Source organism: Peromyscus leucopus, chromosome 3 (genome assembly GCF_004664715.2).
Source record: "Peromyscus leucopus breed LL Stock chromosome 3, UCI_PerLeu_2.1, whole genome shotgun sequence".
NCBI classification, from domain to species: domain Eukaryota; kingdom Metazoa; phylum Chordata; class Mammalia; order Rodentia; family Cricetidae; genus Peromyscus; species Peromyscus leucopus.
This window is the reverse complement of record NC_051065.1, coordinates 157653482-157941839: the sequence shown is the minus strand read 5'-3', so window position 1 is coordinate 157941839 and position 288358 is coordinate 157653482. Positions and strand designations below refer to the sequence as shown.

Sequence of the window (288358 nt, the reverse complement as noted above, 5' to 3'; positions counted from 1 at the left end):
ACAACAGTACCTGACATGTGCCATGAGGTTGAAAACGTGTCCATGCTGCACAAATATAGACCCATGGAGCCCCACGGGACTTCTGCTGTCCCTGATGCTCTGCAGCCCCACATCACCATCGGCCCCAGAGTCTGTCCGCTGCGCTGACCTTAGGTACCTGGCAGAAGCCCCAGGTGCCAGGGCAGCAGTCAGTTACTCCCTCCACTGCACTCCATTTGGAGCCCAACACCTCCCGTGAGGAGCTGGGTGGTAATGAGGCCTTTCCAGGCTCCGGGAAATACTGCAGCTGCTTCCTATCTCGTCATCTGGGCTTTATGGAATGTGGAAATAGCTGGGCCTATAAATCCATGTGAATCATTCTATTCGTCTCCTCCTCCTCCTCCTCCTCCTCTGTGTAAGGTTGGAAGGCAAGAGGAGGGAGAATAAGTCAGTGTCAGGTCAAGAGGCTGAATTCAATTAAAATGGTTTTTGGACTCAATTGCTTTAGGAAATAAAATCAGCATCAGGCTGAATAATATTTTTTTTTTTGCAAGTTAGGGTCCCTCCTGGGTTCTCTTTAAGCAGAAAGATAATTCAGAACAGACGTTAAATCCAGTTTTATGTCTACTCTGTGAGGATTAGGCCATCTACATTATCCCACAGTGCTAAGACCAAATTCCCTACCACCACCACCTCTCCAACAGCCCTAAGTGATGACTGAGAAAGAGTCAGCCCCAAAGGCTTCTAGAAAGTACCTTATGAAATCGTACCCAGGGCTATACAGGAGAAGGGTGGGCACAGACACTTCAAGGGATCAACCAAGATAGAGAATCCCACAGAGTATGGGGCAACTGTTTACGGGACAGGACAGACTAAGCTCAACTCCACAGAAATGACTCTGAAGTTATGCTTCCCAGAGAAGCTGGCTCTTGCTGCAAACAAACATCGGAAGGATCCTTAGATGGGAAGGAAGCTCCTGGGCCTGTCCCAAGAGGCTGAGGTGCTCTTATGAGGGAGTTACAGCAGTTCAATGTGACGGCTCTGTTAAAAGATATGGGTTAATTTAAGTTATAAGAGTTAGTTAGAAACAAGCCTAAGCTAAGGCCAAGCCTTCATAATTAATAAGTCTCTATGTTTTTGTTTGTTTGTTTGTTTGTTTGTTCAAGACAGGGTTTCTCTGTGTAGTTTTGGTGCCTGTCCTGGATCTTGCTCTGTAGACCATGCTGGCCTCGAACTCACAGAGATCTGCCTGCCTCTGCCTCCCTAGTGCTGGGATTAAAGGCATGCACCACCACTGCCCGGTTCTATGTTGTTTTTTGTGTGTGTGAACTGGCAACCCAAAGAAAAATCTGTCTACAAATGGCATCCAACATGAAGACTTGAGTATCCAAACATAGGGCCTGAGAAAGCAAAAAAAAAAAAAAAAAAAAAGAAAAGAAAAAAAAAAAAGAAAAAGAAAAATTTGGACAAAGAGCTAGATGTAGCTTCCTAGTCCTACAGTCTCTCAGGCAGGCTAGTGCCTGGCAGCATAAGAAGGTACAGCTACCAGCTGCTGCCTGCAGACTGGAGTCATCCGCCAATGCCATGTGCTAAGCTGAGCTATGCCTGTGGCTGACATAGCAGCTTAAGATTTGTCTCCCAGGGCTGGAGAGATGGCTCAGTGGTTAAGAACACAGGCTACTCTTCCAAAGGACCTGGATTCGCTTCCCACGGGGAGACTCACAACTGTCTGTAACACCACTTCTAGAAGATCTGACATGAGGACATAGACATACATGTAGGTAAAATACCAGTGCACATCAATAAATAAACAAATCATTTTTTAAAAGAAGGTTTGTCTTATGAGATCAAAGAATGTTACAGATGCTTAATCAAGACAGATGCAGATGGAAAGAAAAAAGAAAAAAAAACCTAAACAAGTTACAGTGTGTTTAAAAAATATATGTAGGCTTAAAAATAGAAAAGAAAATAGTTAGAGACAGTCATAGAAAAATAGTTTATAAATAATAAGATAAGTCTTTTAAAAAAATAATATGAAAAAGATAAGCCACATTAAGATGGGAAATACACAAGAGAGTCTGGATCCTATATGGTGTTGTGCTAATTTTGAATTTTTTTAATGCTAATGGACAGAAAATGACAGCTGTTGAGAGACACTGGATTGTGGAAAGGACTGCTGAATTAAACCAGCCTAGATACTTTAGGAATGCCTTAACTTTAATGGAAGTCAAAAATGTGTTGCTTTGGGGAAGAGGTTATACTTTTATTTCCACAGAAAATAAACAGCTGTGGATTTGTTCAAGGTTAAAGAGGATCAGATTTGATCAGGGGACCCCTTGAAAATCCTGGCTACAGACATAAAGAAATAAACTTGCTGGGTGATAGTGGCACACGGCTTTAATCCCAGCACTTGGGAGGCAAAGGCAGATGATCTCTGCAAATGCAAGGCCAGACTGGTCTACATAAGTGAGTTCCAGGACAGCCAAGGCTACACAGAGAAACCCTGTCTTGAAAAACCAAAAAAGAAAAAAGAAAGAAAGAAAGAAAGAAAGAAAGAAAGAAAGAAAGAAAGAAAGAAAGAGAGAAACCCAAACAAAACTACAAGACAGGTGACCTTTATTTTATCTGCTCAAACATAAAACTAAAAATCATCATCATCTTTGGATGGCTTGTGTACAACACACAGTCCATACTTGTGTTAATGCAGATATATATGTTACCTTTGAAAGTTTGTGTGTTTTCAGAGCAAGGAGACCAGACATCAACGAAAACAGGTGGCACAAGTGATGCAGCCTCTCAGAGTGCTCTGTTGCAGTTTCCTCAGAGTTCTATTTCCAGAACAGCTTCAAGGCTACTGGCTGAGATGGTCCAGCCTCACAGACTACTCCAGCCAGACTTCAGATAAGCCCTACATTTTCCCATCACACTGAAACTAGACAACAGCTAGCTCTCCCAGGACTTGACCATTTCTCATGAAAATTTCTCAATTTTCTCAGGACCCCTCAAAAATACCATCACCCCCAGACAACAGGAAGCAGTCTAGAGAACATAATGCCCACATTCTCAAGAGGTGGGGTGGGTGGCTTTTGGTCATTCAATGGGTTATTGATGTTTGTCATCATTGTTACTGGTCATGGTCAGGGAGAAAGCTGAACAAAGGATATTATATTCAGGGATCTCTTTCTGAGGGGAAAAGGGGGAATATAATATAGAAATGGTTGGATAAAAGGGTGGATTGTTGAGTCTACTTTTGAACAACCACTAATCTCAAATATCTTGCATTGGTATGGAATTTTATATATTGATAAAAATTTAAGGTTTTTTTTGTTATATTGTATATATGTTTCTATTATTGTTTAAGGTATTGTACCTATTCAGCTCATTTTAAAATGTAATGTAAAGGTTTAGCCCTTGAAAGCTATTTAGGATAATAAAGAAATATAGGTTAATAGTCATCTAAAACAATCAAACTTATAGTCATGTAAGGTATGTTTTCAAGGTCATACAGAGATATATTTTAGATAGACAGGTGGTCTTCAAATACTTCAAAGACCTACAGAATATGGTATTTAAGATGTTTTAATAATATAAGGCTTTTCATGACAGTGAGACACGTCTGTTCCTGGCAGCACCAATTTACTTCAGAAAAAGATGATGGGCATCAAAGAACCTCCTTTCTTGGTGGCAAAAGCTAGCCATTTGAGCAAGAGACTGTCCTTGCCTCAACTGCTGACAATATGTTGTTCAAATTGAACAATCAAGACACATAAGAAGACAATGACAAACTTTGCCAAGATAAAGTAGGATAGTCCTTCAAAATTCCTGCTTCACAGAAGTCTGTCAGATATTCTAGGCCTGTAGAATGAAGATGGATGCCCCAATGTTGCAGAGGAAACTTGGGTGACTATCAGGTAGCCAGCTGTTTCTGTCATTTCTATAGTTTTGGAAGTTGTTTTCTCTATACTTCCTGTTTACTCAGATAATATTATAATATTATATCCTTCTTGGGTCTCTGATGGAGTTGAAGATTAGACAGTTATAGTTACAGTTTTCCTTGTTACCAGATTCAGAAAAGAAACTCACAAAAGAGGTGTAAAGTATATAAGGTTGAGAGATATAAAAGCTTAAATTGTTTATCCAAGAAATTTTTTTGTTTTTATTTTTTGAGACAAGATTTCTCTGTGTAGTGTTGGTGCCTGTCCCAGATCTCACTCTGTAGACCAGCCTGGCCTCGAACTCACAGAGATTTGCCTGTCTCTGCCTCTCGAGTGCTGGGATTAAAGGTGTGCATCACCACTGCCTGGCTTCTAAGAAAAAATTTTAAGGTCTAAAAAAAAATTAGTTGGTAATACAAGTTAGGACAGAAAGTGAATTCGGTATAGAAGTTTAGACTCAGCAAGATAGGATAGATAATGGAACATTTTCTATGAATTTGCCAAATGCAAATGGACTGGACATTGTGAATGTAATTTTTTTTTTTTTTTTTTTTTTTTTTGGTTTTTCGAGACATGGTTTCTCTGTGTAGCTTTGCACCTTTCCTGGAACTCACTTGGTAGCCCAGGCTGGCCTGGAACTTACAGAGATCCACCTGACTCTGCCTCCCAAGTGCTGGGATTAAAGGCGTGCGCCACCACCGCCCAGACTGTGAATGTAATTCTTATCTGATAATTGTTCTTTTTTTTTTTTTTTTTTTTTTTTTCAGAGCTGAGGACCGAACCTAGAGCCTTGCACTTGCTAGGCAAACACTCTACCACTGACCTAAATCCCCAACCCCAATTGTTCTTATTGTATATAGTCTTACTGGGTTAGAATTAAACCTTCCTTTTATTTAGAAAAAGAGGAAAATGTTGTGAGATATTTGACTATACCATGTAAAGATTTGTCACTGTGTTTGGTTTAATGAAAAACTAAATGGTCAATAGCTAAGCCGGAGGTATAGCAGGGACTTCCGGACAGAGAGAGCTCTGGGAAAAGGAAAGCCAGGGTCACCAACCAGAGGCAGAGGAAGCAGGATGGGCAGTACAGAGTAAAGGTAACCAAGCCATGTAAAAGAACATAGATTAAATGTTAATTTAAGTTATAAGAGTTAGTTAGAAACAAGCCTACGCTAAGGATCATTTTTTGTGAGCTGGCAGCCCAAAGAAAAATCTGTCTACACAGGGGCACACACAAAAGCACATATATACACATATCATAACACACATATACACAAACCATAACTATTCAGTGTTTATCTATAGGAAGTGGCTCTACGGATGATGATATCTTTTATTATCTTTTTGAGATTTTAAGATAATTACATCACCGGGCGGCAGTGGCGCACACCTTTAATCCCAGCACTCGGGAGGCAGAGCCAAGTGGATCTCTGTGAGTTTGAAGCCAGCCTGGTCTACAAACCATCTCAGCCTTCCTTAGTTGCCGATAGTTTTTGGTGTAGGGTTGAGGCCTCTTGGGCTTTCCCCAACTACTTCAGCATTTCTATGGTTGTTGTCTTTGTTCAGCTCATGTTTACACAGTCATGCTGGTGAGACTTTGTGGGCATAGCTTCTGACATTCTCAGGAGAGACACAGTCAAACAAAAAACTCACTGATCTGCAGCATCTTATAACCTGTCTGCCTCATCTTCCTCAATGATCTCTGAGACTTAGATGTATCCGTTGGGACTGTACCTGACAGTACAACAGTACCTGACATGGGCCATGTGGTTGAAACACACGCTCAACAACTCTGCATTTTTATTATTTGTAGTTTTCTGGAATGATTTCTATCTGTTTCGAAGAGACGTTCTCTTGTGAAGGGTGAGTACGACACTGATCATGGGTTCAAGGACAACTACTTAGAATATAGTTAGGGATTGTGCTGTTTTAGTAAAGTGATGGTCTCCAAGACCCATGACTTCACCAGCCCTGGGCAGCTGGCTCGGTTTCCAGTACTAGGCATGACTTCCCTCCTGTTGAGCAGGCCTTGCGCCCAGTTAGAGAACTGCTGGTCACAGCCATGGCATGTGCACCACTGCTGCACCCTTAGGGCTATCGTGTCTCGCCGGTCATTGTTGCGGTTCATAGACATCATAGCTGGATAGGACTGTTGGTTGCTTCCCTCATTTAGAAGCTTGCAATGGTGCCTTCTGGTACCATGAAAGTTGGTCCTCTGAGTGGACACTTTCAAATCAGTTCCAGCTCAGGGATCTCCAGACTCTACATCTGAAGTACATGGTGTTCTTCACCATTATGAACTTATCTTGAACTTCTGGGGAGCAACCAAGGGCAATAAAAATGGTCTGTAATGTGTTGGAAGTCTCTTGGAAAACCCTGACCAACACTTGAAAGAGGGCTTCCTTATGTCTGATATTGGGGTTTTTGATCTTGAAGGGAGGACTGTAGACCCAGATGGAAAATTCCATTTAAACTATACATGTAATGTATTTTATACACTGAATGATAATTTTTAATGCCATATAATATTACTATGTTATATTTAATGTTGATAATAAGAATGCATGCACTAGTGGGACATGATGGCACACTGCCTTTAATTCCAGCACTTGGGAGGCAGAAGCAGGCAGATCTCTGTGAGTTTGAGGCCAGCCTGGTCTACATAGTGAGTTCCAGGACAGCCAGAGCATGTAGAGAAAACCTGTCCCCCACACACACCCAAAAAAAAAGTGTATGTGTTTTATAATCAACTTAAAATACATGAGTATGGGGCTGGAGAGATGACTCAATAGTTAAGAGCACTGGCTGCTCTTCCAGAGGTCCTGAGTTCAATTCCCAGCACCCACATAGCAGCTCACAACCATCTATAGTGGGATCTGGAATAAAGTTGATAGAGCACTCATATACATAAACTAAATCTTTAAAAAAGTATAGGTAAAAATGCATGAGCATTATTACAGAAGTAAAAGTTAATCCTTAGATACAAATGTATCAAAGTCAGTCCTATTGCACATAAAATTAAAATTCAGACAAAACTAATCCATAGTGATCAAAATCAAACATGACTGCTATGGAGATAGAAGGGTCAATCAGAAAGGGTCATAGGGAATAATGAGTAAGAGAAATGCTTACTTTGATGTGCACAGTAGTCCCTCAGGTTCATAGATCTATAGAAACTAATCAAATTGTATAAGCTCCATACATTTTTCTATGTGAAGTTTAACTCATTAGAAAAAGCCACTATGGTCAGCAAAAGTGTCACATACGCACAGCATAGATGTCATAGTCCATACGTCTACATGACAGCTCTAGTTATAAGTGTGTAAAACTGATACATACATGAGAGAGTGCTGAACAGATGATAGCGTGGTAACTGGAGACTGAATCAAACGGAGGCTGGAGTCTAATAAAACTTCATTTCCATTTTTGCTGATATAGTATTATTCGCGGGGTGATGTGTGTGTGTGTGTGTGTGTGTGTGTGTGTGTGTGAGTGTGTGTGATTTCTTTTTAATTCAACTCCTTTTTGTAAATGCTGCTGATGTTTTGTGCTACTGTTCCAGGAAATTCTACACTTCTGACATCAGTAACTGCAGAAAACAAAAGGCAAAGGACTGGCAGGGGAAATATAAGAGTGACATGCCACCCAGGGTCTCTTTTGGTTTGTTATTATTGTTGTTATTGCCTGTGAATTTGGACTAAAACTCTCACTTTCCAAAACGTCTCAAATGTTGGCTGTTGGGAACTCCAACTCCCCTCAACTCAAGCATGGCCCTGAACCCAGGTGATCTATCTGACTTGAGGGACAGAACCTCCCTCAGCAGCCTTTTCAAATGACTGCCAAACAGAAGACTCCTACCTGGCTTTGGATGATACTGAAGGACTGTTCCATGTCAGAAATTCCTGCAGGCCTGGCAGTCAGCTGCACTCCCACCCTCGGAGGTATCTTTGCTGAGAGCATCTCTAATCTCTAATATGAAGATGGGAATTCAGTGTATGACTATTGGGGCCCCTACTGAAGGCAAGTTGCCGTTTCTTAGGGTTGGGTTTCTGTTCCATGCCTGGCCTCACTAACAAGGTGAAAGAATGCCGAAGCAAAAACATGACAGCTAAGGAGAAAAAGCAGAGAGTAGCAGAGGGCGTTGCAATGTATGGGTAATTTTACTCTTCTGACCTGCCTCCTAGAACTTAAGTCCAGAGAAGATGAGTTAAGAAAGGCTATACCGGGGCTGGAGAGATGGATGGCTCAGCAGTTGAGAGCACTGGCTGCTCTTCCCAAGGACCTGGCTTCAATTTCCAGCACCCACAGAGTGGCTCACAACTGTCCGTAACTCCAGTCCCAGGGGATGTGATACCTTCTTCTGGCTTCTGTGAGCACTCTGTACACATGGTGCACATGCATGCAGGCAAAACACCCATACACATAAAAAATAATAAAATAATAACTATTTTTTAAAAGAAAAGCTATACTTGAGGAATATTTCTATTGTAACCGCAGAAATTTCCCTGACCTTATAGAGTTCCTGACACCATGGGAAGGAGACATAGCATTCTTTCCTGAGCATGAAGCCACTGATGATGTCGCTTTGCCACAATGGCTACCTGCCGTTGATGAGTAGCCTTCTCTTCTGTGGGAGAACAAGAAGAAGGTGCCATGTGAGTGGTTTCTTTCAAACTTGAGGGGAAAATGTCTTAAGAGTAGTCAACATTATACTAAATGGGGAAAACCTGAAAGTGTTTTGTCTAAAATCTGGAAAAGACAAGCTTTTCCAATTGCCTCCGTCCCTTTTTTTCCTTCTCTTTTTTAAAATTTATTTTTATTTCATATGTATAAGTGTTTTGTCTACATGTATGTATGTGTACCACATGCATGCAGTGTCTGTGGAGGCCAGAAGAGGTCATCAGTTCCCCTGGAACGGGGTTTACAGACAGTTAGGAGCTGCTGTGTGGGTGCTGGGACGCAAATCTGGGTCCTCTGGAAGAGAAGCAAGTGTTCTTCTTTCCAGCCCCATTCCCTCCACTTTTATTCAACATAGTACTTGAAGTCTTGGCTAGAGTGCTAAGACACAAGAAAGAAAGAAAAGTGATATAGATTGTTAGAGGAGTCAAACTGTCCCTGCTTTCATAGAAGTACCATATGCTGACAAGGTGCCATTGGAACTCAGGGTATTTATCCCTTCTTCAGATGGCATGAGCCTACACTTAAAAGAGCTGTAAGAGTCCACCAGAAAATGTTTAGATTTGACGAATTCTTTCAGCAAAGAAGCAAGACACAACAATCATCAGCTTTTTCATATACCCATAGCAAACTAACCACACAGAGAGAGAGAAGGAAAAAAAAACAGAGGAGGGGATGGTGGATGGGGATCTCATTTATAATACTTTCAAAGGGAATAAATCCGAGGAATAAACGTGACCTCTACAATAAAAACTTTAAGACACTGAAGAAAGATTTGAAAAAGTCCCTAGGAAAAATCCTCCATGTTTATGGACTGGCAGAATTAACATTGTGAAACATGCCAATACATTATCAAAAGCAATCTACAATGCACAAAAAATAATTCAAAATATATCAAAGACTTTAATGTGAGACCTGAAACTCAAACAGCTAGGGAAAAGTACTTCCAAGTAAAGACATAGACAAAAACTTCCTGCGAAGGACTCTAGAAGCACAGGGAAGAATTGCAAGAACTGACAAGTGATACTATATGAGCTAAGAAAAAACCTTCTGCACAGCAAGGGAAGTAATGACCTGAGTGACACAGGCCATGGAATGGGAGAAAATCCTCACCAGCCACGTGTTAGTCAGGGCATTACTATCTAAAATTAATATTAATAACTAATATCTATAACTCAAAAATTAAACAAGCCAAACCAAATCACGCAATCAATAAATGGCAAGGGCTGGTGAGATGGCTCAGCAGATAAAGGTGCTTGCCAACAAGTCTTGAAACATAAGTTCGATCCCTGGGGCCAACATGATAGACGTAGAGAAACAACTTCTACGTCGCCCTCTGACTGTGGCATGTGTGTTGTTGCACACCCACACATGCACACACCTACAAAATAAATTTAATAACAAATAAATGATAAAAAAAATGAGCTAGACAGTTCATAAAGAAGTAGAAAGAGCCAATTAATGCTTGAAAAAGTTCTCAACTTCCTTCGTCACAGAGAAATTCTCATGAAAACTGATCTGGGAGCTAGGGAGATGGGGAGATGGCTTGTGGCCATTGTAGGCACTAGTTACTCTACCAGAGGACCCGGATTCAAGCTCCAACACCTACATGGTAACTCTGTTTGCAGGGGATCTGACATCCTCTTCTGGCCTCCACGGGCACCAGACAAGCACATGTGGCCCAGACATACATGCAGGTGAAACAATCATTCACATAAAACAAAAAGAAATATTTTTAAAATATATAAATAAATAAAACTGCTTTGAGATCCCACTTTAACCGAGACAGGTGGCATTAAAAAATAATAAAATAAATGCCATTAAATGCTGGTAAGGATCTGGGAAAAAAAGAGGAGCCCTTACTCAGTGTTGGTGGGACTTGGGCAGCCACCATAGAAATCTGCGTGTCAGGTGGCTGAGCTGCAGCCCTCCTGGATAAGACAAGGGCTTTGAGTCAACAAAGCACAGAGATGCCGGCGCATCTGCAATTATTGCTGCGCCACTCACAGCAGCCAGGAAGTGGAGACAGACCAGATGCCCATCAGCAGCTGAAAAGAAAAACAAAGTCATGACATCTGCATGTTACAGGGAATAAGACAGGCCCAGGAAAGAAAATGTCATGTTTCCCCTCCTATATGGACATATGCATGTGTGTGAGTGTGCTTCTGGGTGTATATGTGTTTATATACATGAGTGTGTTTGTAAGTCATAAAACTAGGAAGGGATTGCCAGGTGGTAGTGGCACACACCTTTAATCCCAGCACTTGGGAAGCAGAGGCAGGCGGATCTCTGTGAGTTTGAGGCCAGCCTGGTCTACAGAGCGAGATCCAGGACAGGCACCAAAACTACACAGAGACACCCTATCTGGAAAAACTGAAAAAAAGAAAAAGAAAAAAAAACTAAGAAGGGATCATGAGAGGGCTAAGAGGAGATCTTTGGGAGCGGGGAAGAAGGGAAGAGATATATATGATAAGAAAGCAGAAAGGGGAGTGTCTGAAGGAAGGACAGGGACAAGCCAGAGGGAGGCAGGAAGTGTGGCGGGTGATGGGAGAGCGGAACACATGACAGAAGTATAATGAGTCATGAAAATGCTGCGGTGAAACCTGTTACTTCCTAGCTAACCAAAACCTTTTTTTTTTTTTTTTTTTTTTTTTTGAAACAGGGTCTCCCTATGTAGCTCTGGCTGGCCTAGAACTGGTTATTTAGACCAAGGGGGTCTTGAACTCGTAGAGATCCTCCTGCCTCTGCCTCCCAAGCACTAGTATTGATAGCAGATTGTAGAAACACCACACCTGGCTCTAACAGGCAAACAACAGAGATGGGGTGAGGAGACAGCTGAGTCAGTAAGGCATTTGCTGCACTAGGTCGAGGACCTGAGTTTGAACCCCCAGAACTCACATGAAAAAATAAATAAATAAATAAACTGGGTACAGCTGCTCATGATTCTAATCCCAACTCTGAAGAACAGCCTGGCTCACCGCGGCTCACTGGCCAGCTGGCCTATACTAATTAATGAGTTCCAAGTCAATAAGGGACTCTGTCTCAAAAAAAAAAAAAAAAAAAAAAAAAAAAAAAAAAAAACAGATGGATGGCTTGAGGAACAACAGCAGACTTGACCTCTGGCCTCCACACATACACAGCCTCAGACATACACATGTACACACACACACACAAATGAACAAACACATACCCTACTTATATCTCTATCTTTTATATTTCTTACATTTGCATCAAAGGTTTGACTGAGTTCTGCAGTTTGGCCATCCTATGCCAGGTGACTGCAATGAGCTGGGTAGGCCAGGAGACCCTCTCATCTCAAGGCTTCAGAGCCTGAGGCAGGGAAATTAGGAGTTCAGCCTGAGCTACACAGCAAGTTCCAGCCCAGCTTGGGCTATATAGGAGATCCCCATCTCAGAAAACAAACAAACAGAAAGTAATTTTTTTTAAAAAAATTAGATCTATTTTTATTATTTTTAATTCTCTTTAGTTCCCCCTCTCTCTCTCTTTCTCTCTCTGTGTCTGTCTGTCTGTCTGGTGTGCATGAATACAATTGCCTAAGGAGTCCAGAAAAAAATGTCAGATGCTCTGGAGATAGAGTTGCAGGCAGTTGTGAGCTGCCAGATGTGGATACTGGGTTGCTTTAATGCCAACTTGTCATGAATTAGAATCACTTGAGTAGTAGAATCACACCCGAAGAATTGTCCTTACTGCCTTGATTAGTGTGGGAAGGTCCATCCTGATGGTGGGGACACCTTCTGGTTAGAGCCCAGATCAGAAAAGGGCTCAAAAGGACGTTTATTCTGCCTTCTGTTGCTTGGCCTTCCTCTTGTTGCGGAGTTGACTTACCCCATTATTGCTGTTGTTGCTGATTCCCTCATTGACAGTAGAACCAACCTTTTCATCTTCCATCATGGAATAGGGACCAGCGGCTCTCAGGGAACTTCCCAGGTGCCCAGAGCCAGACTGGGACTACTGAAGCACCCTGCCTTGTGAGCCAAGGGACTTCTGGGTGTTGCCTCCCCAATGAGAGCTATTCTGGGACTATTGAACCACCCAGCCTCAAGGACTGAGTACCTGACTCTCAGTGGCCCAGGTGTGATTTGGTTGTTGTTACTATTTTAAAGCCCACTTAATAAATTTTGGGGTGTGTGTGTGTGTGTGTGTGTGTGTGTGTGTGTGTGTGTGTGTTCATGTGTGCATGTGTGTTCATCCTTGGTTCTGTTCCTCTAGGGAGCCCTGACTAAATCAAAGCTCCAAACAAATGTGACTCCCACATGCCAAGATCCTAGTAAGCAACTTTGTGCTCACCCCTTGCCCTTGAAAGGAAGTTTCCATTTCAGTTCATCTTTGAAAGAGGTCAAACTCCACACCACTGAAGCTGGTATCATCTTGGGAAGACAGGAGAGAATGTTTACCTTGTGCATCAGATGGCAAAGATTTCATAAAACTTTCTGTGTGTTTCTCTCTTCCTGCAAGGCCTCCACTACTCAGGCGTTGGCCTCAGAGTACCAACCCATTCCTCCAAATAAGAGCCTGGTTAACTCGGCAGAATTGTCTATTGTCCTCCAGACTGAATGCTTAGGACTTCATCCTCCCCCACCTTATACAGCTGATCCAAACTTTTGCACAATTACCTGGGTTTCCTAGAAGGAGAGAAGGGTCCTAATTTCTTTTCTGGTCAACTTGACACAAGCTAGAGTTATCTGGAAAGAACCTCAGTTGAGAAAAATGCCCCCATCAGATTGGCCTGTACAGCATTTTCTTGCTTAGTGATTGATGTGAGAGGACCCAGCCTACTATAGGCAGAACCACCCCTGGGCAGGTTGGTCCTTGATTGTATTTTTTAAAAAGGTAGGGGGGTGGCAAGCCAATAAGGAGCATCCTTCTGAGGACCCTGCTTTGGTTCCTGCCTCCAAGTTTCTGCCTTTAGTTTCTACCCTGACTTCCATCCATTTGAAGAGCCAGGCTGCCTCCATCTTAGTTTCAAAAGCCACCTTATAGTAAAGACAAACCAGGTTCATTCCTGTTTATAATTCAACCTCTGTTTCTCAAGGATTAGGCTGTGCCCCACCTGTAACCTTAACTACAAATGATTCTGTACTGCCTGTTCCAGGAAACGACAACCATGCCTTTGTTTCAAAAAGTTAATTCACCACCTTATAACCCTACCTTTGTTTCAAAAAGGTTGTTATGGCTACCGTGTTATGACTAACTGTTGTTACGACCACCTTGCAATCATGTCTTTGTTTCATGAGGTGATTATGACTAACTTGTTACGCTTCTGCGCTGTTCCTGTAACCTGTCTAGTTTGCCTACCAAATCCTCCATTTAGAAACTCCCTACCCCTGAACAATAAAAAGTTTGTCTTCCTCACATCCAATGCTGACCTCTGGAACCCCACCCAAGGGGGGCAGCCCATGTACACAAATTTTTAAAAAGCTTGCTTTAATTAATTGCTTGCTTGGCCTGATGATGTGGGTCAGTGATCTTTCTCCTCCCAACTTTGAGATGAACACATTATGGACTATAAACTGTAAGCTGAAATAAACTCTTTCCTCTCCAAGTTGCTTTTGATCATGGTGTTTTATGACAGCAACAGAAATCAAATTGAGACAAGGGGCTAAGGGAGGGGAGAATCTATTGCTATGAAAATAAGATTTTTCTCCGTGTGGTTTTATAAAGATGTGTTGAAAGAATGAATCAACCAAGAGTATCACCATCAAGCATTAGTCAGTGTCAAGACACGACACCTGCCGGAAGCTAGAGCTCCCCTAATCCCAACCCCTTCTCCTGCCAACTCTTTCCTGGGTCCTTGGTTTAGCAGAAACCACAGTAAAGCCGTGGGTCTGGTTAAAACGCCTTCTGCATCACTGAGGCATTCCCTAGTTTGCTTTCCCCTTTGTGCAGGTCTGATTTCTGAGCTGCCTGTCTCTCTGGAACCTCCTGAGTCAGCATCCAGTCCCCACCCACACCCCTGTCTGCTGGTCTCTGGTCCAAGTGAACATCTTCGGCATGGCCTCCATCCCTGAGGATCTGTGCTCATGGAGTGCTTTTTCCCGCCTTTGCTCCACTGTTTCCATTCTTTCCTGGCCACTGGATACTATGGGAGGAACGGAGAACCAGTCTCGCGTTATCTGATCCTGGCTCTATTTCACCATACTGTGATTAACAGCTTTCAGCCAGCATGTTTGGGAGGAATACTACACTGTCACCCACAAGACCTTGGACAAGTCACTTAATTTACCTATGTCTCAGCTTTCTCGTGTGAAAACAATATTACACTCACTAGCCTGAGGTTGAGTTAATACATACAGTCAGTGTTCAGTTCCCGTGAGCTGCTATTATTGTAACATGCATACCTATATTATAACTCATACATACTCCTCATTTAGTTCTAACAAAAACCTCCCCAACACAGAGATTTTTACAGAGAGGAAATGAGATTCAGAAAAAGTGAGTAATCTGCGCATTCTGAGCCTCTGTCCCTCCTACTCCATTCATACGTAGAATTCATAGCCCCAAGATAACAATACTAGGAGGTGGGGTCTTTAGGAGGGAACTAATCCTCCATGGACAGGCTTAGTGCCTTTGTTATAGAGAACCCGGAAAGCTGCTGTTATTTTGCTAGATGGGCACATCGCCAAGCTGGTCAGGGAAGTTTCTTTTTTACAGTGGGCTGCAGCCAATGCAGAGACTCCTAACTAGTCAAAGTGCTGAGACTAAGTGACCATTGAGTGCTGAGCCCTACCTCACCCCTAGGCTCGGGGAACCTCAAGGAAGAAGGGATGACCATTGAGTGCAACACTGTCTCCTAGAAACAAGGCCGCGCTCTCACCAACTCGCTGAAGCTGTGGTTACTACACACACCCTGCCCAAGACATGCCAATCCAAAATGCCATCACAAGGCTCCCCCTCTTTCTGAGGAGCTATTGACAGTTGATGGCTGCTGGGCGATGGGGGCGTGTTGTGCACAGGTGCTAGTCACTGGTGTGCCACCCTGCCCCCATACATATGCAGGCAACGCTCCCTGGAATCAACAGGTCAGAAAGAATGAAAAAGAGAGGAAGGAAGGGAGGAGGGATGTGAAGACAGACAGGAAAGGAGGGAGGAGTATTTGGGAAACAGAACAAGCGGGAGGGGGCATTTGGGTTGAATATGAGACACATTGTATATTTGTCCTGCTTAGTTTTTTGTCAACTTGACACAAACCATCTGGAAAGAGCCTCAGTTGAAAAAGGCCTCCATCAGATTGCCTATCAGCAAGCCTGTTGGTCATTTTCTTGATTAATGATCAATGTGGGAAGGCTCAGCCCACTGAGGGCAGTGACACCCCTGGGCTGAGCGGTATAACAAGGATGGCTGAGCAAGCCAGGGGGAGAAAGCCAGGAAACAGAACTCCTTCATGGCCTCTGCTTCAGTTCCTGTCTTGAGTTCCTGTCCTGCCTTCCCTCAGAAATGAACTGTGACTGGGCCATGTAAGCCTTTCCTCCCCAAGTTGCTTTGGTCATGGTGTTTCATCACAACAATATCACAACAATAGAAGGCAAACATATATATATATATATATATATATATATATATATATATATATATATATAATTGTCAAAGAATAAATTTAAAATATTCTAGAAGGAGACCACAGAGAACTACCTTGTCTCTCCCACCATCTGAGGACCATGAAGTAAGTGTGTGTGTGTGTGTGTGTGTGTGTGTGTGTGTGTGTGTGTTCCGTGCCATAAGACAGGAAGACGGCCCTCACCAGACAGATAATCTGTTAGTGTCTTAGACTTCCAGCCTTTATAACAGTGAGAAAGCTCTGCTGTTTATAAGCTACCCATGGCGTGACACTTAGGGACTTAAGGTATTCAGCAGCCTAAATGACCAAGACCATTACAGAGGCAGTACATATAAAAGCAAGGTCTAAGCTAGGGTCTGTTTGTGCAGCAGAACCAGGCCTTTTCCACTGTGTCAGGTTTCTACCAAAGCCAATTATCTCCAAGGTACGCAGTGGACAAGGCTTCCTTGGGGGAAGAGCTAGGCAGAAGAGGCCTCCAGCTGGGGCAATTACTGATTCTTTATGGCATACCTAAGAAGTCATGTAGTGAAACAAAATGAATATTAAACCAGACTTGAAGTATACAGTCCTGCTTTACCACTCATTAGCTACATGCAAACACAGCCAGTCTCCAGTGACTTCATCCCAGAAAGAGGATGCTAACGCTGTGTTGATAGTAAGAATGCTACACATGCAATCCCATGGTGGGAGAGCAGAACTGGCTGAGTGGGAAGATGCCAAAGGTCCTAGAAGTTATCAAAGGTCCGAGTGCCCTTTAAAGTCGGCGTAGTGGGAGACACCCTGTCATCACAGCCTAGGGAAATAGGGTCATTCGAGCAGCTGTGCACCCTTGGCAGGCCAGCCCACTCACTTCTGGAAGTCTGGTGTCACGGTAATAGAGCTGGATCCGACTCTTTCAGATGCCAGTGACAGGAAACTAATTCGAACAGTCCTCTGCGTTAAAAGGAGGATTTCTTCAGACCTGGGATCTGGACTCTAGCGAAAGCACACATGGACTCACAGGGTGGCTCTGATCTCAGTTGTCTTCTCTGTGCTGCTGCCCTCTTTAAATGGCAGCCCTACCTGCTGCACATCGGAATTACACCGGACCCCACTAAAGAACCACAGTATTGCAGTACTTTCTCATCAGGACCGCCAGCCAGCAAATAACGGCACAGAGACTTACTATTAATTATGAAAGTTTGGCCTTAGTTTAGGCTTGTCCCCAAATAGCTCTTATAACTTAAATTAACCTACTTCTATTAATCTACATTCTGTCACATGGCTCAGTTACCTCTGCTCTGTACCATATGTCCAACCTCTTCAGAGTCTCACTGGTGTCTCTTTGGCATAATCTGCGCACCTAGATTCCTCCTTCTCTTCCTCTCTCTCCCTGGAAATCCCATCTATCTCTCCTGCCTAGCTATTGGCCATTCAGCTCTCTATTAAACCAACCACAGTGACACATCTTCACACAGTGTAAAGAAATATTCCAAAACACCACAGAGCAAGAGACTTTGTAATGAGCGTTCCAGGAATCATTCTTTGTGACCTGGCTTCATGTGTCTATGTCTGGACCATCATGAGAGATGAAGGTCAAAAATATCCTAACTGGCTAACCCCTGGAGTAAGAAGGATGAGATGAGCCCCATCAGAACCCTGTAAACTCTGCTGGATGTGTTGGGGGAGGTAGATCTGGAAACCACAAGGTGCTGTTATCTGACTGAATGCTGGACCAACAGCAGAATATATCTATGCCAGAGTGACAGGGTACAAGAGTCAGCCCCAGTGTAAATGTGTCTCGGATATGACTAGGTAAAGGTGACGAGAGAGTACGATAGAATTCTGCAAAGCAAATCAGAGCTACTGAGAAGTCAGTGCAATGGGAAGCAACATGAGCATCCCAACGGAGACAAACACAGTGGATGCAGGACAGTGGCAGACACGACCTGGGACTAATCCCAGGGCCAAGGTCAGCTTCTCGAGGGAGCAAAGTCCGGGGCTCAGGCCTGGTAGGTGGTTTGATATAATTGAGAACATAGCCAAAAGGCCTGTGCTGATGGAGCTGGTGCCTCTGGCTTTGGTTGAGTGGACAGCTTGTCCCTCTTCAAGGGCCAGCCTCAGCAGGCTAAGGAAACCATAGCAACCACAAGTTAAGAAAGACAGATGAAAAGCTTGTAAACACAGCTTCCAGCCATGTGGCATAGCTTTGGGCTCCTAGGAGACAGCCACATGTAAACCAGTCCTGCTCATGGCGACCAGGCAGAGGGGACTATTTCTGGGCTCCACTGTGGGCCAACTCAGAGCCTGCAAAGCAGCCAGGCAAACAGGCAGCACAAACACATGGGTCTCGGTGGGTTGCGAATCTAGTTATTCACAAATGCCGAGCGGCCAAGTTTGCTCGCTACGCGACTGCAGCTGCTGTAGCCACTGTGCTGTGAAGCCACACACACCCTCCAGGACCCACCTCCCCTCCCCACCTCCTTGCAAACTTCTGCTCCACCCTTCAGGCCGGGAGGAAAGTTACCACCAGCACAGAGTGGTAGCGCCGGAGAAACCTGCTGACCAGCTCTGTGTAGCTCCCTCATAAATAACCAGCTGCCTCATGCAATTTCCTGAGCTGCACAACTGGCAACGACAACCTGCGTTTCCATCCATCATCCACAGTGATGGTGGGGCCTCAGCGGGATGCTGATAACTCCATTTTTCAAGGCCGCGGCCAAGCCCGTTTTTTCACTTCCGGAGAGTTAACTGTTTCTCTGCGGGGCTTTGTGTGACAGTCCCCACTGAAAACAACCATCCAGTAGGACATAAAGTCTACTTTCTCTCACTCTGATTTTCCAAAGGCAGAGCACACACACACATGGGGAGCAGGGGGGAGAAGGAAGAGGAGAGGGAGAGAGAGAGAGAAAGAGAGAGAGAGAGAGAGAGAGAGAGAGAGAGAGAGAGAGAGAGAGAGATCAGCAAATTCTTTTCCCCTGATAAATACTTGAAATTTTAGGTGCACCAAACCCAAATAGTAACTATGGCAACACAAGCCATTCCAATAAGAGGACAAGGATTATTTCCAGCACAATAGCCTGGCTTGTGCTCCAAAAGCAGAGGTAATGTTGGCTGAAAGCAATTCCTGAATTGGGGTGTAAAAAAAAATCTACCAGCATTTGAAGCTTTATGCTTAGGATTCTACTTCCAGGCCGTAGGACTAGATGGCAAGATGAATTGACTGCTGGGTCTCTAGCCTGCCTCTCCAAGAGAATGAGCGTGTCGCCTCATCCTCTTCTTAGTCACTCTCCAGCCTCAAAGCCATCTAAACCTCAGGATTTGAAGAAATCTAAGAACACGGCTTGGGAAAAATCACAAACCAGGCCTCTTGCCTAGGCTCTTAGGGATCATGCCTCTGGGAACTCCAAGGGCAAAGAGGTGTGCTGACCCGGCCCATGGTTGAGGAAGAAGATATCAAACTTCACTTGTTTCTCAGATTGGGAAACTGAGACCCACAGAGACTAGGATGCTATGGACACTCAAATCAGATGGTCACATGGCCCCTGTTGAAAGCCACTGGCTGAGGAGGAGAACATTTGATACTGCATCAAAGCTCAGTGTGTGTGGCGCTTGCAAGATGGCTCCCTGGGTAGAAGCATTTGCTGAGCAAGCCTGACAGCCTGGGTTTGATCCCTGGTACCTGGGGTAGGGGGGTCAGATCTCCCAAAAGCTCTTCTCTGACGTGTGCGGCGGCACGCACACTCTCATACGCACTCACACACCCACAGCGGGAGTTTCTTAGAGTCGCATGTGGACTCTAAAACCCTTTCGGTGGACTTTGGAATTTGTTGGGCTTTCTGGGGCTGGGGATGGAACCAGGGCCTTGTGTGCACTAGGGACATACATACTCTTCCACTGAGCCACATTCCCAGTCCCTCAGTGAACTTTTCACACTCTATTACAGTACCTACTTACTGGCCATTTGTATATGGACTTATTTCTTTACTTGCGTATTACTTTCGACAGCACATATCCATTCATTCTTTGATGAATATTTGCTCACTGAGTTAAGCAGATCACCCAAACGGTATCACATTTCATTATCCAATATCAGATACACTAAGTTAATTACCAATCTTATGAGATGGGTCTTCAAAGATGGGGATGATGTCTAGCTCACTGAAGGCAGATATTCTAATTTCCACTTGATAACTGTAATGGGATCTTTATAACAAATACCATCAGCCGTTTTCCTTGCCAGGCCCCTGTTAACTCTTTCTTGGAAATCCTCTTCCAAATACCCAGTCTAGGGAACTATAGTCTTTATCAATGGATAATTGTTACTGGTAAAAATTATTTACTATTGTCTCTCATAGTAATTTAAAACAAGCACATATTAAGAGGTAAACTTATAATGAAGGAACCAAGCATATGTTAGCAGGCTCAAAGGACATGCTAAAAAGCTCCGCTGGGGCTAGGCTAGGAAACAGACTTGGAGAATGAAGGTGCTTGCCAACGAACCTGATGACCTGAGTTTGACCCCAAGGATCCACAGGGTGGAAAGAAAGAAGTGACTCCAGCACACTGTCCTTTAACCTCAGTACACACACCATGGCATGTGTGTATTCTCTCTCTCTCTCTCTCTCTCTCTCTCTCCCTCTCTCAATGGAATTTTAAAAATTTAAGGTACAACTTTATAAAGGATGAAAGAATGTTCAAAGGAAAGTGGTAAGTGGGTAGAAAACTGACTTTCCTCATTGGATGGGAAAAGATAGCCTCCCACTAGGCAGAATTCATCTGCATATCTATAAGCAAGATTATCTTGTTTTATTTTTGAGCCAAGGCCTCATGTATCCCAGGCTAGTGTTAAACTCTCTTTGTGTAGCCATGGATGACCTTGAACATCCTGATCCTTCTGCCCCAACTCCGGAGTGCTCAGGTTACAGGCAGGGACCACGGTGCCTGGTTTATTTGGTGCTGGGTATCCACCCCGGGGCTTCGTGTGTGCTAGTCAAATGCTATACCACTGAGCTACACTCCAGCCAACAAGATTATTTTGTATTGCTACCATTTGACAGAGTTGTTAAATAACTCCCACAGAATCAGAATCAGCTAAGGAGTGAGCACCAAACAATATCAAGTTTTGCTTTGAAGCACAAATACACCTTACAGTTTTATGCCACTCACTTTTTCATGCATTGCACACACACACACACACACATCCCTTCAGTATGCCACACATGTCCTTTATATGTACTCCTCATTTAATAAAACAAAATATTGAAACAATGTGTGCACATGAAGGCTGACATTAATTGAATTAATCATTTGTACTGCCTGATCAAAGACACACAAATGAAAGGAGGCTTGCACTTGGCTTGGTTTGATTTTATCACGTTTGGCAAAGAAGAGCACACTAGCTGCAGCCCTCATTTCAGGAATTCCACACCCATGGACTCCACTCATGGGGGATGGAAATACGTGTGTCGGGGGTTGGGGGGAACCTTACATCTGTACTGAATAGACACAGGCTTTTTCTTTGTCACTGGTCCCCAAATACAGCAGAACAACTGTTTACAAAACATTTGCATTGTGTTAGGATTTATATGGATCTAGACTTAGAATCAGATGTAAATACCATGCCATTCACTTTGAAGGGTTTGAGTATCCACATATTTGATGGGGGGAGGGGTAACTAAAATCAGTCCCCTGGGGACAGATAATAGGATGACTGCTCCACGGTCTGGTGCTACTTCTGGTTTCTGCTGTAGGGACAACTTTAACAAAAGCCTATACAGTTGGGGGCTAGAAAGATCGCTCAGCACTTAAAATGCTTCCTGCTCTTACAGAGGACCAGGGTTTGGTTCCCATCCCTGACGTAGCAGCTCACAATCAGCTGTAACTCCAGTTCCAGGATCTGACACCTTCTTCAGACCAGTGCATGTTCCTGCATGCATGTGGTGTACAGATATACACTTGGGTACATTTACATACACACAAAATAAAATTAACTAAGGTTTTATAAAAGCCAATACAGTGAAATGAGGTCTTGTAACTAAATGTGAGGTCATAAAATTTTTGCCAATAGTAAAAGGTTCCTGAACACATGACAAACACAGTTAATTCAAAATCAAACATACAAGGAACCGAGGTTTCCAGAAGTTCTTGTCCAGGTTGCACTATGGCTAATTTGGGTTTCTGAATACAGCATGGCTCTTCATGTCATGCATGCCCTCGTGCACCATGTGACTACCATGAATGCCATCTGAAACACCTAAATATCAAATTATTTATTTCTGTATTGTATTGCTAGAATGTTTGGCTTTATTTCTTTACTTTTGTCTTGGTGGGGTTTTTTTTTTTTTTTTTTTGGTGTTTTGTTTTTTGTTTTTGTTTTTTTGGTTTTTTTGTTGGTTTTTTTTTTTTGTTTGTTTGTTTTTTGGAGACAGGGTTTCTCTGTGTAGTTTTGGTGCCCATATCCTGGATCTTGCTCTGTAGGCCTCGAACTCACAAAGATCGGCCTGCCTCTGCCTCCCAAGTGCTGGAATTAAAGGTGTGCGCCACCACCACCCAGCTCGTTTTGGTTTTTTGAGAGGTCTCACTGTGTTGCCCTGGATGACCAGGCTGAACTCAAACTGGAAGAAATCTGTCTGTCTCTGCCTCTTGAGTCACTGGGATTAAAAGCATGCACCACCATGCCCAGCTAGATTACTTGATTTTAAAAGTTAGTTTGAATTTCTGTCTCAAGCTTCATAAAAAAAAAAAAAATGGTTCAGTCAATTTTATTTTGGGATTAGGACAGAATTTCTAACAAAAACTAAACGTCCTTAAGCATGGTTGTGCCATTTTGTACTATGCATCTCAGCAAAGCTGTGTTCTCAGCATTGATGATTATAAAATCAAAACATCAATCAACTCTGAAGACTGTTGAAGATGCCCTTCGTCCTGCAGCATCAAATACTCAGCCAAGATCTAATTCCTTATGTAAAAATAAGCACATCATCTCATTAGTATGCAAATTTGCTTTCATCTTTAATAAATGGTGAGATGCGACACACCAAAGAATTATTCTAAAACAGACTTCTTCATGATGTATAAATGTTTGATTCTTTTACTCATTTTATAAATCTGTGTATTCAGGGTGACATAACAATTTCTCAGGCAGAATGGGCTATGAGTGCGGAGCCTGAAGGAAAGGCAAATCAAAACCATCATCTTACCCCAGATAGAATGGCCATTGTCAAAGGCAAACACAAATGCTGGTGAGGACGCAGAGAAAGAGGAGGTGGTGAGAGGTGGGCCATCTCTCCAGAGTGCAGGGACCAGCTCTCTTACAGTAGTGTCCAGCAAGAGTCTAGGCCAGCTTTCCCAGGGCCAGCGAAGGACAGGGCCTGCTCAACATGGCCCTCTGATTTCATCTTGCATGGTTCCTAAGGCCCCCTGAGATGACACAGGCCATAGACATCAACACAGAACCCAGCTGCAGCTGGACCACAGACCCAGACATGGCCCTTGGTTATCAGCTTGGGTCGGGACATCATCCTGGTTCTGGGTAAAAGAAATGGCCACTCAGGTCACCAGACACCACTGAGGCCTCAGGTTTCAGCCCCAACCCTGGGCTTTTATGTGACCTTTGGTGGCAATATGGGACCCGGACTTCAACACAGACCCCAGCTATGGTAGGACCATGGACCCAGACACGGTCCTCAGCAGCTGGGTCTGGATGTCACCACTGCCCCAGGTGGCAGTGCAGGCCACTCAGATCAGCACAGGCCCCAGCGGCAGTATGGCCTCAGACACCAACATAGCCCTCCGTCTCAGGTGTCTGCATGGCCTTTGATGATAACAGGAGCCTCGGACATCAGCACAGACAGAATATTATTCAGACATCTGCCATTAACATGATGAGCCTGGAGAACACTATTGTTAAGTTCAGTAAGCCAGACACAGAAGCACAAATGCCATGTTCTCACTCATACTGAAAGCTAAAAAGAATTTGGTCACCTAGAAGTCTGAGAATAGACCTGAGGTCAGGCAGGGAATGCAGCTCAGTGGCAGCGAGCTCACCTAATACTCTCAAGGCTCTGGGTTCTTCACCAGTAATAAACAATAAAGCAAAGAAAAATGTAGGTAGAGCAGAGATAAACCAGGGGCTGGCAGAGGAAGAGGGAGAGAGAAAGGTTAAATAATGGGAAATAATCAAAAGACAGAGATACACAGCAGAATGAGTGTAGTGAACCCCAGTGCAGTGTGTGAGAAAGAATTCTTGCCTTCTTCTGAAGACAGCCTCCCTTGAGAGGTATATTTCATATTCCCTACAACTGGAACCAAAGGAACATCTTTTTCTCTGAGGGTGCAGAGACCCTGAGAAGCTAAGGGACAGGCCTGGCTCACTTCCCACCTCACCTCAGATCATGTCCCTCTGAGCCTGAGTGAGTCATCCCTCAGCTGACCTCACAGATTGCAATTCTTATTTTCCTCTGTTCTTCAAACCTAAGCCTAAAACACACAGGGTTAGCAGTCTCCTGGGTCTTATTTCTCAAGACTCTTATGTCAGATAACACTTCTATTAAGTAAGTTTGTATGCTCTTGTTCTTGGTAGACTCGGTCTCTTTTGGAGGGCTCAGCCATAAGCCTAGTAATGGATAGGAAGAGAGTTCTTCCCTCTTTTCCCAATTCCACACAGAGCAATATTACGTGTGTGTGTGTGTGTGTGTGTGTGTGTGTGTGTGTGTGTGTGTGTGTCTCTCGTATTCAAAATGGATCAGAAAAAAAAAATGGATCAGCATCTTAGTCCTCTTCTACCTCAAAAGAAAAGAAAAGATTGACTGGATATGGTGGTACAAACTTGTTACTCACTGGGTGTGGTGGCACAAGCCTTTAATCCTAGCACTTGAGAGGCAGAAGCAGGCTGATCTCTGTGAGTTTGAGGCCAGCCTGTTCTACAGAGTGAATTCCAGGACAGGATCCAAAGTTACACAGAGAAACCCTGTCTCAGAAAAGCAAAAACAAAAACAAAAACTTGTTACTCTAGCACTGAGGAGGTGGAAACAGAATCGGGAATTCAAGGCCATCCTTAGCTACATAGTGAGCTCAAGCTTAGCCTAGGCTACATGAGACCCTGTCTCAAAAATAAATAATATTAAAATCCATAAAAATAAAAAATTAAGACATTAAGACTATACGTTCTTATTAAATTAAATTAAAACTATAAGTTTTAATTATTTCCTTGTTGCTTTTCTGTCAGCTTAGCAGCTGTACCTGAATCTACTGGTATACTGATATTTTAACTACATTCAGCACTCCCCCAGACCAGGATTTCTGGTCCCACTGCACCAGCTCAGCCAAGGCTGCCAAATGTAGTTTTAACTAAGTCTCTATCATTCTATTTACCAATAAAGACTAGGCAGTCAGATGTTGGGGTGAAAACCTGCTAGCTCAGAGGAGCTGAGAAGCAACCACCTGACCTTTCTTTTCGGCCGGAGATCCAGCAATGGAAGCGTCTCTCTACTGGTCTCAAACCAAGAAGACTACACATCTCTGCTCTTCCCTGTGCATCTCTCTATCCATACTCCTGGCCCCTCTGCATTCTTTATGACTAATACCTGTCAAATAGTCTCTGGCTCTGCCCCCTGAGCCAAGGTTAATTTTATTAACACAATCTTAGAGTTTCACAGTTTGATCAAATATTCCACAACACTTCCTCTTCCAAATTATTGTTTTCATATCTTTAAGTTCTTATTTTTTTCAACACCTCAAGTCACAGGTATTGCCTTTTGAAGGTTGTTTTCTCTGTTCATGTACTGATACTTTCTTTGGTCCTCACGCCTTCCATTGCGGACTCTCCTTCTACATAAGGTCCAGAATTTCACTGCTATGGAAACTGGAAAAGTGGTTCAGCAGTCAAGAGTACTTGCTGGTTTTCCACTTATCCATGTCCCCCAGTAAAGTTTATCTGAGGATCAGAGGGGAAAGCCAGCCACTATAGGAAACATAGAGGTCAGGCAATGGTAGCATATGCCTTTAATCCTATCACTTGGAAGGCAGAGATCTGGGTCCCTGTGAGTTCAAGGCCACACTGGAAACAGAGCCAGGCATGGTGGTACATATCTCTCTCTCTCTCTCTCTCTCTCTCTCTCTCTCTCTGTGTGTGTGTGTGTGTGTGTGTGTGTGTGTGGTTTTTCGAGACAGGGTTTCTCTGTGTAGCTTTGCGCCTTTTCTTAGAACTCACTTGGTAGCTCAGGCTGGCCTGGAACTCACAGAAATCCACCTGGCTCTGCCTCCCAAGTGCACCAGGTGGTACATATCTTTAATCCCAGCACTAACCATAAAGGTCTGAAGGTCTGTACAGACAGATAGGAAGTGACAGAGTTGGGCAGGAAGAGGAAGTGATGTAGCTGGGCCGGGATAGGAAATGAGTTGGCAGACCAGAAAGGCACATAGGCATGGCTATACAGGAAGTGGGTCTCTTTGGAAGCTGCAGAGTTGGTAAGGTGAGGTGGCTTTTCCTAGTCCTCTGATTTCTCAAGTTTTAACCCTGATATCTGGCTCTGGGTTTTTTACTAAATAAGACCATTTAGCATTTTGACTACAAGAGGACAGTAGTGTGGTTCTCAGCACCTATATATCAGGCACAACCACCTGAAACTGCAGCTTCAGGGGAGTCAGTGCCTTCTTCTGGCCACCATGGGCATGTGCACACACACACACACACACACACACACACACACACACACCCTTTTTTTTAAATCAGAATTTCACTAGTTATGAACTCTCTCAGGCTTCACCTGTAAATACCTTCATTTCCTCCATTTTTTTTGAAAAATATTTTACTGTGTAGCTAATCCCAAGAGATTTCTTTTCTCTCAGCACATTTAAGATTTTTAATTGTTTCTACTATTGCTGACACAAAGACAAAGGGGTGGGGGAGGGGGGAGGGGTTGTCACCATTCTTTAAAGGTCTTCTGTCTCGCCCTGTTCTTCTGTTTCCCTTGTAATATGTACAGGTATGCATTTTGTTTGTTTGTTTGTTTCTCTTATGTGGTAAGACTCACTGGGTTTTCTGAGTGTGTAGAAAGATATTTTTCACCAATATTGAAAAATTCTCAGCCACTATTTATATACATGTTAATTAGATCCTTTCATTCTGTCTTCCACATCTCCCAAACTCTCTTTTTTGCTTTCTACCTCTTCTCTCTGCCTTATATTCTAATTTTTTCAGAATTTCACCCAAGTTACCAATTGTCTCCTCGGCTACATCTAGTTAACTCTTGCATCTATATTTCATTTCTAGAAATTCTTTTTCTAAGATCTACCTTGTCATTTTCAAAGTGTCTTTACTTTCAACTTTATCTCCTGTATTCTGCGACTGATAAGTCTACAATTTGTCATCTCCGTGAGTCTCAGGCTGCTGCCCCAACACTCCTATTGTCTTGCTTTTTTATGTATTATTTATTCTTTCTCATCATGAGCTAACATTTCTTTTTTTTAATTAAGAAATTTTCTATTCATTTTACATACCAACCACAGATTCCCCCTCTCTTCCCTCCTCCCACCCCCCAGCTTTCCTCCACCCCACCCCCATTCCCTCCTACAAGAAGGTAAGGTCTCCCATGAGGAGTCAGCAGAGCCTGGTACATTCAGTTGAGGCAGGTCCAAGCCCCTCCCCCTGCATCAAGGCTGTCTGTGCAAGGTGCCCCACCATAGGTAGTGGGCTCTGAAAAGCCAATGAGCTAACATTTCTTAAACTTCTGTCATAACAAACTCCTGTAAGCCTGGAGGAGACCAGTGAACTTGGTTTTGTTGTGCTCCCTTGGATTACTACCCATCTAACAGCACCCTGCATGAATTCATGTCTTCCTTGGGTCATCAAGAGATTTGACCTGTGGTTACAATTCTAATTCTCAAAGATTTCTTTGCAGGGTACCTCCATCTAGCCTAACTGTTTAAGATAGGCAATAATTTTCCACAGAGAGGATTCTCAGTCACCCTTACAGTAAATCACCTTTGCCCCAAAGCATGACAATTTGAGATCAAAACTATAAGATAGGTTATATTAGATCCTTCCCTTGAGCAGAGTTCAAGATTTGGAGCCATAAAAACTCAAAGGTCAAAACTCACTAAGTTCAGAAAGTGTCTGAGAAGCAAAAGACAGCTTTACTTTTCTTAGTTTTTTTACTTAGGAGGACTTCTTAATTTGCTGGCTCATGTGTATTTATCTATCATCTGTCTGTCTGTCTGTCTATCTATCTATCTATCTGTCTGTCTATCATCTATTTATCTATCTTGGCTTTTTGAGACAGAGTTTCTCTGTGTAACCCTGGCTGTCCTGGAACTCACTCTAAACTCACCAGTAAACTAGGCTGGTCTTGAACTCAGAGATCCATTTGCCTCTGCCTCCTGAGTGCCAGGATTAAAGGCATGTGCCACCACCGCCGCCACCACCACCACCTAGCTCATATGTATTTTTTTTTTAATGGAGGTAGTGTTTTGGTTGTTTTGTACATGAGGAAGAGAGAGATGCATACATACACATGTGTGCATGTACACACATATGTGCACATGCAGAGGAGAGAGTCAGGCATCCTCCTCTATAGCTCACCACCTATTCCTTGGAGGCAGAGTCTCTCCTGAATCTGGAGCTCCCATTTTTTTTTTTTTCAGCTAGGCTGGCAGCTATCAAGGCCCAGCAATCCTCCTGTCCCTACACTGCTAGGGTTACAGACTTGTTACATAGGTGCTTGGGGCCAAACATGGCCTTTGTGCTTGAGCAGCAAGGGTTCTTAACTGCTGAGACATCTCTCCAGCTCCTGAACGTGGCTGCTAAATATGAGCCAGCATGCTTAGCTGCTTGCAGCAGGAAGGTCGGTGAGGGGACCTATTCTGGCATGCTGCCAGAACACAAATCCACACAAAAGCATCCACCATGTAAATAATGAAGGGATTAACATGGCCTTCTTATACACAACAGGACAAAAGGAGGGCAGTGAGACTGGAACTCTAGCCTCAGCTGTGGGCACACCTGAGCAGCTCAGCAGGGACTGTGGAGTACTGACTGCCATTCTGCATCTGAACTTCATCCAGCAAGTAATGAAGGAACTTCCAAATTTGGAAAATGATTCATAGTTTTTCACATTAACATTTCAGTAGTTTATTATGGCTTCTTTTTTCCTCCTTTTCTCATTTTCCATATGTGTGTATGATGCGTATGATGTGTATGTTTGTATATGGATATTTTGCACACGTATGTATGTGAAAAGCCTAAGACTGAAATCAGAAACCATTCTCCATCACTCTTTCTCCTTAATCGTTGAGGCAGGATCTCAGTCAAACCAGAGCTCACAATATGGCTAGTCTTATGAGACAGCTTGCTCTGGGAGTCCCTGTCTGCCTTCGGAAGCTAGAACTATAGGCAGATGGCATGCCCACCCAGCATTTACATAAGTTTGGGGGATTTGAACCCCAATTCTTATGCTTACACAGCAAGTGCTTTATCCCCTGAGCCACCCCTTCATCCTAAGTTTCCTTTTAAATAGTATTTCTCAAAATGTGGTCCAAGCTCTGCCTACATGAAAATCCTCTAAGTCACCCATCAAAACTTGCAGATTCAAGCCATACCCCCCCCCCCACCAAACTGGTATCCCCAGGGAGGGAAATAGGGAGAAAAAATTTCCAGAATGTAGTAATTTGAATTTTAACCAGCTTGCAAACAAACATTATGCACAATAACTTAGAATCTATGCATCAGAGTGAAGCTTTCCAAACAGTTGAGACCATCAGTGGGTTGGGAAATCCATTTTTATGAATTAGAGTAAAGTCAAAACTCTAAAGGATAAAGACAGCTGCATGAAGCCTTGTTAAGGTAGAAAAGTGTATGTGCATGTGCAAGTGTGTGCATATGTTTGTGTGTGTGTGTGTTTGTATGTGTGTGTGTGCACATGCATTCTAAACTGTGTTTTCTATACTGAGTTTTAAAAAGTTAGACAGGCCCTGCCTTAAAGGATGTCTCTCCATTATTTCAATCAGATTCTACCCATAACTTAAAAAACAGGAGCGGGGTGGGGAGTGGGGGCAGAATCCAGTGTAATTGGCTGAATGGATCAAATTCCCACAACAATCTAAAGCATATCATATGTGTGTGCATGTACCAGTTCATTCTGGCACTCCCTGTTATTCCAAGTAAGTGAGCGAATGAAGCATCCATCTGAGTGTGTGTGGCTGGGAACATGCTGTTAATTGCCAGCTCCCCAGGGAGGCTTCCTGGTTTTTGTCAAGATAGCACAAAGCCTGTGTTCCAGATCTCACTACATCTCAGCAGCTTTGTACCAAAGGAAAAGGAGGACCACAAAGTTCTGGCCAAGTGCTGTGTGCAAGATTCTGTCATACCGAGTTTTGCTCCCACAAGTAGGTTGCCACTGGAGTACTTTGGCTTGTGTGAGAATCTTCCTTCCTTGTCCTGATGCTTGCTGTGGTTAAATGTTTCTGCAGCCTTTTCTCAAAAAAAAAAAAAAAAAAAAAAAAAAAAAAGAAAGAAAGAAAAGAAAAGAAAAGAAAAAAGAAAGAAAGAAAGAAAAAGAGAAAAAAGGAAAGATGAACAGATCTACTCAGTTGAACATCAATACCAAATACACACGCAAGCACACACCATACACATGGAAATACACGGACACACATATATGTATACATACACATAGACACATAAGCATAGGCACATACACACACATGGAAATACACACATATAGTCACACATGTATGTATAAACATACGTAGACACATGTACACACATATACACATACACATGCACATACAAACATTGGTTATCTTTAATATTCCTTACAAATTTTAATCATTCATGTCACAACTTGTGTTTCTAAGTCCCACAAACTTCTGATGCAATTCTTTATCTTTTTCATATTGTACTTATTGTGTGTGTGTATGTGTGTGTGTGTATAACATGTGTTTGAAGGTGCTTGTACCATGTCATGTGCATGGATGTCAGAGGACAACTTCCCGAAGTGGGTTCTCTCCTTCCACATTAACATGGGTTCTTGGGATCAAACTCAGTCATCAGGCTTGTGTAGCAAGTGACTTTACCAGCTAAGTTGTCTCTTCAGTCCATTTACCACTTTCCCATAAGCTGAGTAGCACAAATAAGGTTTTCAAAAGGAATACTTTAAGCCATCTCTATAAATTGAAAACTATTATCACTTGGGGGGGGAAGGCATCTGTAAAAATAAATGTGAGGAGAGAGAAACACAATCACACTCAGGTTCAATTCTGTTGCCGACTGAGCCTCTGAGATTGAATGAAATCTGTTCTCGTTGTTCAAAACCATTCAGACAGAGGAAGACTTGGGTGTTGCTTCTTAAAGACCAGTAGGAGTGGAGAATGTCAGCAGAGCGGAGCTCGGGGAAGAGAGCACTTACCACAGCAACCTCCTCTTCCCTCTCAGACCTTCAACTGACCAGGTGGTCTAAGATTTACCGACTTTTATGTTAGCATCTCAGACTTGGGGAGACAAAGGCAGAAATCTGTGTGCGAGCCCCCTCCAAAGCCTCTTACAATCCAGATGGCTGTGCCTTGTCTCTAGAGTGGCTACCTCGGTAGGCAAAGCCTGGGAGTCTGTGTTTCTGTCTAGCAAGTTCCCATAAGGAACTGGTGCTGTTGCTGCAGGCCACTCTCTGAGAACCATTGAATACATCAATCCTGTTCATCTCTCTCCCAGGCCCTACTCAGGAAGTCTCAACTTCTCGGCTCCCCACGCAGCCTCCTTTGCTCTCTGCCCTCCTTAATCTTCTCATCTGGTAAGAACACCCCTCTCACTGTTTCCACCCAAAGGGAACATCTTATTTTTCCTCACTCCACGAAGGCCATGCTTTGAAACACTTTCTATCGAACAAAATACATTTATTAGCTGATAACGAATTCACTTTCTCATGTTTTATTAATCAAAGACTGCCAATCAGAGCTTCCAGCCAGCATGGGGTAACTGGTGTTTCTATACTGAGTTGATATAATTCTAGCCCCCAAGCAAAGAAACCCGATGTTTTGGTTTAATTAGCCGGAGCATGCCATCCCTGGTAAATAGGCGCTGCTGGGCTTAGTCTGTTTTGAAGCCTGGAAAGAGCACATAGGTCCCCTCTCCTCCCACCCCGCCACTGCTCTCTGGGGCCCCGGGGAGCCTAAGGTGCTCAGATTGGGACCACCTCATAGATATCACTCCTGCGGTGATTAATCACTCGTCTTCTGTCATTTCTTCTACTGTTGTCCCAAAAGAGCACAAAGGAGGCATATCTGACCTTTGCTTTTAAACTGTGTAACGCCTCACTTGGGACTATAGAATAGCAACAGCCGAAAAAAATTACAAAGGCAGGACCAAACTACCGATTTAGATTATATGTTTGACTGTGGGACATTTGCATCCAGGGAAGAAAGCTCGATTCAAGTTCCTCTGCTGTAAAACAGTCCCGTGCTGGAGATAGGAAAGTAACTCTTCAGTCAGCAACACCACGCGCCCTCTAGGATTGGTACAGACTTGAAAATAACCACTTGCCTCGGGAAATAACCAGGATGTAATTCCAGATGACAACTGTGCTTGGTATCTTCTAGAAGGATGGTAAAGGAGACCAATTGACATGAGCCCAACTTATTCAGAAGCCAGACAAACAGTCTTTGGATAATGCGAAGATCTTAATGAATCCAATCTGCTTTCCTCAAGGGGATGACTTCCACAATTCTATTTAAAACTCCTGTGCTGGTTTGAATAAAGAAATCTCCACATAGGCTCAAGCATTTAACCACTGGTCCCCAATTGGTGGTGCTGCTTGGAGAGGTCATATATAGGAAGGTACAGCCTTGCTGGGGGAAGTATGTCACCAGGGGCAGGCTTTGAGAATTTAAAGCCTCACCCCACTTCCAGTTCCCTCTCTGCCTCATGTTTGTGTCTGAAGACGTGAGTTCTCCGCTTTGTGTTCTACCTATAGCTTTCTACCCTGCTTCCCCACCATGGTGAACTCTTATCCTTCAGGGATTATAAGCCAAAATAAACTCTTCCAGAAGATGGATTTGGTCATGATATTTTATCACAGCAACAAAAAATAGCTAACACAACTCCTGTCTCCCAGAAGCCAAGAAGTGGTGGTTGCCACCACACAAACCTACTTGATTCTAGCCACACTTTATCCTAAACTCCCCTAGCAATATAGTGCATTGCTATTGAAATTTCAAAATTGCTTCCTGCATCCCATGACAGTGTCCTAAAACTTGACTTTTATAGAGTAATTTCTTCATAGGATGGCCTTGCACAAATACTAGACATCTTGAAAATGTGAAAGGCCAATGACAGCAGGCTTTTATCTCTCAATCTCTTCATGTGTCTTCTTGCCCTACACTGGTGAGAAGAACCCTTCAATATTATTACTAACTCTGCTTCAAATATTTCACCAAAGAAACCCCAGGAAATTCTTCTGGCTATTGATGACTCTGAGGCTAAGAAATGCAAAAAGCAAGATTTGGGAGGTTGTTTTACTTGTTCTAAAGAGTTATTAGATTTGACTAATTATGCAGCTTATCAACGTAGACAATCTTGTGGGTGCCATGTGATGATCTGCCCCATCATTTGTGCCTGATTAAATAACGTAAATTGAACCTGAAAAGCCCTTCTTCTAATCAGGTTCCTGCTCTGGCCTGTTGCTACGGCAACTTAGGGCTCCAGCCAGGAAGACAGCAAACGTATTACACACTGCTCCATCTATGTTCTCTCTCCTTTAATGCCCTCGGAGCCAGTCCATGCTTCATACTGTACATGTTCAAAATACGTTATGCCTGTGACCTCCTTTTTCCTCCAATGTGGAAACCAATTGTATTTACATTTTCTACCATCATCTCCTTCATGTAGCAAGGACTACAAAAAAAAAAATCTTATGGGGTTTAGTTACAGTTGGTGGGTTGGATGGACCACGCACAGCTTTTCCTTTCTCTTCCTGAGACCCTGCTTAAATTATGATCAAGAGATTAAAAAGGGAACCAAGCAGTAGTGGAGAATGCCTTTAACCTCAGTACTCTGAGGCAGAGGCAGGCAGATCTTTGAGTTTGAGCCTAGCCTTGTTCCTAATGAGTTAGTTCCAGGACATCCAGGGCTACACAGAGAAAGCCTATCTTGAAAAACAAAACAAAACTAAAGAGATTAAAAGGAGATATGTTCATATCGACCTGGAAAGTGAAAAGTACTGTCACAGTGAGCCTGAGATTTTTATTCCCTCCAAACTTTGCTCCTTTCTTATGACACAAATTATGCATAATATTAAATTTGCCATTTTAGGGCTAAGAACATAGCTTAGTTACAGACTGCTGAGCTAGCAAGTGCAAGGCCCTTGGGTTTAATCCCAAGGACTGTAGAGACAGGAAGAGAGGGGATAGGGGGAGAGAGAGAGAGAGATTGTGAAGCCATTTTAGATGTTCAGTTCACTGGCAAGATATACATTCCCATAATGTGCAAGGACCCTTAGCATCCTTCTCAAGAACTTTCATGGTCCCAAATTGAAAATCTGTCCCCATGAAGCACTAACTCCCAGTCTTCTCCTTCTCCCAGTCCATAACAACTGCCATATACTTTCTGTCTCTGTATTTTGCTGCTGTTGATATCTCATATAAGTGAAATCATACTGAATACATACTCAGCCATTTTGTATATGGTTTCTTTCATTTGCCATCCTCATGGTTGAGCTATGTAATGGACTATACCAATATTTTATTCTTTCTTTGGGCTGGAAATATTCCATTGTGTGTATACACCACAGATAGAGAACAAGCCAACAAGACTGCCTACCAAAACCCAATAGCAGGGACCCCCACTTCATAAGCTCTATCTGTGCGTTCAGAGCTTCTGTGATGGCTTGTATTGAATGTCAACTTCAGAGGATCTAGAAACACCTTGGAGACAAATCTCTGAACATGTCTATGAAGAGGTTTGTAAACTGGGTTAATTATGGTCGAAGAATTAACTTTAAATAAGGGTGACACCATTCCAAGAGCTAGGGAGCCTGGACCATACGGAAGGAGAGACTGGACTGAGTGTTAGCATCCACCTCCTGACAAAGGACCATGGGGTGCCCATTCCCAGTTGATACATCAATAGCACAACCCCTACACTGATAGCTGAGGGAACATCTTGGAAGAGGAGATGAAAAGATTGTGAGAGCCAGAGGACCAGTACATCTGCTGTGAGATCATGTCTTCTCTAAATGACAGGGAAGCTGCACCCATGAGATCTCAACAGTGTGGCTGCCTAAACAAGATCTGAACAACAACAACACTGGTTGACACACCAATGTGGATGGGGGAAACCACACAAGGCTCCACTCCTAGAAGAAGAACTACAGGCAATTAATGACTACAGAGAGAGGGAGAATCAGTCTTCCCCAGGGATGAGAGTCCCAATGGGCTACCCAATACCAAGCGGTCAGCCCTAAAAGCACATATATACAAGCAACACTACAAGCTAAAGTTTTTCTGTGTCCTACCTGGCCCATGGTCAGGACAAATCTCTCTCACCCACCAGTCCTGCAGCCACTTGGACCCAAGTAAACACACAGAGGTTTATATTAATTAAAACTGCTTGGCCATTACCTCAGGCCTACCACTGACTAGCTCTTACATTTAAACTAATCCATAATTCTTATTTATGTTTAGCCATGTGGCTTGGTACCTTTTCTCAGTTCTGCCTTCACATCTTGCTTCCTCTGTGTCTGGCTGGCGACTGCTGACTCTGCCTTCCTCTTCCCAGAATTCTCCTCTCTGCTTATCCCGCCTATACTATACCTCCTGCCTGGCTACTGGCTAATCAGTGTTTTATTTATCAACAAAATCAGAGCAACACACATTCACAGCATCCAGAAAGACATCCCCAGCAGAACTCCATAGGTCTTATTGATATATTTGTTAATTTATATATATATGTACATATATGTGTAATAAGAAGAAGAAAGAGGGAGGAGACATGGGAGGTGTTGGAGGGAGGAGGAGGGAAATGATTTAAATATACTACACATGTATGAATTTTAAAAGTAAATATAAATAAAATCCTTTAAGAATTGAGACTTTTGAAAAGAAAAACAACTGGTAGGCCCGTGGAAGTTCTAATAGGAAAGAAAAGGACAGATTTAGAAAATAATGCAAAAAGTAAGAGAAAGAAAATGAAAAGACATTATTGACTCCAAGAAAAACAAAAAGTTATACAAGGAAGGAGATGTAATCATAGCATACATTTTAGATTTTAGGCAGATAATCATTATACAATATTCAATTATAATTGTGATTGATATAATACAGTATTCAATATACAACATTCAATATGTTCATTTGACTAAAAATTATGATTTGGTCACAGGAATTTGGAAGAAAGGGTAGGGGACAGTATCAAGCTTTATCTCGGTTATCAGCAAGTTAAGAGATGATGTCTACACTGACTTACTAAGCAACAGCTTTGCCAGCATTTTCCTTTGGTCTGCATCACTGGATACTTTGATGACTGCAGTCTAGAACTTTTAGGCCTAGTGACTTGGATCCTTTCTGTGGAACTGGCATAAATTCATTCTCCATCTGGTCTCCAGGGACAATGTAGGAATCAACCCTTGAGCACACAGGTTTGGGGCTGGTGAGACGGCTGAGCAGGCCAAGGCATTCACCACACAAACCTGACCTGAGTTCAGTCACTGGGGCCCACGGTGGAAGGAGGGACTCAACTCCTCTACACACATGTGGTATGCATGCTCATGGCCACATTCCCAACACACACTCGTGTGCACACACACAGGCACAAACACACACACACACACACACACACACACACACACACACACACACCACCACCATCTTATCATTATCATCATGATATATTAAAAAAATTTTTTTTTAGTTTTTTGAGCCAGGGTTTCCTTGTATAGCCTTGGATGTCCTGGATCTCACTCTGTAGACCAGGGTGGCCTGGAACTCACAGAGATCCACCTGCCTCTACCTCTCAAGTGCTGGGATTAAAGGTGTGTGCCACCACCACCCAGGAAATTAAATATTTTTAAAGAAAATACAGGTTTCTAATTCATACTGGCCAAATATTCAGCTTGACTTTGTCACTCTTTCATTTAAAAAATTTCTTTTGGCCGGGCGGTGGTGGCGCACGCCTTTAATCCCAGCACTCGGGAGGCAGAAGCAGGTGGATCTCTGTGAATTCAAGGCCAGCCTAGTCTACAGTGTGAGATCCAGGAAAAATCCCAAAGCTACACAGAGAAACCCTGTCTCGAAAAACCAAAAAGAAAAAAGAAAAAAAATTTTCTTTTGTATGTACAAGCGTCTGTTTTGCCAGCACCGAAGTCTGTGCCACATGCATGCAGTACCCACAGAGGCCTAAAGAGGGCGCCAGAAACACTGGAACTGGCGATACAGATGGTTGTAAGCTACCATATGAGTTCTGAAAACTGAATCCACATCCTCTACAAGAGCAATAAGGGTTCTTTACCAACGAGCCATTTCTCTAGCCCCAACTTTGCAACTCATTTTGTTTGAGAGCCTTGACAGATAGCTCAGGTTAACTTTGAACTCATGTTCCTTATGCTGTCTCTACCTCTCAAGTGCTAGAATGGCAGACACACCTCACATCTGCCAGCTCCTGTCACAGTGAATGTTTGCAGTAGTTGTCACATATTCTGTGCTCATTAAATGTAGGCTAGTATGAGTGTTGTCTTAATGTTAAAATCCAATTGCACTGGTCTTCCCACAGTAACAGAATCAAAAGGTAAGTTCATGACCAACTCAGTTGAAATTATCCAAGTTTATTACAGTGATTTCATAAGTAATCTTCATGGCTTCTATGGCTAATTTTGGTTGTCAACTTGACACACCTGGGAATAAGGAAACACAACTAAGAATTGCCTCCGTAGATCTGCCTGTGGGACATGACTGTGGGGCATTCTTTTGTTATTGATGATGTGGGAGGGCCCAGCCCACTGTGGGTGGTGCCACTGCTGAGCAGGTGGTCCTGAGTTGTATAAAAAAAGCAAGCCAAGGGAAGCAAGTCAATAAGGAGTATTCCTCCATGGCCTCTGCTTCAGTTCCTACCTCCAGGTTCCCCCCTTTAGTTCCTGCCCTTCCCCCCCCCCCCAATGACTGACTATAACTTGTAAACCAAATGTAGAATATTATTTTAAGGTGTGTTACATTTGTTTATGCTCTGGAACATTTGCTCAATGATGCAAAGATGTGTCTCCTTCCTTTATGTTTCATTTGCTTAACTCTGTGAAGCTGTGTTACTATACCTGTCTAAAATACCAAGAGCTGAACAGCCAATAGTGAGGCAGGATAAAGGATAGGTATGCCTGGCAGGTAGAGAGAATAAATAGGAGGAGAAATTTGGGAGGGAAAGAAGAAAGAACAAGAGAACAAGGAGAGGAGGACTCCAGGGGCCAGTCACACAACCACAGAGCCACAGAGCCAGCCACAAAGTAAGAGTGAAAATAAGATATATAGAAGTAAGAAATGAAAAGGCCCAGAAGCAAAAGACTGGGCTGTAGACAAGCCTATAGGCATTGTCTTAACTAATGGTTAACTTAGGAGGGCCCAGCCCATTGTAGGTGGTGTCACCCCTGGGCTAGTGGTCTTAGGTGCTGTAAGAAAGCAGACTGAGTAAGACATGAAAAGAAGGCCATCAAGCAGCATGCCTTCATGGCCTCTGCATCAGTTCCTGCCTCCAGGTTCCTGTCCTCTTTGAGTGCCTGCCCCTACTGTCTTAGATGATCAAATATAATAAGAGAAATAAACTCTTTCTCCCCAAGTTGCTTGGCCATGGTGTCTTATCACAGCAAAAGGAACCCTAATAAAGAAAAAAACTAGCACCAGGAAGTGGGGTATTGCTGTGGAAGACCTGACCATGTTGTTTTGGGGAGGGCTGTGGAAGGATTTTAGAACTTTGGGCTAGAAAAGCCAGAGAGTATTCAAAGCTTGGTGAGCTGTTGTGAGAACTTGGAAGGTGAACCTTAAAACATGCAGAGGATGGAAGCTGACTCCCGAAGTTTCAGAGGGAAGAGAAGACTCTGTCAGGGCCATTTGATATTTTGAATATAGAATCTGTGGTTCTCGTTATCTGTGGCCAAAGATTCAGCCATGATTAACAAGAGACCAGCACCACTGCAGTGAAACCTTGGCTTTACTGGGACAACTGATGGCTGTTAGCTGGACCAGAGAAAATAGCAGGGCCTAAAAAGGGACCAGTATCACAGGAATGGAAACCCTAAGACACTGTGGCACAAAGAAAGGTCTTTAAAATAAGATTTCTTTAATTTTAATTATGTGTCTACGTGTGCATTTGTGTGTAGGTATGTGCGTGTGTGAGTGCAGGTAACTGTAGAACCCAGAAAGGGGGTTGAATCCCCTGGAGCTAGAATTATACAGGCAATTGTGAGTGCTCCAGCATGAGTGCTGGCAAATGAACTCAGGTCCTCCGCTAGAGCATCCATGCTACGAACTGTAAACCATCTCTCTAGCCCTCAGAAAAATTTAATACATGTTTCAGGAAGGGAATGAGGAAGTAGTTGCTTTTAAAACAGTGATTCTCAGTAAGAGGGAGGGAGGGGACAATTCTCTCCCCCAAGAGACATCCAAACTATTTGGCTGTTGCCCTACTGGGGTATTCCATGCTCTCTGGCAGGTAACAGATAAAGCTGATGCTCACACCAGACAATGCACAGGGTAAGCCATTACCTTGACAGAGTTGAGAGTGAGAAGTCTTGTTTAGACGATCATCACATGCAAGAGACCGACAGGCAGGCAGGCAGATAGTCAGAGAGTGAGAAACGGTTGAATGCATGTGTGCATACTGGCCACCTTCCTTGGGTTCACCCTTCGCTCATCAGGGCCCTGTTAGCCATTTTCTACCCACGGTCCCCTCTGGCCCTGGCACTCATGATCCTGTGTGGCAGCATGGTGTCTGCTGTTCCTTGCTGAAAACTGTCGATGCTGCACAGATTTTGTCACATGACCGGAAAGGAAAAATCCCCGAGTCTGGTCTGAGTCACAGAGTGCTTGCGTTACATCTGGGATGGCTCACGACCTCACGTGTCGGGGATGCAGGCTGCCTGGCTGGCCTGAGGTGCACAAAAAAGTTAGAGGTGGGAAGGTGACCCTTGAAGGTTCTAGGACTAAATATAATCCAAGACTCCTTGAATTTGTCACTCAAGGCAGCTTGGAGGGACAGAAAGTCACGACGGAAATCTGCCTCTTTGTCCCCCAGGTTTAGAGCAGTAAGAAACTGTTCAGCATGTAAGAGCACTTGCTGCTCTTCCAGAGGATCAAAGTTTGGTTCCCAGCACTCTCATCAGGTGGCTCACAACCACATAGAGCTCCAGTCCCAAGGGGACGGAACACCTCTTCTGCCTTCCCCAGGCACCTCCCCCACCCAGGTGACATATATTCACACAGACACATACACATAATAAAAACAACAGAAATAAATCTAGCCAGGTGTGGTAACATACACCTTTAATCCCAGCGCTGGGGAAAAAGAGGCAAATGGATCTCTGTAAGTTCAAGGCCAGCCTGGTCTAAATAGTGAGTTTCAGCCCATCCATTGCTACATTGAGAGACCCTGTCAACAAATAAATAAATAAATCTTTTTTAATGGGGTAAAAAAAAACCTCACCCTACGGATGGGCGTTCCCGGGGAAGGGTGTACCCTGCAGGACTCTCATAAGCATGGATGATGCCCACACTGTTGAAGGGTATGTGTTTACTGTTTTTGCCAGTTTACAAAGGAGGCAGTAGAGTGCAGAAGTAAACAGCTTAATCTTTGGCATTAGATGGGCCTGACTGTGAGGCACCCTCCCGTCCCTAGGCGGTGACCCTGGAGAGATGACTTGGTCATGTCTGTCACCTCCATGAGGTGAGAACAGACTTAGTACCTACTTCCCTGGGTTGGGCTGTAGGTTCATGGAAAGCATGGGAGCCTTGGTGTAGCTAGCACAGCGCCCAGTATAACTGAAATACGAGACAGGTATCAGGAAAGGATGCTGTGGCAGTACGGGAAGTCCAGTATCCTCCCAGAAGCTCCTCCGTCCAGGCAGGATGCTGGTGAGCCATGAAGCTCACATTCTCATAGCTCCTACCAGTGCTTCACACTGCAGCAAGCGCTTGAACTCTGTCGGCTCATCCTCTTGATGACCTCCTGCAATATTTTATTCCCCCACTTTATGGATGGGAGGGATCATGATACACAAGTTTACTCACAGGTATTCTGTTGTGAAAAGAGGAAAAGTTGTAACAAAGGCAAGTTGACTCCAGGGTCCCTGCCCCTAGTCACACACACATACACACACACACACACACACACACACACACACTGCCCCTGGATGCCTCCAGAAGCAGACAAAATGACAAGGAGCCTACCTACACCCTTTTCCTGCTCCCAAACACCTTCTCCATCCTTAATGGCAGAAACTGGTAAATGCCCAGCGGGGTCCAGTGTGAAATGATGCCTGCAAGACAAGATCTACAAGAGTCTGTGGAGAGCTGGGTTAAGGGATGCCTCATGGCGGTAGGAAGCAAATGAGGTTCAGAACTGAAAAACTGGGACTCCACCCTAGTACCTCCTTGGTGACAGAAGGCCTCTGAGCCCAGAGACATGCTTTCTCACAATTTTATTTTTTCTGTCTGAAACAAGGCTTAGACACAACATCTCTGCTAGCTCTACAGTGCTGGGCAGTCCTCGCAGGGAAAGGCCACTGCATGCTGGGAAAGGGGAGGAGTGAGTTCGTCGGAACCTATCCTGGTAAAAGAGCGCCATCTGGTGAGCATTCTGAGAACATTCCTAGCAGCTGCTCTTACCAGATCCTTGTAACCCAAGGAAGATGTTTCCACTCTCAGATATCAGATTTAAAACAGTAAAGGCAGTGGAAGCTGATGATGATGATAATACCTTCAATCCTTAAGCCCCCTGCCGCCAACACATCTTCCTACCAATCTGTTTCAAAATGGTAATGAGTTGTGAACAATGCAAAGAATAAATCTTAGCCATGGAATCCTTTATTCTGGACATGTCAATAAATCACAATGCCACCTCTACTTTTCCCCTTTCATTTTTGTTTCCTCGGAATTTGGATGGATGTTATTGTTATTGTTTTGAGGTAGGGTCCCACTATATACCCAAGGCTGGCTACAGTAGGCCAGGCTGCCCTCAAACTCAGAGAGATCTGCTGGTCTCTGCCTCCTGAGTGCTGGGATTAAAGTCATGCAACTCTATGTCGGACTTCTATGTTTACTTGTTTATCTGTTTATTGGTTTTGGTTTTTCGAGACCAAGTTTCTCTGTGTAACAGCCCTGGCTGACCTGGACTCTTTGTAGACCAAGCTGACCTTGGACTCAAAGAGATCCACCTGCCTCTGTCTCCTAATTGCTGGGATCAAAGGTGTGTGCCACCACCACCACCACCACCACCACCACCACCACACCCTGGCTACTTGCTTTTAATTATAAGCACACAACATGAGACTTTCCTCGAAGTGTGGTAAAGTTAGGGTGGCACTAACTCTAGGCATGATGTTGTACAGCTCTTGAGAGCTTACTCATCCTGAATAACTGAAATACTTGTTATTCACTGAATGTTGTCTGAGTTTTGATTACATGATTAGCCCTGTTGGGATTGCTTTAGTCTTACTTCATTTAGGCCCCTCCCCCAAGTAACCAGGTGAGCAGGGAAGGAACTGGAAGACTATACCACTCACTGTGTCAGCCCCTAAGACTCTGCCAACTTGAAAAGTCCACACTAATAGCATGTGTAATGTGAATTACACTTGGTAAACATGCCCTGATTAAAGCCATATGACCACCTCAGAAGAGAGAGGTTGTTCTCACAGTCAGGTGAGTCACATTTGTAGCTGCAGTTTGGACCTTAAATGTCCTTCAAAGGCCCACATATTAAAGGGTTGGGTCCCCAGCCTGTGGTATTGCTAGAAGGAAGGAGAACCTTCAAGATGTGGAGCCCTAAATTGGGTGGTGGTAGCACACCCCTTTAATCCCAGCACTCAGGAGGCAGAGGCCAGCAGATCTCTGTGAGTTCAAGGCCAGCCTGGTCTGCAGAACGAGTTCCAGGACAGCCAGGGCTACACAGAGGAACCCTGTCTCAAAAAAAAAAAAAAAGAAAAAAAAAAAGATATAGAGCCTTCGTGGGAAGGTTTAGGTAATGGGGAGAGGCAAGACTTCAAAGGGAATTGTGGGGCTCTGGTCTCTTGGTTTTTCTGCACCTGAGGTGGAGGACCCCCTTCCACACTGCGTGTTGCCGCCATGATGTGCCCCACTAAGGCTCAGGAGCTATCCTTCCTCTTGACAAGCTTGCTGTCTCGAAAGCTGACTACACAAGTTGCTGTGTGCCGAGCATTGTGCTAGCATCTAGAGGTGCACCTGACCAAGGTACTTGGGGGGGGGGGGGAGTTGTGCTTGTAAAACTGTCCATTTGGCGGGAAACAGAGATATGACTAAGTACGCCAAGGGTGAATGTACTGTGTGGAAGCATCTAGAAGCCAGAAGAGCTGACTTGCTCTAAGGGAAGAACTGTCCAAATGTCGATGCCCAGAGTGATGCTGCTCCAAGTGTCTGCATCCCTCATGAAAGCTACGTACTGCCCACAGACCTGTTTGTCCCCCATCTTCCCTTCCGACACCTCAGCTCCTTAACAGCATATGTGTCCTGATCACCTAATAACCAGTGCCCAGCAAAGAGCAGAACAATGGCTGCTAAGTAGATATTTAATCAGAAAAGGTCTCTAATTCATCTCTTTCTTTCTTCTAGTTCCTGAAGGGCCATCTAAGGACATGGGGATTCAGAGGCAGCCACCAGCCTAAACAAGCTAATGGCACTGACGCCTCACAGATGCAGTTCTGCACTGGCTCACCAGGCACAAGGTCAGTAAGGACAGTAAAGCTGACAACCGCCCTGAGCCAACACTCTGCTGACCTCCTGCTAAGGCCCTGTTGCATGAACCTTTCCTGGGGAGACATGACCAAAGGACTGCTCCCCCGAATAGGGTGTGTGCTGGTTAGGATTTTGTCAATTTGACATAAGCTCGAGTCATCTGGGAAGAGCGAATGTCGAATGAAGAAGTGCCTCTGTCATATTGCCTCTATCTTGACAATGACTGATGGGGGAGGTCCCAGTCCACTGTGGGCGGAGCCATCCCCTGGGCTGGTGGTCCTAGGTTGCATAAGAAAGCATGCTGAATAAGCCATGGCAGCATGCCAGTTCGCAGCACCCCTCCCTGGCCTCTGCTTCAGTTCCTGCCTCCAGGCTTTGGTTTCCGCTCCTACCCTGACTTCCTTCTATGATGGACTATGATCAGAGCAAGTAAACCAAAAAAACTCTTTCTCCCTCAAGTGCCTTTCCATCCTGATGTTTCTCGCAGCAGTAGAAAGCAAACTGGGACAAGAGCCCGTGGCAGGCCAAAGTAACGATTCTACCCAGCTCTGGCTTGGTGAGCTAACCAGTTTACCAGACTTACAGAGGCATGGGTTACCCCCAAAGTAGCTGCATTACTACAGGGGTTTCCTCATAGCTGGAGAGATGGAGTCACCTCCCCACCACCCCCTGCCTTCCACATTCTATATACCCCAGGGCCTCCTGAGAGCACATACAGCTGGGGCAGAATTAGATACGACTGGCGGAGAGACACAGGCACAGGAGTGGCTGAAACCTCAGGTGAGCGCCAATGGCCACCCCACCTGCGCCTTCTATAAGGTAGCAACAGCAGTACCCTGGCTGCTCTGATGACCATGCTGATGGCTGATTGTTCACAGGACAGTGCGCCACAAGAGCCCCTCTCAACATAATCTCATTGTGTCCTCACAACCACCTTCGGAAACAGGTGCCGTCCCACCACCACTTGACTTCTAAAGAGTAAGTTGTCAGGTTAGGCCTTCTAGAAGAAGATGTTATGACAGAAGTAAATATACAAGAGACACTGGGCAAAGCACTTACGGAGGGGAGGGAGCAGGAGTCGGGAGGAAAGCCTCAGCCCATCTGGCCTGACACTATAAAGAGAGCCAGGGCAAGAGGCTGGGCGGGAAGAGCTTCAGTCTGCAGAGCTCTAGTGTCCTTTCAAGCTCTATCACTGTGGAGACAGCCCAAGAGGAGAGTGGCCTCAGCGTGCATGCCACCAGGCAGGCTCAGGCGGCCACAGCTAACTGCACCCCTTGCAGAAGCTCTCCCTTGAAGTTGAACTGCACGGCGGCGCTCGCCCACAGTTGACAAAAGACTCCATTCCCTGCTGATGTCCCAGCCCCAGTCCAGGCCACAGCAAGCACTTGGCAAATACTTGCTGACTCTGCCTCTTGTTCCTTTTGTGTAGAGGGGAATTGGGTATAGAAAATTGTCCTGACTTGTTCAATGGGACGCAGTTGGTAGGCAGCCTTGCTGAGATTTGCATCCAGGTTTTCTCACTCCAGATTTCATACTGTCCTCCAGCTTTCTCCACACTGAACATGCCAACATTACCTGTCTATTCAGGATTCCTGCCAACTTTTTTCCTCGCTCACTCGTTTGTCCATTCATTAAGCAGAATACCTGTGTAGTATCTTGACCCAGGTACTACTGCAGGGTAGTATGCAAATTTGGATGATGCAAAACAACCAGGGAAGGTCCCTCCCTTTGAGAAGTTTACCATCAAGGGCAAAGAGGCAGGTACATGACAAAGAGCAAGTGTGGCATGTGACTTTTGTAGCACTGCATTGCTCAGTATTAAGTCCCTGGTAAGAGAAGGGCCAAGGAGTATGGCAGAAGCCGTCATGGTTCCAGCTAGATTCTGTCACTACTCACCTTTCCCCACTTCAGCCATATAAAACTTCTGGAGGGAGTTTAACCTCTGAACAAGCAAGTCAGCCAGAGGGCACAGGGGCTGGAAATGCTAATGGGATGGCAGCTCTTTAAGGAGGGAATGGTAACCTGGTAACCATGGTTACATACAATCCAACTCAGGTATCCAAGAGATATGTCTGGTTCACAATCCCATCTCGTAGGGATGAACTTGTTTCGTAACCAAATGCAGGTTATGTTTAATAACTAGGCTGAGGGCTTAAGAGAGAGCTCAGCACTTAAGAGCACTTGCTGATCTTGAACAGAACCCAAGTACATTCCCAGCATTCACACCAGGCAGCTCCCAACCATCTATACTCCAGATCCAGGGGATCCAGTGCCCTCTTTTCCAGGCACAGCCCCACCCTAGTTCTTGCATTTGTGTGCAAACTCACTTGAAGGATGGCTGATCAACACTAACATGTAACACATGTGCCCTCTGGGTGGCAGAACCTCAGGAAGTTTTAAACCTGTGTGGGTTGTTTGCATGTCTTATTTTATGGCTGTTCTGCCTGTATGTCTGTGTACCACTTGCATGCCCAGTGCCCATGGAGGCCAGAAGAGGGTGTCAGATCCCCTGAAACTCATCAACCATGTCCACCCTTGTCCTATTCTTTCTATGTGTTTAAAACCAGGAATTTTAAGCCTCCATTGGCGGTTCCCTATGAACACTGATGTCGATCTTTGCATCCTTATACACCATCCTGTCCCATCCTGACTCAGGATGGCCATAAGATTACTCTGGCCAATGAAACATGACCGAATGTAAAGTAAACCCAGCCTGGATGAGCACTTATCCATGGTGGCCTGACCCCATGGAAGGCTTCCCTTGGAGGTCCACTTGGTGTGTGAGGAGCACAGGCTAGACAGTAGGGATCAGAAACCACAAGGGGATAGGGACTCAGCCAGCCTCCTGTCCTAACTGAGCAGCCTACAGGGAGCCCCAGGCTATACTCATAGTCAAACCAAAGAATTACAATAAACAAAATGCTATTGTATTACACTACTAATTTTTGAAGCAGTGCCTGTGTGATAGTGTGCTGGCTGGTCTTACGTCAACTTGACATACAAACTAGAGTTAGCTGAAAGGAGGAAAACTTAATTGAGAAAAATGCCTCCATAAGACCCAGCTGTAAGGCATTTTCTTAATTAGTTATTAATGAGGGAAGTCCCAGTTCATTGTGGGGGGTGCCATCTCTGGACTGGTGGTCCTGGATGCTATAAGAAAGCAGGCTGAAGCCTGGACTACCAAGTGAGTTCCAGGAAAAGGCGCAAAGCTACACAGAGAAACCCTGTCTCGAAAAACCAAAAAAAAAGAAAAAAAAAAAAGAAAGCAGGCTGAGCAAGCCAGTAAGCAGCTCCCCTCCATGGCCTCTGTATCAGTTCCTGCCTCCAGGTCCCTGCCCTGTTTGAGTTCCTGTCCTGACTTCCATTGATAATGAACAGTAAGTACTATGGAAGTGTAGGTCAAATAAACGCTTTCTTCACCAGCCTGCTTTTTGGTCATGGTGTTTTGTCACAGCAATAGAAACCCAACTAAGACAAATAATGAGTACTGAAACAGCCTCTGTATGATATATCCCATCACCTCACCCCTCCACATCCCATCACCTCACCCCTCCACATCCCATCACCTCACCCCTCCATATCCCATCACCTCACCCCTCCACATCCCATCACCTCACCCCTCCATATCCCATCACCTCACCCCTCCACATCCCATCACCTCACCCCTCCATATCCTATCACCTCACCCCTCCATATCCCATCACCTCACCCCTCCACATCCCATCACCTCACCCCTCCACATCCCATCACCTCACCCCTCCACATCCCATCACCTCACCCCTCCATATCCCATCACCTCACCCCTCCATATCCCATCACCTCACCCCTCCACATCCCATCACCTCACCCCTCCACATCCCATCACCTCACCCCTCCATATCCCATCACCTCACCCCTCCACATCCCATCACCTCACCCCTCCACATCCCATCACCTCACCATTCTTTTCTCCTTTGCTTCCTACACTTCTGATAACCTTGGAAATGGTGTCCCTTCTTGCTCTGTTTGGCTGTCATCCCTAGGAACCTTCTTAATGTTCTACAGAGAAGCCACCAAAGCTGGGCTCGCCGAGAAAATCCTGGAAACTAGAGCAATGGCATTCACCTACATTCAGGAGGAAGTGAGATAAAACTCCAGGGCACAGTTAACCTCGAATTTAATGGTTACCCATTCATGCAAACAATATTTTTCTGGACACTTGTTATAGTGTGATGTTTATTTTTAAAAGTAGGCAGAAAGTAAAATGCCCAATCTAGGGAGCATTCATTGTTTCACCTTCATCACCACCTCTCCCTTTTCCCACTCGGGGTCTCATTTTTTTTTTTTTTTTTTTTTTTTTTTTTTTTTTTTTTTTTTTTTGGTTTTTCGAGACAGGGTTTCTCTGTGTAGCTTTGCGCCTTTCCTGGATCTCGCTCTCTAGACCAGGCTGGCCTCGAACTCACAAAGATCCGCCTGGCTCTGCCTCCCGAGTGCTGGGATTAAAGGCGTGCGCCACCATCGCCCGGCTTTCGGGGTCTCATTTTTGCTGCTTCTTCTGATTAGTTAGTTTGTGTGGGGTTAGCACACTTCTAATTTTGTGGGTGAGTCTGGCCAGCATAAGGTGTCAGAGTGTAGGAGGCACGAGGTCCTTGTACTCACAAATAAGCACTAGGGAAACCAGGAATGTTAAATACACAGGGTTGTTCCTCAGTGGAGGAGATGTGTACCATTTTCCACCCAGAAAGCTGGGAATGGATGTAGTTGATAGCCTGGTGATCCGAGAATGGATGTAGTTGATAGCCTGGTGATCCGGGAATTGATGTAGTTGATAGCCTGGTGATCCGGGGAATGGATGTAGTTGATAGCCTGGTGATCCGGGGAATGGATGTAGTTGATAGCCTGGTGATCCGGGGAATGGATGTAGTTGATAGCCTGGTGATCCGGGGAATGGATGTAGTTGATAGCCTGGTGATCCAGGGAATGGATGTAGTTGATAGCCTGGTGATCCAGGAATGGATGTAGTTGATAGCCTGGTGATCTCTGTTCTCTGTAGTGCCAGGCCACACCTGAGTCCCCCAGACTGTTATCTGAGACTCTTCCTTCCCAGAACTTTATCTAGAGTATTCTCAGTCAATAGAACCCTTCCTTATGGGAGACGTCACATGGACTTTACAACAGCCTAAGTGACCTCTGTGCTACCTGTAGGGCCAGGCCACTCCTGACTCCCACAGACTCTTATGTTTATCTCAGTCATTCTCCCTGGACCCTCATTTTGAGCATTGTTTCTCAGTCAATAGAACCATCTTTATGGAAAAGGTCACATGTTCTTTGTAAAGAGTTTCGATGTAAATATGTCTTGAGCTTTGTTGTACAAACAAGATTGAGTTCATCATCATCAGGAAACTTTTTTCCCAAAAATGTACTGTGCTTAAATATGCCTAAAATAAACTGCCCAGTGTCAGACTATAGAAGTTTGAACCAATACCAGCTACTGAGTCCTGCTGAACCTGACTTCTGTCTTGTCTCAGATTGTTACTCTGCCAGCCCTGGTAGTCACAGAGACCCCAACATCAGAGTATCCCACCACTGGCTACAGTAATTGGCTTAGGGGCACAGACTTAAGTGTCCCTCAGAGGCCATGTGTTGAAGGCCTGGTTCCTAGCCTGTGATGTTATCAGGGGGTGATGGAACCCTTAGGAGGTAAATTGTAATGGGGGGACTAGGTCATTGGGAGCATATCTTTGAAGGAGATATTGGAACCCCAGCCCCTTTATCTCTCTCTCTTATTTGCCTCCTGGCTGCCACGAGGTAAACAGGTTCCCTCTACCATGTGCTTCAGCCATGATAGTTCCCCTCACTAAAGACCCAAGGCATTGTGGGTAAGCAACCAGAACTTAAAACCTCTGAAACCATGAACTAAAATAAATTTCCTCCTTTTATTATAAGTTGATTTTCCAAGGTATGCTGTCACAGAAATGAAAAGCTGATTACCACATATTCCAATTCCGTAAAGCCAATGGCACTTAATGAGATGTTTCCTAGTTTTCTGGGAAGGGACAGTCCTATAAAGCTAATCAAAGAGACAGCCCATCTTTGCTTGGGTGTGGTACGAGGTGGCAAGGTCTGAGGTTGTGACAACCAGTTAGTACCTCAATAGAAGAACCTCATCTGGGCTTGGTGGTTCTGGGCCTGCAATCCAAGCACTCAGCAGGAGGAGGCAGATCTCTGTGACAGGGTCTGGAGAATCATCAAGGCCAATCCAGGCTTTATAATGAGACCCTGTCTCTAAAACAAAAACAAAAATGAACAAACAAATAGTAACAAAAATTCAGAACAGACAACAGGGTGGATTTGGCTTTTCAGGACATAGTTTCATCTGCCCCTTCTGAAAGATTTCCTAAAGTGAATGATACTTAAGGATTTGAGAAAAGGAGTGGGAAGGGGCAGCCGTGGATTTCCATTATCTACTCTGCTATACACTGGGCATATGTTGTGTGTGTCAGCCCTCTGCTATCAGGAGTGAAGTAGAACTGCAATACTCTACTGTTGCTAGCATAATGGGCATGAGTTGCTGCTGCCCCTGTACACCAATGCATAGAGCATGGCTGCCCTTTGTTGTTGGAAGTTCAGCAAACCTTCTGACATTACATCTAACATGCATGGTCACCTGAGTCCCGAGGAGCATGAAATCTGCCTTTGCCAAGCCTCAGGCACTGGGGGAGAAACCGGGGGCTATCAGACCAGGCACAGGGCCAGGCCACCTCCTCAACACCGCCCAGGAAAGAGATAACTCGATGCTGATTTCTACAGCAATCCCATCAGGTCTGGCCTGAGATCTGGAAGCACCAGACTTGGAGGTGGGGGAACCATAGGCCTCCCACTGTAGGAAAAGGACAAGCTCTTCGCTTGAAGGGTCTACAATAAAATAAATCCCCATGTGGGTTCTATCTATCTCTTTCATTGCAGGGACACTTTGTGCCCTCCTTCTCTGAGGCCCCATGACCAGGGAATGTATTGGACTTGAACATATTTCTACCCTTTTGTTGTCACTTACTTTTTATACCTGGGTTAGACATTTGTCTCCCATGCTCCCTTGTGCTCTGACCATCATGTTGATCATTTGTATTTTCATTCATTCATTCATTAACAACTCTGAGATAAGATCTCATGTAACCCAGGCAGGCCTTAAACTAGTTACATAGCTGAAGATGGCTTTAAATTTCTCATCTTTCTGCCCCCACTCCTAGAGTGCTGGGATTACAGGTGTGCACATCCACTCCTACTTGTTTGGGCTTGGATCAAACCCAGAGCCTTGTGCATGCTAGACCATCACTCCATCAACTGAGTTACATCCCCAGCCTTAAGTTCCTTCAGGTTCCTTCAATGTGCCAAGTGGCGTGCCAGGCACAGCACTGACCAGCATAATACCGAAGTAAGCAAGCGAACAAAAATCCCTGCCATCAAGGAGTTACACTCCAGTGAGCAGAGGTATACGGTAAACAAAATGCATCAATTATAACCCACATTATAACACACATTCAAAGTGGGTAAGGGCAATAGGAGAACAGCAGGAAAGAGGGTAGGAACCATCAGGGAGACTATTTGCCAAACTTCACGGAGAAGGTAGTATTTTAAGTAAAGACTTAAAGTGGTTCTCAACCTTCCTAACGCTGTGACCCTTTAGTACAGTTCCTCATGCTGTGGTGATCCCCAACCATAAAATTATTTTGTTGTTGCTACTTCATAATTGTAATCTTGATACTATATGAATTGTAGTGTAAATATCTCATATGCAGGATATCTGATATGAGACCCCTGTGAAAGGGTCATTCAACCCCAAAGGGGTCTCAATCCACAGAAAAGAGATGACCTAGAGGTGAGTACACAAGCCCTTCAGGTGTCGGGTGGGAGGGTGGGGGTGGGGTCCCCAAGTGAATGTGATGGCAATTGCTAAGGCCCTGGAGTGGATACCCAGTATGGTGGAGAAACTGCAGGGAAGCCAGTGTGGAAGCAGAATGCAACTGGGGTGGGGTCATGTTTGGGGTGTTGAATGGGTTGCAGAACACCCAAGCCTTATAGCTGGTGAGTAATGGAGGCTCTTCAGTGGAGGAGGAGATTTGTATCTTAGTCTGCTTTAAGCTGTTGAAACAATGCTACAGACTGAGTAATTAATAAACAATAGAAGCTCACTTGCCTTGTGGTTCTAGGCTGGAAAGTCCAAGCAAGATGAAGAAGGGCTGTATCCCATGAGAGCTGCTGGGGTCATAACTCAGCAGAAGACATTGCATGGCAATACAGGGAGAAAGGGAGGGCCCAGGAAGCTGAATACACTCCTACAGTCAGGGAGATCCACTCTAAAGGGCAGAGCGATTATTACCTAATCATTTCTTAAAGGTCCCACCTCTTAATCTCAAAATGACAATTGTCTTTTTTTTTAAAGATTTAACTTTATTTTATGGGTATGGGTGTTTTGCCTGCATATAGGATTGTGTATCATGTGTGTGTAGTGTCCATGGAGATCAGAAGAGGTCCTGGATGCCCAGGAACTAGAATTATGGATAGTTGTGAGCCACCATGCAGGGGCTAGGAACTGAACCTGGGTCCTCTAGAAGATCAGCCAGTGCTCTTAACCACTGAGCCATGTTCCCAGCCCCAGACAATTACATTTCAACATGAGTTTGGGATGGGTTATTTCAATCATAACAACACATGGTATTTTTGTTATTGTTATATTAAAAGATCATACGAGTAATAATGTTCCAAAATTTCTCTGAGAAATGTATAATTAGCTGGACTGAAGTTTTGACACCCAGGTATCTAGCCAAGTGTCCAGGCTTTCCTTTGTTCATTCGACAAACTCTACGGAGCCAGACACCCGGGCAGGGTACCAAACTGTGAACACCATGGTGTGAGTCTCCGCTGTCCAAAAATGAACTGAGGAGCAGGGAAGATGGATCGCCGCAGCTTATCTGATAAAAAAGTGGGGGTGTGCTCCTACCTTGTACTTTCTACTAATAAATGAACAGGGTATTTCCTGAGGTGACTATGGCTGAACTTCAGTCATAAAAGTCAAGCATTGGATGCATCTCTTCAGAATGCTTTGCTTCTGGGGGAAATATTGGGTTCTTTTTTAAAGAAACTAAAAGAGAAATCCCATTATCAATAATTTGTAATACTAAAAAAAATGAAGTAACTTTTATTAAAAGGTCAAACTCCAGTAAATCCATCTTTCCTTAATAAAAATATCCTGTGTTTAAAGTCTATCTATTGCTATGCAGATACTTGCAACTTAGAAAACATTGAGAGACTATTTTGGAAAGTCTTCTTTTTAATATTTTTGCCTTGATTGATTGATCAGTGCATGTGAGGTCAGAGGACAACTTGTAGGAATAGGTTCTCTCCTTCCACCATGTGGGGTCCAGGGATCACACTCAGGCAGTCAAGCTCAGTAGCTCCTTTTCCCACAGGGCCGTCAGTGGTCCTTCTCTAGGTTTTACCAACATATATCAGCTATACATACCAATGGGCTTCATTATGACATAATGTGTTTTGATCATTCACCCACCACCCTCTCTTGTCCCCTTTCCACTCCTGTTGATCCCTTCCTCTTCCCAACTAGTCCCTGTAGCCCAAAGCTTACAGTCCCCCTTCTACTTCCATGCTGGGGGGGGGCGGGGAGGGCAGAACCCCAGTGTATTTAATTAATCAGGGTTGCTTCCAGCAGTATGGATGAGGAATTATTTATAGGAGCATGGACATTTTACCAGTGGTTACACCCCTGAAGAATGTGCCTCTGCTTCCCACCCCCCATCATGAACTGCCTGTAGATGCTCAAGGGAGCCCTCTCCTCTCCGTGAGGGGCTGTTGTAGGCCCAATCTTGTACAAGTCTTGTGTAAATAATCCCAGCTGAACAGTGAGAAATTGTTAAGTCTCTATGTTTTGTCATTTAATAACAAAAAAAAATTTAGAGAAAGGAAAACAGAAATGAATTGTGTCTATTATCAAAAAGCCACCTCAACAGATTCCAAAGGCCAAATTCCTCTGGTAACACAGTTCTGCTCTGTCACATATATCATGAAAGTGGGTCACTGACTACAGCCAAAAGCTTTTTCTTTTTAAAGTATTTCTTTTCTTTTTTCTAATGTGTGGTAGTCTTTACCATAGTTTTAGAAGTTGGATGTTTAACTCAAGCCAATACTCTTGTTTGTGGGAAGGAATGCATCAGATACGTTTGTTTCAAAGCCTGCCTTCCAAGCAATTTCCACACTTAGTAAAGCACGTTTGACTCCATCTTTGTTCTGCCTCTCCACTACTCCCCACTAAGCATCTTAAGGCAGGAGAGGAGGCTGCAGAGAGGTTGTTTTGGTTTGGTTTTTTAAAGCCTGAGAAACTGGGGCTTCCCTGTCTCAGAGCACAAAGGTCTATTCTTTGAGGCAAGGGGCCAGGGAGGCGGAGTAATTCAATTTTGTAGGCCACCATGTACTTCCTTCTCCCTTTCTCCTGCCAAATCAAGGCTCATACCAATCCCAGTGGACCTTAAGGGGCAGCCCTCTATGAAAAAGTGAAAGCAGTCGAGGAAAAAGAAAAGGGGCCAGCCAGAAGCAGCGTCCTTCAGAGAGCCTGGGGAACGCTCATTATAATTGAATGAAGCCCATGAAAGGGGCCTTTTCTGAGCAGCCTTGGTGGGGCCACTGCTCAGCCCCATTGTAAATTCCATCTGTGTGCTATCACTTCCTGACCCAGAAACAGGGAGAGGTTTTTGGCCACACATTTCCCTAGGAGATGTGCCAGACCACACGAGGCTCACAAGCTCCCAGAGATTTCGTATATAAAGCTTTAAGATCAAGTTGGCCTGCAGTGAATTCCTTTTCTGAATTTATTTACTAAAGGGTCTTTTTCTCATCTCCCCACTTTCCTTTCCGAAACTGAAGCCTAAGTGAAGCAGAACGCAGTTGGAATTGTTATGAAGGAGATTCTGGGGGAAAACAGAAGCTTATAATGTGCAGAAGGCCCAAGCTGAAGCCAGTCAAACAGCTAATGGGAACTTGACTGTGTTAGAGTCTGAGAGAATGGGGTGTAAATAAAACAGCAAAATGGTGTGAAATGATGGTTTGTTCTCACACTCTACTGTGTTTGGGGGCAATCCATAGACTTTGATTCGGTAATTCTGAGATGGAGCCTGAGAATGTGCATTTCTGTCTCCCTGTACTACATCATGAGGGCCTCTGATGCAAAAAAGGGTTAGTTATCCCAGGCCTTGGACATCAAGACATGAGATAATCAAAGGCTCAACAACATCTTCCTCAGAGTCAGTAAATGCACTGTGGTACCCAGCAACAGACACAGGCTAAGTGCTTTATACAGGCACTGGTTATGATTCTCCTTCTCACACAGGTTTGATGTAATCATTTTTGACTATAAAATAAAACAGTTGTGCAAATCCATTTTTAGCCTGTATCCAAACAGGATAGCAAACATGTCATCTAGGTGAAAAATGACAAGTTCTGGTACTTATGGAAAACCATGGAGCTGGAAGGAGTACATTCTGATCCCTACTGAGCTCTGCCCATTGCAATAGTCAGTTGAAATTATAATCACTTTATCTGGCTCATAGGCAGGTATCATCAGCTTCACTAATCACCACTGAAACATGCCTCACCTCCAAGACTGCCAGACCCCTTCCAGACCAGCACCCATTCTAGGGTGTGGGAACACGGCCCAGGAATGGAGCCATGAGTGAATTCTGAGTGACTGTGAGAAAACTCCAAGAAAACAAGAGTCTTGTGACCTCAGTTTCTTCAAAAAAATGGAATTGTTCTTGGAATGCATCTTGTTCCTCCCAGGTATAGCGGATAGGAGTGAGTCTACTTCAGATTATTCATCACAACTGGCTATTGTTGTCTGTTTATATGCGTCTATGGAAAAACATGGTTTTGTCACATATGACTTGTCCTTGTGACTGGACACTTTACTCATGTGACTCCTCAACCCTCAGAGTATAAACTGGCCGCTGCTCTGGATAAAGCTGCCTATTGCATGGACTTCAGTCCGCCTCACTTGTCAGCTCCATTCTCCCAGGTCCCACCACCTCTAGAGAGGCACTTCTCTAGAGAGGCACAAAGACTAGGCACTTCAGGAATCCCAGATCTGTTAGCCTAGTCCTTTGTGGTCCAAGAACTCTGACCAGAAAACAAAGCACGGGTTCTCTATTCTCTGTGACTTCCTATGTTGTACTTACCATTTCACCTTCTCCATGTCTCCTCCTCCCCATCTGTACCCATTTCCTGCCCCAAACGATGGAGTCTTTGCTGGTCTGAAAGAGAATCTCTTGTTTGGTTTTCTTTTGGTTTGGGTTTTATTTTTTTAGTTTCTTTGAGACAAGGTTTCTCTGTGTAGCCCTGGATGTCCTGGAACTCAAAAACTCCACCTGCCTCTGCCTCCCAAGTGCTAGAATTAAAGGTGTGTGCTGCCACTACCACCCTGCTTCCTCTCCCTCCCCCACTCCCTCTGTCTCTGTCTCCCTCCCCTCCCTTGTTCTGATCATATTGTACATGTCCATACCTTTATTACATGGTTATTTTTGTTTGTTTTGTGTGTGTGTGTGTGTGTGTGTGTGTGTGTGTGTGTGTGTGTTACACAGTTGTGCCATAGTGTGTGTAGAGGTCAGAGTATAACCTTTAGGAGTCAATGCTTTCCTTCTATCTTACAGGTCTTGGGGAGCAGACTTAGACTGTCAGGCTTGGCAGCCCGCACCCTTACCCACCGAGCCATCTGACCACCCAGTTTGTTTGGGACAGGTTCTCACACTGTAACTCAGGCCGACTTCAAACCCCCAACAATCCTCCCACCTCATTCGGCCTCCAGTGCCAGAATAACAGTCGTGGGTTACCATACTAGCTTCCATATCCATTCACATCTTGATGTTCCTCTGAAGGCTTCAAGTTTTTGAAAACCAAAGCTGGGAAAAAACAATCCATGCTTTATTTTGTTTCTTTTCTGATTTTTTTCCCCTGAGTCAATAGCACAGAATGGTCTGCCTGTTCAAATGAAGAGAACAGCATAACAGAAGGATGCTTGAAAGTGGGCAAAATAAATTTATTAAAGGCACACAAATTATCATTTGGGAATCACTATTGCCAATTTGGCAAGTGGGCATGGTAGTAATTCTGCAGGCTCTGCCCTGCCTTCTGTACCAGGATAAGAAGAAACACAGACAAGAAGTGTACCAGGCTTTTTCTTTTGGGCCACCAACCAGCTCCCAAATCATGACATGGAGACTTCTTATTAATTATAAATGCCGGCCTAGCTTAGGTGCATTTCTGGCTAGCTCTTTTAACTTAAATTAACCTGCTTCCTTTATCTACCTTTTGCCTTGGGGCTTTTTACTTTTCCATCCTTCTGTATATCTTACTTTCCTGCCCCTTGTGGCTGGCTGGCAGCTGCCTGGTTTCTGACCCCAGGCATGTTGCTCTCTTCCTCCCTTATTCTCTTCTCCTTCCTCTCTCATTCTCCTCTCCTGAACCTAGATTTCTCTTGTTTATTCTCCTGCCTAGCTATTGGCCATTCAAATTTTTACTAGAACAATCAGGTGCCTTAGGCAGCCAAGGTGAAACAAGTGCAACACATCTTTACATAATTAAGCACACATCCTAGGCCGGGTGGTGGTGGCACATGCCTTTAATCCCAGTACTCGGGAGGCAGAGCCAGATGGATCTCTGTGAGTTCGAGGCCAGCCTGGGCTACAAAGTGAGTTCCAGGAAAGGCGCAAAGCTACACAGAGAAACCCTGTCTCAAAAAAATAAAAAAGAAAGAAAGAAAGAAAGAAAGAAAGAAAGAAAGAAAGAAAGAAAGAAAGAAAGAAAGAAAGAAAGAGACCACACATCCTTACATCATTAAGCAAATACAGCATAAACAACTTTACACCATTAAGGTAAGGTGACACATCTGCCTAGTTAAAATATTTTCCACAACAAAGAAGTGATGGGTATTACTGGTTTCTTCCTTTCAATTTTATATCTAACTACAAATATTTATCACTCCCGCTCTTCCAACTCCTCTCCCTACACACTCATTAATGTGTGCCTATGTGCAGGAAAGGCTAGACTACAAATAGATTTTACCAAAAGATTAACAGTAGCTAAATCTAGAAGGTAAGATATTGAGTAATTTGAATTTTTTCTTGGTTTTCTTTTCTATATTTTACAGTTTTCTAAAAGGAATGTGGTTTGCTTATAAAATAAACATACATACTTCGGGAAGTATTTTGTTTTCTGTGTATAGGCATTTTGTCTCAAGTGTGTCTATGCACCACATTTGTGTCGTGTTGGAAGAGGGCAGAAGAACGCTTTGGACCCCTAGAACTTGAGTTGCTGATGGTTGTGAGCCTCCATTTGAGAGCTGGGAGTCAAATTCAGGTCCCCTGGGAGAGCGGCCAGTGCTCTTAACCACTGAGCCATCTCCCCATCCTCACGTAGTGAAGAATTTTAAATAAAGATGTAAGCTAAGGATGTAACTCAGTGAGTGGCATAGTACATGATTATCATACATGAGGCCCTGGGTTCAATCACCAGTATCTCAAAAAATAAAATAAGAAACATAATAAGGAAAATTGGACTTGGTGTGGTGAGTCATGCTTATAATCTCAGATACAGAGAGACTGAGGCAGGTGGATTCCTATGACTTCAAGACCAGCATGGGTTACAGAGTAAATTCTAAGCTAGCCTGAGCTACATAGTAAGAAAATTCATTATTCATCTGAATGCCTACTGTGTATCAGATACTGTGCAAAGCATTTTCCATATATGATGGGTTTAATTTAAATTCACAATGTGTCTGAGAAATGCTATTGCTGAGCCATTTTAAAGATGAAGAAATGAGGCTTGAAGCCATACAGACTGACTAAGGAACACAACTGTACAGATGTGCACAAATATGCCTGGCTACCATCATATGGCAACTGCCGCATCCACTCTAAGGGCAACTGACAGAGGAGGCAGCTATTTAAAACTCAAAACTCAGGATGGTCACCTTCCCCAGACCCACTACTGGCATAATAATAATTCTCTTTTAGGTACCTAGCTATGTGGGAGATAAAACAAACTGTCAAAATGCTCCTCTTTTTTTTTTTTACAATTTTATTTATTTTTATTTTATGCATATCAATGTTTACCTAAATATATGTGTGTGTACCATGTATGCGTCTGGTGTCCACAGAGGCCAGAAGATGGAGTCAGGTCCCTTGGAACTGGAGTTTAAGGTGGATGGTTTAAGCTCCAGCTCCCAAGCTCCATCTTTCAAGAAGTAGATTCCCCATTCTTCAAATCTGAGTTGGCCTTGAGAGTTGCTTTGCTGGACAGATTATGAGAGAGGTGACACTATGTAAGCACCAGGGGACTTGCAGATTCTACCTTCACAGGTAGAATTCTATCTTGGAAACCCAAGACCACCATCCTGTGACAAAGCCCCAAATGAAAGACCTCACAGAGGCAGAAGCTCAGCTATGCTTTGTATCCCAAATGAACTCAGCACCTTTGCCAACTTTCCAAGTGAACGCAGCCATGAGTCCAGGCAAAACCAGCAGAAAAATCTACCCAGAGAACCCACAAAATAATGGAAAGTACTATCAAGCATCACCTGATGATGTCTCAGTTAGCAACAGACAGCATATGATGGTGATCTCACAAGATTGCATTATCTAGAGAAATAGTAGTGTGTGTAGGTATACTACTGGATGATGTCACACAATGAAACAGCTTCTCAGACTACATCTGCATCATTAAGTGACAAGTGATTGTTGACTGAGGCCAGTTAATGGGGAAGGGATTTATTATGCCGCATTACCTAACTGATACAACTTGGATTTATGAGTGAGCAAGCTGACAAATTCTAAATGCCTGTGGTTGCCATTAAAGTTATATGGCATGGTACAAGACCTTGCAGTGTGCCTTGTGCACAAATCTAGACCAAATTCCATGCTCAAAGAATGAACATAGTCTCACATTCCCTTCCCAATACTCTTCTCTAAACAGAGCAATCTGCAACTAAACAGATTCTGGTGAAAAAGAGGAGATTATGAGAAACAAAAATTGTGTCAAAAGAGCTCTTTCTGCTTGGAAGCAAACTGTTTGTATAGAAAAGCCCCTGATAAGACCATTTCTTTTTCCTTTGTCTTTACAGCACATTGAGCTCCTGCCCCTCAAGATTTACTGGTTTGTGAGATGTATTAAGTATAGCAGACCAAGTTTCAATTACAGCAGAAGGCAGGGGTCATTTACCTACAATTAAATGTCTCTTCAATAACACACTCTCAAGCAAGAGGAACTTGCTGCAAGAGGCATGTGACAGATTGCTACTGGAGCTGTCATTCTTATCCCATATGAATGGCTCTAGACCCCAGGAAATCCTGTTCTCCCCAAACACAATTCAGAACCCACCACTCATTCCAGAAGATCCTTCTTCCACATAGGTAGTTCCCTCTCAAAATCAAAAATCACAGCAGTAGGAAAAAACACTCTTGCTTACTAGGGAGTGATATCTATGGTCAGTTTATAAAACACCAGCACGTGCTGATGTCAATCATGATAGCCTTAAAAATAAAATCATCATTAGCTTAAAAAAAAACTTTCCTGTTTTTATAAAAGAGGAACACAAACAATAATAAAGCTACCAATAAAGTGCTGTGGCAGTGGCTTAGGATGGGATGATAAATCCTCAGGCTGTCACTGGGCTCCTCAACCCAACAGCCACTTGGCCTTTCCTTCTAGTCCCTTCTTGCTTTGCTGGCTTCAATCACTTGACCCCCTGGTTGGCCCTCTTCTTGACTTTCAGTCCCCTACTTTCTGCCTGCCACGCCAAGACCAAAGCTGTTCCCCACAGGACGCACTGCATTTCTCTTGTGATGGCACAGAGGAAGAGCTCTCAGGCAGGGTTGCATTATGCCGCCATTTCTCACATCTATCTTTTCTCAAAGATTTCTGTCTCTCTGTCTCTCTGCCTCTCTTTCCCACCCTGTCCCTGAATATGTTTTGATTAAAGAATGTTTTGATTAAATTCTGTCACCAGTCAGAGGAGTACAGTAAATTTGAATCCTAGATAACTACTAGGGTTCTGTTTCTGGTTTTTTAGGGATGTCGATGGTACCCAGAGCATTCTGCACACAGGGCAAGCACCCTGCCACTGAGCACACCCCACTCACAGACAACCTTTGAATTTATTTATTATGTATTGTTAGTTGGGGGAAGGGACACATCTATGGAGGTCAAAGGACAACTTTGTAAAGTCAGCTCTCTCCTTACACCTTTACATGGGTTCTGGGAATCATGGAATTCAGGTCGCCGAGCTTGCACAGCAAGCATCTTTTCTGCTGAGCCATTTTGTCAATCCATACACAACTTCCAAATGATGTTTTCAAACATGTCCCCAGAAAGTAGTCATATATCTTCTCAGATACTAAAGTAGAATTCAATTTAAATCAACAATTACGGAATGTTTACCACCTGCCAGACCTTAACATAAGATTGGGACTCTGTCATTAGGAGAAAATGCAGCAGAAGTAACAAGGAAAAGCAAAGCCCCACCAGCTGCTTGCTAGCTGGAGCTGTGGTCCATAGTAGAACCCTTGCATAGTACACAGGGTCCTGGATTCCAACCCCAGCACCACAAAAACAACAGTCAGCTGTTGGATGGAAAACGGCAGTCACCATCTCAGCATCTCCAAACACAAAGAAATTCTCAGGTACCCATTTAAATGTGAAGATAACAAGATGGATGATAACACTGGCTTCTCAGCCTTATCACTGTAGGGATCAACCAGAAGGTGTCTGTTGTTTGGATTTTGCAATGTCCAGGGAGTCTATAATTACTGCAAAATAAAAGAGTTAAAAGAAAAACTTCAATGTAATTGAATGTACCTTGCAACTATATCATTCAATTTCAGTTCTATTCAATCAGCATTTACTCAACCAGATCCTAGACTGAAGACTGGAAAGAAAAAGGTAACTCATGAACCTTGAAATAAAGCAGCCAAGGAATGGAGAGACACTGAGGAGATGGAAAATGGTGTGCGGTGTGTGCTAGGACAAAGCTACAGACGACATATCAGATGGTATATCAGAGATTACATAACCCAGGCCAGGGAAGGAGAGCAACATCTTGGGATGCTCTGGAAAGAGGATAATAACAGAGTAGCACTGGTTCATTAAGGCCTATGTGCTAGATGTCAGAAGTCAGGCATATGACAAGCAATACTCTCAAAAAGAAACACTGGATAGGGTTCCCCTTCTTAAGTTTTTTTGTTTTATACGTGTGTGTGTGTGTGTGTGTGTGTGTGTGTGTGTGTATACACATATATACATATACATGTACAAACATATATATACATATGTGTATAATGTATATGTATATATATATATATATATATATATATATATAGTGAGTGTGTGTGTGTGCAAGCCCATGCCACTGCATGTATGTGGAGGTCAGAAGGCAAGCCATGGGAGTCAGTTCCACATTGTGGGTCCCAGAGATCAAACTCAGGTCTTCCAGTTCATCAGCAAAGACCTTTACCTACAGCCACCCTATTTCTTTTCAATTTTATTTATTTATTACATGGGAGCATGATGTGTATATGTGGGCCCATGTGTGGAGGTCAGAGATCAACTCTGTGGAGTCGGTTAGTGGGAACAAACTCAGGTTGCCAGGCTTCTGCAGCAAATGACTTTACCTGCTGAGCCATCTCCCTGCTCAAGGGCTCCCCTTCTTGAAAACATCCCACTCATTGATTTGCAGAGCTGGATTTTATGGCCACCAGGTCTCATGGCCCAGGAAGATTAACAGTTGGCTGCCCAGATGGAAGGGAGGAAGCCCCAGACTAAGTGAGGAGTGATGGTACTTGTCCTACTCTGTTACTGTGTGGCTCTAGAGTGTCCTTTGGCTTTCTGATGGCTCAGACTCTTCATCTGCACCACGGTAATGTAATTCTACTGGACCTGACAAGGTCATTGGGATAATGGGTACAGAAAATGCTTTGAGGGGCTAGACAGAAAGCATAGTGGTTAAGATCACTTATTGCTCTTGCAGAGGACCCAGGTTCAATTTTCAGGACCCACGTGGTGTTTCATATCCATTCATCACTCCAGTCCCAAGGGATCTGATGCCCTCTTATGACCTCTGTAGGCACCAAGCATGCACGTGGTACACAAACATACATGCAGGCCACACACTCACATGCAAAATAAAAAGAATATATCTGAGTTTGTAAAAAAGAAAAGAAGGTCATGTGTGGTGGCACAGGCCTTTAATCCCAGCACTTGGGAGCAAACCTTTAATCTCAGCATTTGGGAGGCAGAGGCAGGATCTCTGTGAGTCTGAGGCCAGCCTAGTCTATAGAGTGAGGTTCAGGATAGCCAGGACTGTTCTCAAAAAATAAAAAATGAAAAAATAAATAAAAAGAATAAATAAAGAAAAGAAAAGGCTATAATGCCTTCCATTCAGTGTCCACCAAGGTAAGGACAGACTGGTGATTGCCACCTGCTTACTGGGAGGGCTGGACTTCACCATCAAAATCAGAGCAGCTGTGACAGCCAGCAAGTGTCCCTCAACCCAGATTCCAGGCACTCCTTTCCCTAGGAACCACACTTGCCTGCTCCTCCCCCATCCTGCATGTGGTCTCCTGAGGAGTGAGACTATATACGAAGTACAAAGTTAACTGAAAGGGTACTTGTCTGCACAGCTTCTGGGGCCTCATTATCCATGCTGGGACAGGACATTCCACTGAAGAAGCTATTTTGGGGTCACCTACACTCCTGAAAGAAGCTATTTCGGGCCAGGCGGCAGTGGCACACACCTTTAATCCCAGCACTCAGGAGGCAGAACCAGGCAGATCTCTGTGAGTTCGAGGCCAGCCTGGTCTACAGAGCGAGATCCAGAACAGACACCAAAACTACACAGAGAAATCCTGTCTTGAAAAGAGAGAGAGAGAGAGAGAGAGAGAGAGAGAGAGAGAGAGAGAGAGAGAGAGAAGAAAAGAAAGAAAAAGCAGCAGCAGTTATTTTGGGGTTTCCCACGTCCCCATAAACCCAATACACTCAGTGAAAACAGCAGTGATGGCTGAGGGTCAGAATTCTTATGGCCATGAGTTTAACTGTTTTAGCACTCCTCTCTCATCTGAAAGTCTGAACCTCATAAAAACACCTTTTCACGTCATTTACGGGAGAAAATTCTTTAAGAGAAATAATCAAATCAGCTCTAATATTTTTACTTAATTTTTAAACTGTGTTTGATGATTAAGTATAACTGAAGTTTTCCTGGTCCTGCCTGGCCCATGGTCAGGACAAATCTCTCTCACCTGCCAGTCCCGCAGCCGCTCAGACCCAACCACGTAAACACATAGGGACCTTTATTACTTATAAACTGTATGGCCATGATAGGCTTCTTATTATCTAGTTCTTCTATCTTAAATCAACCCATTTCTAGTCATCTATAAGTTGCCACATGGCTCGTGGCTTACCGGTATCTTAACATCTGCTTCTCATCCTGGCAGCTGGCAGTGTCTCCTGACTCAGCCTTCCTGTTCCCAGAATTCTCTTCTCTCCTTGTCCCGCCTATACTTCCTGCCTGGCTACTGGCCAATCAGTATTTTATTTATTAACCAATCAGAGCAACACATTTAACATACAGAACATCCCACAGCAATTAAGCCTTGTTATAAACCTCATCCTTCAAACAGCTAGAGAAATGGCCCAGTGGTTAAGAGAGGACCTGACTACACAGAGAAATCCTGTCTCGGAAAAAAAAAAGAGAGAAAGAGGACCTGAGTTCAGTTCCCAGTATCCACACCTGGCAGTTCAAAACTCCAGCTGTAGGGGATCTGACAACCTCTTCTGGACTCTGTGGGCACCAGCACCTACAGGCAGAGACCCATACATAGACACAAACTTATACATATAATTCTAAAATAATAAAACTAAGTCACTTTTTTTTTTTTTTTTTTTTTTTTTTTTTCCGAGACAGGGTTTCTCTGTGTAGCTTTGCGCCTTTCCTGGGACTCACTTGGTAGCCCAGGCTGGCCTCGAACTCACAGAGATCCGCCTGGCTCTGCCTCCCGAGTGCTGGGATTAAAGGCGTGCGCCACCACCGCCCGGCAAGTCACTTTTAAATTACATCTTTTAAATAATGTAACTTAGAAAACCACCAAAGCATACAAATAGGATCACTGTAAAACATAGCTCACACCTATTTCTTGTAGGTGTGCATTGTCCTTAAGTGTCTCTCTCACTCTCTTTAAACCTGAAGCATGTATTTATTATTTCCATCTAATAAACTTGCTCACTTAACTTCAGGCTGACTCATCCTGGAATTCGTTTCCACAACATAGTCAAGAATGTGTCTTTGTTTATTGGAGCAATTCCTCTGCCTTTTGGTAGCTATGTCCCCTCATTACCGATGACTTGACCTTAGCCCGCCAAGGTTGCCAGAGCCCAGGCTTTTGCCATATAAACTGTAGTTACATGAGGATTCTGCTAGTTATATCAGCTAGCTATTGCTGCATAACAAAGGGCCCTACAACTTAATAGCTGATATCAAAATAGTATGTTACTTTTCACTATTTTACTAGTTTATTAGATAGTTTTCTGTATTACAGTTAATACACCACCTTCATTTGGAAGGTTCACTGGGACATAGGCCCTTTTTTTTTTTTTAGGTGTTTTTAATTTTTATTTAATCATTTATTTATATTGAGACCCTATAGGCCAGGGTAGCCTCCAGTTTGCTTTGTAGCCATGGATGACTTTGAACTCCTGGACTTCCTACCTCTACCTCACACGTGCTGGTATTAAAAGAGTGTACCACTACATCCGTTTTATGCAGGGCTAGGGATAAAAGCTAGGGTTTTTAGCATGCTAGGCAGGCACTCTGCCAACTAAGTTACATCCTCAGAGCTATGTAGAAATCTCTGATCTTAAAATATTAACTAATTTTCAATAGAAAACATTGTGTGGAACTGGCAAGACAGCTTTGAGGGTAAAGGCAGCTACCACCAAGCCTGACAACCTGAATTCAATCCCCTGCATTCATGATCACATTCAATTAAAAAAAAAAGTTTGTTTGTTTTTTGAGACAGGGTCTCTCTGTGTAGCCCTGGCTGTCCTGGAACTCACTCTGTAGAGCAGTCTGGCCTTGAACTCACAGAGAGTGAATTTTAAAGAAAACATTGTGTAGTCGGGCAGTGGTAGTGCATGCCTTTAATCCCAGCACCCCAGCATTCGGAAGGTAGAGGCAGGCAGATCTCTGTGAGCTCAAGGCGAGCACAGGCTCCAAAGCTACAAACCCTGTTTTGAAAAAAAAGAAAGGAAGAAAGAAAGAGAGAGAGAGAGAGAGAGAGAGAGAGAGAGAGAGAGAGAGGAAGGAAGGAAGGAAGGAAGGAAGGAAGGAAGGAAGGAAGGAAGGAAGGAAGAAAGAAAGAAAGAAAGAAAGAAAGAAAGAAAGAAAGAAAGAAAGAAAGAAAGAAAGAAAGAAAGAAAGAAGGAAGGAAAAAAAGGAAAGAAAACATTGTGTGACACCACAAAAACACATCAGGGCCCTAAATTTGGAACTTGGGCCACCAACTGATAGCCACTTATGCAAAGCAATGCTTTCTGCTAATCCTTCAATGTGCATTCTGCCAGGTTTTCCTCAGTCCAAGGAGTTCGAATCAGGGACCTGGGTTCTGCTCCTCAGTCCTGATCCTCCTGGACAGAGCTTCTCAAGATGAGACCCCAAGACCCCAAGCATCAGCAGCACCTGAGAACTTGTTAGAAATGCAAATTCTTTGGCCCCACCCCAAATCTACTGATGCAGATGACAGGACCAAGCATCAGGACAACCTGGATTGGTTCTAAACTATTTTATGCACTGGAAACTCCTGGAGACCTTAACAGACTACCAATGCCAGAGCCCCGAACCACAGAAATTCTAATTTACATACCCTGGGTGCAGCTCTCCCTTCAAGAACTTAAGTGCTCTGCAAAAGACTCTAAGCTGCAGCCATGGGACTTCACTTGGACCTTGAAACATGGGGAGGGAGGCAAAGAGAGCTAGGGATATCTCGGAGGGGAAAGTACTGGGCAATTGGAAGGCTAGGCCATACCCCTACCCACACTCCATCCCAGGCCCACACCCACACACCCAAAGCTGTGGCTCTAACTCAAGGCCTCCCACATGCTAGTCAAGTGCTCTACTCCTGAGCTACATCAGCCAGAGACTCACTCTTGTAACAGCTGTTTTCCAGTTGCCTTCCATAGAGCACGATGGGAGTTACATCCTGATAAATAAACCCATCTTAATGTCAAACAGTTACAAGCCTAATTCTCATAATTCAGAGACTGTCCATGTGTATAAATACATATGTAGTAGGAGTTAGCTTGCATGGTCACAGAGGCTCAAGATCTGCATGGTGGAGGCCAGGGAGATGGCCCAGCAGGTGTTTGCCATGCATGATGACCTGAGAACAATCTCTGGAATCCACGTACAGGTAGGAGGAGAGAACCTACTCCACAAAGTTGTCTTCAAGCCTCCACACGCATGCTGCAGCACACACACCTGCACAAAACACAGGCAATCGTAATAAACAGTCAAAGATCTGTAAGATGAGTTGGTGGCCCAGGAGGAACGGGTGTACAAAGAGAAAAAAAACGGATCCCTGTCCAAAGGTAGCCAGGCAGGTGAAGTTGCCTGTTAGTCTTCTTTGTTCAATTTAGGTAGAAGGATATACTTTACTAAGTCTACCAATTTAAATGCTAATATTATCTAGAAACACACTCACAGATACACCCCAAATAATGATGGACCAAATACTTAAGCATTCCATAGCCCAGTCAATTTGACACAGAAAATTAATCATCACAGGGAATATGGACTCGAATTTGTGGACCAGTATTTCCCAAATGCTTTTCTTGAGGATCTAGGCCAATGAAATTCTCCACCAAAAAGGCCTCTGTGAAAACACAAATCCTGGGGAACGCTGTGTAATGAGGCATATTAACATATCAAAGCTATGAATCACCCCACAGGAAAGAAGTGACTCATAGCTTTCTCAACATTAGTGTTTGATCCCAGAACCTGTTTTTTACTTAACACCTATTCTTTTCCCACGGAACTAAGGTGTTGCGTAGCACATATTGGGAAATGCTATGCCAAACCATGAGAAGATAATACAGATTTGGAACGTGGGATGGGGCATGATGTTTTAGAGGAATCTGACAGCACTGAGATTTAAACAAAAAGAAGAGTCTAGAAAAAGAGAGCCCAGCCGTGTCTATAATGATAAAGGCTTGTTTGTGTTAAGTGGGAATGGGCAGAAAAGGAATATGATGAGATATTTAATGGAAAAGAGCTTGCACATATAGGTTATAAAGAGAAAATAATAGAAAATCCCCAAATTTGGAGCTTATGAAATGAAAGACTAAATAGCCACTGATAAGAAAAAAAAAAATGGGGCTGGAGAGATGGCTCAGAGGTAAAGAGCACTAACTGCTCTTCCAGAGGTCCTGAGTTCAATTCCCAGCAACCACATGGTGGCTCACAACCATCTGTAATGAGATCTGGTGCCCTCTTCTGGCCTGCAGTCATACATGCTGTATACATAATAAATAAATAAATCTTTAAAAAAAAAAGAAAGAAAAAAGAAAAAAATGTTAAGAAAAGCTGGTTCAAGAACAAAAGTATGGCATATTAGGCTAGAGATGTAGTTCAGTGGTAGAGTATGTGCCTAGCTGAGGGAGGCCCTGAATTCCATACCAACACCCCCAACACACATGCACACCCACACACATGCACACACACAAAATACGTTCAATTTTTGATGTGTTAGTTTGAGGGTCACAGTAGACAGAAAGAAATATGCAACAGTTTTCTGAATTCTGAGATTTGTCTGCAAAACATCAAAATGATTCATCAACTTAAGACTCATCAGCAGAGAGTTGGAAATGAAATCACCTTTACCCTCTTTCCTACAGCCAGACTAACCCCTTCTCTTTGAAAAGCCATGCTTTTAAGCCAGCCTTGAGTCTTCTTGGAGGGTTGTCCAAAGAAGCTTTCTGACACACCTCTGTGCACTGTGGCAGTAGAAAATATCACCCTTTAATGAAGGAAGCCTCAGACTCCATATATAGAGCCCAAGTTGATTATAGACAGAAACATTACACTCATCCTGTTGCATGTAAAACATAACCTTCTCTCCAGGGCCTTCATATTATAGAATCCCAAAGTTCTAGGTACCCAACACCAGCAACTTTCAGTAGATTTCATAAACTGAAAAAAAAACTCTTCTTGCAATCTCCTTGATGCTTGTACTAATGAGAACATGCTGAGCCTCACTGTCAATCAATTCAGCAAGTACTGACCAGGTGCTTTCTGTATAGTTAGCCCTGAAGTGGTCCAAGGCCTCTTCCCTTCTCCTCCACGCTGTTGTATTTGAATCCTAGCTGTTCCCCACTGCCCCATCAGCTGTATGAATTCGGATCAATTTCTTTAATTACTTTGGGTCTTGGCTTTCTTATTTATGAAAATGTCTTCTTTGATTATTTATTCATTCATGCATGCATTTATTCAATAAATGCTTCTGAGCTCCTGCCTTGTAGCTATAGTTATGTCAGGCATAGTGTCTTCTCACAGTGGCAAAAGATGCGGGCGTGGTCCTTGTAGTCATGGAGCTTAAATATCACTGGATTCTTAAGAAAACTAGAGATAATCTGTGCAAATTACAAGGCACAGTGGTTCGAGTATAGAATGCACTCAGTAGCTGCTGGTTTCTTTGTATCTGTTGATAGATCAAAGCACACAAATTCAAGTGTTTGTGGTAGCCAACATGAACATGGGCAGTGGTGAAACTATGGCAATCTCCTCTCTAGTGCCCCTGTACTCACCAAAGGGCAAGGGCTACTCAACACCAGTACATTGTCCAGGAACAGATATGGATCCAGGGTTCTTTAGGTCTAAAGGAAAGCAAGGAAAATCCATTTTTAGATATTTCAAACCTAGTGGGGGCCAAATACAATATATGTGACCCAGGAAATTCAGGTTTGCAAGCTGACCCTGAGCAGGCAGGGTCCTCGAGAAAGTCTCGGTTTTCATTCTCACTGAGATATTATGCTGCAAAGCTAATGGACCCTTGAGTGAAATCCTATTTCACTCCAGCTCAATCTCAATCAATCAGCCTAACTCTCTTCACGCTCCACTGAAACAGGAACCTGGAGTGACAGGATCATTATCACCAGAGGAAAGGGAAATCTCGCCACGGGTCATCAGCTTGCATTTTATAAATGACTCTAAGGGCTAGATGGGAGCAAACAGTGGGAGGGGGCCCAACGGAGAGCAGCGGGGCACAGGCAGTTCAAGAGTCCAATCATGCTGATTGGATCTGAAGGCATCACGGAGGGGCAGCCACGCACAGAACTGGGACATTTAGTCAGTCCCTGTAAGGTGGTCCTCCACCAGTGTGAAGCTCATGCTTTCATCATCTCTGACTCACTCTTTCCACTTCAATCCATTCTGTTTATGGATTTAATATCTGGTTCCATCCTTTGAAAGAGCTCATGATTTCCCTCTGTTCTCTCTTTCCCCTCCTGCTTCAGAGCAGGGCAGATGGAAAGCCCATAATAAAACAACAGCAGATGTGAAAAGATAGAGATATTTGTGTTGCTTTGGTGTGGAGTCCTAAATGAAGCTGCCTTAAGAGGCAAGAATGAAGCAGCCTCATTCCTTCTAGAAGAATTTAAACATTCCTAATGCTGTCATTCTTGTTCATAGAAACCCAGTAAGTATACTTTTGTACTCATATGACCTAGTTTAAAGTTTTCTTTGTATTCAACCATGTAAGATTAACTGGATGTTCTATAAGACCATGTGATCCTGTACACCTGAGTGCTCCCCTCCATTCCATCATGTGATTTGAGATAATACATGTGTCTCATTTACTGGAAGAGTGTGGGAACAATAACACTGGTCCCCAGTCCCATTCCTTGACATGCAAGAGATACATGAGTCCTATAGAAGAGGTGCTGAACTCAATTCACAACTGGAATAGAATAGATACCTCTGGGTAACGGACTGAGGAGTTATGTAGTTGTGGGTTGTTGTTTTTTTTTAACTCTTTGGGAGCCCACCACCCAGCTCCCAAATAAATATACGTAGACTTATTCTGGCCCTAGCTTGGCTTGTTTCTAGCTAGCTTTTCTAACTTAAATTATCCTGTTTCTCTTTAATTACATGTTGCCTCTGGGCTTTCTACCTTTCTTTATTCTATATATCTTCCTTTCCTTCTTACTCCATGGCTGGCTAGGTGGCTGGTCCCTGGCATCCTCCTTTCCTTTTCCTTTTCTCACTGCTCCCCCTTCACTCTCTTCCCTAGATTTCTCCTCCTATTTATTCTCTCTGTCCAATAGCAGTGGTGATATTGTGTCCCCCAATATATTGTGCACCTTAATAAAATTATCTGGGGTCAGAGAACAGAACAGCACTTGATAGACATAGAGGCCAGAAAATGATGGCACACACACCTTTAATCCTATCACTTGGGAGGCAGAGATCCATCTGGATCTCTGAGTTCAAAGCCACACTGGAAACAGCCAGGCATGGTGACACATGCCTTTAATCCCAGGAAGTGATAGCAGGAAGCAGAAAGGTATATAAGGTGTGAAAACCAGGAACTAGAGCCTGGTTAAGCTTTTAGGCTTTTAGCAGCAGTTTAGCTGAGATCCATTTGGATGAGGACTCAGAGAGGGGCTTCCAGTCTGAGGAAACAGGATCAGCTGAGGAACTGGCAAGGCGAGGTGGCTGTGGCTTGTTCTGTTTCTCTGATCATTCAGCGTTCACCCCAGTACCTGGCTCTGGGTTTGTTTTTATTAATAAGACCCTTTAAGATTCTTGTTACAGACGGCCCTGCCTATTTCTTTCCTGTCTAGCTATTGGCTGTTCAGCTCTTTATTAGACTAAGCAGGAGTTTTAAGCAGGCAAAGTAACACAGCCTTACAGAGTTAAACAAATGCAACATAAAAGAATGCAATATATCTTTGCATCATTAAGCAAACATTCCACAGCATAAACAGATGTAACACATCTTAAACTAATAGTCCACAAGAGTTCCTCAAAAAAATAAATAAATAAATAAAAAATAAAGGCTGTCAGCAGAGTCCACTATGAATGAAAGAGTTTGGCAAATGAATGTCTCACTCAGCCTGGGCTGCCATAACCAAACACCACAGACCAAATGACTTAAGTGAGAGAAATTATTTTCTCACAATTCTGGAGATTGGTTTCTGGTGAGGGCTCTCTTCTGGCTTGCAGAAGACAAGGAGAGAGGGGGGCAGGGGAGAAAGAGAGATGAGAGATGAGAGAGAACATCTTCGTCTTAAAGCATGAGTATAGGAGTTCTATAGAGTTAGGGGCCCATACAGTTAGTGCCTCATTTCACATCACTTAGCATTAATTACCTCCTAAAAATGCTATCTCCAGAGAGAGTGACATTGCGAATTGGAACTTCACCATATGAATGATAACATGGACGGGGGCAGACAACTAAGCCATAGCAATGAGCTAGTTAGAGCAGCATGATTAGATGCTGAAGGATCATCACCTGGTTATTCCCCGACCCAGTAAGACACACTCCCCCCCACCCCATGTTCTAATGTTCTTTGGCTCTATGAAAGAAAAACATAAAGCAGGAAGCTGTGTCACTGGGGCTAAGAGCTCAGCTACAAGAACATGCCCATGAGAAGGTCTAAGTGTCTCCCAGATGTTTAAGGACATGGAAGAGATTGGAGATTGGCTTCTGAGGGAAGAGGCTGCCACCAACACAGGCTGTAGCCAATGAGCTGTGTGAAAATCAGCATCTAGAAGAGGATAGTAGACAGGGTGGTCGGCAAATGATGAGAAGTGTGGAAATCAGTGACCCAATGAAAGCTGGTGATGACAGTGAAAGTGAGTGGAGCGCCATGCCTGCCATCAAAGGGAATTCAAAATGTTGGGAGCAGGAGATGCCAAGCAGAAAGTCTGCTGCTTCAAATATACCCAAGAGCCTCCTCTCCCCTCTCAAGGCTTTCCAACACCTCCTCTCTCCCACTCAGAGGGAATCCGTTGAGAAAAGAGTGAGCACCAGGTTTTCTGCTAATCCTAGACTGAAGTATGGCTACAAACGTCACACTTATATTCGCCAGTGAGCCCACAAGATGTTCACTACCTGCGTTTTCCATCAACCTAGAGAGCACACACTGGTGGAATCTGTTTTCCCAAACTGCTTGAGCCTCTAAATACAGATTTTCTTAACACTTTGCTAACAATAGTAGAGTTTGCTATGTCTAAATTTAAAGTTAAGTCAAGAAGCTAAAATAAATATTGTGTTTCTCTTTTATAAAAATGAGAAATGCTGCTGGGGAGATGGCTCTGTGGCTAAGCACTTGATGTACAAGTGTGAAGACCAGAGTTTGGATTCCCAGAACCCAAGTGAATGTCAGGAGGGCATGGGAGCCTGCCTGTAATTGCAGTTTTGGGAAGGTGGGGACAGGGATTCCCAGAGCAAGCTTGCTAGCAAGACTAGCCATATGGCCAGTTCTGGGTTTGACTGAGAGACTTCAATTCAATGAATAAGGTGCAAGAACAATTGAAAATGATACATTGCTCTCTGGCTTACCATGAACATGCACACACATGGAACGCTGTGTTTACAACTGTCAACAGCCTCTAAGTGGCCATGTTGGGAACTTTTCATACTTGTGGCACTTGACCTCTCCAACAACACCTGTTACGTGGACAACTCCCTATCACACTCTCCTCTGGCGAGCTCCTTTTCCTTCTCAACTCTCTGGCCACTGTTGATACGCCACTGTCAATCTAGGCACACGTGGAAAGGCAGGAATTTTTAAAACCACATATGTACCTGTGGCACTACCAGGAACTGCCTTGAGCACTTAGACACTTGAGGGATCCCCATCTGAAAAGCAGTAAATGGAATATCAGACACAAAAGGGCCTGCTCTGCCCCGGAACTGTGGTCACAGTTCCATATGGTGAACCTTCAGTTCTCCTCACTGAGTGCTGGTCCCTGTGCCTGCTGCACAGCTGACCTGTGGGTGTCCTAATAAGCTGAAAGGAACGCAACATTGAGTTGGCCCAACTGGTCAGTCTTGCCACACTTTAAATCCAGACTGGCCAATTACAGGCTGGCCTGGCTTTCCACTCCTATTTGGCTTTCTCAGTGGCCTCCTCTGCCTTGCCCTGCCTGGACTTCTGCTGCCTGAATCACTGACCACTCGGAAGCATCATTTCCTGCTCATCATTTCCTGCACAACTCCTTTCATGGCCTACTTCCAAGATACCTATCACCTTGGTTTTAATTAGGATTTGCACTGACTATTTAGATTGCTGATTCTGTGCTCCGTGTCTATAGACCAGACACCTGGGTTCCAGACTCATGGCAGCTTGGAACAGGCCCCACAAACCCCTTATACCCTGTGTTTCTAAGGCTGACTTCATTATCTCCTTCCAGTCTAGGCTTCCTCATATGTTCTTTCCAGTAGTCAGTTGTACCTCCATCAACTCAGTTATACAGGCCTGAAAGCCAAAATCATCAAAGTTACCTATGTTTCTTTAAACACTTATTTGAAGCATGGCAATGATGAATGAATCACATTGGCTCTTTTGAAAGACCAGTTTTATCACTGGCTTGAAGGTGTGGCCTATGCTTATTGTTCTCATAGGAGTACTGATCTCACAGGTAGGAGTACGAAGTATGTCCAAATCAGCCTTCTGAGTCATCTACATCACCTTGTTTCTCACCTGAACTGCTGTAACCATTTCTCATCCAACCTCCCCTCTTCATGTTCTTCTAACTTCTACCAAGCTATTTTTGTTTCTTTGGTTTTTTGTTTCTAGTAATTAAAGTTTTTTTTTTTTTCATTTTGCTGAAGTAAGAAAACATCTACTGTGGATATCTTGGAAAAAAATATTGTTACAGATACTGTTAACATGTTTGTATGTATGTATGTATGTATGTATGTATGTATGCATGTATTCCAGCCAATTTCCCTCAATGGGCATACCTCTTTAGAAGAAAAGAATTATATAATACACATTCTGGTATGTACTGTCTTTAAAATTAGTCTTGTGTATAATTTTTTATGTCAGTAAGTCTCTTTGTTTTCATTACTAGTGAAAACATAGCATCCTATTATTGGGACCATTAGGTTTCTTTCTGGATTTCCTCATCTTAAAAAATTCGCTGTGGTAAACATTTTTGTACATAGATCTTGATCATATTCATTTTTTTTCTTAAAGGTTTGGAAGAGCCAATGATGCTGGATATTTTTAAAGCTCTGAAGCCTTCACCAAACTCTCTGACAGAAGGGTTTGATCCGATCACATTCCCACTGTGGATGATCACTGTGATGTACTTCAGACTATTGCTGAAGACTGGGAAGAAAGTTATAGGTTCAAGTACAGAAAATCAGAGAAGACTCAGAAATCAGGCATTCAGGCCAGTGTCTCTAAGCATAGCTGTGGCCCTCTACAGAGTTCAGTTCCCAACATCCACATCAGGTGGCTCACAACTGCCTGTTACTCCAGTTCCAGGAGATCCAATGCCCTCTTCTGGCCTCCTTGGGTACCTGCATGTACATACACACTGCTGGCTAGTTTTATGTCAACTTGACAGAAGCTAAATTCATCAGAGAAGAGGGAACCTCAATTAAGAAAATGCTTCCATAAGATTGGCTCTAGGCAAGCCTGTAGAATGTTTTTCAAATTGTGGATTGATGTAGGAGGACCCAGCCCATTGTGGGTGGTGCCATCCATGGGCTGGTGGTCCTGGGTTCTGTAAGAAAGCAGGCTGACAGGCGGTGGTGGCGCACGTCTTTAATTCCCTCACTCGGGAGGCAGAGGTAGGCGGATCTCTCTGAGTTGAAGGCCAGCCTAGGCTACAGAGTGAGTTCCAGGAAAGGCACAAAGCTACACAGAGAAACCCTGTCTTGAAAAACAAAACAAAACTCCAAAAATCAAAAAAATAAATAAAAAAAAAGAAAGAAAGAAAAGAAAGCAGGCTGAGCAAGCCATGAGAAGCAAGTAAGTCACACTCCTCTGTGGCCTCTGCATCAGTTCCTGCCTTCAGGTTCCTGCCCTGTTTGAGTTCCTGCCCTGACTTGCTTTGATAATGAACAGTGATGTGGCAGTGTAAACCAAATAAATCCCCTTCTTTCCCAAGTTGCTTTGATCATAGCGTTCCATCACAGCAATGGTAACCCTAACTAGAACATACAGAGACAGGCAGGCACACACACATACATGTAAATAAAATATTTTTAATGTGAAAATACAGCCAAGCTTAGTGGTACAGGCCTGTGATCCTATCTACCTGGAAAGCTAAAGTAGGATGATTGAGAATGTATGGCCTGTCTTGAATATTCAGGGTGTTTAGTTCAGTCTAGGCCACTTAGTGAAATTTGTCTCAAAAGAAAAACACAAGAAAAGGGGTGGGATATAGCTCAGCAGTGTTTGCCTATATGTATGCATGAGCCCCTAGGATTAATTATCTCCCCCCCAAAAAAGATTCAAAACTGCACTTTTTTATTTGATTCATAAAGCAAACAACATGCAAGACCAAGGACTTTCATTTTTTTATACACAACTAAGTTTTTAATAGCTTCCTTCGTTAATTATTAAAGGTGATTAAGTTTTTATGTTCACAGAGAAAAAATGAAGTACCGCCAAGTGTTGTAAATTCTGGACTGCTCAGAAAGTTTGGCAATGATGCTAATTTTCTGCTGTACATGTGAGAACATGGTTGTGGGAGTTTCCAGTCTTCCAGAAGAATCTTTTTGCCTTCTCCACCATCATCATCATCATTGTTGTCTTTGTCTCCTCCTCCTCCTCATTATGTCCTCCCTCCCTCTACCATCCCCTCTCTCCAGCATTTCTCTGTGTAGCCCCGGCTGTCCAGAAACTCACTCTGTAGACCAGGCTGGCCTCAAACTCACAGAGATCCACCTGTCTCTGTCTCCCCAGTGCTGGGATTAAAGGCGTGTGCCACTGCCACCTGGCTATTGCTCCTCTCTTATTCCTCTGTTATCACCAAGTTCTGATCCTAGCCTAGGCAGAATGGAAGCACCAGGCACATTTTAGGGTCTTTTGGCCCCAATAAATCAGAACCAATGGTCTGAATGACTCAAAATCTTCCTTCTCTGAAACTAGGTTGGTTTACTTGTAAAGAGGTCTGACGCATAAGATGGTCAGATGTTCTGGGGATGGAAGGAGCTGAAAGCAATCTTGAGGGAAGGTCAGAGACTTATCCTTTATGCTACCAACTCTTGGCTTTGGAAGCACCTGTCTTAGATGATGGAAGAATATATATGGGACTTTTTTAACATTAGCAGGGCTTAGAAGTCAGAGTTGAGTCTTACCAAACGCAAACAAGTCTGAGTTGAGAACTGTAATAACACTGTTTCATACTGGGATGAGCTATCTCTGGCCACTGGCTTACACATTCATAATACTGTGGATGTGAAGATGAAACACTAGTAGGAAAGAGAAGCAAGACCTTCCTATATCAGTGACTATGCAAGAAAATACAGCTATCTATGCAATTGGTTCCAGCTATCAGTCCAACATGTCTTTTCCCATCTAGCCCTGGGAAATCATACTTCTAAAATGTATGTGATTACCCTGACAATCAACTTAGAAGAGAATATGGAGTCTGATTTCTTCAATCCCAGCTTGCATATCAAGAGGGATTCTTAACAGAAACTGCCTGACAAAGGACTGCTCTACTGCACTTCAGTACATTTCCATTTCTTTATCTAGAAAAAGGAGAAGAGAAAATTGGCTAATTATTCCTACTTGATTCTGTTCACATTTCTCCTGCCAAGAGTAGCAGTTACTCACCAACAGACACTAGGAACACCCACATGCTAACAGACATGTACAGTCAGGCCCATGTCAGGCTTCTGCCACTTTCCATTCCACTCATAGAGGCCTCTGTTTAAAGTAGTCCCAAGCACCAGAATAGGGCTCACCTCAACAGCAGAGGTTTTAAGTTCATATTTCCTTTTATGTGTATGGATGTTTTGTTTGCACGTATGCCTGTGCACTACCTGGCCAGATGACAGTGTCACATTCCCTAGAAATGGAGTTACAGAGAGTTGTGAGCACCATGTGGATGTTGGGAATCAAACCTGGGTCCTCTGGAAGAGCAGCCAGTGAGTGCTCTTAACCACTAAGTCATCTCTCCAGCTCTGAACAGTAGAGTTTTATATGCAATAAATTTGCAAGCAACCATGAATTACAGACATATACTGTGATTCCAGCATCTATTCTTGGATCACAGAAAAGATAGAATACCCAAAGATAGAGGGAGAAAGAAAAGAAAAGGCAAGTTAAATATAGCTGTGCACGCCTATAGTCCCAGTATTCAAGAAGCTGACAGAGGAGGACTGCAAAGGGGAGGCCAAGCTGGGTTACAGAGTGAATCTGAGACCACCCTGTGCTACATAGCAAGACCTGTGTCAAGAGAAAGAGAGAAGGAAGGGAAACCAAACTAAGTGAAAGCAGGCTAAAAGTAAGCAAACATTTTAAAAGACAAAGTGAATGACCTCATGTATTATAGTACTGGCTTGTCCCAGCTACTGAGCATAACCTATGTTAAATGTTGCTCTATACCACTGTTTAATTCAATGCAGTCACCACACACGTTCTATATACTAGTCATGGTTCTAACGAAAGAGTATTTTATAGACAACAAAAGACAAGAAAATTCCCTCCTTCTTGGAGCTTACATCTCAGGGGACAGCTTATCTAGTTATCCCAATAAAGAATGAAGATGGGAAAGCAGGAGGTCTGAGGTGTAGTCCAGTGGCAGAGCACGTGCTTAGCAGGCACAAGCCCTGCTTCTGATCCCCAGCATCAGGAACCAGTGAAGAGCGAAAAGGTAAGGAGAGAACAGGAAAACAATATACAGAAACAGAAAAACGGGGACAAATATATAGGATAGAAAAAAAGAATTGAGGGATCCCCTGGTTTTGTTTCTGTTGCTGTGATAATACAATGACTTGGGGAGGAAACAGTTTATTTCATCTTACAGCTCACTGTCCATCATTGAGAGAAGCTAAGGCAGAAACTCAAGTCAGGAACCCAGAGGCAGAAAATGAAGCAGAGGCAATAGAGAAATGTGGCTTCCTGGCTTGCTCTCCATGGTTTGCTCAGCCTCCTTTCTTATACAGCCCAGATCCACCTGCCCAGGAGTAATGTCAACTACAGTGATCTAAGCTGGGACCTCCCCACATCAATCATTAATCAAGAACATGAGCCAGGCGATGATGGTGGCACGTGCCTTTAATCCCTGCACTCTGGAGGCAGAGGCAGGCAGATCTCCGTGAGTTCAAGGCCAGTCTGATCTATAGAGCGAATTCCAGAACAGGCTCCAAAGCTACACAGAGAAACCCTGCTTTCAAAAACAAAAAAATAAAAAACAGAAAGGAAGGAAGGAAGGAAGGAAGGAAGGAAGGAAGGAAGGAAGGAAGGAAGGAAGGAAGGAAGGAAGGGAAAATGACCCCCAAAGAGATGAGGTATACAGCCAATCTGATGGAGGTAATTCCTCAATTGAGGTTCCCTCTTCACAGATGGCTCTAGTTTGTTCCAAACAAAATCCTAACCAGCACAAGGGAAGGGGCTCTAAAGGAAACCAGACCCTGTCCCAAAACAGCCTCTCCAGGCCTGGCTGCTTCCCATAGCAACAGTAGCAAGGGCAGTGCAGACTGGGGGTGGAGGCTACCCGGCCTCTCATGACTCACACTTGGAGCTGGTCTGTGACACACGGTCACATTCCAGAACACCAAGTCAAATCTAGAGGTGAAAGCAAGCCATAAACCCTGTGCCCCTTGTTGAGAGCAAGGATATTAGAACTGTTAGAAGCCATCTTTGTAAAACCTTTGTATTACCTCAATGACTATCCATAGCCACTTATGAGACAGTCATCATTTTACCCCCTATTGTATAATTAAGGAAGACTCCGTCTGGGATGACTAAATAGCCCCTGTAAGCAGGAAGCAGATCCTCTGAGGCCGGTAGCTCCTCACTGCCTCAGAGTCCCAGCTTCCAGCTGCCCTTCAGTGGAGGACCATAGTTGAATGAACAGAACCCAGTGAGTGTCCTTTCTCTGAGAGGATGGGAAAGAAAGCAAAGTACTCAAGAGTTCAGAAGCTGGAGCTCAGATCACCTTGGTTTGTGTTTGAATGCTGGTTCGGACTCATTGGCCCCATGACTTTGGCTAGTCAGCCTCAGTTTCACCACCTTACTAATGGGACTGACAATGTGCACTGTGGTGAGCCGGGCAGTGGTGGCACACGCCTTTAATCCCAGGCAGGCAGATCTCTGTGAGTTCGAGGCCAGCCTGGTCTCCAAAGCGAGTTCCAGGAAAGGCACAAAGCTATACAGAGAAACCCTGTCTTGAAAAACCAAAAAAAAAAAAAAAAACAGTGGTGAGACAAGGCCCTGCCTGGACGCATGTAACCGGCCCTCTTTTCTTATGGGTTCTGCACTCACTGACTCAGTCAATCACAGGAAATATTTTTAATTGCACCTGTACTACACATGTACAGACTACTTAGATACCATTTACACTTTATTAGGTATAATAGACAACCTAGGAATGCCTTAAAGTATGCAAGCTGAGGTGCACCAGTCAGTACTTCTGCCATTTTATACAGGAACTTCAATATCTTTGAACGTGGGAATCTATGGGAGTACATGGAATGAATATACTGCCACATCTAAGGACCACTCTCCCTTTACTATTGTGGACATAGGTGTCCTAATTATTCACTTTCAATCAAGCACTTTATTGCCGTCTCATGACCACAGTGTCCAGAGCTCCTGTGGCCTAATGATCCTAAGTCCTCATGACTTCACCATCATCGTCCTATCATCCCTTTGAACGCTGTCTCTGAATCAGCTTTGCCTCGGACCCCAGTGCTGCTGCAGTGACTACTCCCAAGGGACCCTGTCACACTGTTGACCCTGTGTCTGCTCTTTTATTCCCTTTGCAACCAGTTGCCACTTGGTGCTAGAGCCCTAGTGGCCATCCATGTTTACCCACACCATTTCCAGTTTCTCTCAGCTCTGACTGGACAATTGGAGGAGGAAATGGAAGTTTCCAGTTTAGGACATTTGCTGCATTTGTTTCCTGAACAAGCTAATTTCTTTCTTTTTGTTTTGTTTTCTGTGCTTTCAAAGAGCCCAAATGTTCCAGAGTAAAGAACCACTAGGTGGCAGGGGTGTTTCACCGTCTGGCTCATCACCTTCTTTATTCCCTTCTATACATCAATTGCAGCAAAACTACAGTTTCTTTTAAATGACTAAGTTGCTTTTAAATCAACTTACTTATCAATATGCAATTGCTGAAGAACTAATAAAATTCACATACTTTCTTCTGAAAATCCACTGTGATGTCACTAATTCCTTTCAGAGTTCTCACAGGGGTCATATTACTGAAGAAGTTTTACTACCTTTGGCTTGAAAGGGCGTGGGAAAAGCAAATAAACCAGTGCTTGTTCAGCACAGGGCCAAAGCTAATTGTTTTCCCTGCAGCTGTCAACACCCAACAGGACAAAGGTCTTTGGGTTAAGGGTTCATGGACTATTAGGCTGTTGTTTCAGTAATAGGATTGTAGATGCATCTCTCCTTTCCCAGTGAGGTTCCCAGAAGGTTTCTTTGGAGGAGATGGAATTTCAGCTGCTTGCTGAGATAGAAGCTGGTGTAGGCACATCCTTCTTTCAATTACATCCCCACAGGACTCCAACCTGCCAGGTGGGATAGTCTTTTAACATAATGGACTAGGAGGGACAAAGAAGTGGGGAGAGGTGGAGTGAAGGCCAGAATGCTAATAAAATCCTCACCTTACAGCATGGAGGAACAAGAATGCCGTGTCCAGTTGACGGGACGAGATATAGAGTCAGGTGTGGTAGTATGCACTTGTGATTCCATTACTTGGGAAGTGGAGACAGGAAGATCTTGAGTTCTAGACCAACCAATGCTACTTAATGAGACTGTACAATAAATAAATAAACAGGTATTTAACATATCATTTAAAGTTAAACGTAACATTAAGATACAAACTCTGTGGGGCTGCAGCTGTAAGGACAGAAGGAAGGGGAACATGGATGAATGAAAAGTTAACAGGGTTAACTTAAGTACCTCAGCACAATCCATAGAAAATACGGAAAACTGAAAAAGCAAGAAATAGTACTGTGAACATGTTATTTGGAGCATGAAAGTAAGCACCCAAAAAAAAAAAAGAAGAAGAAAAAGAAAAAGAAACAACTAAACAACAACAACAAAACCCGAAAAGCACAAAGAGTGAATAGACCTTGTATCTAAAGAAATGAGGAACTAGGCAGTACAGTAGCTGTACTGTGTGATTTTCTAACCATGACCTTGCTTTATGTTAAGAATGGGCTAGGGCAGCCAGGTGTGGCGCACGCCTTTAATCCCAGCCCTTAGGAAGTAAGGACAGGTGGATCTCTGTGAGTTCAAGGCCAGCCTGGTCTACAGAGTGAGTTCTTAAAAAACAAAAGGGGGCGGGGCTGGGAGTGTGGGACAGCTCAGCAGGTAAAGTGCTTGCTATTCGAACCTTACCATCTGAGCTCTACCCCTAGAATCCACGTAAAGATGGAATGAAAGAAACAACTCTTTCAAGTGCTCCTCAGACCTCCAAATGTGTAGCGTGTGATGCACAAATCACCATATCATCATTGTCGTCATCAAAGAATGAAGTGAAAGGCTAAGAAGTGGTTAGACCTGAGTTCCTTTGCTGGGACCCACAGTGTAGACAGAGAGAATGAATTCCTGCCATTTGTCCCCTGACCTCCACAAATATAATAAACATGTACACACACACTAATAAAAAAGGTAAAACATTTCAAAACATTTGTTTCCTTGGAGATGACTTTAGCTTACACTTCTGCCAGGAGCAGTCATGCACACCTCTAATCCCAGCACTCAGGAGGCAGAGGCAGGCGGATCTCTGAGTTTGAGGCTAGCCTTGTCTACAGAGTGAATTCTAGGACAGTTGGGGATGTTACACAGAGAAACTGTCTCAATACTGCCTCCAAAAAGAGTTAAAAATAGAGGCTTCAGTTTTCATACACATACGTAACTTGTTCAAAATAGGCATTTTCTACTAAGGATCCATTTTAATCAGTATTTTCGTGGCATATCTTTGGGCTCTTTTATGATAAACTAAAATAATCGTCCTCTCCAACTCGATGTTGTATTTACATATCTATATCTGTATAAAATAATGATTATAAATGTTTATTTAAAAAGGAGAAGTGCAAATGTGAATTTAACAAGAAGTTGTAGATTTTCAACACTACACAAATTCCTTTGTTGCAAATAAATATTTATGTTCTAAAAAAAATTAGTCCTCTCTAATAAACTAAAATAAAAAGAAAATGTGCTGTTGGCTTCATTGGTGACATTTCGGCATGAGTTCCTTAGCATGAACCTATCAGCAGAATGTGGTTGCCCTAAAGCAGCAAATTTGGAAGGCCCTGGCCATACACTTCCTTTTTTATCTTCTTTTGAAAACCACATCCAGTCTCCTAGCAATGACTGTTATTCCTTCAGAATGTACCAGAACTTGACAACTCTCACCATACCCAACCCTGGTACTCCAACTTGACTGTCACCACCTCTTACTTGGCCCACTGAAATGTCTAGTGGGCTTTCATCTGGGCTTCAGGGTGATGCTGTTTTAGTTGTTTGATTTTTGGCTTTGAAACAAGCTATCAGGAAGTTCAGGCTGGCCTCAAACTGCCATGTAGCTGAGGAGGACCTTGAACGTCTATCTCCCAGGTGCTAGAATGACAAACCTGCATCATCACCACATACTGGAGATGAATTCAGGAACTCTGCATGCAAAGCAAGCACTCTGACAACTGAGCTACACTTCTAAGCCCAGAGTGGTGAACTTTTCAAAACTGTTTATTTTATGTGTGTGTGTGTGTGTGTGTGTGTGTGTGTGTGTGTGTGTGTGTGTGTGTGTGTGTGTAGACCAGGAGACTCCATGCACCAGGTCCACTGAAGCTTCAGCTGTGGACGACTGTGAGTCATCCAATGTTGGCGCTGGAAACTGATCTTTGGTTTCATAATAGCAACAAGTGTTCTTACCACGGAGCCATCTTTCTAGCAGAGCGGTATTCTTAACTGTAAGGCATGGTGAGAATTTGTAAAATACTGGTTATTTCATCTTACACTTGATTCCTTCATTTTCTCAGGTGAATGAGCCTCCTATCTAATTGTAGACCTTTTGAATGTTTTTGAACTTGCTCTAGAATACTCTTTTTTCAGACTGCTAAACAGCCTGCTCTCTTCCTTCAGGCTCTGCTCTGTGACCTTACAGAGACCTTTCCTGTCCTATTGACATAACATTGAATTATTCCCCATCTCTTCTGCACTCTCTACCTGCCCCAACCCTGACTTTCCTTAGTTTTTCAGCATATTACTGATTCTCAAAGAATGTTATTGCATATTGTTTACTATGCTATCATTTTTCTTTAGAATATAAATGCAGACACCTAAGGATCTCTTCCTTGATGCCTCCACTGCTGTATACTCAGAGCCTAAATTAAGAAGTCTGACATATAATAAATAGTCAATATATTCTGTTGCCTACATTGAGAGACCCAGCATATGACTGGTAGAACTTTTTTTTTTTTTTTTTTTTTTTTTTGGTTTTTTCGAGACAGGGTTTCTCTGCGTAGCTTTGCGCCTTTCCTGGAACTCACTTGGTAGCCCAGGCTGGCCTCGAACTCACAGAGATCCGCCTGGCTCTGCCTCCCGAGTGCTGGGATTAAAGGCGTGCGCCACCACCGCCCGGCTGTAGAACTTTTTTTAAATTTACTTATTTTATATGCATTGTTACTTTGCCTACATGTATGTCTGTGTGAGGATGCCAGATCCCCTGGAACTGGAGATACAGACAGTTGTGAGCTGCCACGTGGGTGCTGGAAATTGAACCTGGATCCTCCAGAAGAGCAGCTAGTGCTCTTCACCACTGAGCCATCTCTCCAGCCCCAAGCCTGAACCTTATTAGATAGTATGAAGACACACGTAAGATACACATGAGACGCCGGGCGGTGGTGGCGCAGCCGGGCGGTGGTGGCGCACGCCTTTAATCCCAGCACTCGGGAGGCAGAGCCAGGCGGATCTCTGTGAGTTCGAGGCCAGCCTGGGCTACCAAGTGAGTTCCAGGAAAGGCGCAAAGCTACGCAGAGAAACCCTGTCTCGAAAAACCAAAAAAAAAAAAAAAAAAGATACACATGAGACAGCACTAAAACTAGACCCAGAGAGTATCTCTTCAGTATTCTAACCCTTCATTATGTCAAGAAGGTCTCTGTTAGTGCTAGGTTGTCTATTACCTCATCTTTCACAACTGGAGAGTGGGCTCTAGATTCACAGCCGATTGAAAGCCTTTTACAATCCTAAGGTAAGTAATAATAAATAATCAAATGAATACATTTTTAGAAAAAACAAACAACATAAAAGCCTTTTACACAGAATCTATCTGACCAGAATTTAGTAACTTTATCTTATTTTCATGCTTAACTTTCATTACCATTTGTGTGTGTGTGTACCTGTGTGTACCCAAGTCATAGCTCCCTCAGTACTGGAGGTGAGAGGACCCCTATTGAAGTTGGTGCTCTCCCCAGACAGTGTGGGTCCAGAGGATGGAGATTATCAGGCTTGGTGGCTGGAACCCCCACCTGCTGAGCCATCTCACCAGCCTCTGTTCCAATTATCATTAAGAGCACCATCCATTTTATCACATGTCTGACAATGTGTTAATCTCACTTAAGTCTCCCAACAATTCTTAGAGGAAAGTATAAGTTTGTAAATGAAGAAACTGTAGGTGAATCTTCCATAAGATCCAAAGCGTTCTCTATCCAGATAAACTTCACATAAAATTTGCTATTTTATTAAAATGTATAATTCCGTGTTTCTTAGTATACTTATGATGGTGTGTAACTTATTATTACTACCTAATTGCAGAATATGCTCATACTCAGAAAAGCCAATAATCTTTACTTATCACCTCCAATTCCCCTCCTAACCCTAAGCAATACTAATCTGCTTTCTGACTCTATATATGTACGTTTTCTAGACACTAAAAATAAATGGAATTGTACCTGTGGTTTTCTGTGATCTCTGTCTCTCTGTTTCTCTGTCTCTCTCTGTCTCTGTCTCTCTGTCTCTCTCTCTGTCTGTCTCTCTCTCTGCCTCTCTCTCTCTCTCTCTCTCTCTCTCTCTCTCTCTCTCTCTCTCTCTCTCTCTCTCTCTCGTGTGTACACACAGGTTACTGGGGATTGGACCTATGGCCTCTCATATGCTAGGAAACAAAGAACACTATCACTGAGTTACACCCACAGCCTAAATGTGGTCTTTTGCATCTGGCTTCTTTTAGTTAACATGTTACAAAGGTTCATACATATTGTAGCATATATCTGTACTTCAGCAGTTTTTATGAGCAACTATGGAGGTAGCTTCTAGTAGAGTGCTTACTTAGCACATGCAAAGCACTGGGCTTGATATAACACACCACAAAATTTAAACAAAACTGAATAGTAATTTTTTTTTTTTTTTTTGGTTTTCAGAGACAGGGTTTCTCTTGTGTAGCTTTGCGCCTTTCCTGGATCTCACTTGGTAGCCCAGGCTGGCCTCAAACTCACACTGAATAGTAATTTTTATGACTAAATACTAACCTGTTGTGCATCTATTCACATCTGTCCATCATGTCATGGATATTCAGGTTGTTTCTACTTTGGGGCTATATACAATGCATATTTGTGAACAACTTCTTGTCTGAACATGTTTCCACTTCTGAGAATACACTGGTAGAATGGGGAATGTGGTGATTATATGTTACACCCTGTTCAGAAAGGCTAAATTGAATCCTAACATTGCTATAACATTTGCATCGACAGCAGCAGCATTTCATTGCTCCATATCCTCTCTAGAACGCGGGAGGAGATTCTTGCTTTTCAAACTTGCCATTTGAAGAGGTATCATGAAATTAGTGTTAAGTTACATTTCTCCAATGATTAGTGATATTGACCATCATTTCACAGACTTATTGGTCATCTGTATACCTTTTCAGAAAGCTCTGATGCAAGTCCTTTGTGAAGTAGGAAAGGAGAAATTACAGGGACCTGAGAAGCAAGAGGAGCCTCTTTCTCACAGCTGAGAATCACAGATTCAAAAACAATTAGCAGCTGCTTGAGGCCTCCCTCCTTCGCATCTGTGAACCTGTAATTCTCTAGGACTCTCATCAGAAACTCCACTTACAGTAAAGCGCATGTCCTAACCCTCTGTACAATCTGAGCGGCTCCTGGTCTTATCAGACTGTAATCCCTTCCAAGGCACTTCTGAAGCATCTTATAATCTCACTTATTAAAAATAAAAAGGGATAAGCTTTCTTTTTCATTTGAGATGTAACTTCATAGCCACTAAGTGGTTAAATTACTCTTAACTCCTAGGTTTAAAGTCTATGCTAAAACTGCCTTTATTTAATAAAGTGTGTTCCTTTTTGAGAAGCCCACACCCATACTCTCAGATGTGCTTTATTTTTCCCTTGAGTATCTACCCTGGACCCTCACAAAGGGTTTCTTTGTGTAGCCCTGGCCGTCCTGGAACTCATTCTGTAGACCAGGCTGGCCTCATACTCAAGAGTATGAGTATGCCCTCCCCAGTGCTGGGATTAGGGCATGCACCACCACCTCCTGGCTCTCCCCCCCCCACCCTTAAACATTTATTTATGGAGTTGGGGCTCTCCTGGCACAGATGTGGAGGCCAGGGAGCAACCTGTGGGAGTCTGTTCTTCCACCATGTGGGTTCTGGGGATGGAATTCAGATGATCAGGCTTGGTGGCAGACACAGTTTACCAGCTGAGCCATCTATATCAGACCTCAGTATTTTGTTTTTGTTTTTTCGAAACAGGGTTTCTCTGTGGAGCTTTGCGCCTTTCCTGGAACTCGCTTTGGAGACCACGCTGGCCTCGAACTCACAGAGATCTGCCTCCTTCTGCCTCTCCTGAGTACTGGGATTAAAGGCGTGTGCCACCACCGCCCGGCCAGACCTCTGTTTTTTAATAAACTAAAATACTGCTTTATACTGGCTAGTCCCCAACTTCTGTGCTGCATCCAAGCCAAAGATCTGGTTTTACCTTATTCATTGTCCCTGATAATGGGAATAGTGTGGCTTCATGTCTGTTGCTGCTGCAGCCACTAAAATTTTAATTAAAAAAATATAGTTGGGGGCAGGGAGAGAGAGAGGGAGAATGTATGTACACATCATTCATGCAGTGTCACAGTGCCCTTGGAAGTCAGATTCAAGTGTCAGATCCCCTGGAACTGAAGTTACAGGCATTTGTGAGTGGCCTGATCTGAGTGGGTGCTGGGAACAAAACTTGAATCCTCTGGAAAATCGGGTCTTAATCACTGAGAACCTCTCTATACAACCATCACTTTAAAAAAATTCAGTTGTCTCTTTTTGTTGAGTTGTAAGTTTCCTTTTTAAAATGTTGCATTTGGGGCTACTGAGACCTTTTAGAGGGTAAAGACACTTGCTGACAATCCTGACGACTTCAGTTGGATCACTAGAACCCACGTGGTGGAAGGCGAGATCCAACTCCTGCAAGTTGTCCTGACCTCAGATTTGGCACATGCCTCCCCCCCACCCCCCAAACACACACACAAAATAAACGTAACTAAATTATGAAATGTAACCTTTGAAATATAAAGAAAAACATGAAACACACAATAGTGTAGTAATAGTCAACATAAAAATGCAATATGAAAACCACAGACCAGGCTGTGGGCTATATTCTAGTTACAGCCCAGCTTGCTGCCCCCTTGCAGAAACCAAGCCAGGTGTGGTGACACCCATCTTTAACCCCAGCGCTTTCTGCGAGTTCCAGGCCAGTCACCGCTACATAGCGCGACTTCCATCTCAGAACCGAATTCCAAGTAAAAACTGCTATGCAAGACGGGAATGGGGAGAGATGATCTTTAGACCTAGTTTCTCTGCCTTTACAACGGGAATTGAGTCACAGCACCATCCAAACGTTTGACGCTTGACACAAACACCGGGGCACAACCGAGGAGCTGACTCAGCGTTAGCTCTGGCCACGCCCTCCACGGAGGTTACCTCGGGGCAGGTGGCCCGCCGGCAGCTCTTCCTGTTCCGGTTCAGAGTGCAGCCAACTGCGCACAGCGTTCTGCGCACCCTCGTCTCACCACGAGCCCACCCGGAGCGCGGGAGAACCATGACCCCCCAAGGCCCGACTTCCGCTTCCGGGGTGGCAACTCGGCTTCCGGCGGCGTGCCCCGAGCGCGCCTTCTCCGCAGGTGTGGCGGCCGGAAGGGTCTGCTTGCAGCCGGTAACTGGCCCGGGTGGGAGTGGCCGGGTAGGCGGGATGGAGGGAGGGCAGCGTTGGCTTTGTGCCAGTCGGTGCCGGGATGGAGCGTCTGGCCCCTCGCTCGGCTTCATCGCCGGTGGGAATGGGAGACTGCCCTCCTAGTCCGAGCCACCTATCACATCCCCCAACCTGCCTGTAGAAGGTGGTGTTCTGTTCCCAGTGGCCAGCGGTGACGCGGTGCCACCGTAGTCACCTCTGTGGCCTGTCCTTGGGACAGCATAGGGACAGCGAAGGTGTCAGCCAAAGTCACAACTCCTTTGAAAATATCATGGGAGGTGTGGATCCTCCATCACGGTAACACCTCTCCAGCCCCTTCACCCTGCACAAACACTCAAACAGGAAGTTTGTTTTACTGACTTCAGGTATTTTTCCAAGGTCTCCCCTGGATGCTCATCATTGGATCTCAGCGTCACCATGTAGTGAGCTTTCGGAGATTTGTCATTTAGATAGTGGAAGTTGAGTTAATCTTTATTAAACTCACCGCCCACTTGACTACAGAGAGGAAAATAGATACCCTACCCACACACTAAAAAGTTTTGATCATTAGTCCAGAATTGTGTTGGTCTCATTAAAATCTTTCAAATTTGGGACATATTATTTAATTCCCAGTTTGAGGCTAGGCACGATTAACTTTGCTTTAGGGTCATTTGGACCTGAGAATGTGGGAGGCAAGAATTCAAACCCTCTGAATTGCTGCTAGTTAGAAGGACAGGGTGGGAGGAGTTTCTGTTTTTATGTTAACAAATACAGTTGTAAAATCGTGCTTGCCAACACAGATGACCCCCCAAACCAAACACTGCATGCTGTGGAAACGCTCTGATTTGTCTTCCTTTCGCTTATGTGCCTGTATATTGCTCATTTAATCATGTTTCACTGCCTGCAATCCCTGCCCTTATTTATATGACAGTTTTAATTCTGATACATACATTTGAAATATGGAATGACTGGGGTTTATTTCTCTTTTTTTTTTTTTTCTATATTGCCTTTAAAGAGACTGTTAGGCCTTTCAGAAACATTTCTATCATGTCTGACACTCAAGAAGCTACCAGCCAACTCCTGAATATGAACCTTCAAGAGAACAAGAAGTCTGTGCCAGTGATGGAAAGTGGCATCCGAAGTGAGTCTGAGCATCTCCAAGTCACTATTGGAGCCACTGTACCTACTGGCTTTGAGCAAACAGCTGCAGATGAAGTCAGAGAGAAACTGAAGTCATCATGCAGAATCAGCAAAGACCGGGGCAAGATCTATTTTGACATTCCAGTGGAAAGTCTGGCTCAGGTTTGAACAAAAGAGTATTTAAATTAGTCTTTCAACTTGGTTACTTTTTGATTACTTTTCTGGTTTGTAGACACCTTGGCAGTCCTTTGCTTTGTTCTGCTCAAAAGTATCACTGGGTTTTCTGTTGTGTACTGATTTGTGAAATTGACTATTTTTTAGTGCACAGTGTTAATGTTTATAATATCTTTATAATGTGCATTCAGTTTAGTACATTTTAGCGTTAGTTTACTATGCTTTAGAAGTGATCATAGCATTTCCTGATGATTGATTCACCACAATGAAATGGACATGACTGTCTATGACATTTAAATTTACTTTAGCAGAAGTTTGGGTAAGTACAAAAGCAGAGGTTTTCCATTTCATATGTGTCAGAGACATTCACGATCAAAAGTAAGTCTGCATTCCTGCAAGTGAGAAGTAGAGGTCTGCAAACTGACATCCCATTCTAACAAAAGCTACAAGCTTTCTTATTACCACACAAGTGACATTGGGCATAAATTATTGCCTGGAGATTTTTTTTAGGTTTTGTTTTTATCTTGCCAGTGTATCCCAAGCTTGTGGTAGGCACCCACATAATATTTGTGGTATGTGTTGGTAAACGAGTATTTTGTTGATGCCTTCAGCAGTGACAATTTGTGACAATTGAGCAGTATTACTCTTGCCATTAATCATGGGGTTTAAGAAGTAAAGTAGTAGTTTGTCTTTAGTAACTTAGCTATCACAGAATTAGAGCTTAAACCCCATGTATTTTTTGGGGAGAAAGGAGGTTGAAATAGAGTCTGATATAGTCAGGGTTAGCCTGACTTTCACTATACAGCTGAAGATGACTTTGAACTCCTGTTCCCCTTTGCTCTACCTCCAGAATGCTGAGATTGCAGGCAAGCACTGTACATCCAGCTTTCAAACCCCACGCTCTTTGCCACTGCAGTACACAACAAACTACTGCAAGCCGTGAAAGAAGTATAATAAAGCCCCACTTGTGTTTTTGTTTTTCCCTTCTCCAAACCAGGATTGTTTTCTACATGACATTTCAAACTGTTGTACTTTGTTTTTTAAGATTTATTTATTTATTATGTATACAGTGTTCTGTCTGCATGGATGCCTGCAGGCCAGAAGAGGGCACCAGATCTCATTACAGATGGTTGTGAGCCACCATGTGGTTGCTGGGAATTGAACTCAGGACCTCTGGAAGAGCAGCCAGTGCTCTTAACTGCTGAGCCATCTCTCCAGTCCATCAAACTCTTGTACTTTTATCTCACTGCCCTTTCTCTGATGGGTAACCAAAGAATGGAATATTTAGGATGGGAAAATTTTATGTTTACATTTTTCCCTTCTTCAGACGTGACATTTCAAACTTTCGTCTCACTGGCCCTTTCTCCTGGAAAAAGCAGAACTGATGGGTAACCAAAGAAATGGATGGGGAAATTTTTAAATATAAAATAACAGATATGAGCTGGTGGTGGTGTCGCACGCCTTTAGTCTTAGCACTTGGGAGGCAGAGGCAGGCAGATCTCTGAATTCGAGGCCAGCCTGGCCTACAGAGTGAGTTCCAGGACAGTCAGGACTACACAGAGAAACTGTCTCAAAACAGCAGCAACAATAAAAGTACAGATATGGGGTACTTTTAAAACCTGCCTGTAATCCCAGTACTGGAAAACTGAGTCAGGGAAATTGTGCGTTTGAGGCAACCCAGAGCACCATAGCAAGACCCTGTCTCAAAACAAAAATGAAACATTTTTGTACCTTTTTCTTTTTTAAAATATTTAACTGTAGCTAGCTGTGTTATTCAAAAGTATTTTCAGAAGTTTGTTTCTAACATTTGTTTTCCTCCCTAGGTTCATTGTCTGAGATCAGTTGATAACTTGTTTGTGGTTGTTCAGGAGTTTAAAGATTATCAGTTCAAAAATACAAAGGTGAGCTATTCTAAGTGTGGTAGCTGATTCTCAGCCATCTTTCCCAGAGAGATTGTCTTCTACTGTTTCCTGCCTGTCAGTAGCTCTGCTACTGGTTTATTTGTTTACAATGATAAGAATAAAACAAGAACCTGGCACATACCGAAATGTGTGATCACAATAAGCTTTTTCATTAAAATCCAGAGATCTCTTGACAGTCCATCCCAAAAGCTGCTTTTAAAGGTCAATGTTTAAAAAAAAAACTGAAGTTACAGTAGAAAATAATTGACTGGCAAGTCTTAGATTAGCTTGACCTGTAGTATATATGGTTTGAAACTAGAATTGCTTCTAGCACGTAAAGGAAAGATCACAGATAGCATTCCCTCCCCATTTTGCTTTTGTCCTGTTTTAGCTTCATGTTTTGAAGTGAGGCCAAAGCAACATTTAATACCCTTCAGTTGTTAAGACAACAGCTTTGTCTACAGCCTGTATTTATCATCTGAGTCCTAAGTATTCAGCTGCTGTTTAATCTGAAGGGTGAAAATAGGCCTCAGTAATACTTTAAGGTTTTTTTCCTACATCTCTTTCTGGCCAGGTTTCCAGAATCAAGTGCTTAAAACTTTTTCTGTCAATGTTATGTTAATAGCTAACTTAGAGGTAATCTTTCTTAAAAGAACTGTGGTATGCTGTCTAATTCTCTGGTCTTTATTAGTTTTCCAGATTATTTTGGCTAGCCAAAGTATTCCCAAATCAATCAAACTGACCTTGAGGGAGAAACTGATCTGGGGGAGAAAGTAATAAAGCACTTTCCTTGTTAGATTTTAGTAAAAAATTTAAACAGCAACAAAAAGGCTAAAACCTAAAGCCTAAAATAGCTAAACCCTAAAGCCTACACACAGTTCAAACAGCTCTAAAATATCCACTGAAAATAACTAAAAATTTTACTACCTACAAAACTAACTTTCAACGTTTAGAAACACTAGCTTTGTATTCCTTCAGATTCCTTTTTTTCTTTAGTGATGCCCTGGGGGTTGATCCTTTGACCTTTGCACCTTAAGTGAGCACTCCCAATGAACTCCCCAGCACTAACTCTTGAGACTTCTCATAGTTACTACAAACTGAATGATACCTAAAAAATAAGAGGCAATCTTTTGAGACGTTATGCTGCTAAGTATTTGGGAATTTTGAAAGTCAGTTTTATGCATGAATAAATGTTACTGGGTATTAAGAAATTTTTTTCCTGTCTTAAATTCTCTTACCTTTACATTACCAGGACATTATTAAATTTATTAAATTCTTGGAATTTTGTCATCTTAAAATTTGTATAGTTGAGGCAGTTCTGATATCTAAATAGAGGTGAATTTGGGCATTGTTGTACAAATCTACATGAGCTAACCTTTCAAAGTTGCTTTGGCAATCACTGTGACAAGGTTCTTGAAGGTGAGGGGATCGCTATTGGTAAGGTACCTACTACACAAGCACCCAGGTTCAGTCCCTAGCACCTGCACGAAAGCCAGGCAGGACAGTCAATAACTGTGACCTCATCTCTTCTGGAGAAAGACAGGTGGATTCCCATGCTCTTCAGCCAGCCAGCCTAGCTGAATAAGCTCCAGGTTCAGTGAGAGGTCCTGTTTCTGTTTGTTTGATTTTTTGAGACAAGATTTCTCTGTGTAGACCTGACTATCCTGGAACTTGCTCTTGTAGACCTGGCTGGCCTTGAACTCAGATCTGCTCAGCGATCTTGGATTAAAGGTGTGTGCTACCACACCTGGCTCTTATGCTATGTTTTTAAATACTTTAAACTTTTATTTTTGTGCCTTAGCTATTAGCTTTATAAATACAACTTAGTACTATCCATCTAATCTACTATTTTCATCTATATTTTTAATATCCCTGCTATGTTTTCAGATGAAATTGTCATGTTTTTCCCCATTTTCACTCCATTCTGATTTTATTGTTTCACTTCCTTACTGTTGGACCTGTAAATATACTTTATCAGCATGTACTTCTGTCCTTTGACCTGTAAGTATAAGCAATGAGGGTTGCATCATTCTTAAATTACTTCTCTTTCCTATTATGTGCTGAGTGTACTTAACTTTGCTTCTGTTTTATAGTCACAATTCACACTTTGTTTTTATTTTAGGCTTAAAGCCAAATGTGGATAAAGGTGTACTTCTTGCCCTTCACTGTTTTCTTGTTTGGTTTTGAAGATGAGGTTTTGTTCTGTAGCCCAGGCTAGTCTTGCATTGGAAGAGATTCTTCTGGGATTGTTAGCATGAGCCCCTTATTCCTGGCTATTTCTTGTTATCTTTTAATGGCCTGAGTTGAGGGATGTTTATCTTGTATATTCTGTTAGCTGGAGTATAAAGAACAAGTCTTCCCTTCCAGAAAGACCATGGTAGTTCTTCTAGCAACAAATGTTGTGAAGAGTCTTGAGTTCATCTTGATAAATATGTAATGACCAAAAAACAAGGAAAACCCAGCTTTCTTTGAAGACTTTTGAGTATCTCTTATTGTCAATTCACTTAAACTTTCTGGAAAAATATCTTCAATTGCTGAAAATTTTAAATCTAGGTAAATAAATACATGTTAATTATCTTCCTTTTTTAAAAAATCATTTTCAATTCTTTTGAACTCTTTTGCTCATTGCCATGCTATTTGCCTTTCTTTTCTCCACATCCTTTAGTGTTTTTCAGCAGGATTCTATGAATACTGGTTTCAGTGTGGCCTTTACTGGTATTTATGTATATGTGCACTCATATTTACACCTTATTCTCATTTTTAGATTTTTTTATGTGTATGGGTGTTTTGTCTGCATGTATGTATGTGCACCAGGTACATGTGCCTGTTGCACAGAGGTCAAAAGAGGGGGCCAGATTCCTTAGAACTGAAGTTGTAAATAATGTGAACTATCATGTGGGTGATCCAAACTTGGGTCCTCTCCAGGAGCAATAAGTGACCTTAACCACTGGGTCAACTTTCCAGCCTCCTCTACCTTGGATTTTGTTTGTTGGTTTGGTTTGATTTGGGTTCTGTTTTTTCCTGCAGAAAGGGTTTCTCTGTAGCTTTGGAGCCTGTCCTAGAACTCACTCCATACATTAGGCAGGCCTTGAACTCACAGAGATCCTCCTGCCTCTGCTTCCCAAGTGCTAGGAATAAAGGCTCGTGCCACCACCACCTGGCCCACCTTTTTTTCCTTTGAGATAAGGTCTCTTGATGAACCTAGAACTCACTGTCACCTAGGTTGGCTAATGAGAAAACCTCAGGGATCTTCCTGTCTCTCACACCCCAGCACTGGGATTATAGGTACACACCACTGTGCCTGCTTTTTTTTTTTTTTTTTTTTTTTTTTTTTTGGGAAAGACTCTGTGTAGTCTTGGAACTCACTCTGTAGTCCAGGCTGGCCTCGAACTCACAGAGATCCGCCTGCCTCTGCTTCCCAAGTGCTAGGAATAAAGGCATGCACCGCACCACTAGGCTGTGTTGATAAGTTTTGAACTTACTCATATATAAATAAGGCAGTTTCTCTTGGGCCTGCTGTTTATAAGAGGGTCCTGGTGGTTTTCCAGACCAAGAAGAGCTCTCCCTGGACTGACTGGGGATAAACAAGTCTTTTCCTCCTTCTTTTTTTCTTTTTTATTGTTTTATTGAAGTGTAATTTTCATTCCACTGAATGAATTGTTTTAATCTTTACTTCCTTTCTGGCCTCATGGGAACAGAGGCTTTGGAGTTTATCAAGAAAAGTACATTTAACTCTTATCAATGAACTGTGGATAAATATTTGAAAAAAGTGTATTGATACAGCATGCTAATTGCTAGATTGGAGTGTAAAATATAGCTGAATTGACTGAGAAACTGAGTATTTCATTACCTAAAGGTTTTGTTTTGTTTTTTGTTTTAAAACAGAGTCTTACTGCATCCATATCTGGCCTGGAACTCATTTAATAGACCAGGCTGGCCTCAAGCTCACAGAGATCCATTTGTCTCTGCCTGAGATTAAAGATGTGCACCACCACATCCGGCTTCTGGAGCTTTAAGTCATTTAAACATCCATACTGTGGTGGTTTATATAAATTATATATCTCTGTCTGGATAGTGCTTGCTCTGTGGGATAGCAGCATTCTGTTCTTCACACTTAAATGTCATCCAGCAACTGCTGCTTTGTTGTTGACTCTTGCAGTACTAGCAGTTGACTTTAGGACCCGTACACTGTACCGCTGAGTTATACCCATGGCCCTCTTTTTCTTTTGAGATAGAGTGTTAATAAGTTATCTAGGCTGGCCTTTAACCCACTCTGTAGCTCAGGAAACCTGAACTTGCAACTTTGCCCCAGATTCCTTAGTCGCTGGGATTACAACTCTGTGCCAATAAACCCACCCTGGCAGCTGTATATTAACCACCCTTTATATACCTCTGCTGTTGTAGGTGTGTGGCCTATAGCAAAGGTCAAGGTAGTTTGGGTCCTTCCACCATGCAGTTACAGGAGTGTCCTTGCTAGTACACAGTACATAAACATAGTAACCATAGATCATGGTTAGTACTGTAGTCAAACTGGAAAAGAAGAACTTGATAGGGCAGGCACCACCAAATTTACTTTTTAAAAAACATAATCATATGAGCCAGGTGTGGTGGCCTACACCTTTAATCCCAGCACTTAGGAGGCAGAGTCAGGTGGATCTGAGTTCTAGGGCAGCCCAGCAAAAGAGCCAATTCCAGGACAGCCAGGGCTGCAGAGAAGAGACCCTATCTCAAAAATACAAGACAAATGGATAATCATACTATTTAAAATCTGGACAAATGACATTTTTAACTTCTATAGTTTGAAATTCAAATTCAGAAGATCTAAAAGGAAGTCATCTAGCCTGGTTGTCTTCTTCCTCTGCTGCCATCCATCCCTGCTTCCCCTCATGGCATTCCTTAGTGCTGTATGTCTGATCTGCCTTCTCTTATTTAGTAGTGTAGGTTTTATATACCCTCACTTCTCATTCACACTGAGATTTCCTTAATTGCAGGCATTATTTGGTTTTACCCTTTGCTTCTGCACTCCCACACCTCCATCCTAAGGACCAGAGCTGTCTATAAAGAAAGTGGGCATTTATTTGTTCAGTTAAAGTTGTGAGAAATAAAAGGGTTTCATTCTCCATCCTTTGCAGGAAGAAGTTCTAAAGGACTTTGAAGAATTGGCTGAAAAGCTCCCATGGTCCAACCCTTTAAAGGTCTGGCAAATTAACACCAGCTTCAAGAAGAGGAAAGCAAAGCACAGAAAGGCAAACCAGAGTGCAGGTAAAGAGAAGGCCAACTGTGGACAGGGAGACAAAGCAGAAGAGAAAGGTGCTAAGAAGCTTATCAGCAGCACTTCAGAACCACAGATCTTGGACTATTATGAAAATCCAGCCATCAAAGAAGAAATATCAACCTTAGTGGGCGAGGTCTTGGCATCTTGCAAAGATGAGACTGGCGAAAGCTTAAGAGAAGAAACTGAACCACAAGTACAGAAGTTTAGAGTCACCTGCAACAGAGCAGGAGAGAAACATTGCTTTACCTCCAATGAGGCTGCGAGGGATTTTGGGGGTTCTGTTCAAGAGTATTTTAAGTGGAAGGCCGATATGACCAACTTTGATGTAGAGGTGGGTATCAGCTTCCACTGATGACTGTAATGGGGTTGGGACAACGGCTCTGGGTAAAGCGCTTGCTGAGCAAGCCTGAGAACCTGAGTTGGGATCCCTAGCACCCACCTAGAAGCTGGAAACAGATGTGTGCATGTTAACCCTAGCACTGATAGGTAGAGACAGGCAGTACCCTGGAGCTTGTTGGGCAGTCCAGCTGAAACAGCAAGACCCTATTTCAAAAAGTAGAACAGTAGAAAGACACTCAAACACAAGAGGGAAGAAAGGTTCTCATGTTTGTAGAATTTCTAGACTAGCCTAGTAAAGGGACAGTAAAACAGTGGCCATAAAGCTAGGAGGAGGATGTAGTTAGGAACAGCATGGCCTATGGAGGTAGATGGGTAGGTGTGGATTGAATGGTTTTGGCTTTTGTTTTTTTGTTTTTTGTTTTTGTTTTGTTTTGTTTTTCAAGACAGGGTTTCTCTGTGTAACAGAGTCCTGGCTGTCCTGGAACTTGCTTTGTAGACCAGACTGGCCTCGAACTCACAGAGATCCTTCTGCCTCTGCCTCCCGCGTGCTGGGATTAAAGGCGTGTGCCACCACTGCCCGGCTGAGCCTCTGTTTTAAATGAAGCCAATAATAGTATATAACTTGAAGGTCTATACTATGGGAGGCAAATGAAATAATGGTTTAAAGTGTTTGGTATAGTATATTAGTATATGCTAAGTACTCAATGGATAGATGCTGTCAGAACTCAAGTAATGGGGGCATGCACCTTTAATCCTAGCACTCAGGAAGCAGAGGATCTTTTGTGAGTTCAAGGCAAGCCTACATAGTGAGTTCTGGGACAGCTAGGACTGTGTCGAGAGCCTGTCTTGAAAAACCCTCAGGTGTGCTCTGTCTCTTGTCTCTGAACTCGGCACCAACATTTCCAGCACAAGAGTCATTTTTTTAAAATCGCAGTGCGGGACTCAGACCCAGGACCTTGTACATAGTAGATAAGCACTCTACTATATCTACCCAGTTTTCTAGTTTCTAGCCTAGTGTTTTTCTATATTATGTGGACTTGTAGATTGTAAATTTACCTAAAACAAACTTTTATCTGCAACTAAACCATAGTGGAATCTAATTTTTAGACCCTTAAGTCCGGGTTTTAGGGCCAATCCTCATCTAGAACCAAGTCTGCTAAAAACGTCAGCTAGGTTCTCAAAACCAAATGCCTTCTGTTAGTTAGCTTGAGAATCCTTGTGACTACTGGGTGACTAATGTGGATAATAGTGATTGGAGTTCCTTAAATTTCTGGTGGCTTATATAGGTCCCTAGCAGTTGACATGATTACCAAAAAGTTGATTTATTTTGCTTTGGGGTACTTAAATCTGGGGCATGTCACTTTCTTTGTAACTTTTCTTAAAAAAAAAAAAAAAAGTCAGACTAGTACAGTTCCTCATGCCATATTCTCTTACACAGCTGCCATGAGAATGAATTGGCTAAAGAACAGACGTGTCTAGATATTAGCAAGGTGATACAGAGGACAAATCATGGAGCCACACTGCCTGGGTTAAATTGTAACTCAGGCACTGGTATGAAGGGCATGAACTGATGTCTCTGTGTCCTAGGCTCAGAGGGGCTTATTGGAAATGAGGCCATGCGAGTAGATGTGTAGAGCAGGGCCCCATATGTTGGAGTGTCAGCTCTTGACTGCTGTCTTTGGTAAAACTGTGATGAGGACATTCTAAGGGGAAGATTAGGGAACATTTTATCTTCATAGAATACTTTTAAGCTGGGCGGGTAGTGCACGCCTTTAATCCCAGCACTCAAGAGGCAGAGCCAGGATCTCTGTGAGTTCGAGGCCAGCCTGGGCTACAGAGTGAGTTCCAGGACAGGCTCCAAAGCTACACAGAGAAACCCTGTCTCGAAAAACCAAAAAAAAAAAAAAAAAGAGAAAGAAAAACCAAACAAGAATATTTCTGAATTAGGACCACCAGGACAAAGATAGTCATAGCAGACATTATATAAAAATACTCAGAAAACAATAGTTGATAAAGCACACGTGACACAGGGTCAGCTTTGGAGAGAAGGCACGTTTGAGAGTCTGCTGTGGAAGGGGGCTTGTTGCACTTACAGCTGTTTGAAGTGGTTTCCCAAAATGTAGTCATTTAAAAATACATGTAGTCCAAGTGGGGTGGGACTTGCCTTTGACTCAGGAAGCAGAGATGGGCAGATCTCATATTTGAAAGCTAGCCCTGGTCTCTGTAGTAAGTTCTAGGCCAGCCAGAATGTAGAGTGTATAGTGAAACCCTGTCTGGTTTTTTGGTTTTTGTTTTGTTTTTGTGTTTTTTTTTTTTTTTTGGCTTTTTGAGACAGCTTTCTCTTTGTAACACTGGCTATCCTAGAACTTGCTCTGTAAACCAGGCTGACCTCGAACTTAGAGATCTACCTGCCTCTGCCTCCTGGGTGCTGTGATTAAAGGTGTATGCCACCACTGCCCATCTAAGTCCTATCTTAAACAAAACAAATAAAAAATAAAACACACACACATACACACACACACACACACACACACACACACACTCATACACTAATATTTTAAAGCCATGTCATCAAAATATGTTAATATAATAAAATCTGGGAGATAATCTAGTGAATAGCCAGCTTGTATATATAGTAAGTGAAAAGAAAACATTTTAAAATTCAATGAAAATAATATATACACGAAAATACATATATTTCATTTTTGTGAAGTTCAGAACAACTAATTTATAGTGGTAGTGGTCAGATTAATAATCACCCTACATGTTGACCAAGAAGGAAACAAAGGGAACCTCCTAAAGGGTACTGTATATAGGTCAAAGCCCACTGAAATATGTATGTAGTTAAGATTTATATACCTCTGGGCTCATGAAGTAGCTCAGTGTGTAGACAGACTTGCCACCAAGGCTGCTGACCTGAGTTCAATTCCTAGGACACATGGTGGAAGTTGTCCTCTGATTTCTACACCCTGTCCACATATACACATAAATAAATAAATACATAAATAAATGAATTTTATGCACTTTATAGTAGGCATGCAAAGTATAACTCAATCAGTAGTTTGGGAGGCTGGAGAGATGGCTCAGTGGTTAAAAGAACTGGCTGCTCTTCCAGACGATAACAGGTGTAATTCCCAGCACCTACATGGCAGGCTCTCACAATGGTCTGTAACTAGCTTCCAAGGATCTGACACCCTTTTCTGGTCTCCATGGACACCAAGTGTGCATGTGGTGCACAGATACACATTCAGGCAAAATCCTCATACACATAAAATAAAAAAAATTTTTTTAAAAGAAAGCTTTTGTGCTTGGTGGATGTGTGAGTACAAACCATGCCTGGCTTTTCTGTGGGTGCTGAGTATCCAAACTCAGGTCTTCATAATTGTGAGTACTTCTCCACTGAGTCCTCTCCCTAGCCCTGAGTAAAAGAGTTGTTTTGTTTTTGTTTTATCTTAAGACTTCAAAAAGTCCTAATAAGGCAAACATGTATCACATACTTATGATCTCAGCATTTATGAGGCAGAGGCAGGAGGATTTGGAGTTTCAGTCCAGCTAGCCTACATAAGAAATTCAAGCCAGGCCGGGCAGTGGTGGCGCACGCCTTTAATCCCAGCACTCATGAGGCAGAGGCAAGTGAATCTCTGGGAGTTTGAGGCCAGCCTGGTCTACAAAGTGAGTTCCAGGACAGGCTCCAAAAGCTACACAGAGAAACCCTATCTCAAAAAACCAAAAGAAAAAAAAAAATTCAAGCCAATCTTGACTCAGAACCATGTTTTACTTTATTCTTTTAAATTTTTTTGTTGTTGTTATTGTTTTGTTTCATTTTGTTTGAGACAGTGTCTCTTTATGTGGTCCTGACTGTTCTGGAACTCATTATGTAGACCAGGTTGACCTTGAACTCACAGAGATCCACCTGCCTCTGCCTCCTGAGTGCTGGGATTAAAGCACTTGGGAGGCAGCACCACACTCAGCTAAGGCCGTACATAAAAAAAAAAAAGTCTCAAAGAATGCCAACTGTTGCTTTGCTCTACTTTGACGTAGGTTCTCCTGAACATCCACGATAATGAAGTCATTGTCGGCATTGCATTGACAGAGGAGAGTCTCCATCGAAGAAATATTACACATTTTGGACCTACAACTCTTAGGTCAACACTTGCCTATGGGATGCTGAGGTAACAGAAGGGATTTTCTATCTTTATTGCAATGGACACTTTGCTCTGAATTTTGCTTTAAAACACTCATTTTCTAAAAAAAAAAATTTCTTGGTTGGAATTACAAAGTTGCCTATTTCCTCTTCAGTGTCACTGTTGTCGGCTTAGATGGTGTGTTAGTGTTGTTGATTAGAAAGTGAGAGTGGTAGTTTCATGTATGTCTTTGGTGGATTGGCTGTCTCTGTTGAGAAAGGATATCCTTTTTTAGGAGATAGAGCCAGATTTGCTGGGCTTTGTTTTTATACAGTGAAGCAGACAAGAGGGAGCCTTAAAATGTGTAAGTGAATACAGAACTGGTCCATTGAGTGAAGGTGTTGCAATGCAGCACAGGCCAGCCTTGGTATCCTGAGTGCTGGGCTCACAGAACACACTACCACACCCCTCTTACTCATATGTGTAAATGTCACACTGGCAGCAACCCAGGGATTATCTTGGGACTTTCAGAAGTGCAAGGCAAGCAACCTTTGCTGTTGTCATTTTTCTGTCATTGGTGTTTCCTTTCTTAAAGCCTCCCCCTCTCCCAACTTGAGATTTCAAGACTGGAAAATGGGTTTGACATGGGACTCAGAAGATTATTCATGTATTCAGTTTGGCAGTACATATGCTAAAATTAAAGCAATAAAGAGAAGATTAGTATGGCCCCTGCATAAAGATGACAGATTTGTGTAGTGTTCCATATGAACAAAAAAAAGAAAAAGAAGAAAAAATTTATTCATGCTGGAGAGATGGCTCAGAGGTTTAAGTGCATGCTGAAGAGGACCTGAATTTGGTTCCCAGCACTCAGGTTGTCAGATAGATAATAATGACCTGCAACTCCAGCTCCAGCCTCTATCTTCTGCAGGCATCAGCATTTACATGCACACATCCACCCACACATGCACACATACACATCCGTTTTAAAAAATAGAGTGGTGGCTAACTTTGGGGTTATAGAGATGGCTCAGCATTTACTAGTTCTTGCTGTTCTCCCAGAGGACCAGAGTTCAATTCCCAGCACCCATATCTGGAAGCTTACAACTGTCTTTAATTCCAACTCTATACCCTTTTCCAATACCTTCTTCTGGCCTCCAGGGTACCTATACACATGTGCACACAGAGAGACACACAAAAATACATATACATTAGTAAAAAATAAAAATATTTTATTAAAAAGTTTTGTTCATGAAAACTAAATGCAGAAATACAGATAGGTTGTCTTATTCTGTACAGTGCCTGGCATGTCCTAATGAATTATATAAGTATATTTTCTTCCTTTCTAGTCCTTGCTTCCTCTTTCATCCTGGCCATACGTGGCCTCATAGTTCCTCACAACTGGAGCATATGAAGTTGATAACAGAAAATTTAAAAGAAACACTCTGAAACTTCATTCATTGAACAGACATTTGTTATTTGTCTCCAACTGTGATTATAAAAACCAGCATACAAAGAGTTGTTTTGGTTGCAAGTATTAAAAAGCTAAATAGAATAAAAAAGTGATGATTGGGCTGAGGAAGTAACTCGATACAGTTTCTGCACAAGATAAGGGCCTGAGTTTGACCTACCAGCAGCACATGTGTCTAATTCCAGCACCAAGGAGGCAGAGAGAGGAGGACCCCTGGCCAGCCAGTCTAACTGAATTTGTGAGCTCTAGGTTGAGAGGGACCCTTTCTCAAACTGAGGTGAAGAACAAATGAGGAAGATGCCCAGCCAGGCATTACAGCACACACCTTTAATCTCAGCACTTGGCAGGCAGAGGCAGGTGGATCCCAGTGAGTTCACTGGTCTATATAGTGAGTTCCAGGACAGCTAGGGCTCTGTAGAGAAACCCTCTCTCAAAAAACTAAAACCAGAAAACAGAGAGAAAAAGATTCCCAGTATTGACCTCTAGCCTTCACATGCATGTAGGCAAACACAAGTGTGTACGCATGTGTACATCTATACATGAAGTGATAGTTATGCTAAGGATGGAGTGGTTGGAGAGATGAGCAAATATTTTATCAAATCCACAACAAAACCTTGAAAGCCATCTCAAGAAAGGTAGACTATGGGGCTGAAAAAATGGCATAGCGCCATAGGAGCACTGGCTGCTCTTCCAGAGTTCTTTGGTTCAATTCCTAGCACCAACATGGTGGCTCACAATTGTTTATAACTCCAGTCTGGGGATGTGATGCCTCTTGTAGCTTCAACAGGCAATTCTCATCTGTGATGCAGATATGTATGCAGGCAAAACATCCATACACATAAAGGTTAAAAATTAAGAAGTGTAGAAACTAGGTAGTAGAAAACACAGGAGCTTGCTTTTCTGTCTCTTGAAAGCTTATGGACTTACGCTCAGCTCACCTGTGCACATGGCTGTCCGCATTTAAATATATGTACCTCCAGTTACACATGACTAGTTCACACAACCAGGGGCTACTTGCTCTTTATTACAAATTCCTAAGAGGATTTGAATGACATGTTTTGATCAGATGCCCAGTCCTGGCTCATTAGCAGTGACTGACATTATAGGCTTGCCTAAGAATCTGTCTTATGAGGGAGATTGTTAGCATGCATGGTGTAAGGTCTCAAACAAAACATGAAAAGGTTAGAACAGACAAAACAGTGACCTGAAGATTGGTACTACACAGAGGAGATAGTAAACCATGACCTGTGGTCCTGTCACCTCGTTTTGGGTTCTAGGAAAAATGTTTCTTTGCATCAGTTTATCTCTTAAATAGTAATGGGGTTGTTACAAGGATTCAGTGAAATAACAAGTGTATAAAGTTAAAGCAATCATTTTATGTTAAAGACGTTATCTCTACATTAAACACAAAATGAAAGGATACTGAATGTCTAGTTGTCAGCAAATGTCTACTAAAGAATCTTCCCAGCTTAGCTTCCTGAGTGCTGGGATAACAATTCTTTCTTTTGCTTTTCCAGCATTGAGTCTGAAACCCAAAGCTTGTACACATAGGTGAGCACTGCTCCTGAGTGCCAGCCCCAGGCTGACTTTCAGACTGTGGATTGCTGCTCCTCCATGCCTGTGTCTAGCCTTTAGGAATCTCTATTGTGGAAGCCTCAGCTTTCAGCTGATCTCATATGTGCTGAATTGTTTTCTCCCTCCAGGCTCTGTGAACCTAAACCTACTGATGTAATAGTGGATCCAATGTGTGGAACAGGGGCAATACCAATAGAGGTAATCACACCTCTTTATTTTTACATAAGCAAGTGGTAATACCATGTATTTCAAACAGCCCAGTGCCACACAACTCAAGAGTAACACTTGTTTTCTGGCTCACAGGGGAGCTGGAAGTAATGGCTCAGCCACTAGACTGACTAGCAGAGGGTAACTGAGGGTATCATAAACGGGAGGAAGTTGGTTTTTGTCTCTATAGTTAGAGCTTCCTGGAGTGAACAAGTTTAGTTATGAAAAGGAGAAACCACAGTGGTGTAGCTCAGTGCTGGGGTGGGGTACTTGCTTGGCATGCCAGAGGTCCTGGACTTGATCTCCAGCACTGCAAAACAAAACTAGAAACCAACCCACCACCTATGAGCATTCCTTATATTTGTTTCTGTTTTGAGACAGGATCTCACTATGTAGCTCTGGCTGGCCTTGAACTCAGAGATTTGCCCATCTTTTCTAGGATTAAGGGCACAAACTACCACACTCAGTCTTTTTACCTGTTTTCTTTTTTAAAAAGTTACATGTTTTAGGAAATCTAACAAAGCTACATACCCAGTGACCTTAAATAATTTTTAGAATTACTACCTCACTTATAAAAATTAAAGAAGGCACTGAGCAGTGGTGACCCACGCCTTTGATCCTAGCACTTGGGAGGCAGAAGCAGGTAGATCTCTGAGTTAGAGGCTAGGCCTGGTCTACAGAGTGTGTTCTAGGACAGTCAGGGTTACACAGAGAAACCCTGTCTCAAAAAATCAAAACCAACCAACCAACCAAAAGAAAACAAAAACTACAGAAGACAAAACAAGAACTGAAAAGATTTTTTATTTTATTTTTTTAACCTTTTTTCTTTTCTTTTGGTTTTTCGAGACAGGGTTTCTCTGTGTAGCTTTGTGCCTTTCCTGGAACTCACTTGGTAGCCCAGGCTGGCCTTGGAACTCACAGAGATCTGCCTGCCTCTGCCTCCCGAGTGCTGGGATTAAAGGCATGCGCCACCACCGCCCAGCTTTTTTTAAACTTTTTGAGGCAGGGTCTTGGTACATAGCACAGGCCGTCCTTGAATTTATGGCAGTCCTCTAGCCTGAGCCTCTCTCGAGTGCTGGGATTACAGATGTGAGCCCCACACACAGTGGGAAAGGGATCTTGTAGGTAGAGAACTGTTGAGACTGAGTGAATCACATCACCTATGTGTCTGTAAGTGATTGACAGGCAGGAGCTCACAAGAAAATCACTTAGTTTTGTGTGAAACACAGTGAAATATTCCAGACTATACCAAAAGCCAGTAAAAAGAAACTGCACAGAAGTACCACAGATTGTGTTGAGTGGGCAGAAATGGGACAGATGAGCAAGCCCAAAGCAACCCATAAAGGGTAAAATAATCCAGAGTGTAATTAGAAAATCTATGGTCTGACTTTGATCAGGAGTTAAGATTCAAGAGGAAACCACATAGTCTGCATCTTCCACTAGTGATGGCTGGGGAATGACTACTGCTTGAGATCTGAACCAGAGAGCTTAGTTACAGTCAAGAATTCTGGAAACAAAGCTGTGGTTCTCCTGCATTAAACCATGACTTTTCTGTGAAATACCAGGTAAAGTTGCCATGTGTCCAGAAACATGCAACAGAAATAGACACCAGAATAAAAGGGGGGAAAACAGTCTTAGCCATTTCCATGTAAAAATAGGCAGGAGAGCACCATTGTAGTAACTTTAGCTGAGGAAGGATGGAAATCGTGAAAAGTCGCCAAGGTCTGGGAACAGATGTGGCCACTAAAGTATCCAATACCTGAACTACTCAGAGAATACTCTGAGATTTAGAAGTAATGTAAAATGCAGCTTGAGGTAGGAAATCCAAATTGGATTAAAAGTTAAAAAAAAAAAAATAGTTGGCAAAGATTCTTACCCAATGGAGCCACATCTCCAGTGGGTAAGAATCACCTGAGAGACTTACCTGTGAGTTCCTTCTGTATCCCTACCTACCCAGTTTCTGGCATACTTGGACATTCCTTTGTTTGCAGTCATTGTAGAATAATAGACTAGAATATGTCTTCACCTTCAGAGATCTGAGCAGAATACAAAGTTATAAAGTGCTGCATTCATGCATGCATGTCTTCACGGCAGAAACTGTACCTTAGTGTACTCGTTTCACAAGTGTGTTATTGCTTGGCATATATATTCTGGTGACATTTTTTACTTAACTACAAAATCCTTTCAGAGATATATGTTGGTTATCTTTTAAAAGCTAAACTTTCACAATCCAAGAGTATAGGTCTGGTTAGTTTGGTTAATCTTTTTTTTTTTTTTTTTTGGGGGGGGGGGGGTGGGTAGGGGGTTTCCAGGACAAGGTTTCTCTATATAACAGTTCTGGCTCCTGGAACTCGCTCTGTAGACAAGGCTGGCCTTGAACTCACAGAGATTGCCTGCCTCTGCTTCCCAAGCGCTGGGATTAAAGGCATTTGCCACCACCTCCTGGCAGTTTGGATAATTTTTTAAAATCATGTTTATTTAGTGAATTAGTCTCTTGTATGTGCCAGCCTTTGCTGGGTAGGGATTGAATAAAATACTAGACCTATTTGGAAAATAGGATAGAGCTTGCTAGATTACTTGGAAGACAGAATTGATAGACAGTTGAAAATGGGACAAGTCAGCAACAGAGGTGTACAAAGTGCTTCTGGGGCTGACACTGATGTCATAGTGGGTGACACTGGAGCCACATCTCCAGTGGGTGAGAATTCAGCAGGCAGAAAAAGAACAGGGAGGTCATTTCTGCTAAAGAAGTAAATGGCACGGGTCACCATGTTATTGAAAATTGACCGTAATGACTGTCTCTTTAATTGTTTCTTGTGGCATATTTAACCAACATTCTTGTCTCATAGGGGGCTACTGAGTGGTCTCACTGTTACCATATTGCTGGAGACAACAACCCACTGGCAGTGAACAGAGCAGCAAATAACATCTCATCTCTGTTGACTAAGAGCCAGATTAAAGATGGGTAAGTTTAACTTCAAAGACCGCATTGCATCTTTGCACGTCACTCTCCATACTGACTTGGAATTGTCATTCGTTGCCTGTGCTTTGTGACACCTTTAGAACCAAATGAACAGCGTGAGAAGATACCATCTAGCTTATTGAAAATCACTTATAATTAATGTAACTACAATTTCCATACTTTATTGCAATTTTATTTCTCCTTTTTTGTTCATTATTTGTCTTTTTCCCCAAACAGTAAAGTATAGTATAAGTTTATTTATTTAGGAAAAGTCATATCTTATAACTGACTTTTTTTTTTTTTTTTTTTTTTGTGTGTGTGTGTGTGTTTTGTTTTTTGAGACCGGGTTTCTCTGTGTAGCTTTGCGCCTTTCCTGGAGCTCACTCTGTAGCTCAGGCCGGCCTGGAACTCACAGAGATCCGCCTGCCTCTGCCTCCCGAGTGCTGGGATTAAAGGCGTGCGCCACCACCGCCCGGCCTATAACTGACTCTTACCTTGAACTCACTGTATAGTGCAGCTGGCCTCAGACTCACAGTGATCTTCCTGCCTTCGATTCCAAAACTGGGATTATAGACATGAACTACCAAATCCATCTGTTTACATTTGCAGTACATGGGTAGATTCATTTTAATGTCACCATTTGAGAATACTTTAAGTATTTGTACATGGTTCATTTTTAATGAATACACAGCATTCCATCATATAGAACTACTACAGTTTACTTATTTAGCTTTTTTTCTAAAATAATGTGAGTTGAGTCAGGGTGTGGTTAACACACACCTTTAATACCAGCACTTGGGAGTCACTCTGTGACTTCAAGGCTAGCTTGGTCTACAGACTGAGTTCCAGGATAGCCAGAACTACAGAGAAAACTTGTCTCAAAAAACCAAAAATAAATAAATAAATAAATAAAACAATGTGAATTGAAAGAAGCATGAAAGCCATTCCCATAACTTCTAAATTACCAGTAATCTTGCCTTGTGGCCCTGACCTGTTCAAATCCTCTAATCACTTTGCCTTTGAAGCCTTTTGGATTGGTCTTTCTGTTTATTTGTGTATGTGTGGGCCTGAGAATGCCATGGAGCTCTGCTATGGTGTAAAGTCAGAGGACAGCCTGTGGGAGTTGGTTCTCTTCTTCCTCTGGGTCCCAGTAATCAAACTCTGTTTGTCAGGCTTAGTGGCAGGCACCTTTGCCAGCTGGGCCATTTCTCTGGCCTTTTACACATTTTTTTAACATGTAAAATCATTTCCTCTGGTGCTTTTTAAAATTGTGTGTGAAACCATACATCCTTTGAAAAACAATTATAACCATTTAAAAAACTTGTATTTCAGTTATGGCTATATTTCTTCCTATATTACTGTAGCATTTCTTCTTAGAAAAACAATGTTTAAAAATTAATACTGCAGAATGTTTTTTCTTTTTACATGTATTTGTGTGTGGGCACAAGAGCAGGGGCTTAGAGGTCAAACTGAAGAATTCAGTTCTCTCCTCCCACCATGTGGGTGGGCCCCAGGACTCAAGCTCAGGTCATCAGGCTTAAAGGCAAGTGCCTTTGTCTGCTATGCTATCTCATTAGCATACCTGGGAGAATATACTGAGTATCTTTCCTTTGTCTCTACAGAAAAACATCCTGGGGTTTGCCCATTGATGCTATTCAGTGGGATATCTGCAACCTCCCACTGAGAACTGCTTCTGTGGATATTATTGTAACAGATATGCCATTTGGAAAAAGGTAGAATTGGGTTTTTCTCTTTTTGAAATGGAGTTTGATTTCACCTGTTATTGTACTGTTTGTCTTCTCAGTCAGAAAGATGTACCATAATTCATTTCATCCCTTATGCGATTACATGATCCTATACTACATTATAGGCTGAGGAGCATTTGCTTGTTGAGACAGATTTCTCTACTCAGTGGTTTGGCTCATATAATTTGTTTGTTGACTTCATTAAGATAAGTTACTGTTATAAAAAAAAATTATTCCGGGCAGTCCTGGCACTAAGAAGGCAGAGGCAGGTGGATTTCTGTGAGTTTGAGGCCAGCCTGGTCTACAAAGTGAGTTCCAGGACAGCCAGAGCTGTTACACAAAGAAAACCTTTCTCAAAAAACAAAATACAACAACAAAAAAAAAACATTTTGATAAAAAAAACTCTGAACACCTGACTAACATAGCTTCCTTTATTGGCATAGAATGTCAAAGCTCTGGCCTCTAAAAATGCCTTCTTCCTACCTTGGATTTTGTTCTCATCTTATGTAAGACACTACTTATTTACCTTTTGCAACACTTTTTATTTGACCTTCTTTTATAGGATGGGCTCCAAGAAGAGAAACTGGAATCTATATCCAGCTTGCCTTCGGGAAATGAGCCGTGTCTGTAGACCAGGGACAGGCAGAGCTGTACTGCTTACTCAGGACAAGAAATGTTTTACCAAGGTACCGAACATGAGAGTTAAAATCTCAGCCAAAGGCAACTTTAGGATCCCCCCCCCCCCCCGGGGTGGGGGTGGGGCTGAGGACGAAACCCAGGGCCTTGTGCTTGCTAGGCAAGCGCTCTACCACTGAGCTAAATCCCCAACCCCCCAACTTTAGGATTCTTAAAAGAAGGCTTTGGACCCTAGTGATAGGATAGGGGCACAGCAGGCAAGGCAGACAGGTGGGACCTCAGAGCCATTCAGTGAGCTTCTGGGTTCAGTGATACCCTTCCTTACTTCATGTGCGCACTCACACACACTCTTACACACTCACCTGCCTGTATGTGTACCACATTTATGCCTGGTGCCCTCAAAGGACAGAAGAGGGTATTGGATGGACCCCCTAGAATTGGAGCTGTAGATAGTTGTGAGCTGCCATGTAGGTGCCAGAAACTGAACCCAGATCCTCTGCAAGAACAGCAAGTGCTCTTAACTTCTGAGCCAACTCTACAACCCACCACCCATAGCATTTAAGTGGCAAAGATTCCAGGTTGGTTTAAAAGCAGACTTGGCAGCGTAATGATTTTATGCTTTTTGTGTGTACCAGGCATTATCTGGAATGGGACATGTGTGGCGAAAGGTCCATACAGTCTGGGTGAACATCGGGGGCCTTCATGCTGCAGTTTATCTTCTAAAACGCACACCTCAAGCCTTTGTTCATCCTTCAGAACATGATGGAGGAAGACATGCTCCTTGGTAATGCAAAGAATGAAGACGACTGTATATTTATAGTTCCTAATGCTGGATGTGTCAGCTTTGGGAGAAAAATAGCAAAAAAGTAACTTAGCATTGCAGTCTTTACTGCTTAACTACTCCAGAACACTTTGTTAGCAAGGTAACTGTAATGGTATTTCCTGAGAAGTCTTGGCTTCTAAGTTCACAACACTTTAGGTCATGTTCTATCACCTGTGAAGCCTAATGTTCTGTAGCCTAAGCTCTTTATATCACCCTCAGAAACTAAAGCATCCCTCAAGACCTAGTTTACCATCTGCCTTAAAATACACACAACCAAAACAGGGCGAAGGTGCTTTGTGTGACTATTAGTAATAAGACATTACTAAGTAGTCCAAGTGTCGGTAGATGACATATGGGACCAACAAGCCAAATTAAAGGAATTTTTCTTTTAGTATACATGTCTTACTTTTCAAAGCCCAATAAACAAATAAATCCTGTCAATGTTGTGGGAGCTAATGTATCTTTAAATGAAACCCTGACCTGGGAGGCCTATTCTTGCCTAGTTCATTGTTCAGTTCTCCAGTTGTACCAAATCCTTCCTCAGATAGTGCTATGGGAAATGAAATAACCTCAGTACTCATCAGTCCCGCAATAGTGTGTCCTAAAGCAAGCCCTGCTTAAGCTTTGATGGGAAGTTATTTTGGAGAGTCTGGCTTCATTCAGCTTAGATTTTCAGTATGGTGTTTCTATTTAGAACAAAGGACACAGTACTTCCTTTCTTTGAAAACAGAATCCACATTGACAGCATAGTCAGTAGCCAGTTGGCTTGGAAATTACTTAGTAGAGAATGGACTGGGATTAATAAATTTGTAAAGGTTTTATATCCTAGATGGACATTTTTACAATTGTCAAAATAAATTATTGATTGGACAAATTACAAGTTTCCACCTTTGACAAAAGAAACCATTTAAATCTCAAAGCAAGCTGGTCAGAGCCAGGATGTGCAAGGATAGTTCTGTTTTCATCACCATTTACCAAGTTTCTGACACGGTATTTGCCAGTGAGCATTTAATATTCACTGAACAAATAAACTAATACTTTCAATGCTAAGTTCTCAAGCTAATATACCAGGTTTATGCTTGATTCATCACAGACCTAATTCTATAAGTATACAAAAAATCCGATCAAAGATACTGCAAATACAGTGGGTACTATGTCATCTTCATCTCTGGTTGATAAATTGTTAATCTGGTTACTAGAATAAGAAATGAGCTATGAGTTTTTTTCCCTCTCTAGATAAGGTTTTGTTACATAGCCCTGGCTGGCCTCTGCCTCCCAGGTGTTGGGATTAAAGGTATGCAATTCCATGCCAGATGAAAGTTGTATTTTTGTGCAGGTATATGCAGGTGCCTGTGGAGGCTAGAAGCTGGAGTTAATAGGCAGTTTGATCTGCTTAGTGTGGGTGATGGGATCTGAACTGAAGTCCTCCCCTACAACACCTGGGCTCCATTGTTACCCTTCCCCCACCCCCAAGGTAAAGTTCTTGCTATCGGTTGTTAAGATGTAGCCATTTAGCCATGGTTGCCTTTAATCCCAGCACTCAGGAGGCAGAGGAAGGTGGATCTCTGTGAGTTCGAGGCCAGCCTGGGGGCTATGGAGCAAGTTCCAGGACAGGCTCCAAAGGTACACAGAGAAACCCTGTCTCAAAAACTAAAGAAAAATAAATAAGTAAAAATAAGATATAGCCATTTAAGATGCTGGGTTCAGTTTCAGCTCAAGTTCTTACTTTTCTTCTATGACCCACTTAAAGCAATACACTTTTCTACACTAAAACCTGCCTGTCCAGTGTGCCTATAGTCTTCTAGGCTTTTTAGGAGTCAAACTGTTTACCATGTACATCTTTCTAGAGAAGCCATTTTTCAAAATTTAAAATCTAATTCTTAACATTCTTAAAAATTTGAAACATTGTAGCACCAATTGCATTTATGATAGAATTTAAGTGGGGGTAGGGGTGGGGGTGGGTCAGCTGTTTTCAAGACTAGGCTGGGAATATAGCTCAGTGAGAAGACTGACTAGGAGTTTGCAACTTTTAATTTCTGGGTTAAGAGGCCCAGATGGTTTTTGTGTTCAGCATTCAATTGACAGGGGATTGGTATTAGGCAGAAAACACTCTATCATGGAGTACACCTTCCAGTAGTTCATCCAGGTCCATTTCGTTATGACCATCAATAATTAGAGTCAAGTTCCCATGCTCTTAACAGTGTACAAGTTTACCCAATTCTGGTTTCTACCTCAAAGTCATGGTGCCCCCCCCCGGGGGGGGGGGGCTTACAACACAAATGAGTAGCACTGTGCCAAAGCACTGGAGCTCTACCCACTTTGTTTTTCATCATTAGGACAAATATCAACATAGTTGTTCCAGATAAACCATGAGATTAAAAAGTCATTCCACACTTTGACTATTTTAGGACATAGGTTTATTGCCAAGCTTTCACATTAAATAAATAAAAGCACAGTAACAAGTCCAACCATGTTTGTAGCTGCATCCATTTGAAAAGTGTTACGTATATCTTATTAGAGTGTGTATCTGTGGGGAAAATCTTTAACAAGTTAACTATACTGTTCAAAAGAACCACTATGAGCATTTCTTTTCATCTGGCAGATACTCAGCAATGTCAACTGTATAGTTTCTAAATTCTTAGCCATTATACATTTCTCCAGCTAATACAGCAAATAATTTTCTTCTGAAATATTCAGTTTTTAAATTTCTGGTTTGAAACTTATGACAGTTTTGTTTTATGGAACACCAGAAGTCTGAATTTAAATTACTCAGTAGCGTTCAAAACAGTCCAACACTCATTGGAATGACTCCACAACACAGCTGGTGCCAACACTACTCCAGTTAGGGTGTTGCAAAGGACATGCCCAGTTAAATGATCTCGAACGCCAGGATACATTTCACTCCCTAAGTTTCTTGACCGACTCTTCCATACTTGTCAGTTTATATAATATCTTAAAACACAAATAAGATTAGTGGAACAATTAAGTGTCTTCTTATAAAACCACAACCCTCTTTCTAATTAAGTTCTAAAGTTGCAGTTTTATAATTTGGAACTTTGGGGAAATGCTCAAAACGTTATGACAATAAAATACCTTTGTCCTTATATACAAAGCTACAAGATTTAAAAATAACAACTGTATAGATTATAGAAGGCATAACCTAGACAGTTAATTAATAAAAAACACATACTCCATACCTAAACTACCTTAGAAAAATCCAAACTGCATAGCAGCATTTAACATAGTGACAGTATTGTCAGTGAGAATCATGTGTCTGTTTGCTTCTGAGAATGTAAAAGGCAACAGCTTGGTATTACGAAAAGTGTGTTGATCTCGAAGACCTGGTTCTGCTCAGACAGCAGGGATACAGCCTTAAACAAGCACTGTCCTCTCCTTAAGGAACAATCTAAAGGAGGAAAAACAATAATGACATAATTACTATCCTTAATTAGATTTTTAAGAGCCATGACAACATTCAATTGGACCAGATGTGGTGCAGGGGTGAGGGCAATAAGGAAAGGTTCCTTGAGATGTTCTGAAAGCACTCTCAGTGACTTTAGACTTGGTCAAATTTTTGAATTCTTCTCTCAGAGAGAAACCTAGCATTTTGGTAGTTGCTCTATCACTACCTTATATTTATCTCTAGATTTCCTAAAACAATATTTGAATCAGAACAAGGTAGTACAAAGCTGGTAGGAATATCAAAAGCTAGGCCAGTTTCTATCCCTAGCCCCAATCTACTCGTATGCCCATGGGAAGTTAGTAAATCTGAGTTTTAGTCGTCTCTACTGTGCACATACTGGTACCAAAGCCTCTGTTATGGTGAATAGTACTTCATATGGGATTTTAGTGAAGGACCAAAAAAGACCAAGTCTACTGAGTGAATTCAAAATCCACCCAATAGAAGAAGTAGGATTGGGTTGATTAACAAAATATTCAATTTTATAAATATGACCTGAAAATATGTTAACGTTGCCAAAAGGAAAATCCAAACTTAAAATATTTCTTCAAACACCTAGAAAACAAGGGTGAAAAAAATACCAGGACAAAAAAGACCAGTGATTACTAAGTCAGAAAAACATGCCTGGACATCATAACAACACAACTCCAGTTCAAGCCTAAAGGCCACTCAGTGCTAACTAAACCAGTCAAGAATGGAGTCACGAATATCTTCTGGATAAGTATACCCTCCAATATATAAACTAAAGTCTCAACCTTCAAGGTTAAATGCTTGACTCCCAAAGTTGTGACCCAGCAAAATGCTGTATAGCTAGGGTTCTCCCCAAACTAGTCTCGTTCTTTGAATGCCCAACTGTCACATTTTACATCAAGGGTTGTAAACCATAATTATACAGTGACACCAAACATAAGGCCTTATCTAGTTCAAAAATTTTAAAGTAAAAACCACACACCCTCATCTAACTTTCACATCAAGCACTAATGTTTAACATGTAAGTTTTTGCGGTAAGTATATGAAATCATGGCACAGGAAATTAAGGTTATTTAAACCACCAGCCCAAGGCATGCCTAGTACAAGAATGGGATAGCTGCAATGGTTCAGGGGAAACCCAAGGAAGTGCTTCTGAGTACAAGACAGGGAGGCCTCAGTTTCCTCCATGAAAAGAGCATTAAGACACTTCAGTTAAGTATTAGATTCCTGCACAATAGGAGCTTTGTCCTGTATTTCATGGGCTTTAATTAGCAATTCAAAACTTTGACTTTACAAATCATAAAACCAACATTTGTTTGGTTCTCAACTCTGCTTACTCACTGAAGAAATCCATGTCCTTGAGGAATGCAATTTGATGGGAGAAACGTAGTAGATCAAAGTTGAAGGAAATATTATTTGGAATATTTTCATATCCTTGTATGTAGGTGGGTGTGAAAGACAACTTTGACTATAGTTTATTTAATGGACACTGGTGTTTTTCCTGTATATATTCTGTGTGAGGGTGTCAGATCCCCTGGAACTGGAGTTACAGACAGTAGTAAGCTGCCATGTGGGTGCTGGGAATTGAGTCTGTGTCCTCTGGAAGAGTAGCCAGTGCTCTTAACCACCTCTCCCGACCACCTGTAGTTTCTTATTTGCTATCTGCCTTGTGTTTTGAGATGTTCTCACTGACTGGCGTGGAGCCTGCCAAGTACCTAGGCTTATGTGGCCAGTAAGTCCTAGGGAGACCTCAGACGTGCTCTAACTTGCCTGGCTTTCTTATGTGGGTTGTAGAGATTTAATTCAAGTTTTCATTGCTTGCAACACACTTTACTAATTATCACCCAAGCCCCCTTAATATAGTTCCTTTAAAAGGATCTGACCTGCATTTTGCTTTTCCCTTTCACTCAGGGTTTGTTACTGTCTGGTTCTTTTTTTTAAGAGGGGAGAAAAAAAACAGCTCAGGATAGGGACACACTGGTCACTTTTAACCCCACCACTCAGGAAGCAGGAGCAGGCAGAACTGTAAGTTAAGGCTAGTCTGGTCTACACATATTGAGTTACAGGCCAGCCAGAGACACATACTGAGTGAGACCCTGTCTCAGGAAAAAGTCTGAGGTTATCATTTTTATATTTACAGTAAGCAAGTGAACATGAAAGGACAGAATTTTAATCTGGCCTTGGCTGCCCAGAATTTAAAATTCTCTGGGCGGGAGACTAGAAAATCCGAACCAGAACAGCAAGGCAACAGTCTCTGCATACTAAAGCCCTAGATGTCCCTGTCCTAGACATACCATACTTTAAGACATGGAAGTAGAAAACAAAGCCTTAGTTCTTTTAGGGGGCAGGGGCTCATTAAATATCAGTCCCATCTCCTCATGAAACTTTTATCTTCATTTTTTTTTTAAAGAAAGGACAAATTTAGAGTTTAAAAGAATTCCCAAGCCCACCCCAAAAACCAGGCTGCAAATCTCAGCAGCTGCCCTGAGGCAAAAAGCCATGCCATTTAAACCAGCATGGGAACTCAGACATGTGGCAGACAAGAAACCACATGGTGGGAAGGACGGTTCAAAGAGTAAGGAAGCCCAAAGTGAAGGGGGGGGGGGGGAATTAAATTGACTAGCAGCCAAATCCCATGGTGGCTCCTAGGGAATGCCTCAATTATGATTTACTGAAATCTCAGCTTCCTAAATTTTGTTTTGTTTTTTTGACAGCCCTGGCTGTCCTCGAACTTAAGAGACCTACCTGGCTCTGTTTTCTGAGTGCTGGGACCAAAGGTGAGCACACCAGTGGCCAGCTAAACTCTAGCCCTAAGGTTTTGAAATCCAAATTAATCGGTACTTGCTTTCATGTTTAGTAATGGTTTGTAGGTTTAGCTTTCAGCTTAATATAGATGAAGCAGAAAAAAAACAAAGCACTTGAAGCAATTTGCTACCAGAGGTTCAATTTTTTATTTCTTGATTGCTTAGTGTAAATAGAACATTATTAAAGTTCCCATTAGTCTTCTATAACCCACAAGCTTGCAGCTATGGTTCCCCTGTCCAGTTACACTTCAAATGAAAATTAGTTCCTTGTTCACATTTCCAGTGCTTAAAGAGTGATTTGATTATTGGCTACCATATTGGGACAATACATGTACAGTGTCCACGTCACTGCAGTTAAGTTCTCCTGGATAGTATTCTTATTGAGCACACACACACACAACACTTAACCTCAAGACCAGTCTTCACAAATACATTTATGTTGCTTACTACATTTTACTTACGACTGGCTACAAGTCAAGAAATATAGTAGGAACTTAAAAGAATTCAGTAAGACAGCACCGAAGCTCAGCAAAACATTTAAACCAGCAATAACAACATGAGGAGTGACATGAATCAAGCCAGAGACCAAGAGAAAGCACTGCTTAAATAGGAAAACACAGGCTCACAGGACCTTAGGCCAGGAGAGCCAACACCTGAACCACAACAGTGTGAATTCTAGAAGGAACCACCATCTACAGATGTGTACAGTAACAAAATATGAGTAAGCAGTAATCAATTCCATGTGACTCAAAGTGTGTATGCAGGAAATAATGAAATGAAAAAGCTGTCAGTAGCCCATTAACGGTCTTCTGTATTGTACTCATGGAATCCACTAAAGCATTAAGGAGTCAGTAAATTTCATGTCAATTCATGTACCTTTTAATACAATCAGCCTGACGATATGTAAGATACATCAGGTGATATTGGAGGAGACATCCATCTGGAAGCCATTAATAACAGTTCAGTTTATTAATGGTGAAAAAGGAGATAGGCATACATGGGAGTGGAAAGAAGCTGAACTTTAGGTTAGATTCTCAATAAATCTATTGTAGTAAAGCTCCTGAAGGGTGGGGATAGAAAATGAAATCAAGGCAAACAGTCAACAAAATGTACTAAGGAGGAATAAAAGAACTGCAGGGCAAGGCCCTAGCTACAGCCTCAATTTGTGGTGTAACTAATCTGTCTGGTTTCATGACTCATCAGGCTTCTAAGATCAGGAGAGGAAGAATGCCAGTGCTCTGTCTAGGGATTGGATAAGCCAGTACAACAAATGAAAACGGGACTAAAATGAGAGAGCGCTAAAATATCTCTTGGTAGGGCTGCAGAGGGAGCAAGAGGGACAGAGTGAAGCATTGGGCTCTGCAGAAACTGCTAAGATTCTGTTTATATATTCTAATTTACGATACTAAAATTTCATGATATAACAAGGATCTCAAGTGGGAGTATAAACTTGGGTGAGCATGTCTTTAATCTAACACGATGAAAAATACTTCAAGGCAGATCATAAGCAATAATAACCTGTAGTTTTGCTGCATAAAACCCCAGGTGAGCGCCTAGTCACCCATTTCCCTCCTTTGCTCCTATTACAATTCCCTCCGGACACAAACGAAAATCTGTGGGAAGTGTCGTTTCTCCAATTTTAAACCTGTTCAATTCCCCTGCAGGACAACGCCCACGCACCAGGTTAGCCCTTAAGCCAGCCTAGAAGACTCCCGCCCATCTTCCAGAAAGCCTCGACTTGCAGATCACGAGGGGAGAGGGGGAAGGGACTGTTCCAGGCCCGGGGCGGTCTTTAGAAGCCAGGAGGCAGCAGAGAACTCCCAGAAAGGTATTGCGGCACTCCCCTCCCCCTGCCGAGAAGGGTGCGGCCTTCTCCCCGCCTACTCCACTGCGGCTCCCTTATTGATTGCAGCTCTCACGGAATTTTGGAGAGCAAGTGCCTCCTGCCTCCAAACCGGCCCGACTGAGCCCCCACTCCTTCCTCCACTCCTAGGAGTGCGCCATGCAGGTCCGGTTCAGCTCGCCCCTCGTGCGGCAACAACTCTAGGAGGAACCGCGCTCGCCCCCGCCCCGCCGCTCAGACCGCCTGCCCGTCCCCGCCCCCAGCGCGCGCTTCCTGCCACGTTGCGCAGGGGCGCGGGGCCAGACTCTGCGGCGCGGGGCCTTGGGGAGGGCCGGAACCTGCGAGCGCCTCCCTGCCGCCCCCGCCAGCCCGCGTATGGACTGAACTTGCACGAACGCGGGCCAATTGCAGGGGCCAGTTTTCTGGGCCCCGGGAGCCAATCAGACGACGAGGCCAGGCCGACGGCGGGTAAACCGACTCCCCCAGAGGAAGGGGAGGGTGGGAGGCCGCCTGGGCGCCAGCCACTTTCGCTGACCCTCCCTCCCTCCCCCCCCCGCCCCGCCAGGGGCCGGCCGCGCCCGCACGTCCAGCTCTCCTCACCCCACCTACCTCCCGCCCCACCCAGTGGGCACAGCGAGGCAGCCAGCGGCTGCGCACTCCAGCACCCGTTAACTGACAGGCGCTTCACTCCAACCAAAACACGCCATTTGTGTTTTTACACACGGCGGGAGGAGAAAAGGCCAATCAGCGACGAGACGGGAACCGGAAGCGCTCCTCCGCCCCCCGTGGGAGCCATGGCCGCGTCCGGTGGAGATCTTTCCGCTCCCTCCTCCCTCCCCCTCCGGTTGCGGCAGGGCGGACCATGGCCCTGACCACCACCCGCTTGCCCCTTCCCGCGTACGGCTCGTGCCCAGCTGTGTCCCCCAAGCGGCCCCACCATCCCCGAGGGCTCCCCGCAACCGCCCGTCCCCGCGAACGCACCGAGCCACCCTCCCGCCAGAGTCCCGATCCCCTACCTAGCCGAGGCTCTCTGAGGAGCCGGAGCCCCAGAGCACAGCCTCTTCTTTAGGCGGCCCCCGGCAGCCTCCGCTGATTGGCGGCGAGCTGGCCAATAAGTGTGGGGCGGTGGGCGGAGAGGCCAATGGCGCGGCGGGAGGGGGCGTGTCCCGCGTGCCCCTGGCGCCGGCACTGGGAATCCCCGTGCGGTCAGTGGCGTTTCCGCTCGGGCAGCGGGCTGAGTGAGCTGCCGCTGCCGCCGCCGCTGCCGCCGCCGGGGGAGGGGCGGCCGCCGCCCGCCTGCGCTCAGAGACTCACGCAGCCCTAGTCCCGCCAGTCCGCCAACACAGTAGTGCCGGCCCCCCTCCGCCCCTGGCCCTCCCCCTCCCCGCCTTGGGCTCGCTCCGCCTTTCTGCCCCCCACCCCCACCTCACGGGTACGGGCCATTCCCGGCCAGGAAACGCCGTGGCGCCGCGTTGGGCCTAACTCGAGTCTCGCTGCCTCCCGGGAGTGCCGTGCGCCGCAGCCCGGGCCCAGGCCCCGGCAGCGCCTGGGTCAAGGTAAGGGTCCAACAGAAAAGAGACACCGAACCACACGACCGGTTCCCCGGGGGAAGAAGGGTCACCTCAGTCTGCCCGCGTTCCTTCTCGTCGGGGTCGTGGGGCCTGGGCCTCCCAAGGCTGGAGCAGGAGAATTCCTTCCTTCCCATCTTCTCGGCTACCCTTACACACCATTGCACCCCTCTTGCCCAGGGAGAAAGCCTCCTCTTAATCCAGTCGACCCCACTACCCTTTTAATGTCTTCCCTGGGTCAGGACTCTTCCCCTCCCCCTACTCTGGTCTCCCCCTTTTTTTTTCTGGGCACTGCCTACTCCACGTTTATACCCTTTTCAGGAGAGGCCTCTCGCAACCCTGCTCTCAAAATACACAGGCATACTTTTTTTTTTCTGTCCCTGAGCCCCCACCTCCACCCCCTGTTCTTGCGGCCTTATGACAACTCTGATCGTTCGGGGCCCTGTCCTCCCCTCCATAATCTTCCTGAATGCCTCCCCCCTGCTTCTCGAGTCCGTATCTCAGATGGCTGCTGCTTTCCCCATACCAAAGACATTACCTTCACCACCCCCACCTCACATTCTTGGACTCCCTGTGGCGTATGCCCCAGTATCCCTGCGATATCCCTGTTGAATTTGTTGGGTTCCAGCCTGGAACTGAGCCAGATTTTGTCGGTTTCCGTGCCTAGGGCGTGGAGAGCGATCTTTTAAGAACGACTTTAAAGACGGGGAAAAATGTGCCCCTTATGAATTCTCTTCCCTTATGCGTGCAAGCTAAGATGTGAGGTGAGCGGTGATGGGCAGAAGCCCTGTTTTTAGTAGGTAAATCGCGCTGAGGGAAAGTTTTAACTGCTGGGAAAGCCCCTTCTATGCTAATTTATTCTATAGAGCGCCTTTGCCTTTTTCATTCTTGGGAATAAGGGATCTTTCTCCTGTATACTGATGCTGCAGCCCGCTCTACTGGTCTGGGTCAGGGGTGCGTGTATGACCTGCATTTTCTGCTTTCTCATGTTACTTGTGTAATGTGTTCACCAGCAACTCATATCTTGCCCAGGGCTGTGAGCTAGCTCTACTGGGTTTTGTCTATACCTGGATTCCTTTTTCCAATTTTTCCTGGCTTAGAATACTTAAAGAATTTAGGTTCTCTAATTTCCTCCATACTTTCACTAAATAAACTGTTTTTCGATGACATATTTCTGACCAAGGTCATGTTTATATTACTTCTTGGGCATATGTTAAATAGCTATACTTTTGATTGGAGAAGATCCTGATGATTGTTACTAGCTTTTTCAGGAGGAGGTATTGAAGGGAAAGTGCTTTTGATGGTTAATTTTATATTAATAATGGTTTTAGGTCGCTAGGAGGAAAGCTATAAGGGGTAGTTTTAGATGTTTACAGTCTGACCTAGGATTGAGGCAGAGAATACTGACATAATGAGAGATTTCTGAGCTTGGAGGACACAGGAATTTTTTTCCCTTGGATTTGTTCCAGTTTTCTCAGGAGGATCATTAGTTCTCTGGCCAAAATTTGTGGCCAGTTATGGGAGTAGAGCCTTTAAGGCTATTCGGATTGTCATGTGTAGAATATTGAATTATGTCCTTTGGTAGGACACAACCCAAGGCTCTTGTTCTAGCTGTAAATTTAAATTTGATTGCTGAATGTTTGGAAAACTGGCCTTCTAAAAACCAAAGCTTAATACTTACCCCTAAATTGCTGGTTTAATTAAAAACGAATATTTGGAATTTGGTACATGTTGATTTTTCTAACCAGAGATCTCAATTTAAAACTGACCTTAGGATTATTTCTTTCTAAAAGCATACTTCCAGCCCTTCCAGCATGGAGCACTGGTCAAAAAAAAAAAAAAAAAAAAAGTGTGTGCTAAGAAGTGGGGGTGGGGTAAAGAGAAGGTTGCTCCTGTGTTAGATCACAGGAGTGAGTATACAAGGCGGCAGCAGCTGCTGGCTCTGGAGCTCTGGTTGCTACGTGAGAAGCTTGAGTAGTGCTGGCTGCTGTCTCCAGGGAAGGACAGCAGTGCAGCGTCCATTAATGCTGTTGGCTGCAGGGAACTGCACTTAGGCGATGGCTGCTCAGGACTGGAAAGAAACCTTGCTTGCTTTCCTGGGAAATTATACTGCTGAGCTGGTTTGCTTTTTGTTAGTGAAGAGACCAGGATTAGCAATTCATAACTGTATCCATTTATGGATATCACCATCTGAAAACTGAGTCAAAGTTAAAGAGTTTGGGTTTTTGTTTGGGGAGGGGGTTGGCAGCTTTTTTGATATTACCTGAGGTTTTATACTAATAAAAAGTTCATTAGTGTTTTGATTTTTTTTTAATCCTTTTGAAGACTAAAGTACCAATGTAAAGATTTCCCTGAGTACCAGAACATGGTGAGGAGGATCTTTATGTTCTATTTTTTCAATGCAACTGATATGTTTTCCTCTATCTCTTAATTGCTTAAGTCACTTGTCTCTCCATATTAGACCATATTTACCTTCGTGAATAGATGTTCTGCTAAACATCTTAACTATAATTGGAAGCCTAAACTAAAAAGAGCTGCTTTTGGATTAATATTTAATTTTTTTGTTCTTATTTTCTATATTAATCTGTAGACCTCTACAGATTAGATACCTTCACTGATGTTTGACCTATAAATTGGATTAATTGTGTATGTGTTGGATTATAGTCTTTCCACTGAACAAAGATGATGTGTCTTGACAGTAATCCATCAGAAACAGGAAAAACCAGAAGGAATGTTCAGAAATTAAGTTTGGTTTAGGATAGTAATAAGGCAGTAAGAGTCCCTTCTAAGTTTTGATATCAGTCCCCAACTGAACAGAACCAGGATGATCTCTGATTAAGCCCAGTAGTTTGTCTGACAGAATATTTGAAACTGAGCCATCATCACCTAGGCATGTGCAACGAATAAAATTGTGGGGTTTTTTTCTCCCTAAGATTATTACTGCAACCAATACCTGTTCTTCAAGATTCTGTTTGTCCAATTTTGTATCAAGTATTTAAATCCCACAAACATCTATAATTTGTAGTATGGCTCTAGCATTTGTGGCAGGGAACCAAGAAACAATGGTGAGCATTTTGTCATTCACAGATGTGGTTCATATTTTTCCAGTGCTAAAAGCAGGTCTATAAAACAAAACTCTTAATGGTTGTTTCAGGTGGTTTTAATACATTGGTAAGATGCTATAACCCATAGGTATTATTTCACTCATGCTGGCCATTACTATACTTACAGCTCAAGATATTTACAGTTAAGATACAAGTGTTTTTAGCTTAATTATAATATACACGTTTTTCTTAGAAAATAATGACTACTACTTTTATTTCTTGTTTTTTGGAACTGGTTGTAGTCTCACTATAATCCCTCTGGAGGATCAAGAGACTTTTTTCTTAGAAGGATTGCTTGGACTGGCACTTAAAAATGCTTACATCTTTTGATACTGTTGAGTATCTAAGAGCCTGCATACTTTCCAAAATTATTCTGACCTTGTGACAAAGGTGGATATGTCAGCTTTGCCTTTGGACGGGGAAATAAAATCATCTTCATATTGAAATAACTGAAACATTAGGCCATCGCAATCAGTAATTGTTGAGTACATATCAAAGGGAAATTAGATCATAAATAAATAAGATTTTTACTAGTAACTTTCAGCTAAACTCTAGTGACTCGTCAGTTTATTTTGAAATTGAGAGGCCTAGCTAGTGGTGAACTTAAACTGCAAAGTGCCTTGGAAAATGTGTGTATAATACAGGTGGTCATTTATAATTTGACTTCTTAGAACAGTAATGATAGATTGATAGTACTCTGGACTCGAGATTCTAACATGTCTACTAAATGACATGACCTTCATTTGGTATTGTATATATTCTCTAATGGCTAGAATTCAGGGAAGGTTGCAAAAGGTAGAGAGAATAGCCTTTCTTTCACTAATCTATACATACTTTGTTAAATCATGTAATCTTAGGGAAATTGTCCTATTCTGTATTTAATTATAAATGGGGTAGAGATGCCAGTAACCCTGACGGGTGATTCTGTTAGCAAGCATCACTTGGGAGTGTTCTTATTCAGCATTTGAGGAAGGGATCTGTGAGGTAACTAAAGGGACAGTGATGCTCAGTCCAGCCTCTGTGTGTGTCTGTGTGTCTGTGTGTCTGTGTGTGTGTGTGTGTGTGTGTGTGTGTGTGTGTGTGTGTTCCTTCTGAGTAAGGGGTCTCAGACCCCATCCTGCCCCGCTCTTTCCTTTTTATTGATTTTTTTTTTTTTTGGCAGCGTAACTAGGGAAATGACTTATTTAATGTAAATTCCCTTAAAGTATCTTTGATATGAAGTCAGAAAAATGAATTTTTGGCTTTTTCGAATCCTTGGTATTTTTAAAACCCTAAGATTATTGGTCAGTTTTGCTTGGAACCTGTCTCTTCTGTCTTGTAGTGTGAGACTTCCCAGAGTTTTCATGGTGAATTGAAGTGATAGTCATATATGTGTACACTCAGAGGCAAGGAAACCTTTAACAAAAAAAAAGCCTTAATGTTCTGAATTACAATATAAAACAAATCAGAGGCTATAGAAATTTCTGGCTAGGGAATCAAGTTTTTGATTTATACTGCTCGATCAAAGGGAAATGCCAGTTCCTTGCTGCTCTGTTTGAGAAATAGGTGGAAGTATGGGAGGAGCCACAGACCTCTGCAGCAGGATTTGGTTTGAGTAGAAAAGGAAGATTTTTGTTTCAAATCGCCAGCTGCTTATGTCAGACTGACTCCCTTATTATGCTTCCAGTAGGCCTGTCAATATGGCCAAACAGCTAGATAAGTGCGGGGCAGGACAAAGGGCTCTTTGCACAGCAGGGAAGCAGTGTTGGTGGGGGAGGGGCAGGAGGTAGGAAAAGCAAAAGGAGGTTTTTTTTTCCCCCCCAGGAGATTATTCACTTAGGTTTACAATTAAAGAAACTGTTTTCAGTTCCCACTCTAGCCTTGAATTCATGCCAAGCATATACTTTTAAGCCCAAATTCCATATATTCTAGAAATCTGGGAAGAATCTATCCTATCTTCCAAGGGAAAAAGCAAAAACCTCAAGCTTTGTGTGGATTAGAGTGAGTTCCATGTTCCCTGCCCTTCTAAATGTAAGTTGCCTCCTTAGTGGACCAGGTCTAGAGCATCTGCTAGCCAGATTTTAGTAAGGATTGAAATGGCACATTCTGTGTGAATTAAATTTGTATTTCAATACATGCAGTATGTTTAGTTGGGTTTAGATTCGACAAGGTGTCAAATACTGTGTTTTCTTTCCTTTGTGCAGTAATTGCATATTGTTAACTTTGATTTTATTTTAGTAAAAGGAAATGCACAGTCCAACATTCACATGTTTGATCACCATCATGTAAAATGTGTCTTGAAAAGGGTTTGATTTAAAAAAAAAAAAAAATATGACAGGGCATTGTAGTTCACATCTGTATGTCCTGAGCTACAGAATAAGACTTTGTCTCAAAAGAAAAGCAACAACAACAAAAACACACACAAAAAGGAAAGCTACCTTATTGTTTCAGTCTTCCTCCTACTTCCTGCAGAATCTGATATGCTCTGGAGATTACTGCTGCCCCCATCTTTTAGTTTAGGCTCAATCCTATTAGTTTGTGCTTAGCTCTCAGCAGAAGGTGATTGCATCTAGCTCGTTACTTAATAAGAATTATGGCGTTAGAGGTGTGTAAGCTATATCTCTTACAGGGAAAACCATGAGATACTGCCAAATTTAGGTTCCTGTTGAAGTTGTTATTAAAACGTTCAGTCTGTCCTGAATCATTTCAGCTAGTTTTAAAGTAAATGTCAAATGTTACATGTATGAGAGTTCTTTTTAAAAATTGCATTCACAAATCAGACAGCAGTTATTTAGATTACAAAAGGATTCCTCCTTATAAAGTAGTATATGACAGTTCATTTCCATGAACAGTTTGTTTTAACAATTTAATTTTTAGAAATCCTTGAACTGTTTTTCCAAGAGCACATCTGTTGCTTGAATGAGATAAAGAAAACTAGAATGCTGATTTCTTTTTATGGATTGGCAAAGACATGATTTTAAACTAACATAACCACAATGTTGTATATAATATACATTGATCAAGTTTTGTGTCATTTCTCTTTTGTTAAAGAAATACAAGTGTGTTGCCCACATAATACTTTAAGTATGACAGTCTGGACAGTTATAACACATAGAATATTTTGATCTAAAAAGGGAAATTTGAGAGGCTAGTGAGAAGGATCAGTTGATGAGGTATTTGCAAAAAGAGGACTTGAATTCGGTTCCCCAGACCCATGTAAAACAGCCATGTGTGTAATGGATAATGGATGCTTGTAATCCCAGCCCTGGGCAGGCAGAGACAGATCCCTGGGGCTCACTCAGCAATCAGTCTGGCCTACTTGGCCAATTTAGGCCAGTAAGAGACCCTGTATGAGTGTTGGAGGGAAAGACAGTGCCCAAGAAATGAAATGACGGTTGTCCTCTGGCCCAAATATGCATACCCATGTGCGCACATGCCCAAACAAGAAAGTAAATTTGTATTGTGTCACTATCACTGCTGTGAAAAGTTTCTCATCAGCAAAATAACAACAGCATTAATATGAACTTCAGTGAGGTATATTAAATGTTACTATAGAAATTTAGATGGTCACTTCTTCGCCTTACAATCACTTAACATGGATTATTTCCATAGATTTGTGAAACTGAAAGGAAGCTAGTTCTAGTCAATCTCTCTACCAAGTAGCTAGTGCTAGCATTAGAATTCCCTTTGAAAATATTAGAAATCTCTTAAAATGTAGCTTTTATTGCTTCTGTTAGCTGAATCAGACTAGAGACCTAAAACAGATCCTGACAAAAGTGAAGAAGTAGGAAACTACATCTTGATCCTCGTAATGTTTATAACTGACGGCATCCCAAACAGCTCATTTCATTTTCATAAGGCAGCAGTAGGCCAATATGGAGGTGAAACACATACACACAGCACCTCATCTTGCCGTGCAGCTGCTCCACCTTATTTCCTGCTATTATTATCCCACTACGCCTCTTCCCAGCAAAAAAGAAACTAGGACAAAGAGGGGAACTGAATGGGCTACTGTAGTTTATATTCTGATAGGTTGTGGGTTTGTTTTAATGTTCTAAAGCTAATGCATAAAAAGTCTAGTGACAGAGGTAACTTTTATGCCCTTCACTCTTTTCAGATCTTATTCAGAGTCTTAGCTTGGAGAAAGGTTTTAAAGCACATACTTTCATTGGCTATTCATGGTTATTATCACTACCAGATGCCACTGCATTATAAGGTGAAATCCATTGTGTATTTGCAGTTTGTATTACCAGTGGAGATTACCAGTGTATACAGACAGCTTGGGTTTATGACTAGAATTAAGATTTTTAAAGTTAAACCTTTTTATCCTTTGACCTCTCTACCTAATTAAATAGCTGTTTTAATATAAAAATTTTGTGCTTGAATTCTTTAAGCTTTTTTTGAGCACTACTCAAAATGAAAGTTTTGATTTTTATCATTTTTTTGTTGTATTCTGGTGCTGAGATTCCTCCCTCTTCACTCCTAAAATGTGAAGATTTTTTAGCCACCACCCCCCCCCCAAAAAAAAGAATAATTGAATAAGCTGTGTGTGTGTGCTGCTGCTGTTACAGTAAGAATGGAAACTTTGTAATTCTTAGACATTATGATCTGGTTCAGATTTTCCAGGATTGTGCTAGTATATTTAATAATGTAGTGTCAGTCCACAGGGATTTCATTGTTTTATGTTTGCATTCATTGTCAATTTGTATTAGGGAGTTGTTGTTTTCTCTCCCTATGTGCATGACTTTAAAATTTTTTTTTATTCCTGTCTTGTTCTGATCTTTATCCCATATTAAAAAATTCTATTTCCCACCACCAACCATCATGTAGTTTTGTGCCTTCATGGCTTTTGTGAAGAAGGGTGATTTAACAGTCTATTGAACATTCTTGTTATCCAAGCAAGGTTTTACTTATAAAGAACCTTGAGGGCTGGAGAGATGGCTCAGAGGTTAAGAGCACTGACTGCTCTTCCAGAGGTCCTGAGTTCAATTCCCAGCACCCACATGGTAGCTCACAACCATCTGTAATGAGATCTGGCACCCTCTTTCGTATACATAATAAATAAATAAATCTTTAAAAAAAAAAAAAGAACCTTGAAAGACATGTTAGCAATTAGTTTTCCTCTGCATTAATTTATATTAAATTTTTCTTTACTATGAACTGTTGAGTTGGCTTGTTTTTAGAGGAAAAAATAGTTATATTTATTTAAAAAATAAATGTGGTTATTGTGACATTTGAGAGATATCAAAAGAGTGCTTTTTTTCTTTCTTTCTTTCTTTCTTTTTTTTTTTTTTTTTTTTTTTGTAGTTTTGAGAATTGAATCCAGGACCTTGCCTGTGTTGGCAAGTACTATCTATATATAAGACCAAAAGGACATTTAGGAAAAAAAAAAACAAAACTTACTTTCATTCTAAGATAAGTATTTAACCTCCTAAAACAGAACAAAGATGGGCTTTTGAGGCAGTAAGATAACTACACAGTAAGTGTAACATTAGATTGCTGTATGAATGCATTCATTTTATTTTCTCAATTTTGTGGCACAAACTACTACAGCCATGGAAGTAAATGTGTTTCTGTGTCCACAGCCTGAAAAGTGTTAGCTAGAATTGCTTTTTTTTTTTTTTTTTAACTGTAAAAATAGATCTGGAAAAAATATAGAAGCAAGTGTAAAATTGATATTATTTGATTAATATTTTTAAAGTATCTTAAAACATTTCTGTTCTTGTTTTTTGTTTGTTTGTTTGTTTTCCGAGACAGAGTTTCTCTGTGTAGCTTTGCGCCTTTCCTGGATCTCGCTCTGTAGATAGACCAGGCTGGCCTCGAACCCACAAAGATCCGCCTGCCTCTGCCCCCCAAGTGCTGGGATTAAAGGCGTGCGCCACCGCCCAGCAATATTTCTGTTCTTTCTGGACAAATTTAGTTTTATTTATGTCAAATAGAACTTTAATTTGTAGCCCAGCAAAAGTACAAAATAAGGACAGGTTGATAATGTCAAAGCACATTTAAAGATGCGGCTGAAAATACATGAAATTGTTGGGATTTTTGTATTTGGACTACTTGTATTGAAAGAGTGTGTCTGTTTGTATTTAAAATCTTCAAAACAAAATAACAGAATCTTTACAGGTTAAACAATCACTTCATTGACCACACAATAAATAAGCAGAACTAAATTTAAATACCTTCTAAGAATCAAAACAAGTAAACATTGCTAACATCAGCTTTAGTACTCAGAAGTTACTGTTGCTATATACCAGGTATAATAAGTAAATAAGAAAGCTAACTCCAAGGTACTTTTACTTTGGAATTTGGGGTTTAGTTGGCCTGAACCAAATGTTTTTACTTTACTCATAGACTTGATGCTCAGGATTAAGAGCACTTCCTGATCTTCTAAAGCAGTGGTTCTCACCCTTAATGCATCTGACCTGATGTTGTGGTGACCTCCAACCATAGAGTTACTTTTGTTGCTACTTCATAACTGTAATTTTGCTACTGTTATAAACCATAATGTAAATATCTGTGTTTTCTGATGGTCTTAGGCGACCCCTGTGAAAGGACTGTTGAACAACCCCTAGGAGTCTCAACCCATAGGTTGAGAACCACTGTTCTAGAGGATCCATGTTTGATTCCTAGCACACTCAAGCTCCAGGGGAGCTGATAGTCTCTTCTGGCCTTCCAGGGAACCCGCATTTATATGCATATAATTCACCAATAAAATAAATCTTATACAAAATTGCAATGGCTAACCAAGAGGTGAAAAGTAATTTTTTGGTGGAATGCCTTAGTTTTTCCTAAATATGTAATATTAGTAGTGCATTTCTGTGGTGAATAATTGTGCAAAGGATTCAGCTGATTTATTAAAATGCTATTTATTTTCTGCGTATGGGTGTTTTGTCTGTATCTGTTTGCACCATGTGCATGCACGATACCTGTAGAGATGAAAGAAAGTGTCAGATCCGCTGCTGTGGTGCTTATAAATGGTTGTGAGCCACTATGTAGGTTCTAGGAATTGAACTCTGGTCTTCTGTAAGAACAGCCAGTGCTCTTAACCACTGAACCATCTTTCCAGCACCTCAGCTGATTACCTTTTTTTAGAATAATGACAGGAAAGGCAAGTGTTCTGTAGAGCTACACCCTAGTCCTGAAATAATTTTTCTTAAGCTTTTGTGAGGAGGGACCATGCTGTATCTCAGTTTCCCTAGGACAGACCCACTGTTTTAGCATCTCAGATAGATAACATGTGACACCCTTTTTACTCTGAAAAACTGGCCCAGAACAGACCATCAACTATGGAGGAAACTCAGTCCCTACCTAGAAAACCAGTTATCTTTGTAGAGTTCTGATTCTATGCTAGAATTTGTCTGTTGGTTTCTTATTCTCCCCTAGTAAACAATTTTTCAAATGTATTTTCTTTTCATTAATAGTATATCAAGAAGTAGCTAAAGATTGGATTAATTTTAAAACTTTATTAGGGAAAGTCTAAACACAACAAATCAGAAAAATGGGCTTCCTTTGGTTTTATCAAATTGTTAGTTTAAAATAGCCTGTTTAGGGCTGGGCATGGTGGCACATACCTAATCCCAGCACTTGAGAGACAGAGACAGGTTTACAAAGTGAGTTCCAGGGCTACACAGTGTGAGACCCTACCCCAAAACAACAACAATAATAATAGCCTGTTTAGGGATCAAGGGTATAACTCAGTATTAGAACATGTGCCTAATACACACCAGGATTCTCCCAGCACACCCTACTCAAATCCATTTGGTTAAGATAAGGATCATAATGGGACTGGACTCAGCAGTTAAAAGTACTTGCTGCTTTTGCAGAGGATCTGGGTTGAGTTCCCAGCTTCCAGATGGTAGCTTTGTAACTCCAGTTCCAGGGGATCTGACACCCTCTTCTGGCCTCCACGGTCACCTGCAACACATGTGATTCAGATACATAAATGCTGGCAGAACACTCATACATAATAACTTTTTAAGGTAAGGGCCATACTTGGACTTGATTGGGTTGAGTCTATAGATTTTTCTCTCTTTTTTGTGTCATGTATGTTTTTTAAAATATTGTTTTGTAGAGTTTCTAATTTTTGAATTTCAAAGGCTAGGTTGTCGTTGATACATTTTGCTATGAAATGTCCTTATACCTACATTTCATATGAATAAGTGATTAGGTAGTATGATATTGTAGGGCTGGAGAGATGACTCAGCAGTTAAGAGCACTGACTGCTCTTCCAGAGGACTAGGTTCAATTCTCAACACTCACATGGTGACTCACATCTATCTCTATCTCCAGTTCCAGGGCTTCTGACACCCTCACACAGACATACATGCCAGCAAAACACCAATGCACATAAAATAAATAAATTTTATAATGGTATTGTGTACTTTGTTGAGTTTCATAGTATTTGCCTGTTAGGATATTAAGCAACTGTTGATATTTGTGGCCTAGGTCAACCATCCTCAAATGTTAGTTAAAAGCTGAAGTTCCCAAAAAATTGTTTGAGTGGGTTCTGGAGAGATGGCTTAGCAATTCAGAGCACATGCTGCTCTTTTCCAGAGGACCCAAGTTCACTTCCAGGCGTTCATGTCAGGTGGCTCATAGATGCCTTCATTCAGCCTCCTTGGGTATATACACATATATTCATAAATAAAAGATGAATCTTTAAAATTTTTAATTACCAATCAGATTTTTTTTTTTTAATGACATTTGTTGGTTGGTTGGTTTTCAGGTTTGTTGTTTTAGTTTTTATGGTTTTTAGAGACAGGGTTTCTCTGTGTAGGCCTGGCTGTCCTGGAACTCACTCTGTAGACCAAGTTGGCCTCAAACTCAGAGATCCACCTGCCTCCCAAGTGCTGGGTTCAAAGGTGTTCACCACCACTCCCCAGCTTGACATGAGATTTTTTTTTCTTTTTTAATGAACAGAAACTTTCTATTTTTTTAATGACATTGTTTTACATTTTTGCAAATCTCTTTAGTATCAATCTTAATAAAAGACAGCTGCCTTTTCAAAACTGCTTCTGCCTTTAATTTGTGATAAGCTGAAAATGAACTTTCATGCCTCATATGGATATAGTCAGAAAAGGGAAGAACAGTGTGCCTCTTGAGGGAGTCTAGCAGATTTCAGGAGCTCTATCAACTGTGCTTGGAATCATGGGCCTAGAGCCATTCTTCTTTCTTTATGCTTTTGAAATGGTGATATTCTATCACTTCATATATTGTTTAGGCTGAAATATTCCCTTCGATGTATTATTGGGTAAAGTTACAGTTGAATACCAAAGGCAAGATGAGTAGTTGTTTTTCATCACCCCTATTTATTGGTTTTCAAAATAATGGATTGGTAACTTAGCAACCACAGGAGGTGATCAGTGAAGTATTACTATTTTGTGCTCATGGTTTTGAATATGTTTAATGTGTTAGTTTCTTGCTGTTACTATTTTTGACATTCGGATTGTATGTACTGCTGTTGGCTGTTGGCTAAGTAAATCCTTTAAATTCATTCTTACTTTCCTCAATTGTTTCATTGCTTTCTAGTTCTAGTATGACCAAATGTTTTAGGATCATTTTTACCGTTTCTGACTCCAAAACAGTGTCGTGTGTGTGTGTGTGTGTGTGTGTGTGTGTGTGTGTGTGTGTGTGTGTGTTGGGGTGGGGGTAGTCTTTTGCTTTGCTTTTGTAACAGGGTCTTGGGATATATAGCACATATTCACCTGGAACTCAGAGGTCTGTCTTCCTTCTTCAGATATTTCACTAGGCCTTAGTTTGTTTTAATGAGAATTGATCCTTGGAGACTAGAAATGTTCATTGTTCTGAATTGATGCTGCTGTTTCTAGGTCTTTTAAATAAATAAGGCTTTAAAGATACTTTTATTTTTGCCAGGCAGTGGTGGCACATGCCTTTAATCCTAGCACTCAGGAGGCAGAGCCAGACAGATCTCTGCGAGATCCAGGACAGACATCAAAGCTACACAGAGAAACTTTGTCTCGAAACAACCAAAAAGAAAACAAAAAACAAAGCTTTTATTTTTAAAACACCTAATCACCGATATTTCAAATTCAGTGCCACATACTTAATGTAAACTGATCTCGTTTTTTTTTTTCTGTGCCCAGCTCCCAATTTCCAGTGACACCAACATATTTCTTCACTTTTTGCCAAAGTATACTCAAACCAGTTTTAGATTAGTAGAACAATATGATTATTAAAAGGTGGGTGGTTTGTTTTCTTGTTTCCTCTTTTTCCTTAAAGCATATCCCTTCAGGCACAGTCAATTAAATTACAGTATTTTTAAATCTCTTAGAGTGTTCTCTGTGTGGTTATGCCACCAGCTTGATACTCAGTGAAGTTAATTTTTTATTTCTTTTTCAGGGATAACCTGCTTTACAATTAAATAAATTAAAGTACTAGTTACTCTGAAGTTTACAAAGCTAAGTATGGTTTAGAAAAAAAACCTACTTCTACTACTTCCCAATGTCTTCTTTCCTGTCCTCTTTCTCTCTTATACTCAGACTTCACCTATTCTTTATGAACATTACAGTATTTTTTGCATTTACGTTTATTTATGGGTAGGCATGCACATCTGCATGCATGAAGTCAGAAGTCAACTTATGAGTCAGTTTTCTCTGTCGTATGCATTCTGTGGATCAAACTTGGGTATATAGGATTGATGTAGAACACCTTTTTCTGGTGAGCCATCTTGCTGACTCTCAAGATGGTATTTTCTCAGGATACTTCTGTTTTAATGAAAGAAGTACTTAGACTTAGTTTATTTAAATATTTCTCTTTGGATTTTTCAATAACTAACAAATAGTTTTATGCCATAAAACTAGTGGCATAGTTTCTTTCAGGAACTATAACGTCTTGTATAACTTATTTGGGATAGGAATCTTTTTCTACTAATAAAAGTCGTTTAATGCTAGATTATGTTTGTTTCTGGTAGCTTTCAGGTATACTTGACACTGCTGCTGTTGTAATAGCTCCTCAACAGGCATTTCTTGAATAGTTCACCGTTAGTCTTGAAATTCAGGTGCTATTTAGAAGTACCTTTTTTTTTGTTGTTTTTTGTTTTGTTTTGTTTTGTTTTTGAGACAGGGTTTCTCTATGTAGCTTTGGAGCCTGTCCTGCATCTCGCTCTGTAGACCAGACTGGCCTCGAACTCACAGAGATCCGCCTGCCTCTGCCTCCTGAGTGCTGGGATTAAAGGCATGCGCCACCACCGCCCAGCAGAAGTACCCTTCTTTACTTTATCACTTCCATTCCAAATAAATACATTTTTTAAATTAATTTATTGATTGAATGATTGGTTTTTCGAGACAGGGTTTCTCTGTGTAGTTTTGGTGTCTGCCCTGGATCTCACTCTGTAGACCAGGCTGGCCTCGAACTCACAGAGATCCACCTGACTCTGCCTCCCAAGCGCTGGGATTAAAGGCGTGCACCACAACCGCCACCAAATGCTTTAAAATTGGTTAAATGTTTAATTCTTGCTAACTGTGACATCTTAGAGTTATAGTTTCATGTTTCAGCACTATGAAGTTCTAATAAGTAGACTAACAGTATTAAATTATAATAGGCAAAACAGTGAGGAATAGTGATTAGAATGTGAAGGTTCTGAAAGGGGAAAATGAGCGTGAGAGGAATATGCTGAATATACTGTATATACATTATATATTTGTATATACAAATTTAAATTATAAAGGAAATAGTACAATTTGAGATTGATTTGTCGCCCCCACCCCCCACAAAAAAAGATGGGGGCTCTGGAATTGGGTAGACCTTAATTCATCCTCTGGTTCTATATTAATGTGTACACACATTTTTGGGTGCTTGATAAGGCAAGAAGGTACAGAACCCCGTGGAAGTGTAGTTACAGGTGTTTGTGAGCTTCCCAACATCGGTGCTGGGAACTGAACCTGGGTCTTCTGCAAGAGCAGAGTATACTCTTTAACTGTAGATCCCAGATTCTAATTTTTAATTCAAGTTTCTTGGCAAGTTTAATTCTTTGGCCTAATAAGAAATAGTACCTTCCTCATAGAGTTGTTACTATACATTACTAAACATTACATGAGGTAACGCATGAAAATGGAGTATAGAAACAGTGGCGGGTACAGAATAATCAGTAAACAGTAGCTTTTTTTTTTTTTTTTTTTTTTTTTTTTTGGTTTTTCAAGACAGGGTTTCTCTTGTGTAGCTTTGCGCCTTTTCCTGGAACTCACTTGGTAGCCCAGGCTGGCCTCGAACTCACAGAGATCCGCCTGGCTCTGCCTCCCGAGTGCTGGGATTAAAGGCGTGCGCCACCACCGCCCGGCAAACAGTAGCTTTTAATTTGAAAGTTGGTATTTTAGGGGTATTTGATTAGTTTTCTAAGCTCTAAATCAACCTTACTTAGGATTATGTTCATATGTTATAAATAGCACCTGATTTTCATTATTATATTGATTATATGAAAATAACTAATTGATAACAAAGGAGTAATTGGTACCTAGTTGAAATTTGAAACTTCTGGCTTAATTTGTTTGTAGTGCTGTAGTCAAACCCAGGGACTTGCATGTGCTTGTTAGTTGTCTTGCTATAGAGCTATATCCCCAGTCCTTCCTCCTCTGAATTAAAAGTCTCATTAGCCCAGGTTGACCTTGAACTTGTGAATCTGACAGCTTCCACCTCCTACGTGGGACTACATGCCTTCACTACAGTAGGCAGGTCTCTTGTTTTATAGATCTGCCAGTGCTTACTTCAGAAATGTAATCACTGAATGGCTCAGCTGTGCAAGCCCTGGAACTCATTTAAAGTTGGAGGAAGAGAACAAAATCTAAAAAGATGTCCTCTGACCGCCACACCTGTGCTGTTATATGTGTGTACCCCCACAGACTCACACAATAAAAAATATATATATATTTTTTAAAAATTTAATAGAATAGGGTGCTTTAAGGACAGCTGAACCTTAGGAATTAGAGTCTTCAAAGTAGCTATAGAGTACCATGTATGCTAGCTATAGAGTACCATGTAGGGTTCATTCTTTACCCTAATTGGGATTAATCTGTCAGTGAAGCTTGAGTGTTTAAAGGCGCACACACACACACACTTTTTAAAAAAGGACCTTGAAGTAACCTCTCTCACTAAGTCCCCTGGGATGACTTTGAACTAACAGTGTAGCTCAGGCAATGTGGGATCTTCCTGCCTGAACTTTATAAGTAGCTGGGATTACAGGTTTGCCATCAGGTCCAGGCATTCCTTAACCATAGAAAGTTAATGTTTGCTTTTTAAAAGTACTTTTTGGACAAAAATACATTTGGCAGGTTACTTAGTGAATTTAATAATTTTGAGGTTGGAAGTTTAAAAATGCTAAAATTTGTATTAGATGACAATATTTTAGATAGAAAGAATTGTAGGAAAGGACAAAATGGCAAACTAAAGTCCTCCTTCAAGCAAAAAGGTCTTAAACATCTTTATCTTTAAAAATACACTCTAAAATATTGTTTTGTTTTGTTTGGTTTGGTTTGGTTTGGTTTTTCGAGACAGGGTTTCTCTGTATACCTTTGCGCCTTTCCTGGATCTCGCTCTGTAGACCAGGCTGGCCTCGAACTCACAAAGATCCTCCTGGCTCTGCCTCCCGAGTGCTTTGTAAAATATTGTTTATGAAATGGTGGGTTATCTGGTATTTGCAATGGAATAAAGAGATAATAAAGGAAGCAAAATCAGCAGTGGATATTTGTTGGAACCGGATAATGACTAGATGGAGTCCACTATACCATTTTAGTTTCGTACTTATTTGAAATTCTTTATCATAAAATGTTTTAAATTTAAAATAAAAAGGTTCATAGAGCTGGCCATGGTGTGACCTGGTCAAGTAGACTACAGTAGTAATTAATAGAACCAGTGGATATACCTATAATCCGAATATTTGCTAGTGTACACAGTAAAACAGGAAGGTTCAGAGTTGGAGGCCAGCATGGGCTACAGAATAGGGTCCTGTCTCAAAATAAAAACAAACAAAACCCTAAACAAAACCAGATGCTTTGATTTCTTCTTGTTGTTTACTGTATGTATTCTGAGCCAAGTTCATCTCCTGACCATCATATTTCCAGTCAACAACAAAATGGAGTGGCTCAATAAAAGAATATAGTGGCCTATATAGATATATCATAATCTTTTTGGTTTTTTGTTTTTGAGACAGGATTTCTCTATGTAGTCCTGGCTGTCCTGGAACTCGCTCTGTAGACTAAGCTGAGATGTATCATGATTTTTAAACTTTTAAAAATGTCTACAGTCGGGCAGTGATGGCTCACTCCTTTAATCCCAGCAATTGGGAGGCAGAGCCAGGCGGATCTCTGTGAGTTCGAGGCCAGCCTGGGCTACAGAATGAGTACCAGGAAAGGCTCCAAAGCTACACAGAGAAACCCTGTCTGGACAAACAAAAAAACAAAAACAAACAAAAAAAAATATCTGCAAAGTTTAGAAAGCCTTCTTGACCAATAGATTAGGGAAACAAATTTGTTAATTGTTAATAGTATGTTTACATAGATCTTACTCTATGAGTTGGTTGAATTAATTTACCTATCTATTTATTTATTTTGGTTTTTTGAGACAGGGTTTATCTGTGTAGATTTGGAGTCTGTCCTCGAACTCGCTCTGTAGACCAGGCTGGCTTCAAACTGACAGATGCTCCGCCTGGCTCTGCCTCTTGAGTTGGTTGAATTATTTTTTTCAGAGCTGAGGACGAACCCAGGGCCTTGCACTTGCTAGGCAAGCGCTCTACCACTGAGCTAAATCCCCAACCAGAGTTAGTTGAATTTTTGATAAAGCATTTCCATGCCAAATGCTCAAGACTTACCCAAGAAAACTGACCTGATATTTAAATACCCCTGCATATTATTTAAGCATTAGCATCATTAGTGACATGGAACAAAATTCTGTCAGTTCCTTCACCTCTACTTGAAACAGTTGACTTAGAAGTAGGAATTCACTTACTTGTTTGTTTTCATCCAACTCCCTATTCTATTTCTTCCTAGTGTTGGAAAGCTTCATACCGAAATTTGGGTCCTGTAATGTGCTTAATTCTCAGAACCATACACTGAAGTGAATTGCAGATAGATTTAATTAAAAAGACCACACGGCTAAAAAATAAAAATCTGTTGCTTCTAAGATCTTTTCATTATACCATATCATCCTGATTTCTGGAACCTTTGACTCTACTGATAAAAATCTGCACTTCTCTGCATTTCTTGTTTGGGTACATTTTGATCTTTCCTTCTTCAGGATTCTTTATCAGAATTGCATAGGACTTCTGCATCATAGAATATGGATAGAGAGGAAATGAATGGGAAGTTATTGAGTGTTATCCCTTATAGTGATTGCAAATTCTTATTTCCTTGGTAATGGGAAACAAAGGCCTCTTCCAAATATCTATACATTATCAGTTACTTTTGAGCCTCTTTTATTCCAGGCTAGCTACAGTTTAGAAAAGGGTTTTTATAGAGCAAAAGTTTAGAGTCTCTGGTCACTTTAGATCATTCTTTGTCTCTACATTTTTTTGAGGAAAAGTTTTATAGTCTTTATCAGATTCTTTTGGATATCAATGATCATTCCTTAAAATAGTTAAGAACCACAGGTACTCAGAATTCAGTTCCTAAGAGAGCAACATATAACAAACTGAACAAGTTTTTTGGCCTGAAAGGGGACAGGCAGTAAAACTACTGTGAAGCCCACCTATGAAGCAGTTACTGTCTGAGCAAAGAAACAATTTGTGAATTCAGATCTTGTTTTTGAGAACTCAAATAACTTTGCTACTAGACATTGGAGCCTGCTTGGTTTTATTTGTATTAAGACTCTGTTTGCGCTTGATAAACTTCTAAAAGAATATTTTTTGGAAAGAATTAGTGACAGGTCTGGAAGTCATAAAAGACTTTCTAAATTTGAGTTTCAGGAGAATAAGGAATGATGGCAGCCCCTAAACATTTATCTTTGCCTTTTCTGTTTTGTAAGTATTTAGACTGCAACAGGTTGATAGCCAAAGTAAGGACCAATATTGTATCCTTTGAGCAGTTCACTAAAGCAGGATCAGCAGGAATTTGTGAGTGTATGTACTCAAATAGCTATAAATGTATTATGTTTGAAAGCTGGTAGAAAAACAAGCTAGTTAACAGTCAGGAATTAAAGTTGTTTGAATATTGTACTAAAGCAAATGGAAAGGCAGTGTGTTTGTTTCCTCTAAGAGTTGGAATTTATAATGTGAAAAGCAATCTTGAAAATTAGAAATCCTAAATTTATAGAAGAATCATGTTAATCTTGTCACTCTTAGTGGCGAATGGTAATTAACCAGGGTATGAATTGCTAGTGGTCTTTAAGAACAGAAAATAAAGGGTCCTATGCAAAAGTATTGCTAGTTTTCCATAGTTTAGTTTTGGAGTGTTTTTCTAATCAGTAGAAATAAATTTTTGTACTTTTGTATTTTGAAACAGTCTCTGTATATCCCTGGCTGTCCTGAAACTCTTATGTAGACCAGGGCAGCCTTTAACTCACAAGAAATCTGCCTGTCTCTGCCCTCTTAAAGTGTTGAGATCAAAGGCCTATACCACACCATACTGGCCAATTTTTACACTTTCAAGGGTGTCTCTCCCCCCCCTCAGAAAACTGGAGTGTGCTTTTTAGTTATTAATGTTGGTTTATGAGAGATCTGTTGAAATCGAGAACATGTATTTTCTATTGTTATTGTGTGAATGTGCTCTGGGTGTGAAGGTCAGAAGACAACTTACTGGGCTTGGTTCTCTTCTTCTACCATGTGGGTTCAGGAGATTAAACTCAGATCATCAGACTTTTCAGCAAGTGTCTTTTTTTCTTTTAAGATTTATTTATTTTATGCATATAGTGTTCTGCCTGCATGTATGCCTGCTGGCCAGAACAGGGCACAAGATCTCATTACAGATGGCTGTGAGCCACCATGTGGTTGCTGGGAATTGAACTCGGGACCTCTGGATGAGCAGCCAGTAGTACTCTTAACCACTGAGCCCCAGCAAGTGTCTTAAATCACTGGCCCTGGGACATGGAATTTTTTTTTAATGGATTTTTAGCCTGTGTTGTGGTACTGCTGCTGCACTTGGGAGGTGATGATAGCAGGACAACCAAGAGTTCAAGATTATCTTTAGCCACATATCATGTTCAAATTCAGCAAAATAAAACAAAATCTGAGTTTTTAAATTGATTACAAAGTAATGGCAAAACATTCAGTTGAAAATATTTTGTTCAAGAAAAATTCATAAATAGGTGTTTTAATGAAAAGGAAAATGGCTGATGTATGGAAATTTTAAGATATTTTGCATCTTGTTCCATTCTGTAAACTCCCTGCTGTGTTTTAGGCCATGGCCAGAAAAACAACAAATGATTCAGGAGACAATAAAATAACTACAAAAAATGTTAACATGGTATGTGGTTGTGGTTATGTTTTGTATAGGAATTCATAGTAGCAAAAGTACTATTTTACCAGTGCCCTGAAGCTACTTTTTTCAAGTATTGAGACAAATATTACTGAAACTGGATCAAAGGTAGGTATCCACATCAAAGCTTCAGAATCATTTTTCATATTGAGGTCTTCTGCAAAAATATTTGTAGCCTGTAATCTAAATATTTTTGGTGCTATGGATGATAGGAACTGTCAAAGGTCCTGGGTTTCAGCAAACCTCTAGCTAGCTAATCCCACCCATCTCATTGTCTTCTAGAGAAATAAATAGCTTTCCATCCCAAAGACTGCATTTTTGTTAATAATTTACTGTGTGAGTCATATAAACTAATTTTTGCTAAGGCAGAGCTTACCCCAATGTTTATCCATATTTCTTTGAGGTAGCTATTACTTTCCATTACTGTTAACTTTTCAAATTACACAGTATCTAAGGTTAGCTTCATTGTCATCAGTACAGTTAAAGTTTATTTGGGTAGTGGGTAATGTAGTAGTATAGTTTTCATTGATGGTGCTTTCAGCCTATTTACTTGGGCTTTACATTTAAAACAGGAATTGTCCAAATTACTACGTTTCTATTCTGTGACACTCAGCCATTGTTACTGAGTTGTTTTTCTACTGGGGAGTTGTCTTAGGGTTTTTATTGCAGTAAAAAGACACCATGACCATTGCAACTCTTATAAGGAAAACATTTAATTGAGGTGGCTTGCTTAGGGTTTCAGAGGTTCAATGCATTATCATCATGGTGAGGAGCATGGTGGCATGGTGATGCTGCAGGAGAAGCTGAGAGTCTTGCATCTTGCAGGCAACATGAAGTCATTTGACTGTCACACTGAGAGAAGCTTGAGCAAGAATCCTGAAGGCCCGCCCCCACAGTGACATGCTTCCTCCAAGAAGGCCACACCTCCTAATAGTAGTACTCCCTTTGGGGGCCATTTTCTTTAAAACCACCACAGGAGTAAATGAGTTTCTTTGCCTACCTATAGTCTGTCACCACTCAAAACTTCCCAAGTACTCAGAGATCACTCACTAAAAACAAGAACAGCTGGTCACCATGATGTGATGTAATTAGTTATTTTTCCAGAAACAGTTTATAGAACACCACATGAACTTTTATCTCCTTCCTTGATTTGGGGAGCGGTTCTTATGTTTACCCATTTTTGTGTGATGACAAACAGAATATATTGGAATGCTGTTCATTCTTCCATATGAGAAATTCTCATTCCCAGTAATGTAAGAAAATTTATCAAACTCATACAAGATTGATGTTTACAGTGATTTAAGAGAGTTCATCCATTGAAACAGTTTCAACAACCACTTGTATAATTTACACCTGAACATTACTCAGCAGTCTAGTACTTGTTGGCTTACATAAGCTTATTCATCTGACTGAACCTTGCAGAAGAGTGATGAGCTTGATTTCCTCCACAACTTTATTGTTAGGATGAGTAGGACCCTCTCATATTATCACTAGTTATATTATATACTCAGATGTGATGTGCACAACTGTTATTTTTGGAACTTGCTATAAGATAATCCTGAGATTAAATAACATTTAGCTGTCTCACCATGTTAGTCAACCCCAGTGTCTGTAGGAATGTAAAATGATTTTAATTTCTGGAGGATGGTTCATTAAGACTATGAAACATGTTCATACCATCTTAGTAGTTACACTTAGAACAGTTTGTCTGTCCTAAGGACTTGTGTGCATATGTGTGAAGAAAGTTCTCAGTAAGACCATGAATGAGCCAGGCGTGATGGCACACACCTTTAATCCCAGCACTCAGGAGGCAGAGCCAGGCAGATCTCTGAGTTCGAAGGCCAGCCTAGTCTACAGGGCGAGATTCAGGACAGGCACCAAAACTACACAGAAAAACCCTGTCTCAAAAAAACAAACAACAAAAAACAAACAAAATGAATGAATGTTCAGTGCAGCACTGCAGAATACCAAAAATAAGCAACAGTGTGAGCATTTACCTTTAGAGGATTCATTTAAATTATAATGAATCAATAGAAGTATGTTTTGGTATCATTGAAGAAGTACATATTTACACAAAGATATGTCTTGTTAAATATAAAAACCAGCTTACAGAACCAGTTGGACTATTACTTTTCTATTTTAAGAGGGTCTCTTTTTTTCTATTTTAAGAGATTTTGTTTTTTTATGCTCTATTAATGTTGGGTTTCTTTGAGATATGGTATCACTAACTTGCTTTGTAGACTAACCTTAAACTCAAAGCAATTCACCTTCCTTTGCTGCCTCATTTTCTAGGATTGCAGCCATGTGTCACCATACCAAGATTATGTTTGTATATTTTTGCAAGCATCTTTGTAACAAGTTAATTATAAGGATCTTAACTTATAGAGCCACCCAACTTCAGTGAGGAATTCCCTTGTACACATCAGAGGTTTAGGTTTCTTTCTTTCTTTTTTTTTTTCTTTCTTCGAGACAGGGTTTCTCTGTGTAGCTTTGTGCCTTTCCTGGAACTTGCTTTGTAGCCCAGGCTGGCCTCAAACTCACAGAGATCCTCCTGGCTCTGTCTCCCGAGTGCTGGGATTAAAGGCTTGTGCCACCAACGCCCGGCTAGTTTTAGGTTTCTTTAGTGTTACGTTCTTAGATATTTTGTCAGGAATCAGAACATGCATGGTCAAGCTTATTTCTTCTATATTTTAAGAAATCTTCCTGCCATGTTTATTCTTAGGAAAAATGTTTGTGTTTTCTCTAAGCATAAATAAACTGCTTACACAAGAAACTCTCCCTGGTAAACCCTGTAGTGGATTGACTTTTGACTCACTTATGGAAAGAAACATACTCACAAGGATTGGGGTTTGGTTTGTTTGTTTGTTTTTGTATGTGGTTGTGACAATGCAGTACTTGTCACATATATAAGCCTAGAGTTAAGAAACATCTTCAGGGACCAGATAAGGTGATGCCACATCATAGATCCAGTGTTTGGGAGGTAGAGGCAAGATCTCTTGAGTTTGAGGAGTTCTGGACAGCCAGAGCTACATAATGAGACCCTGTCTCAAGAAAGAAAAATGGAAAGGAAGGAAGGAAGATCTTCAGGGCTGAAGATGTGCCTCAACTGGTAAGAGTGCTTGCCAACCATGAATAGAACCCTAGGTTTGATTCCAAGCACCACACAACACTCTGGGTATCTTGGCACATGCCTATAATCTTAGCATGCAGGAGGTAGAGGCAGGTGGATTAGAGTTTTGAGATCAGCCTGCAAAGTTCCTAAGACCATATAGGAAGTCACATCTTCAAATAGCTTTTATGTTCATAGCATAGTTACTTTGTTGTTGTTGTTGAATCAATGATGAATAAAGAGAAAAGTGGAAAATATGTGTAATATAAAACCCAAGGTAAGCCGGGCGGTGGTGGCGCACGCCTTTAATCCCAGCACTTGGGAGGCAGAGCCAGGCGGATCTCCGAGTTCGAGGCTAGCCTGGGCTACCAAGTAAATCCCAGGAAAGGCGCAAAGCTACACAGAGAAACCCTGTCTCGAAAAACCATTAAAAAAAAAAAAAAAAACAAAACCCAAGGTAAATCTACATAATATAAATTTACCCCAAAGATCTGGGAGTTTTATTCTGGGCTTGTTTAATGTAGTGCTAGTTAATAAACACACTTTTTATTTAGATATTGCTATCCAAAGTAGTTAGTGATTAGTTACTTTAATAAATAAAGGCTATACATTAAAATCTTAATTTTCTTTTGAACTCTGCTGCTACATGTGTGACTTTCTTGTGAGTAAAATTTCCCCTCTTCATTGTTAATCATCCAGCTTGTTGAATGCTAGGCAAACACTCTCCCACTCAGCTATACCCCCACTCCCATAAGTTAATTTTTTTGTAATTCTGTTTTTGTCTATAAAATAATTGGCAAAATGTCTTAGTGGTTAAAAGTACTTGCCTTACAAGCATAAAGGCTGCGTTTAAATGCGCTCCTCAGAATCCATGCAAGCTAGACACAGCTGAGGCCTGTTACCTCAGCCAGAGAGAGGCAGAGAGAGGAAATTCCCTAGGAATATGCAGGCCAGCTAGCATTGTACACACAGCAGTGAACAGGAGACCCTGCTTTAAACAAGGACTTCAGCTTCAGATATCAGTCATCCTCTGACCTGCAAACTCATAATTACATACATGAATGTGTGCTCACACACAAAAAAAATCATAAAAATTTTTAAGTCCTAAAATTGTATTTTTGTGAAGTAGAAGAATTTGTCTAAATCAGTACAATTATGAGGTTAATAATGCCTTGTGGTTTGTGTAAATAACTCCATCTAAAAAAGGTAAACTTGTCTACATTTCAGGGTTTGAAAATCAAAAAGGTCTGAATTTGTTAAAAGGAGGCAAATGTATCTGAGTGAGATTCTGCTTACTGAAGTACATTTCTGGTATGAGAAAGTTCTTTTTTTTTTTTGTTTTTCGAGACAGGGTTTCTCTGCGTAGCTTTGCGCCTTTCCTGGACCTCACTTGGTAGCCCAGGCTGGCCTCGAACTCACAGAGATCCGCCTGGCTCTGCCTCCCGAGTGCTGGGATTAAAGGCGTGCGCCACCACCGCCCGGCTATTTTTTTACCTTTTTTGGGAGGGGGGAGAAAGTTCTTAAGTATCATCTGATTCTAAGATCACAGTAGGACAGAACCTCAGAAGTCTTGATATTTTGGTTGGTTGGTTGGTCGGTTGGTTGGTTTGGTTTGGTTTTTGAGATGGGGGTCTCACTGTACAGCCTTTGGCTGACTTGGAACTCCGCTATGCAGACCAGGCTGGTCTTGAACTCCTAGAGCTCTTTTCTTGCTTTTACCTCCTGACTGCTTAAAGGCATGCACCACCCTGCCAGGCTCAGAAGTCTTGAGTATAGAATTCAATCTAAATTCTTTGAGGACAAGATCTCTACTTGATTATTAGAAGCCTTTTTCTTTTCTTACTTTTTTTCTTCGTTTCTCTTCTCGGAGAAAATTTTATTGACCTTTTAAATATTTACTTATTTGCCAAGCAGGACAGTCCCATCATACTTCCTCTGGAACCAGCACATGGTTTCCTCTTTGCTGATTCTGTTTGGCCCCAATGCAGTCTGTCCTATGGTTCTTTTCTGTGATGCTGAAACCTGGCCTACTCAGCACCACATAGACGTCCAGGCCATAGATCCCAGTGCTCGGGTCATATTTGATGCCCAGGTCAATGTGTTTTTTAATACCAATATTGTTCCAATATCTGAGAAGTTAATTTTTCCCTAACTCAGCTCATGTACCTTCAGACTTTTTTTTCAGGATTTCCTCTGACTTAGCTCAATGAAGTGAAGTGAACAGCAATCTTTTCATTTTTCCTTATGCCAAAGGATCTAACAGTGTATCTAGCTTTGGAAAGCACAGGTTTCTTCTGGTCTGTGAGCTGCTCCAACACCATGGCTGCCAGGTCAGTCTGTCTCTACTCTCCCCCACACTGATACTGAGATTTAGGGATGTGAGGTTCCTGAGTGGTTCTCACCTTGATCTTGAGCCGTGATAGAGAGCAAGAAGAGGATATTCTTGACTGTATTAGGACACAAAGTTCTTAAAGCCTTACTGATTTAAGATCATGTGATTTAAAAAAAAAAAAAAATCATGTGATTTAGCTCTATTGTCATGGTGTATGGTCTTACGCTACTTCTTTCCCCAACTCTTCTATTGCTACATACAGCTCAGCCTCTAACATAGCCATTATAAGTAAGAGTTTCTTTTTATTTAATTTTAAATTGTTTTGTAGTAAGCAAAGCTTTATAGACATTGCCTTATACCAGCTTCAGAATCCCCTGGAGAGAATATAATTTAGTTAAAGAGATGAAAGGGTAAACTGATGATATAGGAGAAGAATTAGGAGAAAAGGAATTTTTATCTTGGCTTAAATTACCAAATCATGTATCTCAGTCTCTTACTGTTTATGCCATCCTGTCTGTTTCTCTCTCTTTTTCTCCTCAACTCCTACATCTTTTGCCTATATTCACTACCTTCAGAGCTAATACAATCTAAATTATGCGAACTTCTCACCAGATCTCTGAATATTCTTAAAAGTTTACATAGTGCTTATCCCTTCTCTCCCTTTTGCTGTTTAGTTTGTTAGATTTTGTTTTGAGACAGGGTTGACCTGGAACTCATAGAGATCGCCTTCCAAGGACTGAGATTAAAGCCTTACCACATGCAACCTGTACTTTTTCGGTTTTTTGTTTGGGTTTTACTGTGGGGTTGTTTACTTCTTGATCATGTTTTCCACATTTCTTCTCACTCGTTTTTTCTTTTTTTTTGCATACATACAGTTTGGGAAAAGTGAAAGCTGCTTTTAGCCACATTCAGGTTATTAATGATAGTCCTCTTTCTTCACAGATTCTTACCTAACTCTACAGAACTATGTAAACATCCTGCTGCAAATTCTTCTCCATGTACTTCTTAGAGTCAGCAGGACAATATTCTTTCTGTTGGATTGACTTGAGACTTTATATAAATTGCCAAGCCAGTTGGGAGTATGCCAGGATTCACAGAAATTTGAAGCAGGAAAAAAAGAAAATGAGTATTTTATTTTAAGACCTTGTAGAATTTTCCTGTGTAATACAATGTTTTCTGAAGTCATCAAACTAAATTGTGGACTACATCACAATTTTCTGGGTCCTTATGTAGTCCTTTTTCATAGCATCCTTTTCTCCCAAGGTAAAAAGTAATGTTATGGTATTGCCAGTTTTTTCCCCCCTCAGAATACTAGAAATGAATAAACATATAATTCAGATGGTATATGAGTTTTGCAAAAGAAAGCTAATTGTATAGATGAAACTTTCATTTTGAACTGTTCTGTGATTTTTAAAAAAAAAGTATAGGGTTAAAAACAAAAAGAAATTGTTGAGGATAAAGTCATCATTTAAAAATCTCAATATAAACCAGGTGGTGGTGGCACACACCTTTAATCCCAGCACTCAAGAGTCAGAGAGGCAGGTGGATCTCTGGTCTACAGAGCTAGTTCTGTGATAGCCAAGGCTACACAAAGAAACCCTGCCTCAAACCCCACCCCCCACCCCCAAAATCCTAATAAAAAAATTTCCCCATTCCTTTTTTAAATTTTATGGTCATAAGAAAAACTGATTTAAGAAAAAATTGAACTTAACATGTATATTAATTTAATTTAGATAACCAGATTGAAAGATTACATTGTAAAATTACCAGCTATTTTTCTTTCAACCCTTGTTGCAGTTTTTCTGAAGGTAACTTTTTTTTTTTAAGACAGGGTCTCATATATCCCAGGTTGACCCAAAATTTGCTATATGTAGCCCAGAATAATCTTGAACTTCTGATAATTATGCTTGTACCTCCCAAGTGCTGGGATTGAAGCCCTGTAATACCACACCAAATTTGTGCCAGGCTAGGGATAGAACCCAGGGCTTAGTGGTACCAGACAAGTACCTTACCAAATTACATAACCAGTCCCTTTTTGTAAAATTTTTCTCTTATTAACCGAGTTAAATTTATTCATTAGCCTACTGAAGATTTTTCAGAACTGTGCTGTATAAATTTTAATTATGTACTCATGTAAATATGGGGATGAACATAATGATTTCAGGGTATGTCTTAGACACCTGAGTTTTGAGTTTATGAGTCCCAGTTTAAGGATTGTAAAGGAAATTTGGTTTGTGGCTTCTAGCTAACTGGAGTTCACTAACCTAAGGTCTTTAACAAGGTAAGAAACAATACTATACATGAAAAACCTTGTACTGAAACTGAAAAAGAAATTGGGCCTAAGATGACAATTTTAGGGAAGATTTTTTTTTAAATTGAGTGTATATTTAAGTTGGAGTCTTAAGTTAATATAGTCAGTGACTCTAGTAAATTTTGAAGTCATACCATAATGCTGCCCCTTAGAAAAGTGACTGTTGTGAATAACATTGTAAAAACTACATTGTTTAACTGTCTTTTATGTTGGCCTAAGCAAGAGTAGATTTTCTCCTTTTTCTCTACTAGATGACATTATTATTTTATGTAGTAAGTTCCATATAATTTCAGATACACAAAATATACCTCTGGCTCTAGATTAAGTGAAATATTTATTTTTACTTTTGTATCTCATAATTGAGTACCGTATTTCATAGCAGTTTTCATACTTCATGAGGTTATTATGTTCCAGGTTTTTCTTAGGAGACTGAGGAAGATAACAATAATAAACATACTATTGTTAATGAGTTGAAAGAATTCTGTTCATCAATATAAAAATGTTTTTGGTGTTTCATTTTAAATTTAATTATGAGTACTAGATACTGTAAACCCAAACGAATTAAAAGAAAGTGGGGTAAGACAAAGGAACATTCTAAGAAAAGGGCTTGGGGGTGTGTGGGACAGGATATTCCCTTTATTTTATCAGGGACTGAAATTGAAGAAATTTGACATTCTGGTGGCTCATGGAGAGCTGATCAGAGATTGCTTCTTGGCTGAGTTGCTGTCTGCAAAGGCTGCTAACAATCGTTGTCTGGCAGCAGATCTTGTTCATCAGGATTGCATCATCTCTGGGAGAGTGGCCAAGGTCCACAGCCTCAGTACAAAGACTGTCTGAAGCCTGCTCTTTCTGGAGCGCCACTCCTCTTCCTGCCAGTCCTCTTCCCAGGGTGGCGAAAGCAGACTTGGGCTGCCTTTCTTTCATTGCATTGGCTGTTTATTGGACTCTTGTCTCCCAGCTGCTTCCGCCTCACCTGTCTGATGTATTTCTTCTGAAATCTCTTAAAAGTCTAGAAACTACATATAAATGGGGACTCTCAAAAGAGTACTCAGTATTGGAAGACAAGCTGGGTCTGTTTGTAGATGTAGTATTCTGTAGATCTGCTGGGTTGTTAATTGATGGGAGAGTGAGACTGCATTTTTACTCTGCCCCTGCCCTTCCTCTTACTTGCTGCTGTTGAAGACTTGGCCTACTTTATTTCTTCCTTTTGCTGTCACCTTCATACCTTGCATTTTTTAATTCTGAGTATGCTTTTGAAAATATTTTTCTGAAGAATAGTTTGTTTCCCAGTTTTTTAATATGAAATCCACAAAAAAAATAAATAAATAAATGTAAAGTTCATGCCCTCTAATGGTTGGTGACTCATGAACAGCTCTCTTTCCATGTTTATGACCTATTAATATTTCAAGTGTGGAGAGCTCATTCTGTCCAATACTATATTTGACTTTGTGGAGAAAACGCTGAAATTTAAGAAATATAGATCACCTCTTCCCTTCTTCCTCTTTACCCCAAATCTTACAGGTTTCTTTTCCTTCTGGGAATGTAGAAAATTGGTGGAGTTCACCACAGGTAGAATTGATTACACACACACACACACACACACACACACACACACCATCCCCCATCCCGTTCCCATTGTCAGGAATAGAATGAGGGAGAAGAAAGGAGTCATAATTTCATGGTTTTGCTAGACCCTTGTCCAGAGTCAATCTGGTATTTGATGAAAAGAGGTCTGTGTCAGGTGTGGTGGCGTATGCTTACAATAGCACTTGGGAGGTTGAGCCAACAGGGTACATATTTAAGGTTGATTTGGGCTACAGAATTTCAAAAGGAAGTTACTGAGTTTGGGTATGGTCATTGAAGAACTCCCAAGGAAAGAGAGGGGGGAAAAACCCTTTGAGAATCCCTCAGGAAACAGGGTTTTAATTTGAAGGGAAGAGAAGGATACAGTATCTGATGACCTTGGAAATCAAGGCCATTTCCTTTCTGCCCTTAGTTTATTTTGCACATGATGGGGCGTGCAAGTTAAAGGGTTAGGCTTGGTGCTAAATGGAAAGTAAAGAGATTAACAAGGCAGTGCAAACAAATAAAATTATCATTAATCTGTAGGAGGGTTCCACTTTGTACTTTGTGAGCCCATCAAGTTTTTTTGATATACTGATTTGTGTCTCAGCTTTTTCTAGGTCTTCAAAGCTACTGACAGATAATTGGGGGGACCTCAAAGGTGACTGCCCCAAATCCTTTTCATTTATTGTATTTTGAATTCTAGTAAATGCTGAGCTTGGTTACCATGATGAGTTCTCTTAGTAAATGTTTTCTTGATCCCTCTTGATGTGTCGGACGTAGTATCTGGTCGTTAGAACTACAGCAGTGGGTAAAAATACATTTTTTGTAAAATTCCCTGCCCATGGTGTTTTGGTGATAAGAATTTGAGTAATGGAGTAAATGATATCTTGAAATTATTTCTGTCTAGAGAGTTCTTACACTCTTTCCAGGACATATCTCCAAATTGTGAGATTAAATGAATAGTTACTGTAACTATAAGCTTGATAAACCAGAGTAAATACCTGATTTCTTACATGAGGTGTTATAATAAAAGATTGTATATAGGTGATCTAGTAAAAGTTGTTCGATTAACATTTAAGTAGCTACATGTCACACCATTTTTCAGGGGAGGGACTATAAAGAGAATTTTTATATTACCAGAATTTGAATTAAGAAACCTCATCATGGGGTCTGAGGAAACGGCCCAGTACTTAAGACCTTTGGCTGTTCTTCCAGAAGTCCTAAGTTCAAATCCCAGCACCCATAACTATGGGATTCGACGCCCTCTTTTGGTGTGCAAGTGTACATGCAGATTAAACAGCCATAGACATAAATAAATAAATTTAAAAAAAGAAACCTCATTATTATGGAAACATGATTTAGAGCAGTATGGTTAAGCTGGCCTATTACAGTTGCTTTCATCAGAATAGTAACAGTAGTTCAGTTACATAAAGCTAGACAAGAGGAAAAAGAACTTATGAAGAGAAGTATTTCATAAAGATGCATCTCAGCTGTTCAGATAGCTGGTGTAAGATCTCACCATTGCATTTGAAGCAAAGTCTCACTCCATAGTCCATGCTGGCCCCTTTTGATCCTTCTGCCTCTTGAATGCTGGGATTATAGGTGTGTGCCACCACACCCAGCAATTGTGTTAGGATTTCATTAGGTGATGTAGAAATAATTTAACACCCCCCCCTTTGGTTTTTCAAGACAGGATTTCTCTATGTAACAGCCCTAGCTGTCCTGGAATTCCCTTGGTAGACCAGGCAGGCCTCGAACTCACAGAGATCTACCTGCCTCTGTCTCCCAAGTGCTGAGATTAAATGTGTGTGCCACCACTGCTTGGCTTAATTTATTCATTCTTAAATGGAGGTACTACATGAAGTAACTTTCCCACTTTTGCCTTGTAGTATATCTTTTTTCAAGTTATTCTGTCAGGGGGGGAAATTAGCTATCGGCCTAGGTATGTGTGTCTACAGATGGATGGTTGAATGGATATTTATTTTTATGAATGTATGTTGGTGGTGGCTTTAGCAGAAGAGTGATAATAGTGTTGAATCATTTCTTTTTTTTTTTTTTTAAGGCCTTTTCTGAAATAAAACACATGATTTGGATTCCTTTGACTAATCAAAGGTTATGATCATCAAATGGACTTCTGGTTATCTGGTCAAACAACTTCTAAGCTTTCCTTAATGCAAATTATCTAACAGTGCTAAAATTAGAGGGAGTATCCTTCAGTATGTCCTTTGGGCTTTATTTGTAGGTGGTCTCTTTGTTTTGTCATTTGCAGATTTTATGTCATTTTCCCAATGATTTGGGTGTTTGAGAATTCTTGTTTGACTACTTGGGGGTTGGGGAGGGACATTTATTTGCAAGTTGGTCCAGAGACAGCAAGTGAACCAGTCGCATTATCATGAATTATGACAAGTTGGTAGGTAGGGAAGCTGATTTCATTTGCATTTCAGTTTTCAGTCTAACAGTGTCACCCTGAGTTGGATGAGAATAGGTATTTTGCCGTACTCTATTTGAAGAGGCCCAGGTCCTACAGAAAACTGTTTTAGTTTATAGCTGTGGTAGCTTTATGAATTAATGGTGCAAAAGTAATACCTTGAGGTAGTCTTAAATCTTGGACTGACTCACCATTCAGAATTAGTTTTCTTAGCCACATTAATCTGTGTCATTTATAAAAATAAAATTCATGTCTCAAATCAGTAACTATTTTAAAATTTTCATTTATCCCTGGATTGATTCGATCAGTATCTTATACTTTTCATTTTACTTAACTATTTTTTGTAATAATATTGATAATTATTTGACTTCTTTCTTTTGATTTTTCCAAGACAGGGTCTCTCTGTAGCCCTGACTGTCCTAGAACTCAATCCATAGCTCATGCTGGCCTCCCAAGTGCTGGGGTTAAAGGCATGTGCAACTACTGCCTGGCTTTGACCTGTCTGCTGTCTTAGCATAAATTAATGTATCAGTCATGAGACCCTTTTTTAGTCTAGGTCTTTGACAGTATATTGACTTCTGAACACCCACATAAAAATGCTTCTTGTTTCATGCTTTAGTGGCTCTTTTTATGTTAAAATGAAACCACTGATGTGAATCATACAGATTCTGCTCTCCAGATGCCTTCCTTAATTTGATTTTTTTTGTACTTACTATTCAATGAATTTTTTATTTTTAAATAAATACCAATTTATGGTTATCAAATCAGTATGTATGTTCATTGCTTTTTTAAACACAAAAAAATCTCTAAATCTTTGTCATGAAATGTTTATTGAGTTTGTTATCTTTCAGAGAGAAAAAGTACTCGTGTACACTTTTTTAAAGCAGTTATTAAGTCACAGCAAAATTGAGCAGGAAGTACAGATTTCTGTATATCCTCTGTACCCACACATTTAGCTTTACCCTGTGGTTTTTGTTTTTATTCATATCTATGAGTGTATATTCCTGCACAAATACGGTTTTTTTGGATAATTATATCTTCTCCAAGACAGTTAAGACTATTTAAGTCAGAGAGGGTCTGGAGAGATGACTCAGCAGTTAAAAACATTGGCTGTTCTAGAGTTCCTTGGGTTCAATACCTAGCACCCATATAGCAGCTCAAAACTGTCTCAAACTCCAGTCTGAGGGGATCCACTGCCCTCTTCTGGCCTCTGTGGGTACTGCATGCATGTAGTGTATAGACATGACAGGCAAAACACCATATACATAAATATATTTTTAAAAAACAAGTCAAAGCATAGAAATGGCTATCTGATCAAATATAAACAACTAATTGAGCTCTACCGGGTTTACTTTAGAATAAATAACTGAGTGCTGATAAAGCTACATTTATTGATTGCCTATGGAAAAGTTAAAATGGAACTATTAAGGAGTAAACTAGAATACTTCTGATAACCGTCCGTCGTGAATCTTAATACTTGTTTCATATATCCTAGACTACTAAAACTCTATCTGCTAGGCAGTTAAAGAGGGAGAAACATGTGGTTGTTAGTGATCCAGGCAGGTCATTGTTTTTGCTTTGGCAGGAAAGAAAATAATTAAAATAGAAATTTAAAAGTAAGCATAACTCTTTGCTAACCTAATTTGTGGAACATTAGTAAATTAGACTACATAGTAAACCTAGATTTATTCTTTAAAGCCTTATTCAAATTCAAGGGGCTAGAGAGATGGCTCGATGGATAATAGCACTTATGAAACTGAGTTCAAATCTCCAGCCTCCATGTAAAAGACAGGAGGATGTGGCTTCACAAACCTCTAACCAGTGCTGGGAGACAACCAAGCTTGCTGGCCAGCCAAAATGCTGAATAAGATTTGAGAGCCGTAGAAGATGATACCCAGAATCCTCCTGTGGTTTCCATATGCATGAAGGAGTACACTCAAGCCTACACACTTGACATGCATACACTGTACACAAACACCACAAGCACACAAAAAGACTTATTCAAACAGCTGAAAAACACTATACAGCATTTTATTTTATTTATTCACTTAATCATTTATGTATTTATTTATCCATTTATTTAGGTTTTTGAGACTACGTTTCACTGTGTAACACTCCTGGCTGTCCTGGAACTCACTCGAATTGTAGACCAGGCTGGCCTTGAACTTACTGAAATCTGCCTGCCTCTGCCTCCTAAGTGATGGGATCACAGGTGTGCAGCAGCACCACCACCACCACCTGGCCGTTTAAGATAAATTTAAAGGACTCTCTGGTCAGTGGTTATTTTCCTTTTCTGTGGCAGGATTCCTCATGTCCGTAACATGTTGGCTGAGGCTCTGCAGCTCACCCCCACTCTTTGAGTGGTCAGTCTCCATTAATTGGACCCCGTGATTTCCACCCTCTGCTGTCTTGGACGTCATGAGCATTGCAATCCCTCTGGGAGTCACCACACCAGATACATCCTACTCAGATATGGCTGCTGGATCAGAGTAAGTGCTACTTCCTAGATAATAGGATTGCTTCAAGTTTGTGCGAGAATGGATCTCTTCTGAGCAGTTCATAGCTATATGTAATATTTTCTTAATTAAAACCAATCCCACTTCAGAAAACATTAGGCTTGCCCTTCCCCCACCCCCAGCTGGAGGGACAAAGGAATTGGAAGGGGGAGGAAAGGAACTTTAAAGGAGGGATTTCTGGGTAAATCATAAATATAATCAAAGTTGCACAGCAGTGGTTACATTTTCCTTTGTTTTATGGGTGGGGAAGATTGAAATGAAGTAGGTGTATCACCTCCTTCTAAAGAGTTAATGATTTTGATAAGAGAGATAGGAGGTTTCCTTTCCAACTGATTTTCTTTGAAGGCCTCTTCCTATGTACTTGTCATTATTCTAGAGTAAAGGGGCTGAAACTATATGGGCAAACTGCTTAACCAGCTCACTCTGGGGTAGAAGACATGGAGAGCTGTATCCTCTGTTTTTACAATATTCGTTGCCTAGAAAGAGGACCTTCAAAGTCAGTGGTACCAAACTTGTTTTTCAGCTAAGAGCAGCATTAGGAATTCAGAATTTGTCGAAAAGCCCAATCCCTAAAATAGACTCAGTTCTTGAAGAATTTAAATGCCAAATGACAATGAAGGTAGGCCTTCATTATACAATTTTATATATATTACTCAGTTTAAAATTTTTTAGCCTTTTGTATCCCTTCTCTTTTAAGTTGTCCAAGATTGCCCCCGCTCACAGATTCCCCCCTCTTGTCCTTTTACCTCCCTTGTACCCAATCTTCCTTGCTTACAGAAAGGAAGTGGAAGCCCCCTACCTTTCAAGACGAAGTGGCACTACACCAGGATGTGAAAGTCCAGCGAAAGAGACCCAAGGGGCCTAGGGGGCAGCACACCCCCAGAAGCCAAGTCTATTCCAGGCAGTACCAGGGATTAGGGTCTGGGCTGGAAAAATCCTGGTGTTTTGAATATGTTCAGGTCCAGTTCAGACTCTTGATCCCACAGCCACTTCTTGAGTGAGGTGGGTGTTGCTCTAATTCCCGTTTCTCTTGCCATTTTCAGTCCCTGGGAATTCTTTCCCCTTCAGCAAAGCAAAGCAACTGTTTCAGAATTCTGGGTTGAATGGCATCCCTTGTTCATAGTGGTTTCCTTAAAACTGAGGATACTATTAAAGAGCATGTGTATTTCTTTATAAAGCTGCCTGCTGTTGACTGTTTATTTGGGTTCCTTAAAGAGGAAGACATGCAGCTACCCTAAGAAGTAATACATGGTATTCTGGGGTAGTCTGGAATTGAAAGCCAGTTTTTAAGCTTCTTCTCATATAACAGTGGGGTGCGGGGGAGGGCATAGGAAAGACTGGTCATCTTTGTTGTAGAGGTTTTTGTTTGTTTTGTTGTTACTTTGTGGGTTTTTTGGTTTGGGTTTGTGGGGTGGCTTGTTTGGTTTCGTTTGGTTTGATTTGGGTTTTTTTGTTTGTTTGTTTGGTTGGTTGGTTTGGTTTTTTGCATGCCAACAAGATTTAGTTATCATTAGCTGAGACTTCCAATTGTATAACTCTTTCCCAAAACAAAGTATTTAAAAGTCTTCCTGTGTTATTGGATAGCCAGCTCAATTATATAGTGGTTGCAGGCCTTTATAAAGTCAGATAATATCCTACTGCAGTATTAACAAATAATGTATAGACCTCATTAATATTTATGAGAAATAAATAATATTATGAGAAATAAAGAGGTTAAATGAGTAAGTTTGGAATTGGTAGGTAAGGAAAAGACCCAAAGCAGTCATTCTTAGCATTAGTATTTCCCTCAAAGTATAACAGTAGCTATGCACATGTGCTGGGGAATCCAGGAGTAATGCATGAATGAAAGCAGTCTGGTCTGTACTATGACTGTAGTGCCATGTCTAGGACTTCCTAAGTGTTCTAATTCAGTGTCTCCAAAGTTCTGATACCATCTATGGTCACAACCAACTTCACATTTCTTGTTGAGCAGTTTTACAAAGGGCATTGATGGCAGTCGTTTAGCTTATGTGCTAGTCTATTAATTATTAATGATATTTGTCCTTCATCATGCCTAATCATTGTTCTAAGCACTGTTAAGATTAAACCTGGTATTAAAGGCAACATATCTAACCAAGAAAGAAACCTATACCTCACCTCATGAGATTATTAACTCTAGTTATAGCAGTTTACATTCTACAATATACACACATACACGCGCGCACGAAATCTTCTAGATATAACACAATGAAAAAAGATATTTACATCTCTTGTATGACAGAATTTCAATTATTTTCTAAGAGGTGGCATTATAGTAGCAAGCTGCATATTATTCATTGAACATAATTGATGACTATATCTGTTGTGAGCCCAATTTGAGCCCAATTTCTCTGTGTATGACCAACTGTTATAACATTTTAGCCACAGAAGTAAAAAAAGGATATAATTATTTGCGTAAAGTGGTTGTCTAATAAAGACATGCAATCATAATACTCCTTTTTTTGTGTGTGCTGTTTTTTGCTGTCCTGAGGCCTGAACCCAGGTCCTCAAACAGGCTAGATAAGCACTCTACTGAGCTATATCCCCAGATCTTGATACTGTAAATTTTTAATCTGTATTTTAAAATATACTTAAAAATCAATGTATATATCAATGTGTAATTGTTTAATCCTTAACCAGTGTAGACATTGTAAAGTTTTATCATTAAAGATGGGTTTAAATTTTAGATTAGACATGCATAGCAATATTTTAAATGCTGTGCTTGACTGCATACTACTAAGCAGTAGGATGGCCTGTTAACCTCCACAATATACGTTTTATTTTTATTCCCTAGACTTGCACATGAAGTGCATATGTACATATTTACCCAGTTTGGAGATGGGTAAGATATAACCAACATAGCTCCATCTCCATGGCCATCTTTTATTTCATGCAACTTTTATTTTTCCTGTCCCACAAAAAAGTTCATTTCTAATAAACTCTCTTATTTCACCCCATGTGTTTAATGGTATAAAATCTCCTACCTAAAAATATGTACAACCCTTTGGATGGATTACTTATTTAGTAACATACATAGTCAATAACAATGTATAAATCCATTACTTTCTTTTAACTGTCCATCATAGAAACTAAATTCTACCTTCATTTTATTAATGCTTGTCTGCCTTTGGTTTCATTTAGGAAACCCTACCTGTACCCCCCAGTTGCCTCAGTGACCCATGTTCAGATCATCCTTTTCTCAAGAATACTGACCTGCATTCTTGATATATTTCCCTCCCAGCCACTCCCACTGCCAGTTCCCATTTTGAAGACCCTGTCAATTACTAAAGTGCATGCACCTCACTAACAGAGAATACTTCCCTCTGTCTTAAGTTCCTCACCTAGAAATGACCTTTGCTGTTATTAATAAGACCCCTTCTCACAGTTGTGGAGCATAAAACTAGGTGAGTTTGATACATATCTCAGAGTCTTACTTTATCCCTCACTTATCAGTTAATGTGCTACATTGAATTACACGCGTTACTCCTGCTCAGTGTTGTGGTTTTTTTATATCTTGAAGCAGGAAGGTGGTTATTTGAAGCAAACTGAATTATTTGATTCCCTAAAACCCTTTGATCTCTGGAGTTGCATTAACACTGATTTTTGGAGTTGCTAATGGGTGAAGCTTTGTTCTGATTAATATGCATTACAGATAATCCATTTCACTTCCACCAAGTCATACAATTACATTCTTTAATTCTTCAAAAGTCCATAAAACCTAACCAAGTAAAGTTGATGTAAACAAACAAACCTATTTTATTCTTCTCTAAAACCTATTTTAGCCTTCGCCATGGGTGCCTTTTTATTATCAAGTAAAGCTTATGTTAAATTTATTGCTTTGAATGTATTTGGTTCTTTAATTTAAAAAAATTAGTGCCTGGGCAGTTAATTTTCTACTTGCCCAGGATACAACAAAAACCAAAACTAACCCAAGCTTCTCAATGAGCCTGGTTAGCAAGGCCTCAAATGCAGTTTACAGACAAAATGCTGTCCTTGCTTTCAAGCAAGGCATAATGGGAAAGAAGAGGCTTTGGAGTCAGACATCTTTGTTTCAAATCCTGGCTCTATCAGCATATCAACTTGGAAAAAAATCATATAATCTCACCACCTCATCTTCACTTCCCTCTATAAAAAGGGAATGCTGGGGCTGGCAGGATGGCTCAGAGGCACTGGCTGCTCTTCCAGAGGTCCTGAGTTCAATTCCCAGCAACCACATGGTGGCTCACAACCATCTGTAATGACATCTGTGCCCTCTTCTGGTGTTCTGCCCTGTATACATAATAAATAAATCTATTTAAAAGGGGGGCGGGAATGCTGCTTACTGTGTTTAATAATCACAGATATTAAATGAATTAATACATGGTAGACCCAAGTAATAGGCGATTCATAATGGTAGCTACAGTTACTATGTAGCATGAAACAAATCTAACTCCCAAGTTAAGTTTTGATTATTTTGAAGTTCTGTTATCGTCATGCAGCTATTAAACAATTGTGTCCTTGAATATGCTTGCATGTCCTTGATGGATGAGAAATTTTAATATGTGAAAGGTATTTGGGGGTTCAAGATGAGAGGTGTGATAAATATAAGATGCCATTGTTTTTGCCTGTACTTTCTTCAGGGTATCCTGTCTTGGTAGTGAATGGAAGAGGGCCTGGTCCCTGGGGCAGTGCAGAAGGCACTTTCATCATCTCACTCACTGCAAATGTCATGTGAGGTTTCATGGAAGTATTAAGAGATCCAATTAAGAAGAATAGTTCTGAGTCTAAACCAGCCCAGAGTGGCTTCTCTAGGGGAAACTCCCCGCTCTGCTGGTACGTTTGTGTTTGTCATTAGGGACACCTTGTATCCCAGGTGCCTGCCTTGAGACATCTGCCTGTACTGGCTTCATGTTACACACAAATCCACATTCAATAACACTATTATTTATAGGCTTAGTTATGTTAAACAGACTTTCACTAAAGTTCTTTCTTATTCTAGTGGCTGGTGGTTGTGGAAAGAGAAGGGGTTAGAATGGGAAATGAACTAGTAGTTTAAGGGAAGAGTAGGTGTTATGCTATCATGCGTTGCTTTTCGCCTTTGTGCAGCCCTGAATCTGTGGAGGCTAGTCCAGCAGTTAATGAGAAGAGCGTGTATTCCACTCATAATTATGGGACCACTCAGAGGCATGGGTGTCGAGGACTGCCTTATGCTGTGAGTATGCACTTGTTTCTCTCCAGAGCAGTGATCTTCCTGGAGTGTAATCCATTCTTATACATTGTGACTTTCTTGAAATGTTTATATGCAGCATGACGAAGTTGCCCCTTTTGCACTTCCCTGCCTCCAGCGGACGTCTAGCCCTGCATCATTGTTCTTGTTTTTATGTCCCAGTTGACCTTGGCATTTTGTTTTATCACTTTCCTGGTTGAAGCCAAAAAACAAAGGGTACTACTTTCTTCTTTCTTTCCATATGTACCATACTTTAGGGGAGAGAGGGGCCAGTGTTTGGACACTGTTGATTTAAAAAATCTTATTTTCAGGATCATAATTACGGAGCCCCTCCTCCTCCGACACCTCCTGCTTCTCCCCCTGTCCAGACGATCATCCCTCGTTCTGACCTGAATGGCCTGCCGTCGCCCGTAGAGGAACGCTGTGGAGACAGCCCGAACTCTGAAGGAGAGACTGTTCCTACCTGGTGTCCTTGTGGTCTTTCTCAGGATGGCTTCCTTCTCAACTGTGACAAGTGCAGGTAAGATCCTGTTCTGTTTAAATTCAAACCTGGGTTGCTGGGATTAGGGTTTCTTATCAGTAGGGAAAAGCTCAAAGTATTCTTTCTTGTGTTTGTTAATGTAGATGATTCCTTAGTGCTCCTTGGCTCGAATTCTCTGCACTAGGTGAGAATTGCTGACAACAAGGAATGAGAGATTGATGTTAAAGCTATTGAATTTGATATGAAATTTAATGTCCTGGAAACATTTGGTAGGTGGGAGGGAGGGGGTAGTATATGCAGAGACACTTCTCCCATGTATGATGTGATGTGCTGCATGCTGCTGGAAGGACTACTTTAAGTTTATTTTCCCTCTTTAGGGGAATGAGCAGGGGGAAGGTTATTAGACTTCATCGGCGGAAGCAGGACAACATATCAGGTGAGCAGAAGGTGGGTTAAACCCACATTTTGACTATTTTGTGATTTAAATGTTCTCCTATAGTACATAACTATCTTCACATAAAGAAGTCCCCATAAAGGCACTATATAGCTCTATTGGGAAATAAAAGACCTGTACCTGTCAAATTATTCTTTGTGAGCACCAAAAATAAATGTATTCCCTTTTCTTTTAGTTATTCATTTATAGTTAAAAAACAGTGTAGTTTACTTTGAAGGGGAAAAAAATAGATGGAATACAGAATAAATCTTATACTTAATGTCGTCAACAACAACATCTTATTTTCAGAAGAAAGATGGGGCCTATGTTGATTTAATAGATGTAGAGTTACAGTAGAAGTAATGACTTACTAGATGTGATACTCATGGAAGGGAGGAAGTTGATGTTAGTACCTGAACTGTGAAATCATCTTATTTCAGGTGGGGATAGCAGTGCAACAGAAAGCTGGGATGAGGAGCTTTCTCCTTCCACTGTGTTGTACACAGCAACACAGCACACACCTACAAGCATCACCTTAACTGTTAGAAGAACCAAACCCAAGAAGCGGAAAAAGAGTCCAGAAAAGGGTCGTGCAGCACCAAAGACGAAGAAGATTAAGGTATGCAAAACATAACAAACAAACAAATAAATAAAACTTGAATAGAAGTATGTCTGAAATAGCTCAAATATTTGAACAAGAATACACTTAATTTTTTTTAAAGAAATTTGATGCCAGTGTTTGGCCACTTTATTTCTCAAAAATAAACTGGTTTATATTATGTATAAATAGACCAGACTCTCTTCTAACCTACCTGACCATCACCATAGTCTCAGTTTCTTCTACTCCACACACCAGCCCAGGTATGGAATTCCAGCCCTACCCGGTATAATCTTGTATGAGTTGCAGCCTCAAGTCTAGGCTTCTACAATGCTTACATCATCTCCCTACTTCTCTGCCCCAAAGCAATCTGAAGTTCTTTTCTTGGTTACATGGCTGGCCTCGATGTCATTAGGTTGATTGTTTGTCCTTGCAGCTAGACAAAACAACACCAAAAATCAGAAAACATCTCTTGAATGGTCTCGGTTTCCTTAGTGTCTTGGTCACTTTCCTATACTCTTAAATAAAAGATCTCCAGAAGAAATCTTTCGTGTTTTCTATTCTTTCTTTCCCATCACAGCAACTTGGTTGCTCCCAGGTCACTTGCCCACCCTTTGTAAAGGGGATTGGTCTTTGTTTCCTTCTTAATTTCAAAACTGATAATCTGCAACTTAAGGATTTTAACTATTACTTTCTGTCAAGGGTATGTATAGTATTTAAGTGGTACATGCTCTTATGTATTAGTTACGTATTAGTTGTCTAGTTCCACCAAAGTGTTGGAATTCATATCTATATTCACTAGCCTTTGAACTGTCCTTTTTCTTGATCATAGTTTGAGATACACCATTGTATTGGTTACACAGAGAAAATAGGACAGTTAGTGCCTTAGTTTTAGTCTCATGGGTATAACTGTCATTCTTGGTACCAAGTTTTGTTTTGTTCTACTGTTTTCCTCTTTGGGATAGGCATTTCAAGAGGGATCCCGGAAGTCTTTGCGGATGAAGGTAAGGGGTAACCTTCCCTGATGCTGTGTTTTATGTTTGGTCTTGCATTTTGGTAGGCTTCTTTCCTGGCATTGATGATCTGAGAATCTTGTAGTCTGCTTTTCATGAGTTTGTAATTGTTGCTATTCAGTTTTCATAGAGCTTTTCTCCACAATGGATTTTCTTGGCTATTTTGTGAAATATTTTCACATTTCTGTTTCATTAGCTGCCTTTGTTGTTGTGGGGTAAGTCACAGTTTTTTAAACCAAATGAGGGTAGTGTGTTATATTCTTGTGATTGGGTTCAACTTCAGGAGTGAGGTGTTTTCAGCTGATGAGCCAGGCTCTCTTGTAAACCTTCCCTGACAATATGTGGACTTTGAATCACCATTTGGAAGGATAACTCCTTAGCAGGAAATTGGTGTTGTTAATATAAGGTAGTCTTATTGAAATAGCACTTTTTGGTTTTTGTTTTGTCATATCTGTTTGGTGGAGATTTATATAATACTAGTTATCAAATAGTAGGGCTTATGTGGCTTGGTGTGTGTATGTATGTGTGTATGAGAGAGAGTGAGTGAGTTGGAGAATGGAGAAGTAATGTGCTTTTTAGATACTGGCTGGTTTTGTTTTTTGTTGTTGTACTGGTTGGTTTATAAAAGTTAACAGAAAGGAGTTTTGGCTATGCTTTCTCGTGTCTTCTTTTCCGTGTTCACTTATAAGTGATTTAGGATTTAAGATCTTTAGTTTGAATTTAAGTTGTAGTTTGGTTCTTTTAAGTATGCATATCCCTAAATCTCTTAGTTTGACCATTACATACACGGTGACATCTTAAGTTAGGATGAACTTATTGGAATTACTTTGTGTTTATTTGGAGCACCAGTTGATGTTATCAGTGATACAAGTGACACTTGACCTGAAATTTGAAGGTCTCACCTCTTGTGTGAATAGGAGACAACTTTCACAACCACAAAACCTTCAGAGGCCTGAGCTGTGTTTTGTAACACATTTATAATCATTTCTTTAATGAGATAGATCTCTTTGCATAGCCAAATTTATTTTAACTTCTCATTTCATTTACTAAGAAGGACCTACTTGGAATTTGGGGGCTGACTGTAGACCTCAACTGTAAAGCCTTTTTTCTACTATCAGATAATTACTGAAACTAACTCCAGAATTTCAAAACCTTTAGGAAGGCATCTGTTGCTTTCAGAAAAGTTCACATTAACTATCACTTTGTTTATAGTTTCAGCATATCCTCAGAGGTGTGTTAAAATCTAAATAGAAAGAAAAAAGTTTTTACTTTAATGATTTTATAATTTTAGTTGGGTTATTAAATCCTCCTCCACTCCCTCTGGGATCTGAGGACCGAACCCAGGGCCTTTTTCTTGCTAAGCAAGCACTCTACCACTGAGCTAAATCCCCAACCCCAGGTTACTAAATTTTGTCCTCACAGTTCATGAGAACTTGCCTAAATATCCAAGTATGAGCTATGAGAATGGATAGAAAACAGCATTTGGGCTTTTAATTTCAAAGTCAAGAGCTTTCCCACTAGTCACAACTCTTAGCCACTAGTTTTGGTACTTTATTGATCAGGTAAAGGCACTTTCTGTCAAGTCTGACAAGCCTGACTTTGATCCCTGGGACCCTCGTGGCAGAAAGGGAATTAACTTGCTCAAGCTGTCCTCTTACCTCCACTAGACTACTGTGGCACATGAACACCAGGAAAATAAATATTAAAAATAAAACAATAAGGGGCTGGAGAGATGGCTCAGAGGTTAAGAGCACTGACTGCTCTTCCAAAGGTCCTGAGTTCAATTCCCAGCAACCACATGGTGGGTCACAACCATCTGTAATGAGATCTGGTGCCCTCTTCTGGCCTGCAGGGATACATGCAGACAGAACACTGTATACATAATAAATAAATCTTTAAAAAATAAAAATATAAAAAATAAAACAATAAAGTTAACTGATATTTCTTCACATTTGGATAATTCTTTATGATAGATGACATAGGATGACAGTACGTCATTCAAAGTGCATTTAGCAATGTTCCCAAATGGTAATTTTTCCTGTGGGTGGTAAGATTATAAACTAGTATTGCTAATGAAAATAATAGGTGACACAAAAACACAATCATTCTAACACAAAAACAAACCATTTGTAATGCTGTACTAACAAAGCTGAATATTAATCTATTTTGAAATTTTATGCACTATAACAACTTAAGATTCTTTTTGCTTTTTTATGGAATTTTTTAGGAATTTGATATAAATCTTGATATGAAGAAATTGATTTTTATGACTTAAAATGGTCATGAAGTCAGTAATGGGTGAAAATACTGACTAGATTAATTTCTCACTTTATAAGTGGGCAGACACGTTTTCTCACTTGAAGTTGTCCAAGATCTCACAGTTCATTGGCAACAGAATCCTGATCCCCTGATTCTTAGTCCATTGCTCTTATAATAACATGCCAGTTGCCATGTGAAAACAAGTGTCTTGCTTGTTCTGCCCCCCATATTCATGAATGGTCTCTTACTAATTCACTTGATCTTTGTTCTCCACAGAATTCTCCCTCTGAAGCACAGAATTTAGATGAAAATACCACTGAGGGCTGGGAAAATCGAATAAGACTATGGACTGATGAGTATGAAGAAGCTTTCACTAATCAGTATAGTGCGGATGTACAGAATGCTCTTGAGCAACATCTACATTCTAACAAGGAATTTGTGGGCAAACCTGCTGTTTTAGACACTATAAATAAGACTGAACTGGCCTGTAATAATACAGTAATTGGTTCCCAAATGCAGGTGAGAACTAAAGCATTAAAGACACCAAAAGATTGAGATTTTTTAGTACCCAAAGTACAAGAATGAGTTGGAATTATAGGTCCTTATAGAATAATAAATGAAGTACCTTCCTGTTGATCATTGTTGACCAAAATCAGATTACAGTAACTAAACTGTCTAGGTACATATTTTAGAAATGTCTTATTTAATAAAGGAGGTGGAAGTTTCTAATGCAGCCTAGATAGGAATTACAAAAGATTTATGCTAATCAAACTAATCTCATAGAGTAGATACAGCTCCACTGACATTGTAAGTTTTTCTCTGGTCTTGCCTTTTCTGGTATCACTAGTTGGACCATGTGTCCTGGGAAGATTCAGCTATGTCAAAATGAAAATTTTCTGATCTCCAAGCTATAACACACAGATAAAACCTGAAAATTTTCCACAGTTACAAAACATTGTAAATTTTTACCACATTGCTGTTGCTATTCTTAAATGTTAATGCTCTGTTTTTATTCAGTTACAGCTGGGGAGAGTCACTCGTGTTCAAAAGCACCGGAAAATCCTGAGGGCTGCAAGAGATTTGGCTTTAGACACTCTTATAATAGAATATCGTGGGAAAGTCATGTTACGACAACAATTTGAGGTCAATGGGCATTTCTTCAAAAAGTAAGAACGTCATTCATTGAGCACTGAGGGCTTGTATGGTTCTCACTGACCAGTCAGTATTGCTCTGAAAATCATCCTACTTGATGGGCTGCTTCTGAGGAAAAGCTAATGATTAAATAAGCTCATGCCTGTCTGCTGTTGGTACCAAAGGGCAAATAAATCTGCAAAATGTTTAGTGTATGAAGTGGTGATGACTCCTTTCCAAGCCCAGCATTCCTTGCTTTGTGTTTATTCTTTAATGAAAAGCAGACAAGTTTGTGGTATTTTCTAGCTTAGGAATTGCAAATGACTGCTCCTTATTGTGTCAGCATATGATTCACATTTGTAGTCGTGGGGTGGCCTTTTTGTTTGTGTTGAGAATTACAGGAATTTTAATTGTATCCCTAGACCATATCCCTTTGTGCTCTTCTACTCAAAATTCAATGGTGTAGAGATGTGTGTGGATGCTCGTACTTTCGGTAATGATGCTCGGTTCATCAGAAGATCATGTACACCAAATGCAGAGGTAAGCAATCCTTAGCAACTTCCCTTTCAATGGAACCACCAAAGGACACGTTTACTGAAGAAACAATCTGAAAACTTCACCCAGATTAAGGTCTGTAGTTATTAGTTGTATGATCTTTAAATGCAATGGTTAAAAAAAAAAAGAAGTATGGTGCCATATGGAGATAAGGACATTTCTTTAGCGAGGACAGAAATGAGAAGAGGCAAGTTAGTATTTGTAAGAAGTAAGACAAACTGGATAGATAAAGTCTATAAATTGGACTGGGGGGAGAGAAAAGGCCATGTGGTAGTAGTTGTTATTAGGTCCAGCTAAGCCATTTGTCTTCACTTTTATAGATTTTGGAAAATAGTGTTTTGTAAGAATTTCTAGGCATTTCTAAAATTCATAAATTTGATGCATTCACAGAAAGTGCAGTAAGATTAACAGAGCTTTGTTTGCAAGCTAAGGGAATGTAATTCTCCAGCAGAATGCAGATAATCTTTAAAATATAAAACGATTTTACCCTGATTTCTAACATTATTGGATTTTTTCATTTTGAAGAAGTCTAATGGTCTGTTCGTTACTTTAAAATAATTTCAAATGAAATGATGGGATTAAATAAAATAACAGACTACTCAAAATGGGCAGAATTATTTGACTCACAAACTTTTCCCCTTAATGGAAAACTTGGTCTTAAAAGCAAGCCTAATGATACCTTGTTCACACAGGTGAGACACATGATTGCAGATGGGATGATTCACCTGTGTATCTATGCTGTATCGGCGATCACCAAGGATGCTGAGGTCACCATTGCATTTGATTATGAATATAGTAACTGGTAAGACATCAGAAACTTTTCCAAGCATGAATGAATGAATGTTAAGATTTTAACTCAAAAAGTCTGTTTTCAACCACCACCACCCCCTTTTTTTTTTTTTTTTGCTTTGCCTATTCTTTTCACAAGTAATGTATTTTCTGCCTAGAAGTTATGTAATCCCAGCACATGGGTGGCAGAAGCAAGTGGATCTTTATGAGTTCCAGGTCTCCCTGGTTTACAGAGGGAGTTCCATGCCAGCTAGACACTGTCTCAAAAAAACGGCTGTAGGGAGAACTGATTCAGTAGAGATTTGCTTTCTTTCGACTTCTGTACATAGGTTACAAGTAGAGATACACAGAAAAACAATATTTATTGAAATATCATACCTATCCTAAGTTTTTCAAAGATAACATCAGAGGAAATTACTACATTAATGTTTCAGAAAGTGAATGGATGATATGCCATAATGTTCTGTTTTCAAGACATTGAGACACATTTGGTTGTTTCTTTGACACAGTAATTACAAAGTGGACTGTGCATGTCACAAGGGAAACCGGAACTGCCCTATACAGAAAAGAAATCCCAATGCTGCAGAATTGCCACTCCCACCACCTCCTAGCTTTCCCACTATTGGAGCAGAAACCAGACGTAGAAAGGCACGGCGGAAAGAGCTGGAAATGGAGCAACAAAATGAGGCTCCAGAAGAGAATCATAACCCACAACCACAAGAAGTTCCAGAAAAAGTAACTGTTTCCAGTGAGCATGAGGTAATCTCCCCGGCCAAGTAGAGATGTCTGAACTCAGGTTGCCATGAGTTGTTTTAGAAACGTCATACTAAAACATTTTATGCTATTTACATCAACATGAATATATTTATTTGGGTTTTCTTTTCATTTTATAATATTAACCATGAGACCAAGCCGAGGCATGGTGGCACATGCCTTTAATACCAGCCCTCAGGAGGTAGAGGCAGGTGGATCTCTGAGTTCCAGGACAGCTGTGCTGTTACACAGAGAAACCCTGTCTTGGGGGGAAACAAACACACACATGCACACACACACACACACACACACACACACACACACACACACACACGTGACGTGTCTCAAAAAAAGAGAGAAAACAAAAATAATAATATCAAGAACTGTCCTTTCAAGGCCTGGTATGGTGATGCACACATAATAATCCCAGCATCTATAAGGCTGAGGCTTGATCAAGAATTTGAGGCCATATTAGACTGTATAATAAGACCCTGTCTCAAGAAATGTACAAACAAAAATAAAGCATCCTTTGATTCATAGACTGTCTGCTCAGCATAAGGACCTGGGCTTAATTCCTAGCATAGGGCATAGAAAGGGGTGGGAAAGTAATGATGCCAGAATAAAAAGCAGGTTGATGTTTCTTGGAGCTTGAGTATAATCTAATAGTGCTTCTGTCTTAAAGGAAGTTGACAATCCAGAAGAAAAACCTGAAGAAGAAGAAGAGGAAGAAGAAGAAGAAAAAGATGAGGCTACAGATGACCAGGAGAACCCAGCTCATGGCAGGAGGGTAAGTAACATCCAGTAGTTGTTTCTGCATTTCTCCCAACTCTGGGATTTTACCATAAAGTCGACTTCATTATAGTTTTTACTTATTTTTCTACATGTAGGCACACACACAGTAGTTTATGGTAACTGTCTAATAATGGTTTTAAGATATTCCCTTCTAACAATTGGATTTTCCTAAAACTTGGTGAAGAAGACCAGAGTTAGTTGGATTAGGAATTTTCTTGCTTTGTTTTTAATTTTTATATTTAAAAACAAGATCAAGTAGAGCTGGTGATAGCAAAGTTATTCAGTAACTTTGTACACAAACAAGGTCTCGATTTCGAGCCCAAATTCCTGGGAGGATGGGGAGAAAGTCAACTTTGTTAGCCCGCTTATCTCCATGACAGAAATGTGTAAGAAAAACAACTTACAGGAAGCCCGGTTTACTTGGGCTTAATTAAATTTCACAGGTTTTAGTTCAGATCTGCCAGCTTCATTGCTTTAGAAGCAAGCAGAAATAGGACAGCAGAAGTTCATTGCAAAGAAAAATTGCTTACCTCATTGCTACCAGGAAGCAGAGGGAAAAGAGAGTGAAGGGACAAAAACAGAATATGCCCTTCCAAGACACACCCCTGTTGGCTTGCTTCATCCGAGTAGGTGCCAGTTCCTAGGGTTTCTGCAACCTCCCAGTAGTATTTTCAAGCCTTTGGGGCATATTTTATATCTAAGCCACATTACTTTTTTTGTCAAATAGATTAAAGTAATTTGTTAAGTGTGTTTATTTGTGCTTAGAAAAAGTTTAATGACAATTTACTTCGTTTTGAGCTCTGAAAATAGGACAGAAATTGGTTGTGGTTGCTTTTATATACTAAAATATGTCAAGGTGTAGCTCAGCTGTTTTTAAAATTTTTAGCTTTTGAATTTGCTTTATTTTACAACTGTTTCCTATATTTAAAATAAAATTTTGAAATTTTGTCCAGCAATGCATGTGCTACCTTAATAATACCTTGAATAAGTTGTTATAAACTACACTAATGGTTGCTTCTAAAATAGCTGCACCTACATCTGGTTTAACCTTCCTTCTTTTTTTTCTAGACTCGGGAAGATAGGAAGGTTGAAGCCATCATGCATGCCTTTGAAAATTTAGAGAAAAGAAAGAAACGGCGGGATCAGCCTGTAGAACAGAGCAACTCAGACATAGAGATTACTACCAGCAGTTCAGAGACAGCCATTGGAGAAGAGACAAAAACTGCAACTCCTGAGTCTGAAGTTAGCAACCCCATCTCAAATATTGCCATCCCAAGCACCCCACAGAGCACTGGTGTGAATACAAGGAGGTCTTCCCACACTGGGGTAAGAGAGAAAACTCTTACAGTCTGTATGTCTACTATAACGTCAGTTGTCTTTTTTTAGAATGGTAAATTATTTTCAACTTGGCTCTGTATCAGAATAAGTAAAGCCATTTTGATCTGAACAGCTGATTTGTGGGGTGCAGGTAAAGTCAAAATTTAAATGACAAAGTCCTCAGCACTTAACTGTCTCCCAGATAAGCAGGGTGGTGAGTTCATAGAATCATTTGGTTTGGATACTGGGTTTGGTGTAGCTTAGTGTGAAGAATGCTTGCTGAGCATGCAGAAGGCCTAACCTAGCTTAGTCTCCAACCCCAAGGGAAGAAAGCAAATCATTGTGTTTCTCTCATGAATACTCTGAATAGCTCAGTTACATGCCTCTTTTAGGGGCTTCTCTAAGCCTGTCTGTTTCTTCCCTGACCTAGAAGTAACTAAGGCTTAACATAAAACCTCTGAGTATAGAAAACAAACAAGAATTGCCTTTCCTGCTAGGAAGCTTTCTATCAGGTAGTCATCTTTAGCTAGCTTCTGACCTATTTTTATTTTATATTTGTTTATTAGTAACTAAAGTAACTTAGCCAAATGTTTATATATGGTCTGTTTAGGTGATATAAGTCTATAAAATTTTGCACTTAAAGATTACATTTTAAAAATTGTTTTGAAGCCAGGCGGTGGTGGTGCATGCCTTTTATCCCAGCAGTCGGGAGACAGCCAGGTGGGTGTCTGTGAGTTCAAGGCCAGCCTGGTCTACATTGTGAGATCCAGGACAGGCATCAAAACTACCCAGAGTAACCCCATCTCAGAAAAAAAAAAAAAAAAAAAAAAAAAAAAAAGTTTGCTTTGTAGACCAGGCTAGCCTCAAATTCACAGAGATCTGCCTGCCTCTGCCTCCTAAGTGCTGAGGTTAAAGATAGGTGACACCCATGCCCAGTTCAGATTTTTTTTATTTCTATGTGTGAATGGTTACATGTTTGTATGTGCACATGTGTGTGTTCTTTTCACCATTATCATTTAGAATGCTTTAAATAGATTAAGCAAGAAACAGGTATAAAATTTCTGATGCTGGGTGAGAGGTGGCTTTTCTAATCCCAGCACCCAGGAATCTAAGGCAAGAGGATATAAGCTAGAGGCCAGCCTGGGAGATTGTATCTACAAAAGAGAAGAGAAATTTCTAGTAAACTTTGGCCCTGATGTTGTTACAGGATGTAGCTGCAGAGAAACCAGTCCCCAAGCCACCTCCAGCTAAGCCTTCTAGACCCCGACCCAAGAGTCGGATTTCTCGGTACCGGACCAGTTCAGCCCAAAGACTAAAACGCCAGAAGCAGGCCAATGCACAACAGGCAGAGCTTTCTCAAGCTGCCTTGGATGAAGGAGGAAGTAACAACTTAGTAACTCCTCCTGAAGCTGGAAATATAGACAGTTCAGGAGAGAACAGACAGTTGACAGGGTCTGACCCAACTGTGGTATCAGCTACTGGATCGCATGTCATCCGTGCTGCATCTAAATACCCCAAAACCAAAAAGGTAAGTGACAACATAAATCTAGTCTGGCAAGGAGTGTCTTAGTAAAACAAGAGGGTTTATAGTCCCCAGAAAAGAAATAATCTTAGAATTACTAGATTGAATGTTCTAGATAAAAGTTGTTTATGCTGAAAGCTGAAACCATCCCACTTACTTTTTGTTCACTTGATTTTAGACAGAAATTAAATCACTGATAACTGAAAGTGTTTTTTCTTTGTAAGCACAGGGAGGGTAAAGGAAAGATACCCTACATCCTCGTGATGGTTGCTGCATCTATTCTAGTTTTTAGATGAGGTTTGTCTTTGTGAACTACACTACTGTTTCAGATGGCTGTTACATATGCAGTGTTAACTAATGATTTTTTCTTTTAACCTTAGTATCTAGTTACAGAATGGTTGAATGACAAAGCTGAGAAGCAAGAGTGTCCTGTTGAGTGTCCTTTACGTATCACCACTGACCCAACTGTATTGGCAACAACTCTGAACATGCTACCGGGTCTTATTCATTCCCCGTTAATTTGTACCACCCCCAAACACTACATTCGCTTTGGCTCACCCTTTATGCCTGAGAGGCGTCGAAGGCCGCTTCTGCCTGATGGCACATTCAGCTCCTGTAAAAAGGTATGTGTATGCGTTGTGTGCATGTGTGTGCGCATGCCCACCTTTCTGTGAATGAAAAGGTGTTTTAGTAGTACAGTATGCATATAGTTGTAGCATATTTGGCATAATTGTCTAGATGCTCATGAATCTCTAGATAACTGTGTGAGTTTACATGGTATTAGTTGTTAAACATGAACATTGACGCATCAGGAGCCACACTGATCAAGTGGAATGTGTGCTTCATTTTTAGTGCTCAAATATGTGGCTATTCAGAATTGTCTTACCTGGAAGCTTTTCAGGTTACTGAGTGAAAGCACAAGGCAATTGATGGAATGGATGTATTTTGTAAATGGTTTTATGGTACTGGTTAGCATGGTCATTTGTGATTATTGATGTGTTATACTGGGCCCCAAACCCTTAGAGCACTGATGTACCCATAAAAATGGACAAGATTGTGGTTGTAACTAAGTAATCTATCACTGTTACTTCTTGAAGGAGTTTAGAGGAAAATTTATCTAATTGCAATAATTCCTGTTACTTGATTAGGTAACAATGGGTTAGACTTCTTGTTCCCTAGAGAATATGGAATATGCTGTAAAAAGACTCTCTGCCGTACGTGACTCTCTAGTTGAGTCTAGTACTAGTAGTATTTGGTTGTTGTTTTGAGAACACACTTTATTAATTTCCACAAGTTGTACATATTTTACAAACATAATTTGGGAATAGATTGTTCTTCAAACCTATAGTGCTTTTCAGAAACAGGACATACTCTTCTCTAGATAGAGTTCTGTTCCCTGGAACCCCCTTTTCTCTAATCCTCAGATCTGGATTCAGGCTGCCTCCCTCAGTGTCTGTCATTGCCCTCCTCCACTGGCACCACATACATGAGGATGCTGCTTGTAGCTTATTTGATGTGATGAAGTCTCCAACTCCAGGCAGGTCTTCCCTAGTTCCTCTAAACGCAAAGATTTTCTCTTTCCCCAAGAACATGAATTATTTCTTGGGGGTGGGAATCTGAAGAATCAATCAGAATAGCATAGGCTATGGAAGGGAGGAGTGCAGCGGGCGTCTGCATAAAGGAAGGGCAGTGCTGCTGATTCAGTAGCATGCGCTACAGAAGCTTTAATGGTCTATCCTACCTAAGGAATGCAGGCACTTGGTTTGTGTGGAAAAACTTTCACATAGAAGAAATTCCGAGAACTTTGACCACGAGATCCTTGCCAAAGGGATTTTACAACTTAGTGTCATAAATGGCAATAGTTTTTGAAAAGCTTGGGCTACATAGCAAAATCGCCTCTCAAAAACAAAACACCAGGGACAAAAAAGAAAACATGATTTACTGGCTATAGTAAGTGATAGACTAAGTGTAGAATGGCAAAACTGAGACCTAGTTTGCCTACATTGCTCACCTCTTCATTCAGAGTAATAGCAGGAAGGTGATATGATGGCTAAGTGGGCAAACACTTGTCACACAAGCCTAGTAAACCTGAATTCCATCCCCAGAACCCTATAGGAGAAAACCTATTCCACACCTTGCCCTCCAACATCCACATAGACGTGAAATCCACACCCATACACACAGTAATAATGTTGTTTGTTTGTTTGTTTGTTTGTTTGTTTTTTCGAGACAGGGTTTCTCTGTGTAGCTTTGTGCCTTTCCTGGAACTCCCTCTGTAATCCAGGCTGGCCTTGAACTCAGAGATCTGCCTGCCTCTGCCTCCCAAGTGCTGGGATTAAAGGCGTGCGCCACCACCGCCCGGCTGTTTTTTTAATTTTTTACTTTTTGGTTTTTCAAGACAGGGTTTCTCTGTCTCAACCACCCTGCTTAACTTTTTTTTTTTTTTTTAAAGGAACAGCAAAATCATAACAGCTTTTATGAAGAGTATTGAGAATTAGAAAAGAGAGATCCCATCTCTCCCTAAGGTGTATACTCAGTTAGTGGCTGGGGGTGCATTTTCTTTGGTGGTAATAGGCACTGGCAAGAAGTTCCTGTAAACAACCCTAATTTGAAACTGTTTACTAAGTTTAAAAATAAATTAATAAGAAAGTAGAAGTCAGGTTGGTTACAAAAAAGGAAGATCAGCGAGAGTGGGAGGGGAATAAGAAAAAGAATGGAAAGGGCATGATCAAATACAGTATGGTTGTATATGGGAAACTAATGAGAACCATTACTGTACATAGTATATGCTAAGAAAATCAACTTTAAAACAAAAAAAAAAAAATTAGGCTGTAGATAGTCTTAAAAGCATTTTCATCAAGCCAGGTAGTAAAATCTATTCTGGTGTTTAAGAAGAGTTGATGGGGGCTTTGGAGAGATGTTTCACCAGTTAAGAGCACTTATTGCTCTTGCAGAAGACTCAGGTTCAATTCCGAGCACCCACATGGTGGTTCACAGCTATCTGTAACCCCAATTCCAGGAGATTTGATGCCCTCTTCTGACCTGCATGCATCCCACACACATGTACATTCAGGGAAAACACTCACATAGAAAATAAAGTTAATCTAGGTTTTTTTTTGTTTTTTATTAAGGAAGATTGATGATAAATTAGTAGAGATTAATGTAAAGATTGTTGTAAATAATGTAGACTAACTTTTGAAATGTCTTCTTGGTAATTATGATGCAGAATTGTAATCTTTTTGTTCCTATCTTGCTTTCCCAACAAGAAGATACCCAGGCAAACAAGCAAACAAAAGTTTAAAACTATGACTTACATTTAGTAGAAAATCCATTTGTTTGAGCTCCTGTTTTTGTTGTTTTATTACCATGTGTGTGGGGAGGTGGTTCTCATGGGGAAGTCACAGGACAACTCTCCCACCTTCATATCAAATTCATGTCATCAGGCATTTACAGCTAACATTTTTACCCACTGAGCCTTCTCGCCAGCAATTTTTGAGCTCCTTTTATCTGGCTTTGTTTCAAATTTAGTTTATTTATTTACTTACTTGCCTTTAAAGACAGTCTCAAAATAATTCTGGCTGGCCTGCAATTCTATGTAGAACATACTAACCTCGAACTCATGGAGATCTGCCTGCATCTTGAGTGCTGGAATTAAAGGCATGAACCTAGCTTGGTTTAACATTGATATCTGTAGTATCTCCATTGGCAACAGATTGAAAGAAATTTAATTTAACCAAACTCTATATATTCTCCAAGACTCTCTGACCATCCTCATCCTTAGTTGCCCCCATACACATACACGCACTTTTTTTTTAAAGCAGGGCTAGGTATCTAACCATGGTTCTTCTTCTACATGGTAGATAAGCACTTTACCACCAAGTTGTATCCCCAGCCCCATATCACTGTTTTAGAAAGAGATTATCATAGCAAGGCTGCTTCATTAAAACTGAATCTTAAAATTATTGGTTAGTGGCGACTGATGTGGCTCTTGAAGAGTGTTTGCATAGCATTCTCAAAGGTGGGAGTCCATCTCATAAACTGGGAGTGATGGTAGCACAGATGTATCATCATAGCACTTGGGAGAGTGGAAGCAGAAGAATCATAAGACTATCTTACCCTCCTTTCTTCCTAAAATACACATGGGAATTCAATTTAAATCACTGCTTTAATATTTTTGAAAATAATCTAGATTGTATACAACATACAATTTTTTCTGGGCAGAGTTAACTAAACTGTTTTTATTTAGCTAGAAATCTAAGTCTGCTTTTTGTTATGTGTGAGTGTTTTCCCTACATATATGTAAGCGCACTGCATGCACACCTGGTACATTTGGAGGTCAGAAGGTATCAGATCACCCTGAATTGGAGTTACAGGTGGTTGTAAGCATCTCTGTATGGGTGTTGGGAACCAAACCCAGGTCATCTCTGCAAGACCAGTATGTACTCTGAACCACCAAGCCATTTCCAACACATAGAACAATATATATTCTTAGTCATAGACCCGCTGTTTCATTTATCATTAAAGTCAATAGACTTCCTAAGTTAAACGCAGTTTAAGACAAGTTTGTGTCTGTATGTATGTTTGTACTCAGATTATTCATTTGTAAGAACATTTATTAATATCCTGGGAGTGTCTAAATTCAGTTGAGTCCAGTTCCCCCAAAAAAATACACAAATTAATGTCTTTTATTCTTTTGTTTCTTATTAACATATAAGCCTTGAGTAAGTGCCCTTCTTTGTTCTGCATAAAGTCATCCTGGCGTATGTAAAGGATATTTGGTCTCCTGGACTCTTTTGAAACTATGTTTTGTTTTATTGTATACCCCTGAAGGGTTGTTAATCTGTTCCTTTAAACATAAACATATTGTTGAAATTGGGAGGCAAGCAGGGATAAGTGAATGAGTGTATTGAAGAAGAAGAAGATCCAGTCACTTGAATCCCATTGAGAAAAGAATTTGAAAATTGGGCATATTTCCAGTGCTATGCTACTAGGTTTGTTTGCATATTTGATCTCATTTCACCAGTATAATAACCCTATGGAATTGAGATTATTGGCTACAGTTCATAAGCCTAGTAGTTTTGTCTCAGAACCAGTAGTAGATTCTGAAATTTGCCCAAAGTAAGGCATCTCTAGTAATTGGCAGAGCAGGTTTCAACCAAGGTCTTTACATTCCGTGACTTAGTTCAGTGTTCTTTCTCCTTTTCAAACACGCACACCTCACACATCTTTAGGCCTCCTAAAAAACTTTTCAGTATAGTTTATAAAAATAGAATTTTTTTCAGATTTCACTTATTCTAAATAGAATTTGCATAGGTGAGAAGAACAAGAATTTAAAAGTAATCTCTTATCTATGGGGTGTTAACTTGTTCAGCACAAAGAAATGGTCATATTCCTTTTTTATAATGGTAATGGTTGTGTTTAGCTTTGAAGGCAAGCCTAGCAACATCTTACTTCTCTATGTCCCATCTAGTTTTATGCTCCCTTTTTTGTAGTCTTTAAGATCTAGAATGCAAACTCTTAGATGGCTTCCAGATATTGAAAATATTTTAATAACCTTTTTTTTCTTTAATTTTTGGGCGGTGGAGTATCAAAATCTCAAATTTGAGTTCTTCTGCTTTGAACAGAAAAATAAATTTGAAATAACTTGCATATAATGTAAATAAAAACATATATTTATAACAAAGGATTTTCCACTTGTACTCCCAGGATAGTTTTCACCCAGCTATGAAAAAGAACTTTAGACCAAGATGACCTCAGAGGCCTCCTCTACATTCTAAGGAGCTGTGCTTCTGATAGCCTGTGTGTGTTGGTACTCTGTGTGAGAGAAGAACTGTGCTTCTGATAGCCTGTTGATACTCTGTGTGAGAGAGCATGTCACTCTTGTTTTTGGCTTTTCACATACCTTGTCATGTCCTGTAATATTAATGTGATTCAAGTGACTCTGGATATCCTTTTTTTCCCCCTATACCCATTCACTCATCTCTGTTTACTTTTTTTCTTCAATTTGGTAAACAAAGATATTTACATGATAGAGGATTTTTCATAGTAAAATTTCCTGGGTTTGTCTCAAGGTCTAAGATTCCAGCAACCACAAATTTTCTAGAACTGCCGTCTTAAAGAGAATATTTATTTACCTGTGGTATATGTTCTCTAAATGTGTAAAATTATAGTAGTTTATCTTTTTGCATTCGGAGATAGTCTGGCTGAAATTGATGCTTATTGTAATTAGATCTGTCTTCTGTCAGGATAGGAGAACCACAGAATGGTGAGCAACTTATAGCTGTGTAACTTAAGAAAACAAAATTACAGATAATAAAATTCCTTTTCCGTAGGATACATAGTCTTACCTTGTAATTTTTTGCAAGTTTTCTTCTGACTTTAGTTTTTCTCATCCATTCAGATTGCATATTAGCTCCTAAAGGAAAAAGAAGTAACTGGAGTGTTCTTTACAAACTTTCCACAGAATCTTTCCTTTCTTTTTTCTTTTCTTCCCCAGTGATTATCATTGCTCAAGTATAACTTACCCAAACTACTTGACAGGGAAGAAGTTCATATGCACATTATCACTTAGAGAGTATATTTTTTAAAGTGTAAGCCTATCTTTAAACAATAATGCTACCCTATGCAATGTGAAAAGTTGGGTACTTTCTATTTTTTGTTGGTTGTTAGGATCCCGTTATATAATTCAGACTGTTTCAGTTTTGTGTAATAGAAAAAACTGATTTGACTGTGAGGGCTGAGAACGTAGGTAGAGTGCCTCCCTTGGCTCAGACCCTAGCACCACAAAAACTTGGTATAGTGGTAAAATCCTGTAATTCTAGCTTAGAGGGTAGAGCAGAGGATCATAAGTTTAAGGTCACCTTTAGCTACACAGCAAGGCCAGTCTAGGCTGCATGAGACTATTTCAAAAATAATCTTCATTAAAGAGAAAGGAAAGAACAGCAAAAGCCAGCCTTGGTTGCACGGGCAGGGCCCTGTCCAAAACCACTTGACTATGAAGCCCTGTGAATGTATTTGTATTGCATTTATCACCTGTTGGTATGTAGTGATCTCATTAGAGCACTGAAATAGATGTCCTAAATAGTTTTAAATGGTTTTTGAAAATTCTCTGGATTTTCCCCCCATTGTAGCGCTGGATAAAGCAAGCCTTGGAAGAAGGGATGACTCAGACATCATCTGTGCCCCAAGAGACTAGAACACAGCACCTATACCAAAGTAATGAGAATAGTAATTCTTCTAGTATCTGTAAAGACAATGCAGGTATGTATCTGGTCTTTTTCTAAATTTGACATGAGCAGTCATCATTTGAGGTTCACAGTAAAAATTTCAGTGTTGGTACTCTGATATAAAAAGAAATAGTGTGTTCTCTAAATAGTTACTTTACATCTGTCTTTACAGAGGAAGAGAAAGATCTCGAGTCAGGGATCAGTTTTCCCAGGACGACAAAGAAGGAACTAGACAGTATACAGATAACAGCAGAAATGGTTATAAAAAAGGTTAGATACGTTTAAAGTAGTAAGTTTAGGAAATCTTTATTTGTATTTTATAAGGGGAGGTAGTAGAAAGTGGTGGAACACTAATGTTTAGGAAAAAATGGAAATGTTAAATGGCTTGTTGGGTGGGATCTAGCTAAAGGGGCAGGAAAAAATGAAATTATGAGGAATAGTTACTGATTTTTTTTTTTAAGGACTTGCCCCCAAGAACTATAAAATTCTTGAGATGACATGGCTTTAAATCCTCATGAGCCAAATGGCTATGGAAAAAAAATGATCAGATCCATTGTCTTTCACAGTGTTTTATTGTAGGCTTCTAACTGTGAACGCATTGGTGCATTGATACCCTTTTTGTTTGTGTACTTATTACACAGGGTTTCTGTGTTTAATCTAGGCTGGTATCACACTCATTCTCCCCAGTACTCAAATTCAGATATGTACCATACCACCATCCTTGTGACACTCTTCACATTTTGCCAAGTTTTTTTTTTTTAATCAAACTCTCCTTTTTGTGAAAATTATGCAGTATCAGCATAATTAGGAGATCCTTGGGTGTGACTCAGTGGTAGAACATGTACTTTTTTTTTTTTTTTAAGCTTTTGTTTCAGTCCCTGACTCGGACAAAGAAATAAATAAAGTAAACCATTCTCAGTGATTTCCATAAGCTTACCTGTAAATCAGTTTTCTGAATATTATATAATCAAAACCTACCATAGCCAGGTATGGTGATAACACCCACCACTTGGGAGGCAAAATAAGACAATAGGATTGCTACAAGTTCAAGGCTGGGGTACATAGCAAGACCCTGTCTCAACAGAAATTATTACAAAACAAATCAGTTACTAAAACTCATGTTAAGGTTACAGCTAACATAATACTTTGGACTTTTGTATTGTTTGGGGGTGTTTTGTTTTCTGTTTTTTGGGTTGCTTTTTTTGAACCATTATTTGTAGAATTGCTGAGTGATTATTATGAAGTTGAATTTAATTAAAAGAATATTACTAGTAATTACTTTATATTAAAATTCTACTTTCATTTAGATTTTAATTTGTTCATTGACTGAGACAGATTCAGGTTTGATTTAACAAATTTTTGAGGCAGAACTCCCTCAATTTTGTCAACTTTTAGGCATCTTTTAGAAGATAGTTAGAGTAGCTGAATATGTGACCTCCTCTATCTGGTGGATATGTTGTGTAGGTATATAGTTAATCTTGGAAAACAGAGACTATAGAGCAGTTTATTTCCTGGCTTTCACATACTTAGAGAGAAATTGTCTTTGTTACTACGTGTCCTCAGTGGAATGGAATTAGCACTATTAGTCACCAACCTTCATTACATTTCTACCCTCCACTCTAGCAAGCAATGAGAAACATTCTCAGAACACGCCTTGCCCTTAAGGATCAATATAAACAGAAGAAAAGCATTACATAAATCAGTAGTCATCGCTAAAAAGTGGTGTGAATCATGAGGAATTATTTTGTTGTGTTTCAAAAAGTTTTGTTTACAAGAATACTGAGGAAAGTTGATGAAGATAGGAAAGTTGATACAGTAGAAAAAAATCAAGTATCTTTGTTTAAGGACCAGTTCTCTATCCTTAAATTGCGTAATTACTAAATTTCTCTGACCATCATTTGTAAAGTGATACTAGCAATGCTTGCTTTATAAGGCTAATAGGAAACTGAATAATATTATATATAAAGTGCTTGGTTCAGCATCAGACCCATAATAGAAATTGCTGCTGTCATTTTACACAGAACACTCTCTGTTGTCAGGTATGAACTACCTAGATTACAAATGATAAATTCTAGGTATGGTTGCACCTAGATGTAATGTGTAATCCCAGTAATAAAGACTGGTGAGAAAATCTTATTTTTTATTTCAACCTGGTCTATATAGTAAGGCTATCAAAAGGAAAAGTCAAAGGATGCTAAAACCTAAAACTGTATAAAAATAAGAGGTATTGCCATTGATGCAGGGAAAAGATGTGATGATGTTCATTTGTAAATAACATTTATATGTCCCTAGGAATAATACCTTCATAATAAATGAAAAGTTCAGAACTAATAACAGTTGAGTAAAATCCTTGGTTAGAAGTAGAGTTAATACCACTTAAATACTAAGAAAATTAATGAAGACAGGTTTTTCATCCTCAAACTTAACAAAGCTAAGAAATTTCAACCTGGGAATGGCCATACTTAGATATGTAATGCAAAACCACTATTGAGAAATGCTTTTTAAGTTTGAGCATAAAGTAAATTCAGTATTCACTAATGGAAAGAATAAATACTACCATCCATATTCTTTCTACACCAATAGATTCCAAAGAACCGTCATTTAAAAATTTGATTCTAAGTTTGCCTAAAATTTTTCAAATAAAACTTGGAAACGTAGTAATAAAGTACTTTGCTAAAAATACATAATTAGCTTCCCTGTGATACTAATGGCTGAATTATCATAGCACACGTGCAAGAGCAAATGAGAATATAGAACAGAACATTTAGATTAGGCTGTGAAATAGAGACATGGTAAATTGCTCTGGAATTTTCAACACTCGAGATTGTAAAATGATTAGATTCTTTGCCAGTGCAAATTCTAGTGCATTCAATATTTTCTCTTACTATGTTTGGGTTCTTTGTGTTTTGGTTAGTTGGTTTTGATTTATTTGGGTTTATTTTTTGAGACAAGGTCTCATTATGAAATCCTGGCCAGCCTTAAGTTTGCCATCTTCGTGCCTTAGTCTCCTAAGTGCGGGTAGAGGTATGTACCACCACACCCAATACAATTCAAATAGTATTAATTCTTGTTTCTGTGGTCATACTGTCTTTGAGTTAATATAGTAATAGAAAGATTTTCAGTAAAAATGATAGAACAATAATTCAACTAACAGTCTGTAAAGAGCCAGGTAGTGGTTGCCCATATCTTTAATCCCAGTACTTGCGGGGGGGGAGGGGGGGGGGTGCAGGCAGATCTCTGAGTTTGAGGCCAGCCTGGTCTACAGAGGGAATTCCAGAACAGCCAGGGCCACACAGAGAAACACTGTCTCAAAAAAAAACAAACAATGCCCCCCTCAAAGAAAAAAATAAATAAACAGTATGTTGAGAATCATCATATGCTTGAAAAATATTTATAATTTTAAACTCACTGGTTGTTCTAGGTTCTATATAAAGATGTAGACACCAAATATTTATGTACAAAATTATTCATAATTGCTAATAGTTGCATAATTACATGGACAAAAATTTTTTAAAGCCCTAACTCCCAACTGTTGAAAAAGTAGAATTTGTCATTTGATCTGTGTTCACCTACATGATTATGATGAAATAATGTGTGCTATCATTGACATTTTAAAGAAAATTGTGTGTGTGTACGCATGTACTTGGGTGCGCATGTGCATTTGCAGTTTCAGAGGATATCTTGAGTCAGTTCTTTCCTTCTACCTTGTAGGTCTTAAGGATTGAACTCAAGCAATCAGCCATGACAGCAAGCCTTCACTTTCTGAGCCATCTCATTGTCCCTTTTAATTTTTTTTATCCATTTTACATACGAGCCACAGTTCCTCCCTCCACCCCCCTCCTTATTTTTATTCTTGGTTTGAGGTTATTGCCTAATGGTAGTACTTGCCTAGCATGAGAAAAGCCTTTGGTTTGATCTCTGGTATCACAATTTTTTGAACAGTTTATCCTTGGTTGGCTTATCAAATTGATCTAAGACCAGGAGAAAGCATAGCATCGCTTGTGAATTAGATTTGCTTACCTCCTTGAATCTGCAAGAGATTTAAAGGGTGATATATATGACCAGTTCTCTTGGAATATAAAGTTGGCTTGATATTTGTTTTTTAACATTTGAAATGGAGAAAGCAATGTAACACAACCACTCATGGGCCTGGTGGTATATGCTTTTAATCATAGCACTCAGGGCAGAGGCAGGCAGATCTCTGGGGTTGGAGGCCAGCCTGGTCTACAGATCAAGTTCCAGAACAACCAGGACTACACAGAGAAACCCTGACTCGGAGGGATAGGCGAGGTGAACTGTTAAAACTAGGGAGATGGTTCTACCACCATGCCCAGCTTGATAGTTCATCTTAAAGTTTAGTTTCCATAATAAATATAGCTGACAGATGTTTTTGGATAAATTTATTAAACAATCATAAACATGATATTGTCAAATTCCTGAGTGACTGTGTTACATTGCTTTCTCCATTTCAAAGTTTAAAAAACAAACATCAAGCCAACTTCATATTCCTAAGAGAACTGGTCATATACATCATCCTTTAGATCTCTTGCAGAATACTTTCTATGTAAGTATAAGAGCCTAAGTTTGAAATTCATTCCTAGCACCCATGTAAAAAAGCCAGACATGGATGAATATTCCTACAGTTACCACATTGAAAGGCAGAAACAGGCAGATTTCTGAGCTTGCTGGCTAGCTAGCCTAGCCAAAACAGTGAGGTTCAAGTCCAGTGAGAGGCTATCTCAGGGATAAGTAAGGTAGAGGCAGTTGGGTAAGACATCTATTGTCCTCTGGCTTCTACATGCAGGTGTACAGACCCACCCACACATGGATTTGCATACATGTGCCACACATACTACAAACCCCTAAAAATATGAATTACTATGTAACTCCGCTGTTTTATTTTTATTATAACATATTTTAGAATTTTTTAGCTATAAGCATATTTTCTTCTTTCAAAGGGAAAGGAGATGTAAGTACTAGTAAAGAAGGATGAATGCTGGGTGGTGGTGGTGGTGGTGGTGGTGGTGGTGGTGGTGGTGGTGCACGCCTTTAATCCCTAGCACTCGGGAGGCAGAGCCAGGCAGATCTCTGTGAGTTTGAGGCCAGCCTGGGCTACCAAGTGAGTTCCAGGAAAAAGGCGCAAAGCTACACACAGAAATCCTGTCTCGGAAAAAAACAAAAAAAAGGAAAGGGGGGATGAGTGTTATCATATGCCAGTAATAGAGTTATATACCTAGAAAGCCAAGAAAATTAGCTGGAAAACTAGTAGCCATTTATTGAGTGGCTAAATTCAAAACCAGTATGTAAACATTTTAAAACATGAAGATGAACAAATGGAGAAGTATGTTCTATTCACAATAGTAATAAAAAGTAGGCGCTGGTCGTGCACACATTTAATTCCAGCACTCGGGAGGTAGAGTCAAGTGGATCTCTGAGTTTGAGGCCAGCCTGGTCTACAGAGCGAGTTCCAGGACAGCCAGGGCTACACTAAGAAACTCTGTCTTAGAATAGCAAAATAAAAATAGAGAACACTGGAAATCAAGTCTCTTGAGGAGGAGGAAATCGAAGCTTGAGTAGCTAAAAAGGATCATGAACTGTCAGTAGTGAGGGTGTGCCCCCAAATTACAGCTGATGATTGTATCACCAAACAAAATACTGAGTTGGGAGGTTTTTTTTATTATAATATGCACATGGTTGCCTGATTATTACCATTTATTGCCAATATTATGTTGGTATTTCCAAAAATATCAGTATTGCTAGATGTGGTGCCTAGAATCCCAGCACTGGAGAGGTTGAGAAAGTAAAACCCTAAGTTTGAGACCAACCTAGACAACATTGTAAGGCCCTGTCTCAAAAAAAGGGGGGAAGGGGAGAAATGTATGTTAATATAAATTTCATATTGTATAGGAAATAGAATAACTTCCAGAAACAAGACCAGTATATTTAAAACCCTATAGAAATAAGCTAGGAGAACATTGTAGCTTAGCAGTAAAGTACTTGCCAGAAATAGTCAAGGACCAAAAGTATGTGTAATAAATAATAGTCTAATGGAAATAACTTTTTTTTTAATTCAGTGAAGGAAGATTATAGTTGTCTTTCAATTACAGAAGATGTGCAAAGAAGAAAAAATGGTAGTAGTAGGCATTTGCCTCTAAGAAAGGTGGTGTAGGAATCGACTCCTTAAACTTCATTTTAAGTACTTCTTCCTTAAGAGTTTAAGCATAATTTAGGATGTCAAGCTGCTGCACAATCCTGAAAACCTGAATTCAGATTCCAGAACCACATAAAAAGCAGGATGCGTGGGGTGCTACTGTAGTCCTAGCACTATTTTGGTGAGATGACGTTGTGGGACAGGCCAGAAGAGCCTCCATTCTGTGGTATAGAGGTCCTGCTTCAACAAGGTCAAAGGAGAGAGCAAACTCCCAAAAGTCACCTCTGACCTCCACAATGTGTAGTACAAATGTGCACTTTTTTTTTCTCTTAAGTATGAATTAGAGCAGGGATAGAGCTAAATGGTAGAGTGCTTACCCAGCATGTGTGGATGTCCCACAGTTGAACCCTCAAAACAAGATAGAATGGGACTGCACACTTTGGAGACTGTGGCCTGGACTACATGCTGGGCCACAGTGAGAGACCTGCTCTCAAACACTCACATAAACATTCAGTTATAGACTGCTGGGCTATATATTGTGAGACCTTCCCCAAAAAAGTGGGCAGGAGGCATGCTGCCAAGCCTGACAACTTGGGCTCAATATCTGAGACCCACATGGTGAAGAAGAGAATCAACTCCCCAAGTTGTCCTTTGACTTCCACATGCACAGCATAGCATGCATGCATCCATATACATTTACACATGCACATGAAGTTTTTTAAAAACCAAATAGGAATTAATAATTAAACCTAAAGATAATAGGCCAATAAGTGGCATTTTTTTAGTTTAGGGATAGAATTACAAAGACATAATTGTAACAGGCAAAAGATAAATGACAGATACTAGCTAATATTAAGTAATAAAAGCATTGTAACAAAGACAAAAACTTTTTTAGAGCCAGGTGGTGGTGGTACACACCTTTAATCCCAGCACTCGGGAGGCAGAGGCACATGGATCTCTGTGAGTTCGAAGCCAGCCTGGGCTACAGAGTGAGTTCCAGGAAAGGCGCAAAGCTGTACAGAGAAACCGGGGTGGGGGTGGGGGACAACACGACTTTTTTAGATTTTTTTTTTTTTTTTTTTTTTTTTTTTTTTTGTATATGAGTGGTTTGCCTATGCGTTTCATGTATATAGACCACATGTGTGCTTGGTGTCCATGGAGTTCAGAAATGGACATTAGATCCCCTGAAACTGGAGTTACAGATGGCTATGAGTGCCATGTAGGTACTGACAAGAAAACCTGGTTCCTCTGTAAGAGTAGCCCGTGCTCTTAACCACTATCATCTCTCCAGCCCCAGTAAATACATCTTAAAAACAAAATGAAAAAGTGTATTTGTAACATTTTTGACAGTCGGCATCTCTATTTATAGAACTCTTATAAAACAGAAAGACTCAGGCGTTGGGGATTTAGCTCAGTGGTAGAGCGCTTGCCTAGCAAGAGCAAGGCCCTGGGTTCGGTCCTCAGCTCTGCAAAAAAAAAAAGAAAAAACCCAAATAAAACAGAAAGACTCACATACTGATACAATGTAAGCTGAGCATGGGCAGATAATTTACACAAACATAAATACAAAGATAGTAAGCATATGTGGATGTTCATGCATAAAGATCAGAGAAGGCAGTCAGGTGTTCTGCTCTAGCTCTTCACACTGTTCCTTTGAAACATTGTCTCACTGAACCTGCAGCTAGGCTGGTGGCCAGCAAGTCCCAGTAGCCTGATAAACTTCCACCTCGGGCACTGAGGTTACAGGCAAGAGTGCAACTGTATCTGGCTTTTCATATTAGTATTGGGGATTCAAACTCATATTCTCAAGCTTCCATATCTCGCAGCCCCACAGTCATCCTTTAAAAAAAAAAAAAAAGACAACAGAAGCCCTATATTTGTCCTAACAAATAAGAAGTACAGAAATAAGTAGAGAACATTTTTCATCATTAAGAGTATACTTATAATCACAATAAAGGAAGATACTTAGCACAGGCTAAATTTTGGCAATCCCCATTTTTAATTTTAAAAGATATTCATAAGTCAGACATGGTAGCACATTCCTATATTCCCAGCTTTTGAAGACAGGAGAAGGATACTTATTTGAAGCCAGCCTGTACTACATGGCCAGTTCAAGGTCAGTTCAAAGTAAGACCCTATTTCAAAAACCCCACACTAACCCCAAAGAACAAGACTTAGAAAATTTTATTCAGTATCAGAAAAATTTGTGGGTTTAAATGCCTGAATGTTTGTTTGCATAATCTTAGGAAGTATCGAGTCAAGGTTTTTAAAAGTGTGTGTGTATGCAATAAACATAAAATTTGACACTTGTGTACAAAAAGAAATATGAAAACAGATGGCAAAGACTACTGACCTATGAGTTCCAGAAGTCATAGAGTCTGTATGTTGAGTATAGCATCCTAAGTATTCAGTGAATATCATTAAGAAGACACCACATTTACTCATTTGTATAGCCGTGTCTGTCCCCCCCCACCACCACCACCAATTTTCCTATAGTGATCTTTACCACAAAATGTCTTTAGTGGTTGCATTGTTGAACTCTCAGTACAGAGTTAATAGAGATTGGGTTTGAAGTCTTTAGAAGTGTTTATAAGTTATGGTGCAGATTAATCTTGAATTACATGTTTATTTGGTTTTTTGTACCTAAGCATGTTTAAAAGGATAAGAACAGCACATGCTATATAGACCGATTGGAAAAGTACTCTTTCATTGTAAGGAAATGAAAAGCCTGAGAAACAGAAAATTAAAATGTCATTTAAACATAATCAGTGCCTCATACCTCTTTGTATTGGCTACTCTGTTAACTCCAGTGGTTTCACAGTTCTAGTTCCATACCATTGTCACCAGAATAATCTTCCTAAGCACATCTCTGATCATGATCCAAACTTTGCCTTCAATGCAAAGTTATGATTGTCACAGTTTCCACCAAGCCATGAAGCTACCGTTTAGAATGCTTTTATTTAGACTGTAGACAGGATGGCTAGAGATGGAAGCTCTGTTTGGCAAAAATTCCTGTCTAGGGTATACAAGGACCCAAATTTGATCTTCCGTACCATATAGGGTAGGGAAACATGGACCAGGTGCTCTCTCTGTACATCAGAGTCTTCACCTTCATTCAATACAGGGTGATGTTAATAACAGTAATGCTAGGATTTATAGACATCTTAACTTTTCATATCAAGCACACCATCTAGTGTGTGGTATACAAGAAACACTTAAATAGTGGTGGTCTTTTGTTTTCTGGGAAATGGAATCCATAGTGTTGTTCAGGCCTAGGCTATCCTTCAGCTCTGGGGCTCAAGCAGTTCTTCTACCTCAGCCACCTGAGTAGCTGGGACTATAGTCTGTTACACTATCTCTTGACTTTACCTACTTTGAAGGGTGTTTGTATGTTTGTTTTAATTTTCATCATAACTGAGGCTCATGGTATGCATGTGGAGTTCAGAAGACAAATTTTGGGAGTCAGTTCTCTCCTTCCACCTTTTATGTGGGCTCTAAGGATTGAACCCCAAGCACCTTTACTTGTCAGACCATCTCAAAAACCCTTTCTTTGTAACTTCTTGAGCCTACTATTTTTTTTTTTTTTTTAAGGCAGGGTCTCATAATATATTCCAGGCTGCCTTAGAATTTGCTGTGTAGACTAGGCTGGCCTAAAATTTATGGCAATCCTGTGTCTGCCTCAAAAGTGGTGGAGCTATAGTCAAGCTTGATCATACTTAGAAACTTAAGGTAAATACATTTACATGTTTTCTCTAAGCTTTTTGAAAACAGAATAAATATATAATGGCCCTTACACATCTAACTTTGCATGAAGTACATACTAAGTAAATGATCTTTTAACTATAAGTGAATAAAAGTATATTTTTCCTCTGAAATATATTTTATTCTGAAGGCTCTCATAAAAACAAGTAAACATTAAACACAAAACACAGTCACTAAAATACTTAGTTATAGAAACTTGCTTTTTTTAGTGGACCTAAGAATACAGTTAATCTAAACAGAAGGAGTCTTGGTTGTTGGTTTTGTTTTGTTTTGTTTTAATAGTTAAGAAGTTTTTATAGGAACCATTTCTAGCTCCTAGATCAATGCTGAAAACACTAGGAGCTAGAAAAGGATCCAAGATCTTAATGTGTCTCCTACTCAAGAGTGTTTGCTGGAAGAACTCCTGAAAGGGTACACAGATAAATAAGAAAAGATGAATATAGGTATGACAACCTAGCAGGTGGTAGTAGAGAAGTAGAGAGTGGTTTAAGTAATCACCTTGGCATTGATCATTAAAATTGTTCAGATTCGTGTGGGTTTTCTCTGGGACATGGAATGCTTCAGAAATTACATTGATTGTAGTGATGAGAAGTATGTATAGGCATTGGGTTTGAGTAGAGGAGATAATTTAATGGGATAAAGCATAAAAGAGTTAGGACCCATTGCAGGTTAGAGGTCAGTGCCTTTGCTACCTAGCCTTACAGTAAGATAGGATTCAGTTCTCATCCACGCTTTGTGTTTCACAGACTTATTGAGCCCATTAAAGAAATGGAAGTCTCGCTATCTGATGGAGCAGAATATCACCAAGTTGCTTCGGCCTCTGTCTCCAGTTACACCACCCCCTTCCAGCTCAGGCTCAAAGAGTCCCCAGCTGTCCACACCTGGCCAGACTCACCCAGGAGAAGAGGAGTGTCGAAATGGATACAGCCTCATGTTCTCGCCCATCACATCTCTTACTACTGCTAGTCGCTCCAACACTCCTCTGCAGTTTGAGGTGATTGGGGTTTGGTGGTTGGGAGTGGTTGATATGAAAATCATTATTTATACCTCTTCATTTCAAATATAGCATCATTTCAGATGTTTCTTAACTGTCTTCCATCTTCATCTTATTAAGAAATCGCACCAGGTGGCGCATGCACGCCTTTAATCCCAGCACTTGGGAGGCAGAGCCAGGTGGAACTCTGTGAGTTCAAGGCCAGCCTGGTCTACAGAGCGAGATCCAGGACAGGCACCAAAACTACACAGAGAGAACCTGTCTTGAAAAAACCAAAAAGAAAAAATCAGCAACCTTGGGTCATTGTGGGCTGGTAGCCTTTTGTCTTGGCAGCCCCTGTTCTTGCCAAAATAAGAACAGTGCTGCCAAGATCCCATTCACTTGTCTTTTGGCATTCAGTCCTTCGGTCTCCTTAATTTTAGGTAGTAAGCATGCAGAATCTTCATCTTTAGTATATATGTTGGTCAAAAAAGGTGTCTAGGTTCCTATGGTACCCATTAGTTTCCCAAGCCTGGGTTTTCAGACTACACTGTGCTCACATCTGTGTGTTAGGCTTCTAACTGTGTAAAGTGTCTTTTCCAGGTTCTTTGGTAGCTCCACTATGGCCTCAGGGGACAGAGACTTAGCAATATTGGTGTATGGCTTATGGTGAATGTTTGTTGTTGTTTTTGTTACTGTTTTGGTTTTCCCATTCCAGGTTACTTTCCCTCCTTGTTATTATGTGTTAGTCTACTAATGGTTGGATTACATTAGAAATATATGTATTAAGCTGTTCCTAAAATTTATACTCAATCACTTTAGTATTCAAGTTCAAGTGGAAGATGTGAATATAATCCATGTGTATTAAAAATTCATCTTTTGCATGTTGCTTTAATTAAATAGATATTCTGGGGTGGGGGACAAATTGATCCACCCACTAAAAAGTCTGACTTTCACTTCTCTGGATGTTGTCTTGATAAAACTGAATGTCTCACTCTTGTTGAAACTTTTAATGAGTATCTAAGGATTAACAATGCCTGGGTTCTTCTGTGGCTAATGCAAAGGAGCTAGCAATTGAAAGCAGAACAATGTGCTCTATTTCTAACTCAGTCCAGCATTCATTTACTGTAGAGCCAACCAACCTTTCTGGTTGGAAAAATGTCATCCTGTTACATTTGATTTTCTTAGGGAAATTACCATATTCCTGTGTCATTCTTTTTAATCAGATATTAAAACAGAATTCAGACCTCTCTAACTTTGCCCGCTTAACAGTTAAGCTTTCGTTGCAGTTAGCAATTAGAATGTTATGGTAAGATATCCTAAGGAGAAATTGTCCCTGGGATGCCATCAGTTACAGGAATAGAGTTGCACCTTATCCTGGCAAGTTTCATTGTTAATGTGAAATCACAGAAATTAGAAGTCTTCCAAAACAAGCAAGTTTATACCCAGCACATTTCTTATCCCTTGCTGCATTTAGTAACTATAAAATGCTGTGTAGATGCAAGGTATTTTAAGAGAGAGAGAACATAGATTTTGGTGAATCTTAGTCTGTAAGATGAATTGCTAAACAGTCTTATTAGTAAAAAACCCAGAGCCAAATATTGGGGTGAAAACTGAAAGATTAGAGGACTAGGACAAGCCACAGCTAACCTCACCTTACCAACTCCTCAGCCTCCAGAGAGCTACTTCCTATACACCCATGTCTATATGCCTTTTCTGTGTCCTGCCCTCTTACTTCTCTCTCCGCCCAGCTCTATTACTTTCTGTCTGTACAGACCTCCAGACCTCTATGGTTAACTAGTGGATAAAGGCATGTGCCACCACGCCTGGCTCTATTCCCAGTGTGGCCTTGAACTCACAGAGATCAAGGTGAATCAATGCCTCCCAAATGCTAGGATTAAAGGTGTATGCTACCATTGCCTGACTTGTATGTTTAATATAGTGACTGGCTCTGACCTCTGATCCTCAGATAAGCTTTATTGGGGTGCACAGATGAAATATAACCACATTAGTTTAAGCATTCAGTTAAAATAACAGGAAGCAGGCTGGTTCAGCAGTAAAGGCACTTGCCACCATGCCTAACCATCTGAGTTCAACCCCTGCAACCCACATGGTAGAAGTAGAAAACCAACTCCACAAGTTCAACCTCGATTAACTTCACCACACAGACAGACGTACGTAAGTACATACATACATACATACATACATACATACATACATGCTTAAATGCAACATTTTAAACATTAAAACATGGGATTTAAAGACATGGCTCAGAGCTTGTTCCATTGCCAGCACTCAAATCAGGAGGGTTACAACCTCCTATAACTTCAGTTCCAAGGGATGGAGTTCCCTCTTGTGTCTTCCTCAGGCATCTGCACTAACATGCACAGACACATGAATTCCTAAATGGTCTTAATAAAAAACTCGGAGCCTGATATTGGGGTGAAAGATCAGAGAGACAAAAGAACAAGCCACCCTTTACCTCTAAGACTCCTCAGCCTGAAAAGCTTTCCTCAGCCAAAAAACTTTAGTTCTTGTCCCTTCATACCTTATATAATACCTTTATTCGTCCACCCTTACCATTTCCTGTCTCAACTTTCCTAGTGCTGAGAATAAAGGTGTGTGCCACCACTGTCTGGCTCTGTTTCTGTCCTAGACTAAGTCAGTCTCATGTAGTCCAAGGTAGCTTTGAACTCACAGAGGTCCAAACGATCTCTGCCTCCCGAGTGATAGGATTAAAGGTGTATGCCACCACTGCCTGGCTCTGTGTTTAATCTAGTGGCTTGTTCTTTATCCTGTGGTCTTCAGGCAGATTTTATAGGGTACACAATATATCACCACACATTCACACATAATTTTTTAAAATAAGCTAAAATATTTTAGTGTCTAGAAAATGGCTCAGCAATTCAGAGTTCCTGGTGCTCTTGCCAAGGACTGGGCTTGATTACCAGCACCCACATGGTGGCTCACAACCATCTAACTCCAGTTCCAGGGATCTGATGCTTCCACAGGCACATGGTGCACAGACATATATGCATGTTTAATACCCATACATACATATATATATATATATATGTAGATTTATAGGGTTAATAATTACTTTAATTTTTAAATGGGAGAATGCAGTAATTTTTCAAAAGATTATCAGGAAGTGTAACCGTAAGTTTTTCTGTGTCCCGCAGCCATTCAGTCCCAAATAAATACACAGAGGCTTATATTAATTGTAAACAGTTTGGTCTATGGCTCAGGTTTATTGCTAACTAGCTCTTTTATCTTAAATTGACACATTTCTATTCATCTATGTATCGCCCACATATCTCGTGGCTTTACCTGTGTTGCATTACATCTTGCCTCTCGGGTGATGGCTGGAAGCATCTCCCCTGACCCTGCCTTTCTTCCTGTATCTTTGTTTGGATTTCTCACATGGTACAACCTGTCTTGCAGGTCAAAGCAGCTTCTTTATTAATCATTAGTAGCAACACATTCACAGTGTACAGAAAGACCATCCCACAGCAAGGAAGAAAAGAAAATATGTTAAATAGCAAAACTAAAGGTGCATGATTATAAAGCTCTTATTTAAATAAGGCAGTGTCACCATTCTCACCATTACAAAAACAACTTCATCCTACCAGTCTTTGTCATCCTAACAGCAATGGTCTTTGCTACATTTGGGTACAGAAAGGTGGTTTTTGCAAGTTTTTTTTTCATCAAAACAATGACACAGAGAGTTGGGCCTAGGCCATATATCTATAATCCTTGCAGTTTGAAGACACCATTAGTTTAAAAAGGAAATAATACACTGCAAGGTGACTCAATACAAAATTTCTATATTGTTCTTCTAATGTACAATTGTTATTTGGAAGAAGAAAATGTTGAAATAAAATTTTTCTGTTAAAATTTTAAAAAGGAAAATAAAATACAGTCTAGAGTAGCTGTAGTTAAGAGCTCTGACTTTTCTTCCACGTGACCCAATTTTGATTTCCCAACACACCCATATGGCTCCCTACAGCTGTTTGTTAACACTGGTCTCTGGGAATCTAATGCCCTTTTCTGGTCCTTTCAGGTACTGACTGCGTGCATGTGATACACAGACATGGAAGCAGGCAAACGCATACAAATAGAATCTCAGAGTTCTGTTTTTGTTTTTGTCTTAAATATCAAAAAGGTATCACAAGTAAAACCAGCTTCAAATGGAAAGGGGAAAACTTGGAGTAGGCGACATACATTCAGGACATACCTAGTGCTGAGGGGATGAGGTACACAGGCAAAGAGAACGAGCTTTTCAGGAAAGGAAAGAATCTAGAGGAAGAATGAAAGCAACTTGAAAAAAATTACCCACTTAGCCTTCCCTTTCCCTTTTTTGGTTTTTCTAGACAGGGTTTCTCTGTGTAACTTTGCACTTTTTCCTGGAACTCACTTGGTAGCCCAGGCTGGCCTCGAACTCACAGAGATCCACCTTCCTCTGCCTCCCGAGTTGCTGGAATTAAAGGTGTGCGCCACCACCGCCCGGCCCCTTTCCCTTTTTTTTTTTTTTTTTAAAAAAAAGATTCGTTTATTTGTTTTGTATGCAGCATGTATGTCTGCAGGTCAGAAGAGGGCACCAGATCTCATTACAGATGGTTGTGAGCCACTATGTGGTTGCTTGGAATTGAACTCAGGACCTCTGGAAGAGCAGTCAGTGCTCTTAACCTCTGAGCCATCTCTCTAGCCCCCCTTTCCCTTCTTGTGTGCTCTGAGATCTGTACTCTGTCTTACATGGGCTCTATTGTGCCTTGAACACCCAGCACCCTCTCCACTGAAAACCATTGACTATCCAAACCTTGTTTTGCTGAAGCAGCTCCATATGTCCTTTTATGGCATGGCCTATGTCTGCTCTCTGGGTCACAGTTGTTGATAACTCTCCCCTTACCCTAGCCATGGTACCCTGAGTCCTTGTCCTAGCTACCATCATCACTTTCCTGTTGCCATTCATATCACTCCATCAAGAGCTCATTGACGGTCCTGTGTGTAGAGAGGCACTGCCTTAGCTGAGTGTCCTGTCTTGTGTATCCTGTGTAGTTCACAGACCAGAGACATAGTCGTGGTATGTTTGCACTTTTGGAGGGGTGGGGGGTTGTCTTACTTTTTTTGTTTTGTTTTGTTTCATTGTTTGTTTTTTGCTTTGTTTTGTTGTGGTACCCAAAATACTATGAATTCTAACTGCTAAGGATGCACAAGTCTAGAAGGAACTAACCGTCTCTCTCTTCTGTTAGATCCCAGATATTCCCTTGGGTAACTGATAGGGCCTGAAGCTAGAAGAAAGTGAAGAAAGATGATGATCAGAGGGGTATGAGGAGAAGGAACAGAGTTCCTCTAGGAAGAATAAGGGTTAAGGTGCCCTCCCCACCATATAAGAAATACTAAATACTCTAAAATAAAAAAACTTTTTAAAGAGTTTAACATTTCACCTCTTTACTCAGTTCTACTTGAGGTGTGTACTTACAGCATGAACCATTAATACCTAGTTTTCCTTAAGTATTTTCCAAGACACCAGGAAGCATTTAGCAAATCACTTTGTCCATGGAGTGAGTTCTGCAGTTAAACATTTTCCCTGTGCATTTTTTTTTTTTTTTTTTTTTTTATCTTTTCATGACAAGGTTTCTCTATGTAGCTTTGGAGCCTGTCCTGGAACTCACTCTGTAGACCAGGCTGGCCTCGAACTCACAGAGCTCCCCCTGCCTCTGCATCCCGAGTGCTGGGATTAAAGGTGTGTGCCACCGCCGTCCCTCTCCCCTGTGCATTCTTAACCATACCTACCCCCGCCTCCAAATAAAAAGGTTGTGGCTAGCATCCATGCTTTACTTTCTCTTATGTTTTTCTTCTTGACTTGGAGTAGATGAATAACATCATACTTTCCGTCCTCTAGAACATATCTTCCCTTGAGGGTTCCCCTGTGCCTAGACCTAAGTCCCTGTCACCTGAGGTAGTTACCACACCATCTCAATCACACATGGAGGCTGAGAGTGAGTGCATGAATGTGGTCCTGAATGTGTGGGAGGGCTGGGAATCTGAGTGAATGGGGTGCTGGGTGGAGGCAGCCACTCATTCACAGCAAGTAGAATGAATATTCTGTGTAACTGTAGAAATAGACCCAAGAAAGTTAAGTAGCTGTATATATGTTGTGGGGTTAGGGTTTTGTTGTTGTCATTTGGGGGAAGCAGTGGTTGAAGAGTTTCATTAAAGAAGAAAATCTTCAAAGGATACAGATTCTAGTGCTATCAGAGTCTTGTTGGAGAAAGTGATGAATAATGTCTGCTGGTTAACAAGGGAAGTGGGGGTTGGTAGGCACTATCTCAGTATTCATCATGCTGTCGATGTATTATTGGGGTTGAACTGACAACTCTGCATTGGACTTAGGGTCATAGTTGAGCAGCTTCCTTCGTGAATCCAACTTTCTTCAGCTTTCCTTCATGTTCCCTGGAACTCCTTACTGGGTGTAAATATGCAAGGAACCTTAATCCTCTGTTGTACAGTGTCTGGGATATGGTTGCTGTACAGTGAATGATGCCTCTTAGACTATCACTGAATGCCTTTGAGTGCTTTTCTTGGAAACCCTTCCTCTGTAAAGATCCTAAATTCAGATTTTAGTGTTAACTTTTATTATAAACTTTAGGCAAATGTAGTAATTATTAACCCTAAAAATCTACATGGAGCCTTTTTCCTCTTAAGGAGAAAGTTATAATCTCTGGATCTTTAGAAATTAACTGATCTTTAATCCCATTCTAAAATAATTAGGGCCCAACTCCCTGAGAATTATCCAAAAACTGAGTCAGTAGATTTTCTATAGATCATTAAGAAACTGAAAAGATTGTATTCTCCTAGTTTACTGTTGATTTGCTGGGTATTACTTGTTGGAAAAGTATAGGTTGTTCTGACCTTGGTTGCTAAAGATTCTAATATAACAGGGATTTGATATTTGACGTGGTATTTGGATTTCTGGTACCTTCTTTGTAGGCAGTTGACCTAGTAGAAATCTTGATGCTGCGAGAGGATAAGCAATAGTAGGTGGGTTTTATCACTGGTGCTCTTCAGTGGTAGGTATCAGCAGTCCTTTGATACATTTATTGGTAGACAGCAGAGGACACAGAAGAATTGATCAGACAGAAAGTTGCATGGGAAACATAATTCAAGGTATAAGTTAATGATAAACTATCTTTAATGCCATTCTCCTACTGAACCAGTAGTTTACATATTTGACTTTGCAGCTACTCTTCTACTTTTCTTCCTTCACCACCTCCCCCATTGATACTAATTTAGTAATGTATAACACCGGAAACCAGCAATTTAAGACCTTTCTGTATTGTGCTTGGGGCTCAGATATGCCCCTCATTGCACTGCCAGCCCCCAAGTATGCTGTCAGTCGGCCAGCAGCATGATGAAGACTGAGCAGACCGAGTAGTCATGTTGTCTAGTTGCCTGGCGCCAGCTTCCCCAGTGTTCTCATGCAGAAACACTGTGAGTCCTTAGTAGTCTGGCGTGTGGGCACTTTCTTTGCTCAATAGACTTTACACACGTTAATGAGTCTCTCTTCTGCTTCTGTCCCTCTCCTTATATACCTGTGGCCCTCTACCTGCCTTGCTGCCCTTTGACTTTTCCTTTCTACCATGACCCATATGTCTGTTGATTTTTTTTTTTTTTTTTTTTTTTTTTTTTTTTTTTTTTAATCCTTTTCAGCTTTGCCACCGAAAAGACCTGGATTTGTCAAAAGTGGGATACCCAGACTCTAGCACTCACAGCTGTGCTGATAGACCTTCCCTGCTCAACTGCAGTCATCCTGACCTGGCTTCTCATCCCTCTGTCGCTCCAACCTCAGAGGCTGGCTTCCCCAGCAGGAGTGGAGATGGCCCTCAGACCTTGCTGAGAAATTCAGACCAGGCGTTTAGGACAGAGTTCAACTTGATGTACGCCTATTCCCCTTTGAACGCTATGCCTCGAGCAGATGGACTGTATAGAGGGTCCCCCTTGGTGGGGGACAGGAAGCCTTTGCATTTAGATGGAGGATATTGTTCCCCTGCAGAAGGCTTTTCCAGCAGATATGAACATGGCTTTATGAAAGACCTCTCTCGTGGCTCCATGTCACCTGGTGGTGAAAGGGCCTGTGACGGAGTCCCATCTGCTCCTCAGAACCCACCACAAAGGAAAAAAGTAAGTATTCATGTTATATAGGGCCTCTCTTAAAGAGTATTAACCAGATAATTCAGAACTTTCTAAGATCCAATGCATAGCACTTGTCCTACTCTATGCTGTAATCTGTGAAAATTAGATCTTACTTCATTACATTGACTTCTTTGGTTTATGTGGAGTGTATGGGGCATGAATATGCCAAAGGCACATATGTGGATGTCAGAAGGTAACTTGTGGGAATCAGTTCTCTATCCACTGTGTGGACCCTGGGACTGAATTTGAGTCATCTTCAGTCTTGGCATCTCTCAGGCACTGAGAAGTAGACTGTATTAGTACAGCTGGTAAGTGTTGTGAATAGCCAGGACGACTGAAGTGTAGTCAGTAGAAGAGTACTTGTGTAGCCGTCTCCAGCATCACCAATACAAATAGGCAAATATCCAGCCAGGCATAGTGGCACCTATCTATGACCCTAGCATTCTGGAGGTCGAAGTGGGATTGCAAAGCTGAAGCCATCCTAGGCTTTTAAATAAATGTTGTATGCAACTGAAAGGCTAGAGCACTGGAAAGAATATTAAAAGCTGTGTTACTTGCAGAACTCAGGGGCACAGCTTTTAAGACCGTCATATGTGTTTTCTCAGACAGATGTGGTTCACATACATAATCCCAGCTCCCATTTGTGAAGTTGAAGCAGGAGGATTGAGAAGGTCAATGTCACAGGCTTGAGGGCTGGGTCAGCAACAGAGGACTCAACTTGAGTTCCCAACTCCTGGAGTTAGTGGTTTACAGCTACTTAATGTTAACTCCATCTTCAGGGGTTCTAGTCCCCTCTTCTGGCCTCCATGGGCACCCATACATATACAGAAAAATAAAGAAACTAGATTTTTAGAAAGTTCAAGGCTACATAGAGACCATGTTTTGTTTTCATCAATTCATTTTGTCATCACAGTGGTTGTATATATCATTAGGGGATTTTCCATTTTGTACGTGAGAAAACTAAAGCTAGTTGAGTAACTTGGCTTTGGTGACAGACACAGCTAATAAATGAAGGAGCCAGGGTATACTACAATGATTCTTATTCCAGACTGCATGTTCTAGCTGTTAATGTGCTAGATCACCTCCTAAATTCTATGGTCATGGAGCTTCACTAGAGAATACAATTAATAAGTCCTGAATTACAGTGGTGGTAGTTGCTCCAAAGGAGTTGTTCATATCTTAGAGGAATCCCCTATGTAGCAGGTAGTTTAAGAGTGAACAGGAAGTCTTTTATTTAGCCTGAGGAGTAGGAATTCAGAGCTGGGTGGTTTAGCTACATTTCAGACAAGAATGAATCAGCCACAAATCTAGATGAGGATGTTACTGTATGATCAGTTTGTGATGCTGCCCTGGGGTGAAGATGGGTGCAAACAGTGAACCACAGTGATGACACCAGGGAAGACCAGGACCAGGATTCAGGGGGCAGACTAGACCTTAGAGAGCTTGTCATGGTGTGAGGCTTAGAAGTCATGCCTGTTCTCAAAAACCACAAAACCTAAAATCTGCCTGGTGTTTTCGTTTTTTGTTTTTTAGTCTATGCTTTTGAGAATATTCTGGGTTGTCATAGTGACTTGGATGTGTTTTTTGTTAAGGACTAAAAATGCCGAGTATCCCATGTGTAACATTTTCACAGAAAAAACTAGTTATATCCTCATTGAAATAGAGCCTTGTGATGCCAGGCGGTGCTGGTACACACCTTGAATCCCAGCACTCGGAAGGCAGAAGCAAGAGGATCTCTGTGAGTTCGAGGCCAGGCTGGTCTACAAAAGCAAGTTCACGACACCTAAAGCTACATAGAGAAACCCTGTCTCGGGAAGAAAAAAAAAGCGGGGAAAGAAAGATAGACTTGACTTTATTTTAATTACCGTAGTGTTCATTATCCAAGTTTATTAGCTTCTCTCCAAGATTATATATAAAGATGCATACACAAACTATTTTTATTGTTTTGTGGTATTTCACACTAAGGCACAAACTTAAGAGCTTTTATGATAGGAAAAGGAAACACTGCACACAATAGGGAATAAGATAATGATGGGGGTTCAAAGCCTTGTATGAGTAGTACTGACTTACAAAACACATACTAACACTGCTCTGAAGGGATGACTCAGCACTTAAGAGAACTGACAGCTCTTCCAGAGGACCTGGGTTCAATTCCTAGCACCCACAGCTTTCAACTCTGTGACTGCAGTTCTAGGGGATCCAGCACCCTCACACAGACATACATGAAGGCAAAGACACCGGTACATATAAAATAAAAATAAATTATTGAAAAAATATATAACATGACAAATGTCTTTGCATTTCTAGTTTCATTTGTTATATAAGTAGGAATTGAAGTTAAAGTTGCTTCAGAAATATTTGTAAAATATATTGGGGGGGGCTGGAGAGATGGCTCAGAGGCTAAGAACACTGGCTGTTCTTCCAGAGGTCCTGAGTTCAATTCCCAGCAACCACATGGTAGCTCACAACCATCCGTAATGAGATCTGGCGCCCTCTTCAGGTCAAAAGAACACTGTATACATAATAAATAAATATTTAAAAAATATATATATTTAAAAAATATATATATTGGGTACCTGTGATGTGCCAATTTTTTGTACTGAGTGTTAATCAAAGGCCAAGGAATGGGTGACTAGACAGATGGTTCAGCTGGTAAGAGCATTAACTGGTCTGTCACAAAACCTGAGTTCAGAACCCTAGCACCTACATGGGGTATCTCACAAGCCTCAATAACTCCAGCTCCAAGGCATTCCCAATTCCCTTTCTTTGCTCTCAAGCCACATACACATACATATGGGTAGATAAAATGGTTTTTTTGGGGGGAGAGGGGTTGGTTTGGTTTTGGTTTTTTGGTTTGGTTTTTTGGTTTGTTTGTTTAAGGCAGGGTTTCTCTGTGTAGCTTTATATGTCCTGGAACTCATTCTTTACACCAGGCTGGCATTAGACTCAGAGATCCACCTGTTTCTGCCTCCCAAGTACTGGGATTAAAGGTGTGTACCACCACACCCAGCTAATAATACAGTATTTTAAAGTCAAGGAAAGGCCAGTGGGAGATCAGTGTGTAAATGCACTTGCTGCCAATTGGGTCTGACAGACCTGAGTTTGGTCCCCAGGACACATGTAGTAGAAGGAGGGAATCCACTTCCCCAGGTCATCCTTTGACCTACACATTAGTGAATAAGTAGATGGGGTTTGGTTTTGTTTGTTTTTTAATTAAAACTAAATAAGCTTATGTGTGGTGTCGTACTTCTGTGATCTTAGGACCTAGGACACTGGGGTAGTTAGATCCTAAATCCAAGGGCTGCCTGGTCTACATAGATTCAGTCTCACCAAAAAAAAAAAAAAAAAAAAAAAAAAAAAAAAAAAAAAAAAAAAATACAAATAGAGCTAGGCAAGGTGGTACTTGACTATAGTCTATCCAAGCACTTAGGAGAAGCAGGAATTTGAGACCATATGGGATACATGAGACTATCTCCAAAGAAACCCAACTCTTTGCTTCAAAAATAAAATACATGCCAGCAAGATGAGTTAGCAGGTAAAAATGCTAGCCATGTAGCCCTGGCAACCTGAGTTGGATCTCTTGAACCCACGTTTAAAAAGCCAGAGCCAGGGCTGGATAGATGGCTTGACAATTAAGAGCTGCTCTTTCAGAGACTAAGATTCAATTCCCAGCACCCACATGGCTCACAATGGCTCTTATTCAAGTCCTGGGGATTCCACCAGCACCAGATACACATGCAGGCAAAACACTCACACACACACAAATGATTTTAACTCTAGAGTCAAAGTCTATAATCCCAGCCTCAGCACTCATAGCAAGATACAAAGTAGAGACGGGAGAATCAGCCAGAAGTCCACATATGCAGTGCGAGGGCAGAAGTAACAAGACAAATTCCCTCAAAAAGAACCAACTCCAGAAAAATTGTCCTCTGACCCCCATATATGCATCATTATATGTGCTTGTACACACACAGAGAAAAATTAAAAGCCCAATAAGTTTAACCTATACCTTATTACAACTTATAGCTTAGTCAAGAAACAAGATTCTACAGAAGGCTCAATAAGCAGTAGAGCACAATACTTGGTGGACAGGAAAAAGGTCTGTTGTTGACAGCAGGGGGAGGGGTGTGGAAATGAGTGAAGATTAGAAGGTGGTTTGAGGATTTGGAAAACATTTCCAAGTTACAGATAGGTTGCTGAATTCTATAACTGAAATTTCTTCTTGCTTTACAATACTTTTATTCCCTTATATGTAATACAAATAACCCCAAATCCCATTGTGTGTTTTCCAAATTTGAGTATAGTGAAGAACCATGAAATACATACCTTTTTTTTCTTAGTGGTCCTTTATTTATTGTGGGTTTGTTTGTTTTTGATGGAGTGGGTGTTCCTAGGGAGTGAAGGACTGGTTTTTCCAAGGTGCATAAAAATTGCATTTTTTTTTTTTTTTTTTTTTTTTGCCCTATTCTCACAGATGCCCCAGTTGTTGGACGTAACTGATAGGTGGCGAAGGTGGCAGTAATCTCAAAGGCTCCTCTGAAGACAGAGGATGCAATCCGCTTGAGCGCCATTCTTCAAAAAATGACATTTAGGATATTCTTTTCCCCCTCACCAGTTTCTGACTGGCTTGAATCTGTAGCAGTGATCAGATCTCTTTTATACCTGAAAAAGGTTGTTATATGGGGGCTGGAAAGATCTCTTAGTGGTTAAGAGCCCATACTGCTCACCTAGATGATCTGAGTTCAATTTACAATACCTACATCAGATGGTCTCTCCAGGGGTATTCCAACTCCAGCACCTGCACTCGCACACACAGCCATACACACATATAGTTTTAAAATACAATAAAGGTTATCATAATTGATGCCTGCTTTGTTTGCATGGCTTGCTACTGCTTTACCCAGGACTCTTCTTTTCCCTGTTGCCAGTAAGCCACTCGCTAATGATACCTTCTTCTTCATATCTAGGTATCCTTGCTAGAGTACCGCAAACGGAAACAAGAAGCCAAGGAGAATTCTGGTGGGGGAAATGACTCTTCACAGAGCAAAAGCAAGTCTGCAGGAGCTGGGCAAGGCAGCAGTAACTCTATTTCTGATGCTGCTGCCCATGGTGTGCAGGGATCCTCAGCCCGGACCCCCTCGTCCCCTCACAAAAAATTCTCCCCATCTCATTCCTCCACATCACATTTGGAGGCGGTAAGCCCATCAGATTCCAGGGGCACTTCCTCCTCTCACTGCAGACCTCAAGAAAACATCAGCAGTAGGTGGTAAGTTTATATTTAATTAGCTTTATAATTAAATTCAGGTAGGAAATATTTATTCAGATCATTCCCAATTTTACCTAAAATGTATGAGAGCACTTTCCTGAGACAACAGCCTCCAATTTGCTGTTTGTCCTGTTCAGCTAGTTAGTATAAGCACATCCCACCCTTCAGAGTCTCACTGGACAATGTGTAGTGAAGTTGTGGGTACCCATAAGCGATTTTTTTAAGAGGGCTCTTTGTCTTAATTTATATGAAAAGTAAGTAAACAGCCAAACCGTGTGTGTGTGTGTGTGTGTGTGTGTATACGTATGTACGTACGTACACATACATGCATATGGAAGTCAGAGGATACTTCTGGAATCAATTCTTCCTTGCCACTGTGTTGGTTCTGGAGATTGAACTTGGGTCTTTAGACTTGGTAACAAGCACCTTTATCTTGCCAACTCCAGGTTCCTTTAATTCAAGAACTGTGTCCCTTGCAGCTAGTATATACAGAGTGATGAAATGCTCTGAAAGGACTTGTCTGGTTTAGAAGACATCATAGAAAACAAAATAAGCCGGGCGGTGGTGGCGCACGCCTTTAATCCCAGCACTCGGGAGGCAGAGCCAGGTGGATCTCTGTGAGTTCGAGGCCAGCCTGGGCTACCAAGTGAGTTCCAGGAGAGGCGCAAAGCTACACAGAGAAACCCTGTCTCGAAAAACCAAAAAAAAAAAAAAAAAAGAAAACAAAATAAGTAATACTGATGACAAGTTGTGGGTGTTGGGTGAAATAGGATTACAGGTTGGTTTAGTTTTCCTCTGTAATTTTTTGAGGCAGAGTCTCATTCTGTAGCCCAAACTGGCCTTGAACTCTTTGATCCTGCTTTTGCTTCCAGGGTGCTGGCATTATAGACATGCATCACAGTACCCCAGCTAGGGATACAGCTCTCAGTGTTTCTTTCTTTCAAAGGTGGAGTGGAAGATACATTGACGTACATTTGGAAGCCCACGATCAACACTGGGGTGCCTGCCTCTATCACTTTCCACCTTATGAGACAGAATCTCTTATAGAACTTGGAGTTCACTGATTAAGCCAGAGTCTCTGGCCAGTGAGCTCCAGGGATCCTCGAGCATGGGGATCTTGAAATAAAGAAATGAGCCTGGGAAAGAAGAGACAAAGTTTCAAATCATTATATTCATTAATATGAGTCCTGTATAACCTATAGTATATAACCTATAGTATATGTGTCAGGAACGCAGATTCATAGAGGAGAAAATTTCACATAAGAGACTGTACTGTGGCTGGCCAAACGGTGGTGCAGAGGCAGGGAGGTCTCTGAGTTCAAGACCAGCCTGGTCTACAAAGCCTGGACAGCCAGGACTACACAGAAATTTTGTCTCGAAAGAAGAAGAAAGAGAGAGACTCTACTGCACCATCTTTGTTACAGTTACTTGTTTCAGACTCTTGGCTCGAAATTCTTATACCCTGGTACCTTTGCAGGATGGTTCCTACATCTGTTGAACGACTCCGAGAAGGAGGAAGCATCCCTAAGGTTCTCCGAAGCAGTGTGAGAGTGGCCCAAAAGGGAGAGCCCTCCCCCACATGGGAGAGCAACATCACAGAGAAAGAGTCAGGTAAGCCACATTGTACAGTTCACAACACGTGCTGGGATGAAATGCGTCTTTCTGACACGCCTGGGTTCTGCTCCACCCTAGTCTCCAGCTCAGTCTTGCTCTTTGAGCTACAGTATTCATGAGATCTAGCATTGCTTGCTCTCTGTCTGCTCTTTTCCCAAGGGATACTTTTCTGTAACTCTCATCTCTCCAAAGTTCCGGAGCTCCACCTCCATGAAGGATGAAGAAAAAGAAGGAGACAAGAATAAGATGAGGCATTTAAAATTTAGCGCATAATTAACCACTTAGTTTGCCCTCCTGGCATGCTGCGCTCATTTTATCACAGAGAGCAGCATGTGTTGATACTATTGATTTGAGTGGATGATGTCTATTTTCCTGTGTATTCTGAGAAGCCAAAGTTGATTTTTATAATGCTTTCCAGACCCTGCAGATGGAGAAGGCCCAGAGCCGTTGAGCTCAGCACTCTCTAAAGGAGCAACTGTTTACAGCCCTTCCAGATACAGCTACCAGGTAAGTCTGCTGAGCTCTAAGGAGAGGGGTGCCTGTGGAGATGTGCTATATTCCTAGTCATGATAACACTGTCAGCTGCTGACGTTAAATAGTGTCTCAACAGCCCTGTAAGTCAGCCATCATCTGCTTACCTTGGGGATTTCAGTAAAGCAAATGAGATAATCAGAGATTGTTGCTGATACCCTTTAAAAACTGTTTTTAGGGGCTAGAAAGGCACTTGTGATCAAGCCTGGTGACCTGAGTTTAATCCCCAGAACCCACATAGTGGAAGGAAAGAATGTACTCCTGGTTGTCCTAAGACTTCCACATTAGTGTTGTAGCACATATACATACACACTTTTTAATGCAAAGATTAAAAATAGAATGTTGTAGCCAGGTGATGGGTGGCACACACCTTTAATCCCAGCACTTGGGAGGCAGAGGCAGGGGGATCTTCGAGGCCAGCCTAGTCTATAGTGTGAGTTCCAGGACAGCCAGGGTTACACAGAAAAGCCCTGTCTCACAAAAAAAAAAAAAAAAAAAAAAAAAATTATAATAAAATAAACGTAGACTGTTGTAAGCACTCCACAATTTTGACGGGACTATGTTAACTTCCTTACACTTTCCTCCCTACTCTTTGAAGCTCCTCCAGTGTGACAGTCCACGGACAGAATCACAAAGCCTCCTTCAACAGAGTTCGTCCCCCTTTAGAGGACATCCCACCCAGTCTCCAGGATACAGTTATCGAACTACTGCACTGAGACCTGGAAACCCCCCCTCTCATGGTTCTTCAGAATCATCCCTCTCTTCCACATCCTACCCCAGCCCTGCCCACCCTGTGTCCACAGACTCGTTGGCCCCATTTACGGAGACTGCAGGGTATTACAGCAGCCAGCCGCATTCTGGAAACAGCACTGGCAGCAATCTTCCGAGGAGGAGCTGTTCTTCGAGTGCTGCTAGCCCTACCCCACAGGGCCCCTCAGACTCACCAACCTCAGACTCGGTTTCTCAGCCCAGCACAGGAACGCTGAGTTCCACCTCCTTTCCTCAGAACTCTAGGTCGTCATTGCCATCAGACTTACGGACTATCAGTCTGCCCAGTGCTGGGCAGTCAGCTGCCTACCAGGCCTCCAGGGTATCTGCGGTTTCCAATTCACAGCACTACCCACATCGTGGGAGTGGGGGTGTACACCAGTACCGACTCCAGCCACTGCAAGGGTCAGGAGTCAAGACTCAGACAGGACTTTCCTAGGGCTTCTGGATATGGGCAAACTGAACTTGATGAGCCCATAGCTGCTTCCTTCCAGCTGCCTCTGGAACCAAGGCCGAGCATATTGCTGGGGAAGAGGGGTACAAGGTGCCAGAGGAATGGGTCTGGTCAGCAAGAAATGAGACTTGTGGTCGTGACTGGCCTCCGGCCTTGGAGAAAGATGTAAATCTTGTCTGAAGCAGAGACTATAAAGAAGTTTCTCCCTGCTGTTAAGGGTACATTGTTAACAAGCAAATGGTGTTTCGGTTAGTAACGGTTCTAAGTGCAATGACTTGTGTTGAAGCCTATGTCTCCCATCCTTGCCTGTAGCCTGTAGTCACTTGTGCAGTAAGGACATCTTTTTCAATAAAAAAAAATTTTTTTTTCTTTTCAAAAGAAAAAAGTGGAAAGAGCCAATCTCAAAGCCCAAGCCATCTGAGTAGTGTTAGGGTTTTATGCACTTAAGAAAAAAAAAAAAAAAAGGTAGGTATGTAAATGTTTGCTGTGAGACAACCATTCCAAAAGCAGGTGCATGGTCAAGGTGTGTCCACCAGGAGTGCTCCCTACCTTAGTCTTAAAGCCACTAGGAAATGGGCAGAGAGAGGAATGCTCGCCACTTACTCTGACTGAGGCTTGCCTGGCTTTGAGAGGAGCTGGTGGTCAGCTCTTGGTTATTTGGGAGCAGATTTGGGATGGATTGGGCCCCAGCTGTTACCATCCCACTCCTCCTTCCCACAGTTCAGTGGGTTAATAATAGCTCGATGAAGTAAGCAGAGAAGGAGGTGGGCCAGTTTAGGAAGGATCCAGTGGTCTGGGGAACCTTTGAGTTTTAATTTTCCTATTCCCAGTTCACCGGGAGTTGCTGTCCTAAGAACAGGACTGCCTCCGTGACTGAGAAGCATGCACTTACGACTGCAGGGTAAGAATGGGGCAGATAGGCTGTAGAGTGGCACCGACAGGGCTGTGATTGTGTGTGGGGTCTGCCCCGCGTTTCTTTAGGGGATGCTTACATGACAGTGGGCAGGTGAGAGTTAACAAGTCACCCATACCCCTAACACTGTTCTGGATGAGAGACAAGAGCAGACTGGCTTCTCCCCATCAGTGCATTGTGCCTGTTGTACACCCCTGGAGGAGCCCTGGAGCCAGCCCAGGTGGGGTACACAATCTTTTTAAATTCCATATGGTTGCCAGCTTATTTCTTTCACTTGTTTACTGTAATACCTGGCGTGTTTTTATTTATCTAATTTTGTATTCAGCTATAACCATGGTAGGGTAGTGAGTGTATGACAGTGTGATCCCTGGTGCTGCAGTGGACCGGACTTCTTTTGGACAAGATATACTGTGAGTCTCCCTCCTTACCTCTAATCTGTTTTCTTTCCCATTCCCCAGCCTCTTTCATCTCCTTTTCTACCCTGACCTACAACTATCATATGCACAGTCTTCTCTCTTTGTGTGTGACTGTTACAAAATTTCACTTTTCAAAATTGAAATCAGGTGTTTGCTCAAATGAGGGGAGATTTTCTGTTTTGGTTTTAGTTTTGTTTTGTTTTGTTTTGTTTTTAATGCTGAACCCTCAGCATAATACTTTTCTTTTTGTTGTTTTCCCCACAAACCCATCAGTCTGGGAGAGCATTGGGAGTGGAAATCATGTTGCCTGGGATGCCGGTTTCTTTGTATATTATATAAAACGTATGTAAATGTCTCTCCATTTGGGCTGGGGTTTGCATTCTCCCCTTGGCTAAAAGCTAAGGGGAGAGGCCAGCGGGCAGGCGGCCCTCACCCTGCCTGGCACGTGCAGAGACCCCAGCCACTCTGTGTGGGCAGGGTGCTGTCAAGACCAGACCTCTGGGGGGAGGGGGGGGGGAGGGGGGACTCTTGGAAGGGAAGGAGCATCGCTTCTTCCTCAAGTGGAGTGTTTACACCTTGCTGTAACATTTGAACTTTCACAAGAGATGTAATAATTTTGATAATAAAATTCTTAACCATAAATCATCATAATGTTGAGAATGTGTTTGTTCTAGAACATCACTTTTCCTGATTTAACCTTACCTGACCAAGCACAAAATGAACCCATGTCCAAAAGAGTTGCTATCAGTGGATTTTGGGCTATGGTGTGGCCAAAAATCCTCATTCATTTTCCTCAGGCCATCTGTGATTGATATCAGGCCAATGTTAATGCAAATCTACAGTATTGGAAGTGTCCCTAGTGTCTATCATTTACTTGGGAGTTAGATATTGGTGTCTCTTATTTAAAGGCAATACCAGACATTATTTGTGGTACTAAGTAAATTGTGCTTATTAAAATGGAAATGAGTCTGAACAAAGCAGGTGTCTCTTCTCTCCTAGAGCTTAGGTTCTAGGGGAGAGAGAAACCAGTGTGTGACTTTAAAGTTCCATACCATGTTATTGTACCAATTTCACCATGATAGCACCAGAAGTGTAAAAATGGAAGCTCTTGCCCTTTCCAAACCCCAATAACAGCTTTGGAGATCCAAATAAACAAACCAATTGTCACCTGCCTTTCAGCAGCCCAAGACACTGACTCCAGAAGCACCTCAAATAGCCTTAGAAGAGCACCTCAAGAAAACAATCAATCATGCTCCCTCACCACTGAGCAGTCTTGAAAAAGAGACGGCACTTGTCTTCAATGGCAAGTGTCAAGCCTGTAAACACCAGGTAAGACTGACTGTGAAGCAGCTCTATGCCCTTGATCTGCCCGAGGTCAGTGTCCTAACTTAACAAGGCCGATAGGCAAGGCATATATATACTCAACTGGTTCCTGACAACAGTGCTGGTAGATGGTGCCAGCAAAGTTGGGATCATCTAAGCCCTTGCATGCTGCATGTATCCCAAGGTAGCAATGAATATGGCCCGACACAATTGTAAACCACAGTGTCGCTGCAGTGTTGAAAGGTTGATACCTCTAAAAAGCTAGGTCATTTGAGATATAAATTTTCTCAACCATTATAAAGGAAAACAACTCAGTGCTACTGTTTTCAGGACAGATGTCTAGAGTGGTTGAAAGAGCCTCTTTGGTTTGTTTGGTCAGGAAAAGTCCAAGAGTTGACACTGAAACTGAGACCTTGGTGATGATGAGGGGGTCATTGGCTAGCGCTAATTATTTCAGGAAGCTCCATTAGAAAAAGCTTGGTTGAGACGGAGCTGGGAGAAGGTTAGCTGAAGATCCAGTGATAGAACTGAGGAGATGGGGTGAGCCATGTCATTTGTTCTCTTTCTCAGCTCTTTGGAACTGTAGAAAAGCAACTGTAGACAGTATGTGACCCCTAGGAAAGGCATCTCCAGAAATAGGTGGAAGAAGGTTAGATTTGGCCTGTAGGCTGTAGTTTGTGATCTCTAAATGGAAGTCTCTAAAGTGTCCACATTCTAAGCAATGTGGAGAATCCGCAGGATTTCAAACAGAAAAGTGGCATGATCTACTAGATGGTTGCTGTTTTCTTAAAATTACTCTATTTAACCTTGTCTTGGTGCTGTTGAGGGAAAAATTAATAGAAACTGAAAAAACAGTTTCCAGCCATTAACAATTATTCAGGCAAACTGTGCGATGGCAGTTGTGATGACTATTCTTGGTTGTCATTTTGTGTACATCTGGGATTAACTGAAATCTAAAAATGGAAAGCATACCTGTGAGGGAGATTTATTTTTACTGCTTAATTTGAAGTAGGAAGATCTACTTCTAACAGATCTTTGAGGTAGGAAGACATGTCTTTAATCCTGATCTTTTGAGTTGAGAAAAGACATGCCTTTAATCTAGAACTTGAGGTGGGAAGAAACATCTTTAATCTAGGCCACACATTCTGTTGGGAACCTGTCTAAGGACAGGGAAGAAGGAAGCTTATGCTTTGCCTGCTTGCCCTTGCCTTGCTAGCAAGTCCATCTCTTCATTGGCATTAGAGCCTACTTCTTCAAGATTCCAGTGTATACTGAAGACCCACTGAGAGAGAGAGAGAGAGAGAGAGAGAGAGAGAGAGAAGAGGAGAGGAGAGGAGAGGAGAGGAGAGGAGAGGAGAGGAGAGGAGAGGAGAGAGAGAGAGAGAGAGAGAGAGAGAGAGAGAGAGAGAGAGAGAGAGAGAGAGAGAGAGATTCATTCTTAAAAGTTGTGTTACTGCCGGGCGGTGGTGGCGCACGCCTTTAATCCCAGCACTCGAGCCAGGCAGATCTCTGTGAGTTCGAGGCCAGCCTGGGCTACCAAGTGAGTTCCAGGAAAGGTGCAAAGCTACACAGAGAAGCCCTGTCTCGAAAAAAACAAAAAACAAAAAAAAAAAAAAAAAAAAAAAAAGTTGTGTTACTATAGAGAGCCCTGACTCATACAGCAGCCTTCTATTAAAATGTCAATGCTAGAGATGAAAAGTGGCTGAAATCAGGTATGTTTTACAGTTACACAGCAGAATTTATCAATGAATTGATAAATTTGATTGGCAGAAGTTTACTCAGTATCTCTGTTTTGCTGAGTGTGAAAGGTATCAAACATGGCGTACTGGATGGTTTTGTGTATCCACTTGACACAAACTAGAATTACCAGAGAGGAAGGAGCCTCAATTGAGGAAATGCCTCCATGAGATACAGCTGTAAGGCATTTTCTCAATTAGTGATCAATGGGGGAGGGCCCAGCCCACTGAGGGTGGTACCATCCCTGGGCTAGTGGTCCTGGGTTCTATAAGAGAGGCTGAGCAGGCCATGGGGAATAAGCCAGTAAGTAGCACTCCTCCATGGCCTTTGCATCAGCTTGTCCCTCCAGGATCCTACCTTGTTTGTGTTCCTGTCTTGACTACTTCAATGATGAACAGTGATATGGAAATGTAACCCAAATAAACCTTTTCCTCACCAACTTGCTTTTTGGTCATGATGTTTTGTTGCAGTAATAGAAACCCTAAGACACATGGTAACAGTATTGTAACTAAAGTAAAGCACTCAGAAGGTAAATGTGGTAGTTTGAAAGAAAATGGCCCCCAAAGGGAATGGCACTTGAGGACGTGTGGCCTTGTTGGAATAGATGTGGTCTTATTGGAGGAAATCTATCAATGTGGAGGTGGGCTGTTAGGTCTCATCCCTGCCCAGTGTCTCAGACCACTTCCTGTTGCCTGCAAGATGTAGGACTCTTCAGCTACTTCTCCAGCACCATGTCTGCCTGTAAGCACCATGCCCCACCATGATGATACTGGACTGAACCTCTGAACTATAAGTGAGTCACCCCAATTAAATGTTTTATTTTATAAGAGTTGCCGTGGTCATGGTGTCTCTTAACAGTAATAGAAACCCTAAGACAGTAAGGATTCCTACTGCATTTTGGAGAGGATACCCTAGGAATATGTAGAAAACCTGTCACCATCTACCACCTAATTCTGCCTAAGGTAAGAGGAAAAATAGGTTACATGGTCCTCTTTTAAAAACACGAGTTTTAGCCGGGCAGTGGCGGCACACACCTTTAATCCCAGAACTCAGGAGGCAGAGGCAGGCGGATCTCTGTGAGTTCGAGGCCAGCCTGGTCTACAGAGGGAGATCCAGGAAAGGTGCAAAGCTACAAAGAGAAGCTCTTGTCTCGAAAAACCAAAAATAAATAAATAAAAACAGGAATTTTTAGCAGGCCTGGTGGTGCACGCCTTTAATCCTAGCACTGTGAAGCAGAGGCAGTCAGAACTCTGAATTCAAGGCCAGTCTGGTCTACAGTTGGAACTCTGAATTCAAGGTCAACCTGGTCTACAGATCGAGTTCCAGAACAGCCAAAACTGTTAAACAGAGAAACCCTGTCTTGAAAAACTAAAAAATAAGTGAATGAATGAATAAAATAAAAAACAGGTGTTTTTAGCTGGGCTGTGGTGACACATGCCTTTAATCCCAGCATTTGGAAGGCAGAAGCAGGAGGATCTCTATAAAGTCAAGGCCAGCCTGGTCTACAGATTGAGTTCCAGGACAGCTGAAGCTACCCAGAGAAACCCTGTCTTGAAAAACAACAACAAACCAAGTATTTTTGTGTTCATTGTAACATTTGTCAGAATTTTGTGAGGGAATCAAGCCAGACACTGGAAGGTGAAGATGAGAACTGAGACACAATGTTGAGGCGCGTTTTATGGCTTCTGATAGTGAGTAAACATGTTTCCTACCAGATATGAAGGATGGCTTTTCTTAATCATTGACAGCTCACCTGTATGCAAAATAGGAAGGTACAACATTTAACTGCTTATTGGGAATTAGTGTATTTGCTATTATCAAGTGCCAGCTGTGTTACTGAATATTTAGTTTTTCTTGTGGAAGTTGAAGCTGAACATTTTAAGTGTGTGTGTGTGTGTGTGTGTGTGTGTGAGAGAGAGAGAGAGAGAGAGAGAGAGAGAGAGAGAGAGAGAGAGAGAGAGAGAGAGAGAGAGAGAGAGAGAGAGAGAGAGTTTGTGTGTATATTTGGTTTTGTCTTTTCAAGGCAGAGTTTCTCTGTATAACAGCTTTGGCTGTCTGGAACTCACTTTGTAGAGTAGGCTGGTCTCAAACTCACAGAGATCTATCTGCCTCGGCCTCTGCTTCCTGGGTGCTGGAATTAAAGGTGTGCACCACCACCACCGGGCTTCAGTCTATATTTTTAATAATTGACATACATGCCAAAAAGGAGAGTACCCTCAAACTTGAGAGGAAAACTTGGGTTATAATGCCTCCTTTCTCTGAGTGTAAGCAAACTTAATGCCTATAAAAAGGAGTAGCAGGAGGAACTGGAGAGATGGCTCAGAGGTTCTTCTGGGGACAGGGTTCAATTCTCAGCACCCATATGGTGGCACACAACGGTTTTGTGGAATATTATTTTAACTGGGCAATGATGGTGTTACATTTGTTGATGCTGTGGACTATTACTTTAACTGTGTAAAGGTGTGTTACATTGGTTTATGCTGCCTTTAATCATGTAAAGATGTGTTGCATTTGTTTCACCTTGCCTGCCTAAGGCACCTGATGGTCTAATAAAAAGCTGAATAGCCTTGTACTGCATTGGAGACACTGTGTTCAATTTTTTTTTTTTTAATTTTTAAAAAAGCTAAATAGACAGTAGTTAGGCAGGAGAGGGATAGTCAGGGCTGGCACCAGAGAGAATCAATAGGAAGAGAGATACAGGCTCAAGAGGAAGAGAGAGAAGGAAGGATGAAGAGAATGAGAGAGAAAGAGACACACCCAAAGCAAGAAACCAACCAGACACAAGAACCAGTGGAAGCAAGATATACAGAAGGAAAGAAAAATAGAAAGCCTCAAGGCAGTAAGTAGATAAAGAGGAACAGGTTAAGTTAAAAGAGCTAACAAGAAACGCGCCTAAGCTAGGTCAAGCATTCAAAACTAATAAGTCTCTGTGTCATGATTTGGGAGCTGGTTGGTGGCTTAAAAGAAAAAGCCTGGTACACACAACAATTTGTAACTCCAGTCCCAGGGGGTCTGCCGTCCTCTGCCGGCCTCCTCAGGTATTGCAGGTACATGGTACACAAACATATACAAGGAAGACACCCATACATTTAAAATTAAAATGAAAGGAAAGAATAAGTAGCAGGAAAAGTTCAAACCACATCTCATACAATCACGAGACAAAATGCAACACAGTAACATAGTAAAGATACAGATGGAACTGAAGAGATGGCTCAGGGGTTAGGAGTACTGGCTGCCCTTCCAGAGGACCTGGGTTCAATTCCCAGCACCCACATGGCAGCTCACAACTGTCTGTAACTCCAGTTCCAGGAGATCTGACACAAAATAAATAAATTATTTTTTAAAAAGATACAGATAAAGAGGTATCTTGGCCGGGCGGTGGTGGCGCACGCCTTTAATCCCAGCACTCGGGAGGCAGAGCCAGGTGGATCTCTGTGAGTTCGAGGCCAGCCTGGGCTACCAAGTGAGTCCCAGGAAAGGCGCAAAGCTACACAGAGAAACCCTGTCTCGAAAAATAAAAAAAATAAAAAAAAAAAAAAAAAAAAAAAAAAAAAAAAAAAAAAGAGGTATCTTAAGGAAGCAGGACTTGGAGAGACTTCCTCAACATGATAAAAATTAAAAGTGCAATTCGGGAGTCCCATTTTTCTGTTTCACTTTCTGCATGACAGATTACTCTCCATCAACTTGTAAAAATATTAGCATTTGCTTTGACTCTTCAAAACAAAGAAATTGTGTACACAGTCAAGATTCCATGTGGTATTGTTCATTTCATTCTGTGCCTATTATATAAACGAAACAGAGGTAGGTATGAATGGGGTAAAACATGTATGTATGTAGATGCTCCTTGACTTACAATGGGATTACAGACCCATAAACTATTGCAAGTTGAAAATAGTGTAAGTCAAATGCTTTTTTTAAAAAAAAATATTTATTTATTATGTATACAGTGTTCTGTCTGCACATATCCCCACAGGGCAGAAGAGGACACCAGATCTCATTACAGATGGTTGTGAGCCACCATGTGGTTGCTGGGAATTGAACTCAGGACCTTTGGAAGAGCAAGCAGTGCTCTTAACTGCTGAGCCATCTCTCCAGCCCCTCAAATGCTTTTTATGGTGATATTTTATTTGTACTGAAATGTAATTTTAATTTTATGTTAATAAAGTTGCCCTGGGGTCAGAGCTATTAGAGCCATAGCAAGAGCGTGATGGTTAGAAGAGCTAGGTAGATTTCTGTGTGTTCAGGGATACAGCCAGTATTGGAGACATATGCCTTTAAGACCTGGAGGGCGGTACTTACAGGCAGTGATGAGGCAGTCATGTGGTTGGGTTTACAACCAATGAGAAGGCAGAACAGAAAGACTATTTAAACACAGACAAACAGGAAGTAGCTCTCTCTCGGGGAAGTTAGGAGCACTGCAGGAGGTAAGATTTTATCTCTGAGCTCTGACCTCTCGGCTTTCTCTCTTTTACATTGGCTCTGTGTTTTTTATTTTAAAAAGACGATTGGATACATCTACAGCTTTTAATACCCTTAACTAATGATTATCATAGGTCACCCTAAACTAGCTTCTTTCTCGGAATGCTTGTGTTGGCCTTCAGTTAGGGAAAATTACCTAACACAAAGCCTGTTTTATAATAAAGTGTTGAATGCTTGGTGTAATTTAATGCTGTATAAAAATGAGAAATGGAATAGTTGTATGGGCCTTTTGTCTAATGTTGTGAAGTTAGAGTAGTATGTCAAGCTGTCCTAAGTGAAGGAGCATCTGAGTAGTGTCCACTGTCGTCTGAAGTTTCAAGAACTCAAGGTCTTGGAACATATCACCTATACATTTAAATTACATTATCTTGTAAAATTAAATATGTAGGTGGAAATCTAATGGGGAGATGGTCCATAGGGGTATCATAAGATACTGGCAAAGAGCTCAAAGAACTAACTAGAGAGATGAGATGTGTGTACAGTGGTAGGATAGCAGGTCAGTTCTAATCTATAAAGCTGATGCAATCTAAGTTAGAGTCCCAGCAGGCTATTTCTGGACATCTACAACCTGACCTCACCACCTGGGAAGAAGGCTACAGTAATCATGATGATGGTGTCAGTTTTGGCAAATTGATCACTGGAACAAAACAGAGGCCAGGAGTTAACACAGGTGTGGTCCATCTGACCTTTAAAAAGATGCAAAGCAATAAAGAGGCAGTCTCTTTAATAAATGGTGCTGGAATAACTGGACATCCATCTATAAAAGAAAGGACAGCTGGGCGTGATGGCACACACCTGTGATGCTGGCGCTGTGGAGGTGGAGACACTAGGTTAACAATAACTTTTCACATTTATTTTTCTGTGTGTGCACACATGTATGTCCACCATGCATGTGTGGAGGTCAGAAGTGTTGCATGAATCCTAAATGATCTTATAATAAAAACCTGGAGCCAGACATGGGGTGGAAGCTGATATCAGAGAAGCAGAGCAAGCCACAGCCACTTCTCACCTCACCAACCCCTCAGCCAAAAAGAGAAGATCCTCTCTCCACAAATCCTCAGACTGAATGCCTGAGTCCAGTCAAAAAGGCCTAATTTCTGTTTCCTCCCGCCTTACATTCCTTTCTCTGCCCAGCCGTAACACTTCCTGTCTTTAATCTTCCTTGTGCTGGGATTAAAGGCATGTGACTCCCAAGTGCTGGGATTAAAGGTATGTGCCACTACTGCCTGGCTGTTTCTCTTTTAGACTGGATTAATTTTATGTAGCCCAGTGTGGCCTTGAACTCACAGAAATCCAAACGGATTTCTGCCTCTGCCTCCCAAGTGCTAGGATTAAAGATGTGTGTCACCACTGCCTGACCTCTATGGCTAACTTTTGTGACTAGTTCTGTCCTCTGATCTTCAGGCAAGCTGTATTTCTTAGATTACAAATATATCACCACAAGAAGAGCCACCATGTTCCCAAGGATCAAACTCAGATTATCAGAGCTCGCAGCAAGTACCTCTCACATATCCAAAAATGACTTTTTTTCCTCTCTTTTTTTTTATTTTATAATTTAATTTTACATATCAGCCACGGATTTCCTTGTTCTCCCCTCTCCCCCCACCCCTCCTTCCCCCCAGCCCACCCCCCATTCCCATCTCCTCCATGGCAAAGACTTCCCTGAGGATTGAGTTCAACTTGGTAGATTCAGTCCAGGCAGATCCAGTCCCCTCCTCCCAGGCTGAGTCAAGTGTCCCTGTATAAGCCCCAGCTTATGCACTGAGGACAGGTCCCGGTCCCACTGCCTGGGTGCCTCCCAAACAGATCAAGCTAATCAACTGTCTCACTTATCCAGAGGGCCTGATCCAGTTGGACAAAAGTGACTTTAAATCAAAAAATGACATGACCCACAAAACAACTGTAAATATGGACTTCATGAAAATTAAAATGTTTTCTGCAGAAGACATTGTCAAGTCAGAGTGGGAAAATAGATTTGCAAAGGGCATCTGATAAAGGATTGTTAATCCAAAGTAAACAAACTTAAAATCAAGCAATGAGAAAGATCTCTCTTTTTAAAAAGGCAGAAGATCTGAACAGATACTATATATGTAGATGGCAAGTAACATGTATGGAAAAGTGTTCGGCATACATCTTGATAGTCTTGGAAATTAAAACCTGAAATACCCCTGTATATATATAGAATAACCTGTTATTGTTTTTTTTTTTCTCTTTTCTTGGGGGGCCTGCCACCCAGCTCCCAAATAAATCACACACAGAGGCTTATTCTTAATTATGAATGACCAGCCTTAGCTAGGTTTAGTTTCTAACCAGCTTTCCTTAACATCCCATCTACCTTTTGCCTCTGCAGAGGCTTTTCCTGTTCTCTTACTTCTATAAATCTTACTCTTAATCTGTGGCTGTGTAGTTGGGTGGCAGGCCCCTGGAGTCCCTCTCTTTCTCTGGCTCCTAGCTCTCCAAACCCTCTTCACAGATTTCTCCTATTTATCCTCTCTGCCTGCCAGCCCAGCCTATCCTTTCCCTTGCCTTGCTGTTGGCCAGCTCTTTATTAGACCATCAGGTGTTTTACACAGGCACAGTAACACAGCTTCACAGAGTTAAACAAATGCAACATAAACAAAAGTAACACACCTTCAAATAATATTCTACTACAATAACCAAATAGGAAAGTAAAAGCAAATCCTGGGGAGGCTAACAGAGGCTCATTACTGGAGGGCAGTTATTTTGTGATAATATGGAGATTACTTGCAAAATACATCGTCCCATACTGAGACGCTAGCAAGCTGGATTCACATTAAAGGGATCATATAACCCAGTCAAGTGGGTTTTATCCCCGGGATACATGCTCAATACATACACACTAAAAAATGTAACACTCATTATCTGAGTACTTAGAAGGCTGAGTAAGAAGGATCTTGAATTGTTGGCCAACCTGGACTATATAATTGGTGCAGAGGGTGACTTAACCTTATGTACAGAAATCCCTAAAGATTCAACAAAATGCTGTCAGGATTAATAAATATAGTAAAGTAGAAAGATTCAAAATCAATTTACCAGTGGGGTCTAGTTTTGTAAGACTGTAATCCTAAAATTTGGAGGTGGAAGCAGGAGGGTGGTGAGTTCAAAGTCGCCAGTCCAGCTACAGAAGACCCTGACTAAACAAAAACAAGTTACATTTCTACACAGTAACAGTTATCCACAAAGGAAATCAATTTGCAGTAGCATCAGAAAGAACAAAATAGGATAAAGTTAGGAAGTTGAAGGTCGGTGCAAATGGAAAGGGATTGTAACACCATTCAACCTTTAAAATGGGAAAGCCTACCTTTTAGAACATGTTAAATGAAATAAGCCAGCCACAAAGTTAGTTCACTTACATGTGGAATTTAAAAAAGTCAAACTCATAGAAGAAGGGTGGTTACCAGAGGTCACAGGATTGGTAAACATGATACATTAATGTTCAGCCAACAGTAGGAGTGGAAGCCTGGGAAGTTCTCCAGACCCAGTGAACAAATGGCAACTTGGAATGTGTTTTACAGAGCAGCCCTGGAGTGTCCTCACCACAAAAAATAAAATACGAAATGTGATGTATGTGTTAAGTCTTATCAGAATGTATATGTGTGTAAAACATATGCACACATGTAAGTTTTGAATATGAATCCTCAACCATACCTCAAGGCTGAGGGAGTAGACATGATCTATTAGAAGCCACATAAAGACAGAGAGGAACCTTAAGTGCATTTTACTGTGTGAAAGAAGCTAACTTGAAAAGAATAGTGTACAATTCCACCCATGGCATTCTGGGAAAGGCAATACTATGTGGGCAGTAAAAAGACAGCCAGGCCCCAGGCGGAGCTCCAGGAGTCCAATCGGCGAGAGAGAGGAGGGATTGTATGAGCTGGAGATATTGAGACCATGATTGGAAAAAGCACAGGGACAAATAGCCAAACTAGTGAAAACACATGAACTGTGAACCAATAGCTGAGGAGCCCCCATGGAACCAGACCAGGCCCTCTGGATAAGTGAGACAGTTGATTAGCTTGAACTGTTTAGGAGGCCCCCAGGCGGTGGGACAGGGGCCTGTCCTTAGTGCATGAGCTGGCTTTTTGGAGCCTGGGGCCTATGCTGAAACACTTTGCTCAGCCTTGGTGCAGGGAGGAGGAGACTGGACCTGCCTCAACTGAATCTACCAGGCTGAGCTGAATCCCCGGGGGAGACCTTGCCTTGAAGGAGATGGGAAAGGGGGGTGAGTTGTGGGGGAGGGCTGGGGGTGGCAGGAGGGAGGACAGGGGAATCTGTGGCTGATACATAAAATTAAATTAATTATAAAATAAAAATATTTTTAAAAAAGAGGAGTTGAGAGACAGGGAGACATGGGAGCTTGAGAGAAGTGAAGTGATTCTGTATGATGAGTGCACGAGTGGATATGTGTCACATGTTTCTCAAAAGTCAAGGGATGTAGCTGGGCAGTGGTGGCGCACGCCTTCAATCCCAGCACTCGGGAGGCAGAGCCAGGCGATCTCTGTGAGTTCGAGGTCAGCCTGGTCTGCAGAGCAAGTTCCAGGACAGGCACCAGCGCTACACAGAGAAACCCTGTCTCAGGGTGGGGGGGGGTGTATGGGGGGCGGGGGAGTCATGGGATGTACAACACGGAGCCCTAATGTAAACTCTGGACTTGGTGAAGTAAGGAAATGTCAGTGTGGGCTCCTCAGTTGCAGCACATGAACTGTGTAGTCAGTCCTTTGTAGGATTCTGTTTAGGGGAATGGCTTCGTGTCGGGGAAGAATGTGAAGACTTTTCCATCAACTTTGCCATGAATTTAAAATGGCTTTAAATAGTTTTTTTGGGGGTTTTTTGTTTTGTTTTTTTTTTAAGTGACAAATACTGGAGACAGCTAACACAGATACCCTTGTGTGGGAAATAGGAGTTTCAACAGAAGCATCAGAGGGCCTGGAGAAACACCAAAAGTTCCAGTTGAAGAAAACTGTCCTAAGATCACTGAAGCTATGAATTACATCTGTGATTAGTTTTTGTCAACACACTAGGGTCACCTGGGAAGAGGAGTTGCCTCCATCAGACTCACTTGTGGGCATTGTCTATGGGGCCTTTTCTTGATTGCTGATGGATGTGGGAGGTGCCCAGAGCACTGAGGGCAGGATTATCCCCAGGGTCCCTGGGCCGAAGTTGCATAAGAAAGCTAGCCAAGTAAGCCAATAAGCAGTTGTCTTCCGCGGTCTCCACCGCCCGCCGCTGGAGTTCCTGCCTTCAGGTTCCTGCTTCTGTTCCTGCCCTGGCTCCTCCAGATGATGAGCTGTAAAATGTAAGCTGAAATCAACCCCTTCCTCCTGAGTTGCCTTTGTTCATGGGGTGTTATCACAGCAACAGAAAGCAAAGTAGATCCCATACTTGGTAAGCTGAACCCCAGATGACCAACGTCAAAACATCCTGAGACAGACATAGTGTCTGAAACCAGCGCTTGCAAGGCTGAGGCCGAAGGATCCCTGTGGGTTTGGGGTCAGCCTAGACTATCCACAGATACTGGCAACACAATTTATATAATGTTTGGACAAAAAAAATCTGTGAAGAAGTAATATGAATAACAGGGGCTGGAGAGATGGATCAGTAGTTAAGAGCACTGGCTGCTCTTCCAGAGTTCCTGAGTTTGATTCCCAGCAACCCCATGAAAGCTCACAACCATCTATAACTCCAGTTCCAGGGAATCTGATGCCCTCTTCTGGCCTCTGTGGACACCAGACATGCACATGGTAATGGTACACAGACATACATGCAGCCAAAGATCCATGCACACAAAATAGAAAAAAAAAAAAAAAAAGCAAAACACCACGCATATCGGAATCTTATAAAGCATCCAGGTTTGATTATGAATTTGCTTGAAGTAAAAAAGACAACAGTCAACTCCCCAACAAGAGAATCCTCACATAGGATTGAACACCTGTCATCTTAGCAATTGGGAGGCAGAGGCGGGAAGATCGCTGGCCAGTTCCCACCTGATCTGCACAGAGACCTCCAGGCCCACCAGAGCAACACAGTGATACCTGGTGAAAAAAAAAAAAATCAAAAACCCAAACCAGGCCTAGAGAGATGGCTCAGCAATTCAGAGCAGCTCCCAGAACCCACACGGTGGCTCACGATGCCTGTAACTCCAGTCCCAAAGGATCTGATGCCCTCTTCCAGCCTTCCGGGACTCTTGCATACAGTTTGTGCACATAAACTCACACAGGTTTACACACACATTACAAATATTTTTTTTTAAAACATGAAGGGAATTACCCAGGAAGAGGGAAGCCAGCCAAATTCCACTGTGAATACTACTTAATCCCAAAGAAGTAGAGGAGGATAGCTCATTTTTAAAAGGGCAAAGTTGTGTTTTTGAGAGGTTCACTTGCAGCATAACAGAAAACATAAACCTTGGGAAGCGATCACCATACAAGTCAAGCTCCCATTACTCTGAGGACCAGGCTGAGGCTGCTCTTCAGTAGCACGTGAAGCATTGCTGGGGTGTTTAGCAGGATTCTCTGGGGTGCTGTTTTGAAGACTTTTATAACTTTGGTTTAAGCTGTATTTCTGTAGTGCTTAAACATAAACAGGCCATTAGAAACAGGCCTGAAATGGTTGATAAATCCACAAGTGGTGTGTTTCTGTACACCTAGGGCCTAGGTGCCTAGCCAGGGTGGACATTCGCTGAGGGCTTCGTTGAGTGAGTAAATGGTTTTGAAAACATTGCGACACACCCAGGTTGAATCAGCATCTGGGCTGCATCTGGTTGAACCTGCATCTGGGCTCCTCCAGGTGCACCCGTTGGGCACCAGCAGCCAGCATCATCATCCTGCATCACATCCTCATGTGTCTCCCCACAGGACCGACCTCCCAGAATCAAGAGTGCTGTGTCATCCTGGCTCCTAGTCCTGCCCTGCAGCTACCTCTCCCATATCCCTTCTCTCGCGGCCTTCCTGCTGTTTTCAGAACTTCCTTCTCCTTTGTAGGTAAAACTCAAATCCTTCATCTCACCCATTGGCCCTTACTGAATGAAACCCACTTTATTAGCATCTCATTACCCTTGAAAGCGTGCCTGCGCATGCACGTGTGTGTGTGTGTGTGTGTGTGTGTGTGTGTGTGTGTGTGTGTGTGTGTGTAATGACAGGGTTTCATGTAGCTGAGCCAAGCACTAGCCAAGCACGACTCGTGATTCTCTTGCCTCTACCTCCCTTGAGATGGGATTGCAGACATGCACCACCTCATCCTTGCAAGCCATTTAAATAACCTGCTTATTCCCTCTTATCTGGCTGTGTCGATGTTCTCGCTAAAAATTTTCCCGACAATTGCATCTTGTGCACAAGATTAAAATCTCCTCCCTCCTGAGGCTCTGGGTCTTTTACTACAGCCTCTAGACTATCGGTTCTCAACCTGTGGGTCGAGACACCTTTGAGGGTTTGTTCGAAGACACGGATATTAACATCACAATTCATGACAGTAGCAAAAGTTATGAAGTAGCAACAAAAATAATGTTATGGTTGGGGGGGGTCACCACAACATGAGGGACTGTATTAAGGGGTCGCAGCGTTGGGAAGGCTGAGAAGCGCTGCTCTAGACCCTTTCACTACTATTATCTTTTCACTCTGACCAGCCTCAAGGTTGTTGGACTGCTTGGTGGAGCCTTGCCCTCCACGCTAACTCATACCACGTTTTCCTGAAATTGGAGGGAACAGTGTATGCAGGGTTCCTCTCCACGTCTTCCTGGGACTATTCAGGTGAGAGTCTGGGTTCTGTCCTCACAATCTCCTGCCTTCCCCGCACTTCCTGTTTCACCAAAATGCCAGGCCCTTGGTCCCTCCATTCTCCCCACCCCTGGCCTTCCAGGCTCTCCTTCCCCAACACCCCACCCTAGACCTCAGGGCAGACCTATGCCCTCCTCAGCCTTGCCTCCTACCGGGACTGAGGTAGATCCATGGCTGCCTGTCAGGCCTTGTCTTCATACTCAGCTACTTCAGCACCCCTTTCAAGCTCTATGTCATCTCGGCCTTTGGTCCACCGAGAAAATTAACTCCATGAGGCCAGAGCTCCAACCTAGCCCCAAATGACACCTTTTCCCACCAGCCCGGCACTCGGCTGGCTCCCACCCCTACAGAACGGCTCCCTTTTGCAATCCTCTCTCCCGTGCTCTCCTCTCGGCCACAGCCGTGAGCTCTGGAAACACGCACGTGTTTAGAGACTCTGTTGCTTCCTCGGGTAACGTGCGGGTTCTCATCCTCTGTTGGCTCACGGGTCTACTTAGCAGATCCTGAAGGAACCCTAGCCTCTCATTTCCCCCTCTCTGCCAGAAGATGAATAACCCTCTCTCCGTCCCCAACTGCTCTCACTCAGAACAAACCTCACTTGGGCTGTTTCCCAGTGCTCCTACCGACTTCACTGGCGGCCGACTCGTTTTTCAGCCCTTTAGTGCTGGCCCTCCGTGCTCATCCTTGGTTTCTGTAGCACCACACTGGAAGTTGACTTGAGAGCTGGCAGACTTCGGTTCTCTCTCCGTGTGCTGCTCTTCCTCTGACTGGCCTTTACAGCAGGCGTCTTCCAGCCTTCCCCGGACGCTGCTCTCTTCACACTGGGCAGGCCCATGTACCCTTCCGATTGCAGCAACTAGGACCCGTGTGCTGCTCTCCGCAGCCCACTTTCAGGAAAGTTCCACTAGGGCCTCCCACATACAAACCGATCATATAACTCTCTTGACATCTTAGCAAATCTTTCCAGTCCCCCAAACAAAAGATTTTTTTTCAAGTTCACTGGATTCCTTAATGCCACTGTATCTTGTATCCCCAAAGCAGTTACCAAGTGTCCTTAACTCAACGTCCAGTCCCAAGCATCGAACACCCTCCCTCTCTGAGATCTACTGCCCTGACCTCACTTCAGACCAGGGTTCAGTCCCCTTTTGTCCAGACTGTCTCCTCTTTAAATTGTGTTTTCCGTGCTAGCTTCGACAGCACGTGTACTGCCCTTGAAGCGATGCGGAAGAGCCGAGCACGGTCCCTGTGCGAGGATGACACGCTAAGTTGTGAAGCATTCCATCCCTGAACCAGACCAGGGACGAACTGCAGTGAACATTTGCAAGTGAAGCTGACTGGACAGAAGGGTAGACTGTGGGACACACTGTGGCTCCCAAGGCCACCAGGACGGAGGAAGAGGTGTTGGAGAGGTGGGAAAGATGGAGGAGCACAGAGGGGTTTTTGTTTTTCTTTTTGTTTTCGTTTGCTTGCTTGCTTGTTTTGGTTTTTGTTTTTTTTTTAATTTTTCTTTTGGGGGCACTGAAGAGGTGAGGGGAGGATGTGGAGGGACTGGGAGGTGAGTGGAATTAGGGTGCATCCAAATTAGGGTGCAATCCCAAAGATTCAATAAAGAAATTATATTTTTAAAATTTATATTTATCTGTTCATTTGGAGGGCATGTGCCACAGTGCACATGTGGAGGTCACATGACAACTTCGGAGAGTTGGTTCTCTCCTACTATGTCAGTCCCAGGGATCCAACTCGGGTCACCAGGTTTGACTGCAGATGCCTTTACCCAGAGCCATCTCTCAAGTCAAAACCTGTCTTCTTTTTAAATTTTTATTTTTATTTTATTTTTTTAAGATTTATTTATTTATTATGTATACAGTGTTCTGTCTGCATGTATGCCTGCAGGCCAGAAGAGGGCACCAGATCTCATTATAGATGGTTGTGAGCCACCATGTGGTTGCCTCTGAGCCATCTCTCCAGCCCCTAAATTTTTATTTTTATTATTTTTTAAAACTTATTTATTTTGCCGGGTGGTGGTGGCGAACACCTTTAATCTCAGCACTAGGGAGGCAGAGCCAGGCGGATCTCTGTGAGTTCGAGGCCAGCCTGGGCTACCAAGTGACTACCAGGAAAGGCGCAAAGCTACACAGAGAAACCCTGTCTCGAAAAACCAAAAAAAAAAAAAAAAAACTTATTTATTTTATGTGCATTTGTGTTTTGTGTATGTCTGTGTGGGGTGGTCAGACCCCCTAGAACCTACAGACAGTTATGAGCTGCCATATGGGTGCTAGGAATTGAACCCAGGTCCTCCGGAAGAGCAGCCAGTGTTCTTAACCACTGAGCCACTCTCAGACCCCCACCTCCCATTTTTTTATTTACAAATTTTTTTTAATTTGTTTTATTTTATGGGTATGAGTGTTTTGCCTGCATGTATGTCTGTGCACCATGTGTGTGCCTAGTGCTCTTGGGGGCCAGCAGAGGGCATCATATCCCCTGGAACTGGAGTTACAGATGATTGGTTGTGAGCAGCTGTGTGTGTACTGGTAATTGAACCCAGGACCTCTGGAAGAGCAGCCAGTGCTCTCAATCACTGGGCCATCTCTCCAGCCTCCCAAACTATCTCCTTTTGTTCCATTCATGATCACCACAACCAAAGTAGCCTCCCTGAAATGTGAGCCCTGTTTAAAATGCTTGTGTGAACCAGACATGGTGGCTGTGGTGGCTTAAGGTGTCCCCTAGAAGTCTTAGGTATTTGAGTACTTGGTCACCAGTAGGCGGCTGTTTGGAGAGGATTAGGGGGTATTGAAGGTTTCAAAAAATTCATACCATTCCTTTTGAGTTCTGGGTCCAGCTTGCAGTTCAAGATCTAAGCCCTCAGATACTGCTCTGGACCTGCCACTTGCTGTTCCCGCCCATCCTCATGTGCTCTACCCTCTGGAACCAGAAGCCCCAAATAAACTCTCTCTTCTATAAGTTGCCCTGATCTCACTGTTTTATCACAGCAACAGGCAAGTAACTAATACAGTGGTGCACACCTATAATGCCAGCACTTAGGAGCTGAGGAAGGAAGACTGCTTTGACTTCAGTCTAGCTCGGGCTACACACCAGGACCCTGTCTCAAAAACCAGAAGTTCTTGCCAGGGATGGTAGTACACACCTTTAATTTCTGTACTTGGGAGGCAGAGGCAAGTGGATCTCTGAGTTCCAGGTCAGCCTGGTCCACATAGTGAGATCCAGTCCAGCCAGGGATACTCAGGTGGATGCTGGTCTACCTGCCCCCAATAATTGAGCAATCTTCCACTGTTCTTACGTCTGAGTTTTTTCAGACCCTGTTAACCTCAGGTTCCTATCTGACCCCTCCACACCTCACACTCCACGCTTCAACTTCCCAGCACTGCATCCAGTCTCTCAGGGATATGACCCACCCACCAGTCCCTCAAGCTGCCTTCTCTCCCACTGTGGCCTGCCTGACTCTTGTTCCCACACAATAAAACTTCACCCTAACCCACTCATTCTCAGAAGCCATATAAGGTGCCTCCCCTCAGAGCACCCACAGATACCTGGATTTAGCCGATTCTGCCGTTTTTTTGGTATGTTCATCTCCACATCCAGATGCACTCTTAGAGTCTCTGTGTGCTTGTTGCAATGTGCGGGCCACTGTGCTTGACAGCTTACACACATTCCCTAACCACCTTACCACTTCCCGCACGGTGTAATGCTCATCTCGTCCGTGTGGACTTTCATTTTTTCCCCTTGTCTAAGTGTCGTCCTAGAGAGAGGTAATCTGACTCCTCCAAGTCCCCACAGGCACAAGGTGGAGTCCTGAGTGCGGAATCAAGGATGTGCTGCCAGGAGTACACACACAGGCTGCCACTGTCTCCTTCGCCTCGTCACAGAACCCCAGTTTTATTTGGGTTGGCAACATGCCCAATTAATGTTCCCAGCCTCTTTCAGCGATACGTGCTGGGTGACTCAGTTCTGTGGCATTTCCAGGCGGCTTCAAATGGCTTATAGACTAAGTGACTGGAGCACTAGCAACCACCTTGGACCAAGAGATATTTAATTAATTATTGGGTTTTCCTCTTTTTAACTTTCTTTCTTCCTCCTCTCCTTCCCCCTCCCTCCCTTTCCTTCTTTTCTTCCTTCCTTCCTTCCCTTCCCCCCCCCCCCCCCGTCTTTCTTTTCTTTCTTTTTACATGCTCTCACTATGTATCCCTGGCTGGTCTGGAACTTGCTATATAGACCAGGCTAGTGCCAAACTCACAGAGATCCACTTTGCCTCTGCCTCCTGAGTCCTCGGATGAAAGGTCTGTGTCACCATGTCTGGCTTTTAATTTTTTTTTAATTTTAATTTTATGTGCAAAGGTGTTTTGTCTGCACGTATGTATGTGCTATCACATGCATGCAGTGCCCACGGAGACCAGAAGAGGGCATTAGCTCTCCTGGAACAAGAGTTGCAGATGCACATGGATGCTGAGAATTGAACCCAGGTCCTCTACAAGAGAAGCCCGTGCTTGCCACTGCTGAGCCGTCCCTCCACCCCCAACCTGACCACTATGAAGGATTCTTGAGGAAGGAAGTGAGCACTGAAAGAGACAGTACAGACAGGACTTGCAGACAGACGTGGTGCCAGATTCCTACTCTGGAAATACCTTTTTTCGTTCTTGAGACTGGATCTCTCCTCATGCAGCCTGGTGTGGCTTTGATTTTACAATGTTCTTGCCTCCGTCTTCCAAGTGCTGAGATTACAGGCATGCACGGCACCACCAGGCCACCTTTTCTTTTTTTTTTTAATGCTGTGGTAACAGAAACTGCCATTAAGTCACAGTGAGCCCTAGGGTTCCATGAATTTGCAGCCACTGATACAAAGGGTTGGGTTATAGCCCACCCATGAGGCCCAGGGTCGTGATTCAGGAGCAACAGCCAGCATGGGTGATATAAATTGTGTCTTTATTTGAACATCATTCCACCTGCACTGAAGCTCAAATCCGGCGGCAGCAGAAGGGTCAGGACCAAAAGAAATGTCACCGAATCAGACAATGAACATCAAGGACACACTCAGACAGAACTTACTAATGGGGTGTAGACGACATCAATCTATCCTAACACACAGCACAGGTCCTTGGAGGGCTGTCAGAGTCCTCGGGAGGGCTGGCTGCTCCTGCTCACATCTCAGGAAAATTCCAGTCCCACCCAAAAGCTAGCTCTGAGCCAGGCAAGAACCCACAGAAGCAGCCTCTTGTGCTCGAAGGAGCCCAGCCCCTCCAAAAAGAGGGTTTCCCCCTTTTCACACCAGAGGCTGGAGAAGGGCTAGTCCCCTCTGTGCTCAGGTGGGATTCTTTAAAGGTCCTGGGCTCCTTACCCAGAGCTCCAGGCGCAAGCTGCCATCTCGGCTTCTGCAGGCCCCAGAAGGATGCCAATCTTCCCCACATCCTTGTGCCCTTAGGAAGGCTTTCCTCCGTAGCTGTGGTCCTCTGAGGGGAGCCTTCTACTTGCCACAGCCCCAAGGACTGGTCCAACCAATGCTGAGGGCTAGAGACTGGACCACCTCGAGGTTATGACTGCCCTCTCCGCTCTCTGCCAGGAGCAAAGAAAGTCAGTAATACCAGCATCCTTGTCCAGTCACAACCGGCTGAGAACTTTCAGGGACCTGACACCAGGAAGCTCTTGGTTGGTGATCAGAAACAGAGATGTTGATCTTCATAGCCTATCCTTTCCCCCAAAGGCTAACACCAGCTCACCTGCCCTAACTGTCAGGAGATCTGTCAGAGCACCCCCTGAGTTCCCGGAGGAAGCGTCCATTCTCCCTGTCCCCACCTCTTCTAAGTCCCTATACTGCCTCTCATCTTCCCCACGTCACACTGGGGCTCCTGCAGACTTAAGCCCATCACCCTGAAACTCCACGATGCATCTCAAAGTGCTGGGCAGTAGCTGGGTGGCTGGAGGGGGCATTGGAACACTGTTAAACTACTCCCAAAAAAGAATTAGTTTCCTACCTCCCCATCATCTGGATTACCCTACTGCTAACACAGCCTGATCTGCTAATTCTCTCTCTCTCTCTCTCTCTCTCTCTCTCTCTCTCTCTCTCTCTCTCTCTCTCTCTCTCTCTCTCTCTGTCACACACACACACACACACACACACACTCCTCCACAAAGGACCAGGGATGCTTGGACCACAGACCTCCAGTCACTTGGCCTCCAAGGGGTCAATTCTAGCCTGTCCACCCAAGCACAGGGGCCTCCCGGGCAGCAGGTGTCCTCAGAGGCACAGACTCTTCAAGCATCCACACGGCTGCCCTCCTCACCCCGCCCCCCAGCATTTCTTCTTCCCTCTCCTCCTGCCCACTCTCTTCTCTACATTTTATTCTTGTTCATTGCAGATCACACCTCCATCTCCCACTTCCAGTTCCTCTTCATCCACTGCCTCCCCGCCCCCGTGGAAGCCCCGCTCCGGTTCTTGACCTCCCTTTCTCCATCACGGTGTGTGTCTCTCTAGACCCCTCCTTGAACTCGGCACCGTCGTCCCTCCTTCGCCATGACTGTCCGTCTCATCTTGGCTTCCCTGGCTCTGCTCCTGCTTCCCACTTGCCTAGTTCCCAGTCAGTTACCCACTCCCGGCCCCTCTCGTCACGACCGGGACCTTCTCTCCTCCGGTTTGAATCTGAGGGACTGACTCCTCCCTTCTCCTTCACACAAGTCCCCCACGCCCCCAGTCCATGGCTAGTCAGCCACCCGGGCACCTGCCGAGGGAGACAGCTCCAGTGCTGTGGCTCCAGGAAGGGACGAGGCGGGGACCAGTGTGGGGAGACACAAGGGCAGTGACCAAAGCTGAGGAGGAGGTATCTGGCCTGGAGGAAAGAGGGGGAAAGGTGGAGATGGGGTCTAGAAAATTCCAGGTGTCAGGAATCCTTCCCGGAACCGGCATCAGATTCCAGTCAGGGTCCTGATGGGGCAGCCTTGGGCCATGGGTCTTGCTCAGGAATCCTAACTCACAGCTCCAAGTCCTAAGAAAATGAACACAAGGACGGCAAATTTGTGGACTAGCCGCCGTTCCAACTCTGGCTGAGGCCCACGTGACACACGGAAGCGCTAAGCCTCCTGGGAAGCCCATAGGGGGCACACACTCCTCAACACAGGGACCAGGCAGCAGGCCATGCCCCAGAAAACATTATGCTAGATGAAGCCAGTCTGCCACCCCTCCACTGGGGACGGAAGGCTCGTCCATGACTAGATGGCTCTGCCACCAGATCTATAAGGTAACCAAGGATGGTCAAACACAAAAACAAAACAAAACAAAACAAAAAACCCACCTGGAATCTCCCTTATTTTCTCTCTGCTAAGGGGGAGGGAGTACCCCCCACAGTGGGAAAAGAATCGAGATCTTCTCACCTGCCCCTCCCTAACACACACCACACACACACACACACACACACACACACACACACACACACACACACACCTCAGCTCCAAGCACTGCCCATGAGGTTGCAGACCCTGGGCATATCGCAAGGCGAGAAGTGGCCAAGTAGGAGAAAGAGTCAGGGACAGGGTGACAGGGCCTGGGGTGGGGACAAGGGTACCCTGTTCAGAGGTGACCTGCAAGTTCAAGTTAGGCAGAAAAGTATCAAAGACGCAAGACAGTCTCTGCCCTTGGCAGATGTCCAAGGTGTAGGAAGCGTGATCAGAGAGGTATCCCTTAACTCCACCTCTGAGCCTCCTCTCCACAGCCACGAACCCTGACCATGGGCCGGGGAAGTCTATGCTGTACAAAACAGGCCAGAGTCAAGGGTTCAGTCACTGGTGAGATATCCCAGTAGAGAAGAGGCCAGGCCAGCCCCAGGCTGGGAAGCTGGCAAACTCCAGCGGCTGTGATCAGCTGTCTCCTCCCACAGCCTCCAGAGCCTGTGTCTCCCCTCAGGCTCTGAGGTGATGAGGGGCTACCAGCAGTGGGGAGGAAGACCCTATCTTTTCTCCCTCAGCACGGCTCAGGTTCCTCTGAGAGCTGGGAGCAGGCTTGAATGAGGGAGTCAGAAGAGGCCCCGTGGGTGGGGCTGGTGGCACCTGGAGCTTTGTGGTAGATGTGGTGGGACCATCATCAGCAGATAAAAATAAAGTAGGAAAAAGTCTGGCCCTCCTGGGGCCGTGTCTTGAATGTGTCTCTGAGGAGACCAGGACTGGGGAGGCAAGAACGCACAGGCAGGCTTCCAGACTGAAGGGGTCTGAGGAGCGCACGCTGCAAGGCTGCCTTCCCCTGGGGATCCTCGGGGACCTCCAGCTAGTCTACACAGGAGAAGGGAACCGAAGGACCAGAGAGGGAGACCCAGGCTCCCTTAGGTCAAATTGGAGGCAGGGCCAGCATCAGGCTCTCTCAGGATCTCAGGGGCCTCTGCCTTCTGCCAGGCTGCCGCCCCACCCCCACCTCTCTTCCCAGCCTGGAGTTGTGCGCAGTCAGTCAGAGATTGGGGTCTGGAGCTTGACCACAGGAATGAGAGGGGCAGCAGACGGAATATGCCGAGGTCGGGCCAACTCCTGGGCTACCGTCCTGGGGTTCAGGGTCCCTGGGTGTGAGCAACAGGGCACGGCAGGACTCCCCATCCAGAGACATCACCTCCTGGCCGCAACACAGAACTTACTGTGGTGCCTACAAAATCTGAGGGAGAGAGGGAGGAAGGGAGAGAGAGAGAGTGTGTTAGAGATGGTCACAGCTGCCCCCTCAGCCACTCTCCAAAACAGAAGTGGGCAAAGAATGACGACCACCGAGTTGTCGGCTGCCGGGCAAGCCTCAAGCGGGCCACTCAAGCCCACAGGGTCATTCTGCAGGTTCAGAAGAGGTGCCATGCAAGTTACTTGGCACACAGCTTAGTCTAGTTTTGACTTTGGCTCAGAACTGAACTACAGAGTCCACCTTCATCCACCGGTGAAGGGTGGAGATCTCTTGGCATTGATGGAAGTGTATCACTTCCCATATCACTTGTACAGGGATTTTTTTTTTGGGGGGGGGCGGGTTATTTTAAAGACAGGGTCTCTTATAACCCTGGCTGGCTTTGAACTTACAAATTAGCAGAGGCTACCCTGGATCTCCTGATGCTCCTGCACTGCCTCCAGAGTATGATGACGACAGGTGTACACCACCATGATTGGCCTCCCGTATCGTGTTTAAGAGGGAGCTGTAGTGGCTTGTCACTGGTCTGGGGACAGCCTGGGGTAGGTACACAGTGTGTTCTAGGGTATTCTAGTTTACACTGTAAGGCCATGTCTTAAAAGCAAATGAACTTGTGAGAGAGCCATCTGGAAACAGGAGAGAAGACAGAGGGGACCCCATTCACTGCTGGTTACATCCATCCACGCCCAGGGAGCTTCAGGGAGGCTACTTAACAGGCTTGGTCTTGCACTTCTGGGAGTTGCCACCAGGGGGCAGGTCCTGACCTCAAACCAAAGAAACTACCTGGTGGGAGGGATCTGTAGGAGCTTTTAAGGTCCAATTAGCAGAGAGGGTGTCCTAGGTAATGAAAAGGGGGCAGGAAAGCCCTAGCCTCAATGGGCTGGGACAGGTAGTGTGATTGCAGGGAAGAGCTTTGGTTCTGGACTCGGACCTGCATTCAGGTCCTGACGGCAGTTAGAGAACTGTGGGCAGGCTGCCCAGGATCCACGGGGAGGGGGGCGGGATTTGTGTCCTCATCTATAAAACAGCAGTCGTAATGCCTGCCTGTGAGGACTGAGGCTTTCAGCACGTGACAGTCCTTGGAGACAGATCTGTTCTATCACCTGGTTTTAAGAAGTGTGGGAAACTGAAATCCAAGGTGAAGTAATTTCTAGGCTTAACCTGTGCTCACCACCCAAGACTTCAAACACACCATGGGGCCCCTGCCCGAGGAGTGGACACGCAGCAGTATACATTATCTCATGTAATCCCATTGTATGTACAGTGAGCCAAAACCCAAGAAATGACTATAATGGAAGGAAAAGCTAACCATAGATTGGACTGTGGAAACCACCACTCTGGATCTCAGTCTAAGGACTGTGTGTCCATACACACAAACATTCACCTTAACGTCTCTCAGCACTAGGGGTAGGCTGACATCAGGGCCCTGCTTGGCTTTAGCCCTTTAATTATCTGGCACTGTCATTTTTTTTTTCACTTCTGGAGACCCCAAGAAAACACTAGTGTGTGTGTGTGTGTGTGTGTGTGTGTGTGTGTGTGTGTGTGTGTGTAATGGCAGAGCAAAGATGTTCACGGTAGCACCATCAAGAAACCTTGGACCCTCCTTAAGGGGAAGAAGAAGTAAACAAGCCATCTTTCAACTTGTGTGAGGACATGTAAGTACAAATCTGACAAGCAGTTACCATCCAGATTCTGGCTTTCTGTGTAAATTGTTTCTTGTTGTTTTGAGACAGGATCTTGTATGTAGCTCAGGATGGCCTCGAACTCATAATCCTCCTATTGGAGCCTCAAGAGAACAGGATTGTGCCGGTGAGTTTTGCCTGCATGTATGTCTGTGTGAGGATGCCAGACCCCCTGCAAGTGGAGCCACAGACAATTGTGAACTGCCATGTGAGTGCTGGGAATTGAACCTGGGCCCTTTGGAAGAATGGCCAACCACTGGGCCACCTTAGCCATCTCTCAAGCCCCTGTTTCTTTTCTTTTGTTTAAATTAAATGAAGTGTATTACTGATGTTTGTGTGTGAGCGTGAGAGTGTGTGGAGGTCAGAGTCCAGCCTGTGGGAGTCAGTTCTGGGCATTAAACTTGGGTTCTCAGGCTCTCATAGCAATCCATCTGAATGGCCCTGAGTTGTTTCCTTGTTGTATCGGACTGTCATTGATATCGACAACATGTAGCATGCCAGTTATACAGCATGGTGTAATATATTTGTGAATGGGCACCATTTCGTATCAAAGCTGTAACTGTGGATAATTAGTATATTCTACAAGCTCTGATCCCATGCCCCAGATTCTTCCCCTTCAGACCCAACCTGATAACCACCCCCCTATATTCTGTATTTATCATTTCCTTTTTAAAAAGATTATTAATTTTTTATGTGTATGTTAGTGTAAGCCACATATGTTCAGACAGATGCCTATGGCAGGCAGAGGGGGGCATTGGCTCCCCAGGAGCTGGAGCCACAAGCATTTGTAAGCTGCCCAACATGGGTGCTGGGAACCAAACTCAGGCCCCTGGAAGAGCAGCAAGTGCTTTTAACTACTGAGCTAGCTCTCCAACCCCATTATTTCTTTTTTTTTTTAATAAATAAATTAAATATATCTATCATACATTTGAATATGTTAAGTTTTATATATTATTAAATACATATCATAAATATATTATTTTATACATATAATATAAAATATATTAGTAAACATTAAATATTATTAATGTATTATTAAACAAATTGATTATTATGTATTATATTAGTAAACATTTATTAAATAATAAATTTTAATACTAAATAATAATTTAAATATATATTAATCCTGGTGTGTTGGTGCAGTCCTGTAACCTGGACACTTGACGGTGGGACTACAGACAGGAAGATGGAGGTTCTCTTTGGTTATATAGTGCATGGAAAGCCAACTTGAACTACGTGAGATGCTGTCTCTGTCTAAACAACAAAAACGTGTTGGGAATGGTGGCTCACACCTGTAATCCGAGTACCGAGGAGGTTGAGGCAGGAGGCCTGCTGTTAGTTTCAAGCCAGCCTGGTATAGAGTAAGACCCTACCCCAGTTTTTAAAATTTGGTTTAAGCCATACATTCCTTAGTTTTGCTTGGTTTAGGGCTTAATAAACACACTGCTCAGAACTTTTCTCTCTGCAAGCGTTTCTCAGTCACATTTATGCCCAGATATGGGGCATGGGATGATGCCCACAGCCTTTGAACTTCGGTCCTTGTTCTCTGTTTTCAGGGTGTGTGTGTGTGTGTGTGTGTGTGTGTGTGTGTGTGTGTAAGCCGGAGGACAATTTTCCAGAGACTCCTTCCACCATGTGGGTCCTTAATGACTCAGGTCATTAAGCCTGGTAGCAAGTGCCTTTACCTGTTGAGTCATCTTAATAGCCCCTGTGTGTAACTTTTTTTAATCATTTTTTTTAAAAATTATTTTTAGCGTATGGATGTTCCTTGAGTGCATGTATGTGCACCATGTGTGCAGTGCCAGAGGAGGCCAGAAGAGGGCGTTGGATCCCCTGTAACTGGAGTTAAAGACGGTTATGTGGCCTCATGCGGGTGTGAATCAGCCCAGCTCTTGTGGAAGAGCAACCAGTGCTCTTAACCGCCACGCCGCCTCTCCAGCTCCGTGGGTCTAATTTTTGCTTCACTTTTAAAATTTTATCTACTGTTGGCCTGCCCCGCCCCCAGCAGGCCTTGTGCTCAAGTCACACGCTTACCTTTGTTCTCCTGTTTGAGCTCCTCCTGCAGCAGGTCAGTCTGCCGGTTGCCCAGCACGAAGGCGAGGAAGGACAGGATGAGCGCGTTGAGGATGCCGATGATGGCCAGAATGTACGCCCAGCGCACCGAACAGTCCCCGAGGGAGTACTTTCCTGTCTTGGTCCCGCACATGTCCCGGATGGTCTCGGCGTCCCAGCCATCAGGGAAGATCATGCAGCCCAAGACGAGGCACAGGGCTAGGCATGGGGAGCGGGCCCACACCGAGGTCGGGTCAGGAAGAAAGAGAAAGCATTATTACTCCCTAGAAGTGAGGAGGTGGGGTAGGGGCTGAGTCCTGAGAATTCCCCCAGCCCCGTCTAGCCATCAGAACACATGGTAACAACTACTTCTCGGGCATTGGGAGCTAGATGTTGACCTGAAGAAGCAGAGCTCTCAGCCTCTCCTGCCTCACCCCGCCTTCAAGGAGTAAAAATACCAAAGCCAGGTCACACCCCCGACATCCTCTGGTTGCTCTTATTCTCACCACTTCAGTTTTTGTGAGTTTGGTTTTTCTTTTGTTACTCATTCAACAGCGGTTCACTGACGATCACTTTTAATTCATCATGAGATGCTTATGCAGACAGCAAAAGATGGTTTCTCTCCCTCCAGCTGTGACTGGGAGGCCTGAGGTACCCTGCTAGTTCCTTCTGTAGAATGGGAGCCACAGTGCTTTAGAGACATTTAGCAAGGTGCCAACTCAGTCATTCATTGTCGAGGGCCTACTGTGTGCTGGGCACTAGGGCAGAGCTTAGGAAGGCACTTGGATCTGTGTCTCTTGGAGCTTGCTTGGGAGAGAGGAGGGTTGTAGTACAGTGTTAAGGACTCAAATGTTGGTCTAGGTCTCTGTAAGATTCGTGAGCCTCAATCCCTTTATCTTTGCCTCAGTTTCCAAATCTGTAAAACGGGAGTGGTTAAGAGTATCATCTAAGAACTGTAAAGATGGCAGGGAGCTTCAAAGTGCTTTTGCACAGAAACTCCCATATAATGTTAGCTGTTGATATCAAAACTAGTCATAACAAGCACTGGCTGCTCTTGCAGAGGATCTGGGTTCAGTTCCCAGCACCTACTTGGCAGTTCATAACTGTCTATTACATCAGTTCCCAGAAATCTGACACCCTCTTCTGGCCTCCACAGGAACTGCACACATGTGGTGGTGCACCTACATACATGCAGGCAAAATACTCGTACAAATAAAATAAAATAATTCAGGATCATCATCAGCTACACAGTTACAAAGTCAATTTAGCCAATATGACATCATCTCAAAAGCAAAATGAAACAAAAATGCTAGTCATAACAAAAATAATAATTACACAAATAAGGAAATAATGCAGTAAGTTTCAGGTGAAGTGAGACAGATAAAAGTAGAAAGGGTGGGTCAAGGGGGCCCTGTTAAACAGCTCCCTCGTCCAATGTGCCCACTTGGGATAATCTACCAAGCTCTCCCAACACCAGCTTAGGCTGGGAAGGGGTGGGGCAAGTCTGAGCCAATCATCTCAATGCATTCCTTTGGTAACAGCGGTTGACTCTGAGAGGGGCACGGGCCCCACAGCAGGCCAATCAGAAGCTTCAGGCTCAGGAGGCAACTGGGAAGACTTGGTCTGCTCAGTCCCACCAGTGTATTAGGTCTGCAGCTTACACAGAGCTGTTTGAGCTGTGTGGCCCTTGACTCCTCCAGGCCCAAGAGCTTAACCTGGACATTAGACGACAGCATTGACAAGGTTTGGTTGTTCTCAGTTCTGTCACTATATGTGGCCCATCCGGTCTCCACCATGGGAGGGGGGACAAGAGCTCTGACTTTCCTTCTCCCATCTCCAGAACAAGGAAGAGCTCCCTAAGCCCCAGGCTCCTCTATCCCCAGAGTTCTGCAACTTGGATTCCATCCCACACCCATCCTCCATGCCTGATGTAATGTCCTCAACAACACTGTCATCAATCTCTCATCTACTGGAGCTGCCTTCAGTCTCTAAGACAGTAACACCCCCCCCCACACACACACACACACCTTCGATGGGCATAAAAGAATGTCCTGCTCTGCAGCAGAAACAAACCGGAGAGCTAGAGAATTAAACAGTCTGAGGTTACACCTTGGCACACAGACAGAGAATCAAGTGCAGAGCTCCTGGGGGGCAATGGGAGCTGGAGGTTAACCACAGAAGCTTCAGGGTCTCATGGGCATTTTAATTCTGGTGTTGGACACTGTCGAAATCAAAAAGTAGGCATGGGACTAAGCCTTGGGTGCTCTATGATTGGCATGGAGGGAGGAGGAGTAAGAGGAGAAGGAAGAGCAGGAGACTTTGATGTCTGTCTCCCTGCATGCCCTGGATTCGTCTCTCCATCCCTGGGCTCACACACTCCGGCGAAAAGCAGGAGTGGGGTCAGAAACTGGCAAGGGACAAACATACACACCATCCCTTCGGTTGATTCCCAGCCCTCCTCTCCCTAGGTGCCAGAGGGGCTGGCCTCACTGTAGTCTGTTTTTGCTCGCTCCTGGTGCATCCTCATCTCCATGGAAACCGCTCCTGTATCCCAGAGCTCCCGCTTCCTCCCCCTTCCCAACACGGGCACTGAGACCTCAGTGAGATTTTCTTCCCTGTGCTTTTGAGTCTCTCTCTCTCTCTCTCTCTCTCTCTCTCTCTCTCTCTCTCTCTCTCTCTCACACACACACACACACACACACACACCTCTCCTTCCTCTCAGCTGGTCCCTCTCATTCCCTCTTTCCTCTGCCTTTGTCTCCATCTTTTCCTTCCCTTGCTCCCCCATTGCTCCTTTACTGTGTTCAAGTCTGAGCTTCAACTCTCCTCTCCTCCTTTTAGTTAACATTTGACCTCTTTATTCCTTCCTTGTTTTCATCCCTGTATCTATCCCCTCACCACCCCCTGCCTCTCCCCTTGAACATCTCACAAGCAGATTTCTGAGATCCTTGACCACACACTGAGCAGTGTGTGACATACAGAGGCAGGCATGATGTCTATCTTCAGCATGAGGGAAGGCATAAAATCAAGTCATATCCCATTGATTTTGTATATGTGAAGGATTGTCTCAAAGGAAACAGACCGGGAACAGAGACCAGAGCATCAGGGGCAGCAGGAGGGATAACCTCCCTCCCTCCATGGCTCGGCAGAGCATCAGATGGTGGCTTTGGGGGTCTCAGGGGCCTCTCAAGAAATGGGAGAGAACAAGAAATCAAACCACTTGGGAAAAGCCAGGCTGAGATAGGTTTTCCTGGATCTGGAGGGAGAGAAGTGGCCAGAATAGGTTGGCCTCACCCAAGAGTCTCAACCTTCACAAGATGGCACACCACAGACAAGACAGGCTTTCCCACCTGCTGGATGGGGACTCCAAGGCTGTGGTCTGTGGACTCTGAGTCTCTTTTGGAAGTCAGGAGCTGGCTGAAGTGCCAGCTGCTCCCCAGTCTGATACTCAGGTGCAGGATGTCGCATGCCATAAGAGTTCTCAACCTCGGCTGATACCCATGTGCAGGGCATAGAGTGCTGCAAGAGTTCTCTGTCTTCTGTCTTCAGCCTAGAAACTTCATGGCAGGGGCTGTCCTGTCCACCCTGGGGTGCTTAGCTTCATCCCTGACCTCCACCCACCAGATCTAAGGGGGAAATACATACTGTTGTTTTAAAAATCCCTCCAAACACTGGCCTGGGAGTAATGATGGCTTACTAAAAACCACTGGTGTGAAGGGATATATATTGGGATATAGTATCCCAATTCATTGACCCTACAGTCTACTATTACCCTAGGCAGCCAGGAGACATTATGACAAATTAAGATTGATAATATCAGCATGGAGTGTAGCTCAATAGTAGAGTGCTTACATAAGGCCCTGTGCTCAGTGCCCAGTGCTGCAATAGCAACAACAATAATAAATATTAATAATAAGTTGATCTTTTTTTTTTTTTTTTTCTTCGAGACAGGGTTTCTCTGTGTTGCTTTGTGCCTTTCCTAGATCTCGCTCTGTAGACCAGGCTGGCCTTGAACTCACAAAGATCCGCCTGCCTCTGCCTCCCAAGTGCTGGGATTAAAGGCGTGCGCCACCACCGCCTGGCAAAAATAAGTTGTTCTTAACAACAGCAGTTGAAGATGGGTGTGCTGGCCCACACTTATAACCCAGCACTGGGGACAAAGAGAGGGGATGAATATGAGGCTAGCCTAGGCTACACAGCAAGACCCGTGTCCAAAGAGAAGTAAACAACACTGAGCATGCAACTATATGCCAGGATGCTAAACGCCTACGTTTTTCATCACCTCATTTAATCCTATAAAAAGAATGAAGGGCCTGCAAGATGGTTCCACAGGTAAAGGCACTTGCTGTGCACGCCTGATGACCTGAGCTCAATCCCCAGAACACTAGTAAAGACAGAAGAGAAAACTGACTCCACAAAGTTGCTCTCTGACCTGCACATGCAGTCTGTGACATGTGTGTCCACATGTGCACATCAAGGGTACACACAATAATAATTTTTTAAAAATCTATGAGTTCGACAAAAACATCACCCCCACTTACAGATGAGGGAATTGAGGCCTGGAGGAACTCAGTCTCTTCTGGAATGTCACACAGCTGGGAAGTGGTCAGGCCCACATTCAAGTCCAGGTAGGTACTTCATCTTTATCTTTGGACGGACTCATTTAATTTTTTTTTTTTTTTTTTTTTTTTTTTTTTTTTTTTTTTTTGGTTTTTTGAGACAGGGCTTCTCTGTGTAGCCCTGACTGTCCTGGAACTCACTTTGTAGACCAGGCTGTCCTTGCACTCATAGAGATCCACCTGCCTCTGCCTCCTGAATGCATTTAAACCTTTTAATTAATTAACGTATATGAGTGTTTTGCCTGCATGTACCTATGTGCACCATTTATGTACATAGTACCCTTGGAGGTCAGAAGAGGCCATCAGATTCTCTGGAACTGGAGTGATAGATGATTGTGAGCTGCTAGGTGGGTGCTGGGAACTGAACCCAGGTCCTTTGCTCTTCAGCACTGAGCCTCCTCTCCAGCCCCTTGACTATACTTCTTGTCCCCTTTTTCTTCACTTTCCTCCATCCTGAAGCAGGAAGCACAAACGTCAGGGCAAGGAATCTTGCAACTGTTTTTAACAATGAAGATAAGACTCGCCGCATGCTAGGAGCGGTGGAGCAGAGAGTGAAAGTCTCGAAGACCTCCAGTGCTGTTGTACTGGTTCTAGGCTGCCTAATTCTTGGACATTTGTTTTGCCTGAGAGTCTAGAATCAGGACTGGAGAGATGGGTCAGCGGGTAAGAGTGCTTGCTGCTTTTTCAGAGGACCAGAGTTTGGTTTTCAGCACCCACACTGGGAGCTTACAGCTGACTACAACTCTAGCTCTGGGGTCACCGTACGTACACACACACACACACACACACACACACAAAATAAAATAAAACTTTCTTAAAGAGAAAGACTAGAAGCTTAGACTTATTTATTTATTTATTTATTTACTTACTTATTTATTTATTTATTTATTGAGACAAGGTTTCTCTGTGTGGTTTTGGTGCCTGTCGTGGATCTCACTCTGTAGACCAGGCTGGCCTCGTACTCACAGAGATCCTCCTGCCTCTGCCTCCTGAGTGCTGATGTTAAAGGTGTGTGTCACCACAGCCCGGCTAGAAGCTTAGATTATTAAACCACAATTATTTATGGTTTTCCAATCATGCACAAAAACCTGGTTCTGGCATATATAATAATATTTTTTTAAACTTTCTATCGTTTTAATTTAGTAAGGGGGGACAACTTTCAAATTCACTGAGGAAGTCTCTTCACCTCTCTGAACCTCAGTTTTGCAACCCCAAGAATGGTGGTATCTACTTCTCAAGGCCACGACATAGAATGAGTGATTACCAACATCAATGTAGGGACATCCTGTTGCTTATATGGTGCTCACTCTTTCAAATGGGCTTACCCCTAAATCTATGTATTGTTGTTTTCTTAAAGCCTCATCTAGCTGCAAGGGAGCCCGGAAATTTTTTTCTCTTTGACGCTCTCTCTTCCTCTCCACTTCTGTACATAAATCTCCCCTGTACATGTACAGAAAAAATGCATACAATGGGTTGACTACACAGCCATTTTTACAACACAGGTGTGGACACATCTATTACAAGGGAATTCATTATATGAATTATACAGTGTATCCATGACATAGAATATTACTAATTCAATTTACTATTCTGTTTCTAGTTTCTTGATATAGAGGCTTAAATAACTGGTTTAAAATTTTTTTTAGACTAAGCATGTAGTTCAGTGGTAGAGTTGCTTATCAAGTGCAAGTCCCTAGGTTCAATTCCTAGCACTGCAATGTGGATAAATCTTTGTTTCTTTTCTAGTCTATACAGTTGATGCTACAACTTTCCCTATTAGCTCTTCTGGTCACAAATCTTGTATTATTATGTAATTGAAAATACATGAAAAAAATTCACAATTCCTGTGATTTGTTCTTGGATCCAGTTATTAATCTATGTGTTGTTTGATAGAAATGGTGGGTATCTCTGTGAGTCTGAGGTCAGCCTGGTCTACTTAGCAAGTTCCAGGAGGCCAGCCTGTACTATAGAGTAAGACCCGGTCTTTTAAAAAAAATGAAAAACGTTCTCTGGTATCCAAATGTTGTCAAATCTTCCAGCTATCTTTCTGTTATTTCTGGCTTAAGTCAACTTAGTTTTGAGAGCAGACATCCAGTGGCTTCTAGTTTTATAGTTGTAAAGGTGTGGTTTGGGGTCCAGAATGTGGCCTGTCTTGGCTAATGTTCCATGTGAGCTTGAGAAAAACTGTGTTCCCTGTGGCTGTTGACTGCACTGGCCTCCAGCCAGCTACTGGATCAAGTGACAGATGATATTGCTGAGTCGGTCATGTTCTGAGTGATTTTGTGGCAGTTGGATTTCTTCTCTTTCCATCATTGTTGTGTTTTAAAACAAGGTCTCATATAGCCCAGGCTGGCCTCAAACCTGCAGGAAGGCCCCCAACTCCTAACCCCACGGCTTCTACTTCCCACTGCTGTTTCTACAGACATGCAAGATCAAGACCGTTTCATCTATTTACTGTTAATTCGTGTTTCTTTATAGTTGAAGTGGGTTTCTTGAGAGACAACACGCACAGGTGAGTCATGTTTTTCCCCCCCATTCTGATGATGTTTTTAATTGATGCACTTAGGCCACTGGCATCCAGCATGATTGCTGATGTTGCTAGACTCCTATCTGTTGTATTTTAAAAACGGAGGGCAAGAGACCTTAGTGAGTTGGAGCCAAGGTGCCCCACCATGGGTAAGAGACATGGACAGGCCATGCAGACAGCGCTCGTGTAGAAGAGAGAAGGGAGAGGGAAGAGGGAAAAGGGGCTCAGAGCTGCCTCCTGGGGAGAGAGTGGGGGGGGGTGGAGAGAGAGCGAGACAGAGGCAGGGAGGGAGGGAGGGAGGGAGGGAGGGAGCGAGCAAGAGCGGCTGGGGATGCTGAGCAGAGAAGATAGAAGAGAGAGAAGATGGGTGGGGCTCCACCTTTTATGAGGGGATTTCACGCGTGCAGAGAGACCACGTAGCAATGAGCGCATGATGTTGTCAGGACCCTGAGCTGGCCAAGGTACTGCCTGCATTTTGGCCAGGTCTCCAAGGGGCAGGTCTGAATGCTAACAATACCTACTATGATTATCATTTTTTCCTATATGTTGCCCTTGTTATTTATTTATTTATTTATTTATTTATTTATTTATTTATTTAAGATTTACTTATTTTTATTTTATAAATAAAATAATAAAAATGAACCTTTTAAAAAGCCTAAGACAGGCAGTGATGGCGCTCATCTTTAATCCCAGCACTCAAGAGGCAGAGGCAGGTGGACCTCTGAGTTCTAGACCAGTCTGGTCTACAAAGCAAGTTCCAGGACAGCCAGGGCTACACAGAGAAACCTTGTCTCAAAAAACAGACAAACAAACAAGGCCTGGTGATGGTGTATTTGTAATCCAAGCTCCAGGGAAGTGGAGCTAGGCAGATTCCTGGGACTCTCTGGTGAGCTAGCCTAGGCTAATTGGAGAGCCTCAGGTTCCAACGAGATAGGTCTCAAAAAAAAAAAAAAAAAAAAAAAGGTGGATAGCTCCTGAGGAATAACACTTAAAGTTATCTTTAGTCTTCACACTCACCTGCACACACATGTACATACACACGCACAAACACACACTCGTATGCATGCACATAACTCTTTGTAAGACAGGTCTACTACAAAGAAAGTTCCTCAGTTTTTCCTTGTTTCGAAGTCATGGTCTTCCTGTTTCGGCCCTCAGAGTAGCAGGGAGGACAAGTGAATGGCACTGTGCCCAGCTTTCTTCTTCGTTTTGAAGGATAATTTCATGGAGTACAAGCTTCCAGGATGGAAGACATGCCGGCAGAGGACTTGCCAGGCATCCACTGGCCCGGGGTTCAGTCACCAGCACTAACATTGAAAAGCCTCAGCTGTTCACACCGCATCCCTTCAGATGCACAGTCTCCTTTCTCAGCTTCTCACTTGCTACTTGCCCTCTGTTGCTCAAATCCCTCCAGCCTCCTCTTCCAGCTTCTCTGCTGCCGCCCTGTGACGGGCAGTGTCCTGAGATGGTCCCTCTTCTCCTTCCTCACCTTGTCCCAGGGCAATTTTGTTCCCACTCGGATTCCTGGGATGACACCTCAGACCTTCAGCTTCCCAATGGATCTTTCTCTTTGACTCCAGATCTAAACATGAGGCCATCATTGGACTCTCCCCCTCGCACATCCCCCAGGGCCCCCAAATTCAACACTTCCCCCAGAGGAGCTCATCTTCCTCCACCACAAACATGGTCCTCCTCCCGTATCCTCTGAATGCTGCAACCGAGACTCAGTCACACACAAAGTGGCACCTGCCTTACCCTCAGGCCACAAACAGACCCAGGAGTCTCCCAGATGGGCTCGTCCTGCTTCCGCCCGGACAATCACTTACACATTCATCGTCTCAGCTCCCAGGAAGCCTCTGCACACTGCATACTGCACACTGCACCTTCCCAGCTCATGCCTGGCCCTACTCACTCCTGCTCCCAAAAGTGATTGCCATGGCCTGTAAAGAAAACCCAACCTCCGAGACTGGACTCCTCCTCATCCAACCCCCTCTACCTTTCACTTCCCCTTTCCTCTTCTAGCACAGACAGAGCTTTGGTGGCAAAATGATTTGACGTGGGTCACACAACAATCATTAGCAATCATGAGCAATTACTAAGACAGTGCACACATTGTGCCTACAACAACCTTCCAATGGCTCCACAGAGTGGTTACCTACTTGTCACAGTTTAAACATGTCCCCCAGAGCCGGGTGGTGGTGGTACACACCTTTAATCCCAACGTTCAGGAGGCAGACTCAGGCAGATCTCTGTGAGTTCGAGGCCAGCCTGGTCTACAAAGCGAGTTCCAGGACAGACTCCAAAACTACACAGAGAAACCCTATCTCGAAAAACAAAGCAAAACACATGTCTCCCAGGGGCCCGTGGATTACAAAATTAATCTACAGTGTGGACAGGGGGAACCTTTCAGGTGTCCAGACCTTTACCACAGAAGTTGATCCCCATAGAAGAATTCCGGGTCTTCTGCTCTCAGCCCCATAATACCTTCTGCATGTAATGGAGCAGCAAGCAAATCCTTGCCCGATGCCAGCCCCTCAGCCTTGTACATCCCAGCCTCAATGGGCACACAGCTCAGTGGTAGAGCATGCTTGCCTAGCATGTGTGAGCTCTGGAATCAATCCCTAGCACTCTACACATACACACTTTTAAAAACGGTTTCTCATGAGATACAGCCATGATCTCCAGGAAGACAAAAGGAGGGAAAATCTTGCTCTGTAGGCATGGTAGCACACACCTGTAATCCTGGCACTCGAAGAGAATTTCACTAGCAGGAAAAGCAAGCATTCAAAGCTACCCTCAGCTATACGCTGAGTTTGGGGCCAGCCTGAGCTACATGAGATTGTCTATAAATAAATAAACAAACAACAAATAAAGATATACAATCCTAACTGGCCATGTTAGTTCATGCCTCATGATCCCAGAACTCAGGAGGCAGAAACAGGAGGATGCCCATGAGTTTGTGGCCAGCCTTGGCTACATAGGAAAAGTCTGTCTTAACAAGCCAAAATAAATAAATAAACTTCTGTTCATTACAAAATTACTTATATAACATTCTGTTTCTGCAGTACTAAGCCAACTAAGATACTATGAGTCGGCTCATTTTATATGTAAGGAAACTCAGAAATGATGTAAATCCTTAAGGACTTGTAACTGGTAATATAATCGGGATTCAGCACCAGGGATCTGCTCCCTCTAAGGGAGTGTGTGGTAGAGCGAGGGTTTAGATGTCAGCCTTCACTCATCCATTCAGCAGGACACTTGTGGGTGCATGGTGGCTCAGGCCTGTACTCCCAGCACTTGAATGAGACAGGAGGATTGCCACAAGTTTCAGTCCAGCTGGGCTACATAGCAAGATGCTGTCTCAAAAATGAAAAGTACTAAAAACAAAACAACAACAAAGCAATAGGCACTTATTAGGCACCTACCATATGCTGAGCACAGCCTTCTGGCTGGGATTGTCACTGTGCCACTTAAGCAGGGAAGAAGCAGTCAGATGTGGGCTGGACTGGGGTGCAGGTGACAGCGGACTCAGGCTGGGTTTCCTTCCTTCCTTCCTTCCTTCCTTCCTTCCTTCCTTCCTTCCTTCCTCCCTCCCCCCCTCCCTCCCTCCCTCCCTTCTCTCTGTCTTTCTCTCTCTCTCTCTTTCTTTCTTCTTTACTTTTTTGAGACAGGGTTTCTCTGTGTAATACTGGCTGTCCTGGAACTCATTCTGTAGACCAAGCTGGCCGCAAATTCAGAGATCCCCCTGCCTCTGCCTCCCAAGTGCTGAGGTTAAAGGTATGCACCACCACTACCTGGCTGGGTTAGTATTTTTCTGAAAGCTCCTTGCTTTCATCTTTTCCCCTTACTTCCCATTACATGTATTCATCATCATCAACTACTTCAATGCCAGAGCAGTTTAAATACTTAGGGCCTCTCTGAGAACACTAAACCCAGAAGCTGAAAGGGGGCATCGATATTTTGCTTATGTTAATAACAACAACAAAAATCTCATCATGGGGAAGGAAATCTACAGACAAAGTCAAAAGACAAAGACAGAACAAAATCTGTGACTCTGGTCACAAAGAGCTAATTTTTATTGACTTACTTATTTTTGAGACAGAGTCTTACTACGTAGTCCAGGCTGGCCCCTGACTTACAGAGGTCCGCTTGCCTTTTCCTCTTGGGTATTGTAAGTAGAGTTGTGCTCCACTATTCCTGCCTTTGAAGGGGTTGAGTATATTTTAACTTTGGGTCTGTTTGGTTTTTTTTAAACAGTATGTGTGTGTGTGTGTGTGTGTGTGTGTGTGTGTGTGTGTGTGTGTGTGTGTGTGTATTCCAGTGCCTGCATCACAGTACATGTGTGGAAGTCAGAGGACAACTTGAGGAGGTTGGTTCTCTCCTTCCTCCATGTGGAGGTTACCTCTCAAAGGAAGCTGAGGCAGAACTACCCTGTCCTCAGCTACTCCGCTCTGATTCTGGGACCCAGAGTCCCAGACCTGTTTATTTAATTGGGGGTGGGGGGTGGGGGATGTGCATGTCACCATGCACATGTGGAGGTTAGAGGACCAGAGGGCAGTTTGAGGGAATCAGTTCTCTCCTTCCTCTCTGTGGGTTCCTGGGATTGAACTCAGGTCCCCAGGTTGGGTGGCAGCCAGGGCCCTTACCCTCTGAGCCATTCGCCTGCCCCCAGTTATGGGGCCGTTGTGTGACAGACTTTGTTAAGCAGCAAACGATACCTGCTAGACGTACATGTTTTGTTTTGTTTTAAAGTTTGCCTTTGCTTGTACATTTACGGAATGATCCGGACAAGACATTCGACTATGGTGGCTTCTGGCAGAAAAAAAAGGATTGTGGGAAGGAGGCGCATGTGACCACATGGCCTCCTTACCTTTCAGATTCTCCGCTCGTAAGTGTGTTAAGTTTAACCAACAGTCTTGGGGGCGGGGGTGGAAATATTTTGCAGGGGGAGATTTTATTTTGGTTTAGCGCCCCATATGGGGGAGGCATAGCAACAACAACAGCTCAAGCTCTGGCTGCGGGCGCCTAAGGCACTGGTCACGTGGTGTCAAAAATTGGGTGACGATCACCCAACTTTTCTAAAATAAAGAATTTATTTTTTTATTTCTTTGTTTTAGTACGTTATGTGTATGAATATTCTGTCTGCCTGCCTGCCCGTCTGTCCTTAGCTGTGGGACGCCCTCTTCAGATACCCTAGAGTACCTCTGTGATGCAGCACCTCGTGTGTGTGCCAAAGGCTCGAAGACCCCTTCCTGTCTGGAGCTCTTAGCCACTGAGCAAGGTCTGTTACCCAGCACGCCCGGAGCCCAGCACAGTGACGCACACAGGAGGTCTTCGGTAAAGGGTCAGTGTGGGAGAGGGAGAGAGCGGGGAGATAGGAGGGAGACAAGCATGAAGGAAGCCAGGGAAGAAAAAGGAAGAAGAGAGAAAGGGAGAGAAGGAGGAAGAGAGAGAGGAGAGAATCCCTTCCATGTATTAGATGTTCTAGCAATTTAATTAAACATTGCTAAATTTTAATGTACCAATATATATTCAATGTAACTAAACAACTAAATTTTACTGTATGAATAGAATCTAAAACCTATTCAGATGTGGTCACAGTGAGCCTGTATTCCCACCACTAGAGAGCCTGAGACAGGAGGATCACTGCAAGCTAAAATACAACTTGGGGATACATCGCAAGATCCTACCTAAATAATTAAATCATTCATTCCCAAAGCAAACTGAACCAAAGTCCAAGCACATGGTAAGGGACATGAGTGCATGTCTGGAGTTTCTGTTATGACCTCTGATCACAGAGCCCGAGACCCTGGTGACAGACACAGCTAGAAGCTGCCGACCTCTGCATGGCACTTGCTGGCACTCTGCTTCCAGCTGCCCTGCCAGTCTCTACACACCAGGTGACTGAGTGAACCAGGACCAGGCTCGTCTTCTTTCTGGGGACAGAGGAGAGGCCTAGGTTCCCATCTCTGTGATCATTCAGCTGTTCGTTCTCTGGGCCTTTCCCTTCATTCATAAAACAAGGGAGTTAGGCAAGCCTATCGCTTCTCCCTTCCACTGACAAGTCAAGTCTCATGGTTGTGGTGATATTTTAATTGTGCTGAAATGTGATTTTATTTGTATGTTAATAAATAAAGTTGCCTGGAGATCAGAGGTCAAATAGCCATTAAGCAGAAGTCCAGCGGTGGTAGCACACGCCCTTAATCTGATCACATGGCAGGCAGAGTCTCTGTGTGGTCAAGGACACAGACAAGCGTGGTGACATGAGCCTTTAATCCCAGTACCAACCATAGAGACCTGGAGGTCTGTATAGACAGGCAGTGATGAGGAAGTCATGTAGCTGGGTTTAGAACCAATGAGAAGGCAGAACAGGAAAGCAATAAAAACACAAGTCAGACAGGAAGAAACTCGCTCTCTGAGGAAGCTAAAGTTAGTCGTGGCTATTGCTCTGATCTCTTTGGCTGTTTCCTCTGTATTTGGCTCTGTGTTTCTTATTTAATAAGACTGTTTAGAAATTCGTCTACACATTCTTATTGCAGCAAGTTCAAACTCAGCATCAGAGTCTTCACAAATGGCTTCCCTCAATCTGTCAGAAGTGCCTGCTACACACTGGGAGTCACATTAAAAAACCATCATTTCCCACCACCCCCTCCAAAAAAAATAATGAAGAAAAAATTGTAGAAAGCCAGGTGGTGGTGCACACCTTTAATCCTAGCACTCGGGAGGCAGAGGCAGGTGGATCTCTATGAGTTTGAGGCCAGCCTGATCTCAAACTGGTCTACAAAGTGAGTTCCAAGACAGTCAGGGCTACACAGAGAAATCCAGTCTTGAAAGAAGAAAAAAAAGAAAAGGAGGGAGAGAGAGCGAGAGAGCGAGAGAGCGAGAGAGCGAGAGAGCGAGAGCGAGAGCGAGAGCGAGAGAGAGAGAGAGAGAGAGAGAGAGAGAGAGAGAGAGAGAACCATCTTCCACACATTTCTATCATCCTTGGAAGCAGGTACAATAGTAACTATTTTGCAGATGAGGAAACAAATTTGACGAGACAAATCCACTTGTCCAAGACCACACAGCTGGGGAGTATCAGCTAAGTCCTTTATTTTGTGAAATCTGAGGCGCTGGGGTTTGAACCCACGGCCTTGTGCATGACAGACAGGCAGTCACCAAGACAGAGCCCCAGCTCTTCTGCTTTTGTTTAGCTAGGGTCTCACTATGTATTCCAAATTGTCCTCCAACTCACCATCCTCTTGCCTCAGCCTTTCAGGTACTAGGACATGCCACCATGCTGGGCTAAGTCCTCACACTAGCTCCTTCCCAGCTCAGTCAGGCTTCGGCTTGGGGTCTCCTCCCTGTTTCCTGTGGCTATCCTCAGCCCCACTTCTGACCCTGTAGAACATGGAGCTTACAGCTCTAGCTTATGACCTGTGGATTCGTTTTCCTTGCTCCAGTTTAGCCACGGAAGGTTCTGGATTCATTAGGACCCACACCGAGACTCAGCTCCCCCTTTGTACTACTAGAAGTATGAAATTGGACAAGTCATTGTGACAGAAAATGGATGGGACAACACTAACAGTGTGAAAACATCTAGCACAGACCCTGGCCAGCGAGACGGCCCCGTAGGTCAAAGCACTTGCCCCAAAGCCTGATGAGCAGGATTCAGTCTCCAGAAGCCATGTAAGGATAGAAAGAGAATCAACTCCACAAAGTTGTCCTCTGACTTCAGGTAAGACGCCTGAGTCACAATAATGCCTCGTGACCCAGCACATCTATGACCTGGGACAAATGACTTGTCAGCAGCTGCTCTAGTGTAGGGTAATGTCTCAGGATGTGCTTTTGTTCTAACAAGATCTCATGTATCCCACATTGGCTTCTCACTCACAATGCAGAAGAAGCTGACCTTGTTCAGGGATTCCAGTCTGGGGAAAAAGCTAACATTCCCTCCCTCCACCCCCACCCCCAGTAGTTGTAACAGCCACAGGAACTTCTAACTGCCCACTGATTAAAGTCCCACATCCCTGGTTCAGCCCTCTAGGTCCCTGTCAGTCCATCCTGAATCTCCTATTGGTCCCCTATAAAGACACCGCATTCCAGTCAGATGTGTCTCTCCTCCATCCACGGCCTTCCTCTCTGCTCAGATTGCACTCGCCTACACCCCACACCTGCCAACACTACCCATCTCCAGCCTCGATTCCCAGCTAAGCCACCGCCAGCCTTGACTGCAGCCAGCCCTGGTATCTACACTTACAGCTCAGCACACATCAGAGTCCCCAGGGGTTGGGGACACCTGTCTTTGGTCACCTCACTCGTGGTCCCTCTTTGACAGTCTCTGCGGGGACTCCTCTTTCTTACCATTGGTCCATATGGTGTTTGTTGCAGGGATGAACACCTTCGAGTCTTAGACACAGTCACCATGATTCATTAGGAAGCATCTACCTGGTTTCTAGCCGTTGGGCTGGGAGGAGTCAGCCCTGGAACTTTTGCTGCCGTCATTCTTTTTGTTTTTATTTAGTTTTTGCTTTTGGGGACAGCCCTGGCTGTCCTGGAACCCACTGTGTAGGACAAGCTGGCCTCGAGCTCACAGAGATCCTACAGCCTTTGTTTCCGCCTCTGCCTCCTCCTAAGTTCTGGGATTGAAGATGTGTGCAACTAGGCCTGGCTGCTGGCGTTCATTTTCCAGTCATTGGTAAGCTTGAGCTATAGAGCGTCAGAGCTGCTGGTCCCTTTATTTCTTACCTCTAAGAGGGAGTGGGCTTTAAATGAACCAGCACAGAGGAACCAAGACATAGAGGTGGGTGCCTCAGACGTCACCTGAGCCACCCTGAAGCCAGAAATTCTCGATGTTCAAGTCATAGGAGTCAATAAACCCAATGTTCTTTCTTTCATTTTATTTATGACAGTGTGAGCTGAGTTTCTGTTGCCGACTGCTCCAGGGCTGCTGACCGATATCATGACCCAAGGAGACAGCAAGCTTGCTGAGAGCAGAGATTGACTCCACAGGCTTAAGATCCTTGGGGTCCAATGTGGTGACGCATTTTTCTGAAAATACCTCTGGACTCCAAAGGGACTGAATTTTTTGTAGACCTTGCAGCTGAGTTAATAATATGCCTTGAGATTATTTAAGACTATATACTTAACCTGCGATGCTATCCTACGGTGTGCTTAGGTTTATGGTTAAACTGCTTTTAAGAGAACAATGTAACCAACCTTACTATGTCTTGGATTTCCCATGCAATCAGCTTTTATAACCTAAGCTAATACATAACTTTAATCTTAAATTGTGTACTCTTAAATGATCCCGACCCAGAATAATGTATGTATGTATGTATGTATGTATGTATGTATGTATGTATGTATGTATGTATCATTTGCTGATAGCAGCCAACAGGCTGAAGGCAACCTTATACGATAAATATCTCATAACTGTTAGAAGTCACATGTGGATGGATGCAGGTTGATTACATCTGCTCACAGTGTTTAGTGCTATTCTTAAGCAACTGGGTTCAGTAAAGCAACTTCGTCCCTTCTAAAATTCTGTTAAGATTTCTGTAGAGAAGTTTTCATTTCTTTCCCATTCCATGTTTTCTGTGCTGTTCAATAAATACAGAGCAAAGTCCTTTGGGAGGGACACACACAGGCACAGATTTGGGCACACACAGAGACACAGGACAGACACCAGCAACAGCAACAGGCCAGAAAGATCAGACACACACAACTGACAAAAGACTGGTCAGTAACCACAGACAAGACACAGGGAGAGACATGGAGAAGTCTAATTTCGGCTTAATCTTAGTCAAGCTAATCCAAGAGGAAGTCTGAGGTTTAATTGTTAACACAACACTAACACAGTCAAGGATGGCCTGTATACGCCATTGTGGTGGTTTGATTAAGAACGGCCTCCACCGGCTCATGTATTTGAATGTTTAGTCCAGGGAGTGACAATATTTCAAAGAATTAGAAGAATTAGGAGGTGTGGCCTTGTTGGGGGACGTGTGTCATTGGGAGTGGACTTTGAAGTTTCAAAAGCCCATGCCAGGCTCAGCATCTCTCATTCTGCCTACAGATCAGGATGTAGCTCTCAACTACTTCTCTAGCACCATGCCTGCCATCATGCTCCCCACCATGATGATAATGAAGTAACCTCTGACACTGTAAGCAAGCCCTCGATTAAATGTTTTCTTTTTTAAGAGTTGCTGTGGTCATGGTGGCTCTTCACTGCAATAGAACAGTGACTGAGACACCCAGCTTTGCAGCATTGAATGCAGGATGATCACATAATGGTGGAGTTGGAGCACAGAGAGAGAGAGAGAGAGAGAGAGAAAGAGAGAGAGAGAGAGAGACATGAGCAAACAAATAAATGTCATTAAAAAGGAAAAGTTGAGACATTTCACTTTTAACTCAGGACTAGTAGTCTAGAGCTGGCCTGTTTTCTAGTGCCACTTTATTAAGCAGTAAGAATCAGTCACTTATCTAGAGATCTCTGAGCAAAATGCAATCAAGTTCTCAACTCTGCCAACTGCCCCCTCAGCCCTCTGGGAAAGGAAAATGCCCTGGACCAGGAGTCATTTAAAAAAAAAGTGCGCCGGGCGGTGGTGGCGCACGCCTTTAATCCCAGCACTCGGGAGGCAGAGGCAGGCGGATCTTTGTGAGTTCGAGGCCAGCCTGGGCTACCAAGTGAGTTCCTGGAAAGGCGCAAAGCTACACAGAGAAACCCTGTCTCAAAAAACCAAAAAAAAAAAATAAAATAAAATAAAAAAATAAAAATAAAAATAAAAAAAAAGTGACCCTAGACTGAATTTCCTCCCATTGTTAGTGGTATGACTGTGAGTAAGTCTCTCACATATAGGTGGTTAAGTTGCCTCTCTGAAACAGGGAGAAATGAAGGTGAATTTTGAAGGTGGTGATCGATCTCTAAGATTGTCAAGTTTCAGTGATTACACTGTTGGGCTGTCCATCAAACCCCACATGATTGGGGGGCCAATTGGAGGGCCAAGAAGCCAGCAACTCATCTGCAGACTCTGAATTAAAGTTGATGAATTGGGGTTCAAGCTGAGCACATATTCTTTCCAGCTTGACTTCAAGGGAAAATACAATGAGAATGCACACCGTCACCTCTGGGTCCCACTGGAAAATGTGGAACAACATCTCCATTCCCTTCATTTCTCTTTCTTCGTTCTTTTCAAAAGTTCTTAAAGAGCCACATTAAGAGGGACCTACATCTGAGGGCTGGAAAGAACTCTGGTTGGTTAAGGATGCTAGCTGCTTCTGCAGAGAGCTAGAGTTTGGTTCCCAGTCCTCACAGTTCACAGCCACCTGGAACTCCAACTCCAAAGGATCCCATGCCCTCTTCTGGCCTCCACACTCAGCTGCCTTTGAATGAAAACGACCACCACTACCACCACCACCACATACACACACATACATACACATAATTAAAAACAAAAATACATCTTTTTTGTTCCCCCCTTCCCAAAAACACACCTTTAAAAAAAAAGAGAGAGAGAATGTCCATATCTGAGTATATAGTACCTTTCTCCAACCAGCCCTTTTCAGATCTTAAACATCCCCCAGTAGGGGCAGGAATTCCTACCTACATTTATAAAAGTCCTCCTAGAGAAGCAAACTAGCCTCATGACCTTGACCTCACCCCTGGCTTCCAGCCCAAGTGACAAGTCTTAATTTGATCACTATTGTCTTCTCGGCACTTGACCTTGAGTGACGTCAAGCCGTTTTGAAAACTCACACTCCTCCCCGAAAAGATGGAGATTTCTTCCCAATGGAAAGGCTCAAGTGAACACACACCATACTGCAGAGCCAAGTCCCTGCGATGCTTCCCGCGGTGGTATCACCAGCAAGTTGCTATCACCTTTCCTTTGGGGGCCTCTTTGGAGAGGCTGAACACTTGTTGAACATTCTGAAGTGCTTACTGGGATGAACTGTCTCTAATGCACCATTACCAAATCGTCTCTCTCTCTCTTCCATCCCTGGAAGGTTCCAAACATTTTCCTGGCCTCTACCCATCTTCTTTCCCCACCCTGCCATCCCTAGGCTCCTCTTTGTCTTGCCCAACCCTCTTCTCCTTTCCTGCAATTAGGCAAATGCCCAGGTTGCTGAGCTTTCAAAATGTGACTGCGATCGAAGAGTGGGCGGGGACACAGGACTGTAATGGATCAGGGGAAACTGTCTCAGCAGATCTTGTTCCCAAAAGGCCTTTCCTTAGGGAAAGATGACTGTCCCAGTCAACCAGTTCAGAGACTTCAAGGAACTCGTCACCATTGAATGTGACACAGAACCCTTCCTGAATAAGGGTCAGGGTGAAGGAGACCTTCTCTCCAGAGGCTCATGTTGCAAGCTTTCCACAGAACAGCTCCCCAGTACCAACACCACAGATCGCCCCCCCCCCACTCTCAGGACAGGACTTTAAAGTTTACCAAAGGCCCTTTCATTTCTCTTCTGTACCGTTTCACAGATGAGGAAACCAAACCTCAAAGAAGTTAATGCCAGCAAGTTCAAGGTTCAAGCCAAGTATCCCGCATCCCCAATTCATGCTCCCCGCCCCCAGCATAACAGAAATTGACAACACTTACAGTAAGCCCTCATTCAGGGGGAAAAACTTTTTCCATATAGACAGCCAACGGAGACCCTCGGAAACACAAACATAACGATAACTCATCAGTTGAGCCAACCTCTGCGCTTCCAAGCAGACAGCCCCAAACATTTCTAAAGATTTGCCCCCTGCCCTAAGGTGGCTCTCTGATGCTGAATGTTCTCCCCAAGAGCTACTGAGGGTTTGTCACTAAGTGTCTCAACACAGAGAAGAAGAATCTAGCTCTGACTCTTCCAAGAAAGAGCTCCGGTCTCCAGCATCTTTGCCGAGGGTCCCGCGCCCACTCCTCCCCTACCTGCCAAGAGCTGCATCCAGGCGCAGATCTTGTAGACAGTGGCGGTGTTGCAGAAGAAGAAAAGAGCGAAGCAGGTGATGCAGCCGAGAATCAGCACCATGGAAAGCAACACGAAGAAAGCGGCCGCCTTGAAGGCGCTGGACGGGATGGTGCTGAAGTCGGTGAAAGAGCCCCGGCAGGTGAGCTCGCGGCCCGCTAGCCCGCTGCCCACGCAGTAGTGGAAGAGGCCGAAGTAGCCAGGCTTGGGAGTGCTCACGCTGTCTCCTACCCAGTAGGGCTGGATGAAGACCACCACGTTGATGATGGCGAAGCAGATGGTGAAGATGGCCCACAGCACGCCGATGGCCCGCGAGTTCCGCATGTAGTGCTCATGGTAGAGCTTGGAGGCCTCCTGCGAGGGCAGCATGGTGCCCGGGGGCGGGGCCGGCGGCGGCTGCTGGTGGGGGGCCGCCGGCCCAGGACTGACCACCGGGCTGCTGCGGGGCGGGAGCTGGGGATGCACGCGAGAAGCAGCCCTGAGTCAAGGAACTCGCAAGGGCGGGGCCTGGGGCGGAGCTGGGGACCTGGGGGCTGGCTGGGGGAGCTAGGAGGGGGTCAGGACAGTGTTGGGGAGGCGACTTGAAGGACTAGCTAAGGTTTCCTACTGGGGGGCCTAGGAAGAGGGCCATGGGAAAGTTGGGGGGCTGAGATGAGAACATGGGAGCTGGAAGTAGGGGGTGCCAGAAAGTGCTGGTGGGGGAGTCAGAGGGGGGCTTAGGAACTGGTGCTGGGGTAAGAGGGGGCCGTGGGGAGATGTAATGAAAGATGGAGATCAATACTGGAGCATTAACAGGCACCTAATAGAGGGAGCTGGGAAGGGCATGCTGGAGCTGTTATTAGGGGAGCGGGTCTGGGACTGGGTGTCTGAAGGGGATCTGGAAGCTGATAGACGCTTCTCTATAAGGAAGGGGAGAAGAGGTTGTCAGGGGCTGGTTCTGAGGGCATGAGGAAGGTTATGATAGGGCCAGGCAGGGGACAAGAACCGGTAACCAGGGCTAAGTGTTGGAATCAGGATGAGGCTAGCGTGGAATCAGGGGCTGACACTGCAGGGTCTGCACTCGTCGGGGGAGTGGGGGTGCTCCTTAGAAGCCGGGGTTGAATGTCGGCTGCGGGGGGGAGGGATAGTCTAGGATTGGCGGGCCAGGGCCGGGGAGAGTGGCTTTCCAGGCCAAGGGGACAGAGGGCCCGAGGCCAGGGGGCAGTCTGGGCCTGGAGGGGCGTGCAGCGGGCAGGGGCCGTGCCGGGGCGCGGGGGAGCGGCTGGGCCCCGGTAGGGCCAGAGCTGGGGGGTGGCTGCCCTGCACCCAGGCCGGACGCGCGCGGAGGCTGCGGCTGCGGAGAAGGGATGCGGGAGGACCAACCTGGGCCGGCTCGGGGCGGCTGATCCGGGACCGGCAGGGCTCAAGCGCCGGGGCTAGGTGCTCTAGGCAGCGGATGCCTCGGCCCAGGCGGCGTCCTCTGCGCGGCCTCCATCTTGCTCCGGCTCTCCCCGGGGCGCGCTCCCGCGCCGAGGAGCGCGCTCCCGTGCACTGGCGCGGCGCAGCCGGGGCGCGCTCCCGCGCGGGCGTAAAGAACTGAGCAGAGTGGAACGGGGGAGGGGGAGGGGCGCTCCAGGTCCTGGCAGCCAGAGGGAAAGTCAGGCACGGTAACCCTGAGGTCCCTCAGCCAGAGCCACACACCCCCACTGTGACCCCTACCGCAAGCCTCCGGACTGCCGGGACTCCCCTCCACCAGCCTGAGTTGAGGGGTTCCGGCTCCCCACAAAGCCCGTGGGAATGGGGGAAGGGCCCGAAAGAGGATTATTTGATAGGCGTTGAACTCAATCTCTTGATTCTAGATTACCACCTACCACCTATGACAATGCCTTCAGTCTTTGCATTCTGCTTCCACGCCTTTGCGTCTTGGAGGCGTTGAAGGTTTCCAGAGTTTCCTAGGAAACTGTCAACACCCCCCTGGGAGAGGGAAACTCCTAAACTGTTAACACCCTATGCCAGCCATGGGGATTCCTTGGCCCACAACACAAGGAGATGGGGCCAGGGAACAGGACCCAGGCTGAGTACCAAGAACAGGAGAGAAAGGGGCTGGGGAAGTGGGTGTTTCCTCTCTGCATCCTGCCCAGTGTCCAAACCATGCATGCCATGACGTTTGCACATCTGAAGATCTAAACACCAAAGCCTCAAAGTCAAGGCTGGTGACCAGACCAAAGGAAGGCCCCGGGACACTCCTGTGGGGCCTTTGGAACCCAGACAAACTAACACTAACTGTGACCTTGAATCTGAGCTCTTTGAATCTGTCTCCCATCTGTAAAGTAGACAAATTATGTCCTACTTTCCAGGTGTGTGTGTGTGTGTGTGTGTGTGTGTGTGTGTATGCAAATGATCCATGTAAATGGATCCCAAACACTTGACCACACTCAGTCTCTTTGTTGAAACTCATATCTATATGCAAAAACTCATATGATATTTTATTTTTCCAGTGGGATAAAAAAACTTTTTTTTGCCAGGCAGTGGTGGCACATGCATTTAATCCCAGCACTCGGGAGGCAGAGGCAGGCGGATCTCAGAGTTGGAGGCCAGCCTGGGCTACAGAGTGAGTTCCAGGACAGCCAGGGCTACAAAGAGAAACCCTGTCTCAAAAAAATTAAGAGAGAGAGAGAGAGAGAGAGAGAGAGAGAGAGAGAGAGAGAGAGAGAGAAGAAGGAGGAGGAGGAGGAGGAGGAGGAGGAGGAGGAGGAGAAGAAGAAGAAGAAGAAGAAGAAGAAGAAGAAGAAGAAGAAGAAAGTGTTCTTCTTCTTTTTTTTTTTTTTTTTCCTGTTAAAGTCTGCCTCATTTCGGGGAAAGGTGTGTTCAGACAGTCTTGCTAAGTAGTCCCTTGCTGGCCTGGAACTCACTATGTTAGACCAGGCTAGCCTTGAACCTGCAGTAATCCTCCTGCTTCCATCTCCAAGTGCTGTGATTATAGGCATGCGCCAACACACTTGGTTTGTGCTGTGCTGGGGATCAGACTCAGGGCTTTGTACATGCCAGGAGAGTGTTCTATCAACAGAGCTTCATTCCAGACCAAAACTTCCAACTTTTAAGAAATGGTGGTAATAGACAAGGAGGGGCTATTCCTTTTTTAATATCTCTATGAGAAACAGGAGATTTCAATCCCAAATTGTAAAGGAGAATGATCGATGAAATTCAACAATTTGAGACCTCAGGTCCATGTGCATTCACTTTCCCTAGGGCCAGAGCAAGGGCCATGAATTTGGTTTCTCTTTCTACTCTCTCTTTGAGGAAGGCTTCTTTTCTACCCGCCAAATATCCTGTGGTCCTGGAATCGTGAGCAGGAGACACAGGACAAGGAATCTTCTTCCCATACCTCTTCCCCTCTACAGAGGGGGCCAGAAGCTGAGGAAGAAAACTGGCATACCCGTGGAGGGAGAGAGCTGGCATGTAAACCTGACTCATGAACTAACTCATCCATCTGATAAGTAGGGATGAGGCCCCTGAAGTGTGGCACTCCAGCACGGGGCACTGGGGACAAAGGACCCATAAAATAGACAGGTGGCATTCCCAGATTCTCTGGGAGAGGGAAGGTGTAGGAAGGAGAGGACAGGAAGGGTCCGTCTCATAGAGCATCTCCAGGTGTCCTGCTGTGGATGCTCACAGTTGGAAGCTTTCCAAGCAGTCTTTTTGCTCTATTCCCCTTTGTCAGAAATTGTTCTTTTCCTAGCCTGCTGAGCCAAGCTAGGCAGTCTAGAACAAAAGGACATCAAAAGGTCCACTGAGAGTTCTTACTGGGCAGGGTCCATGGTTTCCCTCTGTGGAGCAGAGATGCTCTGTGAAGTTCTGTCCACAGCTCCTCTGACACTAGAGCTTCAGCCCCTTAGAGCACCTCCTCACTCAGCCCCTGGGTTGATCCTGGGGTGAGCCAATACATTTGATTTCTGCTTAAGCCGGTTCCTCTTATGCTTGTGTTGTTTCCAATCTCAATAGTCCTAAATAATGCATTCCTCCAAGAGAGATAGCAGGAGCTTATGTACTGATCTGGTTATTTGTTGAGACCAGGTCTCCTGTAACCCAGGCTGGCCTGGAACTCACAGTGTAATAGAGGACAACTTCAAACTTCTGATCTTCGTGCCTCTGCCTTCCAAGTGCTGGGATTATGGGCATGCACTGACCAGCTTCAATGGGCTTTGCTTGTTTGCTTTGGTAGAAGAATGTCGGAACACATGAGCTATTCCGACACGTTAGAATTAAAAGACCAGAATTTGAGGCCAAACTCTGCCACATATGAGCTGTGCAGCTCAGAAGACAAACACCACATTTTCAGGGGAGGGGGTGTGTGAGAGGAAGATTGAGACAAGTAGCCCAGGTTGGTCTTGAACTCACTCTGATCCTCCTGCCTCAACCTCACAAATGCTAGGATTACAGGTGTGCACCCCTCCCCAGGCTTTTTAGTGGTGGTGATGGTGTTGTTTTGAGGCAGCCCTGGTGGGCCTCCAACTGTAGCAATTCTCCTGCCTCGGCTCCTCAAGTTCTGATGCTACTCTTGAGAGTCTTATTTTCTTCATTTGTAAAGTAGAGAAAAACACACTTCCTCCTCACAGATGCTGGGAGGATTAAAAGAGATAATGGATAGAAAAGAGCTTTGTAAGTGGAAAAGGGGCTATAAATATAAGTGATTATCATTAAATTTTAATAATAAATGACGTCTCCAAAGAAGAGATACAGCAGGAGCCTTGGAGATGCACTTGCTGAGCTGTGAGGAGCGGAGACAGGATGTGTCCCCATTTTAAAGGCGAGCTTAGAGTAGTTGCAGAAAGAAAATGTGAGTTCCGTTCACAGGAAGAGCATCTTGTTGAGACCAGTAAGGGGCCAGACACGGAGTGACAGGTCCTAATGGAAGCCAGAAAGCAGAACACGGTGGTGCACACTTGTAATCCCAGTGCTCCAGAGACTGAGGTAGGAGGATGACAAGTTCAGGAGCAGCATGACAAAAGCCTCACTATTTATAAGGCTGGGGGTGTAGCTCAATGGCATGTTCTCCTGGTGTTCGTGAGACCCCGGGTTCCACCCCCAGTAGAGAAGGGAGAGGTGCATACTGTGGGGGGGGGGGTACATGTGTTTAATCCTAGCACTTGGGAGACGAAGGCAAAGGATCAGGAGGTCAAGTTTATCCTGAACTACATAGCAAGCCCCAAGCTGGACTATGTGAGACATTCAAAAAATTAAAAATAATTTTTAAAAAAGGAGACGATTGGAGAGATGGCTCAGTTGGCCAAGTGCTTGCCAAGCAGGTGTGAGGACCGGAGTTCAGCAGCCCTGTTTAAAAAAACAAAAACAGCAGCGGCCGCAACAACAAAAGCCCCAGCGGTCTTAGCGCTATATGGACGGGGTGGAGGTGGGGAGGTACAGGCAGGAGGATTCCTAGGGCTCCATGGCCAGCCAGTCAAGCAGAATCATCGAGCTCAACAAAGATGGTGGACAGCAAGGTCCAAAGACAGTCTACATAGATTCTGACCACCACATGCTTGTGCCTCCTCATGGCCATGAGCGCACGCAAACACACACACACACACACACACACACACACACACACACACACACACACACACACACGAAGAAAGGAAATGAGGAAAGAAAAAAAATCAAGTCAAGTCAAGAGACCAAAGAGCATGGACCGTGCTGGGCGAACACCTAGAATAGAAGGTCCCCAGGTTACATCTGTAGCCTGCGTAGGTGCAATTAGACTTTTACCATCCATGTGTCCCCATCCTGTGCACAGACTATACCATTTAATCTCTACAATAACCCCTTTAAATAGTCTGATGAGCTGAGTTGCATCTGTTACACTGTCCCTATGTTGGCGTCCTAACTTCAGCATTTCGACTGCATTTGGAGACAGAGGGCTTGAAGAGACAAGGAAAAGTGAGCTGTACTGTGTGGACACCTGATGACTTATGTCCTTATGAGAAGTTAGGACACACACAGTACTTAGACCAGTGGTTCTCAATCTTTCCAATGTTGCGATCCTTTAATACAGTTCCTCATGTTGTGATCCCCAACCATAAAATTGTTTTTATTGCTATTTTAGAACTATAATTTCACTACTATTATGAATCATATTGTAAATAACTGTTTTCCAATGGCCTTAGGCAACCCCTGGGAGATTTGATGTCCTTGAGGGGGTCATGACCCACAGGTTGAGAACCATTGACTTAGACAGAGACAAGCACGTGAGGACATAGTAAGGAGGCAGCCATCAACAGACTAAGCAAGCAGAGAGCTTCAGAACAAAGCAATCACCTGCAAGACAGTTGATTTCTGCTTAAGATATACAGTCCAGCTGGATGTGGTGCCACATGCCTTTAATCCCAGTACTCAGGAGGCAGAGGCAGGTAGATGTTCTGAGAGGTTTTTTTTTTGTTTGTTTGTTTGGTTGGTTGATTGGTTGGTTGATTTTTTGAGACCAGGTTTCTCTGTGTAACAGCTATGGCTATCTTGGAGCTCATTCTATAGACCAAGCTGGTCTTGAACTCCCAGAGATCCACCTGCCTCTGCCTCTCAAGTGCTGGGTTTAAAGGTGTGCACCACCACTGCCCAGAGTTCTGTGAGTTTAAGGTCAGCTTGGTCTGCATTGAGTTCTAGAACATGACAAGATCCTGTCTCAAAAATAAATAAATATACACAGACAAATAAAAAGACCCAAAAAATAACTGGCAAAGACTATGATATAAATTATTCTTGAAAAATTCTTGCCTTGGATAGTGGTGCACACCAATGACCCCAGCACTTGGGAGACTGAGATAGGAGAATAGCCATGCTTAAAGCTGGCCTGAGCCACAGAGTGATAATTTGTCTCAAAGCAATCAAACAAAAAGAAGAGAGGAAGAAAAAAAGGAGGTGGAGGGGTTGTTTGATTATCCCCTGAGGTTGTCTTGGTTATTGACGAAGAGTCAAGTCTCTGGAACCTGTAAGGACTTTGCATGACCAGGTCACTTGAAGTGGGTTGACCTATCTTAATGTGGGCAGCATCTTCTGGTGCCAACCTTATACAATGAGGTTGAAGGAAGGAAAGAGGAGACAGGGTTACTCTGGGTAGTTTTGGTGCCTGTCCTGGAACTCCCTCTGTAGACCAGGCTGGACTTGAACTCACAGAGATCTGCCTGCCTCTGCCTCCTGAGTGCTGGGATTAAAGGCGTGCGCCACTGCTGCCCGGCTTAGGAGTTTCCTTTTTGCCTACCTGCTTTTCCATTGCTATGGAGTTCATCTACCCTGCTGCTGCCACTGCTTCCATGACTGCCAATTCTTCAGTGACATCAGAACTCGGCTTCTTCAGCCTTCCCATGTGAACTGAAGACCAGGGGCTCTCCAGTAATCCTCCAGCATCAACACCAGACTGGGACTGCTAAAGCATTCAACCTCATTGACTGAACAACCACTATGATGTCAGCCTCTCTAGTAAAGGCAGCCATTGATGAGCTACCCAAACAGTAAGCCAGTCTAATACATCCCGCTTTGATATAGATCCGTTCTATCAGTTCTGTTCCTCTGGAGAACCCTGACTAACACATTGTCTTAATTACTGTTCTATTGCTGTGAAGAACACTCAATTGGGTGCTTGCTTACAGTTTAGAGGGTTCAATGATCATCATGGCAGGAAGCAGACAGACATGGTGCTGTAATGGAATTTTCCCAAGGGCCTGCCCTGAGAAAATCCCTCCCAGGGTCCTAGGGAAGACACTATATCCAGCGGGGTTATCTGAGGGAAAAGAATCTATGTACACCATACTCTTTTGTCCATTTACTTTATTTCTCTAAGACAAAATTCTATCTTATACAGCTTCAGTTCTGTCCTGACACCCAGTCCTTTTGTCCCTTCTTTTTCTGTCCCCTCATAGCCTAATAGTAACTAAGCTCTTATGCCTTCAATCTCATCTTCATCCTCTGTTCTTATATCCTCCATCTTTCCTCCCTCTTCTCCTCTCCTGACCTGATACAAATCCATCTACAGTCCACAAAAAACTTTTCCTTGCTTCTCACTCCTTGGCCTGAGCCATTCCCTACAAAAGATCTGCCTTCCCATCTGTAGAATCTCTGCCTTTTTCTCTTCTCTCTGGTCACGCGGCTCTGTCTACCATCTACAGAAACTGCCTTGCTCTTCCTCTCCTGGCCACACAACTCTACTCTGGCCAGGAATCCTGTCCCACCCTTAACTCCACCTGGATATGCAAAAACCTCCTTTGATCTGAGTCAATTGCTCTGGAATGCCATTTTCCCTGTCTGGGAAAGGGAGGTCTGAACTTCATTTGCACAAGAAACAAAGTTATGCATCTACAGACTGTCTCCTAGGCCCTTCAGGCATGTTACCTAGTGGATCAGCAGTAGGTCCAAGAAGCTAAACTGTTTGCCACATGGCCTAGTAGTATATCCTTGCACAAGAATTTCATAGCAGAAGACAGCTTTATATATATAGCTTTATATATATATATATGCTAAATCACCAAATATTCCTTGATAAATGGCTTCCTCTTGAAGGACTCCTTGGTTGGTCAAGGTATAGCTTATTATATACAGCTGAATCTCTATGATATACTCTTGTGGCCTGCTGCATGCTGGAGCAGTAACTGAGAGCTTCACATCCTGATCTTCAGGCAGGAGAGAGAGAGAGAGAGAGAGAGAGAGAGAGAGAGAGAGAGAGAGAGAGAGACTGGGCCTGGCTTGGGCTTTGGAAAACTCAAAGCATACCTCCACTCACACACCTTCCTCAACAAGGCCACACCTCTTCCAATAATGCCACACCTCCTAATCCTTCCCAAACAGTTCCACTAACTGGGGACCAACCATTCAAACATATGAGCTTATGGGGGCCATTATCATTTAAACCACCATATACATCTACAAATTAAAATAAACAACAGGCAGGAGAGATGACTCTGTGGTTAAGAGTATATACTACTCTAGCAGAGTGTGCTGGTTGAGTTTAGGTCAACTTGACACAAGCTAGAGTCATTGGAGAGGAGAGAGCCTCAATAGAGAATGCCTCCATAATATCTGCTTGTAGGCAAGCCTGTAAGGCATTTTCTTAATTAGCAATTGGTGTGGGAGGGCCCAGCTCATTGTGGGTGTTGCCTGGGTGGTCCTGGGTTCTATAAGAAAGCAGGCTGAGAAAGCCATGGGAAGCAAACCAGTAAGCTGATATAGAAATGTAGGATATAGATATAGAGGATGAAAGGGTAGATTATTGAATCTACTTTTAAAGAGCAACAACTTGTTTAAAATGTTTTACATTGCTATGGATTTTAGTTTATTGATAGAAATTTAAAGTTAATTTTGTTATACTGTATGTATATTTCTACTCTTGTTTAAGGTATTATGTTTGTGCAGCTCATTTGAAATTGTAATATACAATTAAGAAATACAGATTAATAATTAGTCACCTATGGTAATCAAACTTATAGTCATGTTAGTTAAGTTTTCTATGTATACATAGATATATTTCAATTAGGTAGGTAATCTTCAAACATTTCAAAGGCTACAGAATATGGCATTTAAAATGCTTTAAGAATTTAGACTTTTCTGAACAATGAGCCACATGTGCTCCTGGCCATACCAATTACTTCAAAGAGGATGATGGACATCAAAGAAACGCCATATAGAGTTTGCTTTCTTTATGATAAAAATAGCCATTTGGGCAAGAAACTTCTCTTGCCTGGACTGCATGATAATATATTGTATAAACTGGACATACAGGACCCTTAGGAAAATGACCACTGAATTTTGCCAAAACAAGGCAAAATGGTCCTTCATGTTCCCGCTTTGCAGGGGAGATTGTGTAGTTGTAAATTTTCTCTGGTCCCACCTGGTTCCTGCAGCAAATAAACACACAGAGGCTTATATTATTTACAAATGATATGGCCTAATGGCTCAGGCTTCTTGCTAGCTAGCTCTTACATCTTAAATTATCCCATTTCTATAAATCTCTACTTTGCCATGTGGCTTGTGGCTTTCCAGTGCTTTACATCTTACAGTGTCTCCTCTGCTTCCTTTCTACTTCCTCTCTCTCTAGTTAGAGTGTCCCACCTAACCTTATTCCGCCTTACCATTGGCCAAACATTTCATTTATCAACCAGTTAGAGCAACACATATTTACAGCATACAGAATGACATCCCCATCAAGACTGCCAGACATTCTACAGGACACAAGGAAAAGCAACTGAGCCACTCTAGACCTATAGGCTAAAGATGGATGCCCCAACATTGTTGAGGAACTTTGGGGGACTGTTCTGGCAGCCAGTTGTCATTATCATTCTAGATTTTTGGAAGTGCTTACAATGCTCTTCCTGTTTACTTAGGTAATATTATATTCTTCTGGGGTCTTTGATGTAGTTGAAGACTAGATAGTTATAATTTTCCTTCATTATGGTAAAAAATAAATTAAATATGAAACTTTAGACTCACAAATATAGCATAGATGATAAAATATTTTCTTTAATTTTGCCAAATACAAATAGACTAGATATTATAACTGTAATTCTTGCTTGATAACTGTTCTTTTATATGTAATTTTACTATTTTAAAGTTAAAACCTTCCTTTTTGGTTAGACAGAAAAAGAAGTGCTGTGGAATGGTCTTTCTGTATGTTGTGAATATGTGTTGCTATGACTGGTTGATAGAAAAGCTGCTCTGGCCTATGGCAAGTCAGGTTATAGCCAAGCAGAAAATCCAAGAGAGAGACAGGAAGAAGAAAGGAGAGGCTGAAGAGACAGGAGCCCACCAAAGGAGCAATATGCAAACAGACTGGTAATGCCACAGCCATGTGGCAAAACATAGATTAAAAGAAATAGGTTAATTTAAGATGATAGAGCTAGCTAGCAAGAAACTTAAGCCATTGGCCATACAGTTTGTAATTAATATAAGCTTCTGAGTGATTATTTTATAAGTGGCTGCAGGACCATGGGGCCGGGTGGGACTAGAGAAAGTTTTCGATTACAGTAAGCAGCAGTCCTTCATGGCCTCTGCATCAGCTTCTGCCTCCAGGTTCCTGCCCCTCTTGAGTTCCTGTTCTGATTTCTTTCAATGACTGTCTTAGTCACTGTTTATTTCTGTGAAGAGACACCATGACCAAGGCAACTCTTATAAAAGGAAACATTTAATTGGAGGCTTGCTTACAGTTTCAGAGGTTAGTCATGATAATCATGGTGGGAAGCATGGTGGCATGTAGGTGAACACTGGAAATAGCTGAGAACTACATCCTGATCCAGAGGGGGGGGAAGAGGGAGAGAGAGAGAGAGAGAGAGAGAGAGAGAGAGAGAGAGAGAGAGAGAGAGAGAGAGAGAGGAGAACTGGGGCTGTCATGGGCTTTTGAAACCTCAAAGCCCAGTCCTGGTGACACACCTCCTCCAACAAGACCATACCCCCTAACCCTTTTAATCCTTTGAAATGGTGCCACTCCCTGGAGATTAAGCATTCAAATATGGAAGGCCAGCGCAACGTGGTGGAGGCAGGAGTGATCTGTGAGCGAAACCTCCACCATGAGTCTCCTCAATAAACCTAAGAGTGAGATGACCCCAGAGGAGCTGCAGAAACAGGAGGAGGAGGAATTCAACACAGGTCCCCTCTTGGCGCTGACCAGTCAGTCAAGAACAACACACAGGTGTTCATTAACTGTTGCAACAAGAAGAAGCGACTGGGACAGGTGAAGGCCTTTGACAGGCACTGCAACATAGTGCTGGAGAATGTAAAAGAGATGTGTTCCCAAGAGTGGCAAGGGTAAGAAGAAGTTCAAGCCTGTCAACAAGGACTGCTACATCTCCAAGATGTTCCTGTGTGGGGATTCGGTCATTGTGGTGCTACGGAACCCACTCATCACTGGCAAGTAGAGTAGAGGTCTCTTCCCTCTATGAGAGCCTGCTCCTCGCCCTGCTGAGCCTTGGGATGGAGATAAAACCCTGTGTTCTTTTGTTAACAACAAAAAGAAAGCATTCAAATATATGAGATTCTGGGGTCCGTTCTTATTCAAACCACCACAATGATGAACAGTAATGTGTCAGTGTAAGTCAAATAAACCCTTTCTTCCTTTCCTCTCCAAGTTGCTTTTGGTCACTGTGTTTCATCACAGCAGTAGGGACCCTAACTAAGACACAGAGGATCCAAGTACAGTTCCCAGCACCAATATAGGGCAACTTACCTCTAATTCCAGCTCCAGGGTATCTGATGCCTTCTATTGGACTGTGAGCTCTCTCTCTCTCTCTCTCTCTCTCTCTCTCTCTCTCTCTCTCTCTCTCACACACACACACACACACACACAATGAAAACAAAGTAAGCAAGATTTCATATCACCTAGCCGTTTTAGTTACTACAGTTGAGAAAACTGAGATGGAATAAAGGAAGTGATGAAGTCAAGTCCAGTAGAGGCCAGGTAGGTAGCAGGCCAGGTATATAGTAGCACACTGGCAGAAGACACACTAAGCTTATGTGAGGACCTGGGATATGTCTCCCCCAAACCTCTAAAAATACCATTTCAAGATGATTAGATAAAATAATACAGTCTAAGAAAATAAAAGCAAAAATTAATTTTGTTTGTTTGTTTTTAGAGACTGGGTTTCTCTGTATAGCCCTGGCTGTTCTAGAACTTGCTCTGTAGACCAGGCTGGCCTCACTCACAGAGGTTAACTCACAGAGGTCCACTTGCCTCTTTTAAGTGCTATGATTAAAGGTGTGTGCTACAATCACCTAGCAAAAATAAATCTTATAAAATAAAAGCAATAGCCAGGTGGTGGCGGCACACACTTTTAATCCCAGCACTCAAGGCAGAGGCAGGTGGATCTCTGTGAGTTAAGGTCAGCTTGGTGTACATAGTGAGTTTCAGGCCAGCCAAGGCTACATGGTGAGCCCCTACCTCAAAAGCAAACAGACACAGCATATAAAGGAATGGGGTTGAAACTTGGAGGTAGAGTGGTTAATTAGCATTTTGTTGGTGACAGAACATTTCCTGGGGTGCACATCTACTGACACATCTACTCACCCTGGATAGGGAGCCCACTACAGACCAAAGTACAGATACCACCAAAGTCCAACATGGCAGACCCATGAATTTTATTGGGGTTGCTTACAGAAAGATGGGTGTTGGGTTTCTTACAGGAGTAGAAATGACTCACAAACAGCTGTATCACCAAAGTCCACCCCAGCATGGCTGACAGCTCCCAAAAGCTGGGACCTGGAGCACACTGCATGCAGCTCATCAATTTGGAGAGTGTCCTTTCCAGAGACTTCGGTTGCTCTAGTCCTCTTGCAGGCAGCTCGGCTGGTTTCTGCTCTTCCTGTCAGCCACTAGGGTTTCAGAGTATTCGTTGTAGCTCAGCATCCTCTTATCTGGGAAGGATTCTCAGCTTTTATTGCTTACTCTGGCAGAGAGGGGCCTATTAAACCTGTTCAGTTTCAGGGACATCCTGAAACTGTTTTGTGTTGTCGACCTTCCTGCTCAAGGAGCTCCCTGCAAGATGGAATGTTTCAACAGTGGGAGGAACCTGTTACCCAACACTTAGTAGGGCCCTGGATCCCAACTTCAAGGCCTGTATTCTTTGGTCTCTATGTCCATTCTGCACCAGTACCAAACTGTTTTTAGTTAAAGAATAGATATACCTTTTTTTTTTTTTTTAAGATTTATTTAGTTATTATGTATACAGAAGAGAGCGCCAGATCTCATTACAGATGGTTGTGAGCCACCATGTGGTTGCTGGGAATTGAACTCAGGACCTCTGGAAGAGCAGTCAGTGCTCTTAACCTCTGAGCCATCTCTCCAGCCCTAGATATACCTTTTAACTTCTTAATGTGAATATCACTTGGGAGGTGGAGTTGAGAAGATCAAGACCATCCTTGGCTACATACAGTGAGTTTGATGCCAGCCTGGGCTATGGAAGATCTTGTCTGCAAAACATCAATTAGTCAATCAATAAACCAATCAATTAGTCAATCATTCTTAACACCCTAAAGTGTCACGTGTATAGTAGTGTCAAATTGTACTTTGTTCATGTTTTAGGAAATTGGTTTTTTATGTCAATGTGTTTCACTTTGTCATTTTTCTTTAAAAGATATGGATTAAAACTGGCCCTCACGGCTCAAGACAGCCTGGGCTGCAAAGCAAGAGCCTGTCTCAAACAAAACAACAACAAAGATGGGAACTTGCCACGCATGGTCAAACACAGCTGTGATCGCTGCACTTGGGAAGATGACCAGACATTCAAGGCCAGCCTCAGCTATATAGTGGATCTGAGGCCAGCGTGGGCTACATGAAACCCTGTCTCAAAACAGAGACAATGAGAACCTGGCCTCCTTCTATTTTTTAGTTCTATAGCAGATTGGTGGTGGTAAGCAAGAGATGCCTGTATTTTATCTCTACCCTTGATTGTTTACCCTTAATTTTTAAACATGCACCGTTAACAGAATGGCTAAAATAAACTAGGCTGTCTGTACTCTGCCCACACAGAAACAGAGTGGAGAGTGTTTTAGCTTAGAACGATACTATCCCATTTCATTGTTATGGTCGCGTGTGTATTTTTAGTCGCATTTCTATCTAAAGTCCTCCAAGCATAATATCTTAAAGTCAGGCTTATTGAGAGTTAGGTACCTAAAACACACATTTTTCAGTATTGACAAAAACATGCATTTGTGTAACCACTACCATAGACACAGAACATTTCCACTGCTCCCAGAATTCCCTGCTGTCCCTTTCATACTGGGTCTTCATCCCACCTGAGCCCTGTGCAGCCATTTATTTGCCCCCCCCCACGTGGTGTGTTTTGTCTTTTGCTTTTTATTACATTTACTTACTTGTAGGAGGGGAGACTGTGAGATGGTGCACGTGTGGAAGCCAGAGGACAACTTCCAGGAGTCAGTGCTCTCCTCTCCCCATGAGGGGACCAGAGGTTTGATTCAGGTCGCCAGGCTGAGTGGCAAGTGCCTTTATCGGCTGAGCCATCTCTGTGGCCTCTTAGGTTTTGCTTTTTATTGTTTTTATTTTTATTTTTTTAATATTTACGTGTGTGTGTGTGTGTGTGTGTGTGTGTGTGTGTGTGTGTGTGTGTGTTTGCCCAGAGAGGTCAGAAGACGGTGCCAGATTCACTAAGACTGCAGTTGCAGACAATTGTGAGTCACCATGTGGGTGCTGGGAATTGAACCTGCCTCCTATGGAAGAGCAGCAAGTGCTCTTAACTGCTGGGGGATGGTCTGTATGGCAAATGTGTTGCTCTGATTGGTCAATAAATAAAACACTGATTGGCCCATGGCTAGGCAGGAAGTATAGGCGGCACTAACAGAGAGGAGAAAAGAAAGAGCAGGAAGGCAGAAGGAGTCACTGCCAGCCACCACCAGGACAAGCAGCATGTGAAGATGCCGGTAAGCCACGAGCCACGTGGCAAGGTATAGATTTATGGAAATGGATTAATTTAAGCTATAAGAACAGTTAGCAAGAAGCCTGACACGGCCATACAGTTTGTAAGCAATATAAGTCTCTGTGTTTACTTGGTTGGGTCTGAGCAGCTGTGGGACTGGTGGGTGATAGAGATTTGTCCTGACTGTGGGCAAGGCAGGAAAATTCTAGCTACACTTAACCTCTGAGCCATCCCTCCAGCCCCAATCTTCCCTTTCATACAATTTCACATACTTAGCAAATTCGAGTCTGTGCCCTCTAGAGTCACGGGGAATAGTTGTTTGCGATTCAACACTATTGATTGCATTAGTGGTGGGTCCATTTTGACTGCAGATAAGTGATCTACGGAATGGATGAATCAGTTTTCTCCATGTGCCATTTGGACCATTTGGAGTGTCTCCAGTTTGACAATAAAGCTATTGTAAATATCACCATAGGAGGATTGCCAGACTTTGAGGCCAGCCTGGGCTACTTAGTGAGTCTGAGGTAAAACTTGGCAACATAGCAAGATCCTGTCTTGATTAATCAATATATCAATCAGCTGATATACAATTCTGTGTCCTCATGGGAAACAAAGTTCTAGTTGCTCCACATCTTCACTGGTTTTGTGTGTGTGTGTGTGTGTGTGTGTGTGTGTGTGTGTGTGTGTGTTGGGGGGGTGTTTGTTTGATTGATTGATTGATTGGTTGGTTGGTTGGTGGATTGCTGAAGGGTTTTAAGACAAGGTTTCACGTAGCTCAGGCTAGTCTTGAGCTTTCTATTTAGCTGAGAATGACTTTGAATTCCTGATCCTCTAGCCTCCACTCCCCAAATGCTGGAATTATAGGATACAATGAACAGTGATTTTTTTTTCTTTTTGACTTTGAATGGTTATCCTTCTGTGGTTTTCATTTAGAAATGTTATCTCTTTTGTTTTGTTTTATTTATTTGTTTGTTTGTTTTTGAGACAAAAAAAATCTCACTGTTTAGCCTGGAACTTACTGTGTAGACCAGGCTGGCCTCAAAATCACAAAGATCCACCTGTCTCTGCCTCCAAAGTGCTGGGCTAAAACCACGCCACCACACCAGGCCCAATTCTCTCCGCACCTTTCTGTGTACATGTGGAGGTAAGAAGCCGAACTTCAGTGCCAATTCTTAGGAGCTGTCTGCCTTGTTTATGGAGACAGGATCTTCCTCTGGGACCTGAGGCTCATAGAGAACTCTAGGCTGGCCAGCCTTGGAGCCCCAAGGATCTGTCTGTCTCTACCTCCCTAGTGCTGAGTTCACATTTATGCACTACCAAGCCTGGTTTCTTAAACATGGATGCTAAGACTCAAACTCAGGCCTCTACTTTACCAACGTCCCCTTCTGTTGGGAGCTCATTGTATTTTATGTGTACATAGCCTTTATTAGATATTTTTTTGTAAATCTCGATTCCTAATTTGCGACTAATCTTTTCAACCTCCTTTTTGGTTGTTTTGTTTTAATTAACCACCACCACCATCATCAGGGACCATGTGAGCCATGGTCCACTCGTAGAGGTCAGAGGGTAACTTTCAGGACTTAGTTCTCCCCTTCGGCTGTGGAATCTGGAGGTTGAACTCAGATCATCAGATATATGTGGCAAGTGCCTTTACCCCTGGAGCCATCTAGCCATCTTACTCGTCCTAGTTGTCATTTGAGACTGAGTCTCACAAAATAGCCCAGGCTGGCTGGAAAGTTGTGATCCTCCTGCCTCAGTCTCCTGAGTGTGAGGATTACAGGCATTATGAAACCATGAACTGCTCTATTGCTTAACAGTGTCTTTTGAAAAACAATAGTTCTTAATTTGGATAAAGTCTCATTTGATATATTTTTTCTTTTACTGATTACATTTTTAAATATATGATATCTGTCAGTGATGGCAAGGAGCTCTGCCACAAACAGCCTCAGGAGTTCTCATCCTTCCTAGGGACCTTCATTCAGCTAAACCCAGACCCTTGACAATGCTGTTGAAAAGAATTTTAGGAAGAATCAGAGTGAAGCAAACAGTGATAAAGATAAAGGAGAATGAAGGCTTTAGGTTTAAGCAGAGAAAGAGAAAGACAGAGACAGAGAGTAAGAGAGACAAAGAGAGAGCAGGACAGAGACAGATGTTTAGAAAAGTTACAATACTAATCCAAGATGCGTGTGGACTTCTCAAGACAAAGTCGTAGGAAGGTGTCTTTACAATGGACTATATATATATATATATATATATATATATATGCATACATATTTATATTTATGATTTTATGGATCTACATTGATCAGAGGATGTACTATTCAACAAGGTTTAAATATTAAACAAATTGGTTGGGTGGTGGTAGTACACCCAACATCCCAGCACTCAGGAGGCAGAGCCAGGCAGATCTCTGTGAGTTTGAGGCCAGTATGTTCTACAGAGTGAGATCCAGGACAGGCATCAAAACTTCACAGAGAAACCCGGTCTCAAAAAAAAATTTAACAAATTAAATTTTAAGTCAAATTTTAAAGTTAGTAAAATCAGATGATCTGGCTCATGTATTTCTCTTTGAGAATTTCCCTCTGTGGTGAGGTTGTGAGTGGTTTTATAGGGTACACTGTTCAGAGTTAGTGATGGAGAGCTAACTGTGGGCAAAGAAACTGCCCTTGCTTTGACAGCTGACAGTATGCTTTCCAAATTGGACAAGCAGGACACAAAAGAAAGTGACTGCAGAACTTTGCCAAGACAAGGTAAGACAGTCCTTCAAAAATCTTGGTACACAGGAAAGTCTGTCAGACATCCTAGGCCTGTAGGCCAGAGTTGGATGCCCCAACATTTCAGAGGAACTTTGGGTGACTGTCAAGGCACTTTGAGGTCCCTGTCATTAGGTAACATTTCACATTCCTGGGATTTTTGATAGAGTTGAAGACTAAATAGTTATAATTATAGATTTCATTAGTGATATCAGAAAGTAAATCAGATACAAAACTTTAGACTCACCAAGATAAGATAGATAATTAAGTATTTTCTCTAATTTTGCTAAATGCAAATGGATTGGATATTGTTACTGTAATTCTTACTTAATAACTATTTTTTGTTGACTATAATCTTACTATGTTAAAGCTAAAAACCTTCCTTTTTAATTAGACAAAAAGGAGGAAATACTGTGGAATAATCCTCTTGTACACTGTAAAGATTTGTCACTGATTTAATAAAACACTGATTGACCAGTAGCCAGGAAGGAAGTATAGATGTGGTGACCAAACTAAGAATCCTGGGAAGAGGACGGGCAGAGTCAGGAGTCGCCAGCCAGACGCTGAGGAAGCAAGATGAGAATGCCGTACTGAGAAAAAGTAACAAGGCATGTGGCTAAACATAGACAAGAATTATGGATTAATTTAAGTGTAAGAGCTAGTTAGTAATAAGCCTGAGCTACCGGCTGAGGATTTATAAGTAACATTAAGCCTTTGAGTCAATTATTTGGGAAGCAGCTGCTGGGTATTTGGGAGTTCTGGCAGCACAGAAACTACAGCTAACACAGGAAAGCTCAAGGTCACAGACATCATGGCCCTAAGCAAACACAATTCAACTGTTGCTTTGAACATTCTTGTTGGAGATATCGTTAGGAAAACAGACCTTCACCTCTGTAATTTTCAGTTGTGTTTTACTTTCTTGATTCTCACTCAGCAGGAGGCAAACTCAATCCCAGTGTGAGGGGCTTCTTTCCCTCTCCTGTCCTCTTACTTTTCCCTGTCTTTCTATTCTGACTCAATACTTAAGAAAATTTTCCCTGATCCATGTTATAAAATTTTCTTTCGCCGGGCGGTGGTGGCGCACACCTTTAATCCCAGCACTTGGGAGGCAGAGCCAGGCAGATCTCTGTGAGTTCGAGGCCAGCCTGGGATACCAAGTGAGTTCTAGGAAAGGCGCAAAACTACACAGAGAAACCCTGTCTCGAAAAACAAAACAAAACAAACAAACAAAAAAATTTCTTTCATACTTTCATTTTTCTAGAAATTGTATGTTTTAGTCTGCACATTAACCTTCTGTAATACATACTGAGTTAGTTTTTGCTTATGATGAAGTATAAGAGGCTCTTGAAATCTGACCCTCCTATTTCCACCTCCTGCCTGCTAGAATTAGTGGTATAGCACCATGCCCAGTTTATTTGGTGCTGGGGATGGAACCCAGGGCTTCAGGAATGATAGGGAAGCACACAACCAACTGAGCTTCACCCCCAGTCCCTCAATAGCCATCTTTTGCTTTTGTGTATATGATTGTTCTGGACCATTTGCTGTAAAGACAATCCCTTTTTGGATGTCCATTGTACCTTTGTCAATAATCAAAGGCCATGTGTTGCAGCACACACCTGCAACCCCAGAATGTAACAGGTGAAGGAAGAATTTCAAGTTTGAGGAAGCCTGGGATACATTGTGAGGGCCTGTCTCAAAAATGAATAAATGAGGTCTGAAGAGATTGATCAGCACTTAAAAGCACTTCCTGCTTCTGAAGAGGACCCAAGTTAGGTTTCCAGCAACTACATTGGGCAACTCACAGCTACCTACAACTTCAGTTTCAGGGGATCTGACACATTCTTTTGTCCTCCAAGGGACCTACATGCACATGGTACACATTAACAGGTGCACATACACAACCCCAAATATGAAATAAATAAACCTTAAATAAATAAACTTTTCTTAATTTTTGCTTATGAGGAAGGTCAAGAGGATCTTGATTTCTGTCTCTACCTCCCTGCATGCTAGAATTACAGCGGTGCAGCACCATGCCTGGTTTATCTGGTTGGGATTGAACCCAAGGCTTTAGGAATGGTAGGCAAACACTCAGCCAACTGAGTGAAAAAATGTGTATCCCAAACTTCAATAGAAATTTATACAGCACTATTCATAATATCTCCAAGGTGGGAAAAAGAAATAAATGTCCATCAACCAGTAATCAGATCCATAAAATATAGTGTATATAGTCACTCAAGGGAATATTATTCAAAAAAAGGAGTAAAATGTTAATACACACTATGATGTGGAAGGATTGAGAAAACAATGAGTTAAGTGATAGAAGCCAATCACAAAAGACAGCGCTGTATAATGCCACTCCTATGATGTGTCAAGATGAGAAAATCTAGAGACAGAAAGTGAATGAGAGGTTCCTGAGGGATGAAGTGGGAGACAGGACTGGCCTGCTGATGACTACAAGGCTTCTTTTTGGGTGTCGGGAGCATTCTAACCTAGATTTGGGGACGGTTGCACAACTATGTGAACATAAAACCATTATAATAGAGAACTGACTCCCAAAAGATGTCCTCTGACTTCTCCATGAATGCTATGAGTACACACACACACACACACACACACACACACACACACACACACACACACACACACACACGCATGCACACATACTTTTTTTTAAATAACTAAAAATTTAAAAGCCATTTTGGTCATTCTAGTTCCTTTTCTTTCATAATTCTTAGAAATCAACTCATTGATTTCTCCCAAAACTCCTGGTGGAATTCTGAATAGATCATATAGATCATTATCTATAGATCAAATTCAGGGGGCTGGAGAGATGGCTCAGAGGTTAAGAGCACCAACTGCTCTTCCAGAGGTCCTGAGTTCAATTCCCAGCAACCACATGGTGGCTCACGACCATCTGTAATGAGATCTGATGCCCTCTTCTGGCCTGCAGACATAAATACAGGCAGAACACTATACATTATAAATAAAATAAATCTTAAAAAAAAAGAATTCATAGATCAAATTCAGGGAGAGTGCACACCTTAACCATACTGAATCTTCTAACACATAAGCATGCTGCAGTTTGCTGTCTGTCTTACTCTGCTTTGATTGTGTGGGTCAGTGTTTTGTTCTCTCAGACACCAACTGTCCTGGCTGGTTTTGTGTGTCAACTTGACACAAACTAGAGTCACCAGAGAGGAGGAGCCTCAGTTGAGGAAATGCCTCCATGAGATCCAGCTGTAAGGCATTTCCTCAATTAGTAAGCAATGGAGGAGGGTCCAGCCCACTGTGGGTGGTGCCATCCCTGGGCTGGTGGTCCTGAGTTCTATAAGAAAGCAGGCTGAGCAAGCCATGATGGGAAATAAGCGGTAAGCAGCTCTCCTCCATGGCCTCTGCATCTGCTCCTCCCTCCAGGATCCTGCCTTGTTTGAGTTCCTGTCCTGACTTCCTTTGATGAGGAACAGTGATGTGGAAGTGTAAGCCAAATAACCCCTTTCCTCCCCAACTTGCTTTTTGGTCATGGTGTTCCATCACAGCAATAGAAACCCTAACCAACCTCGCTGGTGTTTGTTACATTCACATCTGTTTTGTGGTTTTTATTTTGTGCTATTGCAAGTGGCACTGCATTTTGCATTGTGATTTCCAGTTGTGCATTGATTGCAATGAAATAAATTGTCTTAAATTGGCTGTGTCTCCTGCGACCTTGTAAAATTACTTATTTAACCTAGTAGGAGTTTTGGTATATTATTTCAAGTTTGAGGGCTTTGTTTTCGTTTGGAGAGGTTGTTGGGTTTTTTTTAATTATTGTTATTATTATTTGTTTTGTTTTGTTCATTTGTGGCACGGATTTGCCAGGTAGCCCTCATACTGAATATCTGCTTGTATCAGCCTCTGAAGTGCTAGGATTAAAGCGTGAGTGTGTGTGTGTGTGTGTGTGTGTGTGTGTGTGTGCGCGCGCGCGCGCGCATGTAGGTGGGCTTGCATATCACAGCACATATGTGGAAGTCAAAGGACAACCTTGTGAAGTCTATTCTGTCCTTCCATGTTTATGTGGCTTCTGGGAATTGAACCCAGGTCCTCAGGCTTCTACAGCAAGCTTCTTTACCCACTGAGCGATCTTGCCGGCCCTGGGGGAGATATTTAAATGTTCCATTACAATGCTGAATCAAAGAGGTAAAAGTAGTTGTCTGCATTTTTCAGGGTATTTTGTTTTTGAGACAGGATCAGGGTATGTAGCCCAGTCTTGCCTCAAACTTATTTCCTCGGGTCTTGGCCTCCCAAATGCTAGAATTACACTACATCTGGGTAAAGTTTTTCAGTATTTTGCCATTATATATAATGTCACTGGTAGAATATGTGCCTAGCATGTACATGCCTAATATCACACACACACAAAAGTCACTTAGATGTAAGATTTTTTCTTCTCTTTTCCTTTCTTTTTTTGTTTGTTAGTTTTTTTCAAGACAAGGTTTCTCTGTCATCTGGCTGTCCTGGAACTCACTTTGAGGACATGGCTGGCCTCAAACTCGATATCTGTCTGTCTCTGCCTCCCGAGCTGCTGGATAGGATTTTTGCTTATTTGTTTCTTTTTGTTTGTTTTTGTTTTTTTGAGACAGGGTTTCTCTTTGGTTTCAGCTTTGGAGGCTATCCTGGAACTCGCTCTGTAGACCAGGCTGGCCTCAAACTCACAGAGATTATTCACCTGCCTCTGCCTCCAAAGTGCTGGGATTAAAGGTGTGGGTGGGCACAGTTTGTTTTTCTTAATGAAAGTTACATTGTTGTGAATGTTCCTATGTTCCTAATGCCCTGAGAGTTTTATCAGTAATGTTGGACTTTTAACAACTGTTTTGTTTTTGAGTGTCTTGAGGTGGTCATATAGTTTATTTTCCAAATCTCGATTTTCTTGTTTCTTCCATACCACTGACTCTTTCATCCAGATGGCTGGTTTTCTTGTCTGTTATTTCTTCTGAGGTCCTGGAGAGCAGCTCAGAGTTTCTTCATTTCTAGAGTCACACAATCAACTGAGTCTCATGCCCAGCTCCCTGTTCTATACTTGATGTTGCTGAGTTAAAAATTTGTGTTACGTTTACTTGTGTGTGCGTGCACATGTGTGAAAGTCAGAAGCCACCTTTCAGTTCTCCCCTTTCGTCTGTACCTGGGCTCCTCAGACGGAACTCAGGTCACCAGGCTTGGTGGCAGGCACCTTTACCTGCCGAGCCATCTTGCTGGCCCTCAGCAGACATCTTTGAATGACTGATTCTCTTGGCTTTTCCTTCTCCTACTGTTAACTAGCTTTCCATTACTATAACAAAGCACCTGAGATGACGAAGTTAACTTTTTTAAAAAAGTGGTTTATTTTGGCTCATTTCACAAGCGAAGTCATTAGCCCTGCTGCTTTGGGCCTGAGGTGGCACCGTATATTATGATGTGTGTGGACAGGGGAGCTGATCGTTTCCTGCTGACCACAAAGTGAAAGACAAGAAGTGTGCTGTTCCCAAACCCCTTCAAGGGCATGCTATCTGCGACCTAGCTTCCTTCTATTAGGCCTTGTGGTAGTTTGGAGGAGAAATGCCCCCCCCATAGGCTCAGGTATTTGACAATGCCATCCTCAGCTGGTGGTGCTGTTTGGGGAGGTTATGAGACCTTAGGATGTGCAGCCTTATTGGAGGAAGTCACCGGGGTGGGCTTTATCCTACTTCCTGTCCTCTGTCCCTCTGTCTCTATCTCTCTGTCTCTCTGTCTCTGTGTGTCTCTCTGTGTCTGTCTCTGTCTCTCTCTCTCTCTTTCTCTTCCAGTGTGTGGATGGAACTGTGATCAACCATCTTCCTCTTCCCACCAAGCATGCCTTCCCTGCCCTGATAGACTATATCTCTCTGGAACCTTAAGCTAAAATGAATCCTTTCATTTAAAAGCTGCTTTGGCTCATGACCTTTTATCACAGCAACAGAAAAGTGATTAATATACAGGCCTTGTCTCCTTAAAGTTCCACTACTTTCCAATAATACCACAGGCTGAGGACCAATCTTTCAAAACATGGGCCCCAAGGGGCGTCCAAGATGCAACTACAGTACCCAGGCCTTTGACTCCCTTTCTAGAACTCCTCCTACACGCTTGCTGGACGTTGGCATTCAGTCCTTTACATCCTCTTAACCTCTCACCTACTCCACATGGCTGTGATATGTCCTAGATAACTTGATCAGATCTTGGAATTCATCAGTTCATTGTATTTTACATATGTGTGTGCTATATCATATGATATATATATATATATATGTATACATATATATATACTTTCAAATTTATTTATTTATTTGTGAATGTGTATGTATATGGTTGAGTATACCAGAGTGTGGAGGTCAGATGATATTTTGCTGGAGTTTATTCTCTAATTCCATCATGTGGGGTCCTGTGCACTGAATTCATATAGTCAGGCTGTTTGGCTGGCAGGCACTGTAACCCACTGACCCATCCCACTGGCCCCTCTTGGCTATATTTAATATGTAAAACTCATTCTGTGATATTTCATTTCACTGATTTGTTGCTGTTGTTAGAATTTTCATTTGTTTCTCTCTTCTACTTGTTTTCTTCATATATGCAAATGATTTTTAGAATATGTCAAAAAAAATATGTGTGTGTGTGTGTGTGTGTGTGTTTTGTGGTGTGTCTCTACATCACAAGTGTGCTTGGTGTCGAAAGCCAAGAGGACATCAGATTCCCTGAAACTGGAGTTATGGGTGGTTGTGAGCTGCCATGTAGGTGCTTGGAATCAAACCCGGGTCCTCTGCCAGAAAAGTGCCCTGAAATGCCGAGCCAGCGCTCCATCTCCTGCTTTGACATCTTTACCGTCTTTACCATGAAGTTGTGTATCGGCCCCATGGCTCCTTTTTCCTTTAACTCAGTAACATTCTAAATAATTTGTCCTACAGATTTTCTGACTTTAAGGTCGGGAATGGTGGTGCACACCCATAGTCCCAGCACTCAGGACCTGAAGCAAGAGGATTGGGAGTTTGAGAGCAGCTTTAGCCTATGAAGCATGAACCTGTCCCAAAAGAAAAAGAAATTATTTTCTGATTTGAAATTTTTCCTTCTTTTGATAAAAATTTGCTTATTTTTAATATGTTAGATCTGTCCAAAAGTGGTTAATTTCCATGTGCACCCAACATTTTTGTCCACGAACTTCAGTTGGAACTCCTTCCTGCAGGATTCATTTGCCTCAGATCACAGGAATAGTCTACAGAAATGGATATGTTTTCTCTAACAGAGGTTACACAGGTAACATAAGGTCTAGATCAAATTTTGTTTTGTCTCATAAGGTGTCATATCACCCTGACTGATCCTTCCATAATAGGCTCTCAAGTGCTGGGATTACTACATGCACTGTCACACCAGCTCTGGAGCAATGGTTTACATTATTTCTTTGTTGGGATGTTTATCCTTTTGAGGTGTAATGCGTTCTGACCCTCTTTACCTCTGCCTGAATAGCAAAGATATATGATTCTCTACTTACAGGTCTGTGACTCAACAATGACATCAAAGGTGCAGGAATTTGGCTTCTCACTCTGTAATCCCGGTTGCCCTGTAGAGACCCACAGAGGTTTCCTAGTGAGAACTTACTCAGGGTCCAAGAATCGGAGCTTGCTTTAACCAGTAGGGCTGCATAAAAGGATGATTTGACCATGGACATGGTTACCAGGTGTTTGGAAGGGTCTACACTTGGCTGTGCAGTGTGCTTTGATCTAACAAGGGGAGGTCTTTTGCCCCACCCCTTGGCATTGTTATAAAAAGCTCTTTTGAAGAGGCGGAAGAGACCATGGGTTTTGATCCAGGTCCTCCCAAAGCTATTCTGTGTTTCTGTCTTTTTCCTCTTTGCTATGATTCTATATAAAAGTTTCTTATTCCTCTCTCCTCCTCATAGGAACCCTTTAAAAAGTGGAAGCTAGCCTCCCACAGATGGTGCCAGAACTAGGAACTTGGGTGCAGAGGAAGTAAGTGGGGGAGGGGGCACCATGGAAGCTGTTTCGGCAAGTCCAGTTTTGTATTAAGTTTAAGGTGGTGGTATTTTACTCTTCAGGAGCAAAAACTGTATATAGATAAAGCAGAATAGTTTAAGTTAGACTGTAGTGAGTATCTTTCTCTGTCTAGATTTCTCTTTCTCTCTCAATTTCTATCTATTAAATTAGGTAAAAATACAGAGCTAGGCATATGGATATTGTGTAGGCTTAATAGGAAGAAATTTAGGGTAGAGCAGAATTTTCCTAGTGCCAACATGGCACAAAAAAACAGCATCCAGGAACAAGCAGCCACCGTGGACTTAGCAATCTGAGAAAGAAAAGCTGATATGGGGCAGGGAAATAGTAAACAGATGTTTGTATATTCACTTGTAGAGAGTCTGAAAACTGGGGAGTTAAGGTAGAACAGCACAAGTACAGAGGCTCCTGGAGTTCGTAGAGCAGCTGTGTCCTTGGTTTTCTGACTATGGGACTCTGGACACAGACTCCTGAGGGAGAATCTGAGTCAAAATGCAACAATATCAAGAGGAACATGGGCTGGAAAATATTCCAGTGGAAGCTTTTGACCTGTGAGCACTAATTCGGGACAGTTTAGATCTAAGTCCTGAGCGGCAGGGGAGAATTTTCCCTGAGGTGAATATGGGCAGAACAAAACCCTCTGCTCCTCTAGAGCGGCCACCAGATGAGAATGCTTTCACAACATTGCTCAATCAGGGTCAGTTCCCTCTTGGCCATGAAGGTGAGTTTAATAAAGAGAAGTCTTGGGATGAGACAGGGGAGGAACTGAAGGGCTTGAGAGACTTAGTAATTTCTCTTTCCCCAAAACTGTAGGCTCTTCAAGTCTCCCCTTCTCAGAAGGGTACTCCTCTTCTTTCTGTAGGGCTGGAATTAGACTCACTTGGAGGGTCGTCTGTCTGAATGGCAAGGTCTTCCATAATTGCCCTGGTGCAAAAACCTCCCAGGACATTGCTGCTGGTCCTTTGTCTCCCCTTCAAGCCACTATTAGAGAGGTAGCTAGCAGAGGGGAGGAAGTGCAAGGATTTCAAATGTTCCCCATAATTGAACAAGCAGACACCCAGGGTAATACAGTGTAAGTGAATGTAAATGGAGCTGGGGCTGCAGTGGCCACAACTGGCTGTGGCTGGGTTTCCTCCCAGACTTGGAAGGACTACTTGAAAACCATAGGTCATGGCAGCAGGGTGGCATTCAGCCATGCAACATGAGTCCTGGAGATGAGAGACACAGATAGACTGGGATAGTAAAATAGCTGAATGAACCCAGCAGCCAAAGTCACACAGTCTCTGCTGGCTGTGCAGAAAGCTTTCCAAAAGGACTTCTGTAGCAGCTCAGTTACCTTGACAACCACCTGAGACAAGGTTCTTAGGGAAAAACTACCATAAAATGCTGCTGTAACTGAGAGTGAAGCTTCAGAGCCACTTGTTTGAACTTAGTTGAATTGTTGCATTCAGGGAAGCTGTAACAATTTTAGGTAAAGGGACCACCCCCTGGCTGGTGACTGGCTTCCACTGGGTGCACTTCCACCATGGTGGTGTACTGTGACTGGCTCTGGGATGGCTGGGAGGGCCCAGTGGGGGCCGGGGAGGGGGGGAGAAGCAGCATCACCCCAAGTGTTACAGCCCACCACTGGCAGCAATGCTCATCACGTCCTGGGGCTAAGGGAGCCAGATACAAAGACTCCAGAGCTGCTGATGAATTAGGCACTGATTTCAAACTTTCAGGGGAATTATAAGACTGTTGTTAGAACTGACTTTTTGGAGCTTTTGCAAACCTCAGAAATGAAACAGTTTTGAGTTAACCTACAATTTTTACTGTGGTGACTCACGATTTATCTACCCTCTGTCTTGTTGGAAGAAAATGTAAATAGTTCTGTTAAGAAATCTCTTTTAGAAATTTGCTAAAGTTTGTAAAGTGTAAATAGTTCTATAGTTTGCTTTTGAATGTAAGTTTGTAAGAATTGTAAATATATGTAGTTACATTCATGCTAGCTGTAAATATGTATAGTGATATTCATACTAGAATTATGTTAATCTGTTAATATTGATGGTTTGATGAAGCTAAGGGAGTCTTTAAGTTTGATAGGGTTGCATCAGGAATTTATTGATTTATTTGATGCATTTGCATCAAGAGTTTATTGATTTAAAAAAGGGCTTGGCACAGCTAAGGCTGTTATAGACATCTTAGACCCATTCTAAAAGGACATTCCATCTTGGTCATCCTCTACTGGGAGGTGTGGCAGTCCTAGGGATTGCTGTGGTTGTTCCAGCTACTTGCAGGCTCTTAGTAGGGACATGAGTCAGAGCTGAGTTAAGCTCTGTACTTTCTCCTGCCAGAGGCTGGTAGTCAGAGATGGGTAAAGTTCTTCTTGCTAGCTGCCAATGTAAGATAGAGTATGCTTGATGGAAAGTGTATCTCCATGATGGGTAAGGCTGATTAGAGAAGAACAACCTAAGGCAGGTACAGTCTATCTGAGGTGTCTGAGGGGCCCTTTAATATATTAGGAAGGGGGATCTGTAGAGACCCACAGAGGTCTTCTAGTGAGAACTTACTCAGGATCCAAGAATCTGAGCTTGCTTTAACCAGTAGGGCTGCATAAGGGGATAATTTGACCACAGGCATGGTTACCAAGTGTTTGGAAGGGTCTACACTTGGCTGTGCAGTGTGCTTTGATCTAGCAAGGGGGAGGTCTTTTGCCCCACTCCTTGGCATTGTTATAAAAAGCCCCTTTGAAGAGGCAGAAGGGACCGTTGGGTTTTGATCCAGGTCCTCCCAAAGCTATCCTGTGTTTCTGTCTTTCTCCTCTTTGCTATCTTTCTATCTAAAAGTTTCTTATCCCTCACTCCTCCTCATAGGAGCCCTTTTAAAAGGTGGAAGATGGCCTCCCACATTGCCCTAGAACTCACATTCCACCCCAATCCCTACGTATGTATTGTTTATTATAGTAGTCAAGGGATAGCTGGGGAGCGGGGGAGCTCAATCCCACAGAGCTCTGTTACCAAGGAGAAAACCTTTTCTAGAAGTCTCTTCACAGACTTGAGAGTTGATTATATCCTATCTCCAAGTTTCAAACCCTGAGACAAATGGCTGAGGTGCCTATTTAACATATCAAAGTGGACCTGGCTGCCAGGTTCTCCCAGCATTCCTCAGTCCCTACCTGTTACAGGGTATAACTCACATACTCTGCCCTCTACCCTGAATGCTCCAGCCCAGGGTTTGGGCTGCCCTTCTCCCAGAGGCTCTCCCTAAATAATCCAGACATTTTGGTTATCTCCCCTTTTCTTACCTTTTACCCTCTTGGCTGCTGTACCTGGTTTCCCTCTCTCCCCTTCCTCTTCCCCTCCCACCTCTTCCCACATGGCCTGTCTCAGTCTGGTGTGTCTACTCTGGACTATCTCAGATGTCCCTGCTTCTAGCTATGCTCTCCCTTTTATCTATAATAAACTTTCTCCTCTGCCATACCTAGGAGCAATCATATCCTTCCTTTTTATAATTCACAAGAGTCTTTGGGAAGAAGACTGGGCATTTCTCAATCTCTATGGGAAGAGTTGAACTCTCTCAATGATGCAGAAAGGACAGATGAGAATTGAAACTGAGCTTTTAGAGCTAAGCACATCTGTAATCCCTTCCTTCAGGAGGTGAGGCAAGAAGACTACCTTGAGGTGGATGCCAGTCTTGGCTACATAGTGAGTTTTAGGGAAGCCTGGACTACAGAGAGAGAAAATGTTTCAAAAAGAAAAACAAACAAAAAACCCAAAACAGCAAGAAGCTGTGTATGGTAGTGCACACCTATAATGTCAGCACTTGGAAGGTGGAGCCAGGAGGATCAGGAGTTCAAGGTATCCTCAACTACCTAGGAGTTCAGGGACAGCCTGGGCTACTCAAAACCTTGTGCTTGGGGGCAGGGAGAGAAACCAATATTGGTAGACATTTTCAAATGTTTCTGTGAACATGAGCCAGGAGAAAAACTGCTTAATCATGACTCATCTATTGTACTGACCCAAAGTCGTAGGCTGGCCTGTAGCATGCAGCAATTTCCTGCCTCAGCCTCAGTGCTGAGTTCACAGGTGTGCCCCCCACACCCAGTTTGGCTTTTATTCTTAGAATAAAACATGGCTAATTACCCAGCCATCTTCACTACCATTCCAATCATGTCTCTAGAGAGCAGGCACAGCTATACAGAAAGTCTGACTTATTTATTTATGGTTATTTTATGTCACAAGGAAAGAACAAAGGAAATGCTTTTTCTCACCAGGCTTGCATAGGTCTTTGTGGTACTTTTATTGCCATTGCTCCTTTCAAAGACCCAGCTGGATGGGGTGTGGATACATCATTTTCCAAAGGATTGAGCTGAGGCTCAAGGCCACTGTGGGTGCCATGGGCCCTGGCCCCCGACTGGGAGTGGCTGCGGCCTTGCTTACTGACCTCGATCAGATGTCCTCCCTATTCAGATTCCCTGCCGGTATCCACCCTTCTGAATGCTTAAGGGAAGTTCCTTGTGTCCTCCCTATTCAGATTCCCTGCCGGTATCCACCCTTCTGAATGCTTAAGGGAAGTTCCTTGTTGTGTATCCTGCATTTTGGGCGTTAACTACTTAGATGCAAGAATGTAGAACATTGGGTCTGGAATGTAGACCATTGACAGCGAACTTCTGCCCTCCGGGGGTTCCTCCATTTGTGCTGTAAGCCTGTATGTATTTAAGGTTTCTTCCCTCTTTCAATAAAGGGCATTCGACATCCAATCGTACGGATTGTGAGACCAAAATGAGCCATCTTAGAAATAAGACCAAAATGCTTTCACCCTAAAATTAAGGCCTAAGATTTCTCCTTTTGAGAACAGGCCAGAAGTTACTGAGACCAGTCAGTTCAGATTCCAGAAACCAGGAAGTGCAAAAATACAGAGTCACAAGGTAGTCAGGAGGTAATGGCTGCTGGACTATGGAATGTCCTCTCCCTGGCCCCCTAGGCAACTGCTT

At 42.6% G+C, this 288358-nt stretch overlaps 3 protein-coding genes, 2 long non-coding RNA genes, 2 other non-coding genes and 2 pseudogenes across 25 annotated transcripts; 5 read left to right on the top strand and 4 right to left on the bottom strand.

The window, feature by feature from the left end:
• Positions 1 to 8373: 8373 nt before the first annotated feature.
• On the top strand, positions 8374 to 8578 carry LOC114689692. Its single transcript, XR_003733953.1, has one exon. It is a non-coding gene; the product is annotated as a small nucleolar RNA U3 (small nucleolar RNA).
• A 52790-nt stretch (positions 8579 to 61368) lies between these two features.
• Positions 61369 to 89445, bottom strand: LOC114689592. 4 transcript variants are annotated; one of them, XR_005091198.1, is made up of 5 exons: positions 89275 to 89441; positions 81966 to 82115; positions 69958 to 70026; positions 69436 to 69851; positions 61369 to 61916 (listed from the first exon to the last, which is right to left on the bottom strand). It is a non-coding gene; the product is annotated as an uncharacterized LOC114689592 (long non-coding RNA). The 4 variants fall into 4 exon arrangements; XR_005091200.1 differs by lacking the exon at positions 69436 to 69851 and having other exon boundaries at positions 89275 to 89445; XR_003733941.2 differs by lacking the exon at positions 81966 to 82115 and having other exon boundaries at positions 89275 to 89440.
• Positions 89420 to 112335, top strand: Thumpd3 (THUMP domain containing 3). Of its 2 annotated transcripts, none has more exons than XM_028863885.2 (10): positions 89420 to 89506; positions 90537 to 90823; positions 92659 to 92736; positions 97869 to 98342; positions 102392 to 102522; positions 105646 to 105715; positions 108574 to 108689; positions 110309 to 110419; positions 110994 to 111117; positions 111703 to 112331. In XM_028863885.2, the coding sequence occupies exons 2-10, from the start codon at positions 90569 to 90571 to the stop codon at positions 111853 to 111855; spliced, it is 1512 nt and encodes a 503-aa protein (XP_028719718.1). In that variant the 5' UTR covers positions 89420 to 89506; positions 90537 to 90568; the 3' UTR covers positions 111856 to 112331. The 2 variants fall into 2 exon arrangements, with proteins under 2 accessions (XP_028719718.1, XP_028719717.1); XM_028863884.2 differs by having other exon boundaries at positions 89457 to 89474; positions 111703 to 112335.
• Positions 103142 to 103244, top strand: LOC114689695. Its single transcript, XR_003733955.1, has one exon. It is a non-coding gene; the product is annotated as a U6 spliceosomal RNA (small nuclear RNA).
• A 1955-nt stretch (positions 112336 to 114290) lies between the features above and the next one.
• On the bottom strand, positions 114291 to 121091 carry LOC114689594. The gene is made up of 2 exons (XR_003733942.2): positions 120984 to 121091; positions 114291 to 115296 (listed from the first exon to the last, which is right to left on the bottom strand). It is a non-coding gene; the product is annotated as an uncharacterized LOC114689594 (long non-coding RNA).
• Setd5 (SET domain containing 5) lies at positions 120260 to 210082 on the top strand. 15 transcript variants are annotated; one of them, XM_037204280.1, is made up of 25 exons: positions 120260 to 120435; positions 156084 to 156270; positions 157075 to 157299; positions 160935 to 161127; positions 161401 to 161506; positions 161833 to 162041; positions 162380 to 162438; positions 162876 to 163054; positions 163999 to 164037; positions 166582 to 166824; positions 167323 to 167471; positions 167859 to 167976; positions 168684 to 168793; positions 169290 to 169539; positions 170216 to 170320; positions 171394 to 171651; positions 172850 to 173170; positions 173545 to 173787; positions 180295 to 180424; positions 191050 to 191297; positions 198990 to 199460; positions 204440 to 204738; positions 206216 to 206349; positions 206771 to 206859; positions 207482 to 209636. In XM_037204280.1, the coding sequence occupies exons 4-25, from the start codon at positions 161036 to 161038 to the stop codon at positions 208088 to 208090; spliced, it is 4461 nt and encodes a 1486-aa protein (XP_037060175.1). In that variant the 5' UTR covers positions 120260 to 120435; positions 156084 to 156270; positions 157075 to 157299; positions 160935 to 161035; the 3' UTR covers positions 208091 to 209636. The 15 variants fall into 15 exon arrangements, with proteins under 15 accessions (XP_037060175.1, XP_028719723.1, XP_028719729.1 ...); XM_028863896.2 differs by lacking the exons at positions 120260 to 120435; positions 160935 to 161127 and adding exons at positions 121183 to 121523; positions 161601 to 161737; XM_028863892.2 differs by lacking the exon at positions 120260 to 120435 and adding an exon at positions 121183 to 121523 and having other exon boundaries at positions 161890 to 162041.
• LOC114689567 lies at positions 146918 to 150711 on the bottom strand (annotated as a pseudogene).
• A 19520-nt stretch (positions 210083 to 229602) lies between the features above and the next one.
• Positions 229603 to 258757, bottom strand: Lhfpl4 (LHFPL tetraspan subfamily member 4). The gene is made up of 4 exons (XM_028863899.2): positions 258589 to 258757; positions 257190 to 257679; positions 237133 to 237369; positions 229603 to 233404 (listed from the first exon to the last, which is right to left on the bottom strand). The coding sequence occupies exons 2-4, from the start codon at positions 257593 to 257595 to the stop codon at positions 233304 to 233306; spliced, it is 744 nt and encodes a 247-aa protein (XP_028719732.1). The 5' UTR covers positions 257596 to 257679; positions 258589 to 258757; the 3' UTR covers positions 229603 to 233303.
• Positions 258758 to 268705: 9948 nt separating this feature from the next.
• LOC114689670 lies at positions 268706 to 269096 on the top strand (annotated as a pseudogene).
• Positions 269097 to 288358: the final 19262 nt, after the last annotated feature.

Bases quoted from the DNA above. Each gene is read 5' to 3' on its own strand.
- Thumpd3 (XM_028863884.2), top strand. From the start codon at position 90,569: ATGTCTGACACTCAAGAAGCTACCAGCCAACTCCTGAATATGAACCTT. The intron at 110,420-110,993 runs GTAGAATTGGGT...CTTCTTTTATAG, and splicing joins GATATGCCATTTGGAAAAAG to GATGGGCTCCAAGAAGAGAA. The intron at 111,118-111,702 runs GTACCGAACATG...TGTGTGTACCAG, and splicing joins ACAAGAAATGTTTTACCAAG to GCATTATCTGGAATGGGACA.
- Setd5 (XM_037204280.1), top strand. From the start codon at position 161,036: ATGGAAGTATTAAGAGATCCAATTAAGAAGAATAGTTCTGAGTCTAAA. The intron at 191,298-198,989 runs GTGATTGGGGTT...AATCCTTTTCAG, and splicing joins ACACTCCTCTGCAGTTTGAG to CTTTGCCACCGAAAAGACCT. The intron at 204,739-206,215 runs GTAAGTTTATAT...GTACCTTTGCAG, and splicing joins GAAAACATCAGCAGTAGGTG to GATGGTTCCTACATCTGTTG.
- Lhfpl4 (XM_028863899.2), bottom strand. From the start codon at position 257,595: ATGCTGCCCTCGCAGGAGGCCTCCAAGCTCTACCATGAGCACTACATG. The intron at 237,370-257,189 runs GTAGGGGAGGAG...CCCCATGCCTAG, and splicing joins CTGGATGCAGCTCTTGGCAG to CCCTGTGCCTCGTCTTGGGC. The intron at 233,405-237,132 runs GTAAGCGTGTGA...TCTCTCCCTCAG, and splicing joins GCTCAAACAGGAGAACAAAG to ATTTTGTAGGCACCACAGTA.